The following is a 288,358-nucleotide window of genomic DNA, read 5'->3' on the forward strand; positions in this document are numbered from 1 at the left end:
CATTAAATTAACTCGTTAGTTAATCAAAAGGCAGCCATATTTGTCCTCACCCATGTCTTAATAATGACATCTTGTCATGTGGTAGTTTAGCCAAAGAAAGACCTATTCAGGTTCATTTAAAAAAAACAATCCCCACAGGGTGTCCTCTCCACAGCAAGAACAGGAGAGTAGCTTTGACCTGGCTAACAAATAGAACACTTTTACAACTGCAGTGCAATTTTCAAGGAACAAAAAACCATTTGAAGGGGTTTGTGATATCAGGCATGTGCCTTCAACTCAGTGCACAAATATTTGGGCACGACACAAGTCCGAGAAAAATGCACTGTAGAGAGTTAAACAGATAAGGGATACTTCATTCAAGAATATTGCAATAGGGAAGAGAGATTGAATTCAACTCTACAGAAACAAAAGGCAGAAGAAATTTTAGCACTGGATGAGCTAGTGGAAAAGTACTGGAGACTAAGTGGGAGGCTCATCGATGTGATTAGGCCTTCTGTGTTTGCTAATTATCACTTATCAAAGTTAGGCTCCTACACTCACAAAGACTGGGAGAAAGGGAGATGGACGTTCTCTCCTTCAATGATTACCTTTTAATGGGATCCTTAAGATCCTTGATCTTAAGTTCCTTGAGATCAGATCCTTGAGAAAGACATTCCTAGGATATAAAACTGCCAAAGAACTGGAAGATTTGTATCACAAAGGGACAGAGAAGAATTTATAACTGAATATTATTAAAGTAAGTGGTCTAAGGAAAGGGAGGTCAGGAGCCTACAGTCAGGAAGAAACCTGTGTAAAATTTAGTCAAGATGAGGCAAATTTTTAGTCCATCTTGGTTAGACATAAAGCTGAAAGATTAGCTTTCAAGTTGCCAAGCGTCTGCCACTATTACGTATCAAGGATGAGCACTTTCACAGACATGCACTAAGTATGGGGAACTGCCTGGTTCAAATTCCCCCTTGCCACTTACTGGCTGTTTAGCCTTAAGCAGTAATTTGATCATGTTAAAATGGAAGAAATATGTATTTAAAAAAATAATGGCAGCATTTTCCCCAAGTAAGAACCTTACTTTATTAAACCCCACATCTTGGTTAAGACATCTAGATTATAGATAAATAAACTCCGGTGCAGGGAGACCTTGAAAAGAATCAAGCAAAAGCAAAATAAGAAGTATTTATTTCCTTTACATGATAGATGATAGGAAGAAAGTCTTGAAAAGGAGAAAAAGAAACAAAGTCAGAGGGAAATAGAGAGAAGGCACAGAACCTTGACAGGGGCATGGAGCCTGAAGAGAACAGTGGCTGGTGAGAAATTGCTGGGGTAAGGAGGACAGAAGGACTTTGAAGAACAGGCATGTCTAGCGATCAATTTTAAATTATTTGTAGTTCTGGGAAGAAATCTCTCCTTTGCTTCTCCCTGATGCATTCAGTAAAATCCTGCTGCACACAGGTATCGTCTGAGAGTGCTGCTTTCGGGGAATCAGTGAGAAAGAGGTAAAAGAAAAGTCATGTTATGTGAGAGAAGAGAGAGAAGATTCAACATGAATTTGAAAGCATAGGTGGTCTACCACCATCGGAACCCCACTCCCACCCTCTTCAGAAATAGCATAGGATGACAGCTGTAAAATGGAAAGTCAAGGCAGTAAAATGACTATTACCTGAAAAGCAGCACCCAAGACACTCAGGCAACTGACACTTGAGTTATGTGAAAGCCATAACTGTAATGTCCTGGGAAGGATTAATGTATAGCTTTAAATAGATAATGCAGGTGCCTAATGTGTAGTAATGATGACCAATTGTTATTATTAGCTATTATAAGTGTAATTAAGGAAAAAATGCAGGATCCATTAATAAGATACTAAAGATCGTGCATCAAGTTCTTTAGGTGAGAATGGAGAAAGGTTTTTTTTGGGTTTTTTTTTGTTTTTTGTTTTTTGTTTTTGTTTTTGTAAATTTCCACAAAAACTTCCACTAAGGTTTGAATTTCAAGGATATACACTGAATAACATGCTAAAATTGTTGTAGATTCAAATGAAGAATGCAATTTCTACCATGGCCAGTATTCTTCAGAAGTAGATTTGTACTCTTGGTTTTTGAGTAGATACTTATGTTTCAGCATAAGTACATGTTTCAGTCAATCACCAAAACTAAGGATTTAAATATATTATACCATAGTTCCTACAGAGATCATTAGAGCTCAGCTCCATTCTCTACTCCTTGCTTTCGAACAGTTTGAATGTAGAATTTGAAGATTTTTTAGCACTAAGGGGTACAGCTTATTGATTCCTTCATAACAGGCATTGTGGTTACACATCTATTTAATTTCTTATTCATGTATTCATTAATTCAACAGTTACTGAGAACTAACTGTATTTAATGGGCAGATTTAATACCTATCCTCAAGAAATGTTTAACCCAGTATGAAAGACTATCAATCAAATATTTTAAAAACAGCCTAGACTGTCTTTTCAGACATTATGTTTATTTAGCTTTTTGTTTTACAAAATATAAACTTACTCTAGATTTTCTCCCAAGAAGGCATTGACTCATATAATGTTCCTGCTAATGTTGTCTTCTGAGATACTAGGTTTGAGACTCTTCCTGGATCTTAAGGAAAACCTTTCCTTTAGTGAAAGAGAATTCTTGGGAAAAATTTGGGCACCGTGCAGGCCATAGAAATAAGTACACAAGCCATCATTTCATCACACAAAATTTACTGTTGAGATTATTTAAAAGGCAATATAAGATGAAGTGCCACTTCCACAAAGGTTTCTGTTATTCAAGAAACAGGTATTAACTTGCTGATTTTGTCTAATAGATTGTTCTATACAATCTATATATGCTATTAAGTTCTGCACTGTTGAACTTTAGTAATTTTAATTTAATGACATTCATCTAACAAAGCGAATACAAGGGGGCCTGTATTTTAATTAAGTGTTCGCTGAGAACAAGGCCTATACTTACTAGAGTATGTGGTACTCCTGACTTATTTTACTTACTTCAAGGTTCTATACACTCTATACAGATTTAGCATTAATCTTTAAATATTAATTTCTATTTCTTAAATACTAATTTCTATAATTGAAAATATATAAATGATATTAGAAAGTAAATATTTTGCATAACAATTATAGGAATATTTTTTCTACAAGGAAAAAAAAGTGTTTTGGTTTTTTTAACCTTGGGTGAACGTCAACATTTGTTAAAGATGTCATTAAAGAACTTCCTCTCTTCTTCAATTCCTCCAGCTATTCATCAGCCTTTGAGGAATGAGTGTGCTTTAAGCTTAACAGCAATAGAGTAAAACAGAATATGCTAAAGAAAGTGAATATAAGAACACATGAAAGCCATAAGGTGTAGAAGCAAAGATAAAATAGCTATCTCTTTCGGGAAAGACAAAGGCAAAATAATTCAAGGGAAGACAACTAGGGAAGAGGAACAGCAAGTTTAAGATTAAAAAATGAAATGCATCATGCATATAAATGTACGCATCAGAAAATGGGATGGCAGAACTCTCGAATGCTTGATCTTCAAAAACAGCAAAAGGAAAATTAAATGTTAAAAAGGAAAGAGGGGCGCCTGGGTGACTCAGTCGGTTGAGCGTCCAAATTTGGCTCAGGTCACGATCTCACAGTTAGTGAGTTCAAGCCCCAGGTCTGGCTCTGTACTGACAGCTCAGAACCTGGAGTTGGTTTCAGATTCCTTCTCTCTCTCTCTCTCTCTCTCTCTCTCTCTCTGGCCCTCTCCCCTCTCTCAAAATACAAAAACAAAAACAAAACATTAAAAAATTTTTATAAAAGGAAAGGCGGCAGTTTTCTTTAGATCATATACTCATTTAAACTGTCTGTTGGCTCATTTTCCAGGTTCAAGATTTCAGGAGACAAATCTATTAAAGAGTTTCATAGGGTCTCACTTGGTTTATTGTATAAGATTTCTAACATTTTTAAGAAAAGTTGAGAGATAGTTGGATCAAATTATTCTTTTTAAATTATATATGCAGACACATGTATATGTGTATGTTGTAGCTATGTGTATGTTGTTTTTCCCTGAAGATACTCATTTTAAACTATTTGTATTGCTTAACTTTAAAAATAACAATAACACAAGTGCTTGTCTTCCTATTTTAAAAATTAAAAGTCTTAGGAAGATAGTCATCAATTAAATTGGCAAAATGAATTAAATAGCTAAGAGTTGAGAGGACTGTTATTTGAATGCAGATAATGTACTGTCAAACCCCCTCTTTTATTTACCAGTATAAAACAGACTTGGAAGACAAAAAAATCAACAACTGTCCCTGAAATTCGTTTTCAACATATGCATGGCTTTACAATTTTATTGGATATTAAAATGTCAGTATTTAAATTTTTTTAACTATTTTTCTCTCTTGTAAGATGACTAAAATTTTTTGCATTTCACTGCTTCATTTTTTCCTTAACAGAAAGCATTATCATTTCAATAGTATTTTATTCCATGTCAAAATAAAATTCATATTGCAAATAACAGGGTGCCTGTGTGGTTCACTCGGTTGAGCACCAAACTCTTGATTTCATCTCAGGTCATGATCCCAGAGTCAAGTGATCAAACCCCACATTGGGCTCCATGCTGAATATGGAGCCTGCTTAAGATTCTCTTTCTTTCTCCTGCCCCTCTCCACTAATGCTCCCTTTCTCAAAAAAAAAAAATATATACACACACACACACACACACACACACACACACACACATATATATATATATATATATTGCAAATAATATATCAATGCTCCATGCATTCTATAAAGTCATAGAAAAGAAATATGCGAGTTTAAAATATCTGTAGAGTCCAGATCATGGAAAAATCAATGTTAGTACTGAATAGACTTATGACCTTTTGAGATATAAAACTGAATTCTTTAATCTTTAGCTATGAAATGATATAATTTTTAAGATAATGAAACAGAAACTCATCTCTTCATTGGAAACCATCTATAAAGGAAAAATCAGGCACTGACCCCTACCAAGATTAAAATGTTAACTATAGAAAAATTAATTAGTTATGAAAAAATATTGTCTATACATATGTAATTTGACAGCAATGCTTGCATCCTGTTTAAAGCAAATAGTCTTACTCAGAAATTTGGTTTTCTATGGTGTTCATTCACTCAAAAGAGTGTATTCATTCATTCATGAAAGGTAATTTGCAGCTGAAACAGCTTTATTTAGTGTGTGGTTTTCTGGAGGAAAATGTACCCAATTTCGGGGACCCTTTAAAAGTGCAAACTATGGCTAAAAACTGAAAATATAAATTTAGACTTTAGTGTGGGCAATGAGGAATATTCTGGGAACTGGCACTCAAATGTGAAATTACTTAACTGTGTTTCCTTACATCTGATATCAAATATGGTATTACCAAACTATTTCAGAAAAGTAGACTCCATCTCTTAGGATCGTTCCAAATTATATTAACGGTAAAGAATATTAAAGGGGGGTATAGAAAAGGTTTATATGCAAATATAAAAAAGAAAGGATCACACAGGCACCTGGGTGGCTCAGTCAGTTAGGGGTCTGACTTCCTTGTCTCAGGTCATGATCTTGCAGTTTGTGTGTTTGAGCCCCACATGGGGCTCTGTGCTGACGGCTCAGAGCCTAGAGCCTGCTTTGGATTCTGTGTCTCCCTCTCTTTCTGCACCTCCCCCGCTCGCACTCTGTCTCTCTCTCTCTCTCAAAAATAAATGTTTAAACAAAAAAAAAAAAAGAAAAAGAAAAAACAAAAGAAAGAAAGAAAGAAAGAAAGAAAGAAAGAAAGAAAGAAAGAAAGAAAGAAAGAAAGAAAGAAAGAAAAAGCAAGAAAGCAAAGGAAGGAAGGAAGGAAGGAAGGAAGGAAGGAAGGAAGGAAGGAAGGAAGGAAAAGAAAGAAAGCCACAAGATTTTGCAACAGGAAGAATAATACTCCCCTTCATAAGGATAGTTTTAGTGAAATATTGGAAAAGAAGACTGTGTATCAATGTATTAAATAAATGAAAGGAGAAAATCAAGATCAAGAAACTAGGCTCTTAAAAAAAAGAAACTAGGCTCTTATCTAAAATTTTTTTGTAAAGGTAAAGAGTGAAATACGGCAGAAGCTAGAGGAAGATTAATCAGTTATCTGGAATGGATACAATGGAATATTATCTATTCATAAAGAATGAAGCACTAATACACGGTACAGCATAGATAAAACTTGGGAATATTATGCTAAATGAAAGGAACTAGTCATAAAATACCATGTATTGTATAATTCCTCCAATATGAAATGTTTAGCATAGGCATTTTTTGAGACAGATAGTAGATTAGTGTTTCTATGTCTAGAAGGATTGGGGTGAAATAGGGAGAGACTGCTAATAGGTATGCAATGGAGTTTGGAGGGGATGAAAATGTTTTAAAAGTGATTGTAGTGTTGCATACACAACTCAGTTAAGGTACTAAGTACCACTGAATTGTAAACTGCACATGGGTGAACTGCATAGTGAGTTATATTTTAAGAAAACTTTTTAAAAAGATTAGTTATAAGGAATTCTAAAACATGTAAATTCTAAAATATTTAAAATACTGAAAGTAGTGAAACTTTTTTGACTAGATCAAACTCAAAGTCATTTTTTCAGACTCTCATTCTGATTCACTTGTGTATCTGAGTGAGAAAAATACAGTACATTTATATTAATGTACTGTTATAGCTAGATTAATGTATTTGCTTATAATTGGAAGTCTATGTTGTTCAAGTTTAAACTCTACTTCAGCAGTTGATAGTGGTTGTGACTATTTTCCAGTTTTGACTACGATTCACTTTAAGTTTGGGTGGATTTTGTCAAAAATCTGTACATCCATGGAAATGTTTTATACATGTTTAAATCATTTGATAACAACAAAATTGTTCAACCCAAATTTCCTGTAATATCTCAGGCATCTTATAATTTGTATTTACTACATAATATGAACTTTTGTTAGCAATTGGTTCAACAGTTCCCTCACTAATTTCTTCAATAATTTTTATCTTTTTTCTTTTTTAATTTTTATTTTAAAAAATGTTTATTGATTGATTGATTGATTGATTGATAAACTTAGCAGAGCAGGAGCAGAGAGAGGGAGAGAGAGGGGCAGACTCTGTTGCCAGCTCACAGCCCGACGTGGGGGTCAAACTCACCAACCATGAGATCATGGCCTGAGCCGAAATCAAGAGTTAAACATTCAGGTCACCTGGGTCACTCAGTCAGTTAAACATCTGACTTCAGCTCAGGCCATGATCTCATGGTTCATGGGTTCGAGCCCTGCTTCCTGCTTTGTGCTGACAGCTCAGAACCTGGAGCCTGGAGCCTGCTTGGGATTCTGTGTCTCCCTCTCTCTCTGCCCCTCCCCCACTCATTCTCTGTCTCTCTCAAAAATAAATAAACATTAAAAAATTTTTAAGAAAAAAAGTTGGATGTTCAACTGACTAAGCCAGCCAGGTGGCCCTAAAAATTATTTTTTCAATAGAAGTTATACATACATTTATATACATATGTGATGTTCTGATATACATACATGTAGTAAAGTGATTACTACAGTCCAGCTAATTAACATTCCAAGCCTTCACATATTTACCTGTCACTATGATGAGAGCACCTGAAATCTCTCAGGAAATTTCTAGTATACAATATAGTATTATTAAGAGTATTATTAGCCATCATATTGTAAACTAGATCTATTTCAATTGAGACTTTTACCAAGGAAATGTATCAACTTATGCATCCTCTTCCTATTTCAGTTTTCCTAAGTTGAAAATACTACATGTAAAGAGCTTAAGCATGATAGAAGTAGGAAAAAAAACTGCATGGAAAAATTCAGACAAAATAATTAGTTCTTAAGTTATAGAGACTTATTTGTCAGTAACTTTTATAAATTCTTGCTTTGTTTCTACATACCCTTATGGTTTCAAGAACTTGCCCACATCATTTTTTCCATTTTTTTATTACATTGCTTTCTGTAGAAAGATTTTCAAGGTTATCACTAAAACATCCTTTTGGAACTGCCCAAATACCTAGGTTATTTATTAGATTTCACTGAATAAGGAAGCACTTATATAAGAATGAAAGAACTCAAAGTTTCTAAAAAGAAAATTAAAAAGTCAAAATGAATTGCCCTTCTTTCTTGTTCAACATATCTCTTGAGAACAAAGAGCAGTGGTTTAGCCCCTCTAAATATAGTCTACATTCATTGCATGCTAAAGCCAATTTTGCATTATTATTGATCAAGGTGAAAGTAAGTCATTGTCTATCTTTATATTACACGAAGAAGATGAAAAAGAACATGATTAATAGTAGAAGTGAAATTTCAAATAGGTTTTGTGTCCAATAAGGAGAGAATAATGCCTTTTAAACTCCCTCTGGCTAAAATAGTTACCCACTCCTTGCAACCTAGTTTACATCCATTATTTTATTTAAATTCAACTTTTAAAATACTTTTTTGTTCATATAACTGGTGTGAATATCTTCACAAACTTTGAGTATAAACACAGTCAGCACTCAGACATTTTAACGATTACCTAGCTGACATCGCACACACTGTAATAGCAGCAAAGAGCCAGCAAGAGTAGAGCAGCCACCATGCCTACGTAGCAGAGTGAGCCCTCAAGTCTAAAGAGTCTCCCCCCAAAGCCAATGTCCCTGTTATATGATGTCACCATGGAAGCTTGGTCCTGCTTAAGCAGGAGCACACAGTGATACTCTAATTTCTCACCACCTACATCCATGCACAAACCTCAAGGTTTCTTGCCCGGGGGGGGGGGGGGCGGGGGGAAACATTCCCATCTCTCAGCACTAACATAAGTCTAGAGTCCCATGGTTGACTTCCCAAAGTAACAGCTTTTTTAGTAAAGCATATTTAGGTCCCATAATGCACCCTCTCAAGGTGAAAGTTGGCACAGGAAAACAGTCAGCACTCGTTAGAATAATGCCACCCAGAGTTGGAGCATCAATGTCCTTGTTTCCTTCTCAAGAATGCACCAAACAAGGGGCGTCTGGGTGGCTCAGTCAGTTAAGCGGCCATTTCAGCTCAGGTCATGATCTGGCATTCGTATTTTTGAGCCCCACATCGGGCTCTTTGTTGACATCTCAGGGCCTGGAGCCTGCTTCAGATTCTGTGTCTCCCTCTCTCTCTGACCCCCTCCCCTTCTCACACTCTGTCTCTCTCTCACTCAAAAATAAATAAAAACGTTTAAAAAATTAAAAATTAAAAATTAAAAAAAAAGAATCCACCAAACAAACAAAAAAAAATAGGTAGCTTTCTTCTTTTAAAGACTCGGAACACAATGGGAACAGCAACAAATCCTTGATCCAATAATCAAGTAGCTAGCCTTATACCCAGCCTCTAAGTGAAAATATCTTCATTTATTTTCCCGGCTTTTCTTGCCATTTTAAGTCAGTGTAACTCCATTTCTATGTGAAGAGTAAGATAACATCAGAGTTTCCACAGTAATTTTATCACTGGAGAATAGAAAAATAATGCACAAAGAATTTCTTTGTGAGTCATCAGACAACACATATGTTTTCTTCTATACAGTGTCCTATGGTTCTTACATTTTATTTGAGGGAAAGCTTAGCAATGAAATTAGAATATGATACTTTCGTACTGTTTTCAGTGATTTTACATGGTGAAGAAAAAAATAGAATATTCTTTGGAAATTTAATCATTATATATTTTTAACAGACTTATTGAGATATCATTCCCATACCATAAAATTGAGGCATCTAAAGATTACAATTCAGTGTTTTTTGGCAGCTTGAGAGTTGTGCCACCATCTTCACAGTCTAATTTTCAAACATTTTTGTCTCCCTATAAAGAAACTTCATACCTATTAGCAATCTCTCCCATTCTCTACCCTCCACTGTCAGACCTTGGCAAATACTCACCTACTTCCTGTCTCTGAAGATTTGTCTGTTCTGGGCATTTCGTATCAGTGGAATCATACAATATGTGGCTTTTTTTTAGTATAGTATCATTTTTTCAAGATTCATCCATGTTGAAAGGTGTCAGCACTTCATTCCTTTTAATTGCTGGATAATATTCCATCATATAGACACGCCAGATTTTGTTTATCAGTACGTTAACAGATGGACATTTGGGTTGTGTCTGCTTGACTGTAATGAATAATGCTGGTAGGAACATTCGGGTATCAGTTTTTCTGTGGACAGAAGTTCTCATTTCTCTCAAATTTGCTGGAATTGCTGGGTCAAATGATAACTGTTGAACTTTTCAAGAAATTGCCAGGCTGTTTTCCAAAGCAATCGCACTACTTTACATTCCCACATGCAACGTTCTCACCAACATTTATCCTGTGTTTGTTTGTTTGTTTGTTTGGTGTGGTTTTTTTTTTGTACTATTACAGCCATTATAATGGATAATAAGCCAATATAATGGTATCTCATTGTGGTTTTCACTTACATTCCTTGATAGCTAATAACATAGAACACTCTGTATGCTTATTGGCCATTTGTAAATCTTCTCTGGAGATATGTATATTAAGTCTCCTTCCTATTTTTAATAGGTTTGTTTGTATTTTACCATTGAGTTGTAGGAGTTCTTTATAAAATCTTCCTGTATAAGACATATGATTTGCAAATATTTTCTCCTATTGTTTACATTGCCTTTATATTTTCTTGATGTGTCCTTAGAAGCACAAAACTTTAAAATTTTTATAAAGATCAATTTATCTATTGTTACTTCATTTGTTTGAACTTCTGGTACCGTATCTAAGAAGGATTTGCCGAATCCAGTCACAAAAATTGACTGCTATATTTTCTTCTAAGAGTTTTATAGATTTAAACCTTTACATTTAGGTCTGTGATTCATTTTTCTATAATTATTATGCACAGTGTGAGAAAGGGTCCCACTTAATTATTTTGTGTATATATCTACATACATACATACATATGTATGTAGATATATACACATATATGTAATACATACATACATACATACGTATGTGTGTAGATATATACACATATATGTAATTATTTTCTACACATATATGTAGATATACATATATCCAGGAACAATATAATTTGTTGAATTATTTGCCTATTAAATTATCGTGGCACCCATTAAGTATAAGTAGAAGGGCTTGTTTCTAAATTCCCAATTCTATCTCATTGGTCTACATGTCTAAGTGTTATGAAAGAATCACGTTGCTTTGAATACTGTAGCTTTACAGATAGAATTTGAAACGGCTTGACGTTAAAGACATTGGCCTCATAGAATGAGTTAGGAAGTGTTCCTTTCTATTTTACTTTTTTGAGGTGTATAAGAAAAATTGGAAGAAATTCTTATGTAAATGTTTGGTGGAATTTAGCAGATAAGCCATCTGGGCCTGGGCTTCTCTTTGTGAAAGTTTTCTAATTCCTAACTCAATATCTTTTATAAGTCTATTCAAATACTCTCTTTCACCTTGAGTACATTTTAGTAGTTTAGTAGTCTTCCTAGGAATTTGTCCTTTTCATTTGAGTCATCTAAGTAGTTGCTACCCAGCTGTTTATACTATTATAAGCCTTGTTAAATCTGCATGGCTGGCAGTAATCTCTCCCTTTTCATTCCTGATATTCATAGTTTGAGTCTTCTATCTTTTTCCTTGGCCAGTCTATATAAAGATTGTCAAATTTTTAAATCTTCTTAAAAAACAACTTTTTGGGTTTTTAAAATGCTATTGTTCATTTATTCCCTCTTTCATTAATTTCTGCTCTAATCCTTAATTTTTTTCCCTTTCTTCTACTTGTTATGAGTTTAGTTTGCTTCCATTTATATTATCTTTTTTTTAATTTAATTTTTTATTTTTTAAAATTTACATCCAAATTAGTTAGCATATAGTGCAACAATGATTTCAGGGGGAGATTCCTTAGTGCCCCTTACCCATTTAGCCCATCCCCTCTCCCACAACCCCTCTAGTAACCCTCAGTTTGTTCTCCATATTTATGAGTCTCTTCTGTTTTGTCCCCCTCCCTGTTTTTATATTATTTTTGTTTCCCTTCCCTCATGTTCATCTGTTTTGTCTCTTAAAGTCCCCATATGAGTGAAGTCATATGATTTTTGTCTTTCTCTGACTGACTAATTTCACTTAGCATAATATCCTCCAATTCCATCCATGTAGTTGCAAACAGCAAGATTTCATTCTTTTTTATTGTTGAGTAATACTCCATTGTATATATATACCACATCTTCTTTTTTTTATTTTTTATATATGAAATTTATTGACAAATTGGTTTCCATACAACACCCAGTGCTCATCCCAAAAGGTGCCCTCCTCAATACCCATCACCCACCCTCTCCTCCCTCCCACCCCCCATCAACCCTCAGTTTGTTCTCAGTTTTTAACAGTCTCTTATGCTTTGGCTCTCTCCCACTCTAACCTCTTTTTTTTTTTCCTTCCCCTCCCCCATGGGTTCCTGTTAAGTTTCTCAGGATCCACATAAGAGTGAAACCATATGGTATCTGTCTTTCTCTGTATGGCTTATTTCACTTAGCATCACACTCTCCAGTTCCATCCACGTTGCTACAAAAGGCCATATTTCATTTTTTCTCATTGCCACGTAGTACTCCATTGTGTATATAAACCACAATTTCTTTATCCATTCATCAGTTGATGGACATTTAGGCTCTTTCCATAATTTGGCTATTGTTGAGAGTGCTGCTATGAACATTGGGGTACAAGTGGCCCTATGCATCAGTACTCCTGTATCCCTTGGATAAATTCCTAGCAGTGCTATTGCTGGGTCATAGGGTAGGTCTATTTTTAATTTTCTGAGGAACCTCCACACTGCTTTCCAGAGCGGCTGCACCAATTTGCATTCCCACCAACAGTGCAAGAGGGTTCCCGTTTCTCCACATCCTCTCCAGCATCTATAGTCTCCTGATTTGTTCATTTTGGCCACTCTGACTGGCATGAGGTGATACCTGAGTGTGGTTTTGATTTGTATTTCCCTGATAAGGAGCGACGCTGAACATCTTTTCATGTGCCTGTTGGCCATCCGGATGTCTTCTTTAGAGAAGTGTCTATTCATGTTTTCTGCCCATTTCTTCACTGGGTTATTTGTTTTTCGGGTGTGGAGTTTGGTGAGTTCTTTATAGATTTTGGATACTAGCCCTTTGTCCAATATGTCATTTGTGAATATCTTTTCCCATTCTGTTGGTTGCCTTTTAGTTTTGTTGGTTGTTTCCTTTGCTGTGCAGAAGCTTTTTATCTTCATAAGGTCCCAGTAATTCACTTTTGCTTTTAATTCCCTTGCCTTTGGGGATGTGTCGAGTAAGAGATTGCTACGGCTGAGGTCAGAGAGGTCTTTTCCTGCTTTCTCCTCTAAGGTTTTGATGGTTTCCTGTCTCACATTTAGGTCCTTTATCCATTTTGAGTTTATTTTTGTGAATGGTGTGAGAAAGTGGTCTAGTTTCAACCTTCTGCATGTTGCTGTCCAGTTCTCCCAGCACCATTTGTTAAAGAGGCTGTCTTTTTTCCATTGGATGTTCTTTCCTGCTTTGTCAAAGATGAGTTGGCCATACGTTTGTGGGTCTAGTTCTGGGGTTTCTATTCTATTCCATTGGTCTATGTGTCTGTTTTTGTGCCATATATTATCTTAAGTTAGAAGTTTAGGTTGTTGCTTGGAGATCTCTCTTCTTTTCTAATATAGATCCCTAAAGCCAAAAATTTACTTCCAAACACTCTTTTACCTATTTTCCATAGGTTTTGGTATATTGTTTCCTTATTTTGTTCATATTTTATCTCAAAGTACTATTTAACTTCCCTTTACCTTCTTCTTTGAGCAACCCCCTTCCTTTTAAGTAGAGCAATTAATTACCTCTGGTACTGCCTTACCCTTAGAGAGGAGTAGAGAGTGCAGGGGAGGAAGACAGGAAGAATGTGCTCTGAGGATCCTCTATAATTCTCATAGTAGGATCTTTGAACCAAAGGTACACTGAATTCTAATATTTCTAAATCCTGGGTGCACTTCTTTGCTCTCTTTTATATTTCCCAAATCTGCACTGAAATACCTGTACTTTTAATCTGCTATCCATACTGTCTCTTTTCTCTCCTCTTTGATCCCTGATTTCCTCTTTTACTATATTTAAGTACATTTTATGTAAGCAGTATATATTATAAAGAAATTAAATTCATAAAAGTATACATAATTAGTAAATCCAGTTAGTAAAAGAAAGTTTGTAGAGGTATCTATCGACATGTATGCATATGTAAGTACACATATGTATATGTGTATATACAGCTTTTTGTAAAATGTAAAATGCAACTTAGCTCAAAATAGAATATTTGCAAATATTTATTTATGCTTCCAAGATTTTATCTAAATATTAGTATTTTATTTTTTAAAAAATATTACTAACATGTCTTGTCTTCAAAAATTCAGCACAGGGTGCCTGGGTGGCTCAGTTGGTTGAGCATCCAACTTGATTTTGGCTCAGTTTGGGTCATGGGATCAAGCCCTCACTGGGGTAGGCTGAGCATGGAGCCTACTTAAGATTCTCTCTCTCTCTTTCTCCCTCTGCCCCCTCCCCCACTCACACGCTCTGTCTAAAATAAAAGGAAAAGAAAAAGAATTCAGCACATACAGGCATAGTAAACAAATAAACAATAATAAGAAAGAAAGGAAGGAAGGAAGGAAAGAAGGAAGGAAGGAAGGAAGGAAGGAAGGAAGGAAGGAAGGAAGGAAGGAAAGAAAAAAGGAAAGTAAAGGAAAAGAAGACAAGAAGACAAGAAAAAAAAAGAAAGAAAAGAAAAAAGAAACCATGGTGTAAATTCTGGGCTGATAGTGCTATTATAGTTTCTTGTGGAATTTTGTTATTTTCTCTCCTTAATCTGAAATATAACAAAAGACCATTTCTTTCTAATCTGGATCCATATATTAAGCAATAATCTCAAGGTCCTCTATTTGCTAGGAACTATGCATGTATTATCTTATTCAGCCCTTTCAAACTTCATGAGGTAGGTACTCTCAGTATTACCACTTAGTAGAGGAAGGTTTGAACTCATAGAGATATTAAGCAAAAGAAAACAAAAGCACTCGGGTGGGAAGCTACAGAGCTAGGAAGGAGAACTTGCCTTACAGAAGGCAGTCTTGTAGAAAAGTTCTCTGTCTCGCCCACAATCTATTAGCATTGATAAACTAGTGGTTCAAGAGACACAGGCATGATGTGATCCATGGTAGATCCCATCAAAACTGTTAAAGGGTTGGAAACGTGTTCTTCACCATCAACTTTGCCTCCACTGTTCACATCTTTTCCCAGTTCTCCTATTTCTATTGTCACCCAGATTTCTCAAACGGTATTGTCACCAACCTACATCAATGGTCACTCCAGGGGAAATGACTAGCTATTATTTGAGGTTCTTTATAATAAAGTGAAAATCTTGGTTTTCCTGAAATAACATAATGAGACAGAAGATTCACTTATCACACTAATCACAGATCCCTAGTGTAAGGATACATACAGCATCTTTTGTGTTGCAGAGGACACAGATAAGACTATGTAGAATATATAGTCAGCAGGCACACTTGCTTCAAATTCTTTGTGACATTTTATTGGCTTTAATTATGTTAGGGATAACAAAATCATGTCCATAAAACAAAAAAATGGCAGAAAAGTTTTCCTTAATTTTACTTGTGCTTGTTCTGCCTTTTCAAAAACTAAACTCCTAAGAAGAACATGGTAGAAAAGTGTCTCCAATTCAAATTAAGAATCACATACTACAGTCAACAAAGAATAGTAAAGAGACAGGTCTGTACTTTTACACTGAAAATGATTTTATTTTTGGCCCTAAAATATTAAGTTGTTTATGATGTTCTAGAATGATTCAGAGTAAATAGAAAACTGTAATTTTTCTCTTTGTAAACTATTTACTAATTGCAAAAGATTAACATTTCCAAATTTTACTGATTCATTTTAATTCTTTGTGAATCTCAAATGAGCAGCATGTTCAATAAATCATAAATGACAGAAATGTTGTGTAGTTAAAAAAAACAAGAATGAGATAATTATGAAACAAATGGGAACAGTAATGACAACTTTTTTCTGAATAAAAACAATATAAATCCCATTACTTGTTGCATTTAAGAATATGAAAAGATGCATTATAATGAAAACTATAACTTAATTGTGCAGTTAAGTAGCAGTGTTTCTTCATATGTAGTCAAATAGACAAACTAAGAAAAAGCTGATTAAGTCCTAAAAAATTCATCAGTAATTCAAGAGAATAAGACAGAAGGAACAAGGCACAGTAGCACTACTGAGTGACTATTACAAGATCCTTTGTAACCAAAAGGGTAGCTATTTCCTTAAATAAGATTTACAAAGTGGAAGAGTAGCATAAAGAAGGGTATGAAAACAGAGAAAATAGATACTGCCTAGAGGATTATTTAAAAATGGATAAGGCACTAAAGCCTCAAGCATTCATTTCGTCCATGGGCTTCCCTTTGGAATTTTACTTAATTAGAATACAGTATTGTTAGTCACTCATTTCTACAAAGTCAAAAAATAAAGTATATCAAACATTAAAAGGAGAGAATGATTCTCCAAATAGGTTATGTCCACCTATAACAGTGACGGGGGACTTATTTTCTAGTGATGAAAATAGCATATAAATCAGTCTAAGGAATTTCATCTTAACATGAACTCCTAAAATTGTTAAATTGTCAGTAAGATTTCATTAAGATTTTTAAGCAACATAATACAATTTTTGTAGCATTACAAAGCAATAGAGTATTTCTTCTAAGTAAGAGACAGTGACCTGAGAAGTTAAAGTTCACAAAAGTGAATGTCTGAAAACTTTGGGGTGGGTGGGGAGTGCACAACAAACACTTATTATTCTGTAGGAAGAAGTCTCTCCTCTCTCTCTCTCTCTCTCTCTCTCTCTCTCTCTCTCTCTCTCTCTCTCTCTTTCTCTCCCAACACCACTGTCCCAGAAGTTGATCTATGTTTTGCACTAAGAAGACCTGAAGTATTAGTGTGTTAATATTTATTCTAATATAAAATATAATATGTCATCATTCTATTGGTTTCTGACACTAAGTAAGGATTCTCAGGGTGGAAAATGCCTTGGTAATTAAGTCATATTTTCTCAATTTTACTTGTACGTGGCACTTATTCCCAACACTTTTCTCATCTGAAGAAATGTAAGAGGCATTGCGTTTTAATTGGAAAAGAAATTTAGCTCATACACAGTTGGCAGATGTACAGTTTTACTGATTACTTTTTTCTCCCCCTTAAGAAAATTGGTTTCATGGTTAAGCTTAAAGAACAAGAAGGAATAATCATTATGAAACTGTTACATAAGTTATACTAAAGAGGTCAATTCAGTAGAAAAGTGTGATCACCTCATTCAGTAAGGACACTTTGTTTCTACCTTGTGAAAAAAAAACAATAAATATGTGACCTAACACTGTTAATGATTGTACATATTGTCATAAATAAGTTTTCAAGAGCCAAAATAATCAACCAAACTAAAAAGACAGCTTGACAAATTTAGGCACCTGCACTAGGAAAAAAAAAATCATTTAAGCAAATCTTTTTCGCAAGGTGGTTCAGTTTTAATGACAGCATGTGAGCTTTGGTTGAATGCCCAGATGCTGTATTTTTTTTTTTTTGCCTTGCTAGTTTAGTGCGTGCTGAAATCCTGAAGAAGTAATAGAAGCAAGTGACAGCACACAAATTAGTAAGGTGTCTGGAACAGCTGACTCTTTTTACCTTTTGCTACACTTGACTTCTTAGGTTTTGGAGTCAGAAGAATACATTTTTATTAAATATTCTCCTTGTGGAAAAGGGCTGTCATGCTAAAAGTTAAAAAATTAATAAAAGGAAGATATGATGTTGCCCTCCCAAAACTGTCAGGGTATTAGAAGCACAGCTATACCTAAGTAAGCAAAGTGAAATTGAAAGTTAATAAAATTTATCTAACTTGAGAAAATTTCTCTTCCATTGAAAGAAAAAAAACATTTCAGCATGAATGATTCAGACGGAATATCTATATTGTCCAGATACCTACTCCACCTCACCATACCTGGTAAAGAGTGTTTTAGGATCCTCATATTTAATATACATCTCAGTAAAATTAAAATGTAAATAGTGCTCTGGATTTTTTAGTCACACGTCCACATAGGCCTTAGAAGTTATTTTACAGTAGTAGAACTGTTTTTGAGGTGCTTCTGAAAATTATTTTCGTTCTAGCTGGCTATCAAGCCAAGCAAAAGTCTGAATAATGGGCTTTCAGAAATAAAGCTCCTGGTCTCTCTTATATAGATATACGATTGGAAGATAGCATAAGGGTTTAGTTGAAGATCATGCCATGGAGTGGAACATAGCTCTGATGAAACCAAAATAGTGGCCATGTACTGCCACATCGCCATTGTTGAAGGCTTGCTATTAAGGCAGGAATTGTGTTATCCTTAAATAAGTGTCCCTGTAGAATTATGAGTCTACTATCAACACGAGAACAGCACAATGGGCTTCTTTCTTATATCCAGCTAGTACATTAACACTTACAAAGGGCCTAAATTATTATGTAGTAAATAATAGTCACTGGGTGGATAAGAAAAATGAATATCTTATAATTGCTTAATTTGTTTTTCTTCCCCACTACACTGTACACAGGAAGTGCCATATGTGCCATATTGTATTTATTGGTGCATCTCCAGTGCCTTCCATGGAACATAGTAAATGTTTGAGAAATATTTTTGAATGAATGGTTATTTTGTTTGTTTTATATGGCAAAGAAAAATGAAAGAAGAGAGGGAGAGAAAGAGCAAGGGAGGGAGAAAAAGAGAGAGGAAGAGGTGGGGAGAAAGGGAAGGAGGGAGGGAGGGAGGGAGGGAGGGAGGGAGGGAGGAAGGAAGGAAGGAAGGAAGGAAGGAAGGAAGGAAGGAAGGAAGGAAGGAAGGAAGGAAGGAAGGAAAGGAAAGTAAGATGGGGAGAGAGGGAGAAAACTCAGAGCCCAAATTGCTAGTACAGTTTGTGTCAGTAATGCTGACTCAAATGGACCGGCATGATAACACAATGCTTATAAGTCCACAAATATTTCTCTAGAGACAAAAGCTCACTTCTCTTTCATGGTGTAACTGTATGATTAGTGGTAGTAAACAGAAATATATACAACATTGCTCTAGGAAAGTCATTGGGCCATCACTGGATTTAAACCTTCCAAGGAAGAGTATGGCTTTATTGGATCTAGCTGATCCATCTAGCCCTAGCTGGAGGTGCTTTTGATCAATCAAAGAATTACAGAGGTTCACCACTCATGGGTTAATCAAGAGTGATTAAAAATGGGTGCTAATGCAGACTAAAATAAATATCTTCTCTGCTTCAAGTCTCCTGAGCCAATGCCCTGTCAACATGAAGAATCTTTTGTATGCCAATGAAAAAGTAATTTTGGATTTTTGTCTTTGGCACAGTCTTTTTACTAGAGGAGAAAGTTATTAAATTAATTTTGTAGATGAAATGTCATTTGGAGTGAATTTCTTTATGGGTATTCCCTCAAAGGATTTCAAAGAAGGAACTTGCTTAATTAGTAGAAATATTAAGTAAATAAAATGAACAATCTAATTTTTACCCTTTAGCTAAGAATTTATATATCTACCCCTGACTAGTGACTAGAAATGAAATAATTATCTCATTAATGGGATAATATGGTAACATGGATAAATCATAGATTAAGATTGGGTCCAATTTTAATCATATTGAAACTTAATAGTTAAAGTGATAGACACTACATGTAAAAAAGACTGCAGTATTCAGAAATTAACCAACATACTGTAAGTTATCCCAAGAAGGATATATAATGTGTGGGCCCTAAATGCATAGACATTATAGCAACATACAATAATATCTCAGTTAAAAAAGTCTTAAGAAATTATTATTAATATGTTTAATGCCTCAAAATTTCAATTCTAAAATTATCTAATTATCTTATAACCATTACGTAAAACTGCAACAAAAATCCACTTTTAAATTTGGTGTCATTAAGTGAATACTTCTATTTCAATAATGTCCTTAGTATCTTTATTTTGAAACATGCTTTGGTTACTGGGGAAAAAAGGTTTCAATTTGTCTGACTTTTATGAGACATATTAATATAGGGAGCATGCTTTATTTTTAAATATAATTTTAAAGTTAAAAATGCAAAATAATAACCACCAGCCAAAAGCTTACCAAGACAACTTTTTACTTAAACCTAAAGGGAAATTAACTGGAGCCTTCTCTAACCCAAATTAAACAAAAACAAAAATTAGTGTGACTGAGAGTGGTTCAAATTCTCAGAGCCATTAGATTGAGTCTATTGCCCAGTGCCTGATGCTCCCACTAAGGGGACCATGTGTTCGCATGGGAGAGGTGGTTCAGTAAGCTTACAAAAGTTATAGAGTATCAGGCAATCTGGAACAAGAAAACTTCTAGTCCCAAAGAAAAAACTATTTTTCTCTCTAAAATGTAAGATATTCAGACACCTGGGTGGCTCAGTCGGTTGAGCGTCCAACTTTGGCTCAGGTCATGATCTTGCAGTTTGGGAGTTCCAGAAACCTGCTTCGGATTCTGTGTCTCCCTCTCTCTCTGCCTCTCCCCTGCTCATGTCCTGTTTCTCTCTCGAAAATAAATAAACATTATTATTATTATTATTATTTTTTTTTTTTTTTTAGGAATGGCTGGGTGGCTCAGTCGGTCTTCCGACTTTGGCTCAGGTCATGATCTCTCAGTCTGTGAGTTTGAGCCCCACGTCAGGCTCTGTGCTGACAGTTCAGAGCCTGGAGCCTGCTTCAGATTCTGCGTCTTGCTCTCTCTCTGCCCACCCCCCTGCCCCCTGCTCATGCTCTGTCTCTCTCTCTCAAAAATAAATAAAGATTATTTTTTTTAATTTTTTTTTAAATGCAAGGTATCTGGGATCAGTTTTGAGAATGTACATCTCCCTTCTCCAAACATGTGTTATAGATCCAGTAACACACATAGTGTTTTTAAACCACTGATTCAACTGGTTTTAAGCCACAAACTACTAACACAAAATCTGTCCTTAATATTCCCTCAGTGAGTCATGTTTTGTGACTTGCTTTCTCCTTTTTACAAATGACAGCCAATCAATAAAAATTTCAGAGCAATCCTTGACTTCCATTGTTTCAATCCCCAGTGAAAAACTATTCTAGCTGGTTGCCCATAGGTTGTACTCATTCCTATAGTTTTTTTTATTATTATTATTCCTGTAGTTTATTCTTAATAATAAACTTCTTGACAACATACCTTGTTTCAAAAGCACATAGATCTTCTTTCAATGAGTGACATGACAATCCCAGCATAACTCCTTTTATTTTTAATGATGACCATGTCTAATTTATTTACTTACACATGTAGTTACAACAAAATTACTTTGGCAACTGGAGAACAAACAAACTGAAACAGTTTTTTTCCTACTGCAGTAAATTAAGCCTTCCATTTCCTTTCCAGTTCCATGTTCTTTTATGACACATACAGCTCGAAGCCCCACTCTAGGCCTCAGCGAGAGAGATACTTGAAGCTAATGGTAAAGAGAATAGAGGGGAAGCCTCACTTCCCTCCCAGTGATCATAACACACACTTATTTCTAGACCTGGTGAACTTACTCCCAATAGCCCATGTCCCAAAAAGCCCACAGCTATAGCCTTATCTTTCTCTTGGATATTCATATTCCGGGTCTGTCAAAAATATTTCAAAGAGTTTCTTTTTCTCTGAAATGCTAAGTCTACCTTCAAGTTTTTGTCTACTAGATATTCGTATGGCATTCGTCCATTGCTTATCTTCTTTGGAAAGTGTAAAACTTGAAAAGAGAAATGGAGGGGAGCAGGTAAAAGGTTCTCATATTATTCCTCATTGTTGGTTACTTTTTCAAAACTCCAAAAGGCTGTGAGCTGGTGTGGTCAGCAGAGCAGTAACAGGCAGAAGCAGAACCCAGTCAGAAGCAGTAAGCTATTTCCACAGAAAAGGCTAAAGCCATAACACGTCATCTAGGAAAAGGAATGGAAACCACAATGTATAGCACATGATACAGACAGGAAAACAAGATTTTTGTCAATAAGTTAAATATTAAATACAAAATGAAGTCCATAAATGCACATGAAAGAAATGGTATTCAATAATTAAACCTTTTCCAAATGGAACCTACAACCCCCTTCCTCTGATGCCATAGGCAGCTGATTCCGTTACACATGTAAAAGGGCTAGGTTTGTCCAAACTTAGTCAGAAGCAGGCAGAGATAAGAACGGATTTCAGCAGGAGGTGGCACATTCAATGCGGTTTGAAAACAAAATTAGAAATGAGGCGTGTAGATCTTGACTGTAAAAATGGCCAACAGCCAAATGACAAAGAAGTCAAGCAGCGACAGGGATAGTCCAGAATTGGAGAGACCACAATTAAGATAATTTATAATTGTGTCACTGAGCAAACTGTGTTGGCCAAGTTGCACCGCCACAGAAAGATGAGCCTACATTTCATTTAGTATTATGATTTTCCTAGACCTAACATGATGCTGGTAACTTGGCAGGTGTTCAGTACATGTTCCCTAGATTGAAATTCCAAGTTAAGAAAATGAAATAAAGACTGATGCAGAGGACTAGGAATGCATATGATGACAAGGTCAGTTTCTCTGAAACAGAGTGGTAGGGACATGATTTAAACCTCACGGTAAAGCCTGATGGGATACGGCATTTGCCATCAGCTTTCCCCAGTAACTATTTTCCAATTCTTCCTTTCCATTAATCTGACCTCCCTGATTTCGAATTGAGCACATCATTCCCCAGAATACGTTAGGAGACAGTTCACAGGTCTCCCATGTTTCTGCACATTATTTGTTCCAGGCTCTCATTTCAAAGATGTTTGTGTAGCATATAGCCTTGGAAGATAGACATAGGCTCTCTCTCCAAGGCAACAGACAGATATGTTTCCCACCCAGAAAATAAAAAGAATGTATTCTTCTGGGGGCAAAGTTTGAACAAGTTTTCTATACGTGCCCTTATACGGCTGGGGTGTCTTTCACACAGGGTTCCACGGCTGTGACACAGATCCAGTGTGTGCATGGCATCTATGTGGGCCCACAGGTGTATTCCCCCATGGAAGTGAGGAGTGAGGGGAACCGAAGCATACATAAAGCTCCTGCTGCCTCCTCTGCTGTGTGTAATACAGTCCTTTGCCTTTCCCCTAGAACCACATAGCTTCTGCCAGCACCAATGAAACTATAGCAGGCTAAACAGTTCACTTGCAAATAGAGGCAAGCTTCAGACACTTTGCCATTTGGTCGCCTTCAGTTAAGTGCCGGCCACTTGACTAACTCCAGACTACTTGGTTTGAGCAAAAGTGCCTTAAAACCTTCAAGACATGTCCTTATAAGCAGAGACCATGAGCTTCTTCTATTCTTCCCGCTGGTTGAAATATACATGAAACTACCGAAGTTGGCATCCGTCTTGGAACATAATTTGGCTTTAGGAATAACATCCATGCAGTACCTAGGTTTCATGGTCTCTGACACTGTATAAGATTTTCTAAAATGCATTAATATATTTTTTTATTGAGCACTAGAATGCTCATCATGTTATTAAACAACTATCACTTATTATTAACCTAGTAAAGCCTCATAAAAACTCTATAATGCAAACATTACTGTAATCCTTACATAAAGTAAACTGATGATTATTAAACAAGAAATTTAGCCGCCTATGAACTGCCACAACCAGAAAGTGGCACACAGCTAGCTAATGGCACACAAGTAGAAAACAGCAGGGCAGGACTGCCAGCTCAGTCTTCCTGATGTTACCAAACAGTATGTCATCCTTTACGCTCCACAAGGGCAAAGGACATGCCTGTTCGTTCCACTATCATACATATACCTCGCAGCTGGCAACATGTCCAATACAAACAAGATAACTGATAGTAGGTGATCAATAGATGTTTATTTAATCAATTAGGGAGTTAAAGTCACGTAATCATTCTGATGCTCGGTTCCCTTACACATTAAACAAGAATAATAGAAATCTTGCAAAAATGTTCTTAAGATTAGACATAATAGCTGAATAAATTCTATCATATATCTGGTACTCAATTAATGGTTGCGATTATTAAGTCTGTGTTAAGAAAAGTGGCAGCTGATTCACTCTGTTCTTCTGATCTCTAATGACCAATTTTGCTTCCAGGAGTTAATTATGGTAAACATATTAAATACAAAGAGACCCTAATTTATGCAACTAGAGATAGCAAATAATGTTAAAGCTACATGTTGCTACATTAAAAAGATGTTTATAACTGACATAAGAAATAAACAAAGTGGATTGGGTTTTATTTTCATTGTTTTATATTTCATAATGGGTGAAGATCCCTTAAATACCACTCACGTCAGATACTGTCTTCTCTACAACAAATGCCAAATTACTTAGCCCTCAGACAATGGTGAAGCCTACCGATGAATGCATTCCCAAACAGCTGCAGCACACATAATTAAAATGCACATGTTGGTTGACAGCCTGCATCTTCCTAACCTCTAGCGATTTCATGGCTCTGTTTTTAAAAGGCAAATAGAAATAATAAACTATCGCTAAACAAATACAACCAATGAATACTCGAACCCCAAATTTCTAAATATTGAGAAATTACAGCTGGAGACACTTAGAACTCCCCAAATAATCTATCAAATCTAATATGAGGAGAGTGTCATCTCAAGAAGAATGGACACAGGCCAACATGGAATTAAAAAAAAGGACAAGGATGAGACCAAACCAGCATGATTAAGGAAGAACAGGATCCAAATGAAAGCAGAAGAGAAATATTCTTGCTCTCTTTTCTGAATAAGGCTCAAATAGGTGCCTAGTGGAAGGAAGTGAGTTCATGCTAAACAAAAATTCTCTAGAATTATTTGTATAGCTAAGATTTTTATATTTACTGTATTGTAGCTTATCTCATAATGTGAACTCATTACTTATCAAAAAACAAAAGTATAATAAATTTGTCCTCATACAGATTTACGTAATGGCCCTTTTAGGAGCTTTCCTAACAATAAGGACCTGATACTTATTGGCATAAAAGCTAAGTGTCATTAAAATTCTATTAAGTAAGTTCTAGAGATACAATGTAAAACTTGTTGACTGAAGTTAATAATACTGGATCATATAGTGGAAATATGGTAAGATACTAGATCTTAGGGGCTTTCACCACACAAACGCACGCACACACACATACACATAAATACATACACACACAGTGGTAACAAGTGAGGAGATGAAAATGTTAATTAGCTTGACTGTAGTAATCATTTCATTATGTATATGTATATCAAATCATCATGATGCACAGCTTGAATACAAATAATTGTATTTTAAAAAGAAGTAAAAATAGAAAAAAATCAACTAAATACACAGAAATATTATATTTAAAAAGAATCATTTATATATGGTGACTGAAAAGGCTCTTCATTGTGGGTACCCTTTCTTTTGGGAGACATTTAGACATGTGATAAATATTTTGAATCCTTTTCTGGTATTTCTTTTCAAAATTATTCTCTTCGTTGTTAAGCAAAACATAAATCTACAGGTATATATCTATGAAATTAATACTTTCAAAATAAGGGAGAGATTTAGTAGTTCATTAGTATAACATTATAGATCCAATTCTCCCTTACGTAGCAGGTATCCTATATTATCTCTGCCCTTATTTCTTGTTACAGATTTTATAACTATTTTGGGATATGGTCCTATTTCAGTCAGATTTAAACTCATTACTTCATGCACTTGGTGGAAGAGAAATTATCTGTCATCTTATATTTGACAGGATGTTCTCCTGGGCTGTATATTTTAAGTTCAGATATAGACTCTACCTCCTTCTGTCACTTTGAGTCTTGTCTACTTGGAATGAGTAACTAGGTGGAGACTATTGTGTTTGCTTAATGCTAAATCTATAAATATTGCTAACTTAACATAGTCATTGATATATTTTCTTTATGAACATGTGAAGTGATCAATTCGCCCACAATTTGCCCACTACCTTCAATCTGTGCCTAAATCTTAAATGCATACTCATTGTTTAGGGAGTAGAATTCAGACATTCCCTATCATTACAAGAGCTGGGCATGAAAGCTGAAACAGCTATATTTTGGACTGCACACTCCATGATTGGTTCTGATATTTTTGCAATACCTACTACTTTTGAATGCATCTTATGAAAGAATGATCATCACATGACTAAATGATGAAGTCATTTCAAACTGCAAGGTAGAAAAAAAATTAATGTCTCCCCTAAAACCAATTCTGCAAGTGTTCAACAGAACCATTATGATAAAATCAAACAGATTTCCCATTCTTTGGTCTTAGTACTAGTTTTAACTTTTTTAATTTTTGGTACTATTAAAATTTTATCGCTTCCAGTGGCATAGCTTCAGTCTTTTTTATAACATCATTCCTCAATTATTTTAACTATTAAAATAAACTGACATAAAACTTACGTTCTTAATTAACAATACTGGCTTATTTAATTTTGCTACTGCGGTGTCTCCTATTTTAATAATTACTGAGTTCTGCCATTTTTTAGACAGAAAAGGCCTACTCTAATATTTTCTGTGACAATATCATGAAAACATAAGAAATTGATCCTAATATGATTAATTGATTCATCTTTAAATGTTTTTAAAGTTATAATTAGAAAGTAAATCTTCAAATCTATCATTTAGCAAACTAGGAAAATACTCTTCTTACTCCAAAAATTCCTAGATATACATCTATGATGAAAATATCATAATTTTATTTTATTATTTTTATGTTTATTTATTTTTTGAGAGAGAGAGAGAGAGAGAGAGAGAGAGAGAAGGGGTCAGAGGATCCAAAGCGGGTTCTGCACTGACAGCAGAGAGCCCAATGTGGGGCTCGAACTCAAAAACTGTGAAATCATGACTTGAGCCAAAGTAGGGTACGCAACTGAGTGAACCACTCAGAGGCCCCAGAAAATATCATAATTTTAAAATGACAGCATCAAATCTACATCACTAGTTTCCAAGGGAAAATATTTTCAAGACTATCTTAAGACTATTGCAAGAACTGAACAGTATCCAAACCAGTGCCAAATATTGCTAGTATTTGTAGGTGTATTTTTAAATGTGTATATATCCAGAAAGCTAGATTTGGAATATTGATGCTCTTTCCTGTAGATAATAAGGAAGAGATCTTTGCAAAGTACTCAGACAGCATTGTAGTAAAATAAGAAAATGACGTTGGTTCACAAGTACTGGGAAGAAAAAAATCATGAATAAATATTTAAAACTGTTAAATTCAGCTACAGAAACATTAAAAAAAACCTTGCCAGCCCTTCCTAGTAAGTTATGATAAAGGAGGAAGTTAGTAATTTGGAGATCTGACTTTGACTAGAACAACTAAATAAGTATCATCCAAACTCAGACACTTTTGAGAAAACAAAAAAGGGACACTATTAACATTCACACCAGGAAAATAAGTGCAAATACAGACTACCCCAGTTAAACCAGGTGAGCAGACCACTACTGCTAGAAAATGATGTGTAGAAATATTAGTAAAGAGCAGCTATTAGGAAAGGCTAGACTGGCTCTGTGTGAGGCCAACTCAAGAGCATGCTGAGATTTGTGGACCACCGACTGAAAAAAAAAATTTTAAGGAAGATTTAATACCATTCCTGTTACTCTATTATGATTTAGAATATATCTACTGTATGCTAAATGCATTAATGCATTTGATTACATAGGCAAAGGAGTACATTTGATTTTATAGCCAATGATTCTATAGATAAAGGCTATCAATTTTCAGCTACATGAAAAGAAGATTTCCGGATGTTTCCCTTCAATTTCTATTGACCCCTTCCGTTTCTCCACATTAAATGCCAAATGAGAAGCTAAGGAAGAAAGTTGGGTAGAAAGAGATATACATACCTTTGACTATCAACATCATAATCAGAAAAAAAAAAGAAGCAACATACTTGTAGACAGGATTGCATGAAAGATTGCCTTATGAGGAACCCTAAAAGTGCAATAAAATGGATGATGAGTCACTTTTGATCAAACAGTACGGTCTTAAATAATAATGGGTTTAATAATAATTATTATTATATTTGATTGGCACTGCTAATAATAGCTAACATGGAAAGTATTTAGTATCACCAGGAATCCTCCTAAGTCCGCGACATATGTAACTACTTTAAATCTCTAGACAATCTATAAAGATAGATAGATGATAGATGATAGATAGATAGATAGATAGATCTTTAGACAATCTTATGAGGTAGGTATGAATATTACCCCAATTTTGCACATTATGAGAAACGTGAGGTTATATAATTTGCTCAAGCTCACACAGCAAGTAGGTATTTGATTTGGGATTTGAACTCAAGCAGTTTGGATCTAGAATGCTCACAGTTAAAATCCAAACAGAACTATGGTTATAAAGACAGACTTATCCAAAGATAGGATAAGTCTCCTCCAAATGTAGAGAAATTCCAGTAAATAAATAATATGTAGGAAGCGGTCTTTCAAGTAATGATTACGCAAGACAATATTATTATAAGGTCTGTTCATCCCCTCAAGATATTTATAAAAGTTTATAAATTTATAAGATTATAAAAGTTACTTGTAAGGGAATTCACTTTAAAACAGGCTGTTTGAAAAATACAAAATATTGGCTGCATTTGTGACCAAAAAATGTACATTTAGAAGGAAAATTGCAGGACACACTTGCAGCAACCTAATTTATATGAAGCGGTAATGCTGGCTTTTAGAGTTAATACTTAAAACTTAAAAAAAGCAAGACCCTGCCAAGAGCATAACTTTCTGGTAACCACATGTTTCAAACAGTGAGTTCAAGAGCAAGACTGAATTTCAAAGGAATGATATTTTTTTCCTTTCATGACTCCAGATTCCGATTACAGGCAAGAATAGGACAACCTAAAAGCCAATCTTAAAAGTCACTTTAAAGGACACCTGGCAGGTGAAATAGAAAGTACTCAGCCATACCTAGCCAAAATAAGCACCACATACCTATATAAAACATTCATGTGTGGGGACTCAGCTAGTCCTAATCTATCTGTTGTTGAAAAATATATAAATAAAGAAAAAAAACGAGATTAAAGAAATAGGCTAAATCTCCCTCAGAAGGAGCTTTCTCTGTTCTATGTTCAGTAACAGCTGTTCTAAACTAATTCAACTGGTTTCCTTTCTGTTTTCTTACATTTTAATTTTGGTTTGTTTCTTGTGTTTTTCCCATGTGAAACACCCCATATTTTTCTGATAAATTCTATGTTGTTACAAATATGATGCCTGTGCCATTAAAATACCAGTAGATTTTTTGAAAAGTGAAGTATTCTTAAATTTAAAATGAAACTCATTTTCAGGCACCTGGGTGGCTCAGTCAGTTCAGGGTCTGACTTTGACTCAGGTTACGATCTCGCAGTTCATGGGTTTGAGCCCCGCATGGGGCTCTTGTGCTGACAGCTCAGAGCCTGGAGCCCTCTTCAGATTGTGGGTCTCCCTCTCCCTATGCTCTTACCCCACTCTCTCTCTCTCTCTCTCTCTCTCTCTCTCTCTCTCTCTCTCTCTCTCAAAAACAAACATTTTTAAAAATTTAAAATTAAACTCATTTTCCACAAATATTTCCATAGAAAAAAGAAAAAAAAAGCTTGTAAGAGATACATTATCTGTTTTAGTAATGGATAATTTATTGGTTAAGTAACAAAGAATAAAATTTGGTTGGGTGATTTATGGCTTCCCCAATAAAAATGTACAAGTGATTAGTGGTAAGTTATCAGGATAGCTTATCAAACTTTGCAATTACTCAAGTTTATATAATCCTGGTCTTATTTATTTTTGAGCAATTTACGTACTTATAATCATCATTGAATTATTAAAACAAAATGCCAAGAAGAGCTGGTGATAGATACATAGACTAATATTCAGAATTGGGCAATGACTCGATCAGAAATTTGATCGATCACTCATCGACAACAGAAAAACTTTAAGGAACTAACTTTTCAAACTTTAAGAAATATTTTGCCCCATTTCAGTGGGCAGGTCCCCAATGGAATAGAGGCCATTTATTTAATTCAATGCATATTTATTGTTTGGCTAATTCTTGTCTGCTAAACACTACTGGCTAAGAAATAGTCTCATCTTTTGGTGAGTTTATAATTTTACAGTGGAAAATTAGAAACGAAATTTCAATTTAGTGTTATGGCATGCATGAGATTCAAAACTTAACTGCTTTATTGTGTCTGGAAAAAAAGCTTAAGAGTTTCAGTAATTAGTAAAATCAATATGAAATATGAGTATGATGAGCCATTCATACAGAACTAAAATTCACTGAGAAGTTGTAATAGCAGAGTGTTCTCCAGAACAAGATAAGGGATAATAGAATTTTTACAGGCATTGATCATACTGCTCCTTAATTATTATGTCTCATTGTATCTGAAACTCCAGAGGACAGTGACCACAAAACAGAAGCAACATTAAGTTATGTTATGTGGAGAACGTGGTAACTTACTGCACCAAATCCATTTAACTTTTTCTTGACTTTTAGGCATTTATATAATTTCCATTTTTTTAATTCAATAAACATTTTATGTACACATTTTTTGTATTTACTATACTATTTTCTTTTTCTTAATTAAAAAAGTTATTATTAAAGTATAGTTGGCATACAACATTGTATTAGTTTCAAGTGTGCAACATAGTGATCTTACTTCTAATTATGGCCTTTTCTTTCTCACTTAAATAAATCCCTTTAACATTTCTCATAAGGCCAAATTAGTGGTTATGAACTCAATGCTGTTTTCTCACAGTAAAAAGTTACATGTGGAATATTTAAGTCATAGAGAAAATACTTGGAAAACGTGGTGCATATGGCCAGATTTCTTGAAAAATTTGACGTTTAACTCTTTTCCTTCTCATATGTGGAAAGGCCTACATTTCAATTACAACTGTGTAATTATACTGTTCAGTATGGTACCAACTAGCCTTGAGGGACTATTCAAATTTAAATACAATTTAAAGTTGTTTTTTCAGTTGTACTAGTTACATGTCGAAGGCTCAATAAAATGCTTGGTAGAATAGTATGTGTTCATTCTTTGTGTAAATCTTGTACATTTTTTTAAAATGTGTACCCAGCTATATCATTATCATTACTGCTATCCAAAATAATTATTTCAATATTATTTTAAGCAAGTATTGGTGATAAATTTTTAAAACATTAATGTTTTTACATCCGTGCAATTCTGAACTATTTTTTATGTTTGAATAGTTTCACTTTGATGCTCCTCCTTAATGCAAATGTATTGACATCGGAAATATGATGCCATGGACCAAAATTCCCATGGACCAAAGTCATTTTTAGTGAGGTTGAGTGTAGTTTCTTTGTGCTTTGTCTCCTCCCTTTTGGAAATAGCCCAAATGGGCCACCTTCTCATTGGTGTACTCTTGCCTCTAGACCTGGCTCTACAAGACTAGGCAGAACTGTCTCATGCTGGAGTAAATCCCTGCCACTTTTAAGAAACTGGCTTAGAGAAAAATGGCTAGAAGCAAATATGTGCTTTACTTTAGACCTCCCTTTGAACCATTAAATGCTGTTTCTTCATGGTGAGGGAAGGAACAAAGTGTATGACATATCTCATTTCTTTTATGGTATACCCATGCATCTTTCATTATTTTCTCCAAAACAGGGAATGTTGATAGGACATGCCAAACTTTCTTCAATTTCCTTCCTGAAAACCTGTAATTATTTCCCAGGAAAGGAAATCATGCATAAACTCTTAGTGTCTTCACCAATTTGTCTGAAGCATTTTGTATCTGGCAAAATTTTCTTGAGGTTATGATTTGCTACCCTCTCATTTTGCAATTTCACTGCCAATGCATTCTTTGCTTTTTGTTTATTTTTACAGTTATCTCCTTCCTCTTTTCTTCCTAGACTTATGTATTTTTGTTCAAGGTGGGCAGAGGGTCTTATCATTTTTGCTTCACCCATGCAGTACAGAGTTTTATTATTTATCTATAGCTAAAAGCTGAGCACTTCCCCAAGAAAGGCTGTGAAACTGTAGGCAATACCCAGCTAATCTCCAGCACTAATTTAGTATTTCTTGAAAGGTTTTTATAGTTACACACTACTAGGAAATGGGAAAAAAAGTTATTAAGTTTTCAGAAAGGTTTCAAAATTTTACTGAAACGATGACCGTTTTGGACTTGTAATCATGTTGATAATATGGCATCTTGAAGCTCCATAAGATCTTTAGCCTTAGATTCCTCCAGCTTTATTTATATTCTTTTCTATATCATCCTTCTGGGATATTAAAGCTTGTTACTCTTTCCACTTCCTGAAGAGTTCTAACTCAGCTGAAAAGCTTCCTGGGGTAGACAGGGCAAAAGAATAATGATCACCATTTTTAAAAGCCTCAGCATCAGGCAAGACCTGACTTTTTTAGGATCCCCACCATCAAGCACAGATTTTCATGTAGAAGAGCTTTTCTTATTCACATAAATCCTGAAAGAACGATCAGTCCCCAACCATGCACATGCCAAGAAGTACATATATACCAAGAGGGTCTTCTAACATTAAAATTTTCCAAATAAAGAGTTAGAATTTCAGCTCATGTTAGCATTTTCATGAGACTAGACTGATAATCATAATATCATTGTATAATAGAAATTATGACCAAAAAAAAGTAATGCAGTTAAAGTGGCAATTGAGAACTAAAATGTGACTAAAATTTAAAATATTATGTTTTATTATCCCAAAACATAAAGATGTGATTGGATTTCTTTATTTCAAAAACACTGAAGAGCTCATCATTTTCATGCCAATGCAGAGGTCAAATCAACCAGAATCATGACTAGTACAGGCATTTCAGCTATTTTAGTAGTCAGTACAAACCTCTGTAGCTAAATTGGTCTTTCCAGGATCAATATCAATTGTGAAGCTACAAAGTTTATGCTCATGCTCAGGCTGCAGTCAAATGGTCATGGGAATTAAATAAATACCAACAGGGTGATACTATCAATAACAATTGTGATCATGTTTTTCCATTATACTTTCTTTTTGTTAGATTAACAGGCTAGCATGTAGCTTGATTTTTTAAATCAGAAAGTAATTTTAGGGACACCTGGGTGGCTCAGTCGGTTAAGCGTACCACTTTGGCTCAGGTCATGATCTTGAAGCGCCGTGGTTTTGAGCCCCGCATGAGGCTCCGTGCTGACAGTTCAGAGCCTGCAGCCTTCTTCAGATTGTGTCTCCCTCTCTCTCTCTGCCCCTCCCCCACTCATGCTCTGTCTCTCTGTCTCTCTCTCTCTCTCAAAAATACATAAACACTAAAATTTTTTAAAAGTAATTTTTAAAGTTTTAAGATTATTCAAAATACTATGTTAAAAGTGACTCCTTCCTTTCCTCCACACTTCTCTCAGAAAAAACAAATAAATGCAATATCACCACAATTATAATGCTGCCTACAGCTATGCCTTAGGCGTACAGGAGAATGTGGGGAAAAGAAAGCAGTTTATTTGTAAGTGTGACACAAGTTTCTTGATGTTTTCTTTACATTCTAAATTTCCATTATTACTATTACTTATGATTTCTCAATATTTAAATGTAACCAATATTGTGATTTTCTTTTAAATAAATCATTATTTTTCCTCATAGTTTATAACATTTCACCCTACTTTAACATTACACCATGATGTTAACTGTTGTGAGTGTATCTAAACGTATTCGTTGGTATTTGTTCTTAATATATCACATTTTACACAATATAATATTTTTTAAACCTTCCTAACATCTATAGAATTTAAGGAACTATAGCTGAAGCACTGTTAAATATCTAGCACCAGAGCCTTGTGTTCTTCTGGTCTTCTTTGGATGTCTTTTCCCTGATCAGCAGCCCTTAAGATTCTTTTTGAGGTAGAAAAAAAGGGAGATATGATAAGTGCCAAACTGAAGGGCAAAAAAGGAGAACAAGGACACAGGTTTCTATCAGCGTTGATTCCCAGTACAAAAGACTATTGTTTGGGAAGTCTGTTTATACTTGTGCAATGAAAATATCCATTCTATAGTCTCACCAGTCAATCTTTAAGTAACACATACACACACATACCCACACATGTGCATGAAATATATGTATGCTGCACATCATACAAATAAGACAATTGGAATACAGTTTTAAGGCAACAACAAAGATCATATACTTCCCTTTTATTTTATAAATTCACAAAGGTAGTAATGGATGGGCTACAGTCAGAACATAATAAGCTTTCAGATATACTTGTGTGCTTTCTATGGAACAACACTCCAAAATATGCAAAAAGAACTCCTTAGAGAAACAACCTTTGCCCAAAGAAAATACAGTCTCTTCATACTGTACTGCAGATTTCAGTGGAGAAATTCTTTTGAAATTTTGGTAACTATGGCATATAGATTTCTCTGTTCATGAAGATAACAAAGCTATTGATTTGGCTTTCCTTGTAAAACTGTAAAAGAATAATAAGTCCACTCCACAAACAAAGTCAAAGAAAAGTATGCTTTAGTTTTGTATGTATCTACTCTTAAATGAACCTGTCAGTGGAATGTACTTCTGGATCTACAAATGCATCTGAGCCCAACATGTTTCCTGAAGATATGTTTCTGATTACACTAATGATTCTTTAGTAGTTTTTGTTTTGGTCAATAATTCAAATATTTTTGTTAATACAATGAAAGATCTTATTATTCTTTAATATATTTTCACTATACAGTTTGTGGTAATAACATGGTTTTTGCTCACTATTGGATATTAATTTTTCATAAAAGATATGTTGTCACATTTGTCATATAATCACTAACTAAAAAAGAATTGGCCAAGAATAGTACTATGTGGTAGTTAACTCTATTAACTTTCCTTTCAACAATCATGTTATCTGACACTTTAGCAGTTATCATTTCATGTTTTACATCCATTTGTCATTCATTACTTCAGCAAATACTTACTCATCATCTAATGCAGTTTTCCTAAGCCCTGAGTAGAAAGATTACAAACATCACTACCGTCAAGGCCCTCATCATGTATGTTAAGACATATTTGTCCATGAGGTGCTCTACTGAAGTGTAGTTAAATACATTAGGTTAAAAGAATAAATATTTTTTAAAATTTCATATGTCTCAGTATTATATAACATTTATATAACATTATAGAAGAATTCTACCCCAAAGTACGGCTCCTTGCTTTGGAACTAAAGAAAATAATGCTGCATTTTGAATGACCAAGTCTCTTCCCTATATAATGCACTGTTACAATAATCTTTAATATAATTACCATATAACAATACCACTTCTAAATATTTACCCAAAAGAATATAAAGTACCATCTTAAAGAAACATTTGTATACCCATGTTCATAGCAATGTTATTGACAATAACAAAGAAGTGAAAGCAACTTAAGTGTTCAAGGATGAATGAATGGATAAATAAAATGTAATACATACATGTCATGGAATGTTGTTCAGCTTTAAAAAAAAAAAAAGGAAACTATGATACATGATACAACATGGATAAACCTTGAGGTCATTATGCTATGTAAAATAAACGAGTTGCAAAAAGACAAATACCGCATATTCCATTTATATGAAGTACCTAGAAGAATCAAATTAATAAGGACAGATAGTAGAAGGGTGGTTGCCAGGGATTGGCAGAAGATGGGAATGGAGAATTATTGTTTAATAGGTAGAGTGATAGGAGAAATGGCTATGGGTGATGTGTACCCTCTACTCTAGCATCATAAAGATGCTACAAATTTAACCAAATTATGAATGGCTGAAGAAAGGTTTTACAGTGGAAAATAAATGTACTCTTTTTCAAGGGTGACATTCTTTTTATGTACCTTATTGGATTATAGTATTTCTTCTTAGTATCATGCTAGAGATTCATAAGATAGAAGTAATCTGGTCTCAAAGAGTCACATCCATATTCAGTTGTGACACTTGTTCACACACATATGAGTCCTATAATTCTCATTCTTTTCTACCTAAAGTGCAAATAATAATGTCTTTCTGGAATGGGGTTAATAAAACTATCTTTATTTACAGATAATATGATCTTATATATAAAATACCTACAGACTCACTGAAAATTTTTAGAATAAAAAAAGTTCATCAGGGATACAGAATAGAAGATCAATAGATCAATATTTAAAAGTCAGTTGTATTTCTACACACAATCAATGAGCAATCACAAAATGAAATCAAGAAGCAATTCCATTTACAATGGCATCCAGAAATAAAGTATTTAGGCATAAACTTAACAGATCCAAAGTTTATGACCTGCAAACCATAATACATTGCTGAAGCAGATTAAAGACTTAAAGAAGTAGAAAGCCTATGTTCATGGATCTAGAAACGTAATATTGTTAAAATGGTAATATTTCCCAATTTGATTTATAAAGTAAACACAATATCCCAAGAGGCTTTTTTGGTTGTTTTTAGTTTTTGTTTTGCAGAAAATGACAAACTGATCCTAAAACTTATATGGAAATGAAAAATGATCTTTAAGAAGCCAAATGGTATTGAAAAAGAATAAAGTTGGAGGACTCACACTTCTCAATTTGAAAACTTACAATAAATCTACAGTAACTAAGAATATGTGGTGCTGACATATATATGGAATAGAACTAAAGAGTTCCAAAATAAAATCTTATATTAATAGCCACTTCAATTTTGATAACAGTCTCAAGAAAATTCAATCAGAAAGAATAGTCTTCAACAAATGATGCTAGGACAATGGATATTAACATGTAAAATAAAGTTAGACCCCTTCCTCTTGTCATACGCAAAAATGAACTCAAAATGGAAAACAGATGTGATTTTAAAAGTGTTACCTAATAGTAAGTCTAACAAAAATTAAGCATGAGATCATGAGCAAAACTGTTTACATTCATTAAATCAAATAAATGGTAAATTTTCTACAATGTTTATAGATTATTCACTATCTTAGGTTCTCTGAAGATTATACTATCAATTCAGTACAATTCAATAAAATTCAGTGTTTCCCACAAAATTTGAAAAGATCTGCCTAAATTTTATATAACAGAGCCAATAAAAGCCAATAGAGTTTTAAGAACAAAAATTGTCTCTACTGTATTTCAAGACAAAACATAGTATTTCAAAAAGTGTGTAAGAGATAATTAGATTAATTAAACCAAATAAAAAAAAACAGATGCAAAAACCACACTTTAATGAAAACTTTGTGTGTGACAGATGAAGCATTACATATCAGTGGGGAAAAAAATAAACTATGTAATATATTGTGCTTGTTTAATTGTAGGTCCATATGAAAAGAGATTAAAGTATATACAAACACCATGTAAAACATATTCTCCAGATTTAATTTAAAAACAAAATAAGAAAAGCAAAACTTTATAAGGAAATTAAGATATTATTTTCACAATATTATTAGTGTTAAATATAAGGGTTTTTAACTAAGGTAAATTAACTTTCCTTTGATCAATCCCATCAACAGAAATTTAAAAAAACTAGAGGTTATCTGATTGAAGGTGTCAGAGAAAGCCAACTTAGCCATATCCCAAAATGCCAAGATCTTGAAGAGAAGTGAGTGCAAATTTATTAAACCAATACTTGGTGTGACATTTTCTCTCAAAGCATTTGCCAATCTACAAATGACAGAATGGGCATTTGAGAGTCTGGGCAGTGCGTGTGGCCATCTCACAGAACTGCAAAAGCAAAAGTTGGAGTTCAGGACCCACCAAGGTACAGGCACTTTGGTGATGAGCCCTGGGTTTAAGATGGGTCCCCCAAAGGAGTAAAGACAAACAGGGAATAAAACATCCCTTACAGACGAAAACCTGTCACTGAATTACCTCAATTATTGACTTTAATATGAACATTTGCCTTTGTCTTAGTTATGGCTGTGAAACTGACAAACTTTTGGCAAACCCACACGTTTGAAAGATAAAATGTGGAGTTGAGGATCCCAAAGATGAGGAGCTTGAAAATAATCTAGTTTGTCAGTTAAAACCAAGAGAGGACTCAGTAGAGGATTAAAGGTGACAGGGAAGAGAGAGAAAATATATAACAGAAACTGATTATAAAAATTCAAAGTTGATCCAGATATTAGAATATCAGATACACCATTTATAATTACAATATAATTACAATATGTTGAAGGAACCAGAGAAGGTATAACGTATCAACAAAAGAGTATATAAAAGGAATACAAATAGAAATTACAGATCTGAAAATATCATAACTAAAATAATGAATACAATAGGGGAGCGTGGGTGGCTCAGTTGGTTAAACGTCTGACTTTGGCTCTGGTCATGATCTCGCAGTTTGTGGGTTTGAGACCTGCATTGGGCTCTGTGCTGACAGCTGGGAGCCTGGAACCTCCTTCGGGTTCTGTGACTCCCTCTCTCTCTGCCCCTCCCCCACTCACATTTTGTCTCTCTCTCTGTCTCTCAAAAATAAATAAACGTTAAAAAAAATAAAAGAACAATACAAGAGATAAGTTTAATGGCAGATTAGCCACCACCCCCCAAAAAGAAAAAAAGATTAATGAAGTGGAAGATAGTTCATTAGATCCAGACTAAAGCACAGAGAGAAAATGGGGTAGGGGAGAAAAGATGGAAAATACACGAAAGCACTTAAGAGACAAATGGGATATGTTAAAATGCCTAACATAACTTGTAAATAGTGTCTCAGATGGAAAGTCAAAGAGGAGAGTACATAGCAATATTTGAAAGAACAAAGCAAATAATCTTTCAAAGCTGATTAAGTACATTAAACACAGATTCAAAAAGTGCAATGAAGCTTATGCAAAATAAATAGAAATAAAACAACCTTGAGGCAAATCATAGGATAAACAAAGATTAAAAAAGAAATAAAATCTTAAAAGCAAGAAAGAAGAAAAAAGTGGACCCATTACCTAAAATAAGAGCAATAGAACTGACAGGCAGGTGACCTTTCTATTGAGATAATAAGAGCAGAAGATGATACATTTGAGAAAAATGCACTAAAATAGAATGTTATTTACAGGGGAAATATGCTTTTCAAATGAAGGTAAAGACCTTTTCAAATATATAAAACTTAGGAAAATGTATCACCATCACATCCACACTAATGAAAATACTTAAAAAATACTTAAGGTGGAGGGAAAATGATCTTATGTGAAAGCCGGAGGTCAGAAAGAAATAAAGAGTTAAAAAATTAAATATGTAGATACATCTAAATGAATACTGATTACATGTAACAACATTACTGTCTTGAGTGCATTTAAAATTATGAATAATTAAAGTAAATGACAAACGGCAGACAACTCAGGAGGCGATAAATGGAATTAAAATGTTTTAAAGTCCCTGCATTGTCAAGGGAGCGTTAAAAGCATTAAGTTAAATCAGGCTTTGATAAATCAATAATACATATAGTAATTTCTCATGTAAACCACTCAAACAATATTTTACAAACATGATGAGAGAGGATGAATATCAAAAATGCTTAATTTTATCCAAAGAATGAACGAAATGAAAAAAAAAGGAAATATAAAGCTGGTGGAAAAATATAGCACAAATAATCAGATGGTAGATTTAAACACAAATTGAGGGGGAAATACACTAACTATATAAATTAAAAAATAAAAATTTTCAGACTGGATTGTTGAAGCAAGGACATAACAAACCTTGAAAAACTGAAAAGAAGACAAAAAGGCAGAAAACAGAATTTCAAACAAACAAAAAACAAATAGATAGTAGATATAAATACAAATTCATCAATGTGTACATTCAGTGTAACAAAACAAATGTACCAAAGTTTTTAAAAAATCATGTTTAGGGACACCTGGGTGGCTCAATCAGGTAAGTGTCAAACTTCGGCTCTGGTCATGATCTCATGGCTCATGAGTTTGAGCCATGCATGGGCCTCTGTGCGGGCTCAAAGCCTGGAGACTTTTGGATTCCGTGTCTCCCTCTCCTACTGCCCCTCCCCTGCTTTTGCTGTCTCTCTCTCTCTCTCAAAAATAAATGAACATTAAACATTTTTAAATCATGTTTGATTAAAAAGAATCAACTATATGCTGATACAAATATTAGACAAAGCAGACAACATAACAGACACTATGAGAGATAAAGAAGTGTATTTTAAAACAATATAAGAACCAATCAACCCAGAAGATATTCAATGTAAAATATACTAATTAACATGGTCTCAAAATATATAAATTAAAAATTATTAGAGATGTAAGGATACTTACAGAAGGCAGAAGCTACCGGGTCAAATACAAAGGACAGTTTACTATCCAGCACAATAGCAACAGACAGCACAGTATCACCTCTATTGGCTCCCTAATCCCCAATGTCCAATGAACAATGTGACTCACTAGGAGATGCCTGAAAAAGCAATGGTATAAAAAGCTTCTGCACAGCAAAGAAAAGAATCAACAAAGCTAAATGGCAACCAACGGAATGGGAAAAGATATTTGCAAATGACATATAGGACAAAGGGCTAGTATCCAAAATCTATAAAGAGCTCACCAAACTCCACACCCGAAAAACAAATAACCCAGTGAAGAAATGGGCAGAAAACATGAATAGACACTTCTCTAAAGAAGACATCCGGATGGCCAACAGGCACATGAAAAGATGCTCAACGTCGTTCCTCATCAGGGAAATACAAATCAAAACCACACTCAGATATCACCTCACGCCAGTCAGAGTGGCCAAAATGAACAAATCAGGAGACTATAGATGCTGGAGGGGATGTGGAGAAACAGGAACCCTCTTGCACTGTTGGTGGGAGTGCAAACTGGTGCAGCCGCTCTGGAGAACAGTGTGGAGGTTCCTCAAAAAATTAAAACTAGACCTACCCTATGACCCAGCAGTAGCACTGCTAGGAATTTACCCAAGGGATCCAGGAGTGCTGATGCATAGGGGCACTTGTACCCCAATGTTTATAGCAGCACTCTCAACAATAGCCAAATTATGGAAAGAGCCTAAATGTCCATCAACTGATGAATGGATAAAGAAATTGTGGTTTATATACACAATGGAGTGCTACGTGGCAATGAGAAAGAATGAAAGATGGCCCTTTGTAGCAACGTGGATGGAACTGGAGAGTGTGATGCTAAGTGAAATAAGCCATACAGAGAAAGACAGATACCCTATGTTTTCACTCTTAGGTGGATCCTGAGAAACTTAACAGGAACCCATGGGGGAGGGGAAGGGAAAAAAAAGAGAGAGAGGTTAGAGTGGGAGAGAGCCAAAGCATAAGAGACTCTTAAAAACTGAGAAAAAACTGAGGGCTGATGCGAGGTGGGAGGGAGGGGAGAGGAGCTGATGGGTATTGAGGAGGGCATCTTTTGGGATGAGCACTGGGTGTTGTATGGAAACCAATTTGACAATAAATTTCATATATTTAAAAAAACAGCAATGGGATGCATTACAGGAGTGGAACCAAGTTAAGAAATATCCTAGTCTTGGGGCGCCTGGGTGGCGCAGTCGGTTAAGCGTCCGACTTCAGCCAGGTCACGATCTCGCGGTCTGTGAGTTCAAGCCCCCCGTTGGGCTCTGGGCTGATGGCTCAGAGCCTGGAGCCTGTTTCCGATTCTGTGTCTCCCTCTCTTTCTGCCCCTCCCCCGTTCATGCTCTGTCTCTCTCTGTCCCAAAAATAAATAAAAAACGTTGAAAAAAAATTAAAAAAAAAAAAGAAGTATCCTAGTCTTATAAGAAAGCTGATATTATTGTGGTCAAACTATTCCCAGAAGGAGACATTATCTTCTTATTCTTAATCAAGAAATAAAGCTTCCTTTTGATCTAAAGGGAGACACCTTCTCTATTTTCCAAAGCTGTTTCCTATACAGTCTTGAATAGTCTGAAATAAAAGCTGATTCCAGATGTATAGAAATGCCATGGAGAATTTTCTTTTACACCATTAAGAGAGTGTAGAAAGAAGCCCAACAATGGGAGAAAATATTGCAAATTCATATAACCTAAAAAATCAAAACATAAATAACCCTTGCAAATCAGTTAAGACCGTTTTCAAAAATAGAACAAAACATTAACAAGAATGTATTTAAAAAGATATACGAGGGATGTAGGCAGAAGGCATATAACCTTGTCACTGCTTTTAGCGATGTTACAACATAGATTCCAAGCACTTGGCGGGTATGGGGCCTTTTCTGGGAGAAAGAACATCAGACACAGAGTGGAGAATCTTCTCACGGGAGGGTGGGTCCCTGTGCTGCCAGGTTCTTTAATATCTTGAGTTTTGAATCCCAGCTCTGCGCCAAAGAAAAAATACAGAACTATGGTGCAGGGCAAGCTGGCCACCCCTGTTATCCTATGAGAGCTGCCTGAAGAGCAGGGGATGTGATATACCCTGTCCAAGAGCTTCGGAGATAGCCATTTCCCCCCAAATACCAACACAGTGGCACTTCAGAGAGCAACACAGAGGTCCCCAAGGGAGGTAGAAGGCTTACACCAAATCCTGTCCCCCTCTGCCCAGCAACTGCTTATTTACTGGGGAAAGATTGGCTCTGAGCCAATGGAGCAGGCCTCTCATCCAGAAGGCCAGCACAGGCAGCACCCCACATGCACCAAGTGTACTGAAAAGAGAGTGCTTCAAAATGACCCCTGCAGTTCTGGTTGAAATAGGACCAGGCTTACTTTTTTTTTTCTTTTCTCTTTTTATCTTTTGGAATCAGGCTCACAGTTTTTTGTTTATTAGTTTGTTTGTTTTTTCATTTCCTTTTCTCTTTGGGTGGGGGGGAGAAATCAGGTTTCTTTTTTTTTTTTTTTCTTTTCTATTCCTTTCTTTTTTCTCTTTTTTTTTCTTTCTTTTTCTTTGGAATCATGCTTATAGTTTTTTTTATTGTCTGTGTGTTTTTTTTTTTCACTCCTTTTCCTTTTCTCTTTTTTGGGAGGAATCAAGATTTTTCTTCTTTATCTTTTTTTTCCAGGCTTATCTGAACTAACAAATCAAAGCACACCTGGTCAAAGGTCCAAACACTCCCCCACTGCAAGGAAGGAGGAGCTCTGCAAAGGACTGACAAGTGGGAAAGAGCAGCCAAAAAGCAACAGAAGAGTGCACACAGCATACACCAGAAACTCTTCCAGAAGTGTCAGGTCCTGGACAGTGTATGACCTCTTTTTATTATAGCATTACTCTCAGGTACAGGAAACATAACAAACTTTTAAAACACACAAAATACTGAAACTTAGCCAAAATGACAAAACAAAGGAATTCTCCCCAAAAGAATTACCAAGAAGAAATCACAACCAGATATAAGCAAAACAGATATAAACAATACATCTAAACAAGAATTTAGAACAACAGTCATAAGACTACTGGCTTGGCTTGAAAAAATGAATAAAAGACATTAGAGAAACCTGTGCTCCAGAGATCAAAGACCTAAAAACTAGTCTTGCTGAAATAAAAAATGCTATAACTGAGATGCAATATCCACTGGATACAGTTACAAAGAGGACTGAAGAAGCAGAGGAGAGAATAGGTAGTACAAAAGCCAAAATTATGGAAAATAATGAAGCTGAAAAGAGGGGGGGGGAAACTACTAGATCACAAAGGGAGACTTAGGGAACTCAATGATTCCATAAAACAAAACAATATCCTTATCACAGTAGTCCCAGAGGAAGAACAGGAGAAAGGGACAAAAGGTTTATTTGAACAAATTATAGCTGAGAACTTTCCTAATCTTGTGAAGGAAACAGGAATTCAACTCAGAGAGGCATAGAGAACTCACCTCAAATTCAACAAAAACAGGGCAACACCAGGACATATCATAATGAAACTTGCAAACTACAAAGATGAAGATAGAATTCTAAAAGCCGCTAGGGACAAAAAGTCCTTAACCTACAAGGAAAGACACATAAGGTTAGCAGCAGACCTGTCCACTGAAACTTGGCAGGCCAGAAGGGAGTGGCAGGAAATAGCAATGTGCTGAATGGGAAAAATATGCAGCCAAGAATTCTTTATCCAGCAAGGCTGTCGTTCAGATTAGAAGGAGAGATAGAGTTTCCCAGACAACAAAAACTAAAAGAGCTCATGACCATTAAAACAGCCCTGGAAGATATCTTAAGGGGGATTCTTTGAGTGGGAAAACAACAACAACAACAACAACAACAACAACAACAACAACAACAACAACAACAGGAGACCAAAGCAACAAAGACTATAAAAGACCAGAGAACACCACCACAAACACCAACTCTACAGGTAACACAATGGCAGTAGATTCATATCTTTCAATAATCAGTCTAAATGCAAATGGACTAAATGCTCCAATCAAAAGACTTAGGGTATCAGAATGGATTAAAAAACAAGACTCATCTATATGCTACCTACAAGAGACTCATTTTAGATGTAAAGATACCTGCAGATTGAAAATGAAGGGATAGAGAACCATCTATCATGCTAATTAATGTGAAAAGAAAGCCAGAGTAGCCATACTTATATCAGACTAACTAGATTTTAAACTAAAGACAGTAACAAGAAATGAAGAAGGCCATTATATCAAAATTAAGGAATCTATCCATCAAGATCTAACAATTGTAAATATTTATGCCCCCAACTTGAACACCCAAATATATAAATCAATTAATAACAAACATAAATAAACCCATTGATAATAATACAATAATAGTAGGGGACTTTGACACCCCACTTACAACAATGGACAATTAATTTAAGCAGAAAATCAGCAAAGGAAACAATGGCTTTAAATGACACACTGGACCAGATGGACTTAACATATATACTCAGAACATTTCATCCAGGGCAGCAGAATACACACTCTTCTTGAGTACATGTGGAACATTCTCCAGAATATGTCACATACTGGGTCAGAAATCAGCACTCAATATGTACAAAAAGATCTAGATCATCCATGCATATTCTCAGATCACCATGCTATGAAAGTTGAAGTCAACCACAAGAAAAAAATTGGAAAGCCCTCAAATACATGGAAGTTAAAGAATATTCTACTAAAGTGTGAATGGGTTAGGGGCACCTGGGCGACTCAGTTGGTTAAGTGACTGACTCTTGATTTGTCTAATGTAATGATCTCATGGTTCATGGGTTCAAGCCATGCATCAGGCTTCATGCTGACACTGCAGAGCCTGCTTGGGATTGTCTCTCTCTCCCTCTATCCTTCTCTCTCTCCCCCAATGCCCTCTCTCCCTTTCTCAAACTAAATAAATAAAATTGTCTTAAAGTACATTAAAAAAAAATGAATGGGTTACCAGGAAGCTAAATAAGAAATTAAAAATACATGGAAGAAAATGAAAATGAAAATATGACAGTCAAAAACGCTTTCAGATTCAGCAAAGTCAATCCTAAGAGGAAAGTATATTGCAATGCAGGCCTACCTCAAGATACAAGAAAGTTCCCAAATATAACCTTACACCTATAGGAGCTATAAAAGGAAATGTAAATAAAGCTTAAGTCCAGCAGGAGAATAGAAATAATAAAAATTAGAGCAGAAACAAACGATATAAGAAAACAAACCAGTAGAAAAGATCAATGAATCCAAGAGCTGGTTCTTTGAAAGAATAAACAAAATTGATAAACCCCTAGCTAGACATATCAAAAAGAAAAGAGAAAGGACCCAAATAGATAAAATCATGAATGAAAGAAGAGAGATCACAGTTAATGCCACAGAAATAAAAACAATTATAAGAGAATACTATGAAAAATTATATGCCAACAAATTGGGCAGTCTGGAAGGAATGGACAAATTCCTAGAAACATACAGAGTACCAAAACTGAAATGGGAAGAAATAGAAAATTTGGACAGATTCATAACCAGCAAGGAAATTGAATCAGCAGTCAAAAATCTCCCAACAAACAAGAGCCCTGGGCCACATGCCTTCCCAGGAAAATTCTACCAGATATTTAAAGAAGAGTTAGTACCTATCATTCTCCAACTGTTCCAAGACATAGAAGTGGAAGAAAATCTTCCAAACCCATTCTATGAAGCTAGCACTTCCTTGATTCCAAAACCAGATGAAGACTCCACTACAAAGGAGAATTACAGGCCAATATCTCTGATGACACTGGATGCAAAAATTCTCAACAAGATACTAGCAAATCAAATCAACAGTATATTAAAATAATTACACACCATGATCCTGTGTGATTTATTCCTGGACTGCAGGGCTTGTTCAATATTTTCAAATCAATCAAATGTGTTATGCCACATTAAAGAAAGGATAAGAACCATATGATTCTGTCAACAGATATAGAAAAAACACTTGACAAACTACAGCATCCTTTCTTGATAAAAATCCTCAACAAAATAGAGATAGAAGGAACATACCACAATATCATAAAGGCCACATATGAAAGACCCACAATTAATATCATCTTCAACAGGAAAAAATGGAGAGCTTTTTTTCTCTTCAGTCAAGAAAAAGACAAGGATGTCCATTCTCACCATTGTTATTTTTAAATAGTACTGGAAGTCCTGGCCTCAGTAATCAGACAACAGAAAGAAATAAAAGGCATCCAAGTCAGCAAGAAAGACGTCAAACTTTCGCTATTTGCAGGTGACATTATACTCTATGTCAAAAACGCAAAAACCTTTGTCAAAAAATTGCTAGAACTCACAGATGAATTCAGACAAGTTGCAGGATATAAAATCAACATGCAGAAATCTGTTGCATTTCTATAACACACCAATAACGAAGAAGCAAAAAAAAAAAAAAAAAAAAAACAACCAACAAGGAATCAATCTCATTTACAATTACACCCAAAACAATAAGATACCTAGGAATAACCATAACTAAAGAGGAAAGGATCTGTTCTCTGAAAACTATAGAACACTGATGAAAGAGATTGAAGAGGACACAAAGAAATGGAAAAGCATTCCATGCTCTTGGATTGGAATAAAAAACACTGTTAAAATGTCTATACTACTCAAAATCACGTACACATGTAATGCAATCCCTCTCAAAAATGCCACCAGCGTTCTTCACAGAACTAGAATGAACAATCCTAAAATTTTTTATGGAACAAAAAAAAGACCCCAAATTGCCAAAGCAATCCTGAAAAAAAACAAAAAAAAACAAAAAACAAAAAACTGGAGGCATCACAATTCTGGATTTCAAACTATAATTTCAAACTGTAGTCATCAAGACAGTATGTCACTTGCACGAAAACAGACATATAGATCAATGGGAGGGAATGGAGAAACCAGAAATAGACCGACAAATATATGGCCAACTAATCTTCTACAAAGCAGGAAATAATAATACAGAGGACTAGCAAAATAACTGGGCAATGAGGGCTGAGGAAGGGAATGTGTTAAGTTACTAAACTTCTGGGAAAGATGCATCCAATTGAATGATATTTGTGATTTACAGGACCAAAACCTTGTATCTGGTACAAAATTAAAACTAGTAAATATTTACTGTCCAATTGAACGTATGACCAATATCAATGTATTACTGATTCTAGATAGTAGAATTATACTGGGTATTAGAAAATGAAAGTATCTGAATGCTTCCTAATATGTATCAAAGGAAAACTATCATAAAGATATTATGATTTAGTAATATTTCCAACTCAGAAAGAATAATTCTTGAGATTATGGTTATGATAGAGTTTTTGGTAAAAATTTGCAAATCATTTTCAGGATTTGTTATTTGCTGAGTTTATATAAACCTATAGGCTACTACTACCTCAACTCATTTGATCATGACAAAATTCATGAGAATCAGCATTAATATGATAATTGTATAGATGAGGAAGCAGAATCTCAGAGAGATTAAATAATCATCCAAGAACATTTAATAAAAAAGCTAGGATGTAAATTCAACTCCATTTGATTACAGTACTCATACAGTATTTATTAAAAGTCAAAGAATTTTTCATATAATTTTAAAATATAATTAGCTGTTGCAAATTAATTTGAATATTTGCTGAATTGTGTATGTTAATTGAGGAGTTCTTGTGTTATCTAGCCAGTGGGTATAAACCAAAAGATGTGGAACACTTAAATCTATTTTGATAATACCTCTAATAATGAGCCTCTTTGTAAACCACAGGGAAAATATTTATTGAAGAGAATATCCTCAATTTTAAGTTTTTTCTATTTAAATTTTTGTCTTAAGCATTGATGAGTTCTGCCACTTTCCTTATAGCAAGTTCTAGCAGATGGCAAAAGAGAATGAACAAAAACCAAGTAAATATTCATGGAAAAATTGGATCCATTCAGCAGGCTTGGATGAAAGCTAGTGATTTTTTCTTAGACATATTCTCTAGGTCATGAATTTATTTGACTATTTAATATAGTCATATTTCATAACAGTGAAAGAACTCCATTTTCACATGCTAGAAAAAAATACATCTATTTTGACGGTGGTGCCCAAGGATTACTAGGACTGCCTATCATTCAAACAGATTTGAGAAGTACTCCCTTCTTTGGCTCTTTCCAACATTACATCAAAACTGAGAATTTTCTTGATTCTGGTGATGCTCAGCCTACATTATTTAATTTGCTTTGTTTATATGGATAATACTACTTTTCTCATCTCTAACCTCCTCCTTTGTCTTTCTATCATCACTTCATCTTTAGTGAAATTTTATTTTCTCCTGGCTCTCACTTTAAGTTATACTTAGGTATAGTTTAGTTATATTTACTTTATTTTTATATTATAGCTACAGTCAGCATTTGTTTAAGGGTATTTCTTCACTATTATTTTCTTTTTTAAGTAGGCCTCACACCCATGACTCTGAGACCCTGAGAACTCATGACCTTGAGATCAAGACCTAAGCTGAGATCAAGAGTCAGAAGCTTGGGGTGCCACCCAGGCTTAATTAGCTTTTATAATAATACCTCTTTCAAAAAGTACAGTAATGAAACACCCTACCCTATAATGTATTGGCTATGTTTACCTTCTTTGAGAGGATGATGTCTTTTGTTTAAACTTGATAATATAATTATAATTACCATTCAAATAGTAACATCATTGAGACTTTCTCTTTTAGTCCAGTTCAATTTCTTCTAGTCACACTTAAGCACTTGTAGGAAGATCAAAAATGTATTTAAAAATTCACGCATACATAATAACTAAAATTTAACTTACGTGGGGCGCCTGGGTGGCTCAGTCGGTTGAACGTCTGACTTCAGCTCAGGTTATGATCTCACAGCTCGTGAGTTCGAGCCCCGCATAGGGTTCTGTGCTGACAGCTCGGAGCCTGCAGCCTGCAGATTCTGTGCCTCCCTCTCCCTCTGCCCCAACCCACTTGCATTCTGTCTCTGTCTCTCTCAAAAATAAATAAACATCAAAAAAATTTTTTTAACTTACAGAGATTCAATTTAGTGAGCACCAGGTGATGTGTTGAGGGGCAATGTTTTTCCTACTACATAGGAATGAAGACTTTTGATGTTGAAAAGTGGTAGGAAACCATATGACCCATTTAGATATTAATCCTTTTTTTAATGTTTATTTATTTTTGAGACACACACACACACACACACACACACACACACACACACACAGTGTGAGCAGGGAAGGGTCAGAGAGAGAGGGAGACGGAATCCAAAGCAGGCTCCAGGCTCTGAGCTGTCAGCACAGAGCCCAACGCGGGGCTCGAACTCACAAACCACAAGATCATGACCTGAGCCGAAGTCGGCCACGGAACAGACTGAGCCACCCAGTCACCCTGAGATATTAATCCTTTATTGATAATAAATTAAATACTTAATAGAAGACAAAGTTCAAAAAAGACAACTTCTAGGTTTTTTCTCTAAACTAATAATTGGGGTGCCTGGGTGGCTCAGTTTGTTAAGCATCTGACTCTTGGTTTTGTCTCAGGTCATGATCTCAAGGTTTGTGGGTTCAAGCCCTGAATTGGGCTCTGTGCTGACAGTGTGGAACCTCCTTGGGATTCTCTCTCTTTCTTTCTCTCTACCCCTCCCTCAATTGTTCTCCTTGTCTCTCTCTCTCTCAAAATGAATAAACTAAAAAAATTAGCAATCTATCCCTTCATTTTTAAAAGACCTATGAGAATGTGAAACATCTAAAAGGCTTCATGTTATCGTTCTATTTTGGTATATAATACCAAATATAATTTGGTATATAATCATTATCATTTAGAAGAGATTTTAAAGATGCCTAAAGAGATTATATACATCTTAAACTAAAATGTAGCAACCCAAAATAGAAATATTTTTGACTCATAATATCAAATCAACATTAACTAAAGGAATCTTCTAAAATGGGATTTGACAATCTATGAAATTGTCACTATCTTTTAACTTCTCTTGATGAGCATATCCAGTAAGTTAATATGTGATCAAATTTTAAAAAGATAAAGAAGCTAATTCAATCTGGGTTAAGTAAATAGATATTATGAGAAAAAAACGGTATAGTTATAATTTATTTCCTGCAATTTATCTTTTAGATTTCACTAGAATTTCCCTTTTATCCTGAAATAGCAATTTGATCCATTTCCAATGGAACAACTTTGGATTTCATGTAGTAAGGAAAGCTATTCCATTTCACTGAGTTCCTGTGCCAATTATAATCCTGTGATTTTTAAATCATTTATTACTTTAGGAATAGATGGATAGCTATTGGAAATTTGCAGTTTAAGACTGATAAGGTGTCACATTAATTTTTTATTTTAAAACATTTTATAATCTTTTATATATCAAATTAAAAGCTGGCAAAAAATAACAATATTTAGTTCTGGTTCCAAAAAAAATTGAATTTCTTGGGTCCTTAGAGCCTGAATTAAGCAACAGCAATGGAATAATCATCAGTATACTAATAAAGAAAAGGATGTGGATGCTATTCCAAAGAAATTACTACAGTAAGTTTAGCAGTCAATTTGCTAATTTGCTGCTAAAACTAAATAAAGAAGGAAGGAAGTTCACTATGCCATAGTACAAGGATGCTTTTAAATCTTCTCCATAATACTGCCCATAAAATTTCTACTCTCATCCAGAAGTGAAAATATTTCTATTTTGGAAAATATAAGCCATAAATAAAAGAAGACATATGTTCCCACCACCCCCACCATCTCTTCCAAAGATTAAGATAAACAAATCTTTTTTCAGTTATCTCTTGCTATATAAAAAACCACTCCAAAATTTAGCTGTATTTAGTCGACAAGTTCTACTTTTTTACTTCACATGGTTTCCACTGAAGTCACTCAAGCAGCTACTTTCAGCTAAGAGTTGGCTGCGGTCTCTAGGTTCTCCTGGACATAATCAGTCCATCAATCTCCCCACCTCCTCCCCATCTCTCTCTCTGCCTCTCCCCTCTCCAAGAACCTATCCTCCTTAAGAAGCCTACCTGAAGTTTCTTTACATGGTGGGCAGCCTGACTAAAAATGAAAGGGTGAAAATGGAAGCTGCAAGGTCTCTTAAATAATAAAGCCAACAATTACACAATATCATTTGTACTGTATTCTGTTGGTAGAAACAAGATACAAGGCCTGCATAAATTTAAAGGGAAGGGAAGTACATTCCACTCATTAATGGGAGGAGTAGCAAATTCACATAGCAAACAGCCATGCTGGGCAAGAGGGATAGGTGTGCACATCTTTGGAAAACTTCTACCATTGTATACCCTCTGGCCACAGCAATTTATAGGCATTCAAAATGCACCCCTCCCTCCTCCAGAAGTCTGATACCCTGAAGGCATTGCCTCAAAATCCAGAATGTCATTATCTAAATTATGTCCATATGTGCCTGAGGTTTCCTGGATGCAGCTGCTTGGGTTCAGTTGCTCTTGATCCAGAGACATGTGAAATAAAAAGGCAGATCGTTTGCCTGCAACACACACTGATGAAGCACAGATAAAATAATCGCAACAGACACTTGCATTTTAAAGAAAGCAGCGATTTGTCATAGGTCCATGGCAATTCTAAATATAGTTGAACACACGTTACCATCCCCCCTACTTGAAAGTCAAGTAGATTGTGGGCCTGGCCCCTAATCCATCGTTTTTCAAAGATTTTTGCCTTTGCTTCTGTCATCTCTCCTTTCCTAGAAGAAATAGCTAGTATGTACAGTGAATACTTCTCTCAGCCTGCTTCTTTTCCTTAGAAATTGGGAGCTCTTTGCATTTTGAACTATCTCTGTTCCTTTTAGCCAGTCGGGTGGTATTTTAGACAGTACAGGGCTCTTAAAAATTTGTAGATTTTTCTATAAATACTATTATGATTCGCTTCATTCACTAAAAACAATATCTATTAATTTCCCCAAGGCAGAGTTCTATTTTGTACATGTGAGAATAATTTGGGAAAATGTCATCCAGATTCTCAGAAGTCCTTATGTCTAGCTGAGAAGGTCTACAGGGAACCATCTGAAATTTTTCTGACATCATTTTTTTAATGTTTACTTATTTATTTTTGAGAGAGAGAGAGAGAGAGAGAGCAAAAGCAGGGGAGGGACAAAGAGAGAGAGGGACAGAAGATTTGAAGCAGGCCATGAGCTGAGAGGAGCAAGCCTGATGCAGGGCTCAAGCTCACGAACTGCAAGATCATGACCTGAGCCGAAATCGGATGCTCAACTGACCGAGCCACCCAGACACCCCTCAGATTTTTCTGAGATCTTAAAGGGGCTAATGGACATAAAACAGATGTAAACTTTACTGAGCAGCAATATTTTACTTGGAGAGTCTTTGGTCAGCTGGAGAAACTATTCTGGACCAAAGGAAAGTGATTACCTACTTACTTGACAGGAGAAGATACATGTCACATTACAAAGGACATGTGCAATAGCAGATCCTATTGGACATATATGTGAAAAGACCTACCACAATTCCATTTTCAATCTAAACTACTTCTAAATCCTCTGCCCCATCATTTTCTATTTTTATTCATAAATAGAAGCCTCATGTGAAATATTATGCAACAACAATTACACAGCAATAATGTGTTAATATATGACACAGAAATAATACAGATGTCTTCAACGCAGTCCCAGATATTTTGTGCAAAAACTGGTTGATTTAAATTTTCGCTTTTAATTGCTTAAATGATTTTATGTCTATCTACTCATTTTGGATTTTATAAGTTTATATTTGTTAGCAATAGAATAAATAGAATCATATTCAAAATTATCCCATACCACCTCATACCCATTAGGATGAATGTATTAAAAAAAGTAAGTAACAAATGTTAGCGAGAATGTGGAGAAATGAGAGGCCTCTGTATTCGTTGCTGGAGGAAATGTATTGGTTTGGCCCCTGTGGAAAACAGAATGGCAGTCCCTCAAAAAATTACACATAGAATTACCACATGATCCAGCAATTCCACTTCTTATTCTTTACTCCCAAGAATTGAGAGGTGACTCAAACAAACATTTGTCCACCCACGTTTATACAGGCGATATTCACAACAGCCAAAAGGTCCCAGGGCCTCTTGATTTGGGCTCAGGTCATGATCCTAAGAATGTGGGATTATGCCCGGCAAAGGCTCTGTGGGGATTCAGATTCTTTCCCTCTCTCCTTTTTTCCCTCTCCCCTACTTGTACTCTCTCTAAAATAAAAAAAAAATTAATAATAAAAAAAAGAAAGAAAAGAAAAGAGGAAGCTTTGGACATAGAAAGTAAAAAGTATTTTGCAAAGAATGGCTAATAAAAGCATTCCATTATTTTATAAAAATGACAATCATTGTTTTTTACTAAAATTGAAACTAAATTTAAAATAAATGTAATTAAATAATTAAAATAATAATTTTCATGAAACATCAACATATCAAAATTAATAAAATAATCATACAATTATGATGTCAAAATATTCCATGTTCTATATTAATTAAAAAATTAAGGAGCGCCTGGGTAGCTCAGTTGGTTGAGCAACTGACTCTTGATTTTGGCTCAGGTCATGATGCCAGGTCATGGGATCAAACCCTGCATCAGGCTCCATCCTGAGCATGTAGCCTGCTTAAGATTCTCTCTCTGCCCCTCCCCCACTTGTGCTCTCTTTCTCTAAAAAATAAATAAATAAATAAATAAATAAATAAATAAATAAATAAATAGTTTGCAGTGCTTAAAAATGTTAACTAGTTAAAGGTCAAGTGTTTCATAAATGTTCAAGTAATGAAGTTCTAATTTTGAAAAACACTAGCTAGAGTATCTGATTACTAACATCAAATGATGTTCCCGGTGAAACTAACGAATGCATGTGCATTCATATATTGCAGTGACACTATACCATATAACCAGTACTGATAGTAACTACTCTCAACCTTTAAAAATTGTGTGATTTTTCCAAATATTTAAAGTCATAATTTTCATATATTTGTTATTCTTATTACCCAACAATGAACATCAGGAAAAAATTTTTTACACTAAGTGTTTTTACTTATATGGTGAATTCTGTTCCTACTGTACCTGATATTATTTTACCCAAATGTTTTAAGTAATGGACCTTACATTCTACCATCATTATATGATTGTTATGATTGTTATCTTGACCTCATTTAATTTTGAAAGAATTGCCTTCTTTAAGCAATGTCATTTCATAAACTATTTCAAACTTTGATAGGTAATTGCACTGATGGTTCAGAAAATCACTGTGTCTCTTGAGAGCCCAGATTAAATCAATTTACAAATTAAAGGGGAGGAAGCAATCAGATAACAATCTACAGAGTGTTTTAAAAATTATTATATCCTAGGTGTCTTTTTTTTCAATATATGAAGTTTATTGTCAAATTGGTTTCCATACAACACCCAGTGCTCATCCCAAAAGATGCCCTCCTCAATACCCATCACCCACACTCCCCTCCCTCCCATCCCCCATCAACCCTCAGTTTGTTCTCAGTTTCTAGAGTCTCTTATGCTTTGAGGATCCACTTAAACTTATGCTTTAAGTTTCTCAGGATCCACATAAGAGTGAAAACATAGGATATCTGTCTTTCGCTGTATGGCTTATTTCACTTAGCATCACACTCTCCAGTTCCATCCACATTGCTATGAAGGGCCATATTTCATTCTTTCTCATTGCCACGTAGTACTCCATTGTGTATATAAACCACAATTTCTTTATCCATTCATCAGTTGATAGACATTTAGGCTCTTTCCATAATTTGGCTATTGTTGAGAGTGCTGCTATAAACATTGGGGTACAAGTGCCCCTATGCATCAGCACTCCTGGATCCCTTGGATAAATTCCTAGCAGTGCTACTGCTGGGTCATAGGGTAGGTCTAGTTTTAATTTTCTGAGGAACCTCCACACTGTTCTCCAGAGCGGCTTCACCAATTTGCATTCCCACCAACAGTGCAAGAGGGTTCCCGTTTCTCCACATCCTCTCCAGCATCTATAGTCTCCTGATTTGTTCATTTTGGCCACTCTGACTGGCGTGAGGTGATATCTGAGTGTGCTTTTGATTTGTATTTCCCTGATGAGGAGTGACATTGAGCATCTTTTCATGTGCCTGTTGGCCATCCGGATGTCTTCTTTAGAGAAGTGTCTATTCATGTTTTCTGCCCATTTCTTCACTGGGTTATTTGTTTTTCGGGTGTGGAGTTTGGTGAGCTCTGTATAGATTTTGGATACTAGCCCTTTGTCCTATATGTCATTTGTGAATATCTTTTCCCATTCCGTTGGTTGCCTTTTAGTTTTGTTGGTTGTTTCCTTTGCTGTGCAGAAGATTTTTATCTTCGTAAGGTCCCAGTAATTCATTTTTGCTTTTAATTCCCTCGCCTTTGGGGATGTGTCAAGTAAGAAATTGCTACGGCTGAGGTCAGAGAGGTCTTTTCCTGCTTTCTCCTCTAGGGTTTTGATGGTTTCCTGTCTCACAATCAGGTCCTTAATCCATTTTGAGTTTATTTTTGTGAATGGTGTGAGAAAGTGGTCTAGTTTCAATCTTCTGCATGTTGCTGTCCAGTTCTCCCAGCACCATTTGTTAAAGAGACTGTCTTTTTTCCATTGGATGTTCTTTCCTGCTTTGTCAAAGATGAGTTGGCCATACGTTTGTGGGTTTAGTCCTGGGGTTTCTATTCTATTCCATTGGTCTATGTGTCTGTTTTTGTGCCAATACCATGCTGTCTTGATGATTACAGCTTTGAGGTACAGGCTAAAGTCTGGGATTGTGATGCCTCCTGCTTTGGTGTTCTTTTTCATCATTACTTTGGCTATTTGGAGCCTTTTGTTGTTCCATATGAATTTTAGGATTGCTTGTTCTAGTTTCGAGAAGAATGCTGGTGCAATTTTGATTGGGATTGCATTGAATGTGTAGATAGCTTTGGGTAGTTAACATTTTGACAATATTTATTCTTCTGACCCATGAGCAGGGAATGTTTTTCTATTTCTTCATATCTTCTTCAATTTCCTTCATAAGCTTTCTATAGTTTTAAGCATACAGATCCTTTACATCTTTGGTTAGATTATTCCTAGGTATTTTATGCTTCTTGGTGCAATTGTGAATGGAATCAGTTTCTTTATTTGTCCTTCTGTTGCTTCATTATTAGTGTATAAGAATGCAATTGATTTCTGTACATTGATTTCGTATCCTCCAACTTTGCTAAATTCATGTATCATTTCTAGCAGACTTTTGGTGGAGTCTATCAGATTTTCCATGTATAATATCATGTCATCTGCAAAAAGTGAAAGCTTAACTTCATCTTTGTCAATGTTGATGCCTTTGATTTCCTTTTGTTGTCTGATTGCTGATGCTAGCACTTCCAACACTATGTTAAACAACAGTGGTGAGAGTGGGCATCCCTGTCGTGTTCCTGATCTCAGGGAAAAAGCTCTCAGTTTTTCCCCGTTGAGGATGATGTCAGCTGTGGGCTTTTCATAAATGGCTTTTATGATCTTTAAGTATGTTCCTTCTATCCCGACTTTCTCAAGGGTTTTTATTAAGAAATGGTGCTGGATTTTGTCAAAGGCCTTTTCTGCATCAATTGACAGGATCATATCGTTCTTCTCTTTTTTTTTGTTAATGTGATGTATCACGTTGATTGATTTGCGAATGTTGAACCAGCCCTGCATCCCAGGAATGAATCCCACTTGATCATGGTGAATAATTCTTTTTATATGCCGTTGAATTCGATTTGCTAGTATCTTATTGAGAATTTTTGCATCCATATTCATCAGGGATATTGGCCTGTAGTTCTCTTTTTTTACTGGGTCTCTGTCTGGTTTAGAAATCAAAGTAATACTGGCTTCATAGAATGAGTGGAAGTTTTCCTTCCCTTTCTATTTCTTGGAATAGCTTGAGAAGGATAGGTATTATCTCTGCTTTAAACGTCTGGTAGAACTTCCCTGGGAAGCCATCTGGTCCTGGACTCTTATTTGTTGGGAGATTTTTGATAACTGATTCAATTTCTTCGCTGGTTATGGGTCTGTTCAAGCTTTCTATTTCCTCCTGATTGAGTTTTGGAAGTGTGTGGGTGTTCAGGAATTTGTCCATTTCTTCCAGGTTGTCCAATTTGTTGGCATATAATTTTTCATAGTATTCCCTGATAATTGCTTGTATCTCTGAGGGATTGGTTGTAACAATTCCATTTTCATTCATGATTTTATCTATTTGGGTCATCTCCCTTTTGTTTTTGAGAAGCCTGGCTAGAGGTTTGTCAATTTTGTTTATTTTTTCAAAAAACCAACTCTTGGTTTCGTTGATCTGCTCTGCAATTTTTTTAGATTCTATATTGTTTATTTCTGCTCTGATCTTTATTATTTCTCTTCTTCTGCTGGGTTTAGGCTGTCTTTGCTGTTCTGCTTCTATTTCCTTTAGATGTGCTGTTAGATTTTGTATTTGGGATTTTTCTTGTTTCTTGAGATAGGCCTGGATTGCAATGTATTTTCCTCTCAAGACTGCCTTCACTGCATCCCAAAGCGTTTGGATTGTTGTATTTTCATTTTCGTTTGTTTCCATATATATTGTAAATTTCTTCTCTAATTGCCTGGTTGACCCACTCATTCTTTAATAGAGTGTTCTTTAACCTCCACGCTTTTGGAGGTTTTCCAGACTTTTTCCTGTGGTTGATTGCAAGTTTCATAGCATTGTGGTCTGAAAGTATGCATTGTATGATTTCAATTCTTGTATACTTATGAAGGGCCGTTTTGTGATCCAGTATGTGATCTATCTTGGAGAATGTTCCATGTGCACTCGAGAAGAAAGTATATTCTGTTGCTTTGGGATGCAGAATTCTAAATATATCTGTCAAGTCCATCTGATCCAATGTATCATTCAGGGCCCTTGTTTCTTTATTGACCGTGTGTCTAGATGATCTATCCATTTCTGTAAGTGGGGTGTTAAAGTCCCCTGCAATTACCACATTCTTATCAATAAGGTTGCTTATGTTTGTGAGTAATTGTTTTATATATTTGGGGGCTCCTGTATTCGTTGCATAGACATTTATAACTGTTAGCTCTTCCTGATGGATAGACCCTGTGATTATTATATAATGCCCTTCTTCATCTCTTGTTACAGCCTTTAATTTAAAGTCTAGTTTGTCTGATATAAGTATGGCTACTCCAGCTTTCTTTTGACTTCCAGTGGCATGATAAATAGTTCTCCATCCCCTCACTCTCAATCTGAAGGTGTCCTCAGGTCTAAGATGAGTCTCTTGTAGACAGCAAATAGACGGGTCTTGTTTTGTTTATCCATTCTGATACCCTATGTCTTTTGGTTGGCGCATTTAGTCCATTTACATTCAGTGTTATTATAGAAAGATATGGGTTTACAGTCATTGTGATGTCCATAGGTTTCATGCTTGTAGCGATGTCTCTGGTACTTTGTCTCACAGGATCCCCCTTAGGATCTCTTGTAGGGCTGGTTTAGTGGTGACAAATTCCTTCAGTTTTTGTTTGTTTGGGAAGACCTTTATCTCTCCTTCTATTCTAAATGACAGACTTGCTGGATAAAGGATTCTCAGCTGCAAATTTTTTCTGTTCAACACATTGAAGATCTCGTGCCAATCCTTTCTGGCCTGCCAAGTTTCAAAAGAGAGATCAGTCACAAGTCTTATAGGTCTCCCTTTATATGTTAGAGCACGTTTATCCCTAGCTGCTTTCAGAATTTTCTCTTTATCCTTGTATTTTGCCAGTTTCACTATGATATGTCATGCAGAAGATCGATTCAAGTTATGTCTGAAGGGAGTTCTCTGTGTCTCTTGGATTTCAATGCCTTTTTCCTTCCCCAGATCAGGGAAGTTCTCAGCTATTATTTCTTCAAGTACACCTTCAGCACCTTTCCCTCTCTCTTCCTCCTCTGGAATACCAATTATGCCTATATTATTTCTCTTTAGTGCATCACTTAGTTCTCTAATTTTCCCCTCATATTCCTGGATTTTTTTTTCTCTCTTTTTCTCAGCTTCTTCTTTTCCATAATTTTATCTTGTAGTTCACCTATTCTCTCCTCTGCCTCTTCAATCTGAGCCGGGGTTGTCTCCATTTTATTTTGCAGCTCATTGATAGCATTTTTTAGTTCTTCCTGGCTGTTCCTTAGTCCCTTGATCTCTGTAGCAATAGATTCTCTGCGGTCCTTTATACTGTTTTCAAGCCCAGTGATTAATTTTATGACTATTATTCTAAATTCACTTCCTGTTAGATTGTTTAAATCGTTTTTGATCAGTTCGTTAGCTGTTGTTATTTCCTGGACGTTTTTTTGAGGGGAATTTTCCATTTCGTCATTTTGGATAGTCCCTGGAGTGGTGCGGGACTGCAGGGCACTTCCTCTGTGCTGTCTTGAATAACTTGCATTGGTGGGCGGGGCTACAGTCAGACCTGATGTCTGCCCCCAGCCCACGGCTGCGGCCACAGTCAAACTGGTGTGTGCCTTCTCTTCCCCTCTCCTAGGGGCAGGATTCACTGTGGGGTGGCGTGGCCCATCTGGGCTACTTGCACACTGCCAGACTTATGCTGGGGATCTGGCGTCTCAGCTGAGGTGGATCGGCAAGGTGCACGGGGGTGGGAGGGGCAGGCTCAGCTTGCTTTTCCTTCCGAGATCCGCTTCTGGAGGGGCCCTGTGGCACCTGGAGAGAATCAGACCACCCTGGAGGGATGGATCCGCAGAAGCACAGCTTTGGGTTTTTGCACGGTGCAAGCAAGTTCCCTGGCAGGAACTGGTTCCCTTTGGGGTTTTGACTGGGGGATGGGCGAGGGAGATGGCACTGGCGAGCGCCTTTGTTCCCCACCAAGCTGAGCTCTGTGGTCCGGGGCTCAACAACTCTCCCTCCCATTGTCCTCCAGGCCTCCCATTCTCCGAGCAGAGCTGTTAACTTATAACCTTCCAGATGTCAAGTCCCGCTTGCTGTCAGAACACACTCCATCCGGCCCCTCCGCTTTTGCAAGCCACACTCGGGGGCTCTGCTTGGCCGGCAGGCCGCCCCTCCCCCCAGCTCCCTCCCGCCAGTCCTTGTAGAGGGCACTGCCTCTCGCCCTTCCACCCTCTTCTATGGGCCTCTTGTCTGCACTTGGCTCCGGAATGGGCATTCTCCTAGTCTTCTGGTGATTTTCTGGGTTATTTAGGCAGGTGTAGATGAAATCTAAATGATCAGCAGGACGTGTGGTGAGCCCAGTGTCCTCCTACGCCACCATCTTCCTATCCTAGGTGTCTTAAGAAAAAACCAATTGAACATGGGTTCTGCCTTCCAAAAAGAAGCTGTTGCCCTTTTCCACTTTGGTTTCTTCTGCTTTGGTAGCTTTTTGTGCACTATTGGTTGCCCCAACTTCATGTTTAGCTGCCTCACTGGAGCATATTTTAGATGTAGAACCCATATTGCCTTATAGTTTGAGACTATGGCACTCTTGCTTATTAGAAAATAATTAAAACGTTCAAAATTAGGTTGGAGAGTTGCCAAGAATTCCAGGGTTGTGTAAAGGGCAATGATTTGATAACATTTGTAACTAGGGAACCATTAAGGAGAAAGATGCACAAAAGAAGCACTTACATTTTGCATAAAAATAAATCCTAAGTGTAATTACACACAGAAAACAGTTTTCATAGATTGAAAGATCTACTAAGTAGGAAACCAATTAGAACACATTTAATGAAAGATAACTGAATATATTTATTTAGCACGAGTATTATTGGACTTAAGATTCTTCTTGACTTGCAAAATATCTAACATAAATCTTTAAAGTAAAGAAAATTGATAACTATTTTGATGGTCAGAATGATATGAGAATTTAATTTTAAAGTAAAATCAGAAGCAGAAATTCTACTGTACATCTGATGCAAACAAATGCATACAAGTTATTAAAATAATATCAAATAAAATGTTGATCATATCCTGTGTTCTTTGATGTTTCATACTGTAGTCAGGTTTCCCTGTACATATTCTTTATAAAAAAACTACATGTGTGTCTGATTATGAGTGTAAGATTTTTTTGTTGGAATCATAAATTGTATTTCTCAATTTATCTAGTTATTTTTGTTCACCTCTCAATGTCCTATGTCAAATTCAAATCCCATGATAAAAGATGATAAAATGTACAGAATTATAAAATTAAATATTTAAAAGACATACGATATATTTAATTAAATAATTACACTTTTCCCAGTCTCAACGTAGTGGCAGAATATTCTTAAAAGTTAAAAACTATGAACTAGTGGTGTTTTTTAATAAATTTTTTAATGTTTATTTTTGAGAGATAGAGAGAGACAGTGTGCAAGAAGGGGAGGGACACAAGAGAGGGAGACACAGAATCCAAAGCAGCTCCAGGCTCTGAGCTGTCAGCACAGAGCCTGATGTAGGGCTTGAACCCATGAACCGCGAGATCATGACTTAAGCTGAAGTTGGAAGCTTAATCAACTGAGCCACCCAGGCACCCCTGAACCAGCATTTTAAGTAAATGTTAAAGTTACAGATAATTACTTAGGACTATCATAACACTTTCTTTATGAACGTTGAGGACTCACAGATGGTAAGAGAAATGCAAAAATTAGAATTTGACCAACATTTTTACCAAAAAAATTAATACAAATCTGTTGACATGAGGTGAGTAGCTGAATGCATTATACCACACTGCCAATCTATTTTTATTTTTTGGAATAGTTTATAATCAAATCCTTATAGGGAAAACAACATAATGCTTGGTGATCATTGGTCAGTAATCAACAAGATAAATCTAAGAGAGATGCTCTACTCACCCCTACTCTTTGTCAAAATCAACATGACTGTTCATTCTCCACCAGTAACACTCCTTATCTTTTTTGTGTCCCTCTGTGTGTGTATGCATGTGCATACATATAACACAATAATATTTGATCTTTGTTACTATCACATAGATTGTTTTTATTTCCCAAGTTTAATTAAAGTAATCATATTGCCTGATTTGCCATTATTCTGCAATGAGGAAAAATACTGGTTGGTTATTTTTAAGTTTAGAATGTTTTTCCCAGAAGCAATTGCTTTGTATATAATTGAGTATTATATAAACTATTTGAGGACAAGGACCAAATTTTGATATTGCCAGTATCTATCACTGAAAGCAAATATGAGATATTCAACAACAATTTAACTTAACTGAATAAATGAACTGTCATTCTTGACCAAAATAATTTCTCTTTTTAAGGAGATTACTAGATAAGGAATAAAAAGTGTTTAGCATGTAATTGGAATTATATATAGCACTTGATAAGTTTTCTAATGATGTTATTTATAAAATTATATATAGAAGAGTATGGACATGGTAATTATGTTGATTAGTAAGTAGTTAAACAACCTAGTAGCAAGAAGATTAATTGATACAATTTGTCTGATCAAGCTAAAGAAGTCTTTGCATGGATAACCACAGTACTCTGTTCCTGATCACGTCCTGTTCAATAAAAAGATAAGGAAAGACTTCTGATTTCCAGTTCCACATGTGAGAAGCCTGGAAGTCACCACTCCATCTTAACAACATGGAAAAATCCGAACAGAGTCAAAAATCAACAACTCTCTTGGATCCTTAGAGGGGAAAACACTGCCTCCAACATTGGAGAGAGACAAAAAATACATAAAATCATGGCTTACCAGAGCAATGATTTATGAGTTGAAATGGCAATGACAGCTAATGCTGGAATAGGAAAACCAGAATCGTAACTGGTCAGTTGCTAGAGCTTCAGTATGGACAAGTCTGAGGGTTAAAAAGACCTGGGAACCCAGTCATCAAGACTCCCTGTAATATTATGAGATTTACCTCCAAGAATTAGAATAGAATCCCTAAGGAAATATGGGAGAAATATCCCCTTGTGCTTTCAGCTGGGTTAAGGGGAATGTTACCTTTCTGAAGTATGCCAGACTCCTTTGTTCTTCTAAACAAGGCCTGTTTTCAGATAAAATCAGAGTCTAACCTGCTGAGGCATTATCAGAGCACAACTGACATAGGGAAAGGGAAATACACAACCCAATCCACTAAAGCCATTCTGTCCCACCTAAGAGGGAAAAAACACTGAGAAACACTTTTGAAGTTCACAGTCCTCTGAAAGTCTGACTGTAAGTTGCTTCCTCTCTCCTAACACCTTACCACCGCATTACCAAAGACCTATTTACAGCAGCTCCTTTCAGTCAGCACAACCTGTTAGGATATCAAGAAAAAATAACAAGGCACACCAAAAGACAAAAACACGATTTTAAGAAACACAGAAAGCATCAGAACCAGACATGGCAGGGATGTTGGAATATTCAGATCCAAAAGTTGAAACGTCTATGATTAATATGCTAAGGGTTCTAGTGGATAAATAGCATGTATAAACAGATGGACAATGTATTCAGAGACATAGAAATCCTAAGAAAGAAATTTAAAAAATATGCTAGAGGGGCACCTGGGTGGCTCAGTCAGTTAAGCGTCCAACTTCAGCTCAGGTCATGATCTCGCGGTTCTTGGCACAGAGCCCCGTGTCTGGCTCTGTGCTGATGGCTCAGAGACTGGAACCTGCTTCAGATTCTGTGTCTCCCTCTCTTCCTGTCTGTCCCCCATTCGTACTCCATCTCTCTCTCTCTCTCAAAAGTAAATAAACATTTAAAAAATTTTTAAATATGCTAGAGATCAAAAACAGGTAAGTGAAATGAAGAATTCCTTTGATGGATTTATTAGTAGTTTGGGCATGGCTGGGGAAAGAATCTCTAAGCTTGAGGATTTCTCAACAGAATGTCCAAAACTGAAAAGCAATGAAAACAAAAACTGTAAAAGAGAATAGAATATCTAATAACTGTGGGGCAATATCAAAAACATAGCATATGCATAATGAGAATATCAAAAAGGGAAGAAAGAAAGAAGAAACAGAAGAAATTTTTGAAACAATAACAGCTGAGAATTTTACCTAATTAATGTTAAACACCAAACCACAGATCTACGAAGCTCAGAGAATACCAAATAGGAGAAATGCCAAAAAAAAAAAAAAAACAAAAACAAAAAACAAAAAAACAATCAAACAAAAATCTAGGCATATTGTTTCAAACTACGGAAAATGAAAGATGAAGAAAAATTCCTCAAGAAGAGAAAAGCAAAAATAGACCTTAAATATACAAAGTAAACATAAGTTCCAACTTCTCTTTAGAAATTATGCAGGTGAGAAGAAAGTTGAGTGAAATATTTTAAGTATTGAGGAAAAAAAAAACTACTAATCCATACATAGAAAATTATCCTTCAAAAATAAAGGAGAAATATTTTTGAGATAAATAAAAATTGAGGAAATTTGTTGCCAGTAGACCTGCCTTGCAGGAAAAGTTTTAAAAATTTCTTTAGAGAGAAAGAAAATGATATGGTCAGAATCTCAGGTACACATAAAGTAAGGAAAAGCATCAAGGAAAGAATAAGTGAAAGTCAAATAAAACTTTTACTTTTCTTATTCTTAATTGAAGTAATAGATAAGGGTTAGTTCAAAATAATAATACCATCGTTGTATTTGATTATGCATGCTTATGTGCATGTGAATGCATACTTATAATGGTAATATATAAGTGAAATTAATGACAGTAATATTTCAATGGTGGAGAAGAAGGAACTAAGATTACTTTCTTATTATAAGCCACTTACACTACCCACAAAATAGAAAGTATTATTTGAGTTTGGACATGAATTAGATATAAATGGATATTGTAAACTACAGAGTAGTTACTAAAATGAAAAAGTAAAACTGCTATGCTAAGAAAGGAGAGAGAGAATAAAATTACACAGAATGATCATTTGAAAATAAAAAGGCAGAAAAAAAGTAGAATACAATAATATGAACAAAGGAAACAAAAAACAGTAACAAATATGGTAGATATTATTTCAACTGTACCAATAGTCACTTAGAACATCAATGGTATAAATTCACCATTTAAAAGACACAGTTTCTCAGAATGTATCAAAAACAAGACCCAAATATATGTTGTCTATAAGAATGACGCATTCAATGAAAAGACACATACAGATTAAAAGTAAATAGATTTCACCCCAAGGAAAAGGGGGGCATTGTTTACAGGGATTAAAATGTAAATGGATGGAGAAAAATACACCACACTAGTCTGAATCAAAAGAAAGTAGAAATAGGTATATTAATTTCAGACATCAGATTTTAAAGCAAGGGAAGTTATCAAGGATAAAAAAAGGGGGACATTTGTAATGATAAAGGAATAGATTCTCAAACAAAAAAACAAACAAAAAACCATAACAGTCCTTAATGCTTGTGCACCTAACAGAACGTCCTTCTGTGATAGCCAAAAACTAATAGAATTGCAAAAAGAAATAGATGAATACACCATAAGAGTTGGAGACCTCAACACCCGTCTATCAGGAATGGACAGACCTATCAGACACTAAATCAGTAAGGAAATAAACTCAACAATGCCACTTGAATATAATCCACAGTATAGACTATTTCATCAAACAACAGCAGAATACAGATTCTTCTCAAGCCCACGTGGGACATTCACTGAGATGGAACATATTCTGAGCATAAGACTCACATAACTCAATAAATGTAATAAAATAAAAGTCAATGTCTGCTCTCAGAACACAATGGAATTAAACTAGACCTCAATAACAGAAAGATAAATGGAAAATACCAAATATGTGAAAAATTAAACCACACACTTCTCCTTGTTGTTGTATATTATCTATGTTTGAGAGAGAGAGCGCGTGCACACAAGTGGGGAGGGGTGGAGGGAGGGAGTGATAAAGGATCCAAAACAAGCTCTGTGCTGACAGCAGACAGCCCAGTGTGGGGCTCAAACTCAGGAACCATGAGATTGTGATCTAAGCCGAAGTCAGCAGCTTAATAAACTGAACCACCCAGGCACTCCTAAACAACACACTTCTAAGTAACAAATGGGTCTGAATGAAATCTCAATAAATTTTAAAATATTATACAGATTTTTATACTATTACTCATTTATTCAATTCCCCAACATAAGGCATCTTAGTAAGTTTTTCCTTTCTATCATCTTAAAGTATCTGAGTTAATTATTCCATATTATTTTCTCATTATTGTTTTAACTTATCCTGAGTTTTAAAAACTTATTCAGTATGGTCCCTTCATTTCCAGGTTTCCTTGCTTCTCCCTTTAACTGCTTCTTTTCTAGATTCTTCTAAGAACCTATGACACATATGTAAAATAGTGTTTCTCAACTTGTTTTAAGCAATTGTTTTTTAAGTCAGTTCAGGTTACTATAACAGAATACCACAGACTGAAGAACTTATGAACAGCAGAAATTTCTCCTTCACGGTTCTGAAGGTTGGAAAGGCTGAGATCACAGTGTTAGCGTGGCACTTTTCTGATGAGGGCCCTCTTCCAGATTGTAGACCTGTTTTGTTGTTGTTGTTGTTGTTGTATCTTCATATAGTTAGGAAAATAGAGTAAGGGAGCTCTCTGAGGTTTCTTTTATAAAGAGATAAAGCACATTCATGAGGACTCCATCATCTTGACCTTATTGCCCCTCTAAAGCCCTACCTCCTAACACCATCACATTAGGGGTTAGGATGACAGCTTATGAACTGGGGAGAGGAAAACATACACGTTCAGTCTATGACACCTACCTTGATAAATCTAAATATTTCCCCCATTTTTAAATGCTATTTGACATCCCAAATTCATTACTCAGAATCACTAAACAAAACAAAAGCAACTGCAAAATGTCTAACTTTTATATTATCTCCAGACTCAAGTATGTCCCTCCCTATAAATGATCATGTTATTTGCCTTTCAAGAATCAAAATCAAAAGGACCTTGAGAGATAGGCATTCTGAGTTAAATACAACAAGGCAAATATAAAGATACTGCATGTAAGTGAAGGACAGGAACATTTCAAATAACTAAAAAGTATATGACCTGGTACAACATATGTTGGTCCCTTCCTAATTCAGCTTTACCCAACTTACGTAGAATATTGAATCTTGATAAACCAGGCCTGCAAGCACATTAGGAAACATGTACAAAACTTAGTGGAGTATCCAAAGAACCTGCTTCTATTTGCCTAGTTTCTCAGAAAGAACAACATATGATACCCAAGAAGTTATACATATTTCATCCTTAATATTCTTTTTATAACATATAACTCATGCTTATATCCAGGCATCCTGGTGTCTAGTTTTTCCCTTTTTGCTCCAGTCGCTAGTGTTCTTTCTTCAATGGGAAGACAAAAGAACTAATAGCTTTTCCATTTTACTTCACATCTACTCTGCACTAGGCAATTATACTTTGCAATAATGGTATGAAGTCATATTACTAACCACACAGCATGGCTGAAAAAAATGAGTTCAAAATAAAAGTTAAACACATATGGAGTTACCTCTAAATCAGGCAATGAGCATAATGTTGGAAATTGTGGGGGAAAAAAAGGTGCTAATTATGCTCAAAGAGCCAATAGATTTAGGGAGACAGATGGGAAGTCAAATACTCCCAATACAGTGGGGCTACTTCTATGATAGAAATATGCACACAATATTATAGCAAAATGCAGAAGCCATCGTCTTCACCCAGCCTGCAGGACTTTGAGGAAGGTAATTTCTGAGTTTCATCTTGGAGACTGTGTAAGCCTGAAGCAAATGAACAAAAATATCTTCCCACGTTTGTCCCTCCCCAAAAAAGGTGTTATTAAAAAAATCTTTGGGGGGGGCGCCTGAGTGGCTCAGTGGGCTAAGCTTCTGAGTACAGCTCAGGTGGGTTCAAGCCCTGCATCAAGTTCGAGGAGCCTGCTTTGGATTCTGTGTCTCCCTCTCTCTCTCTGCCCCTCCCCCACTCATTCTCTCTCTCTCTCTCTCTCTCTCTCTCTCTCTCTCTCTCTCTCTCAAAAATAAATAAGCATTAATTTTTTAAATCTTTGAAACTTCATCATATATATGTATATTTATATAGTTTAATGTTTCTCATAAAAAAATGTCATAGACACAAGACACGGAGATGGTAAGGCTGTATGGGTTGTTAGGGGTCAAATAGGAGAATTCTGTGTGCCACACTAAAAGATTTAATTTGATTTTATAGACGAACTGGAAAGCAGACACATACTCATATGTTTACTTTAGTAACATTACTGTGTAGGAAAAATTCAAGGAGGCCTGAAGCTGAAGCCCAAGAAACCAATCAACAGTTATTAGTGAAATACCAGGCAAGAGATGGCAAATGTCTGGGTGGTGAGAACCAACAACAATGGAAAAAGCTAGCTATCTAGTAAATATTTAATAGCTTAGATTTACACTAGGAGATTTATTAGATGAGGATTTTGAGGAAAAACAGGACTAGAGAAAATAACTCACAGGTTTTAGGGTTGGATAACTGGGTGGATAGTGGTTCTAGAAACAATTTAGAAAGCATATGGTATTTGTTCAATTTTTAGATGTTTTGAGTTAGAGGTAATTGTGGGACATTCAATTATTGATCTCAATTAAAATTTGGACTGATTTCTTTGGGACATTCAAGACAGGTTAGAGCTGAAAAAAAATCACATTGTAGGTCATAAACATTAAAAATGTAGTTAGAACATTGAAAGGTGATTCTGGAATAGCTTAAGAATGTGGAGAGAAATTAGCAACAGTAGAAATTCTGTATCTTTTCTTTATTGCTACATGTAAAACCATCCCCAAACCTAATTGATTGAAACTAAAATGATAAGATACTTTTCAAATCCCTGTGGGTTAATTAAATTATTCTTCTGGCAATCTTGCCTGCTCTCATTCATGTGACTGCATTTAACATACAGATCTCCTGGAGACTGGTCTTAGGGGACACACCTGGAGCCACTGGGTTCCATTTCTGTGCAATCTTTTATCATAGACTGCTTCTCCGTATTTCAAGACAGCAAACGTTGACCCCGTAAATCCTCTTGAGGCCTAGGCTCCAGTATCAACAATGTCATTTCCACCACATTCTCTTGGTATAAGCAAGACACAAGGCTCAGGTTGGCTTAGGGAAATAGACTCAACCACTTTTGGGAAAGAGCTGCAAAATATTGTGGACATATTTTTTTAATCTACCATATCTAGGAAACACCAATATGTAAGGGTAAGACGTAAAAATAAGAGACAAAAAAAAATGAAAACCAATTATCATAAGAATTACGTCATTGGAAGCCAAAAGAAGAAAGAAAAAAAAAACATTAGAAAGAAAAGATTGTTTAACATGGTCAAATTTCCCAGAGAATTAAATTACCACTTGAACTAATGAGCACACGTATATCTTAGGTTTAATAACAGAAAGTCACTGACGAACAAAATGAGAAAAGTTTTAGTGGTGTGGTAAGATAGAAGCCAGATTGAAATTTATTGAGAAGTAGATGGAAGTACGAAATGTAAATAGTCATCATGTTAGGTTATTCTTTTTGAATTTTAGGGGAGAAGGAAGTAGAGTGACACTTGGAATCATGTAATGGTTGTATTTTTTTAATGGGAGAGATATGAATATACATGCAGGCTTAGGAAAAGGAGCTAATAGACAAAGATTGGAAAGATAGAGGTAGATAAGGAGATAGAGACAGATACAGGGGCAGTGATGGTATGGGGGTTGGAGAGGGAGAGAGAGATGAGAGGGAAAAAGAGATAGAAACAGAGAGAAGGGCACCTGGGTAGCTCAGTTGGTTAAGCATCCAACTCCTGATTTCAGCTCAGGTCATGACCTCCCAGTTTGTGGGATTGAGCCCCACATTGGGATCTGTGCTGTCAGCTTGGGATTCTCCCTCTCCCTCTCTCTCTGCCCCTTCCCTGCTTTCTCTCTCTCTCTCTCTCTCTCTCTCTCTCTCTCTCTCTCTCTCTCTGAAAAATAAAGAAACGTGAAAAAAATTAAAAAAAAAGAAACATACAGAGAAGGAAGTACAGAGATAGAGAAACAGAGAAGCAAAGAGAGAAAGAGACACAGGAAGACAGAGAAACAGAAAAAGAGAGAGCCATAAAGAAACAGAAAACACACCTGCAGAGCACCACATATACAAGTACAAAGCCATAGAGAAAGACACAAGGCGGTATGGAAATAGAGAGAGGCATACACACAGAAACAGAAAGTCAGAAAACATGTAGAAAGTCAGAAACATATAAAGAGGGAGAGGACAGACTGACAGACTAAGAATAAATGCTTTCAAGAACAAAGGTGGGGGAATCAGGCGTGGACACAACCAAGGATCTCATCTCTGAAACAGAAAGGGGTTAGAATGAGTGTTGATATGTGTAAATTTACAGGAAGATGAGGGAAAGAAACAAAGGGAATTCAGGTGTGATAGTCTCAATACCTTTGAAAAGATGAGAAGATGACATCTTTCTACTGAAAACAGAAGCACTGGGAACCACACTACAGCAGTGGCTTCAGCCATGGCTGCATGTTGGAATCAGCTTGGGAGATTCTTTTAACACAATATTACTTGGGCCATCCCTCAGATTCTTATTTATTTCCTCTGGTGTGTGCCTGAGTATCAGAATATAAATCTCTCTAGGTGACTCATAAATACAGGCAGATAAGAACCTTTTGTTAGAGTTTTCAGGATAGCAATGATGCTTTGGATTCATTCCTGCAGTAATGTTCCAGGGATATAAGATCGGGAATAAATGAAAGGATTGATGGGTGTATTCACAGCCCTGTGAAAACTGACCCCCCACCACCAATATATAACTGAACCATTCCACCTGGTCTTTAAGGTTTCTTTTTTGGTATTCAGCTGACCAACCAGAGAGGAGGAGAAGATTGTAGGATTTTCTAGGAATGGTGAGGCCTAATGATATGGAACAGAGGAATCTGCTGAGACATAGTGACAGTGACAAAAAAGGACCAGGTTTATTAAGAAAAGAAGCCAAAAATGTCCAGATAGACTGCACAAAATTACAGGAATCACAAAACCATAGTTGTAGGTGAAAGGACATATACAAAAGGGCATATTTGAGGCTAACATATACAAGTTTAGGCCTAACAGTGAGTTACGGTGTATAGAAGTATCCAGAATGGAACAGCTCCAGGTCCATGATGTGGAAAAGGTAGATCAGATGAAATGGAGGAAAGGACCAACTGAAAAAGAAAAGATTATGAAACTGCATTTACAGGGGCACAGAAGCCACTGACATTGAAGATGAAATCACTTGCTATGGTTTTTGTAGAAAATAAATTTTTTTTTGCACGAGGGGGATAAAATGATAGTTTGGAAACCAAAATAGGAGACTAAATGAATGTAGATGGGTAAAGTCACTTTGTGTAAGATCATGAAAATAGACGTGTAGCACCTAGAGCACTGCCTGGTTCACAGTAAGCACTGGATAACAATTAGCTATTATCAGTTGTGCTATTACCATTGAACACAAAGTCTATCCAACTCAAAAAGTACATGTTTTTTCAAGTATACCAAGAAGTTTCATTTCCTACCTTGGAATTACTTCCTGATTCTTACTAGTTCCTGTGAATAAAATTCTGCTCTAAACTCAGCTAGGTGGCTGGACTTGCTAACAAAAGAAACTTTGCCTGTGCCATTCTTATATCCTTATACGCAAACCTCTCAGATTAATGGAGGTTGGTAAAGGCGGAAGTCTCCCTAGGGAGCCTTTTCTCCCTATCCTTTCACTAACTACCCTCAGAGGGGCAATGCTTTCAAGCAATCTTACTTGGGTGAATGTGGGCAGGCTAGGATATTCAACACCTTCTAAAAGGTCTGGAGAATATCTCTATACTCACATCAAAGAGTAGCACCCATAATCAGAGATTCACAAACGGGTGTGCACTAGGGTCTCAGAGAGATTTGAATCATGACATTTCGTGAGGTTATCCAAGCTAATTTCCACTAAGATCCTCAGGAGGACAGATCCTAATGTGATCACTTTGTAGTCCGAAGATCAACTTGGAAAATCGTTGCATTAACTATATGTTTTGCAAACTTGATAAAAGTAAGAACCACCTGACGTATTTACTAAAAATAAAAAAAAATAAAATTCTGGGCCTTTTCCCTAAAAAGTATTATTTAATTTAGAATATAAGGGAAGTAGGAATCCATATTTGTAAGAAGAACCTCTATATGATTCCTATGAATAATTTGGAAAATTCTGCATTAACCTCTTTGACTGAGGAGATTCTTATCTAGTTAAGCCAGGAAACATTGCAGATCTTCTAGAACTTGGCTGCTCTAAGTGAGGTCAGAGGACCCATCATGCTGGCATCACATAAAAGAATTTTAGAAATTCAGAATCTTGGACCTAACCCCACACCAGTAATCTGCATTTTACTAACATCGCCAACTGATTAATAAGAACATTAAAGTTTCAATCTAGAGAGCCTCCTGCCTGAGGCTATAGAAACACTCCCTGTTCTCCCTACCCAACATGAATTTGGGAGAAGCCATCTCTTCTCTTCCACTAGGGAGCATTCTCTGATTCCCGTTAGCCTCTTTTCAACAAGGATGGACCAAATAAGCTTCTCATATAATGTACTACTTCATCTTTGATAGGGCTTTTCTAACTCAACTCCCTAACCAAAAAAAGCTGAGAATCAGGATCAACCTACTATCTGGATAATATATCTCCTAGATCACCAACACCTCTGAATAAGGAGTACGATTAGGGCCAGAGAAAGCAATGCAGAGGTATATTCAATGCAATAACAGAAACAACCTAACTGGGGCACCTGGGTGGCTCAGTCAGCTGAATGTCCGACTTTGGCCCAGGTCATGATCTCATGGTTCGTGAGTTCCAGCCCCGTGCTGGGCTTTGCACTGACAGTGCAGAGCCTGCTTCAGATTCTCTGTCTCCCTCTCTTTCTTCCCCTTCCCCACTGTCACTCTCTTTCTCTCAAAAATAAATAAACATTACAAAAAATTAAAAGGATGAAAGTCGACTTGTTCTTTATTCCATTCCTTTAAAAAAAAAAGAAACAACCTAAGGATCAGAGCTGCGCATGAATAGCAAAGGCAGATACCATGGAGTAACTGAGTTGAGCTACACAGGAAACTTCAAAGAATATGCTGGAAGACTATCTGACTGCAAGCTGAAGGAAAGATTGTAGAACCTAACATAAGGTTATAATTTCTCATTTTTAATACCCCTTCCAGTCATGATTTTTATGCTTATAAATATTAATATCTACTATTTTCATATCCTAGAAAACAATAGGATTATTCTTTATATTAGCATTTCCAAAGCATGTCCTACATTTGTGTTTATGTAACACTATACTTTAAAAGTATACAATAATTAAATAAGTTTGAGAATCAGTCATTGAACCTACAAGGTTTTCATTATAGTAATTCTCAGAGCCTTTAACATGTTAACGTCCCTTATGATCTTCCAAGATAAGGACAGGGATTGCGGTGTTTCCAACATTATTTGACCATAGATTATTTTTTTACAGAACTTCTTGTAGCAGTTATGTTCTGTGAAACACAATTTGGAAAATGAAAATACATAAAGTAAGTCCTCAAATGCATGAAATCCAATAAGATTTGTGCTCAGTATTTTCCTACCTCGTATAGCATCTCTATGCTATGACACTTTTCATGGGAAAATGATGCTGCAAATAAACATTTGTCATCACAATCATGTAGTTTGTGACATTTTAACTTCCTTATCTTACAAAATATAAAGTACTCCAGTTCTATTAATAATCTTATTTTTTTCTTCACCCAAGCTTCATGGCATTTGAAACATTATATGCATGAAACGCTGCAAAGCAATAAAATGTTAGAATTTTCTCCCCTTTTATTTAAAAAATAAAATTATTTATGATATAAACATGTTTTTAATTGCTGCCATGGTACCAGATGGTATTATCTGATTTTATTTTAATTTAGTAAGTCTGCATTTTTATTGACAAATATTAAATCAGTCATCAAAACTACAACAAATATATTTTGAGTTTAGAATGTCTTCCTATAGATAGATATTAGACTGATAACCCTATATTTGAAAAATCTGACCCCCTTCCCAAATTCTGCCATTGGAAGAATAATTAAACATGAGACTGTTGCTTGTCAAAAACTCAGATTATCACAATGAACTCCATATTTGATGACAGCAAGTAAGCTATATAATGTGTATATACAACAGACAAACACATAGCACAAACTGTACAACCTGATGTGGTGTTGCCAATCTAATCCTGTGGACTGTCCCAGTGATAGATGTTGATGTTTGCACAATTGCATTAGCAGCAGCCGTTCAAATCAATTATTGAGATAGCTAAAATAGTCATATTGGCCTCCTGTATTCTGGTAATTTCTTGTTTACAGCTTAGACTGCAAAGTCACTTTAAATGTATTTTAAATAGGAGCATTTCTTAAATCAGCCTTCATGACAATTAGTTCCATGCTCTATACTGATGCAATAAAAATATTGTCATTTTCCCTTTTACCTGAAGAATGAAATAATTCATGCTATATAAACATTCTGATACTGCAATGATTTATCATCTGAAAAAAAATGAGATTCCAATATTACTTTGAAGGAGATGGAAACTGCCAATGTAAACAGTCAGAGAGAATTCTCATTGTGCTGAATCAGATGCCTCTGAGGCCTTTTGGTGTTACTGAACCCGCATTTTACAGTGTAAATACACATTTAAAATGGCTGTAATGTAAAATTGAAATATATGATATTAAATGATGAATGCATTATTTTTGTAATCTATTCCGAAATTTAAACTAACTATTGAAAAACCTGTTTAAATTATTTTTAAAAATGGATTAGCTAAAATAATTTCTATAGTAAAATAGTAACTTAGAAATTTTTGATAAGAGTAGAATACTTGAAAACTCCAGTGCCCAGTTTCCAAGGAAATGGAATTATAATTCAAATAGCAAGAAGTATATGAAAGCTTTAGTTACATCTAAAAATATATTCTATTTATGAGACCAAGGATTGGCATATTGAGCCATGGTGTCTGTACATAAACTATGCATATCAAAATAATTTTACTTTTTATTATTCATGCCTATGGCATGGATCCAATCATTTTTAGTTACCCAAAGATAAAATTAAGTCCATACAACATCTGTTGCCTGAAAATGTACTAAATTGTCTTTCTTCTGTACCTTTTTCTTTCCCAAATCTAGTGTCCCAAACTGCATTAATGTCTACATGAACTTGACATTATGACTCCATGCTTTGTCCTGTTTCCTCAAATCCAAAATGCAATCTTGAGTTTCTAAGTAGTGATAGTGATTATCAATATAGGCTAATGTTATGGACTGCATTTTTGTATCCCCTCAAAATTCACACATTAAAGCCCCAACCTCATGGCAATAGTATTTGGAGATGGGGTCTTCAGGATATAAGTAGGTTTAGATGAGATCATGAGGGTAGGGCCCTCATTGTGGGATTAGTATCCTTACAAAAAGAGTCATCTCCCTCCCTCCCAATCTCTTGTTCTCTCCTCTCTCACTCACCCTCCCCCTCAACCCCAAGCATTCCGAGAAATCAGGCAGAACTTTGATCATAGACTTCCCAGACTCCAAAGCTGTGAGAAATAAATTTCTATTGTTTAAACCGCCAAGTCTGTGGTGTTTTGCTATGGCAGCCCAATATAAGATAGTAAGAAGAGAGAAGAACATGAGCTTTGACCTAAATAGCCCCAAGTTTTAAACTTAGCCAGTCCACATACTCTTCTGCCCTTAACAAGTTACTTTATTCTGCTAAACCTCAGCTTCTTTATTTATAAAATAATAATAATACTACCTAGTTAGGAGACAGTTGTGCGAACCAACGAAGGTAATATTTGTAAACCACCTTATAGACATAAAGTGGTCAAATATGAAGGTTATTGCTCTTAGGATGATTTTATTATATTTTTTCTTCATCTAATAATTTGCTACCTATCTTTTATTCATAATGTCATCTGTTTTATTTTTGAAGAGTCTCTCTAAGCATCTTGAGGTGGATTATTTAAATCAACAGGAAATTTTCTGCCTTCTAACATAAGAAATCTATCATTTAAACTTACATAATTTATCTAATTGGCTCAACTCCTGCCGCCTTATTTTATTATTTATAAATCATAAATTTGCTTTTGCTATCTATGTTTTCTAAAATGGATTTTGCTTTCTTTTCTTGTTCACAAATGTTTGCTTTTATTTTAAATCACTTTTCATTATTATCAGGTTTTAAAAACATTTCATAAGTAACAGGGTCACAGCATAAATACAAAATAACACCAAACAAAATACTATAGCATATTACAACTATATTCCATTCCAGAGAAGGAAAATTGTTTTAGGAAATCAATATCAAATATCACTACTCTATAGTTTTAAGGAAGAAGAAAATATATAGACATCTTGATGACACAGTAAAGCTTTAGACAAAAATTTAACAACTGTGCATGGTAGAAGAAAATTGAATAAATTTGAAAAAGGAGGAAAGATCTTTATCTTCATTAAGGCTTCCCAGTAGAAAACTATGGCAAATAATGTAGTTAATATGAAGCAATCACTTACAAATCAGGGGCAAAGATAAATGTAGCCACCAGTATATATTGCTTAAAGGTCAACCCAATGTAATAAGGCAAGAAAAGTACGATGTAAAACAAAAAGTTGGAGCATCTGGCTAACTCAGTCTGTAAAGCAGGCAACTCTTGATTTTATGGTTGTGAGTTCAAGCCCCACGTTGAATATAGATCTTAAAAGGAAGAAAGGAAAGAAAGAAGAAAGAAGGAAAGAAAGAAAGAAAGAAAGAAAGAAAGAAAGAAAGAAAGAAAGAAAGAAAGAAAAAAGAAAAAAGTAACTACAGATGTATAAATAAATAAAAAGAAGAAAATGCACCATTACTATGTGCAAATACTATATCTGTGCTCTTAGAAAATAAATAAATAAAAACTAACTGGAAATTATTAGAAGTAATAAAAGAGTTAAAATCATTGCTTTTAAGATCAACATCAGAAAGAAGTCATTTTCTTACATCAGTAAAATAAAGATAAATAATTATAAAATGTAAAGGGAAAAGGTCAAATTTATAAGAAATGAGAGAGTGAAAGATTTAATATTCCTTACTTATGTAAAAAATTATTAAAAGTTATGCTAAAGAATATATGAAAAAATGGAAAAACTGTGATCCTGCTTCAGAAGACTCAATTTATCAAATCATAAAGAAATGTCAACCCCAAATCCTGCCGAATGTCAATCCAAAGTTTGCATGTGTATATACCCTTTGTTCCAGCTCACCACTTAAGACTCAACAAATCAAAAAACTACATACCAGGACATTCAGGCCTTGCTTATACTATCAAAAGACTTTTATTTTTAATCTGCAAATGACCTAATGGCATCAACAAGAGAATGGTAAAGGGGGATTTTCACTCTTTAAGTCATCAATTAATGTATTATTAGTATGTGTGCAGTAAACGATTACTCTCCTTATCAAGACGGTGTACGTCTTGAACCGGGAAGCTTGTTCCTGGTCTCTCCTGAACATTGTAATTAATACCTTTTTCCTATTCTGATTTTAATCTGTATCCTCACGCTATCCATGTATACTTACTGTATCCATGACTATAATGGCTTTACTGAGTTCTGAGAGTCCCACTAATGACTCACTGACTAAGGATCGTCTTGGGAACTTCCCCAACTGCAGTATGCTTTTAACACTGAGGTAGTGTTCATGTATACTTTTAAAAAGTTTTAGGGGTCCCTGAATGGCTCAGTTGGTTCAGTGTCCAACTCTTGATTTCAGCTCAGGTCATGATCTCAAGCTTCATGAGATCAAGTCCCATGTCAGGCTCTGTGCTGGCAGTGCAGAGCCTGCTTGAGATTCCTTCTCTCCCATTGTCTCTGCCTCCCCCCCCACTCATGCTCACTCACTCGCTCTCTCTCAAAATAAATAAACTTTAAAAAATAAAATATTTTAAACCAAGTTACACATACACATGTATACCTACACACAAAGGATTTCAACAAAAGGATTAGCCTCTAGTCAAAATTATTACTTTCAAGGTTGTTTTCAATTATTTTTTAATATTTGAATAACGTATAAATATATAAGGAAAATGTTCTGCAAAGGCTTGTATGCATCTAATTTCAGTGGTACATGTCACCATCATTGGCACTGCACCATACTCTTGAGGCAGCATAGAAGAATGACAGAGGTCATGAAGCCAAGCTGCCTAAACGTGATCCTGGCTCTTAAGTAACATGAGCCCAGCCAGTTATGCAACTAACTCTACCTTGGTTATTTTATTTATAAAAATAAAGATGATTCTAGATTTGTGTTATTTTTGTGGGTTCAATTAATTAATATGAGAAAAGTAAGAACAATGCCTTTAGCATTCACTCAGTAAATAATCATTTTTATTCTTTTTATTTTTAATATTTTTAATTTTACCTTTAAAGTGTGATTGCTTTCAACATATCTTTTTGTTCAAAAATGAATGTTCAGTAGGCATCTTTTCTAAGTTATTGCATGTTATTAGCATATATTTCTCCATTATGCTAATTAGGAGTGAAATTGGCTATGTATAACATTTTTGGTTGACAATATTTTTCTCTGAAAGCTGGATAGTGTTACCTCATTGCTTTAGGAATTTAGTATAGCATGAGAGAAGCTTAAGATGAGCTTAATTTGTATTTCTTTTTAATTCACATATTTTGAATGCTTATAGGATCTACAGTTTGTTTTTAGTTTTCAAATTTTTTTAAAAACAATTGCCTATTGTTCTTGCTTTGGATCCTTCCTAGTTAGCCTGTAATTTGTATTTCCATGTTAATCACTATCACTCATTAAGTTTATTTCTACATGTTTTCCCTCTAAATCGGAAAATGTTCTCAGGTTTATCATCTAATTAGTGATCTCTTTTCCATGGAATCAATAATACCCAATAAATCCTCTAATATTGATTTTGATAATTCTATGAATCTTGGGGGTTTTTTCTTTCTTTTATTTTAATTTATTTCACCTCTTTTCATCTTTGCCACTGACTTTGAAATCTATCCTTGCTAATATTCTTCTTAGTGTGTATTTTCCATATAGCTTCTAATTTTTGCTTTGGTTTCACAGAAGCAATGTCTTCCTAACCCATAAAAAACACAAAATATCTTCTTAAAATTTTGCGTCTCTAAGATGTACCTATAATATGAGACTTGTTCTTCCTCTAAATCTTCACGATAAGCTTTTAATTTCATTTTGTAGCTTCTGATAATAGGACACAGTATTTTTTTCTTCCCCAAATTAGAATATATTTGTCCAGATAGGGGTCGACCAATAAACAGCAATATGAATTTCTGTTTATCTCACCCTAGATCCACTTCATGAGAGTAAAAATATTCTTGCGAGGTCTACATGCTTAGGGCAGGTTGCTTGCAAAGAACTCAGCCATTCTGCAGCACCCAAGGGTGTTGCCTCTACTCCAGCTCTGCTGGAGTGTTTACCTGCTCTGACTGAATCTCCCTTACAGCAAATGGATGGACAATACAATATACCAACTATGCATTGTTACCAGGACTTTTTCTTTGCCCTCCATGACACACCCAGCCATCTAAAACCTGCATGTATGGAATTTTGCTACTTGAAGTAGGATGTGGTGATTCACTGTCAGTTTCCCCTTTAGTTTCTTTCTTTCTTTCTTTCTTTCTTTCTTTCTTTCTTTCTTTCTTTCTTTCTTTCTTTCTTTCTTCTTTCTTTCTTTTTTCTTTTTTTTTCCAGTCATCCACATGAACCAGGAAATGAGGAACTAATGTAATTTGGGCTCAGAAAACCATACTTTGGGTTCTTATTCAAGCAATACTAACATAATAGGTATTTGACTTCTTAGACAGGACTTGCTGGAAGAATCTTTGAAACAAGGCCAATATAGCATACAGCAGACACTGCTTATCTGTACTTATCTTCAAACTTGGATTTGTCACATTTCAAGTGGCAAAACACACATGCATCAATTTCAGAAGTCATCTCAGCACCAGAAATTCTATAGTTAGTAGAAAAGAAAATCTCAGATTTTGCCAATCTGTTGACTATCAGAAAACTTCCTGGGTAGTGCTGTTAGAAGTTTTTATTCCTCTTTCTAGCCTCATAGGTATGTTAAGTGACAGTTGGTTCAGGCTAAGAAAGAAATTTCTAAAGAGATGTCATTTTACCTGAAGTCCCCCCTTAAACTGTTTCTATCATAGTAAAAAATATATTTACACAAAATAAACCAGCGAAGTAATGTGTTATCATTTAAACCTGAAATATATAAACATAATTAAGCCTTAAAGTAATAGGGAAAAAGCTAAGGGAATCACCATATTCCTTTTCAGGCTGTAATTGAATCAAACACACTTAATGATAACAAAATTATACAGGGTTTTACATTTACAACCTCTTAACCTCCTGTATTGCTAAGGAATCCTCAAAAGAAGAGAGGAGGCAGAAAAAGGTTGAACTAATTAGAGTACATACTAATTACTATGTGGATGTTTCAGCACAAGCAGCTCACTAATCAATAGCAGAGTCCAAGTAAATTTTTATGTTATCTTAAAAACCTCGGTGAATTTTCAAAGACGCATTTAGCATACTTGCAGATTGTCTATAACCTTGTTAATTTGTAACCAAGTGTCTCTAATACATTTATTTAAAAGTCTTCACCATTGAAAGTGGATATCTAAAGATCTGGCACTTTGTAGGGCACCTGGGTGGCTCAGTCAGTTAAGCATCTGACTCTTGGCTTCAGCTCAGGTCATGATCTCATGGTCTGTGAGTTCGAGTCCCACTATGGGCTCTGCACATACAGCTTGGAGCCTGCTCGGAATCCTCCCTATCTCTCTGCTCTTCCCCCACTAGTGTTCTCTCTCTCTCTCTCTCTCTCTTTCTCTCTCTCTCTCTCTCTATTTCAAAATCAATAAACATTTAAAAGAATAAATAAATAAAGTTCTGTGACTTTGTAAAACACAAGTTTTACCTGCTGGCCTTGGCATTTGATATGACTCCTGGACAACCCTCAGAATTGACACAGGAGCATTTTGTTTTGTGTTTGTGTTACTAGGGAACATCTGGCATTGACCCTAATCTCTTGTTTTTACTGCTTAGTAATTGGTATATACCTGTATTTATTTTTACATAAACATAAACCAATCAACTTAAAGCATTCTGGTGTAAAATTGATACTTTTCTTAGGCTGAGAACCTGGAGTACTTTCAGTTGACCTGATGACTAACATCAGAATTTCTACAGATGAACATGCACCTCTGCCAGTTTGACTTGTAGCTCAGGGTTCTGGAAGACTTTTGGTGAAATTCCCCTGTATGGGACTAAAAGAGACAGGACACACTCTCTTTCCCAAGTTAACTCATGCAATTAACTTCCCCTCCATCTTCAGAAAAAGTAAATTATAATGCAAAACAGTATAGTAGACAAGAAAAGACTCAAGCCAGAAACTCCTGTCAGATAGCTAACTCACTTACTTTATACTAAGGAGTAATATTGCACAAGGTATTTAAACTTGGAGCAAGAACAGAACAGATGTCACAGGATAGCTGTAAGGATCATACCACTTAAAACAATTATACCTACAAAAAGACTTTTGGCAAAATTGCTTCTTTACAAACTGTCTACATGATGTTTTCATATAAATAATATAAACAGAAAAGGATATGCTCACTGGACTATCTCAAAGTCTTCTTTTATGTTAAGCTGCATACATTATTTCATAAAATAATGTCAATAAAAGGAGTCAGAATATTTACCCCTTTGGAAGTAGTTGCCCAGTGGTAAGCACAAATCAATAAGTTTATTTTCCTTCTCTTGTAAATCATAATCATAATCATAATAATATTTTAGAAGGAGAGCTGAAATTAGTTCAGACAATGAGTGGCCATTGACTTACTCGTTCATAAGTATTTATTGAGGGACTACTATGTGCCAAGCATTATTCTTGAAACTAGAAATATAAGAGTAGACAAAGAAAACAATTATCCTTGGCCTGTGGAACTTACATTCTAGTGATAGTGACAATTAATATACTATTTATTTTATAATCTGTATATGTATAAGTAAATACACATACACAATATGAGAAGGTGATAAATGTACAGTTAAAAACTGAAAAGTTAAAACGTAGAGGAGGGTCACTGGACAAGTGAAATTTGAGAAAAATCTAAAAGAATGGTCTTAATATCATGTTAGATCATGAATAAATGGACCATTGGGTTGGGAGGACTAGGAACTTTCCATGGTCCTGAAATATTACCTAATTACTTAAGTCAAACCTAGAGAAGTAAATAAACCCTGGTTTTGATAAGGCCTAAAACACTTGTATAAATAAATGCTGATAATAAAGCTTCAGAGAAAGGCTATAGTTTCACTCATTCAATGGTACCAGGCCCTTGACAAAAATTGTCATTATGCTGTCTTTCCAAAACCTGGTTTCTATCATCCACCTATCTATCCATCATCCTATCTAGAAAAAGTATTTCATTTTAGACCATATAGAATTATCAAAAAGGTTCATTGAAATAGGAACAACACACATTTTTGCAGAGTTAATTTAGGATTATATACTTAACCAATTACATAAGTATTACATACTTAACCAATGACACAGGATCTATTACTGAAGCTAGGATATAAATGTTAGACGTAACTGAAGACACAGATCTTCATCATAGGTCTATTCCTTCTTCTGGATTGCTTTTATTAATTCTCATCCTATGCGGAGATTGGTCTATATAATTGTTTATCAAAGGCCTTTATTCTCACTCACCAATCAAGTGTTTGAAGAAAAATTTTATGAGTGAGTTTTATCAATTGATTGCTATTTGAGTCGTTACCACACTGCAGTCTATAAGCTAAAGGCCTGCTTCCTTACTCACCCATGAATGGATATGTTCTGCTTCAGCCATTTCTGTGAATTAGAAATGCTGAATACTGCCTCCTTAGTAGAACCAGAAGACCATGACCACTTTGTATTAAAGTGACAGAATTTTGACAGCTGCATTCAACATATAACTAGCTGTGTAAACTTGGGCAAACCCAAGTTTCTTCCTGTTTAAAAATGGAAATAAAGATATCTAAATCAACGGATCATAAATATAATTAAATAAGATAAATCACATAAAGTTTAGGGCAGTGCCTAATACATTATTAAAGATCTATAAGGGTAGTTCTTAAAATTTTTTGCTGAATTATTTTTCAGACATCCGCAAATAAAACCCACATGAGAGATATTACATCTAGAGATCTCTGGTATTTAATCTACTTCCCTGGGGTGGTATAGTCTCAGGTATAATCATCTCCCTTGGGGGTTGCAGAATTCCTGAGCAAGCCTACAAATTTAGTTTGTAGTCATTCCCAAGAGACAAAGACACTGGATAAACCTGTAGTCAAAATGACTACAAACAGCCAAAACAAGAATTGTCATTTCAGGCTTAGTAGTATATGGAAGTGAAAGACCCTTTCAATAAGAGACCCTTTCCAATCTCAAAGACATGTCCTGCTGTCACCATCAAAGAAAATATTGTTAGATAAACTAGGTTGTCCCCAAGTATACAAATAATTATTACATAGAGAATAACTGGAAGCTGTTCTTTACTTTCACAAAAAGTAGAACAAGAATAGCTCTAGCTTGTAACGTCAGAAGAGGTCATTGAAGGAGAGATGGACTCTCACATGCTGAAAATCTTTTAATTTTTTTTGTTTTGTTTTAGAGAGAGAGAGAGAGAGCATGAGTTGGGAGAGAAGCGGAGGGAAAGAAAGAGAAAATCTTAAGCAGACTCCATGCTCAGTGCAGAGCCCCACGTGGGACTTGATCCCAAGACCCTGGGATCATAACCTGTGCCAAAATCAAGAGTTGGTCGCTCAACTGACTAAGCCACCCAGGTGCCCTGAAATGTTTAAGTAGCTATCTGCCTCTTTGTCTGGGGTAGTTCAGGCCAAACCATGTTGCAGGTAGAGGAATGGATTCCATGCCTTCATCTCTCCATTCCTCACTCAGTGCTTCTATGATTCCATGATTGCACTTAGAGCCACCCTTATGAGAGTACATGAGAAGACATTAACATTTCTCCTGGAAAGAGAAGATTTTCTGCCTCTACAATCATAAAACTATATCCAAGAGGTAGCTGAAGATTTTTAAAAGAATATGTTCAACTCATATTTTGCATTAAAATTATAAGTTCATATTACTGCTCACTGGTAAATAAAAATTCACCAAGCAGTAAATTTGCTAGCTTAACTTGTTCTTTGGGAATACTAATTTTTCCAGATATTAGCACATGCCAGTACCTATAAGATAGTGCGATATTACACAATTTGACTTACAAGGAGTAGTGTACTTTTTTCTATTTTAAAAGTATCACTAGCTTCTCTTTTCTTAGGAAATGTCCCTTGTGAGTAGTAATGAACCACAACCACCTCTAAGTTATTAAGTGTAATTGTCTGCTTTGTGGAGCATTTGACCTGTTGTTTCTTCTTCTCATTCCTCAGGATATCTTCTACTTTGGCAATTTCATTACTCATCCAACACTACCCCAGTGGGTGAGCAGAGAAATAAAAAGAGATAAAATATCCATCAGTTAATTGGCTCCTTTTTAACAGAACCAGAACAGTGTGATAGAGCTTGAATATAGCTGTTAGAATGCGGTTTAAAAATCATTTATGATTGACACAACACCCTCTATATTCAAATGCATTACAATACATGATCAAGATTTGATTGTATTTAATTATAATTAGGTTGCTCCTCTATATGAGGATTTTTCTTACCACCGATCATTCTGGTGGTAAAAATTTTTTAAAACTCTGATAGCCTCCAAATACTTACATATTATTATCTTTTGGGCATTCAAAATTTGTCCTCAATTGATGCTAATTTAAATTTACTAACAATCAAACCAAAGAAAAAATAAATTCTCCCCAGACTAATGCTCATCTTCCGCTTTCACTGAAAACAGCCAACAGCTTATTCTGTTCTGTTCCTCCTTCTTTTGGAATAACTCAAGATGTTCCCCAAGGAATATTTTTCTTTTCCTCAAACTGGTACACTTCGCTTTTAAAATATTCACTAATATTGAATTTAAATTTGCTTTTTTTTGAATCTACAACTACTCCACTTCATAATGCCTATAAACCACCATTAAGAATTGTTTCCTTTAAGGGGCGCCTGGGTGGCTCAGTCGGTTAAGCACCTAACTTAGGCTCAGGTCAATCTCCCGGTTCATGACTTCCATCCAGTCGGGGTCTGTGCTTGCTGTCAGCTCAGAGAACCTGGAGCTGCTTGGGATTCTGTGTCTCCATCTCTCTCTGACCCTCTCCTGCTTATGCGCTCTCTCTCTGTCTCTGTCTCTTTCTCTCTCTCTCTCTCCCTCAAAAATAAATAAACATTAAAAAAGAATAATCTCCTTTAAGAGCACAGATATTTGTACTCAGCTGCCATAGCCTTCTGAGTTGTTTCATCAAACTATGCATATTCAATTATTTTAATTTTTCTTCTTAACTTCAATCCCTCCAGCTACTTCTCCTGTATTGCTCTTTCCTGATTTCTATCATATTTTTATTTTCTTTCAGGGACAAGAAGTCAGTGAAATATTTTAAGCATCTCCCTGGAGCTGTGCAAAAGCATCTCCCTGAAGCAGTGACCTTCCAGTTTTTTCCTGAAGTGATGGCTCCCCACCATTTCCCATCAGTATCTTTAATAATATACCAAATATTCAATAGAAACTCATTCCAGATGAGAAAACAAAGAGTGAGACAAAAGGCAATTCATTTCACAACAGTCATTGAAAACTCATTTCCCCCCAAAAGATTGCAAATGTGGGAATAATCTACTCTATTGGGAAATATCACAGAAAGAAAAGCATTAAGAAATGTTACCAAGCCTTTGTTCTAAAATTACTGAAAATCATTGAATTTGTTCTTAAAGTGAAAAATGGTCTCTACTCTTTTATTCATCTCTACCTACAGGTTAAGTATGTAATATATTTTAATGGTTCTGATATTGTCCAAATGTGTATTTTATGTGATATAACTGTATCTGGAGTTGACTTGTTCATTTAAAACTAAATCCTTTTGTTGAAGTCAGAGTCATTGATATAATAGCTTTTCTGCACGCCTTACCTTTCCACTTTAACACACACACACACACACACACACACACACACACACACACACACCTTTGGATACCTATCTCTCATGCAAACTACTCTGAGTAAACTTCTTGACAATAGAGACTTTGTATACATCATTATACCTCTAACATATTCTTTATATCCCTCACAAACCCAAATAGGCATGTCATAGATGTTTGTTGAGTCGATTAATTAATCAGTGAAAATAAATCAAATGAGACAATAATAGATGACCAAGGCCAAAACCAATGCTAGAAAAGGAAACTTTTCTAGAAATGGAACACTTTTTAAAAAGTCAATACATATGTTCAAACCCTGAATCCAGAAAAACATTTCTCGTTTTTTTTTATTTTATTTTACTCTGAAATGCATTAAACCCAATGTATTAATATACTTATGGTCTTTTCAAAGTTTACATATTTCATTCAGCCTCTGAAATACAGACATCTTATTTATTCAAAATAATACAAAAAGGAGTTAGTTACTGAAACCTTGATTTAGAAAGTGTGATCATTGTACTCACTACATAGTATCTGACCCTTGTCATTTATTGTGAACAGCTTGATCAATCTCACATGTGTGGGGAAAAACTGGCAATCAGAATAAAAATAAAATATACTATCAAAATTTGCCAGAGGCTTAATTTTTTAAAAAAATCATTTAATATCTGCTACATTGAAGATGACTAAAGGATCCATTTGTATAGTGGTATCTCTAACATAATATATAATAAATTTTTTCAATAAACTTAATTTCACTTGCAAACCCCTCATTCATACAGAACTTCATAATCTTTCAGTGTTTTAACAAAAAACACAGTTCATTCCTTTCTGTGATTAGTTTTCCTTACAACACATAAAGAATGCTAAAATTTACTGTGTTATCAAAGCTCATGTGACTATGTATCTTGGATTCATTTATGGATACATTTCTTTTTGAAATTTTGGACACTGAGCTCCAAACTATACCAGATGATGAGGGGTTTTTTAAATATTATTTTCCAATGATCTCCTATGCATCCCAAATACTTTCTCTTGCAATTAGATAAAGTCTATTCTTTAACTTGACTGCCCTTCGATGGTACACTTCCATCTCTTACCTCCCATCCTTGGTTGCTGTTTCATCTTTCTCTGATACTTAAAGCTACTTTGGTATTGAAATAAAGGTATTTCAGATATAATTTATAGCATGAATTTCACACTTACTGGAATTCTCTATTTTCTATTTTTTAAATTTTTTAAAATGTTTATTTGAGAGAGAGAGAGAGAAAAAAGAGAAAGCATGAGCAGGGGAGTGTCAGAGAGAGAGGGATACACAGAATCCGAAGCAGGCTCCAGGCTCTGAGCTGTCAGCACAGAGCCTGATGCAAGGCTTGAACTCACGGACTGTGAGATCATGACCTGAGCTGAAGTCGGACATTTAACCGACTGAGCCACCAAAGAGCCCCATAGAATTCTCTATCTTTTAAAAGTTCAAATAACATAGTTTTAATTTTATTCTTTAATTTTTGTCTCCAGAAAACCCTTCTGCTTATGGCAAAGAGTGGTTAGGAGTTCTTTTTCCAATGTTAGACTCTTAACTTTGTGAATCCAAACTGAAGCAGCAGCAGAAATCTCTTGGCTTCTGTGACTCTTGATTCCTAAGCTAAAAAGAGCTTGATGTAGTTATACCAGATGTGAGAATATGAAGCTGCACCTGTGAATGGAATCTCTTGATTACCTATACATAAATCTAATTATAGAAACCAAGATAAACCTACCTAGTAAAGCCAATGATATTACAACATTTGTAAATTAATTTTTCAATATGTGTTTTGTTTTTCATGTGATAACAAGTATTAAATTAAAATCTTATAAGGAGCAGAGACTTAAAATCATCAGGTTTGTTTTTGCCTAATTTGAGCAAGTTTTTGAGAATATTAGCTCAAGGACAAAGTTTCATTTTCATCCTCCAAGCTCTACTTCATGAATCATTCAGTTATTTTTTCTTATATTTTTATTTTTTTTAATTTTTTTTCAACGTTTATTTATTTTTGGGACAGAGAGAGACAGAGCATGAACGGGGGAGGGGCAGAGAGAGAGGGAGACACAGAATCAGAAACAGGCTCCAGGCTCTGAGCCATCAGCCCAGAGCCCGACGCGGGGCTCGAACTCACGGACCGCGAGATAATGACCTGGCTAAAGTCGGACGCTTAACCGACTGCACCACCCAGGCGCCCCTTCTTATATTTTTAAAAGCAAAAACTAATTAATGCGAAGATTTCCCTTGATAATACTTCTTTTCCCATTTCTTGGGATTGCTTTAATAAAAGCTGTGATATTGATTAAAATTTTGTTAATTTGATGCTTAAAATGTATTACAGTAAATTATAACATATTTTATGTGTATCTACTTCACATTTTCCATTATTAAAAATGAGAAGTAAATTTAAATCACATACTTAATGTTTGTGTATATTTTCATCATGGCTGGTAAGCATGATAAATGAATTATGCAAAATATTTTTAAATAATTTCCTATCTGGGGTGCCTGGGTGGCTGTTAGTTAAGTGCCCAACTTGATTTTGGCTCAGGTCAGGATCTCATGGTTCATGAGATTGAACTCCATGTAGGGCTCTGCACTGACAGAGTGGGGCCTGCCGGGGATTCTCTCTCTCTCTCTCTCTCTCTCTCTCTCTCTCTCTCTCTCTCTCTCTCTTTCTCTCTCTCTCTGCCCCTCCCTAGCTCTCTCTCTCAAAAATAAATAAACTTAAGAATAATTTCCGGTTTAATTTGGTTTGAGAGATAAAATTTAAATTGTTTTACACAGAAATAAAAATATTATAATGTATAGAGTAGAATCATCTAATAATTCACGATAAATGCTAGTGAGTATGAAGGGCAAAATAGGGATCCTGCTAATAAATTGGGTGTAAAGTTGGCGTCTAAGATTCTAAGTATAAAAGAGGCATTATATCACTGAAGAAATAAGCAAAGCCACATTAAAATATGAAAAAAAGGTCCAGGGTCAATCTGAAATGTTTTTTCTTTTTTTTCAAGGGGATGTGTTAGCAGTAGAAGTACATACAAAATAAGCACTGGAGAGCATGTTTTGGCAGAGCCCATTGAAGCCCTGTCCAAAGGCGATGGCTTCCCTGCCAGTAACTCAATCACACCAGGTCCTCTGGCAAATCTAGTCCTCTCATACTCAGATGCCAATAAATATCTGGATCATACAACTTTCCCGTCCTGCTTCAGCAAACTTCTATGTATAATTTGGCTTCCAATGTAAATCTGCTTAAAGGGTTATTGTTCTGGCCGTGTTCCTATAAATATGCATGTTCACACAATAGCTCTATTTCTTTTTGGAAATTGGCAATCGGCAACCTGATTTTACATATTATTCTTTGTGATGTATATGTTGAGTCCACTCTGTGATGTATGGTAATTCATTGCATGTATGAATACATAAATAAGAGATAGATCCACACTCACTGTGATAAAAACATAAATATTGTAAACCTGAAGATGCAAGGGCCAGATAAAGCAAATTCCCCACCTGCGGTGTAAGATGATGACACGTGAGGCTTCTTGGCAATCTGACCACAGTCTTTTCCTGAAGCATATTTACCTCATGCAGTGTTTTTCCTTTAAACTTTAACAGATTGTATCACTGTCTCTGAGAGCAACAAAAATATTTTTGTATTTTCCCATCAATAAAGACACAATACTTACTCTAAAAACAGTTAAATATTATGGATCAAAAGCACACATGTAAGTATGTTCTCTTCTAAAACCAAGCTTTAAAGTTTTGTTGTTTTTTTTTTTTTCTGAAGACATTAACCTACCAGGTCAAATACACTGATAAAAGAGACAATAGCACAAAAGTTTAGAATCTGCGGGCAGAAGAATATGTGGGAACTAATTTAAGAAACAAAAACCTGTATCTGAAGCTAGTAATATGGGGAAAGCAGAGGATAAATTTATTCTGCATAATTTGTAATAGACCTAGAAGCAGGCGGCAACAGGGCTTCCTGAAAATAGGAATTGAAATTGCAATACCAGTAGGTGGGCTGACAGAAGTCTGTTTAAAGAAGCATTTAGGCCACCTCTCATCACACCAAGCAGGTGGGTGATGGCACCTACCCATCTTGGCAGAAGATGGAAATTCAATTCTCTGAAGGAAGTCTAAAAGAGCCAACCCAAATCTACCAAGCCTCTAGGTCTCTGTTTATAGAAGCTACCAGCTGTGAAAAAGGAATGAGTTAAATGATACTACAAAGGACACTCAACCAAATCTAGTAAGTAGAATATTCCATAGTCTAAATAACCTGGCTTTTCCAAAAGTTTGATGGGACAAAATTTAAAAAGCACTAATTGTGAAATACTGTTATAGAATGAAAAAGAATTATGCACATATGCACACACACACACACACACACACACACACACAGAAATACACGAAATGTGTAGATTTGTGTCTTGATTTAAACAAACCAACTACCGAAAAAAATGTTTAAGGCAATGGGGAAAATATGAGTATGGTCCATAAGCTTTACTGCCTTATATGAAGATTATCAAAAGTGCAAGAAAATAAACAATATATTTAATAGCAGATTTATAATTATATGCATATTTACTATTTGAGATAACAGTCCAAAACCAAAACCAAGAAGATCCAAAATATAAATATTAAATAAAGCATGCAATTAAGTTCTTAAAAACAGGTTAATCATGTAGAAAAACAAGTTATGTAATTGTGCTTGAGTTGACTAGAGAACCAATATCAATAGAAATATTTGGGTTGGTTGACCAAAAAGCTAATATAATATTATCCTTCACTAACAAATAGATCTTCCCCAAGTGAAATATTTAATATGTTTCATTATACTCTGAACAGACCATGTCAGCATTACCTCTTTGAATATAAACTCTTGGTTCTTGCCAAACCGATATTCTCCCTATCTGCCAAAAAGTCTATGTTTACTTCTTATTTAAAGGCTTATTAATGTAGAATTCACTACAATAAAATACACTGTTTTCTACTGCAAGTTTCTATGACTTTTGGCAAACACATCTAGTTGTGTAATTAGCACTACAATCAATACATAGAACTGTATTATTTACTACAAAAATTTCCCTCAAAATCCTTTTAGCCATGTCCTTCCCCATACACCAAATATCTCTTCTGTCCCTGTAGTTTGTATTTCCAAGAATACGATTTAAATACTGTATAAATACTATAGTGGTTTCTTTCACTTAGCATCACGAATGGCACACACTTCCTTTGCACGTATCAGTAGATAATTCTTTTGTATTATGGAGTAGTGTTCCACTGCACAGAGGTACTCGTTTTTTATCCAGTCACAATAGGACACTTGAGTGACTTCCAGTTTGGGGCTATTATGAGTAAAGTGATCATAAATATCCATGTCCTTCTTGAGCACAAGTCTTTATTTCTCTCATATAAATACCCAAGAATGGGATTACTGAGTCACATGATGAGTGCACATTTAACTTTACAAAAACTTGGCCAGCTATTATGCACTGTGGGTGTCCTATTTTGGATTCCTACAAACAATGTGTGAAAGTTTCAGTTGCTCCACATCCTTGCTAGCACTTGTTACTGGCAGCGTCTTTGATTTTAGCCATTCTATGAAGGTACAGTGCATCTGACTGTGATTAGTTTGCATTCCCCCAGTGATTAACGATGATGAGTGTATTTTCTTAGCTTCTTTGCCATCTGTATATTGTCTTTTGTGAAGTGTCTGTTCATATCTTTTGCCCAACTGTTAAATTGGTTTGCTGTCTTACTTAGTTTTGAGAGTTCTTTTTGTATTCTGAATGCAGCTTCCTTTCCAGATTTATCTTGCAGATATTTTCTCCCAGCCAGGTATTTTTGTTTTTCTTAGAAGAGTCGTTTGCAAAATAAAAAGTATTATTTTCTATGAAATCCATTTTCCTTGTTTTGAACAAATTGTGCTTTTGGTATTGTATTTAAGTAACTTTTCCTAAAACCATGGTTATAAACTTACTGTCTTTTTCCTAAAAGTTTATAGTTTGGGAATTTATATTGAGGTCTATGATTAATTTTTTAAATTATTTTATATGGTGTGAATATGGGTTAATGTTCACTATTTTACAAATAGATGCCTAATTAGTCTAATACCACTTGGGGTTTTTTTGTTTGCTTTTTGTTTTCTTTTGTTTTGAGACAGACCGTGTGAATGGGAGAGAGGAGCAGAGGGAGAGAAAGAGAGAATCTTTTTTTTTTAATTTTTTTTTCAACGTTTTTATTTATTTTTGGGACAGAGAGAGACAGAGCATGAACGGGGGAGGGGCAGAGAGAGAGGGAGACACAGAATCGGAAACAGGCTCCAGGCTCCGAGCCATCAGCCCAGAGCCTGACACGGGGTTCGAACTCACCGACCGCGAGATCATGACCTGACTGAAGTCAGACGCTTAACCGACTGCGCCACCCAGGCGCCCCTGAGAAGGAGAGAATCTTAAGCAGACTCCACGCTCAGTGTGGAGCCCAATGCAGGGCTCAATCCCACAACCCTGGGATCATGAACTGAGCCAAAATTAAGAGTCAGACTCTGCACTGACTGAGCCACCCAGGGACCCCCTAATACCACTTTTTGACAACACTATTCTTTCTCCATAGAATTGTCTTCATAGTTTTGTAAAAAATCAAGTGACCATATATATGTGGGCCTATTTGTGAAGTCCCTTTCTGTTTCATTGATCAATGGTCCAATCCTTTCAGCAATACCACATAGTTTTAATTACTATAGCCTTATAGCAACTCTTAAAATCAGATGATGTGAATCATCCAACTTTATTCTTCTTATTCGAAATTGTTTTGACTATTCTAGTTTTTCTAGCTTCCTTTCTTTTTTCCTGTTGTTTTTCTTTTCTTGTGTTAGTTGGTTCCTCTGAAACCAAATTCCTAACTATCTTATATACTAAACCAGCTAACCTTAAAATATAGGTATAATCCCACATCAGTCATAAAGCCTTCATCAGTTACTTTAGAGCTGTAATATCCTGTGACATTTCCCCCCTCATTTAATACATTCCTATCAGTCAGCAATGCCCTCACCTATATCAGTCATACTGCTGGTGAAAAACAGAGGCACATTCTGATGGAATTGCAAGGAAACTGGAGACATGAAAGCAAGTTAGAGGATCCAACAAGTGTTTTGGCTCTAGGGTACTAATAATTTGATTGGTAAGCCTTCGCCATCCCTTGGCTTCAAAGAGAAAGAAAAGGAAAGAGTGTTATCAGAACCCAGGGATAATGAAGATGAAGCAGAAAGAGCATTCCAGCTGGAGCTGTCATCAGAGACGTGTTCGGCTACTGTCAGATCAAGGAGAAAGGAAATAGAGAAGAAATACCTAGGTCTCTTTCTCCTTCTGTCCTATAGTCTCTTCATTTCGCCCCCTATTCCCTGAAACTTACTAGAAACAAGGCCAAAGATATTCAGATATTGCAGTCCAAGAAGGTAAGCATCCGGGACACAGCTCACTATTGAAAAAGACAGACAATGGATCTGGAGAGCAAATGGAGAAAAGCAGCCCAGCAGCCCGTCCCATCCAGGATTCTGACTGCAGCTCAAATATGTCTCCACAGCTCACAAATTTTAAGTTCAAAACTGTAAAACATTATAATTATACACCATTTTAGAGACTGCAGAGAAAACCAATGATCCAGTTTAATAGAGACCATTTTGCTTTTTCTCAACAGAAAAGCTGTTTTTCAAATGGATGAATATTTAAAATATGATCCATATAAATGATCTAATAAATATGATGATAATTAAAAATGTAAGCAGTAACTTTGAGATTATTTTCTTACTCATTCTACTTTACTTTTGCACAATAAGTTGCTCTTTTCAATTTTCAAGGCTGGCTTTGGTCTCTGAATCATCCCGGAGTGGTTGTTGCTCAATCAGGGTCTAATTGCTTACTTCTCCAAATGCTGACATCTGTTTCTGGGCCAGTTCTTTTCCATGATTCATCACCCCTCATCATCTGAACACTTCCACCTTTCACTACCTTGTACCTCAGAATAACCAGAAGAAAAATAGTAAGTGAAATCATTTTGCTTCTAATTTAGTGTTAAAAGGCCTTTCCACATCAGGCCTCGATTTTACCAAACTTAAGACATTGTAAATGTCTCCTGATACCTGGTCCATTGTATGTAAGCAAGTTTCAGAGCTTAGACATATGCTACACCCTTTTTGTCTCATTCTCCACCAAATCCCATCACATCGGAGCCTTGATTTTCCTCAGGGTGTGGAGGAGGTGCTGGCAGGAAGCATTACTTCTACTTCAGGTTGAGACCTAACTACAAACCAATGCATCTTCATAGAGTCTAGGAGTGGGGCCGTCTATATGTGTGGAGGGAGCAGGGTGGTGAAAAGGAAGGAAATGAAGAGAGACAGGAGGACAACAGGTACAATTATCAATGATGCTACATTTTATTGAAAATGAAAATGAAAATGAAGGTTAGAGTAGGGGGCAAACCACAACTACTGGAAATATTTACATATGGACTACAAAAAATAGTATAGTATCATGTCTATTTGCAAATATCTGTATTTAATTTTACCAGTGATTTCTGATACTTATTACAACCAAACTATGTGAAATAAATGTGCATCAATAAAAGCTCTTGTGAGAAAAGACATGATTATTAATGCTGTGAAGCCCTCTGTGATTTCTGCAAAGTGTGCCATTCCTTACATCTAGTGAACTAATGAGTTTGCAATCTTCACGTTATTTTTTGGCAAGAAACTGTGTAAAAATTATGTCAAAATTTATGTTATATAAATTAATATATCAACTTTTATCTGAGCTAAATTTTATATCTATGATTAAAACAAAACAGTTTGAATTTTTTAATCAATTCTATAACTTGTATTTTGTGTTGCAGAGGTACCATTTTATAAAGGTTTTATCTATAGGTCCACACCTTATAGAAATATTGACAATACTCAGAAGCAACCATTTGAGAATGTAAGAACAAGATTGAGACTTACTATGTATGTTTTATCATCTGGACTACATTCAGCACTAATGCTTCATTTCATTGCCTAATATTTCTTATTTGTATCAGTGGCAAAAAATTTTGCATTAATTAGGCAGAAAGGAGTTTATGGGAAAATTAACAAACCAAAAAGAGAAAAAGAAGGAAACAGAGAAAAATGGTTTTTAATTTCCAATGTATGAATTAGTTGATAATATCAATGTGAAAGATACAAGACATAAAATAAGAGAAATGCTTGAGTTACAACAGATTGCATTTTTTTAGCATATATATAGCACATGGAAATTATATTAAAAGCTCATTTTTCCTAGTGTTTTCATTAGAAACTTTAAAAACATATAATTCAGCATTATTTAGCCTGTATGCATAAAAATGTATGATTGGTAATATCAACCTACTGTCTTATTAAACCATTTAATGCTTGAAATTACTTCTCACATTGACAGATAAAAATTATATTGCTATTGATCTTTGGTATGCTTCCCTAATAAATTTTTATTGCTTTTTCTGTCCATTCATGCATGACATCATTTTATTCATTACTTGGATGATTCTCTGTTGCGACTCTTTAGTCTTATCTAATAATTCATTTAAAATTTTCCCCTAGCATAGATGTATAAAAATGTGTTGAAAGCTCAGCCAGAAGGAAATATTCACTCATTTCAGTACGACTCAAGCTCTAATTATTTTTCATCAGAACTCTTGAGCAATCATATTAAATCTTACACCTTAGTGCTGTTACTGCCATACAATTCTGTAAGCCTGAAATACTCAATACATATCTACTTAGAAATTGTAGAATATCACCCCATGATAACTGCAGTATTTTACATGTTTATAAATGGCAAAAAAACCTTTCTACCTTCTTTAAAAAATGTTAATAGCAAAAGTGTTTTATGAAATAATAAATATATTGCTTCTTGGCCTTTTTGCTAAGATCAGGTGAAATAATGAATAAAATAAAGGTAAGAAAGAGGCAGAATGAAAATATGAGAAAAAAAGGAAAATGCAGATCTAGGAAAATAATCAGATAACTTGAAAAATAAATGTAAATATCATATTAATGAATTAGTAGATGAAATATAGTTTAATTTTTAAATAAATGTTTAATTGAATGTATTTATAGTAGGATGGATTATATCAGCCATTTACAATAAATCCAAGGTAACTTCAACCTAAGTAAGTCTTAAAAGCACCACATATTTTTCGGCTTGAGCCTTCATCTTAGCATTTCCTGACCAAATTAAAAATGCAAGAAGTCAAACAAATATTTTGCTAACTGTGTTTAATTCCATGTTTTACTTAAAAGAACTAGTTTCCTGTAGAACGTCATACAGGAAGCTTTAGTTTTATGTTTTGTTATACTGGCTTTGGCTTAGTCTCCTATACCTGCTTAGTGTCTCTTCTAGTTTTCAGTTGCTGCCAATAAAACGTTACCACAAATTTAGTGATTAAAAAAACACAAGGCATATTTATTATCTTCTAGCATTGTAGGTCAGAGATCTGGAATAGTAGAACTCGGCCAGTTCTTTGCTGCGGGTTGTACAGGCCAAATTCAAGGTGTGGGCAGGTGTGTGTTCCTTCCTGTAGGCTCTGGAGATGAATTCCATCCCAAATTCATTGAGATTGTTGACAGAATTTCGTTCTAGGAATTCAGGCCCCTGTTTCTTTGCTGCCTGTCAGGTAAGGGGTTGTTCTGAGTCCATTGAGGCCATCTGCATTCTTTGGCTCATGGCTACCTTCTCCATCCTTTAAGCACATAATGGCAAGTTGAGTCTTTCTTACACTTCGGATCTCTGACCCCCTTTTCTGCTTCATCTCTCCACTCTTCCGGCAGGAGACACTTCCCTGATTTTGAGGGCTCTTGTGATTAAATTGGGCCCACCTTGGGATTTATCCAGAATAAATCCCCATTTCAAGGTCTCTAAACTTTCTCACACCTGCAAACTCCCTTTTGCATGTAAAATAATATATTTACAGATTTCAGAGATTATGATGTGCATACCTTGCAGGAGGGGAGGCATTAATCTCTCTACCATATTATCTACCTTTCTTGCCAGCCTTTTTTATCTCTAATCCTCTCATGAATCTGGGCACCACAACCTACATTTCTCAAAGAAGGGTGACAAGTTCACTTCCACCTTTGTTGTTCACCCTTTCACCTGAGCCTGAGATACCTTTCTTACTATATCCTGGTTGTTTTAACCTCCCCTTCTCTTTATGACTCTAACTCAAACTCTACCTACTCAATGAATTTTTTTTTTGTTTTAGACTGCAAATTCGATATCTGAAATGATTTATAGACCTCAATGAGACTTTGCGTCTGTTCTTAGAATATATAACTTTCTGGAGAGCCAGCATAACTCAAGCCCTAAAGCCAAACACTCTGAGTTCAAATCCTGATTCTGTCACTATCTTCCAAATATAAGTCCCAGGTTGTCTCTTTATAAAATGTGGCTAATAAAAATAATACCTATCTCTCAGCTTTTGTGTGTTGGTGGGAAAATTATTGAAATAACACAATTAAAATATGTGTAGCTATGCCTAGCAAGTGGTAAGACCTCAAAGACAGTTATTATTATTATTTGATGAGCATCTCTAACAAATTCTCAAGAGCTGCTCAAGTTGCTGGGCATCAATTAGGATGTATTTCAGCTGCAAATAACTGAACGACTTCACACAGACTGGCTTAATAAGAAAATGTATTTTTTACTTTGCAGGAAATCCAGAAAAATGTTTCTGTGGTGAATGAGAAGTTGTCTAAATATCAGTTTATGCTGGGGCGCCTGGTTTGGCGCCTGGTTGATCAGTCAGTTGAGCGTCCTACTTTGGCTCAGATCATGATCTCACAGTACAGGTCATGATCTCACAATTCGTGGTTCAAGCCCTGCATTGTGCTCTGTGCTGACAGCTCAGAGCCTGGACTCTACTTTGGATTCTGTGTCTCCCTTACTCTCTGCCTCTCTCTCTCTCTCTCTCTCTCTCTCTCTCTCTCTCACACACACACACACAAATAAAAATAAACATTAAAAAAAATAAAGATCAGCTGGGGCACCTGGATGGCTCAGTCAGTTAAGCGTCCAACTTCGGCTCAGATCATGATCTCATGGTTCGTGGGTTTAAGCCCCACATTGGGCTCTGTGCTGACAGCGCAGGTCAAAAACAAAATAAAGACCAGTTGATGCAGTGACTCAATGAGAAGGTCAGTTTTTCATCCTTCTGCTCCATCATTCACTGTATGGCTTCATTCTCACAGTAGCAAGAAGGTCATTGCTATTGGAAATGGCACATTCATTCATAACTCAGTAAAACCCAAAGGAAAAATAAATACTGTTGTTTTCTATGTCTTCCTTTTTAGGGTGTGGAAAAACTTCCCAAAGATCTTACACACGTTCTCACATGTCACGGGACTGAAGCAGTTCACACACTCATTACAGAACCCGGTCCAGAGTGATGTTAGCTTTCCCTAAGGCTGGGTTAGGATTGGCAGTAGAAAAGGGGAGTTGGGATGGAAGGAAGGAGTAGGGAATATCTTTATAAGGCAAGTTTCTGCTGAGAAGGAGGAAGTGAGAATGACTTCGGGGTAGATAAATGATACTCTATCTTCTATAGCAAATATATGTTTACATCACTTTGAGGTCAAATATCTATGATTATGTCCTGCATAAGGTAAAGTAATATTGATATTGCTAATGCTAATTTTTTTTATTTTTTATTTATTTTTTTAAGTTTATTTACTTATTTAGAGAGAGACAGAGATAGTGTGATTGGGGGAAGGGCAGAGAGAGAGGAAGAAGAGAATCCCAAGCAGGCTTTTCACTGACAGCACAGAGCCCAACAGGGGTCTCAAACTCATGAAACCATGAGATCATGACCTGAACCAAAACTGAGAATCTGATGCTTAACTGACTAAGACACCAGTTGCCCCAGGAACTTTTTTAAATGGCATACAAATTTTGACTACTTCCGGAATGTCTAATTATTCATTTCATAAAATGTTTAATATCATTCTAATTATACATTGATTTTATAACTTAATTGTATTAAATTCCTTACAAATAAACACGACTCTTAAGGAAGGTTATTTCTTGCAGGTTGATTCCTAATCCCTTAAACATGCTGTTAAAAGCTGAAGTGACATGAAATAAGGTGACAGAATTCAAGACACAGGTTTGTGGCTCACAAAGGTAGCCCCCATTTCATCTCAAAGTCAGCGTGGCTCCTTTGTGTCACTTCTTTCCCCGTGAACTCATGAAACACACAACCCGCAGCCCACCCCACAAAATATTGCCTGATTTGATTTTATGGTGATTTCAAAACTAAGTGGAGAAAATTATCCAAAAGGAATTGTTTTTCTAACTCATACCCTTATTCAAACAATGGTCAGCCCTTTCGTCTCCATTTGTCACAGTGAGAAGCTACTTCTGAAGTTCAGGTGAAATGTGCTACACTTAGAGTCCTGAGATTCTGCTATTTCAAATGGAAAGGTCAGAGTGGGGCTTGATGCCTTTCTTTGATCCTTTCCCTTTCTAGTAGAAGTTCCTGGAGAAAATGTTAGATGCCAGGTATCGTGTCATTTGCTGTAAGAAATATAAAAGTGGTGTGATACATACTCTTGGTCCTTAAGTAAATTACAGTGTCATTATGGAAGCATCATGGAGACAGATATAAGTAATTTGAAACACATCTGTAATAGTATGTAATTTTGTATTAAATAGGTCATATTAAATGTACACCTCTTAGGAGTTCCACAAAGATAGAAATTATTATGATTTGTACAAATTGGAAGACAGAAACAAAAATTTTTTGCTTTAATAACTTTATTCCTTAAATTATTTCATATGAACTAACAGTCTGCCATAAAGATTGTAGTGAAATTTTAGAATTTAGAACTCATAATATTGTTATTATATATATTAAAGAATTATATATATGTATATATGTATGCATTATATGTATGTATTATATATATATATATATGGCTAATTTTCAAAAAGCTATTAGATTGGACAGTCCAATCTGAGAAAAAAATGAAAAAAAATTAAAATGAATTGAAGGCTGAATTCCTGTGTGTTCCATTTAAATGTTTAACAGTTACCCACACGAACTGGATTTGGGAATAAATGAAGATAATGCAAAAGTAGAAATTAAAGTTAAATATAGGCATGGCTTTGAAATCTCAAAATCACTAAAATCGTCAATTATCTTTATTTGGCAAGGGGAAGGCAATAACAGTAAAATGTATATCGGCACCAACTGTGATGTGAAATTTAAAGCTCTAAAACCCCATTAAAATCAGCCTGGTAATGATGTACCATATGCACTGATCTACAGTTGCCGGAGGATCCCTAACCTGTGGCTTCTTCTTCTCTGTCACATTACCTTGTTAACCAAGAATGAGTTGAGAATGTTTGTTTAAGTATTCATAAGATTGTATGTAATATAAAGGTTGACAATTTTAGGAATGCATATATCTTTTGCTTCTCGATATATAGTATATGTCTGCTGTAATGTGCCACGTGTGCTTGTTTCCAAAGTAAAATTTAAACATAATGTAACCAAAAGCTATTCATATGGAATAAAATAAATTAGTCATTCTGACTACAAATTTACATATGCATTCTGGTACAGGAACTGGTTTAATGTGATGATTACGGGGGCCTATTAATCAGAGCTCTCATCAGGTGTCATAAAAAAAAAGATCCATATTTCACCACCATGTTCTGAGGCATCCAGTTCTTTACACTTCTTTATTGCTCACCTTTATAAATAATTCAGTGCCTATTCTCTTTTCCATACACTTACATCTCTTTCATTAACACCTGTGAAAATTGAGATTTTGTAAGGAAGGTAGAAAAACTTCCAGCTCTAGCTGAACATTTTCATTTTTTAAGCTCAGAGAAATTATTAATAAATAAGCTCTGGGTCTATGAGATAAGTAAAATAACATTTTTATTTACATGTTCTTGACAAATTGATTATTCACATTATTTTCCTTTTCCTGGCTTAGCAGTTTGTCCTTACTATATAGGTATGCTGCCACTAGGATTTTCACAGGAGAAGAAAACTATCTTTGAAGTAACTACATAGCTACATATGAAATTTTTAAGGCTGCATGTATGAAATTTCATCTCCACCAAGTTAATTGACCAGTCATCCATACTGTGAAACGCATGACACATTTTCAGCAGTCTGGAAACTACTTACTTTCAGAATTAATTCATTAAAATTCTCTGCCATCAAGTGACATAATCACAGGAACCTTAAATTGTCTCACTTGAAGATAGTAAAAGTCAAATATTCTATTCTTACATGACATTCCCCTTTTTTTTTCTTTCTCTTTTTCTTCCTTTCTTTTAGATGAATTATTCTAGAAAACTCTTATGCTTTTTTAAAGAGAAAAAGGGGTTTGAATCAATACTGACTTCTTCCACTCTCTATCCACCTGCTTGCTCCCAGCCCCCTGGTTATTTGTTTCCATTTCTGAATGGATCAAGGTGGGAGAGCATGCGTGTTCGCTTGTAATAACCTGAGGTAAAATAAAAGCTTGTTTTAATTATATTATTTCTATGTGTTATCATGTATAACATGAGTCAACACACTTTTCTTCAAGGGGCCAGCTAGTAAATATTTTCTACTTTTTGAGTCATAAAGTATTTTTCCCAAGTCATTTCTGTCATTTTAGCATAAAAGCACACTTATGCTACATGTAGATGAGTGATTGTGGATATATTCCAATAAAACTTCACTAATGGACACTGAAATCTGATTTTTATATTATTTTCACAAAAGTCTTAATTTTTGTAAATTAATATCTAAAAATCTAAAAAAGTACTATATCAAGAAATATAAACAGGTCTTAGCTCTCTTTACTGAAAAAGGTGGCAGGCCATATTTGGCTTGCCTGATGTATAATCCCTGCTAAATGATAATACATATAATGGCTTTAGGTTATATCATACATAAGGTGAAAAACAATGAGAACACATAGAATAATATTTCCTGAGTCTCAAAATTTTTTCATTGATCCACAAAATACATAGACATTTGCAAAGTCACATATCTTATTTCCATGTGTATTATAGTTTTTAAAGAAATTATTTTGTTTCTTAATACATATATATGCATACATAATATGTATGCTTGTGTGTGTGTATATGTATACATGTTGGTTTATTCCTTTCTGATTTGATGTTCTAGTTAAAATACAATGAATATTAATATTTTTCAAACCATAATCATAATGGATGTGTCAACTCTACCTAGATATTTTACAATCAAATCATATACTCTGTAAATAACTTGGACATATTCTAGGTACAAAGTTGAAACAATCCCTGATAACTCCTGAATCACCATCTACAATTGCAAAATTTCTTGAATTATGTGAATTTAAAGGTGTCACCATTATTATATGCCAAAATCAGTCCATCTGTTTGTCCCACCAACAGACACTTTGCAAAGACCAGACTAAGTATGTTGTGATTATTCCTGCTTGGGCACAACTAAAAGATCACTGTTAGATGCCTGACTCATTGGAAATGCTTCCTCAATCATGATTTTAAAAGCAAACTTAAAGCTCAGAGGCAAATTTCTTTAAAAGCATTTGTTTTACACTTGCAGGTAAGCTATCTTACCTACTTCTGGGGATAAAATTATCTATTTGTGAATCGTTTCTTCCTTTTAGCTTTGAAATTTTGTTTTCATTTATTTAAAATGTACGTATTAGGGCTCAAAGGAACAGTAACTTTTGGTGGGTTTTTTTTTTTGTTTTTATTTTGAACTTTATCACGCCTTTGCTATCAAAAAACCAATTTGGTAGATGATCCTATAAGAGTTATAACAATTTTGCCCCCTGCCACACTGAAAATATGACATATATGAAAATATTGTTCCAGGAGCACCTGGGTGGCTCAGTCAGTTGAGCATCCGACTTTGGCTCAGGTCATGATCTCCATTTGTGGGACCGAGCCCCACATCTGGCTCTGTGCTGACAGCTCAGAGCCTGGAGCCTCCTTTGGATTCCCTCTCTCTGCCCCTCCCCTGCTCATACTCTGTCTCTATCTCTCAAAAAATAAAATAAAACCATAAAACATTAATTTTTTAATACTGTTCAAGGTAATCCCTCATGAGAATAGACGAACATTTTCAGTTATGTTATGTGACTCATATCTTAGAACAGGACTAAGTGTGCTTCATTTAATGTGTGCCCTGATCTCCATGTATTTTCAGGTCCGCAATAGTTTTGGCAATGGCAAACATTTATGACTAAACTTAGGGTAGTAGCTATATATGATGAAACAATGAGGAATAAGGTCTCTCCCAGACTTTGAAATTCAATTATTTTTATAGGTCAGTTTGATTACAATGTCAATCCAGAGCAGGACCAATTTGGAATCATTTACAATAAATACAAAGAATTTTTGTTTAACACAGAGTTAGGCTAAGGCACATGCTATATTGGTACCTCTTGCCAGACATATGGTAAAGTAACTTTTAATTGAATCTTACAACTAACGGTTTTCTATTTGGAAAGGAATATGACTAATATAGGAGAAATTTAAGTATTCACTTTATTAGATATATCAGTCTGAATTAAACACATCTTCCTCCTAAATTTCTGTACGGGTCAATAGTATTCCCACTATTAACTTGTTTTATTTAGGATTACATCAGAATTCTCTTTTCTTTATATTTTGTGAGATATTTTTTGCAAGTTAGATAGTGAAAAAAGTGCTGTGACTTTAACATATATTAAATAAGTCATTTTAAGTAGAAATGCACATAAAACAAGATAATGTATTGATTGATTGGTGAAAATGTGACCAGAGGCTCACAGAAATCTATTCTAGCATTGTCTCTAAGAACAATGGCTCCTATTCACTAATTCAGTGTTTGTAGTGACTTTATAAAACTTGACTGTCACAAACAACAAGACTCACCAGTACACATAGACTCAGGACCAGTGTCAGTTCTTGATGAATAAAAATTATATATTCTAGCTTATGTTCCTGGTACATTTTAGAAATGTTGAATGACCAGAAAAAGTCATTCTATGCCAAATAGAACACAGTTAATTTGCAAAGAGAAGAAGGAACAGAGAGACTAAGTATACCCAAATTGAAAAAGACAGATGAATGTAGCTTAATATGAATTTCCCGTTCCCCTTCCAACATTATTTCTAGCTAAGACAGCCTTAACATTCCTCTCAGCCTGACTAAACTTTAGACAGGTTTTTGTCCTGATGATAGGCCCAAGACCTCCCTTTTCTTAGAGCACTAACTTTAGAAAACTTGCAATTATAAATTCTCTTTCTGCCCCTTTGAGATGTAAACCTTCTCCCAGCCCCTTGCCACTTTTACATCCCAGGAATGTCTTTCTCAAGGACATGGGAGTCATCCCTCTCAAGTATAACTATCAAGAAAGATATCCCTGTCTCCCAGTCTCTGTGAGAAGATTGGTATCTAACTTTGATCAAGACCATGCCAATTGACAAATACAGATGGCCTGATCACATGGACCTGACGTTCACACTGATGTCCTCCAACACTTTTCCACCAGCTCACTCCAGTTTTTAAATATTCTCTCATCTTTCGTTTCAGCAGATCTGAATTCAATCTCCCTTATTCAAATAGCATTGAATAAAGTCTTCCTTCCTATTTAAATTGTATGGTGCAATTTTTCTTTGACATTTCCCTGTATCTCTTTTACTTGACTTAAGTATGAGTGTTTCTGGGGCAGACTACCTACACATGTTCATCCGCGTGTACACACACACACACACACACACACACACTTGAAGGGGTAATTCAGTAATAAATCATTTCAGGATAGGTGTAGGTACTGATAAAGCTATCCTCATTTCTTATTTTTCCCCCAAAGCAAAAAACATCCATGGTTTCAAAGAAAAGTGGATATGGTGGGAAGAGACAGAGGACAGTCCCCTCAATCAGAAGATCAGTCAATTCTTATCTGCTACAAATGCTATCTCCTCCCCACAGCACATAGTTTCATTTGGAAATACCTCAAGATGGGTTTTATTTTGTTTCTTAATGCATAAGGTAGGTGTATTATTTATTGCCACAATAATGTTTGAGTAACAGACAACCAAAATACATCAATGACATAAAACAATAAACATGTATTTGCCTCATGCATTTACAGAATTCCACTGAGTTGGATTGGGTTTGACTGATCTTGACTACTCTCATTCATGCTTCTGTGGTTCTGAGACCTTGCCACATCTCATTCACAGATGTCTTCAGCTGAAAACCTGCACAATCTGTCTCTGTTCCATGTATCTTTCATTACCCAATGGACTAGCTCAGGCATGTTCTTTTGCATGAGCAAAGGAACAAAAGACAAGTGGAAATGCACAAATGTATTTCCAAGTCTCCTTTTGCATCACATCTGCTGGCATAACATCTAAATACATCCCATGGAACAAAGTCAGTCGCCAGCCAATCTAGATTTGTGGTGGTGGTGGGATGTGAACTACAAGGCACACACGGAAGATCACGGATATGGTGGGGAATAGAGAATCAGGGCCTTTCACATGCCTGATCTAATGTGCTCTTTCATATGCCTATTTATGCATTCCTTTTTGGCTTTACAATGGCCTACTTATTCCTGACTTGGAGGAAAACCAGTTAATTACTTTGCAAATATATTTACACATATAATTTTAATGTAAATTCTATGATCCAAACCATCATCTACTATACGATATGGCAAATGCTATATTTTAAATATATAATTATCATGAGTTTGGGAATAATGAGTTCTTTTCACTCTTGGTTGAAATGTTTTCAATGTGCTAGGAATCTTTACTAGAAGAGAAAAGTTAAATATTAATAAAGTTCTCCTTTTGAAGCATTTTAATTAAACTTTGGGTAGTTTTACATTTCACTTTATCCTCTTGCATTATCTCACCCTTTTGGAAAAAATTAATGAAAAGGGCACACAGTGTTCATGTTTTATTAAAAGGTGGAGGCAAACTCATTTGAAATAAATGTTCAACTTTTTGCAGTATCACTAAGTGAGTACAATGTAACAAATCTCTGAAGCAGGGCTCTTACTTTGATAAACTCAGCATTTCATCTCATTCGAGTCAGGATTCTGTGTCTTTTCTCTGTTCACAAACAAAGACACTGCAGTCCAATTGTTTGTATAGTAGCTAAAATTATGCAGATGTTTGAGTTATTGTAGTCCTTGGTTTCCTTTATCATCTTGTATTGTTGTGGGGTCAGCTATAGTGCAACGGTTCCTTCCTAATTGTAATCTTCCTAGCCAGCCTCCAGCAGCTGGTAAAAAAAATTCATCGGGTAGTCTTTGAATTTCCCACTCTTTTGCTTAAATTTACTTGAAAATACAGTAGCAGTCATGCTAACAGGAAAATTTACATGAAGTATGCAGTTTCCCCAGAACTCCTGATGTGTGAGTAGAAAGGTAAAAATTTAAGAGAGTCCACACTTCAGAATACACAATAACCCATATTGTTTTTTTCTCTAAGACAGGGACTTGCAAAAGCAATTTACATGTCATTAATGAGAAAGGTATACAGGCATGATTCAGAACTTTCAAATATTTGGAATTTCTGGCTAAATTGGCTGCTTGGTCCCCTAATTCAATAATCACATCTATTAAGAAGAAAACATGGAAAAAATTACCATCTTTGTACTATTTTGACCCAGGACTTCGGTTTGAGAAGAGAAAATTCTACTTCCCTATCTGTTCTCCTTGTTACTAATTATATGATTTAGTACAAGTCACGTCCCATCTCTGACTCTCAGTCATCATTTTTAACAGGAGCTTATTATGATCTACTTCTCAAGATACTGTAGAGTTATAGGCAGAGCATACACAGGTCCCAGATCCGTGCCAGATAGACTACTATCATAATTATCATTATTACCAGACTCTTTCAAGGTCAAGAATATCTTTACAACAGTAACAAAAAATTCAGCTTTCTACTTTATGAAGATAAAGTGTGCAATGGCTTAGTCACAAAGATTCTACTCATGGATGCATGCAATGGTCCTGATATTTGGATGGAGGGGTGGGGTGAAGGAATGGTATTTTTTATTTATACAATAAATTAATAATCTGGACAATTTGAAGGAATAAACAACCAGTCCTGGTTAAATAGTGGTTGAAAAGTGATAGCTTTGATCAAAATGACCCAAAAGAGTAGAGAATGGCCTTAGAAACTGTCCCATGGAAAATAAGTGTGTTTGAAACTGAGTTCTCTATGGAGGAAGTCCTTTGCGACCTGGAGTTTTGTTTAACAAAGCTAATTTCGTTATTTTCAAAACAACAATTCAAGATATATGAAGTTTTTATACACTCAAGTTGATTGAAAATGACAACTTTTGTTGAATGTGGAAACATTAAATCATATTCTCTGCTCATAAACTCACTGTTCATAAGGCAAACTACTAAATTATATGGAATGGGGACAGAACAATCCTGGCACCAGTTGTCACTACTGGGCTGTAGACCTTATGAAAAAATAAAAGTAAAAGAAATTGCATGTCTGTGGGGTATTTATAAAATCTTGTGCAATTTGGAATTTTTGTGAAATGATGGTAATATGCCAGTTTTAAATATAATTTAATCCCCTCTATTCAGGAGGTACTATCATAGGCGCTTGCTTCCACACACATTATCTCCTTTGAGGGATTGTGAAACTACTCTCTCTCTCTCTCTCTCTCTTTTGTTTGTTTGTGTTTTTTTTTTGTAAAGATATCATCTATAGATGATATCTTTGTTGAACAGCAAAATTTTTTTGGATCAGTATGTTGGAGCAGCTCACTTACTGTGGGTGTACTTATTTATTATGACATTAAGTAAGACGCAGCAAGCAGGTATGTTTTATGTGAAGTTATAAATTTCTAAATTCTGTGATTTAATTTTAATGTGGACACAATAAAAAAATTTGATATTACAGAAATTTAATGCTAAGGTTTCCTTTAAAGTAAGAAATGTAATACACATATGCATGAAATAATAATCTTTGCTGGAATGCCTAGCAAATCACTCTACTAACTATAAAAAGACAATTGTTAAGCAACAGGTTTAGACACAAACAGGGCTAGACTCTGAACCTACTGATTATCATAGAGTATAATAACATAAAACGTTTTCAATCTCAAAGAGCAGGCAAAGTATGAAATAAATAATATTAGGTATAATGTATAATGTTTGAGTTTGCTCCAAATAGTCCCTCTCCGGCTAATATTAGATTATGGCTTTTCTACTGTGCATGCTTTATACAGTATGTTTTCCTCTATTTTTATTTTATAAACTCTCACTCTGATCTCACCAACTCCTCTGGTGACTGAAGTTGATGGCCATGACATCTACTGTTCCATTTCCAACCTCAGCCCAGACCCCAACTCTGCCTGCTCAGGATCCAACAGTTAGCTGGACATTTCTCTTTGGCTTTCTACAATAATTCCAGCTGACTGTGTCTCAGAAAACCTGTGCAAGGTTTTATCACCTTTTTTTTTTTAGTATTCTCTAGTTTAATTAGAGACCCTAACAGTCACCCACAATGGACACTTGAAATTCAACCTGATATTTTTTCAATATGTTCAATAACTATTTCTTAAATGTCTGTGTTTTCCTCTCTGTACTTATTGCAAACAACTCCTTAATTCAGATCATCATTATTCTTATATGGTTTCACAAAATATACAATACTGAAATTTACTGTAGAAGCGATTGCTTAGCTGGGCCATTTAAGTGGTTGGATTATGTCTTTAAAGCCCGATGGTAATTTGAAGAAGTTGCCACAAGATGGTGTTTTCTTCTTTTTAGTTTATTAATTACATACATATTAAACCTTGACTAAGCCATGTAAGATAAGTATGATATATAAATTACACTTTCGTAATTGAAGGGTTCAGTATCAGGTAGTCAATACACACACACATAAACTGAGAGAATGTACCAATTGATGTAAAATAATGAGGAATATGATATCCAGGTCTTAGTGCTTTCAAAATACTGTAAACACTCTGGACTGGTTGGCAACATTAAGCATGGTAGTCCGCATGCATTACTAAGCTTCAAAGAGATTCTGCATTCTAAAAAGGGAAACCCTATCAGCAAGATCATAATTTTACTTGCTGGGAGAAAGTAGCAGTAGGAAATGATAAATATGATTGGTTTTCTAGCTTTCAAACTTTTGACTTTCTTGCATTTGACAATCCCTTAAGTTCCTTTGTCTTTTGTATTCAACATTCTCTCCCCACTCTATGCAAACTTATCAGTTCATATGCCTGTAATTTCTATGAAGATGGCTTTCCAACCCAAAGCTCTAGTGTCAGTTATTCGTTTTAGAGCTACACACACATTAACATAAACCTATTTATTTTTCAAAACTCAATAGCTTTTCTTTATAGCCTCAGATATCCTTATTTCTATAGAAGTCAAAACATGAAACTTCAGTCTCCTTTGATAATGTTCTCTTTCTCATTCTGTCCCATTCACACATCTACTGGAAAAGATGTCACATTTTTAAGACTCTGTTTTCATTGCCTCCAGAAGGTATTTTTCTCTTTATCCTCATAATTTTAGGACCTCGCTTCCTCCATTTCCAGCCCCAGAAGGCATTTTACTTTACCTGTATAAACACTCATGTACATCACACAGAAATGCATATACACACATACATACACACACATTTTTGATTTTTAAATCAAGGAATGGTCATATATATATATATATATATATATATATATATACCTGTAATATAGTATTTAGAATGTCATGTGATATTATATATAATATATAACATAATATATCTTGATATATCTTGATATGTATGTATCAATAAAGATTTTTATGTAAAAGAACTCACAATCACCTTTTTGATTAACACATACAGATCTATATCAGTGCTTATTACCTTCATGCCATCATAATATATCAATGTGCCATAATTAATTTTGATATTCATTTATAATGGACATTTAGGCTATATCCAATTTTCTTCACTATTACAAATAATGTTACAGAGAATATTCTTATAAATATGTCTGTGCGAGGGTTTTTTTTTTCTTATGAAATAGATTCTCATATTATCAACTATTTGGGTTTGTACTCTTTTTTTAGCTACTTCAATTTATTCTCCAAAAATCATGCATTAATTTGCCCTATCATCAAGATAAGGGATGGCCCATTCTCCCATATATTTAACAACAAAGATATTATTATTTCTTCATATATTCTCTGAACTTAACATAAACTTTATTTCACTTTTATATATGTTTAATAAGTTTCAACAAGTGGCAATGTAGTCATTAGCCATTTTTACTTCTAATTCTTGTTCATATCCTTTGCCCATTTTTCAACTGATTGTTTACAATCTTCTATTCAATTAACTTGTAGGAGATTTTAATATGTGTGTTGTGTATAGTTGTTGCTGTTGTTAAGATGTCAATTCTCACAGGTTTAAATGATTGGGAATTTTATCAGTGTTTATATTTCTGGATTAAACAAGTCTTTTTTGCTTTTGCGTATTTGTGAATTTTCGTTACAAATGTGGTTTTTTTGTAATCAAGAGAAGAAAACACAAATTCTGTTTACAAGTTACCAGTGAGAGTTTGGGGAGAGTGATAAAATTGAAGTGCTATTAGTCATGATGGTAAATTTCAAACAACCTTTTAACTCTTCCTTTTTCTTGCATTTAATTTCTGGTACTTACACACTATACAGAAAGTCGGGCCTATCACAAGACAGGTCAGTGTGAAAAAGAAGAAAAGAATCTGCTTATTTATTGTATCTATTCTGCTTGGCCGGTGCCTATGTAATACAAACTGTCAAAAAATGTTACATATCATGTCTTACTATAAGCTTACTATAAACTTTACTTAAGTTCTCTTGTTTTAAATTTAGAAACCAAATTCTACTCAAGAGTGTGTCCCTATTCCTCCTGCTCACACTATGGTCCTGATAGTAATTTAAGTTTACAATTCTTCCATCACTCACCAAATACGGTTATATACCCCATCCCAGGATGTTCACAACTATGTGAGACAAGGAGGTTCATAATTATTATTCACATTAATGAAGAACAACACTGAGACAAAACTGAGATGTTTCTCAATTTGTTCAACATCATTCAGCTAGTCAGTGTTGGATCCAAGACCTGAACATAGCTCCTTTGATGCTACTCACTTATCAGCATTGCGTCTCTGTGTCAACATTGAATAATGTGCTTTTTCCAAAACAATTCCAGTTAAATTTGAATTTCAGATAAATAGTTTTTGTAAGAACTGTAAGTACATCTCATATGTTGCACGGGACATGCTTATGCTAAAATAAGCTGATTCTCTGAAATGGAACTAACTGAGAGGCCTATATTTTTTTTTTTAATTTTTTTAACGTTTATTTATTTTTGGGACAGAGAGAAACAGAGCTTGAACGGGGGAGGGGCAGAGAGAGAGGGAGACACAGAATGGGAAACAGGCTCCAGGCTCCGAGCCATCAGCCCAGAGCCTGACGCGAGGCTCAAACTCCCGGACCGCGAGGTCGGGACCTGGCTGAAGTCGGACGCTTAACCGACTGCGCCACCCAGGTGCCCCGAGAGGCCTGTATTTTATCTGGCAACCCTGTCTTCACTCTTATTTGTTCTCAGAGTATGAACCATTCTTTAACACAAATGATCATTCTTACTTGAAATGTATCCTAATCTCCTAACCAAGCTAATCACTTTTTCTTGTAATTCATGATGGTATTTCTTTTTACCTCTCTATTAAAATCTACCTTATAATTTTGTGGCTCCTTCTAATTTTTTAAATATATTAAAATGACTTTGACAAGCTACAGCTTATTCGTCTTAAGAGAAGTCCCAAAATACCTAACATCCTGCATATGGTAGCTGTTCAAAAAATCTTCACTAAGGTGAGTTAGTATATGATAAACTATATCTACCTTTTCATTGTAACCTGAATCAATATCTATGACAATATACACTACCAAGAAAAAAGAAAAAAGAAAAAAGAAAAATAATAGCACATTGCGGGGGCTGGGTGGCTCAATCAGTTAAGTGCCCAACTCTTGATTTTAGCTTACATAGTGATCTCATGGGTTCTGAGTTAGATATCCACATCAGGCTCTGCACTGGCAGTACAGAGCCTGTATATATATATACACACACACATATATATACACACACACATATATATACATATATATATACATATATACACATATATATATGTATGTATGTATATATATATGGGCACATTTTACTTTTTTTTAATTTTTTTTTCAACGTTTATTTATTTTTGGGACAGAGAGAGACACAGCATGAACGGGGGAGGGGCAGAGAGAGAGGGAGACACAGAATCAGAAACAGGCTCCAGGCTCTGAGCCATCAGCCCAGAGCCCGACGCGGGGCTCGAACTCCCGGACCGCGAGATCGTGACCTGGCTGAAGTCGGACGCTTAACCGACTGCGCCACCCAGGCGCCCCTATATGGGCACATTTTAAAAGTGTTACTTGAAATAAGTTAAATTATAAAGAATTTCGTATATTTGGGATATCTTCATGTTCAGAACAATTTTGTTCTCCAGCTACTAAGTGGCCAAGATCATATCTTACCTTGCTTGGTTTTTAAAACCTTGAGTAAAACTTAACTTTTTTTAGCTTTCAAATTCTTCAAATATGTGACCATAATCAGGATGAGAGAGCTAGGTCAGATTTTCTTTTTTATCTTAACAATTCATTTTTATCTTAAAACAATATTTTTTATCCTAACAATAATTCATTAACTTTCTCTTATAAATCAAAGTAGTTTAATTTCCCAGATATGATACTTAAATACATAACTGTACATAATTGTCAGCTTTCAATGCATCCAATACTGTGTTATGTATAAAAGACGAAAGTTACATGGTACATGCTCTTAAGACCTTCACATTTGAAATATTATGTACAATATATATATAACTTTAATACCAATAATTTAAAGGGTAAATTTGAAAGAGACAGAGAAAAGGGAGTATCCAAGTATCAGCCAACTTAAGACATTTTAGTAACCTTCAAAGTTTTAATATAGACTCAATATTTCATGTTATATTTTGCATCTAGTTTAAAATTTAGCTCAAAGAAGTGACATACACAAAAATTCAGCTAAAGAAGTATCCATCCCATTATTTACAAATATTCAAATACATATACATATAACTGAAGAAGTATTTAATAAAATGCAATACAGCCATAAAATACAATATTGTGCAAACAATAAAGTGCCTCTGTGGGAATGTAATATCATCATGAAAAAATGTTTTAACAAATTATTGAATAAAAAAATTCTAAAATAGAATGACAATAACCATACACTTTTTGTTGTTTCTGTAGAAAACCGATGATTACATAAGCACAGTTAGGAAAATTCTTATCACTCTAAAAAATTACTCTTCATTACCATTATATTTTATATATATTTAGCTCTTTTTCCTGGTATACTTGTGTACTTAATTTTCTATCTATTCATCTTATGTTTATATAAAAGTTAAAAGATGTTAAGTAAAAAGATACTTCTAAGTAAAAAACAGATGATATTAATTATTTTGTATATATAGATACAGGAAGCAATCACAAATGATGTCATTAAGATTCAAGTTCTTTCTACAAATATCTACTCAATGTTAACGAATACAGCTATCTCCATGTACAAAGAGTAGATATGAGGACTGGCCACGATGTTCTGACCCACATAAAGCATGGATGGTGTCAAATGCATCTTGGGAAGGAACCATCTGAGAATGGCATGTTTATTCTTAGTTTTAAAAAAAAGCAGCTTTCTCCTTCTGTTACTGTCTTTATATCAAACAAGTAAACATGTCAACTCACCGCAGTAAAAGTGTTTCTTTTGAGTTCACTAAGTCAGTTTGGAGTTCAGTTTACCTACTAAGAGGTTAAGTTCTTTTGCCCCTTCTTTTGTGGAAACACCTATTATTCTAGAAACTGCTCCCACAATATTACAAATATGCAGCTCAGCTGTTCTATGGTTAGAATCTTTCCATTTGGGTCAGACTTAACTTGTTTCTAAAACTTCCTCCTGCTGCAGGCTTTTCTGTCATTGTTTTGCAAGGGGACTGCTGTCTATAGTTTAGCAACTCAAACTGATTTAACATCAGTAAAATAAGCATTTACTCCTGAAATTTTGGCATTAGTTTAGCCTAGGATTTCTGGGCAAGTAAATATATGTTTATATACATACATATATATATATATATATATATATATATATATATATATATATATATACATACATATGTATATATATGTGTGTGTATGTTATATAAATGTATATATATGCTATATATATGTGTGTATATATGTTATGTAGGTATATATATACATATATATATAAACCTATGTTTTAATAATGTTCACATTTTAAAACATATCAAACATGTCAATGAAACTTGGGAAAGTAGACATGCAAGGGTTTCTAAACACAAAATATATTTTAATTAAGTGAAATCCTCTCTATTTTTCCTTGTGTTTTCACAGAATAGAAACAATAGGCATAGCAAAAGAGCATTCCAGTACTCTCCTAAAAAATGTGTCAACCATGTTGTACACAGAACACCTCTATGGGTGAGATGATAGTTCAGCGAGGATGTTGATTCAGTCTGTAGCATCGACAGAGACTGCCAACAAGGGTGCCACTTGCCAACTGGCACTTATTGCAGTGGCTTTTTCCCCTTATGATAATTGCTTATCAACTGGGAATTTCATTTATTCATTGGCACTATAAATTTAACTTCAGTTTATGAAGCAAGCTCTAATACCTCCAGAATTTTTGTCAATAAAATCATTTGAGATTTTTCATTAGACTAGTGTTTGAAAACATGGCATTGTTGGCTGATTTTGTTCCTCTTCATTGCCCTAATTGTTTATAAAAATTATACTCCATAAGCTTTTTAAGAAAACAAGCACTTTAATGAGAACTCCATTTTAAAAAGTGAGGATAATTTAAGCAATGTAGAAGCCCAGGCATTAGGAATATGTCTCGAGCTATTTTCAATATACCATCCAGCAATCATTATCTCACTAAGTTAATCATAAGTAAAATTTAGAGAGGTTACAATTTTATTTATGTCTACTTAAATGTGACATAAGACCTACCAGGGGGTGTGCAGGAAACTTGTGTCTCCATCCCCCCTCCCACACTGATCAATATGCAATACACTGAAGGGTTCTGCTACCACACCTACTGCATGGAAGGGGAGGAATGGAGGAAAATGCACAGCTTAGATCCAGGACGTTGAACCGACTTAACACTAAATTCTGCTACCACTGTGAGAAGAGCGAGAACGCTGAGCAGACTGTACCAGGGAGGCACAGATTCAATGGGCTTTCAAGCTTCACTTTCTGCACAAGGTAACAGTAGCACAAAACTGAAGCAATCTGAAGCCTCTTGTGCACTGAAAATAACTTTAGCAATCACAAACCCATTTACCTCAAGCTCAGATTGGCAGACACAACACTGATCCTCTCCCGCGGATGGTAAGAAAAAGGAACAGGGGTGTGTATTTCTCAATGTAAATATTATTTACCTCAGCCTCTGTGATCCTTTTACTTACAATGTTTAGCATCCCATCAAAAATTTTAGACATTCACAAAAGCAAAGCCTTGGTATAATCCATGGCCAGGAAGAGAAGAGAGTAAAGCAAAACAAATAAAACAAACAACAAAAAAGTAGACCCCGAGACAAACCAAAATGTTAAAAATGTTATATGAATACTTTAATGTAATCGTAATTAACATGTTAAATCATGTAAGGTACCAGGTGAAAAATCTGCATGATAAATGAGGAATTTGAACATAGAGATGGAAACTTACATAGGACATTAACAGGAAATGCTAGAAATGAAAACACTATATAAGAAATTAAGAATCCTTTTGATGAATAAATGGCACTTGACAGAGTGGAGGAAAGGATTAGTGAAGTGGAGGAAAGAATTAGTGAATGGAAAAAATAATAAATGGAAATTATCCAAACTGAAACAAAGAGGAAAAAAAAAAGTAAAACAGCAACAAAATAGAGCATTCAAGAGCTGGTGGATAATAGAAGCAAACATACAGGTAATTAATATGCTGCAGATTATGTAACACCACAACCAATCAAGTGATCTTAATTAACATTTAAAAAACCAGCACTGAAAACAATCATGGTCATCATTTTCAAGTGACCTGTAACATTCACAAGATAGGCCATATTCCAGGCATGAGGTGAATCTCAATAAATTTAAAAGATTGAAATCATTCAAAGTATGTTGTCTGAGCACACTGGCGTTAAGATATAATTTTAAAAATACAATAATATTCCAGAAAATAAATAGAAAAATCTGCAATGTTTAGAAAACCCAGTTAAACACAGTTCTAAAGAATCCATGGTCAGGTAAGAAATTACAGTGAAAGAACAGTCTAACTTGATGTATTAAAAAAATAAAGAGATCAATCTTTCTCTCTGCCCCTCCCCTGCTCAAGCTCTGGTTCTTTCTCTCCCAAAAATAAACACTAAAAATGAAAATTAAAAAAATAAAATAAATTTTAAAAAGGCGCCTGGGTGGCTCAGTACATTAAGCGTCAACTTGGTATCAGATCATGATCTCACTGTTGGTGAGTTCGAGCCCCTCATCGGGCTCTGTGCTGTCAGCTCAGAGCCTGGAGCCTGCTTCAGATTCTTTGTCTCTCTCTCTCTTTTCTCATTGCCCCTCCCCAACTCATGCTCTGTCTCTTTCTCTCTCAAAAATAAACATTAAAAAACATTTAAAATAAAGAGATCATATGCAAGTCACCAATATTAGGAATGAGAGAGAAAATATTACTACAGACTCTATACATTAAATGGATAATAGGGATATTTTATGAACAACTTAATGCCAATCAATTCAACATGTATGTATCATATTGCTTGAAAGACAAAAACTAAGTTTATTCCAGAAGTGTAAATACCCTGTATACCCCTATATTTATCTTTAAAAATTGAATTTATAGTAAAAAAAATATTTATTAAAAACAAAATTTCAGGCCCAACAGGTTTCATTGGGAAATTATACCAAATATTTAAGAAATAATTTTATATTATTTCTGAGAAATAGATTAAAAACACATTTCAGGGACGCCTGGGTGGCTCAGTTGGTTAGGCAATCAACTTCAGCTCAGGTCATGATCTCACAGTTTGTGGGTTTGAGACCCACATCGGGCTATGTGCTGATGGCTCAGAACCTGGAGCCTGCTTCAGATTCTGTGTCTCCCTCTCTCTCTGCCCCTCCCCAGCTTGCGCCCTGTCTCTCTCTGTCTCTCAAAAATAAATAAATGTAATTTTTTTTAAACACACATTTAATACTCATTTCATGAGGCCAGCCTTGCACTGGTACCAAAATCACAGACCTTACAAGAAGAAAACTACAGACCATTTTTCCTTATGAACATTGACACAAAAATCCTTAAATAAAATATAACAAATTACATCTAATAAAATAATAAAAAGGACAAAACCAAAGAGAGAGAGAGAGAGATGTCTTTTATCAGCTTGTGGATGCTCCTATCTACTACTAGTTGCTTAGAATTATTAACATAAATTGGTATTTGATCTATAGAATCAATGCAATCCCAATCAAAATCCCAGCAAGTTATTTTGTGGGGATCAATTAACTGGTTCTAATCTTTATTTGGAGAGGCAAAAGACCCAGAATACAAAAAACAGTATTGAAGGAGAAAAACACAATTGGAGGACTGACATTAACGACTTCAAAACTTACTATAAAGCTGCAGTCATTAAGACAGTGTATAACTGGTGAAAGACAAGGCAAGTAGTTCAATGGAACACGGCAAAGAGCCCAGAAATATATCCACATAAATATTTGATAAAGGAGCAAATGCAATACAACAGAGCAAACATTCTTTTCAACACATGATGTTGGAACAACTGAACATCCACATGCAAAATAATTAATTAATTAATTAATTAATTAATTAATTAAAAGAAAAGAAAAGAATCTAGACACAAATATTATACCTGTGACAAAAATTAACACAAAATGGATCACAGACTTAAATGAAAAACACAAAACTATAAAACTTTAGAAAATGACATAGGAAAAAACATAGGTGAACCTGGGGTATGGCACTGACTTTTTAGATACAACATCAAATGCAAAAGTCACAGAAGAAATAATGTGTAAATTGGACTTAATTAAAATTAAATACTTCTGCTTTGAAAAAAATGATGTCAAAATAATGAGAAAAAAGCCACATATTGGGAGAAAGTATTTGCAAAAGTACATCTGATAAAAGACTATTACCCAAAATATATAAAGAACTCTTAAACTCAACAATAAAAAACAACTATTAGAAAAAGACCCATGGGGCTGTCTTAGCAACGGTCTCAGACCCTTCATAAGTCTTTACATAGTTATGTTCTTTGTTTTCAGTCTGTTTTAAAATTAATGTATTTTATTTACCCTTTTTTATTTTACTTTGTTTATATTTGAGCAAAATGTTGACATATTTCCATAGTCGGAACTGTACAACGGTACAAATCATGGAAATCTTGCTTTCATCTCTGTCCCCATCCATCCAACTTTCTATTTCCTTCTCCTTATCAGTAAGCATTTTTATTACTTTTTGTTGAACTTTCCATTGATTTTAAAGAATATGGAGATATAAACATTAAGATAGAAAGAAACTTAGATGATAGGTAGATAGATAGATAAATAGATAGATAGACAGAGAGACAGGTGGAGATGAGCTGCCTGTAAACAGACCTCCCTGGAATTCCAGAATTATTAACTGTACAGGGCAATGTGGGATTGCAGAAACAAGAATAAATGGGCTGGTAAAAAGTAAGGGCTGAGATACAGATTTTGTTGGGAAAGTCGTCTCCATAGCTCATTGACTAGCATTGAAGTCCCTGTGGTGTCACAATATTTGAACTTACTGGAAATTTGCCCTGGGGTTTTAGAACTTGCTTCATCTCAATCCTATTCAGCTATCCCCTGAATGTACTTCCCCGTCTCAGAAAATGAATATTTAACATATAAGATGCAGCACAATGGTATGGTAATGAACCAGACCTCTGGGAAAGAAAGGAAAAGAAAGAAAAAAAGGAAAGGAATCAAAAGGCCTGATTGTAGTGTTTGCTAATTCTCATTGTGTAAACATTACCACCACAGAGAAAATCGTAAGCTACCAACATATTGCTGAACATGAAGTCAGATGTACAGTTGGATATACTGAACACAGGGAAGGATGCCCACAACTGCCTTCTCTTACTGGCTCCAGCAAACCACTGAGTCAACATCCAGCAAAGTATCTTATGTGTAGAAATTGCTTGTCTTTCCATTTGCTTGAGAGAAAAGGGACTCATGACTTACACTTGACCTTCTTTAATAATAGGCACTTAAAGCAGTAGGCTGGGTCCCTGAAAGTCCCAAAGTACTGGGGACATAGTATGTGTCTACTCCATTCCACCCAGGTCAATGGTGATGTGTCAAATTTAATTTTCTCACATTCTGGCTCATGACATTTCACGGAGCTTTATTTTTGCTTTTGTTATTCACCTTATTTAGACAGACGTCCTATCATGGCCTGGCTCTTTTTTTTTATAGTCCTCCCACTACCTACTCATTACCAAATCTTCCAATACATACTTTCTCCAAATCAGATCCTTCTTGGTTCTTGTTTATTAAACTGTACCTGGGCTTATACTGTCATGTGAACACCTTGCCTGTTGCCTCTTTTTTTTTTTTTTTGGCAGTACCAGCCTTTAGAATACAATTTATGCCTAAAATATCCACACGCTGCCATTTTTATCTACTATTTTTTCCTGAGCAAAATGCCACACTGTCTGTGTCAATAACAGTGTATTAAAAAACTGTGACTGGAACAGGACTATGTTGTTATGAAGGCAAAAAGAATTACAGATATAATTATAAACATACTTAAAAGTTCAGTGTATGTATAAACATATAAATGATAGAATTTGTATTTACTGTGAGTATATATATAAATTCTCTACCTGACTATATGACAGACTTTTCAAACAGTGAAATACTATGGAGATTTTATTATAATTGCTAAAATCACTTATTAACATAGTAAAAACACATCAAAAGGACAGTGCTTTTCATCATTTCTGTAAGAATTTTTGCATTTAAAAAATAATAACGCTTATAAAATGACAGATAGGTACTTTTCTATTGAGGGTCAATACACAAAAATATAAAAATGAGAACAATTTTTCCACACATGAAGCTCAGTGAAGTTTTTAAATGCTAAGTTAAAATCAAAGAGCAAAATTCAATGCTTTAAACACAGTATAATAACACTTTTTGAACACTTAAATAAAACACTAGATTATACACTAAAATATTAATAGTGCTTTTTCTCAAAGCTATAGGATTGTGAACAATCTTTTTTTCTTTTCTATATTCTCCCTACTTTCCCCAGAGTGAGTGTGTATTACTCTTATAGTATGAAAATATAAAATGATGTACAGAATTACATTTTAAAGGAATATAATGAAGTCAATTTGGTTATATCTTTTAAATACAGTTAAAGTAGTTGAAGGAATCATTGGTACAATATTTTTTAAATGAAGATAAAAGATTTCTTCTTTCATTAAATGACAGGGCTGATTTAGCCATTAAAAATTCTATGAAGAAATATCAAAAAATAGCAAAAGTTTTGATAATGAAACATCTTGAAGTTAAAGGAAACTACAAAGTATTATTTAATACTTAGCAAATTTTGAAAGGCAAAAGAAAAAGTAACTCGATGAAGTGTTCAAACTACTCTTGTAAAGAAATGATTTTCCGGGCACCTGACTAGTTCAGTCTATGGAGCATGGGACTCTTGATTTGGGGGTTGTAGTTTCAAACCCCACACTGGGTGTAGAGATTAGTAATAAATTTAATAAAATCTGTAAAAAAAATAAAGAAATGATTTCCAAAATCTATTTTGTGGACATCTTCCTCAAAGGAATTATACCTGGTGACTAAAAACACAAAACAGGCAAAAGGTGAGAGGCCCCTGTTAAAGTAAGAATGGGGCAACCCTCATAAGCTGCCCATCCCATAATAGTAATCCTGTGCCTGGGCCACAGTCCAAAAATCACTTTCCTGACGTATGAAAAGAGCAATGAAATTAGAACTGAGAATATTGATACCAAGCAGGCTCTAGTCTATACAAGTATTATTTAGTTGAATAGGTATTAAAGTATTCAAAATCTTTGAGAAGAGTCTGTGAACAATGACAGAAAAGAAAGGAAAAAAATAAAAAATTAAGTATCCAAAGCCCAAAGCTTACCCTGGCTAAAGGGCAGAGATTTATGCTGGCAGCAGTTAGTGAAAAAACTATCAATGCAGTGTTGCAAAGAAAGCAAAAAAAAAAAAAAAAAAAAAAAAAAGAACACATTTTCAAAATCACTACCCTATAGGAATAAACCTCAGATTTTGAATACACAATTGTATAATACAACTGTTGTGTGCATAAGGCACAAGTAGAGCAAAATAAGGTTTTAGAAGTCTTTAAGGAACAGTTTATTCATTGAAAACTGCATTGGGTACATAATATACAAGATAAAAACATGTTCAGGCAATTGTACCAAAAGATCAAAATTAAACATGGCATTTCTATAGAATACCGAATTGAAGAGGAACAAAACCAATTCCAAATAATATAAACCAAGTAGAACATACTGCATAGAGTTGTAATTAGTATGATGAATGAGTAGAATTGGCAGGAGGATTTAGAAAACTTTATTTTCTCCCTTTGCCCATTCAAACCCTTTCTGTGGGACAAGTTTACCCCTTGTCCCTGGATGGGATCCAGAGCAAACCCAATAGCTTTTCCACTCATATTCAGATAATAAAAAAGGTCTCCAGGTTCAATGATTGGCATACCCAGTCCTATATAACAAAAATAAATAAACTCCCGCTTTCATTTAAAAGTAAATTTCCATTTTAGATTCAAAATCTTATATCTCCAGGCCTTTGATTTTGAAAGTAAAGTTAGTTAAGGAATGTTAAAGAGAAAGAAGGATTATGGAAGGGAGGGGAGGAGAGGAAAACTCCCAACTTCATTTAAAGATAAAAAGCCTGCTCTCTTGGATATGCTTCAGGCTAGCAGGTTGAAAGCATTCTTGGCTTCATTTCTCCCTCCTTGTAGCTAGCTCCTCACTCCTGCTCTTCAGGCATCTTCTAACTTCCCCAAAGCTGAAGAGGAGGATGGAAGGGACAGATGGAGGGGAGGGAGAAAAAAAATTGTGCTTGACTAGTGTCAATCTGATCTGGTTTTTGTTTCCTGTGATCTGACCAGACTTTGTTCTCTTAGCAGCTTTCCTTGCTGGGTGATACTGACTGCCGCTGCCTCCTCTTTGAGTTGCCACTTAAGATTCCCTGTCAGGGTCTGCATCTGTCACCTCACTTTACCAGGGCTATATTGCACATCTGGTTTTGAGGCTTCATGCACTTTGAGACCACCATCAGTGCAAGCAAGCTAATTCCCACAGAGCCTATACTCCACTATGGTGGCTCCTTCTGCCACTCTTACCTTGAGTCCTGTTTGGTTCTAAGAAAAATTCAGACATTTGTTGACTTTGCCTCACAAACTCCAAAAGACATAGGTTAACTCTCACACTTAGAGTGATTAGTCAGCAAACCGCTCATCCCCATGGGACTGGGGAAAGAGATCATATCACAGCACTGTATCAACTTGTCTAAAAAAATGCTCTTCCTGATCTCCCGAACGTTCCTGGGGGTGGGTCATTGCTCAGTGAGATCCTCCCCCAGAAGGTCTGAATGGGTCAAAGCCTCAGTCACTCAGAAGTGAGAGGTTGGGAAATGTAGATGCATCTGAGATAAAACTCAGGAGGGAGGTGCCACCTGGCAGGCTTTTGGCTTGGTCACAGATAGTGTAAAAGGGGGAGTGAATGGAAGGTGGAGACAAAGGAACAGTGTGCAAATGCTGATCAGGGAGAGCACAGAGTTCTGATAATAGAGACTGAGTAGCTGGGTGATGCCATTTTTCTCCTCTCCCGCATATGCGCATACACACCTACAAGCACCACCACATCCACCCCAGTAAGCTAAGCAGCGCCATCCAGTGACAGAATGGAGCCATTACACTAAGTGCCACCCAACTGGGCCAACCTCGCTCTTGAGGGAGCATCACAATTCTCTCCACCTGCTTAGTTTATGGACTATAAAGTGCTTCATAGTTCGACTTCTAGGGGAAACACATGTAATTTCAATCATACTTCAGTCTGTTTGCTGGTCCATCTATTCAATTTTCTTTTCTTTTCTTATTCTTGATTACAGAAAGAAAAAAATTATTATTATTTTCCATTTCTATTAAAAATATTGTTCTTTAATTTTTTCTACTATATTTTTACTTTTTGTAAATTTTTCAAGTTCTATTTTTTTACTTCCATCATTCCATTTTATTATATTGCATTGTATTTATTCTTTTAAAATTTCAAACATTTTCCTTTTCTTCTCTTCTTCTCTTCCATTTTTTTTCTAATCTATCAAGCTCCTTTCAACAAACAGACCAGAACACACCTAGGATCTAACATCTTTATTTGACTTTTGTGTTGTTTTTAAATTTTTAATTTTTTTTTCCTTATTGATTCTTTTTCTTCCTTCAAAATGATGAAACAAAGGAATTTACCCTAAAAGAAAGAACAGGAAGAAGTGACAGCCAGGGACTTAAGCAAGACAGATATAAGCAAGATGTCTGAATCAGAATTCAGAATCTTGATAATAAGAATACTAGCTGGGTTTGAAAACAGATTAGAATCTCTTTGTGTGTAGATCAAAGCTAGTCAGGATGAAAAAAAAATTGCTATAACTAAGCCGCAATCTAAAATAGATAGCACAGGGGCGCCTGGGTGGCGCAGTTGGTTAAGCGTCCGACTTCAGCCAGGTCACGATCTCGCGGTCCGGGAGTTTGAGCCCCGCGTCAGGCTCTGGGCTGATGGCTTGGAGCCTGGAGCCTGTTTCCGATTCTGTGTCTCCCTCTCTCTCTGCCCCTTCCCCGTTCATGCTCTGTCTCTCTCTGTCCCACAAATAAATAAACGTTGAAAAAAAATTAAAATAGATAGCACAGCGGCAAGTATGGATGAAGCAGTGCAGCAAATCAGCAATGTAGAGGACAAACTTGTGGAGAACAATGAATAAAGCAGGGGAAAAAAAAGGAAGACTAAGACAAAAGAGTACGATTTAAGAATTAGAGAAATCAGCAACTCATTAAAAAGGAACAACATATGAATCATAGGGGTCCCAGAGGATGAAGAGAGAGAAAAGAGGGTAGAAGGGGTTGGTGAGCAAATCATAGCAGAAAACTTAGACACAGACATCAAAATCCAGGAAACACAAAGGACTCCTTTTAGATTCAACAAAAACCAACCATCAACAAGGCATATCATAGTCTATTTCACAAAATACTCAGCCAAGGAAAGAATCATGAAAGCAAGGAGCAAAGGAAAAAAGTCCTTAACCTACAAGGGAAGACAGATCAGGTTTGCAGCAAACCTACCAAAGAAACTTGGCAGGCCATAAAGGAGTGGCAGGATATATTCCATGTGCTGAATCAGAAAAATATGCAACCAAGAATTCTTTATCCAGCGAGGCTATCTTTCAAAATAGAAGAAGAGATTAAAAGTTTCTCAGACAAAATTAAAGGAGTTCTTGACCATTAAAAAAGCTCTGCAAGAAATTTTAAGGGGGAATCTCTGAGGGGAGAAAACATGAAAAAAGAAAAGACCAAAAACAATAAAGATTACAAAGGACCAGATAATACCACCAGAAAACTCCAACTCTACAGGCAACATAATGGCAATAAATTCATATCTTTCAGTACTCACTGTAAATGTCAATGGACTAAATGCTCTAATTAAAAGACACAGAGTAACAGAATGGATAAGAAAACAAGATGCATCTATATGCTGTTTACAAGAGACCCACTTTAGACCTAAAGACACCTTCAGATTGAAAGTAAGGGGATGGAGAACCATCTATCATGTTAATCACTGACAAAAGAAAGCTGGAGCACCCATACGTATATCAGACAATGTAGACTTTAAAATAAAGACTGTAACAAGAGATGAAGAAGGCATTATATCATAATCAAGGGGTCTATCAACCAAGAATATCCAAAAATTGTAAACATGTATGCTCCAAATGTGAGAGCACCCAAATATATAAATCAATTCATCATAAACATAAAGAAACTCATTGATAATAATTCCATAATAGAAGGGGACTTCAACAACCCACTGACAACAATGGACAGATCATCTAAAAAGAAAATCAACAAGGAAACAATGGCTTTGAATGACACACTAGACCAGATGGACTTAACAGATATATTCAGAACATTTCATCCTAAAGCAGTGATATAGACGTTCTTCTCCAGTGTACATGAAACATTCTCCAGAATAGATCACATACTGGGACACAAATCAGCCCTCAACAAGTACAAAAAGATCAAGATCATACTGTGCATATTTTCAGACCACAATGCTATGAAACTCAAAATCAAATACAAGAAAAAATGTGGAAAAGGTAACAAATACTTGGAGACTAAAGACCATCCTACTAAGGAATGAATGGGCTAACCAAGAAGTTACAGAGTAAATTAAAAACTACATGGAAGCCACATGATAAACCACATGATAAAACACAGCCCAAAATCTCTGGGACACAGCAAAAGCAGTCATAAGAGGAAGTATATAGCAATCCAGGCCTTCCTAAAGAAGGATGAAAGGTCTCAGATACACAACTTAACCTTACACCTTGAAGAGCTGGAAAAAAACAGCAAATAAAAACCAAAACCAGCATAAGACAGGAAATAAGAAAGATTAGAGCAGAAGTCAATGCTATCGAAACCAAAATAACAGTAGAACAGATCAATAAAGCCAGAAATAGGTTTTTTGAACCTATTTGATAAACACTTAGCCAATTTGATCAAAGAAAAAGGAAAGAACCCAAATAAATAAAATCAAGAGTGAAATAGGAGAGATCACAACCAACACAGCAGAAATAAAAGCAATAATAAAAGATTATGAGCAATTATACGCCAATAAAATGGGCAATCTGGAAGAAATGGACAAATTCCTAGACACATATAAACTACCAAAACTGAAACAGGAAGTAATAGAAAATTTGAACAGACACATAACCAGTAAAGAAATCAAATTAGTAAAAAAAATCTCCCAAAAAAACAAGACTCCAGAGCCAGATGGCCTTCCAGGGGAATTCTACCAAACATTTAAAGAAGAGTTAACACTTATTTTCTTGAAGCTGTTCCAAAAAATAGAAATGGAAGGAAAACTTCCAAACTCTATGAAGTCAGCATTACCTTGATTTCAAAACCAAACACCCCACTAACAAGGAGAATTATAGACCAATTTCCCTGATGAACATGGACACAAAAATCATCAACAAGATATTAGCCAACCGGATCCAACAATACATTAAAAAAGTTATTCACCACGAACAACTGGGATTTATACCTGGGATGCAGGACTGGTTCAATATCCGCAAAACAATCAATCACATCAATAAAAAAAAGGACAAGAACCACATGATCCTCTCAATAGATGCAGAGAAAGCTTTTGACAAAATACAGCATCCTTTCTTTATAAAAACCCTCAAGAAAGTAGGGATAGAAAGATCATACCTCGAGATCACAAAAGCCATATATGAAAAACCCACCACTAATATCATCGTCAATAGTGAAAAACTGAGAGCTTTCCCCCTAAGGTCAGGAAGGAGACAGGGATGTCCACTCTCACCACTGTTATTCAACATAGTATTAGAGGTCTTAGCCTCTGCAATCAGACAACACAAAGAAATAAAAGACATCCAAATCAGCCAGGAGGAGGTCAAAGTTTCACTCTTCGCAGATGACATGATACTCTATATGGAAAACTCAAAGTTTACACCAAAAAACTGCCAGAACTTACCCAAACTTACCCATGAATTCAGCAAAGTTGCATGATACAAAATCAATGCCCAGAAATCTGTTGCATTCCTATACATCAAAATGAAGCAACAGATAGAGAAATCAAGGATTCAATCCCATTTACTATTGCACCAAAAATCGTAAAACACCTAGGAATTAATCTAACCAAAGAGGTGAAAAATCTGTACACTGAAAGCTATAGAAAGCTAATGAAAGAAACTGAAAATACAAAAAAATGGAATATTCCATACTCCTATATAGGAAAAACAAATATTGCTAAAATGTCAATACCACCCAAAGCAATCTACATATTCAGTGCGATACCTATCCAAATAACACCAGCATTCTTCACAGAGCTAAAAAAAAATAACCCTAAAATTTGTATGGAACCAGCAAAGACCCAGAATAGCCAAAGCAATCTTGAAAAAGAAAACCAAAGCAGGAGGCATCACAATCCCAGACTTTAAGCTGTATTACAAAGCTGTCATCATGAAGACAGTATGGTATTCGCACAAAAACAAACATTCAGATCAATGGAACAGATTAGAGAACCCAGAAATGGACCCACAATCCTATGGCCAATTAATCTTTGACAAAGCTGGAAAGAATATCCAATGGAATAAAGACAGTCTCTTCACCAAGTGGGTGCTGGGAAAACTGGACAGTGACATGCAGAAAAATGAAACTGTACCACTTTCTTACACCATACACAAAAATAAACTCAAAAATGGATGAAAGACCTAAACAGACAGGAAACCATCAAAATCGTTGGGGAGAAAGCAGGCAAAAACCTCTTTGACCTTATCCAGAGCAACGTCTTATTCAACACGTCTCAGGAGACAAGGGAAACAAAAGGAAAAAATAACTATTGGGACCTCATCAAAATAAAAAGCTTCTAAACAGCAAAGGAAATAATCAGCAAAACTGAAAGCAACCAACAGAATGGGAGAAGATATTTGCAAACAACATATCAGATAAAGGGTTAGTATCCAAAATCTATAGAGAACTTATCAAACTCAATATCCAAAAAACAAACAATCCAGTGAAGAAAGGGGCAGAAGACATGAATAGATGCTTCTCCAAAGAAGACATCCAGATGGCCAACCAACACATGAAAAAATACTCAACATTACTCATCATCCAGGAAATACAAATCAAAACCACACCGAGATATCACCTCACACCTGTCAGAATGGTTAACATTAACAACTCAGGCAACAAGAGATGTTGGCAAGAATATGGAGAAAGAGGATCTCTTTTGCATTGCTGGTGGGAATGCAAACTGGTGCAGCCACTCTGGAAAACAGGTTGGAGGTTCCTCAAAAAATTAAAAATAGAACTACCCTACAACCCAGCAATTGCACTACTATTTATCCAAGGGATACAGGTATGCTGTTTTGAAGGGACACATGCACCCCAATGTTTCTAGCAGTACTATCAACAATAGCCAAAGCATGGAAAGAGCCCATGGAAATAGCCAAAGCATGGAAAGAGTCCATTGATGGATGAATGGATAAAGAAGATGTGGTAGATGATATAGATGATATAGATAGATGATATAGATATAGATATAGATTAGAAATAAATATAGATATATAGATGTAGATATAGATGATATAGATATAGATATAAATATAGATTAGATATAGACATAGATTTAGATATAGATATAGATTAGATATATATTTATAGATATAGATATATATAAACAGGGAGGGGGACAAAAAATAAAAGACTCTTAAATATAGAAAACAGAGGGTTACTGGAGGGGTTGTGGGAGAAGGGCATGGGCTAAACGGATAAGGGCTTAAGGAATCTACTCCTGAAATCATTGTTGCACCATGTACTAACTTGAATGTAAATTATAGAAAATAAATGAATTATTTAAAAATAAAAATAATAAATCAACCCTTATCAACATACTTAATTTTAATAAGCTAATACAATAAAGAGTAAAGGGCACAAATTAGTTAATTGATTCCATGAAGTCAAAATATAATATTCTCCACCACACTTCACACACACACACACACACAGTACTGATTAACCTGATGGGTATTTCTTGTGGTTTGAAAATAGATAAGGGCATATAAAGATTCTAAATATTTCTTAAGGTTTGCATAATGATTCTGGTACTTAGGATACCAAACAAAAGTGAAGTAAAACAAAACCAAGCACAATATACATATATGAACAGAGAGGAATGGATAATTGAAACAATTATCTTGAGCATTCATGCCTAATTTGCTGAAATAATCCCTAAAATATCCAAATAATAACAATTACATTCTGTGAGTAGAATGCTTCTGAAGAGAGGAATCATCTCAAACCAGTGCTCCACGGTTTGGCAATGAAATTTTCTTGGTTTTTTGGAAAACAAGGTCTTTTATTTTTTTTTAATTTTCTGTTTAACATATGGTTACAGAAGGCGATTTTCTTCCTCCAGGATGAAACACTAATGAGCATATGCTAAAAGACTGGAAATCTGATGGAAAGATGTGAGGACACAAGGCAGTCTTACCCTGATTTATCACTTGGTGATAAAAAATATATATTTAAAATTTTCTGAAATGTTTCCTTCAAGCATTGATTCCTTTTTTGTTTATTTCTTCCTCTCTACCTCTTTTCCTTTGCTTTCTAGTAAGTTGAGGTAAGTGTCTAGGGATGTCAGAGCACATTTTTAATAAACTTTGCTTTTAAATTTTAGATTAGATTTAGATTCTCAGAAAATCTGGAAAACAAATTCCCTTGTTCCCCTTATTCAGAGGGGGGTGGTGGGGACGACCCCTGTCGTTAATATCTTACACTACCCAGACACGTTGGAAAAACTAAGAAACTAACATTGGCGTATTACTACTAGTTCAGCTAAGATTTCACTAGTTTTTCCCACTAATCTTGCTCTGTCCCAGGATGGCATCCAGGACACCACAATACATTTCCTACTCATGTTTCTTTAGTCTCCTCTGGCCTGTGATGATTCCTCAGATTTTCCTTGTTTTTTCGTGAACTTGACAGTTTCTTGACTACCAGTGAGGTATTTTGTACACTGTCAATTTGGGTTTGTCTGTTTTTTTTTCTCAAGGTGAGCCTAGCATGTAAGACTTTTAGGAAGAATATCATGGAAGTGAAATGCTCTTCTCACAGCCTAAGAAGAGTATGTGTTATCACCATGACTTATCACCAATAATGTTCATGTTGGTCACTTGGCCATGGTAATGTTTTCCAAGTTTCTCTGCTGTAAATTTAATTTCCACTTTTCATACTCTATTATTTAGAAGCAGTCATGAAGTATAGCCAACACTCAGAAGGGAGGGAGGTAGTCAAAATACACTTCAACATGCATAATTGTCCTTAATTGCAAAGTAATTTTGAGTCTGATTCTTTCACTGGATACAAAATCCATGTTTAGCTATATCATATTTTGGGAGGAAAACAGCAATTCCATGCTGATTTTCATATCATTCCAGCCAGACATTTTTGCCTTCTTTATTGATTTATTGAGTACATACTATACATGGTGATCACTCTTCTGGACATTCAAATTTTAAGAAAAATGGCCTGCCCTTTCAAGGTTATATTGGAGCATATTGTTTAACAGTCACACTCCAGGATTATTTCTTTATCTAGGTGAACATGCCTTTGTTTGACCTACTATTTACTGTTGACTACAGCTCAGATGCTATGAAATTACTTGGTATGTGTAGATTTTTGTTTAGCAGAAACACAAATGATTTGTTTCCTGATAGAAATGTAACCCTAACCTTATTATTATTTTTTTAATTTTTTTTAACATTTATTTATTTTTGAGACAGAGAGAGGCAGAGCATGAACGGGGGAGGGGCAGAGAGAGAGGGAGACACAGAATCTGAAGCAGGCTCCAGGCTCCAAGCCATCAGCCCAGAGCCCTACGCGGGGCTCGAACTCACGGACCGCGAGATCGTGACCCGGGCTGAAGTCGGACGCTTAACTGACTGAGCCACCCAGGCGCCCCACCCGAACTTTATTATTATAGTGTCCTAAATACATTAACAAGTTTTGTTTCTAAGCTATTATTCCTCCTTCAGTGCCTAAAATACTTGGTTTTCTCAAAAGCCACCCAGGCGCCCCACCCTAACTTTATTATTATAGTGTCCTAAATACATTAACAAGTTTTGTTTCTAAGCTATATTATTCCTCCTTCAGTGCCTAAAATACTTGGTTTCTCAAAAGTTTTCCCAGTTTTACCACCCTGATAGTCATTCCATTAATGATCTGAATAAATCCTTAACATTTATTTATCCAATATTATATGAGAATCATTTTACTTCAACATGGGGATATATTAGTGAACAAAACAGTCAAAAAATCTTGTGCCCATGGAAACTATACTATGGTGGGACAGAAACAATACAAAAATAAGTAAGATATATTTTGCTAGAAATTGATAATTACTACATAGAGACAAAAAGAGAATGGGATAAGGAATACAGGAGTAAAAACTGTAATTTTTTAAATAGAGTGGTTAAGCTAAGCCTCTCTGTGAAAGTGGTATTTGAACAAATATTTGGAGGAAGTGAGAGCACAAGTCATGGGAATTTCTAAGGGAAGAGCATTTCTAGGAAGGAAGCAGTATGTTCAAAAGTCCTCAGTGGGAACACTCCCAGCATGATGGAGACAAGCTACGAGACTAGAAATATACTGGGGAGAGGATAAGGGTGGTATAGAGACATAAGACTTTTACTATGATTGAGATGGGAGACTCCTGGCAGTTTCTGAGCATTGGCTGACAGAATCTCATTTCTTTTTTTTTTTTTTTTTTTTTTTTTTTTTTTTAGAGCATCATTCTGGCAGCTCTGTTAAGAATAGATTGTGAGGTCAAAGGAGAAGGGAAACCAGTGAGTAGGTTATTTCAATACTGCAGGAGAGCGACGGTAAAAAAAAAAAAAAAAAAAAAAAAAAGAGAAATGGCAGAGCTATGGACCAGTGTGGTACTGATGGAGGAGGAAGAGGTGAAAAGTATACTTGTCTTGGGGTGCCTGGGTGGCTCAGTCGGTTAAGCATCTGACTTTGGCTCAGGTCATGATCTCCAGATTCGTGAGTTCCAAGCCCTGTGTCAGGCTCTGGGTTGACAGCTCAGAGCCTGAAGCCTGCTTCCTATTCTGTGTCTCCCTCGCTCCCTGGCCCTCCCTTGCATATACTCTGCCTCTCTCAAAAATAAATACTTAAGAAAATTTTTAAAAATGTACACTTGTCTTAAATTTATTTTCTCACATGTAAAGAGATAATATGTCAGCTGCCGAAGGGATTACCCAGCCTAGCCCAAAGGGCCAAAACAAACAAACGAAAAACAGACCCAAACTGACAGGGAGTCTGTACAATGTCATAGGGTATAGAAGACAAACTGAGCAACTGAGAAGTCAAAACCATTTATTCCCCCTTTTCAAGACTGTCCTTACTGTGAGGAAGGGGTTTTCTGCTACCTTAGCTGAGGGACATTTTTTTAAGTTTTATTTTTGGATTATGATGCATGCTCATTATAGAGCAGTGGAAAAATATAAAACAGTATGTACAAAACAATTTTTAAGCAATTAATGTCTGAAAGAGTTTCTCATCGAAGAATAATTCAAGCAGCAAATGCTGCCGTGTACTATAATTTAGGCTAGTAGCCTTAACGTTAGCACTAGGGCAGTGTATTGGGTTTTTGGGTTTTTACTTTTAAGTCATTGAATCCTCTTTGCAAATAATATATTCCTAAAAAATACATAAAACAGTTAAAGGCAAAAATTTGTTACTTGAATCTGGGATATGGGAATAAGAACCTTACTTGTTTAGACACCAATGTTTAATCAGTCACCTGCAACATCCAGAGCTCGGGAGAGCATGATGGCTTCTCTGATCAGCATTGCTTCACTAAACCCAGATAAAAAGCTACTTTTAATGAAAAGATATACATTTGGTTATATATATTTTTCACAATAGGTTAATGAAAAATGTCACAAGAAATAAAATAAAGTCAAGGACACTCATGACTTTGTCCTCTATTTAGCATTCTGAATAATTGATTTGTTTTAAGAGTTTTAGGAGAGGCCATCCTGTAAAAGCAAATCTTGGACCAAGAGTTGAGACACCAATCCAGTAGGTCAATCCAAACAAAACAAACACACTGCAGACTTATACCTCTGGTTCTCAATTAGAATAGGCTACTTACAAAAATATTTCAACCACTTCTCCAAGAAGGAGTTGACCTTTTGGATCAGATTTTTTAAATAAAAATATAGTGTTAGAAGAAAAAAACATGATTTACTTAGTATATGCTATTAAGTTTCTCTTCTGTTATCTATGTCCAAATGCACACCGTACCATAAGATTAACGAGCATATTTTATTCATAAATGAAAAGCTAAGAGAAAGAGGAAATTGAAATCTTTCGAATGTCCATTAAATATCTAGCATTAGTCTTACCAGATTGTGATCAATCAACATCATTTTTCTTTGGCTATATTTTAAAGACAAAAATAATTGCAAGTTTCAAGAAGAGTTTGGGCCACAGACTTATTTTAACTTAAGAATACAAACCACGAACATAGACAATAAAAATGCACCCAGCAATTGGCCAGTATTCACAATGTATATAGGCGGTAGACTGGTTTAAATAAAACTGGGGCACCTTATGACCAGGTTCAACACTTTCTTACAACTACAAAAAAATGAGTCCAACTCCAAATAACCTTGGCAAGGACTATAGAGCTTTCCCGCAGGCCTTTTAGTCATCTTATCAATAAGACTTCATTCCACTAAATTTTCTCCTCCCATTCTCTTCAAGCCATAAAACTGCAATCGGCCCTATTACTCTCTTCTTATCTTAAAATATGGGGTATCTAGCCTCCCCACACACATTCAGCGTAGATACATGCACATTCTTGGGGAGCCTTATCTTCTCATTCACTCGGCATCTCCTATAATGCATCCCTATGCCAGCTTGCAAAATAAAATGTAAAAAAAATTTAAAACACCATTTTAGGGAATCAGCTCTAATAGACAGTGGGCTATTTATAAATTTTAATCTTTTGTCCCTGTCACCTATTTTCAACACAGATAAAATCATGCAGCATATTTTGTAACCCACTCTTCCAGTTATCATTGTTATTTCCCCCATATTATTAAATACTTTTGACAATATTTGAATGACTACCTATTGTTTGTCATTTATATTATTTGCAATTTTTTTTGATATTCAAAGATCCCTTTGTATTCATCATTTTAGTCAAAATTTTTATAGCATCCATGATTTCTAAGAAGAAATTCCTTGAAAATAAATTTTGGGGTCAAAACACATGAATATTTTTAAGGCTGCTAATATATTTTACCAACATTCCCTCTGAGAATTTTATTGACTTGGATTGTATTGCTTACTAAACTGTCTTCACTTTTTTAATTTCTCATATCTTATTTATCCAAATCATTAGTTCAATCCTGGACTGGCATAGTCCATTTCATTGTTTAGATCAAGCTTTATGTAGGGGTTCTCTACCTAGACTGTAAGTATTAATTTCTCACTTTCCATTTTATTGATACTTAATACAAAAGTGTTTGAATGAGTTTGATTTGGCAGCCTACATGGTTTCCTTACGGAAACCATCCGTGTTCTTGAGTATTTCTCACTGCCTTCTTTCATTTGTTTTTCTCTTTTTCTTTCTGGAATAGTTTCAAATTACTATTTCAGACTGCACAGTAAGCCCTGTGATTTGGAGATTTAGTATTTCTGCTTTCAACAACTGGACAGTAACCATGAAGGTCTAGGTCACATAATTGTTGAAAATGTTGCCAAAGCAGAAATTTGAATGGTGGCACTGTGAGTTTGGGTTGGGAGTGAGTCATTTAGTGAATGCATCTGCATCTCCGCACATTTTATTTACTGGTAGACTCTTCTCTGGTGTCTCTAGGGAAGCACTAATTCTTTTTTACTGTGAAAAATAGGGCCCAGAAAAAAAAAACAACACCTAATAGAGTTGGAGCAGAAACAACAGACAAAACAATGGAGTTTCAAAGGTTACGGATATCATTAAGAAAATAGAAGTCTTGGTTAAACAAAGTGGCAGAAACTCTAACTCGGTTGCAGACCTTACCTAAGATATTTTTACATTTATCCTATGCTGAGTAGAGAAACTGGGGCAATTCTTGTCACATCAATGTAGAGGTAAAACCTGAGAGAATTTAAAAATTACCAACCTATGTTTTAAGGCTATTCACAGCACATCCCTACCTCTTAAAGAAAATGCAATTCAGGTCAAACCCAGGAAACTGCACAAACATTGCCAATGAACAAGATAGGACCATGAGTAAAAGCTGATGCTGAGAATTTGAAGAAAAAATTAACAGGGGAAGCAGCGTTTGCCAAATATGTGCCTGCTAAAGCTTAACCTCCCAAGCCAAACATCTTCACAGAGGGGAAGGTCCATAGTCCAGAAAAAAAGTAGTCAATGAAGACAAGCCTGTTTGTATTGGAAGAAAGTGCCTTCCTGACCAGGCAAGCATTTAATCCATGCACTGCTCAGCAGTAATCATCATTCATCACCATTGATTCATTTTGCTGACTCAGAGAAGTTCAGAATTAGGTTACTCCAGTAATAATGTAATGTACTATGGAGTTTATTTTAATGGCAGAATTAATTTTAACAGCTTTATAAATTACTTTAGTTCTGTATTTATAGAACCATTAAGGTTATGAAGAGGTCAGTCATATTTTCAGTTATACTTTACAGCATTTATAAAGGAAATTATATGTTACATTGGTATGAGGGAATTAACAGATTCCAACAGCTCTAAGGGTATAGCACTCAAGAATCTATTCTACTCTGAAACATAGGTTGTGAGCCTCCTCCCCCCTCAGACTTAACTGCATCAACTTATTTAACACTTCACCAAATAATTCTCCCCAACACCTGCTTTCTCATGGGAATAAACAAATTCTGAAAAACCTAAACATTTTTAAAAAGTAAAATGCTGCTTAACCAAAGGTAAAACCAAGATTCTTTGTAAATGCCTCGATTATAATTCTTTTTCATCCATCATGTCCACTAGGCTTTAAGCACGGGCTGCGATCAGGCAGAAAAGATATGAATTACAGAAGCAAAGTTAGAAAATAAACATCGTAAATAGTTCTTCTGTCCAAAATTTAAGAATTATACTTAAAGGCATAGAAAGGTAAACTTGCCTATGAAAGAAGGTATAAGATTTTGGGGCGCCTGGGTGGCGCAGTCGGCTAAGCGTCTGACTTCAGCCAGGTCACGATCTCACGGTCGTGGGTTCGAGCCCCGCGTCGGGCTCTGGGCTGATGGCTCAGAGCCTGGAGCCTGTTTCCGATTCTGTGTCTCCCTCTCTCTCTGCCCCGCCCCCCTCTCTCTCTGCCCCTCCCCCGTTCATGCTCTGTATCTCTCTGTCCCAAAAATAAATAAACGTTGAAAAAAAAATTTTAAAAAAAAAGAAGGTATAAGATTTTGTATGATGGCATCTTAAGCTCATGTTTAATATTGAGCCATTTTCTTAAGAATAATTACCTCTAAGACTATGGATTCTAGAAAAATCATAAAGATGCTGTCAAACATATTTCAGTAAGCACCAAATGAACCTCACTTGCAACCATAAATCATTAATCTTTAATCACCAGCCAATTTCTCAATAAGCTCATTGGCATGGAAATTCTAAGATACTCAAAGGATAGTTCTCGCCGATCTGGCATGCATGGTTGGCTTGTGTGTTTAATTACTGTTTATGCATCAGCAGGATCCAGGCTTTTGTATGTAATAAATAGAATGCTGTCATAGTGTCCAGATGGTTTTAGATGCAAGACCCAGGGAGCATGTTTGGAGATTATAGTACTGATTTACTCTGTTTGCACCAGTTCAATTGTAAAAATCATGCTAATAGTACACATATCAAAAAAAAAAAAACTGCAGTATAGAAATAAATGTACTGCTTTATTGGTTTTTTTGAAAGATATTTCATTTTGACTTTACCTTTATCATAAGAAAATGTAAAGAAGTTTTAAAGCAAACTTAAGTCTTTGTTTAATATGATGCCTTTTATTTTGGAAGGAGATACAGAGTACCTACCTAGGGTCCAATCACTACCCCATAAAATGGGCTTTTAAAATAAATGAATATATAAACAGATGTTACTAATAACACCTCAAAACAATCCTTTCACAGATTAAAATTTCTCATTAGGCATGGTAGAATTTTTACTAGTAAGTTGTAAGGATCAGAAAAGTCATTTTTCTCCCACTCTTTTTGACTTATTTTCACATGATATTTTTAAATGATAGTGACTATGAAATAACAGTGAGTTGGACAAAATATTTACCTATTGCTGATTATTTATTTTCCTCATATGAATTATTTTTGTTTATGGAAAATTCAGAGCCAGATTGTTAAATTCATATCTGGCTGAAATATTAGAAAATGTTGAACATATGGATAAAAATCCTTCAATATCATTCTAACTGGTTTGAATCATGAGCTTTGCAGCCAGTCTAATGAAAAGGAGGAGGAAAAGAAATTATAAAATTTTTAATCCTTTTTTATATGACTGGGTTGAAGATTAATGTTAAAATAAACTGAAGAGGGAAAAAATTAGCCTGTCTACAATTTCAGAATCTAGGAGTACATTTCTATCCAGGAGTCTGCAATTGAGCATGTATAGGTGTTTGCTATAAAAATATTTAGAAGAAAGCAAATTGTCCTGAAACTGGTCTCTGATGGTTGATATGATCTATTTTCTCTTCTGGAAAATAATTAGTATTTCTAATAAAAATTCTTAAGCAATTTTATAAAAGATGTCAATAATTTCAGGGTCCCTTTGGAAAACCTATCCACTTGAGAGGAGCCTAACCAGTCTTACAAAGAGACTGTGATTTTGTAAACAATATGCATTTGGGGGGAGGAAAATCTAGTTTAATACTGATTCTAACTAGTCTAATTTTCTTTGTTTTTTAATTTTTTAATGTTTTATCTTATTTTTGAGAGAGAGAGAGAGAGAGAGAGAGAGAAAGAGAGAGACAGCGAGACAGCACGAGCAGGGAAGGGGCAGGGATGGAGGGAGACACAGAATCCAAAGCAGGCTCCAGGTTCTGAACTGTCAGCATAGAGCCTAATGCGGGGCTTGAACCCATGGATGGTGAGATCACGACCTGAGCTGAAGTCAGGCGTTTAACCAACTGAGCCACCCAGGCCCTACCTAGTCTAATTTATTTTTATAAAATGTCTTTACCAAAGGAGAAGCTTATGATTTGCCAGGTACAATTTTCTCAAGGGCTCTTAACTGTTTCAGAAATTGTATTAACACCCTACTGGCATATCTAACATGAAGACCGATGACAACTATGGATCAACTAACAGAGAAGTAACATGTCCACATAAGAAATAGCAAAAACAACAGTGAAACAGACCCCCATACATATGGCCATGTGATGTGTGACAAAGGCAATCCTGAAATACATTGAGTAAAGCATGCTCTTTTCATTAATGATGTTGAATCAGTTGTAGACCAATGTGGAAAACAATAGATCTTGGTCCCTGTTCCACACCATCTATAAAAGTCAATACCGTATAGCCAACAATTCCACTTCTGGGCATGTACTCAACATAAATGTGTTAATACGCTTACATTTTTATGAAAAAGAATGTTCATAAAGGCATTCTTTGTAATGGGCCCAAACAAACAGTTCCAACCTTTGAAAAGACAAATTTAACAAACTCATATAATGATTATGATACAGCAACAATAATGAATAACTTGCAAATGCAAAATATTCAGAAGTATTTCACAAATATAACGTTAAGCATAATTAGTCAATAAAGAGTACCTACTTCACCGCCTGAGTGGCTCAGTCAGTTAAGCTTCCGACTGCAGCTCAGGTCATGATCTCGTGGTCTGTGAGTTCGAGCCCTGTAACAGGCTCTGTGCTGACAGCTCAGAGCCTAGAGCCTGCTTTGGATTCTGTGTCTCCCTCTCTCTCTGCCCCTCCCCTGCTTGTGCTCTGTCTCTCTCTCTCTCTCTCAAAAATAAACATTAAAAAAAATTTTTTAAAGAGTACCTACTGGATGATTCAATTGTATGAAATTCAAAAGCACATGAAACTGATATACTATGCTCCAAGTCAAGGTAGTGGGCTGGTGGTGACTGAAAGGGAACACTGGAATGGTTTTGTGGGTGCTAATTGTTCTGAAAATTCCTTTAGATATTGGTTTCATGTGTGTTCATTTTGTGGAGTCTCATTGATTTTGTGTGTGTAAGATATATATGACCTATATGTAAGTCATATATATATGACTTAATTCACATAAGTCATATATGTGTGTATGTATGTATATGTATATATATGTATATATGTATATGTATGTATATATGTATGTATATATATGACATATATATATGATCTATATATATATATATGACTTACTTCAATAAAAATTTATTTTATGAGAGAAAATTCCTCATTATTCATACCTATATCAGGATTTTGTGAATCTTAAATTAAACCTTACCATCTACGTATTTGTGATACCTGCCTTCTGGAACTTAATTTTGCCCAGCCTAAGGTCCCAACTCTCTCCTACTTCTAGTCTGTACAGTATCCAGATCAATGGCCTCTCTGTTTTGTAGACCCCATTGTCTCTTATGCAATTGATAATTGTGATTTTGCTTCAGTGAAGAGAATTGCCTGATATTTTGTATCATAAAATTACTAAATATCTTCTCTAATATCATATATAACTCAGAATATTCTAAACTTATATCTAATATAGTACTCTCTATGATACTGTCAACACCTAGCCAAAGCAATATCAATCATTTGATCGACAGCACAGCTCTTAATTGGATGCAGTAAGAAAGTCTCTTTACAATCAAACACACAACCACTCAATGCCCTGGAAAAGTAAGAGAGAGAGATGGGAGCAGGGTAGAGGGCAAGAGAGAACAATATCCTTTCATGCAGGATGAGTTTCTGATTGAAGCAAATAAAGGAAACTGAAAACCTCATTGATTCCTGCACAAAAGTAAGAGTATGACTTCATTGGCTAGTATGAGTTGAAATGCCAAAGCAGAACGTGTCAATGAAGGAATGAACCATATTCCTAATCCCTATATAAGTACTTCCTGTAAATGCATTGGTATATGTTATTATCCACAGTTCATTCTCCTCTGCTGGTATTTTTAGTGAGAGAGGGTATGATGTAACCTCATGGAAACTTTATTTAAGAGTAAATACTTCCATTGGCATAGAATAACAGTAATTTATTCCTGGAGAAATTTGAAATAGAATTGCACATCTAAAATTTTAAGTAATCTTTTTTATTTTTGGCCATATTATTGTTCTGAATTTTTGAAATTCATAAATAATATCAAGCTGGCACATTCTATGGAGATACACTGAATACTACTCCTGGATATTCGCTGAATAAAACAAGCATAAATATAGTCTGGGCAAATTCCAACAGATCAGTTATTTCCATCTATATCTGGGTGCCTGGGTAGGCAGAACTTCTGTAAAAATGCCAATTAAAAGTTGCCAGAGGCTTGTTTATCTACCTGGATATCTGGAGATTCTATATATACTGCCACCTTTCAAGCTATTTTCTATGAACTGTGAAGAAATGTTTGAAGAAGCATCTTAGTTATGATAATGCAAGGCAAGCATGCACCTATTGTTCTGAGGAAAACGTAATAACACCAGTTATGTGTCCTCAGGGACTTTCACTGTCAGTATCCTTTGAGATGCATTTCTGGAGAAGAAGGAAAACATTTTGCATGGACTCCGAGGAGGAAAAAGATAAGAAACTTCACTTTTCCCTTTGAAGCTCAAAGATTTTAGAAGCACTATGAAATGATTCTGACTCCTCAGTCAAGAGGGCACAAGGACCCAATGGAGAAATCCTTATCATGGTACATTCACATCAGTAAACCTGTATAGTAGTATGTCCTAAAGCTGGATACGTACTCACCTCATGATTTGGCAATTCCAGTTCTACTTTATATTCAAACAGATATCAGTTCATATGCTGACCTCAAGACTTCTGCTAAAATATTCATAGCAATACAATTTGTAATATTCCTGGGTAGAAACTACCCAAATGCCTATCAACAGCTTAAAAGGTAAATAAATGAAGTGTACTGACATGATGTACTTATATACAGCAATGAGAATGAAAAAAAAATAGACAAAATATGGTTGAATCTCAGAAACATAATATTGAGGGAATTAAGTTAGTGTGAAATGATACATACTATAGGGAGTCCTTGTATTTAAAGTTCAAAGAGGGTTAGAACTAATCTATGTGGTTAGAGGTCAGTACATAGTAACTCTTGAATAGGGTCAATGACTGGAAAGAGATACAATGGGGGGTTTGGTGTGCTAGTAATGTTCTTTCTTAATCCAGATACTAGTTACATGGGAATATATAGTTTGTCAATATTCATCAAGCTGTAGAGCTATGATATGTGTCCTTTCCTATATGTATGCTACACTTCAATTAAACATTTAAAAACATAATAAGTTGTGAACTTTTTTCAAGCTGGCAAACGTGTTATGCCATTTTTACACATTATATGTTTAGATCTAAATTTGGTGAAAATAGCATCATTAAAAGAACATGAATAAATGATCTCAATAGAAAATATGTTTATATATGTCATATTGTTAACATATATGTTTAAACAATTTTATAAAATAAATATGTATATTTATTTGTAACATATAGCCACTTATTTTTGATGAATGACAATAGGAAAAAATTATTTGTAACAAACTTCTTAGCATATCATTATATTGGGCTTTAAAGTTTAAAAGATATCTGATCATGAAAACAGAAATATGTGTCTAATTATAAATTCACTTATTTCATGTTTTCCATCTATCTTGTTCAACGTCAAAAAATACAACTGTTTTGTACTGTGGAGAAATGACTCGATGTGAGACTGGTATTGCCCAGAAGCTTGGTACTGAGGGTAGCTGGAACAGAATGTCTGAATGAACAGAGCCCCTAAGAATTTGAGGAGAAAGAGTAAGGCATTATTATTAGCAATAAATCTCAGCAACCTTGATTACATTTTGTATAAGTAACTAACCCCTGAGTTTAAAAATCACTTCTGAATGAAAGATTACTAAAGTGCCAATAATAAATAAGTTTCAGGTAGTATGAATTAGGGAAGCATATTTTATTTAACCTTGGTGTTTAACATTTACATGCAAGAATAATACAGACAACACTACAAAATAGGGATTATTATTCTCCTTTTTTAAATAAGGTAACTAATACCGAGTGGTTAAAGCCATGAATAAGTTCAATAGGATGTGGGGAGTCTGAATTTAAAACCAGGAATGTCTGATTTCAGAGCCCTGGCTCTTAACCAACATGCTATAGTGCCCATGATAATATCAAAAAAACCCACAGAAAAGACACACGTGTTACAGACACTTTGAACCTAGAAATATAATTTCTTACCAGTTCATCAAAGGGTTGCTAACACTCAGGACAACAGAGGACTTTTCGTATCTTAATATCACAGAGGAAAACATACACTTTCCTCTAAAAGCTCAGAAAGGGACAGAGACAACATGTGGCAAATATGCTTTTGAAAGTCGGTACTTAAGGAAGTCTGCCTGGGAAAGAGAACTGTGTGGTCCTAGGGTTGAATGACTTGAAGGCTTTAAAAAAAGCTTCAAACTTAAAAAAAAAATGTTATTCTTAAAGTTGGGAAAATGAAAAAATGCAAAATTACAGTTAAATAAATCTCACAAAATAAACTGATTCCCAGATGCCATACACTTTTTAATTAGTATCCATGTTGCAATGTTTGTCCTTTGGCTGTAATGGCTTTCACTTGTAGCACTACCACCGTCCTTTCGACTTGTGTAAGCTCATTCATCAGTTACTGCACATTAAACTCTGCAGGGTAGCAGGAGCTAGACCATGCAATGAGGGTGAGAAAAAAAAAAATATATATATATATATATATATAATCATATTATATAAAGTTTCCTATCCTCAAGATGCTTAGTCTGTAAAATCAAATCCTTTTGAAATTAATATTTTAGTATAGTGAATTCACTTTTATTTTAATATAGCAGAGAGAGATGGCATCACCCACTTCCCTTCTCAGATAGAACTTAAAATTGATTAGAAGAGCCAGGATGAAAAACCCAAATATCATCTGCTATGAAATTAAGAGATACTTACATTCCTGGACCACGATAGCAATCAAAACCAAAAAGAAATGTCACAAGATATTAAGAGAGGATGGCCCATTGCTGCTGACATCAGACAATGGGGTTAAGAATCCTACTCGGAGGAGAGTGGCACACACCTAGTGGCAAATAACTCCTTGTTTAGAACAACCCAAAGTCACCCAACAGACAAGTCAGATTTTCAGAAAGAAGTTTGTAAGTAAGACTTGGTAAAGATGCACTGTAAGCATATCTATGACGTCCAACCTCTGTTGCATGGAGAGGAGTGAAGACTAAAAGATCTCTCCCTCTCTTTCCCTCTCCCTTATCTCTCTTTCTCCCTCTCTACCTCTCTCTCTCTCTCTCTCTCTCTCTCTCTCTCTCTCTCTCCCTCCCTCCCTCCCTCACACACACATAGACATGCACACATGATCTATGTCACACAGAATTCTCACCAGCTTGAAACTAAACTTCATCCCCTTCTCCATATAAGCATCTCAGCTCAGAAAGAACGCATCCCAAGGGAAGGTAAATAATAATTGTAAAGAAACCAAAAGGAAATGCAAGATGTTCCCATGACGAAAGGAAACAGGAAAAACAGATGGCACGTAAAAAACTTTAGCCAGAAAAATCTCTTCACACAGTAAATAAAAACTATGCCCATAATATAATCATGGACATACAAACTAATACAACAAATAAATTTATAAACCAATATACCAAAGCAGGGAAATAAGAATTCAGAGGTAATATGCTAGGATAACAGAAATAAAAAAAAAGCATGAGCTGGTAGAACTCAGGAGATGGAATTAAAAAACTCAAACTAAGTTGGTATGACAAATACTATAAACCATCTGACATTGGCTAGCATGACAGGGCAAGTCTTCAAAGCAGACAAAAAAGTTAATATAGAACTTAAAGGACAAATGGAATCGAGGTCAATCAGAGAAAAAAAGGATGTCCAGTTTAATAGAGCATGTACAAAGACATAAGTATATTTTCCGAGAACTAAACATGGCTTTCTACAGGATAAGAGGAAGAGAAAACTGATGAATGGGACTGGAATTAGACAAATACTGGGTTTTGCATAGTGTTTTAAGCCAACCTAATAAATGTAACTTCGTGTTATTATAAAGAGGACCTATAGGTGGCTCAAATCAGAAGATTAATATGACCATTTACATTTTAGAAAGATCCCCCTGCCCACAATGAGGGAGGCAGCTAGATTAAGATGAATATAGGAGGCACAGAAGTGAGAATAATGGTAATTCCTTTCTATAATCCAGAGATAAAATATAATGATGAAATTATAGATAATGGCTAGAGAAAAGTGTGAGAAAAATAAGAAATATTTCATAAAAAACATCTACAAAACAGTTTGGCCAACTGAACGCAGCAGGTAAGGGAAAGAAAACCTGAAGAATGACTCTAAGTGTCTGAATTACTCGACTGGTTGGATGGCCTCCCAGAGTAAGTGTAGAAACAGTGTAGGAAATACAGTGTAGGGGGAGGGAGGAGGAATAGATGATGCATCACCTACAAGTAAGTATATTAAAATAAATCAAATAACCCAAATAATTATTGGACTTTAATAAAAAATGATACAGTACCAGAAACTGCATTCCAAAAGGTATTGGCAAATTTTGAATGATGTAGAAATAAGAAAGTCATCCCTATGTTTGCACATCATATTTCATAATTTTAATCTAGCATGATTTTAAATGTTTTAAAGTATTAAAATCATCACAAACTGTGTATCTCTCAGTAGCACTAAATGCTCAGAGAATTTACACAGAAATTAGATAATTTTGAAAAGTCAATCTTTAAGGAAATCAACCTAAATTACTGAAATCATGTTACAGACTTGGTTAGGAAACATAAGTACTCTCTATTATTCTACTTGTTTCAATATTTCATTCAGCCTTTACTTTCATGTTGTCTAATATGATGAACGTTATCCAGATTTTCTGTTGTATTAGAAATTTAGGGAAATCTGCAACATCATTTAACAACATTCTATGAAATGTACCAAGCAAAGCAGGCAGGGTTTTAAACTGCATGAAAATAATTAGAATAGGACATTCTAATGAAAAGTTACCATTAAGATGCTCTCCACTAATTGTACCATATTTATTTATCTTTAATGTTTGTTACTACTATATAATGAATGAACCACTAAGCTTTATCTTAGTTTCAGGTTTTTGTTAAATGCCCTTCTTGGAATTTTGTTCTTTTGGTAGGTGTGATTTGGTCATATTTATTTTCAGCTCTATTTGGCTATTTTGAATTTTGATGAGTTTTCTTCCCATGCAGTGATGGAAAGTTATATATAACTTCCAAAAGATAAATGTGAATATAGTTCTTATCTGTAAAGCCACAGCACAAAAAGTAAATTTTAGGGCAGTAGGGGATATATGATAGCTTAAATATATATACATATATATACACACATATATATACATATATATATACATATACATACACACACACACACACATATATATATATACATATATATATATGTATATATATATATATATATATGTATATATATATATATATATATATCATTGTAATTGGAATGAAGATGGTATGCATCTCCCAGAAAACAATGTCCCTAGTCACACAGAGACTGGTGCTGGTAGTTGTAGGATAAATAAGGCAATACCCGTCCTTGTGAAATTTATCCATGTAGTCACCATGAAAGGCAGGTAATTTGAACTGAATCGTATCCCCCTAAAATTCATATGTTGAAGACAGAAAGGCACTGCGCAATCATTCTATTGTTCTCTCAAACTTCACAACAAAATTAGCCCCTCCTCCACCTCAAGAATATGCAAATACAGGAATAAAAATAGGCCAGTAGTTGAACAGTAGTGGAGATAACCTAGATGTTTAACTTTGTTTCCCATATAAGGGGGCAAACGTATTTCAATCTTTCGGCTGGTGACATTTTATGATTAAACAATATCAATCTATCAAGAAATGAGATGCTCACAGATATCCATAATTACACAACTTTTGAAAAAAAATCATATTTTTTCTAGATGTTTTTCATTCTTTTCTTTCTCTTCATAATTTTGATATCATGTAAAGTTGATTCAGTTTATTCAAGTGAGAGGAGAATTCTGGAAAGAGGGCAGACAAACATAATGAGCAATGAGGATAGTCAAACAAAAAGGCACAGACAATATGTACAGAAAGAAAACACTCTCATGATTACCAAAATGCAAGCAGATGGAGAATGGACCCCTGATACCTAATCTTTGCATGACAATGGGAGAAGGAAGCAAAAGGGCATCTGATAAAACTTGAGAACGCGAAAATAACCCACAGCTTATGTGAAAGCTCAGCAAATCAGTTCGAAAATGGCAGCAAAACTGGGCATGCGTATGACTGAGAGAGAACAAGGTGTCTTGGATAAGAGAACAAGGGGTTTCGGATAAGTGCAAAGAGGCAGAGCATTCTGTACCCTATAAACTCTTGGAACTAATCTCTTTTCTATGACAATAATCCGTGCTCAGGAGAAATGTCTATGACTAAAACTCAAAATAAAAACAACAGAGGCAAAAAAAAAAAAAAAGGAGACAGAATAAAGAAGATAGAATAAACTGAAGGAGAGAATCATGAATTCAGGAGTTCTCATGACATAAATTGCTATATACTTCAACTCTTCATAAAAACAACAGAAGAGAGAAATTTCGATCCAAGTTAGAAATGCTATTTTAAAGTTTAATGAAATTAATTTCATAAACATAAATACAACCAAAATGACACCCATCCTGCGTTTCATGGGTTTGAGCCCCGTGTCTGTACTGACAGCCCAGAGCCTGGAGCCTGCTTCAGATTCTGTGTCTCCCTCTCTCTTTGCCCCCACCCTGCTCACGCTCTGTCTCTCTCTGTCTCAAAAATAAATAAAGCATTAAAAACATTTTTTTAAAGAAACAAAGAGAGACTAAGACACAAAATAAATAACATCCATACAATGAAGGCAGGTCAGAGGAAATGGCCACAAAACATCAGTACATCAAAATGGATAAAAAGATGAAACATAAGTCATTTAAAATATGAAAGAACAGGGAGCGCCTGGGTGGTTCAGTCGGTTAAGCGTTCGACTTTTGCTCAAGTCATGATCTCACAGTTCCTGGGTTTGAGCCCCACATCGGGCTCTGTGCTGACAGCTTGGAGCCTGGAGCCTGCTTTGGATTCGGTCTCCTTCTATCTCTGCCCCTCCCCCACTTGGGGTCTGTCTCTCTCTCTCTCAAAAATAAATAAAAATGTAAAAAAAAATTTTTTATATGGAAGAACAATATAACTCAGAAATGGGGAGATAGGATCAGGGAAGAAGTAGAAGCTTAAAACAAATACGTCTAAAATATAGAATGAGAAGAGCAAATAACCAGGCAGTATTTTAAGGGAAATAGAAGATTAAAAAAAATAGAAAATTTTATAAATCAAAAGAAATTACAATAATTTTATATCTAGCCAAGATTAATTTCAAGTATAAAGTTTGCAGAAAATTTGTCATCAGCATGCAGGGTCTTAGGGCATGTTTTTCTGATGAGTCTTAACTTAAAATTTACTAAATAATGAGCTTCAGACAACGAAAATGACTGCGAAGAATTTGTCCTAAGCACTGGTGGGGAAGATTACAGATTAGTGATTTATCTATAGAATCAAAATTAATGGAGGACATAAAGAAGAGAGTATAGAATGTACTGGCAGCATGTTCTGACAATGGGTATAATACAACTGTGAATAAGTAGAAGAGAATGAGTAGAGCATTTGAAAAAAGCTCTTTTTTAAACTAAATTGGTGCTAATGTCAGTATTATTATTCTAAAGAAGCTGTGTGTGTAATGTAGGATAAAATCAACAATTCTAATTTTATCAATCCTAGTATCCTTGCAATTTAGGCTATTCAGTGTGGGGGAGAGGAGATAAACATATAAAAAAAAAAAAGGAAAGGTTAAGATTTACTGAATATGAATACAAGTTTCATGCAAAATCAGATATCGTATTTTTAAAATATCTAAGTTTTCTTCATACATGTCTATATTTATGTAGAGAGATGATAGATGACAGATAGATGATAGATAGATAGGTGATAGGTGATAGATAGATAGATAGATAGATAGATAGATAGATAACAGATACATAGATGATAGATAGGTGATAGATGATAGATAGATAGATAGATAGATAGATAGATAGATAGATAGATAATAGATAGAGCACACACACATATTTTCTAATGCTGTTCACTGGAAAATTCAAGTAACAATGATCAACCTATTAGGAATGGCAATCCTTTCTCCAAAGTGTGATCTTTATTATTTTTTTTTCAACGTTTATTTATTTTTGGGACAGAGAGAGACAGAGCATGAACGGGGGGGGGGGGGGCAGAGAGAGAGGGAGACACAGAATTAGAAACAGGCTCCAGGCTCTGAGCCATCAGCTCAGAGCCTGACGCGGGGCTCGAACTCACGGACCGCGAGATCGTGACCTGGCTGAAGTCGGACGCTTAACCGACTGCGCCACCCAGGCGCCCCCAAAGTGTGATCTTTAAATACCATCTCCTGCTAGAAGGAATCTGGGCTACTTGGATAATTGGCTAATTCTAGGTCTCAGACAGGAAATGTACAATATACCATTTTCCTATAAGATTGTCAGAGAAGTTGGTTCTAATAACAAGACATTTGATCAGAGATATAATTAATGGAGAGAATAAATTGGGTTTCTGAGAAAGAACGTTCTTGACAGAGGGAATAGCAAAGTGCAAGTTCCATAGGTAGAATTATGTTTGTTGTATTGAGAAAAGTAAAGAGGTCTTTCTGGCTGCAGCTTTGAAAGTGAGGGTAAGTGCATCAAGCAATGGACAGATGGCTTAGAGGTTGGCCAGAACATGAAGGGTTTTGTAGACCATTTCTAACAGTTTGGCTTTTCTCTGAGAAAAACAATTCGTAGAGTTATTTTGAGCAGAGAATTAGTATGACCCGACTTCTGTTTTAAAAGGATCACTCTGGCTGCTATGTTACATTAAATTATTAGGGGAAGAGTAAAAGTAAAAGCAGGGAGGCCAGGTGAGAGCCTGTCAGTGATCTGGGTAAGATCTGGTGGACACCGGGACATGCATAAGCATAAAAATGGTGAGAAGTGGTAGGATTCCAAGTATCTCTTGAATGTACAGTCAGTGGGCTTTTGTGATAGATGTAGGGTGTGAAAGAAAGAGACATTTCAAGACCACGCCAAGGTCTAAGACCTGAGCAATTATAAAAATGAAGACTGTAATTCCTGAGATGATGAAGACTTTGAGAAGTGCAGGTCACCAGGGGACAAATCAAATACAAAAGTCTGCATAACTGTTCATCATAATTATTAAAATTATATTAAAATATATTCATTTTAAAATATTTTTTTCCTACTGCTACATTTCATTAAACATTGTAGTCAATCTTTGCAAATGCATCTTTCGTGTCACAGGCTTTGTCAAAATCAGGGCAATTTTTAAGGCCACCTAACACATTTTTAAGAATACATCATCTTCACTTCTATCTGTGTTGTGAAAAATAGCACCTTTTCAAGTTAGGACTGATACTGCCTCTGGAGATCTGATCCCACATATATAATATTAAAACCATCTTTTGAAAAATTTGTCTTACAAATGTGGGTACATGCTCTCAAAATATAAACCACCTATTATACTATAATAAATTCCACAACATTTCTATCAAGTGTTGTTTAAGGAACTTAATTGAAACACTATGCACCTATTTGCAATGGAGATATTGACACTTCAGGAAAAAATATTCAAACTTGCTAAATTCCTTTGATTTTTTTTTTAATTACAACTGATGGTCTCATTCAAAATGAACACTGGTTTTCATTGAGGTCATTCTGGAAGAGGGTGTCTTACCCAAATAGTATTCTGTTGTTTAAAATAAAATAATTATGAAACTACCTTTTAATATGAAAGGCATGGCAAGAACAAGCATAAGAAGCAATTCTATTTTTAGAATGATGACGAAAAGGGAGATAAAATACAAACAAGTGAAGTACATTCAGGAATAATTATTTCCCTAACTCAGGGATTTTTACTTTCTCTATATTGTTCCATCTGTGTAAATTCTTTGTACCTTTACTGATTTTTCATTCCATATTTAAATATTTTTATTTAACTTTGGAATTTCAGGGAGGAAACTATAGTTAAGTTGAATCTTTTAGTCACCAAAAGAAGAAACTTAAAATTACCAAATCTATTCTTAACATTTTCTTGACAAGAGAGCATCATGAAAAAACATGCAATAGTGTAATATTTAATTCAAGTTTAAATATTAGTTATATTCCACAGTTAATATAGATATTTAGTCTGATGACTTTCAATTCTGCTCATTTACATTTTGAGGTGTTGCCTAGTAAAATTTGTTACCAAATTTTATTTGTTATTTATATACAAGGGATAGAATAAGGCCTTCTTGAGATAGTAAATCACTGGGGTGCCTGGCTGTCTCAGTTGGTAGAGTGTGTGAGTCTTGATCTCAGGGTCATGAGTTCAAGTCCCATATTGGGCATGGAGCCTACTTAAATGCATACATACATACATACATAACAGGGGGGACAAAAGCACTAAGTCACTATGGTGCCATTATTTTTAAAGAAACTAATATCAATGTTGGAGAGTTAAAGTTGAGATTAACTCATAATGGTCCATAGAAGAGTTATGTAAAGTCTCTCTAAGAAACAGTACTCCAAGGTCAAGACATTCCTTGACAAAGTTGAATGTACTCCTACATTTAAAGAAAGAATGTATCAAATAGAAAAGGATTAGTAACCTATAGAAAACTAGAAAAAGAATAGCCAGTAGAGACATTGGTACACCCAAGTGTCCAGGGATGACAGCATTTTACCTAAGAGGTTTCAGGCATTTGCTCTCTTTGGTAAGACCATTCCCATTTTGAGATAAACACAAAAATTTGGGTTTTTTTTTTTCAATTTCTCTAACCCCATTCACCCTAATTACATGTTTTCAAAAGAACTTACAATAATGCTTTCTTATGGGGATAACATAACCTGATTTCATCAAAACGTGTTGAAATAATTCAAAATTTTTAAAAAACAAAATTTTATCTGACATATCATTCTCCATTATTTTGGTCCCCACCACACTATTCTTCCAAAGACTCATCCACAGTCCCTACTGATAATTCCTCTTGACCTAATTTCTTTTGTACCTATACAAACCAGGATTTTATCCCTCTCTGGCTAGTGAAACAATTCTTGTGAAGGTTACCATTGCAATGCCAATTCCAACAGTTAATTTTTACTCTTATTATGTAATATCAGCAACTTTAAAAATTATTATTAATTTTCACACATATGGAAGAGTAAGAAGAATAATACAATAAAGCCCCATATAGCTCTTACAATTTTTTACCTATTTTTTGTTTGTTTTGTAGTAAGAACATTTAACATGAGATCAATCTATTCTCAACAGATTTTTAAGTGCCCGGTACAATATTTCCACTACAGGCATAAGTTTGTACATCACATCTCTAGTATTTGTCTTGCATAACCGAAACTTCATATAGTTGAATGGCAACTCCCCTTTTCCCTCTCCCTTTTGTATGAGTTTGACTATTCTGGATACCTCATAAAGGTGGAATCCTGCAGTATTTGTCCTTCTGTTACTTGTACACTATTGGAGGAAATGTAAAATGGTTCATCTGCTATGGAGAAAAGTATGGAGTTTCCTCAAACATTAAAGAGAACTACCATATGATCCATCAATCCTACTTCCGAGCAGTATCCAAAGGAAGTGAAAGCAGAACCTTGAAGAGTTATCTGTGCTACCGTGTTCATTACAATATTATTGACGATAGTCAAGACAGGGAAACAACTTAAGTACCCATCAATAGATAAATCAATAAAGAAAATGTGGTAAATACATATTATTTAATCTTTAAAAAGAAGGAAATCCTGCCACATATAGTAAACATGGATGAATCTGGAAGACATAATCCTAAAGTCCTTACGTATTCAAACCACACACCTTACCTATCACTCAAAACCCAACCATCATCAAGATTTTGTCACATTTTCCTTTTTTCATTTGCTGAAGCACTTAAAACTCATGAAGATGAAATTTGTTAAAGCAAATTCCCCGAAATTATGGTATTTTATCACCATCTACTTAAGTATGTGCTTCTAAAACTATCAACATTTTCCTGCGAAATCCAAAAAATATATTATCACATTTAACAGAAAGAATAGTAACAAAATTAACAGTAAAATGAAACAATATCCAGTCCATAACCAAATTTCCTCAATTATCTCAAAAATGTGTTTGTATACTTACTTTATTTTAAGGAGGATCCAGATAAGGTCAGCACACTGAATTTGGAATTTAGGTTGTTTTTTTTTTAATGTCTCCTTTATTTTTTTTTAATTTTTTAAAAAGCTTATTTATTTTTGAGAGAAAAAGAGAGAGCACAGGCAGGGGAGGGGCAGAGAGAGAGAGGGAAACACAGAAGCCGAAGCAGGCTCCAGGCTCTAAGCTGTCAACACAGAGCCCGACACAGGGCCCTAACTCATGAACTGTGAGATCATGACCGGACCTGAAGTCAGACAACGGACTGAGACACCCAAGCACCCCAAGTCTTCTTAAATAGATTAGCCTCCTCTTGGATTTTTTTCTCAGTTATAGTCATGGATTTTTGTCGTTGCTGTTGCTGTTGTTACTTTAATGGCACTGAAAATTAGTCAAGAGTCACATTTTATACATATTTCCCAGAGCGCTTTTAGAGTAGATTCCTTGATGTAACTGGAATGTTTCTAATTATTGTTCAATTTTCTTCATACAGGTCTGAACATCTTTCATTCCCACTAGATATATATGAGTGCTTATTTCCTCACAGCTTCCTCATCAGGCAATGTGGTCAAAATTTTGGATGTTTACCAACCCAATAGGTAATAAACTGTTTTCCAATGTAGTTTAAAATTGTATTTCTTTTAATTGAGTACAAATAATGTATTTTCATGTTTTTAATGATCATTTTTACTTTTTCTTTTGTTAACTACCTTTGAAGTCAGCAGCTTTGGACAGGTTTCATTACTACCTCTTTAATTAAATTTTTCTTCATTGGACTCTCAAGACCTACCACTCACCTTCTGTCTCATCTCCTTCACTGCTCTTTCTGCTCTCGTTCTCAGGCCAGATTATTCTCCTCTCAATCTCTGTCAGCTAGCCCCAGGGCTCAGTCTAAGAACATCTTGTCTCCATCTATACTCACTCACTAGGGGACTTCATCCAGTCTCCTGATTAGAATACCATCTACACACTGATGGCAATTCTCAAATTTGTATCTTTCGTCTTTAGTTCTACCTTCAAGTATAGAAAAATATAGAATTCACCACTAAATATGCCCACTTGACTATCAAACCATGCTCTTAGTCATCCATCCCTACACTCTAAAGCAAACCTCCCCTAATAATCTCCGTTTCTTGCCTCCTTTCCTATTGGTCAAGCCAAAAGCTTTAGAGTGATCAACACCTCCTTTCTCTCAGACCCCTCTTCTAATACAGAAACACATTCAGTTGGCTTACCAGAATTTGACCATTTTACCACCATCTGCACCATTATAGTTTTAGCCCAAGAGAGCTTCATCACTCTCTTGGATTTGGGGATAAGCCCCTCTTACTGGTCTCTCTGCTTTCACCTTGTTTTCCTGATGTGCAACAACTGAAATATTGCTTTTAAAAGAAATCAGATCAGATCCAGAAACTTCTCTTCTGGATATATATCCAAAAGAACTGAAAGAGTCTCAAAGAGATATGTGTATATCCATGTTCAAACAACATTATTCACAAGAGCCAGTAGATGGAAGCTTATTGTCCAAATGTTCATCAATAGATAAATAGATTTAAAAATGTGATATAGAAACAGTGGAGTATTATTCAGTCTTATAAAAGAGGGGAATTCTAGCACAAGCTACAAGATGAAGCTTGAGGACATGCTAAATGAAATAAGCCAGTCACAAAAAGACAAATGTTGTATGATTCCATTTACATGAAGTATCCTGAGAAGTCAAACTCATAGAAACAGAAAGTAGATGATGGCTACCAGGAGCTGGAGAGGGAAGTGAAGAGTTGTTGTTTAATGGGAATAGACATTCATCTTTGCAAGATGAAAAGGTTCTAAAGATTGGCTGTACCACAATGTGAATATACTTTATGGAACTGTAGACTTAAAATTTGTTAGGAGTGTAAATTTTATGTTATATGCATTTTACCAAATGAAACTTTGAAAACTTTGAAAAAAAAATCTAAGTCAGATCTCCTTCAAACCCATCAATTTGTTCCCTTCTTTTTCAGAATAAGTCCAAAATTCTTCCAGAACTTTCAAGGCCTTATATGATTGGTATGTTATGCCCAGAATTCGTGATCCCCAAAGACCACTAGGGAGCCAAGTCCGATGCAAAAGCAAAGAGCCTTTATTCGAGCTAGCTCGAGCTCAATCCCCTACCTGCACCGAAGCAGTGGTGAGATACCAGGGAAAGAGAGCAGGTTTCAAAAGGACAAAGGTTTTATAGGGTCTAGGGGCAGCCGATTGGCTGGGGAAGGGGCGTGGCCTCGGCCGATTGGCTGGGGAAGGGTCAGAGTCCTGTTAGGCAGGTGAGGGAGGGTTTACTCAAGGGGAGGAGGTGTGGTCAAGGTGAAGGACACAGAACAAGATGGAGTCCGCTGGCGTAGGCCCGCCCTTTCAGGTACACTCAGCACTTACCTCTGTCCTCATCCTCTACTACTTTCTCTCTGTCTCATTCTGCCTCTGCTTTCCTGCTGTGCCTTGAGCTTGTCTAAAACACTTCTCCCTCGCGTCCTTCACACTTCATGTTTCTGGTGATATCTGCATAATTCGTTTCCTATTTCAGTTCACTGCTCATAGAAGCATTCCCTGGGAACCTTATCTAACTAGTACCTTCTTGTTGTCACTCTTTGACCCCTTACTGATTTATTTTTCTTCATAAAACTTAGTGTGTGTGTGCGTGTGTGTGTGTGTGTGTGTGTGTGTAAAGCATTTATTTTTGTATTATTTTTCTCTTCCTCTATCTCTTTTGATGTTCATATTGTCAGGAAGGAAGACCTGCTTCTGACCTATGGTCCTTCTAGCTAGACTTGGAATCAAATTAATACAAAAGAGATTAATATGAGAAAATCAAATTTAATAGATACACATATGGGGAATCGACACAGACATGAAATTCCAAACACAATGAGGCAACATGAAGCTTAAATGAGCTAAGGAGAGGGGAGGGGTCTGAAGATACAAAGGGGAGAAGACCATTAGCAAGAAGATGAAAGGACATGTTCCCTAAAACAAAGATTGCCCTATGATGTGAATAAGTTTCTTAAGATAAAGGGGAGTCTCTCTTAATAGCTCTCTTCCTGGCATAGGCTCTCCTTTCCAATGTAAATTTAGGCAGTTGAGGGGGAGGCAGAGGGCTTTTCCTGCATCTGCTAAGTTTTGATTACTTTTAACTCAAAATAATCTTTATGCTAAAGTGGCCCATCTTGGGGCAGCTTGCCCTTGGCCCCTACAAGATGCTTAACTAGTTTTTCTTTCTGCAGTTATTAAAAACTATCTCTTTCATTTTCAATCTCTCTCATAAATGAGCACCATATATATTTGCATTTGCATCTCTACTATTTTCTTCGCTGTAACAATATCATACTACCTTCATTTCTAGAGATTTCTATCAAATCTCATTATCTGTTAGGTGAAGCATCACAAAATGTCCTTCAAAATGGTCTTGTCTATCCTTGCTCTTTAATTGTTCTTATCTATCTAAAAATAGGCTTGTGAAGTTCCATGAGAGTAATTTGTGGAAATCTTAATTGGAATTGCATTGAATCTTTTATTGTTTGTTGGAGAATGTATACCTTTACGTTCCTGGATCTTCCCCTCCTTGCATATAATGGAATTTATTAAGGTGGCTAATGTCTTTCAGTAAAGTGTTAAGATTTTCTGAGGAAAAACTTTTACATATCTTGTGAGATTTATTTTTAGTACCGTATAATTTGGTTGTACTCAGATAATATATATATTTTTTATTTTTTTAACATTTATGCATTTGTGAGAGATACAGAGAGACAGAGCACAAACAGTAGAGATGCAGAGAGAGAGGAAGACACAGAATCTGAATCAGGCTCCAGGCTCTGAGCTGTCAGCACAGAGCCTAACTTGGGGCTCAAACCCACAAACTATGATATCATGACCTGAGTTGAAGTTGGACACCTAACCAACTGAGTCACCCAGATATCCTGATAATATTTTTTTAAATAGAAGTTTCTTTTATTTTCTGATGTAGAGGAATGCCATAGAATTCATTTAATATCTAGCAACTTTCCTAATCTCTCTTATTAATGCTGTAGATCCTTTGGGGCTTCTGTGTTGTAAATCATAGATCTGTGAATGTTGGTGTCTTTGTTTCCTTTTCGAAACAGTATGTCTTTTCCTTTACTTTTGTCCTGCTGATCCTTGTACAACAATATTGAATAGAAATCAGGACAGTGAGTATCCTTGTCTTATTCTTTATTTAAAAGATAAATGCTTTTGATATTTTGCTGTTAAATGTTAATTTTTTTCTCCAAATGTTCTCACCTTATAGTTCTATTCCTATGTTGCTAAGTATGTTTTTGTTTTAATTCATGAATGATTACGCATCTGTTGGGATGATCGTAGTTTTACCTTTAATTTGTAAGTGCAATAAATTACATCTACATATTTTCTAATGTTTAACTAGCTTGCATGTCTAGGGTAAACCAATTTAGTTGCACTGTTAAATTACTAGATTTGGTTTGCTAATATTTTTAAGTTGTTCTCAACATGTACACAATAGAGATTCCACTATAAAGTTTCATTTTCATATGGTTACTTTCTATTTTTGTAGCAAGGTAAAACTTGTGTCATAAAAAACTTGAGAGCTTCTGTTTTATTTTGTTTTGTTTTTTCTCTAAACATGTGCAAGGCTGCAATTATCTGTTTTTCTTAAGTATGTATTTAAACTAGTCCTAACATGTTGTTTATGGGTAATTTTATAAATACTCATTACATTTCTTTAATGATTATGAGGTCAAAAGTTCTGTAGTTGAAGTCATGCAATTAAAATACTATGTGTTTATTTACTGGCAATGTTATAAAAACAAACTATATCATGAACCATATCATGTTCAAAAATCTTAAAAACTTAATTTCAAAACAAGAAATTTTCCTAAAAATTTTAGGAAATTTACATAATTTTATGATTCTAGTTGAATTTCTATTCTTACTTTAAAAAAGTTTTTATTTATTTTTGAGAGAGAGAGAGAGCATGAGCAGGGGAGAGACAGAGAGACAGAGACAGAGAGACAGAGAATCCCACGCAGGCTCTGTGCTGTCAGTGCAGAGCTTGACTTGGGACTCAAGCTCAAGAACTGTGAAATCATGACCTGAGCCAAAATCAAGAGTCAGATGTTTAACCAATTGAGCCACCCACGTGCCCCAAATCTCTATTCTTTTTTAATCGATTTTAGAAAGTTACACTTTTTCCAAAAATTTGTCCACATAATTTATGTTTTAAAAATTATTGCCATCACAATATCAGATTTATTTTTCATTTAAATTTTTAGTGTGTTTTTTTACCTTTCTAACTTAATTTTTTTCAAGAAGTTCTGTATGTTATCAAGTTTTTTCAAGTATAATTAATACAGTCTATTAGCTTCAGATGTAAAATGTAATGACTCAACAATTATATACATTTCTCAGTGCTTGTCAAGGCAAGACTACTCTTACCCCTTTATCTATTTCCCCTATCCCCTCACCTAGCCCCTGGCAGCCACCAGTTTGTTTCTCTGTATTTAATAGTTTGGTTTTTGTCTGTCTCTTTCGTTGCTGTTTTTGTTTATTCATTTGCTTTGTTTCCTAAATTCCACATATGAATTAAATAATATAATATTTCTCTTTCTCTGACTGACTTATCTCACTTAATTTCACTTAGCATTATACCTGCTAGGTACATCCATGTTGTTGTAAATGACAAGATTTCATTCTTTTTTTTTTTTTAATGTTTACTTATTTTTGACAGAGAGAGAGAGAGAGACAGAGCATGAGTGGGGGAGGGGCAGAGAGAGAGGGAGACACAGAATCTGAAACAGGCTCCAGGCTCTGAGCTGTCAGCACAGAGTCCGATGCGGGGCTCGAACCCACAAACCGTGAGATCATGACCTGAGCTGAAGTCAGATGCCCAACCGACTGAGCCACCCAGGCGCCCCAAGATTTCATTCTTTTTTAATGGCTGAGAAATATTCCATTGTAGGTATATATGCATATATATATATATATATACACACACACACACACACTTATACACATGTATACACACACACACACACACACACACACACACACACACACACACACCAGTTCTACTTTACTCACTCATCTATGGGTGGACACTTGAGCTGTTTCCAGATATATATATATCTTTCCAAATTAATGTTTTTTTTCTTTAGGTAAAGATCCAGTAGTGGCATTAGTGGGGGTTATATGCTAATTTCATTTTTAATTTTTTGATGAACCTCCATACTGTTTTCCACAGTGGCTGCAACCATTGCATGCTTTCCTTTTTTGAAGTTTTCTGCATTCCAACTTACTACCTATTTAAGATGCCATTTACTATTATATGCATGTTATTCTAGGAAGGAATTAATTTCTTAATAATGAAAATTAACTTTCTATCATCACAACTCTGAGCTTTAGTTCCCTCCTATATAAATGAGGATAAAAATATCTACCTTGAGAGGATTAGAATTGACATATGTGAAGGACTAACAGTTCCCAGACAAGAGTATATGTCTAAAAAATAGCTGAAAAATAAGTGGATTATTTCCCGAGTGCATATATAGATGTGTTTCATGTATTTGATTACATTAAATGTTTCTTGAGTGAGTCTGCTTTTTCGTATCCAATGCTTTCTAATGTAATGCTTTGCATAAGTTAAGACTAATACTTTTTGTGCTTGGTTAATTGATTGACTATTTGAGTGACTAATAACAAGTCAATCATTTGGAATTTCCTATCATTTTTTTTATTTCAGGTTTTGAATGTCAATATTAAACATACAAGAAAAGCACACAATGATGAATAATGGTCAGTCACTAAAATGAAGTCAAGTTGACTATACACTACTTTGTGTATGGAGATTTCCTAAAGGGTGGTTCAGAGAATGGTCTGTGAAGACATGCTAAGGATGATCCTTAATACAATGGGCCCTAAATAACCGGATGTATGTGTTGTGTACATACACAAACATACTCTAATCCCCAGTAAAGTCTATTACACACATATAATCTCTTGGAATGCTGCCATGGGAATGAAAGGACGTAATTTCCTCCTGCACAATTAAGCAGGCAATAGCAGTATCACAGCAAATGTACAACCGTTCCAGTGTTCCGGATGGGTCACCAGAACTGAAGAAAGAAGACACTTCAGGAGCATTTGGGGAAGTTATTGGGAAGCATATGGCATGGAGAAGTAGATACAAATGGGAGATTTGTGTTGCTTCCAATATCCTCCTCTCCCTATCCACCTTATAGTCTCAAACTTTGCCATCTCTACTCCCACCAAAAGTCTTGATTTCAGTGTTCTCTCTGATCTCAACCTGGTTCCCTTCACATTACTTATTCAACTATGTACTGTAGCTGCTCAATTAAATATTTTGAAGGGATACTTCATACAGTTCTTACCTTAATAACCCTTTATACAAACATTTACCACCTCTTTCCATGTTCAGTTTTACTTTCTAAATGCCTTAAATTTTTCCATACTTATAGTCTTCATACCTATTATAATCTCTTTCCTGGACAACTATGGTAGCCCCTGCAGCCTTTTTGCACTCATTCTTGTTCCCTTCCAATCCACAGCCAAAGTGATGTTTTTATAAAATTCATCTAATTCCCTCATCCCACCACCATCAAGCTTAAGGCATTACTGAGGATTTTCATTACTTTAAAGATAAAGACCTAAATCTCTAAATTCTCCAAAGGCCTGTCAAAACCTATTCCTTACTTAACTTCTCCTGGTTTATACATGAACTTTCTTTCAGTTCCTAAAAAGCCCCATGCTCCCACCTGCCTCAGAGTATGAGTGCCTGCTGCAACATCCATCACCCTCTTTGCTCCTCAGCCCTCTCTCGAGTCAGCTCCTACTCTCCCTTCAGAATGACACTAGTCTTTTTTCAAATAAACAACTCTCCTAGTGACAATTATACCTCTAAGAGATTTCTTTGGTATACATTTAAGGAAAATTCTCATCATTTTCTTTGGTTTAATAGATTTGGCTGAATAAACAAAAGCAATCACTTAGGAAGGAGAACAGTTTTCATAAAATACATAATACTAACATTGAATGGTAAATTTATGGTAGTATCAAATAACTTTATGCATAATTTTCCAAAAATATTTTAAAATGCTGTTTATATATTTGTCAAGGAAGATAACTAATATCGAATAATCAGGATCAATAGAAAACATCTAGAATCCCCTGCTTAAATTAAAAATAGTTTAGGGGTACTTGGGTGGTTCAGTTTGTTAAGCGTCCGATTCTTGCTTTAGGCTCAGGTCATAATCTCACCATTCCATGGATTTGAGCCCCACATCGGGCTTCATGCTGACAGCATGGAGCCTGCTTGGGACTCTCTGTCTCCCCCCACCCCCTCACTCATGCTGTCTATGTCTCTCTCAAAATAGATAAACTTAAAAAAAAAAAAAGACTAGTATAAATGACAATGTTAATTTTTTTAATGTTTATTTATCTATTTTATAGAGAGAGCGCACATGCATACTAGAGATTGAGAGAGAGAATCCCAAGCAGGCTCCATGCCTTCAGCTCAGAATCCCACATGGGGCTCAATCCCACAAACCATGAGATTATGACCTCAGCTGAAATCAAGAGTCACCCATTTAACCTACTGAGCCACCCTGGCACCCCTAATTTACAACGTTAATTTAAGGAAATATACAATTATAACAGATGAAAGTGCAGTAATCAAGCAAATTCACATTTGTTTTTCCTCTATAGCTGGTTGGTTTAACTAATGAATGGAATGTTGCATTTTACTTCTGCCTCTTAGGTTCAGCATTACATATGAAGAAGTCAAATCAATAGAGAAGTCAAGAGGTAAAGCAGGATAAAGACTGGTAAATATCTCTGGATCTGGTAAATAGTAGGCTATTGTGCTTTTGGGGAGAGAAAAAATACTGAAGAGTGAGTCGGAGACCAGTTGCTAAGGCTGGAGGGGAAAATGGTTGGTGACAAAGCCAAGGTAAGAATGCCAATTGTCATTGCAAAGAGCATGTTTCTCAGAGCTTCTTTCTAGGGCAAGAAGAACACTGGAGTCCTGGATTAGAATGTAGACTAGAGGGAGTCATCGCTGTTGTCTTCTTCTTTAGATTGGAAATATTAGTTTGAACATATTTACTTGCTAAAAGAACAGTGCTAGTGTACAGATGGATTGAAAGTGAAGATGAAAGGGGCAGTATTTGCGAAATGAGATCGCCGGAAGAGACTGGAGAGGATGAGATTTAGAGTACAGGAAAGTGATAGGTGTTATCAGACAAACCTTAAGAGATGCCAGGTTTATAGTCAAGTTCTAGAAATTATTAAATAAATGTAGTATATATTTATTAAGTACCATGTATGTGGCACTTTGGGATAGACGAGTAAGAAAGAGATGTGACAAAAAATAATAAATACAGTTTTTTCCTTCAAAGTGTTGGTAATTTTGTTGAGGGACAAAAGGAGGAAAGGGTAAGCCCTTCTCATGTGCCAGGCACTGTGCTGGACACATCAAGTGCATCATCTCACGTAATCCTATAATTGCCTGAAAGGGAGCATTGTTATCTTCATTTTACAAACAAAGATAATGAAGATGAAAAAGACCAAATAACTTCCCCAACTCACAAAGCTAGTAATTGACTGAGTTGAGATTCAAGCCCAGATCTATTCAAATCTAAAACATATCCTTTATCCATTAAGGTACATGTTTGAAAAAAAAAATGCATCAAATCCTGAATGATCCTTATGTCCTCATGTTGATCAAATAGAACATTAAAAACTAGGCAGTCAGAATTTACAGCTTACAGTTTCCTTTCTGCCAAAATGAGATTGGTTGGTTTGAATAACATATTTGCTATTCTGATTGCTTAGATAAAATAAAGTTTTAAGTATCAAAAGGCCATAATAATCACTTATATCATGCATAAATCAAAATTGTCACAAAAAGATAAATTATTTTAAGGCCGTGACTATAATATTTAAAACTTGTACCTATGCCCAGATATGTATGTACTGGGAATATTTTGCAAATTAAGGAAAAGTAGAGTTGGGGCAATATCCAGCTACCGCTAAAAGAAGTGAAGTTTTCAATACAAATTTAGATGTTTGCCAACTTGTGTAATTTTGTGAGAGGAAAAATATAAGCCATTCTTTTGGTATCTAATGTGTCATTGTGTCCTTCATTATGATGCTAATAGCATTGCTACTGCTGGTGCTTGACATGAAGCATCTGATACATTTGGACTAAAGCTTCTGAATTAATCCTAAAATACATGAATTAGATCTCAGGCACTGCTCTGTGAGCTCATTTCTTCAAAAAATTTAGGAATAGTAGTTTGCATGAGTTTTGTGTTTGTTTACACTTAATTTTAGAATTTCTCAAGTGAGAGTCTGCTTTCTAAATCTCCCTACACATTTTTAGGTAGTCAGGGATGGGAACTTTGAAAATTTGGATGGCAGGCTGGTCATTGTGGAAAGAGGGAATCATTGGTAGAATGACCACACAATTTATCGACTCAGTTGGAATACGTTTTAGAGCAAAAATGCTAATATGTATGGACATTAGCACCACAGGTCTTAACTAGGATCAGCCAAAGGAAACCAATGCATAGCTCCAGATTAGCTCCAAGTAACATCAGTCAGAAAAGGGGTCCATCCACACACGTGTCAATTCAGGTTTGCCCTCTCTGCATCCAATCTACTCCACCTTATTGGTTTGTCTGAGTTGAACTTAGTATCAGAACATATGGAAATGAAAAAGAAAAAATATTATAGGCTATCTCAGGGAAAATTAAAAGTTTAAAAATTTTGAAACAATTATCAAACTGTAGGTGTCTTGATGATAATACTGTATCTGATATTATGCTTTTTTTCATACTGCAATTCTTTTTAAAATAGCAAACAATTGGGGCTCCTGGGTAGCTCAGTTGGTTGAGCGGCCAACTTCAGCTCAGGTCATGATCTTGTGATCTGTGAGCTCGAGCCCCATGTCAGGCTCTCTGCTGACAGCTCAGAGCCTGGAGCCTGCTTCTGTTTCTGTATCTCCCTCTCTCTCTGCCCCTCCCCTGCTTGCTCTCTGTCTCTCTGTCTCTCTCTCTCTCAAAAATAATAAACATTAAAAAAATTAGCAAACAATTACAGAAAATTTAGTTATATGATTATTAATGATTTAATTTACAAATACTTGCTGAGCAACTACTGTGGACTTGACATGGTTAAACAGTCTCGTAGGAGAATAAATTAGATATAATTCCTGCCCTCATAGATGCTGGTAAATGTGTGATTACTTCTACAACTGAAAACAAATTTAAAGCATTTTACATTAAAGATAAGCAACTGTATGGGCCCTCAATAATACTGATTAATTCACAAAATGATAAAATTTTCGGGTTGCATGTTAATAGGAAAGATTGAAATGAATTAACATTGAAAATAATTTGTTAAACTCCCTTAGCTACTTTTAATGAGATAAACTCTTCATAAATATTTCTGGACTTCTCACTAATTTACTTAGAGAAAACCTTAAGTTTACAACAATCAAAACAAAGACACAAATGCATAGACTGCTTCAGAGTGTAGGTTCTGAAAGGTATCTGAAACAAATTCAATTAGTTTATTTCAGTAAGAATATATTTTTACCACATTCTATCAAAGGTAAATATCATTTGGAGATGTCACAGAAATGTAAGTCACTGAGTAATATGCAAAGTATAGCTGATAGCAATGAAACTGTCTAAGAATAATAATAGCATTTCATTTGAGTCATCCAAGACCTAGATGTAAGCAAGAAAAATAAAATTAGTGAAATCAAAAGCTCAGTGGTTTTTTTATATTCTATATCATATATTTATTTAGGAGAGATCATTTTTTTAAGTTTATTTCTTTATTTTGAGAGACAGAAGGAAGAGAGAACACAAGCAGGGGAAGGGCAGAAAGAGCTGGGGAGAGAGAATCCCAAGTAGGCTCCACGATTTACTGTAGTGCCTGATACAACTCTTGATCTCACGAACCATGAGTTCATGACCTGAGCAGAAATCAAGAGTCAGATGCTTAACCAACTGAGCCACCCAGGCACCACTACGGAAGATCATTTTTATGGGCCACAATTTTCTTTAGACATAAATACTTCTGAGATAAGATGGGGATGTCACAAATTGGTAAACGGTATTTCAGAGAATACAGTACAGAAAAACACTCAAATAATTTTTGTATAAATCAGAGCTCTACAAAACTAAAGATACTCTCCCGTTATTCAAAACAGATCCACATTTCATTTAACAAATGCAAAGAGAACCCTTTCTGCAGTTTCTCAAATTTTTAATTTAATTCAATTTAATTTAATTTAACCTAACTTAGTTAATGGGCAAGGTAGCAGAAGTCCGTAGCATTCTCAAGTGATGTGGCTACTGCTTAATTTAAAATTAGAACTTAATTGTTACCTATAAATGTATAGGATCTTTCTTGAAGGGTTTCTCAGACTGAACCATTCCTTGGGATTTAAAGGACACTATTAGTTTATCACATTTACATATTATGGGACATTTCTGGTTAATAGAAAATGTGAGGTACTGGATTGTATGATATTGTATGATATAGCAAACTGGCTAAGATCAATGACAATATCTGGCATGCTGGTTAAATATCTAGGCATTGATTACCTAAAATAAATGGTAAAAAACTAAAATAATCGATGATGATATAACTTTATATTTTTCCCGACTGGTTTCTCTCTCATTGCCTCAGTTGCACAAATCATCTTAAGTTACAATTCATGTCTCCCCCATTATAATACCATCCTACAGATTCTTATCCACATTACTTCTTTTATCCATACTGTAACAATTATAAGTGCCTACTTTTTTTGGATTGGACAATTTATACTATCTTGTGATTATCGAGGGTCTTATGAATACTAGACTCTTCCTGTGTCTTCAGCAAAACAGACATAAATCCCTGCCCTCATAACGTTTGTATTCTAGTGGGGGAAGCCAATAATAAACTGCATAAATAAGTATATTCTAGCATATATCAAGTAGTAATAAGTATTAATGGAGGAAAGCAAAGCCTTCAAGAAGACTAGGAAGTGTTGGGAGGCGAATTGTCATTTTTAATAGGATGGTTACAGAAAGCTCAAAAAAGAAAGTGACATATGAGTAAAGAACTCAAGAAAGTAAGGAGCAAGCTGTGAAATGAATAGGTCACAAGGTGTTCTCAAAGAGGAAACATCAGTACATCAGTTGTGTAGGCTTTGGGGGGTAGGGGGATGGGGGGTACAGGTTGTACCTTTCCTGCTCCAAGAACAGCAAGAAGGTCCTGAGTTCATATGACCCGAGCAGAGAAAGCAAAGGAGACAGTAGAAGGAAATGAGGTCAGAGAACAAATGGAATGCAGACCAGGTAAGGATCACGGTGAGGATAGATCAAGGTGAGGATGTGTATATTTTGCTCTTACTTAATTTAACAGGATCATTCCAGTAGCTATATTGAAATAGTGCAAAGGGGGATATGGAAAGAAAGACAGAAAGTCTTTGCCTTATAGAATCTTAGAATCTTATTGGGCTCATGATTTACTGAGCACTTATGAATTAATTTTCTCACTTAACACTCACAGTTAGTATTTAATAATTGCTTTACATTCTTTACCTGACTAATACAGCTAAAATTTGAAGCGCATAATAATATTAAAGGGGAGCAGCATTTGCCACTTCAAAATATGTCTTTTTGGAATAAGGACTGTCTTGAGTTGGTTATATTTAAGAAAAAGCAAACTTAGGAGAAGCTCTGAAAAGTAACATTAGTTACTCTTTTGTAAGAGACTTTTACATTTGTAAGGACAATCTCAACGTGTAAAGGTGTCTTCCTCTCTATACCAAGATGATTAAAGCTCTAGAAACTCTTATCAGTGGAGAAAGCAAGGACCCAAATCTACATGATAACACTACCCTTGTTTGCTGTGTTTTATCTGATAACCTCTCATAACCGGCTCCCCACCCCCAACATCTTTTGTCTTTAGCTTGAGATGATATTTAAGGTGGTAGCTTGGGTCATTTCAGGCAAGTTATTTTCCTGTGTTATCTCCCATGAATCTCCCATATACACAGGAAGTATATATGTTATTAAACTTCTGAGTTTTTTCCTGGTTAATCTGTCTTTTATTATTGGGGATCTCAGATAAGAACTTAGAAGGGTAGAGGGAAAATTATTATTCCTCCCCTACAATATCAACCCATTTTCCAGATGTGGAAGCTGAGATGTAAAGAGATTGAGTAAACTGCCCTAAATCACATAATAAGAGGCAGAGCTGGAATTTGAAACCAAACCACCCAAATCCTGTTATGCTTACTCAACAGGATTCCCACACCTGCAGTTACCACTGGTGATGGTAGAAAGAACTGACCCCAATGTGAGAAGCACAAAAGAAACTTTCAAGGGTATAATTATGTTTATTATTAATTATTCAAATTTGAATATTTTTTATCATGTCAGACTTCTTGCTTCCACCATTCATAAGTTCATCATTTTGCTTTTATGGGCTTTGAGTTTTCTGAAAGGAAGCTAAGGTTTTTTATCAGAATCTTAAAATATTAACTAAGACTATCTCAGATGGAGAGGCACTCTAAAAGCAATTAGCTGAGACAAAAGAAAGGAAAAGAAAAGAAAAGAAAAGAAAAGAAAAGAGAAGAAAAGAGAGGAAAAGAGAGGAAAGGAAAGGAAAGGAAAGGAAAGGAAAGGAAAGGAAAGGAAAGGAAAGGAAAGGAAAGGAAAGGAAAGGAAAGACAACTATTAATGAAAATCTTGGGTCATTCAAGTCTATTTTGCTTTGAGGAAACAGTAACAGATAATCTGGACAAATCACTTAGAGAAAGATGACAGGGCAGATTCAAAAGGTTTTGAGTCTTCTGTGCAGCTCATGCTAATTTTCTTTGAAGATTAAGCTCTAATAATAGTTTTGAATCTCTTTGGGCCTTGAACTTCTAATACTCATTAATTCTCAAAATCTTTTAAGTGTGGACTCCTCATGGAGCATAGTGTCTAGAATTTAGTAGGCACTCAACAGATACCTATTGACTGAATCAATGAATAAATGAACAAAAGAATTATTAGGATCAGAAAACCCCAAACCGCACTCAGTCTCCATATGCAGATAGGTTTTACATTCAATCCTTGTTAACTTCAAAAAAGTTTGTAATATTAAAAAACTAAAAATATCAAAATACTCAAAATTTCCCAACCTTAAGATTCTGCACTTATGTGTTAATATTGCCTGTAGAACAGGTTGAATGAAGGCTTTTTGAAGTTAACAAAGAAAAAGGGCAACAACCGATGAACCACAAAACAGCAATAGAGGGTAATATTTGCTGAGTGCTTATTTTGTGCTGAGCATCACACTAGGCGCATCATCTAATTTACCTCTTTATTACATCATCCTGTAAGGTGGGTATAACATAGTACCTACTAAAAATTGGGACACAGAGCCACAATTCCAGTGTTGGAGCTAGTTAACTATGTGAGCTTGGGAAAGTGGGAAAGTGGCTAAAACCCTCTGTTTCCTTTCTGTAAAAAAAGAATGATAATAGTAGTATCTACTGGGTATATTTGTTTTAAGGATTAAAGTGTTACTATATAGAAATTGCTTAGAATTATGCCTGGCACCAAGTAACTGTTCTATTCAAAGTAGCCATTTAAAATTCCATTTTTAAGATTCAGTAAATTAAGGTTTAGGAAGTCTGTCTTCCTCCTAAGCTTCTGATTGTACCACCAATCCCAATTATAAAATAATCCCATTTATCAAAAATAAGAGTGTTTATAAAGAAAATGCTTACTGTGGTGATTAGAAAAGCTCAAGTCAGATACCCTGAGATATTAAGGTCCTCTAGCATGAGACTTCTTCATTACCCACAGAGATTTAGAAATATATATTATTATGTATATATTTTTATATATGTAATATGTGTATTATGTATGTATGTATGTGGTTCATACAAAGTATGGTTCAAAGTACCAAGTTGCCCCGAAATAAACGGCTTATTAAAAGCAAAGCTACTGGGTATTCTAATTCAATAACACTAGGATGATACTAAATGGGAAATAAACAGAGAAATGAGGATATTCCAAGGAAGAAATTATGGCATTCATTATGCTCTGAATTTATTGCCATCAGCAAGGTAATCCTGAAAGAAAACTATATATGCCCAGTGTGAGGACAAATACAAATTAAAAATAAGAAGTTTGACTCTCCCTGTTGAAAATAAAAGAAAAGATTTGCTTCCCTTTCTTTTTCTTAGAGCACTTACTGTAAAAAACTTTTCAGTACCTTTTCCTGTCTTTGAATGTATATAAATTCTTTTGAAACTAGATAGGCCTTTTGTCAGCTTTAGGATCCAAGAAAGTCTTGCGCAAGGACCTGAGAGCCACCTTTTGAAAGGTAAACATCATAGGATAGTACCCCTCTGTCCCATTTCTATGAAGGGGTTAGAAAGCTAACTTTGTTGAGTATCTTGCTCTAAGTTGCAAAACTAATTCCTGCCATAAAGATCTGAGAAGTTTGTTTCTCTTTTGGATAAAGTCAGTTAGCTAACATAGTCACCCCAATTACCTGGGGAATCTAGGATGAACTATGCATGGTAACAGTGCTCTCAAGTCCTTTTACTTGAGGACTAGTTATTGTTTATTCTGAGAACAAGTATGGAATAGGTTCTATCTGGCTATAGAAAAGAGATCTCTTTCTGTTTTTGCAGACATTTAGCAGATTACCTATGATGAACATCATTTTCTGATTTAATGTTCATTGCATAATAAACTTGCTTTTTTATGACAAACATTGTTTAAGTTTATTGATTTTGGGAGAGATAGAGAGACAGAGAGACAGAGAGAGACAGAGAGAGAGAGAACAACCATGAGTGGGGGAGGGGCAGAGAGCGAGGGAGTGGAAAAATCTCAAGCAGTCTCCTTGTTGTCATTGCAGACCCAGACACGGGGCTCCATGGCTCCATAACCAGCCATGGGATCATGACCTGAGCCTAAAGCAAGAGTTGGGCATTTAACCAACTGAGCCACCAAGCGCCCCTGACAAAAAGCATTTTATTCTTATAAAGGCATCACTTTTCACTGATAATTCTTCTTGTTTCTCTTGGATGCTATTTTCACTTCAATTCTTTCAGAACAGTGGAAGTGCCAGGTGAAAAGAAAAACAATGAAAAAACTGTTTTATTTCTTTGTTACTTTTATGGAGAATTGTCTGGGTTAGGAGCAGATTTTGTTTTTTAATTTTATTGCCCCAGCACCAGTTATCTAAGAAAACACATATCTGTTATCAGGATGGTATTAAGTCAGGTGACATAAATAATTGATTCACAACCAATGTTTCATATAGCAGGAAGTCTCTACCTATTAACCAGGAATTGTTTTCAATTTCATTATTATATATTTGTACTTTATCAAATGTGAAGAAATATACAGAGAGGTCAGAAATGTATCAGTTTCAAGTGTTTAAAAGCTAAGAGATAGAACATTTTCATCATTTCAATTAGACATCTACCTAAGAAGGCTAGGTAATTAATATTCTAAAGGTTGAATGGTATAAATAAATCAAGTAACCATTATGATGCCAGTTGCAAAATGCTTTATCCATCAATTAATTCACTCTCTGAATTTTTATTGGAGTGACTACTGGCTGATTATTCTGGTTCCTGTATAGGATACATGGTAATAAAATAGAATTTTTGAAAGCATCTGAGAATATTAATGGTTCAGTGGCAAACCGCCACTCAGTATTACTGTGGTAAGGAACAGCATTGGCCTCAAGAGATACAGACTGAATTGAGCATGGTTTTCATTTGACCAAATTCTAAATATAAACCTCTTGCACAGAGCTAATTCCTTCTACCTTCTTCCTTACTCATTCTAGGAGAAATACGACCTCTGATAATAGCAAACACATTCTTTTTTTATTGTTATAAATTAGATCATCATTACTGGTAGAAACAATGCTCATTTCCGGCCCATTGTGCTTTTCCATTGATCGGTCTACCCTATGGATCAACTAGGGCTTTGACCTGTCTCCCTGATTACCCACCAACATCTTTGAAAAATAAAATGATTCATTAACAAATGAAAGCCAGATCCCATGACCTGCCTCCCCCAAGCTGGCTTCTCTGGAATACAACCAATTAAATAAAAAAAAAAAAATCTATTCCTTTTTGTATTTCTTTATTAATGTTAGGTTGCATGATTTTTAAATTTTATTGTATCAACTGTTAAGCATTTACTAAACAAAGGAATGCAATGCTTAATTCAAATTTTTTTATAAATAAACTATAGTATGTATCTATATGGTTTTCTTGTGTCAGATTTTCTCCACAGCATCAATTTTTATATTGTCTTTGAGCAGTGATATATCAGAGGATTTTGATTAAAAACATTATTGCATACAGCTAAGATACATATTTTCTTGTGAATAATATTTTTACAATTTTATGTACCATAATAATATATTTTATTAATTTACTTTCTACTGAATCTTTATAGTTTTATCAGAATATTAACTTTAAAACTTTTAATTTTTGGATATGATAACATCTGGAAGATAGTTTAGGTTATTAAAATTACTCAATAATCATCCATCTTAAGTCAGTATGGATGCAAAACTATTCAGATAGTCATTCATTCATTCATTTAATATATATTTATTGACTCACATATGGGCCAGAGACTGACAGGTACTACTTATGTTGAAATTAAGATGATGAAAGATCAGTAGATGCTTACATACTGATAATTTACATCCTGAGGATTTAGAAATGTCAGAGGAAATAAGTGTGGTAGACTCTAATCCTCAATATTTGCAGAGAGAAACTTAGTTAACTGTGTCATTTTCAGGCAATCGTCTGACTCCAGAGAATGTATTCACCCAATCAAACCCACAGCAAGCAAATTATGATGTATAAGACAATTACTGGGAATATCTGATCAGATAATCCTAGCCAGTTTATTCTTTATTAGTAAAGAGTATTTAAGTAATCAAATTAAAGTGAGATTGTTTTGGGGGCGCCTGGGTGGCGCAGTCGGTTAAGCGTCCGATTTCAGCCAGGTCACGATCTCGCGGTCCGTGAGTTCGAGCCCCGCGTCAGGCTCTGGGCTGATGGCTCAGAGCCTAGAGCCTGTTTCCGATTCTGTGTCTCCCTCTCTCTCTGCCCCTCCCCTGTTCATGCTCTGTCTCTCTGTCCCAAAAATAAATAAACGTTGAAAAAAAAATTAAAAAAAAAAAAGTGAGATTGTTTTTGATACCATGGTAACACAAGAGGAATCGGATGAGTCTAAGTGTTACTATCACAAAAATCGGACAGCCTGAAAGATTCCCTCACCAGATGAAGAACAAGTTGTGTTGTATTGAAGAGACTGACTTTTGGAGTCAGATACAACTTGGCTCAAACCTCAGCTCTATTACTAGGTAATCTCCGGATTATCGCTTTTTCCGTCTGTATTTTCTCATTTGTGAAACTGGTATTGCTCATAAAAGAAATATTGATCTGACAGGCAGAATAACAATTTAAATCATGACTGAAGTTTCTCAAAGGGGTACCAAAAGAAAAATACACAAAATATTTTACATAATATACAAAACTTCTCTCATAATATACAAAAACTTAATATCTATTTTTTCTCTATCTCTCAATATTTTAGAAGGCAGTGCTCCCCGTAGAATATGTAGGGCCCTGGGGAAAAATTTTTGTGGGGCCCTTCCAATATAACCAATTTAATTAAAATATGTAATACAAAACTCATGTGTCTATATGATATATAACTATGTATCAATATTTAAATCAGTGGGTAGAAAAAAGGGATTGCATATTTGTTCACTGTTAAATCAGTACCTGCAAGTATAGGGGAAGAAAAATCTTTCCTCTACCCTTCTAGGTTCTGTTGGTTGGTCTGTTATTAAATTGACATAAGACAGAGTAACAGGAGAAAAGCAAACTGAATTTCTACATACAGGAGCCCCACAAAGACATGAGAGTCTTAAAGTTAGTCAGACAATTAAGGCTCATATGCCATCCTGAGCTAAGGAGAAGGGGGTAGTGGTCTGGGGCTTTAAAAGAAAGACGGGGGCACCTGAGTGGCTCAGTCGGCTAAGTGTCAGACTTCAGCTCAGGTCATGATCTTGCAGTTTGTGAGTTGGGAGCCCTGCGTGGGTCCCTGTGCTGACAGCGTGGAGCCTGTAGCCTGTTTAGTGTTCTATGTCTCCTTCTCTGCCCCTCCCCTGCTCACACTCTCTATCTCTCTCTCAAAACTAAACATTATAAGAAAGAAAGAAGAAAGAAAGAAAGAAAGAAAGAAAGAAAGAAAGAAAGAAAGAAAGAAAGAAAGAAAGAAAGAAAGAAAGAAAGACAGGAAGAAAGAAAGAAAAGAAAGAAAGAAAGAAAAGAAAGAAAGAAAGAAAGAAAGAAAGAAAGAAAGAAAGAAAGAAAGAAAGAAAAAGAAAAGAAAGAAAGAAAAAGAAAGAAAAGAAAGAAAAGAAAGAAAAGAAAGAAAGAAAGAAAGAAAGGGAAGACAATTCATAGGAAGATGGGAAGAGTAAATGAATGTTTGGTAAACAAGTGTTTGCCATGCCAGGCAGAAACAATGGGACACAGAAGGGACTTTGAATAAACAGGCCCTGCCAACCTCCCACAGCATCCCACAACCTAGCCCATACTGTTTGTAGTTATCTCTGCTGATAGCTCTCTTCCTGGACCAGGCCCTCTATCTAAATTCTGAGTGGTAGTTAAAAGGAAGGTACAAAAGCTCTTCATTAGTCTTTTGGGCCTTCATTGTCTTGAGCTCAAAATAACCTGCATGCCAAAGTGGCACATTATAAGGAATCTCCTGTTGAGGGTCCTTCATAAGTCTCTTTCCTGGTGTTTAGCCCCTGTTTATGCCTAGAAACCATTTCTTCCTGTCCTTTATTGTCAAAGGTATCATTACTAGCTAATTTCGTATCTCCTATCATGAGAAAAAGGTAGTAACATTATTATTACTCATAATGCCATGGCTTTTTGGAGCCTGTTTATGCTGAAACATGTGAGGCCTTCTTCTCTATAGAGTTCCCTAATACCAGCCACTTAATGTTGCCTAGATCTTTGCATGATTTTGGATCACCCAAGGTGATGTCGGATATAGTTGTTACTAATGACTCTCTCATAGGTTATTCCTGTGCTTCAGGTCCCTCACATGCAAATCTTAACTAGAGAATGCAGAAAGAAACATGAAAAATAATTTATTTTCTAATGATGTTAAACTTACTATTATAATTTCATTGCAATTTTATAGACTAAACAAAGCACATCTTTCAGCCATGTTTTCTTATGAAATCTTTGGACAGTAGTAACTGCATACCTAGAATTTGATTCTTTTAATGTTTACCAGGATTTCCCTAGGGATTTGTATAATAGCCATGACCATGATCATCTTCCATAGCATTCAACAGTTAAATATTGAAAAAGAGGACTTTTTCACCTTTCTTAGAACCATAATGTAAAATATGCATGTCATTAGCAGCATGTTTATTGCAATATGTCATAGTAAGACAACTGCAATGATATAAAGTATGTAGAAGGTAAGCTGAAATCCAAATTATATAGCAGAGCATTTCTTTTGAGTATCATGAGTGATAAATCTATGAGCACTTAAGTATAATGGAGGCAAATGTCAGGCAAGTGTCAGGTGAATGTGCAACATTTTCTAAAGGGATCCTGAGCTATGGGAATTTGGAACTGTCTAATCCAAAATAATACAAATAATATAATATATATAATATAATAAATATAATATAATATAATAAATGTAGTATAATATAATATGACATAACAATATAATCCTCTTCAGTTAGAAATTAAAAACACGGGATAGAATGATTTTCTAAAAAGCATAAAATTACTGCACTGCTCAGTGAATCCTTTGTTTCTCAGTCCCGATTTATTTACCAGTGTTGCTCTCTTTGAGCCCATAGAAACTTTGAGTTTTGGTATCTCGAGTAGATACCACAGATCATGGATTTACCAGATAAATCCTAGATTGCTAGGTCTGACCAAATCACCTGGAGAAAGGAAGAAGCCTGGTATTTAGTGAATGAGTACAACATGCCTTGATCAATAGATATGTTTTTATTTTCTCTCTTAAAAAACATAATGGGATATTGTTATTTTCATTGCATTCAATTCCTTACGATGAAGGTAACACATCAGCTTTTCATCATATGAAGCAAAGTTCAGTATTTACACTGTGGCCATGTGATCGGGTTCTCACCAACGGGACATGAGCACAAAATATGTGTGAGATTTCTGCCTTACTTGCTTAAAAGCAAATAGCTTGTCCTGGAAGTCTTCTTGTCTTTCCTTTCCTCTGAGCTGGGACACAGAAGAGTCAGTGATGCACTGTAGACCCAGAGGACTAGAGCAATGATGATGAATGGGCAAACCAAACAGAAAGAGAACCTGGGTCTCACAATGATCTTGTGAAGTAGACATTCCTACCAACCTGGATATGCCTGACACTTCAAGCGAAAGGGAAATGAACGCTCATCTTACTTAAGCCACTGTATTTTTTCCCCAATCTTTTTGTTACAGCCACTCACCCTCTACCTTTCTAAGTAATGTAAGTGATTATGTTCCTGGATGACCTAGCCATCTAGCATCGGCTTTGAACTTGTGGAGTTCTAGTGGGATGTGTTACATACTTTGTGCTTAGTGTTCATTCTCCACTGACTAAATTACCTGCAATTTCAATGCTATGTCCATAACATGCTGCGGAATCTATTTTTGTTGATTTATATTTCGAATATGTGAAATGTAAGCAAGCCTTGTTGTTCAAATGATCAACATCGTTTCCCACAAATCTCACACAAAAAATTGAGTATTTCTCTGTGATTCTAAAAATGTTAAGGCTTGAATCCCATTGCTTTTGGTTTTTAACACTCATCTTGAATTCATTCAAGAACTCTTCTTAACAAATAGATATATATATGTATTAAATATATATAATATATAAATAAATATATATTAAATATACATACATATATATTAATATATATATTTCTCCTTCTTTTGCATATCTATTGGAAGTCAAGAGAGATATTTTGGAAGGCTCCAGCCTTAAATTTTCAAATAAGCAACTTTACACATACTACATGTACGCAAGGAAGAATTATATACATGCAATGAAACAATATATATGTAAAATTTTTCATGATGGACATCTCATGTATATGGTCCACATAAACACCCCCCAAAACCTACCTAGAAGCTACTTTGTGCTCTGACCTGGAGCTGAAAATTTTCAACACATACATGAAATTTTCACCCTTCTCTAATGACTAGTGGCTTCCGATTCCTACTTGGGGAATTGCCCTTTACTTACAATGTTATTTGTTGACTCCCCTGCTAAATGTGTTACATGGCAGAGGAGCTAGTAACACAATAACAAAATAAGAAGTATGAAGGAATGAGACCAAAGAGAGATAATTTTGCTGTTGACAGGGAAAGTGGGCAGAGTATGCACCACCAGGTGAGGAAAAGCAGGTCTGAGTGGTAAGATTCAATGAGAGGCTTTGGCTACATAAATAGGCAGGCATAAAAAGCCAACTGATATACAGAAGCATTAACAGGGGAAATAAAAGAGGTAAAGGGATGCTCAAGTCAATTTTGCCTGCTTCCCAGGGTTTCTACATCACAAGATACCAAGACCTTTGCTCTAGACAAGTATCTTACAAGATATACAGCTGACCTCAGCTTCCTGTATTTATTCTCCTGGAATAATCACTTCTTAAAAGGGAAGGGTGATCTTAAGGGAGAGATTATCGCTAAAAAGATTTTGTCCAGAAAATCCAGGAAGAATCACTTTTTATAAGGTTAGGAGTTAATCTCTGCCACACACCATGTCTCATGGGTGGGACAGTTCTAAAGCTGTAAGCATTCTCAATTGCTTTGATTTATCTCAACTCCTTGGAAGTTATAAGAAACTGTTCTGTCTGAGACCATCTCAGATTTGTTATTACAGATGAGATCTTATTTTCCAGTTTTCTTGAATTAATCTATAGTTGAGATGTGACAAGAATAAATAAAGATGTGCTGGGAGAGGGTTACACAGGTATGAACTTAAGAGAAATGTTTTGAAAGGCTACAGCCTTAAATCTTCAAATAAGCAGATGTACACAACCACATTTGCAAGAGAGACTTCTGTTTGTTAAACGTCAGTAATAAGAGGAAGGAAGAGAGCAAGGAGGAGAGGGAAAGAGAAGTTCACATTTTTGAATACTTGCTTATTATATACTCTTCATGTTGCATTAAACATATTAGCAATGTTTATCTTTTCCCTGTTAAGGACTTTTTCTTGCCTTTGATGACCTTGACAGTTTTGGAGAGTACTGCTCAGATATATTATAGAATACAACCCTTTTCTCAAGGTTAGATTGCAGTTTAGAAATATAGAGAGGAATACCATAGGCAAAATATTATTCTCATCACATGAAAATAAGGATACATGCTATTGAAATACCTTATCACTGTTGATGTTAACCTTGACCACTGGGCTGAGGTAGTGTTTGTAAGCTTTCTTTACTACAAAGCTACTCTTTTGCTCCTCTCTGTGTTATACTTTTGACAAGAAAATACTACTAGCAGCCTGCACTTAAGGAGTGAGGACTTTTCTATCTTTGGCTACTGGGGGACTTTTTCAGTTGATTTCTGTGTTCCTTTGACTTAATATTATCCATGTGTTGTGGGATTTTGTTTTGTTACCTGTTTTTGTTTTTGTTTTTGTTTTTTTGTGTGCGTGTGTACGTGTGTGTGAGTGTGTGTGTTTTAGCACTTCCTTTTTGGGACTATAAGATGTTCCAGGATCACTTGTGTGCTCCCTGCCATAGCCCTAAAATCAGTTATTTCTTCAAGGAGTCCTGGTTCCTTTGACTAGAGAATGGTATTAGCAACCAATATCTAGGTGCTGTGTGGACTAGTCACTTTTGAAAATCTTCACTCCCTTCATTTGCCTTCTAATACCATCCATTCTTTCAGTTTTTTTCTCTGCTTGCCCCTCAAACGTTGGCATTTTTTAAATCCACAATCCCTACAGTTCTCATTCTACAAGCTATGAGAAGGATTTCATCAATTTTTGTGTCTTGCACTACCACGTGTATGCTGCCGGCTCCCAAATTATACCCAGACCTTTGCCCTGATTCCAAATGCCTGATGAATATGAATGACTAAATTCCAAAGGTGCCTCGAATTAAGCATTCCAACACTGAGTTCACCTTTCCCTCACTGAATCGGTTACCCTTCTCCGAAACTCCATTAATACCACTCTTGGTCACCAGTCAATCCCTAGTCTCTGGAGTCATTCTCGTCCCTTCCATGGCTCTCATTGTGCTTCCTACTCGATAATCAAGAGCTGTTCATTTTACCTCATAAAAGATTATCCGATCAACTTTCTCTTTTGTGCTGCTTTGCCTTCCCTCCTTCTGGTCTAGTTCCAGTCTTCACCAGTTCTCACATGCACTACTGAAAGTCTCACTGTCTCTAATTTTGCCTCCTCAAAACCATCCTCTAACGTGAGGCCACAAAGACTTGTTACAATGTTCTTCAGACTTTTATTATTCTTCTACATATATACCCTATACCATCAGACAGGGAAAAAAAGAAAAGAAAGAAAAGAAAAAAGAAAAAAGAAAAGAAAAGAAAAGAAAAGAAAAGAAAAGAAAAGAAAAGAAAAGAAAAGAAAAGAAAAGAAAAGAAAAGAAAACAAGGGCCTATGTTTTGTTTTTGTTTTGTTTTCATTATCATTGTTTGAGCATTTGGCACAAGGCTGACATGTGATAAAAGCATATATAAATAAAACATCATGATTACACCAATCTTCTAATTTTTTATTAGCACCGTGGTAGGTGCTAGAGCAAAGATGACCTCAGAAGAGGTCTCTCAAGGTTTACTTAAACTACTGAAAAATGAATTCCAAAAGTAAATATCAATGTGAAAGTATCATGGTTATCCTGATAGAAGAGTGATCACAAAATCAATATAATAGCACTTTAAGGAAAACCCAATGATCAAAACGCAATGTTGTTTCTTTAGGCAGTTGTCCTTAACTGCTGGGTAGCAAAGATTTGGTGTGATACATTCATTTTTTGAGGCTACAATTTGTTACTACTAATAAAATCCTGAAAAATGCAAATGATTTACATGTTTGATAAGTTACATTTTCTAACATATTCATAAAACAGTGTTTTACTTGTTTCTATGGCAATAGACTTTCTTGAGAGGAGGAGTAAGGCTGTGCTTAATCTTAGTAAGCTGGTAACTCTGGGGAGCATCATGTGCATTTGAACAGCCCTCTCTGATAGAATATCAAAGAAGTAAGAACTGCTACTCTATGTACCAGCAAAACAGAGCTGCTGGTGAGGTCTTTAGGAGTCTGAACCACTTTCACCAACAACATCAGGCTAACTCAACATGATGGATCCCTTCCTTACCTTTGTTCTAAAGGATCACTCGGCCAAAATATTTATTAGACAAGCATTTATTCCAATTTTGTGCAATGCATGAGACTGACAGAATCCCATGCTGGTAGACAACATGCATATCATCCTGTTAGGGTGGTCATCCACATGTGTGACCTTGGTGTGCTTTCCATTAGTGAGTATGACTGATGCCTTAGCAAGTTGAAATAACTAAAGTGTGTGTGTGTGTGTGTGTGTGTGTGTGTGTGTGTGTGTGTGTGTGTGTGTGTGAGAGCACGTGTGCGCAGTGCCAGAGGTTTAAAGAATACCCAAATAATGCCAAGGATTAATTCCAATAAAGCAGAACACTACGTTTCAGACTCCATCTCTCAGCTTACTGTCAACTATGATACTATGTTTATTTTTTACTCTAGCCAATAATATTATGTGTGACATAATGCAGGGTATTTAGTACTCATCTGTTCTCAATGGCTTCAGGATCTAGCTAGAAAGGTAACACAGACTTTTTTCTCTCTCTCACACACACACATTAAGGAGGTAAATCAAACAGAATTACATAGTAGATACCCAAAATGAATGGTGCATATAAAATATATTTTTGTACTATTTTTGTATAATATGAAAATGTCTGAATGGAGAGTAGGTTTGTAGTTTAACGTACAGGCTACGTGGCATTCATGGAATTCATTTTGGGGTACCCAGGTGGTAACTCGTAAGGATCACAATGGTGCTCAGAGTAGTGGAAATAGAAGTACGGGAGCCCCGGCTACGTGGCATTCATGGAATTCATTTTGGGGTACCCAGGTGGTAACTCGTAAGGATCACAATGGTGCTCAGAGTAGTGGAAATAGAAGTACGGGAGCCACGGCTGGGTGCTCACTGCAGCAGACCTGCCATACTGATTAGATAGCTTGGGCAGAGAAAAACACTGTTTCCAAACATGAAGCCCAAGTTAAAACTCAAAAGGGCAGGAGCTTTAATTTGTAGGTGCTATTTTATAATTGAGATGCATCTTACATGGGGAACTCTATGAAGCATACTCCAAAGTAAAGAGCAAGGGATTTATTTCAAACTGTGGTTTACTGAATTTCAAAAAATATTGTGAAAGTCAACCAAACTGTAAGTGTAATAGATTCAGCAAAAGAAGAAATCATTGTTTGCTAGTACGATTGAAGGGAAGCATTAGAATGTGATTTTAATTGAATTTGGGTCTGTAAATATGTCTATAGTTTGGAATAAAAAGACAAGGAGTAAACCTTAAGACAAGGAAAGAGATACAAAAGAAATAAACTGTTTTGACTGCAGACTCCCAAGCCAGACAATTTTGTTCAGTTATTACACCGACCATTTGTGATGTTTTGGCCCACACTTCAGTTCATTTCACCTCCCAAATTCCCAAATGTCAATCAAGCAATTCCCTGAAGTTTACTTCTCAGTGAATTCTGCCACTAAAAAGGGGCATACACTCTCCACTCCCAGTATAACTTCTAAATATAAAAATTCACTAAACTTGCATCATTGAAAGATCATACTATCTATCACTTCTCCAAACTGCACTGGATCGACCCATCCCTACAACAGTTATTTTTTTTTTAATGAAACGAAACAAAATCTAAAAATATTGTAATAGTTGCTTTCCCCCCCCACCCCCCCCCCCACCTCAGGCAGGAATTTTCTTTCTTTCCTTCCTTTCTCCCTCCCTCCTTTCTTCCTTCTTTCCTTCCCCACACCTCCCTTCCTTCCTATACTTTGACTCTCTTCTAACCACACATAAACTGACTCCTTTTTGCTATGTTCTCTTTCTAGGCAACTACTCAATCAGCTTCATTTTTTCAGTTCACGTAAGTTAGGAAGAATCCCTTTGCATATATTCAACATTCTTCTCTGCCAAGATGTGCCTCTGAAGTGTGTAGGATTTCCTCACCCTAAAGTTATACATGTATGCATAAAATTTGTTTGGGCTGCTGTCTATTACAAATACCTAAAAGCCAAAAACTAGGTACAGCTTTAAAATAGCTCATTTAGAGAACCACAAAAAATGATTTTTGCATTAGTAATTGTCATTATGGACCCAGTTTGATCATAAGGTATCTTTAAAATAGTGCCAGCGTAATTTATGCCCTTGATTTTACCAAAATTTTGATATCTGACTAATTTTCAGCATCGTCATGCAAATACTGTAGAAAATACCATAAATTATAAATGCTAGTCTACTAAAAGAAAGAAATTGTGTTTAAAATTACTACATAGACATTTTAATGGATAAAAATTGAATTACAAAACCTGTGTTATTTTTCAAAGATTGGCTGGAAAATTTGACTCTTTTCACAATAAAGATTTTTTTATTAGACAGTTTTATTTTGTTTCCATAACACAGGAAAGTTTATAATTATCCTTTTATATCCATATATTTTACCTTAAATATTTTGATAATTAGTTTCCGATAAAAGGGGGTAGAAATAATTTTCTTTCTTGATAAATAAACATCATATTTGAGAAGAGTACATTTACCTGTTTTAGGAAATTACGTGACCTGTTACAATTATAATGTTAGTCAGCATCAGTAAGTTTATGCTCTAATCATTATTCCTTTTTAATATGCTAATGTGATTATTGTTTGCGAATATTTTGGTAAATTCAATATTTCCTTAGCATATGCATTCTTGCTTTTTAAAAAATTCCCTTTATAAATAAGTTATTTGTGAAATCTCCTGATTTTAAGTTGGTTTTATATTGCTACTTGCAGGTTGCATTTAGGTATTGGTGTCATTATAAACTCAAAGAATATGCTGCCTTTTTGAAGAGATGCGGAGATAGGCAGCAGAAAAGAAAAGAATACATGAATAGCAATGAAGTTCATTAGAACTTACACTATCCTTTTCTAGGAATTCAGCAGGAACAAAGAAATGAACATATAAAACAAAACACATAAAAGCCTTATTTATATCTCATCATTATTTTCAATTTACAGGAAAAAAATCCTATTTTCTCTAATACTTATAATAGAAATATTCAGTCTTTTCTGTCAGTAACCTAGTTCATCAGAGTTTCCATTTATAATTAACTTCTGATTATCCTTCGTGACAGAAAATCAATATAAAACACAGAGAAAATAAATTGATAAAGTTCAAATATCCATTTTTAATTACCTTTCTTATTTCTTGTTTGACTCCAAAAATGCTTCCAGCAGCAATTCTGCTGAATTCTTTAAAAATTCTGCCCGTAAATTTTCTGCAATTTTCAGACTATTCCTTTATCGAATACACAAGTATTAGTACCACTATTGCAGTTCCCGCAAAGTCTAGAAGATACAGAATTCTTGTTCTCTTATTTCTCTTAATTTCAGATATCAGATTCGTACACTTACAAACAGTACTAGTTGCTTTAATGCTCTGTATTCTTCCTCTTTTTCTAATAAAACTCTGGTTTCCTTAAAGTGCTAGTTAAACATAGTCAAGTTTCTGGCTTACCTTACTTTTTTGTCTTTTTACTTTCTCCCCTTTCTCCCGACCAGAACACAGCTGTGATGCCCGGGGTTGGAGAAGCCTTCTTGGTCCCAGGATAAAGAAAGTCGAGGTCTAAGTACAGCAGGATGGACCCGTAGATGTTGGGTCTTGAAGACTTCTTGAAACAATGTGCCAGCCCTGGAAATTTTGGGATGTTGAAGCCGGGCAGTGTGAGACAGAACTGTCAGCCATCAAGCCTGTAAATCATTCTTTGCTGCTATTAACTGAATCCAAGTTCAAAAATAACTTCATTTTTGACACAGAGTCTGAAAGTTTGGTTAAAATATTTACGTTTTCTTAGGTAGCATCTCTTTTATTAAGAGATTTATAAAATCTCATTTATTAAAGTCCCTCACATTTATTAAAGACCCTTAAATATTAATTTTGGTAGCTGAACACATAGAAAAAACATGCTAAAAAATCTGTAAAGTTTGCTTTCATGTTAAAAACTGCAAAGTATGAAGTCAAGAGACGTATCATGCCATCAGATCATGGGGGCAAGGTAAATTAATTTTCTGGTTAGAAAGTCTTACTTTGGGTACATTTAATAACACTCTTCTTTTTCTAATTGGATAATGTCGATCGGTGGAAATAAAATTTAATTTTTCTGAGATGTGTTTGAAGTTATTTTCACTGCCTGCCCCCACCCCTTACAGGCCTTGTTATTCTTGCCAGCTTTGGTACTGTTTCAATTATCTCATGGTTCAGGGAGTTGTTGGGTTTTAAATGGATACTCCCGCTATGGGAAATGGCTGCTGTTTTTCACCATATTTTCTCTTATCATCCACAGATAATTAGTTCTGCCTGACAAAGCACATCACAAGGGACAACTCCATAGCCTTCATAAGCATCTCAGCAGTATCTTCCTTATGGCTAATTCTTCCTCAACCTGTTTAAAACTGCTTCATTATAATTATTATTCCTCATCACTTGTCCACACTGTAAATGTAGGCAGTATTAACAATGTATGTAGCAGATACCTGTATGTCATCTCTTTAATGCTCCTAGATATTTGCATAGCAGGAAAGTGGGGCATAAAAACAACAAGCTTATTCTTCTGACCCTTAGCATCCATACTCGCATCCCACCACTGGATTATTAATGCATCTTAAATTCCCAAATATGTTATGTCCTCCCACTCTTTACATAAGCTGAGTTAACATGTAATCTCTCTTTTTTACAGTAATAAAATATCTAAAAATCATATATGAAAGTCTGTGACTACCAGTAAAATAGATTTTTAAATTCTAAGATACTATAAAACAGAAGATGCAACATCATTTTAGAAAAGCTTCTCAAGAATGGGGAGAAGCACCTGGGTGGCTCAGTCGGTTAAGCATCCAACTCTTGGTTTTGGCCCACGTCATGATCTCAGGGTTGCTGGGTTCGAGCCCTGCATTCCCTGTGTCCCTCTCTTTTTGCCCCTCCCCTGTTTGATTTCTCTTTCTCTCACACACACAAAAAATAAATAAATAAGCATTAAAAAACATTTTAAAAGAATGGCGGGAAAAACCCTCTGTATTAAGGGTATACATCTGGTGTGAAGTATAAGCCAATTAAAATATATTAACATGTGAAAATATCCTTCTTATAATCAAAGAAATGTGGTAAGAACATCTTTATATGAAGTTGACAATATTTGAACAAAGAAAATTTTGAAAAAAAATTATTGACTTACCCATGCTCCTTAAAGTTTCTAGCAGCTTTTTTTCCATATACCCCTTCTCTTCCTCTTGTCTTTAACTCTAGACCACTGGAACTTCAGTCCCTGTGATCCCTTGAGGTATATCCTTTGGAGAACTCATCCGATCAAAGAGCTTCAAAAATCTGTGCCAATCTATGCCAATTACTCTTAAAACTCTGAAGAGACTACTGAGAAATTTACTTTTTATCTGCTGAGTAATTCCATTTGTATATCTTTCTGTCACTTCTAGCACAATACGCCCTCAAACTAATGTATAACTTTTCCCAACACCAGCTTATTCCCCTATTTTTTTTTTAAAACGATACCTCCGTTTTCTAGGAAATAGGTGCATCGCATTATCTTGCTCTTTTATTCTCAATCTTCCACAATCAGGCTGCAAAGTCAGTTTAAGAGTCACCTTAACACCTTTCTGATGCCATTGTCACCACACTTCTTAGTTCACAAACTTAGGAGTTTCTCTAGGTGAAACACGAAACTGCTCCCATACACAGAAGCCAAGTAGGGATGGACGAAAGGGTCAAGCCAGATTGGTAGGCGGTGGGTTTAATAAGCAAGGGAACTGACATAGGAGGCTTGTCTCCCGCAGCTGCAAACTGAGTAGATCTCTGCACCTGCTTGCTAGAATCTTAAGTTTCTATAGAAGCCTTAACAGCATTCAGCCATGAGTACAGTCCAGGTGGTCTCAATAACACATTACCTTCTCAAGGCTTCATTCTTAAAATAGCCCCTAGTGTGGGACTGGAGTGTGGAATGTACATTTCAAACTACAGGGGAGGGGTAAGGACACTCCCATCTAACTCAAGGTTCAACCAGCAGTCATGACCTCGCCATGACCTCTCTAAACAACACTAGTGAGGTTTTCCTTCTCAAGCATCGGTACCAGCAAGCAGCTATGGTGTTCTGATTACACACTTCACGCTGATGAGATATTTTTAGAATCTTTCTACAGCTTTTCTTTTATATCAACTGATTCAATACAAAATTCATCAACCTTTGCCTCTCTTGCCACTCTTGCCTTCTTGGAAGTCTCCTGGTTTCCATTCCTTCTGACAGCTCCCTTGTAGTCTTCTTAAATGTTGATGCTCCTTGAGAGCTTGTTAAGAGCTTGAAGTAACACCGCCAGAATGTGAATTCTGACTCTGCAGAATAGTGTGTAACCCTGGGCAAATCGCATCATCTCTCCATATATATCACTTTCCTCATCTGTAAAATGAGGATACCAATAATATCTATGTCATATGGTCATTATAACTTTAACTGATTTTATCCATATTTATTAGCTCTAGTTTAGATCATTCTCTTGAGCTGCAGATAAGTATTTCCAATTATACAATGGAGATTTTCACTTGGATCTTTCACACAGACACCTTCCCATCTCTCTCTTTCCCCTTCTCCCTCACCTGCTCTCACCTGCCTTCTCTATACTTCCTCCTACCTTTGAAAACTCCAAATTATTCTTTTTAAAAAAAATTTTAAATGTTTATTTATTTATTTTTGAGAGAGAGAGAGAGAGAGAGAGAGAGAGAGACGGAGAGAGAGAAAGAGAACGCAAGTGGGGGAGGGGCAGAGAGAGAGAAGGAGACACAGAAACTGAAGCAGGCACCAGGCTTTCAGCTGTCAGCACAGAGCCCGACGCAAGGCTGGAACTCACCAACTGCGAGATCATGACCTGAGCCGAAGTCAGACGCTTAACCGACGGAGCCACCCAGGTGCCCCTGAAAACTCCAAATTATTCTACAATGTTTAGCTTGGCTATAACTGTAATGTAGGAGATAAGATTGTTGCTGAGAGAAAAGAGCAGTGAGGTGTAAAGGACTTCAGTTGAATGGGAGAATCAAATTCTTAAAGTGGAAAATGGGAATGAGAGAGAGATAGCAAACGAGCAGCAGCATAGGTAGGATTTGTAAAAGGCCACACAGCTGTGATTGGACATTCTTCATCTAGAGACACAGGGCATAACAACTGTTCCTCTTTATCTTCCCAGCATTGAGCATGGTGTAGACAGCATTGCATGTCTGAAATAAAACTTACTTGCATGACTGGAAGTGTTGTTGAAAACTGACCTCTGTGCTCCAGAGCCGAAATATATAACGTGAAGACAGAGCTTGGGTATAAAGAAGAAAGCTAGTTCATTATTTTGCCAGGCAGAGGAGGCTGTAGTTTAATGCCTCCAAGACTGCGAGCCCAAGACTGCGAGTTTTATAGGAAAACAAAGGATCTGGGCAGTTTTGATAGGAATCTGCTACATGTTGCCAGCTGTGTTAGTCATGTCTTCAAGGTAGCCAGTCTCAAGACTAGCCCTGGTGCTGGCCATCTGAACCTCCCTATTAAGTATACATTGAGGTCAGCGAGATGTCAATATTGATACTAAGTTCGTGGAACAAAGGATTCTACAGAAAAACAAGTGAAGGGGAAGGGGAGCTTCAAGGATGAGGAAGGGAAAAATTTGTTCAGTTTAAAGCCAAGCCTTGCTGAAGCACTAGGGTGTACATCTTAATTTCTATCCGTCTTTACATTTCTGTGGTGGTTTCAAAAGAAACACATAGATGAGCAAAAAATAAATGAATACATAATGATGGTACACTTGTCTCAGAAATTTTTTTGCTCCCCAGCATTTTAGTGGGGCACAAATTAGCAACATCTATAAAAGTGATCTAGTCTTGGGTAATTATTACCAGAAATAAACGTTTCATAATGTTGTTGAATTGCTATTTGGGACAGTCATCTTGCATTGTTAAAAGGATGATGATAATAATCTCATTCAGTAGGCGTGTGGATTTGGACACTTCCGGGAATGCCTTTTAAGCTCAACATCCTGGAAGATCCTTTACAATGCAGCTCTATTAAAAATTATAGATTTTTTTTTGTTTGGGCTGTTTATTGACATAATTGTCCTTAAAAAGTTCAGGCCTTGTTGCTCTTCTTTGGTTTCTCTTCTTGGCAGGATTCTGGGTAAATAGCTAAATCACCCTGTGCTTTCTTCAAAGCAAAAAAGTTGTACCCATCGACTGGTACGTACCTTTCATCACACTTTGGAGAAGTGGACTTGCTCTCCACCTGTGTGAAAGATACATATCAGACCGGGAATTTTCACAGAGAATATCATTTCCACTGTCTGAACACCTAGTATCTAAAGCATATGGATCTCTATTCAGCAACACCCTCTATCAGCACCCCAGTAACTTGTCAAAGAATTCAACCGTAATCTGACTATAACCCAGTACTTGGGAAAGGCTTGCTTGAAAAGCTGATATTTATGAATGTGTAGGAGACACATTAACTCCAGGTTCTCAAAAACCTAACCCTTTGTGGTTAGGGCATAGAAATAAATGAATTCCTACAGATATGCTTTCACTTTAATGTTAGAGAATTAATATAAAGTATTTATGTGAAAATTATTGTTTTTATTACAAAAGCATCATTCTACACATAGAAAGAAATAAACTCCTTTGAGATTTCAGCATTAAAATAAAGTTAACCCTTCCTGATGAACCTGTGTATTTCCTTGATCAGTCAATGAGAACAAAGGTTCAGAGGGAAATTTATCCTTTGCTAAGGAAATTTACTCATTTATGTGCTTGGTGCATTGATTTCTCTCCAACTTTTAAGGAAATTTTATGTTATGAAAAAAATCTATCTTAAAATCATGCTTTTTTAAAACAATTCAAATGAATGAAATAAGATCAGTAAACAAAGATTTAGTTTCTGTTTTAGTCTGAATTTAAAATATCGAGAATCTTTACATTTGATATACGTTGATTCCATTTTAGTTAAACTTGAGACTGGAATAAAGAAATCCAATTCTGATGGGTTTTTTTTTTTTAGTGTTTATTTTTGAGGGAGACAGAGACAGAGCACAAGTGGGGGAGGGGCAGAGAGAGAGAGAGAGAGACAGACAGAGAGAGAGAGAGGGAGACACAGAATCTGAGGCAGGCTCCAGGCTCTGAGCTGTCAGTACAGAGACTGATGTGAAACTTGAAAGTCACCACCTATGAGATCATAACCTAAGCCAAAGTTGGATGCTTAACCAATTGAGCCACCCAAGTGCTACCTGAAATTTTTGGATGTCTTTTATGATCCATATTGTCAGTGTCTCCTGGAGAAGTGAGCTAAAGCATAGATTTCTTTGAGAACATTTTCAGTCACATTAACAAAGTTTCAGCTATAAGATTATTTCATCAATCGTTACTTGTTATGCATCCCTAACATTGCTTGAACAGGTTAAAAAGTAATTCTACATGTTGATGGATTATTTGCAAATATCCACATACCCATATATTTTAGAATACCAAAGTAACAGAATAATTTTTTTTCCATTACAGCAAATGAATATTTTTATAATCATTATTTAAATTGTACGCAACTTGGGGTGCCTACATGGCTCCATCAGTTGAGCATCTGACTCTTTATTACGGCTCAGGTCATGATCTCACAGTTGGTGGGATTGAAACCTGCATCAACCTCTGTGCTGACAGTGCTGAGACTGTTTGGCATTCCCTCTCTTTCTCTCTTGGTCTCTGCCCCTCCCCCCCGCCCCTCTCTCTCTCTCTCACAAAATAAACTTTAAAAAAATAACTTGTATACAGCTTATCAGCTTATAGGATGTGAATGAGAAAATTGTGTAAGTTTTAATAGTTGATTTGCCTACCTAACCTGTTTACCTATGTGAGTGTTATACTTGTCATAACTACCAGATTTTTATTGATGACAAGAAAAATACATTATAAATAACATTCAAGTCAATGTAAAATTATGATGTATTATGTTTCAGGATTCTTACAATGATCTCTATCCTGAGCAGAAAAGATTCTAGCTTTATCAGTAACTATACTCGATTCCAGAAACATTTTATTAAGCAATAGAAACTTTGTCTGTTCCTACTGTGTTGCTGAAAGAAAATTAGGAGATGTTTTACTTTTTGACAAAATTTTATGTATAAAGTCCCTCCTTCCCCCCAAAAGTAGTATGTTCTTTTAAAAAAATTATTTATTTATTTATTTATTTATTTATTTATTTATTTATTTATTATTTTTGAGAGAAAGAGAGACAGATTGTGAGTGGGGGAGGGGTAGAGAGAGAGGGAGACACAGATTCTGAAGCAGGCTCCAGTCTCTGAGCTGTCAGCACAGAGTCCCGACGCGGTGCTCGAACTCATGGGCTGCAAAATCATGACCTGAATTGAAGTCGGCCACCCAACTGTCTGAGCTACCCAGGTGCCCCCAAAGTAGTATATTCTTCAATCAACTCTTTAAATTTTAATTTGCTAGACTTGCTTTCTCTTTATTAACTTTCATTTAGTGTATTTTAATATTTTAATAATAGCCTTTAAAATTAATTGTTCCTCAGTTAATATTTGAAGAATGTTTCTTGATTTCTTCTTATAAGCTTTAAAACATGTTCTATGTCCTGTTGAACAAATAACAAAATAATGACAGACTAATTTTTAATTGTGATAAAAACAAGTACCAAGTTTACGGATTAATTTTTTTCTGGAATTTACATACGTTTGTTATTTCCTGGGTTTTGCACAGAGTTGTTTAGGGACTACTAACAAAATATTCTTTTTCTTTTTTTTTTTTTTTGAAAAAAGTCAGCTACTAATTCTCTTTGAAAACAAGCAAAAAATGATGTATATCAAATTTTAATGAAATCTTTTTATAGTTAGGTGACAATAGAGAAAAGTCCTTCATGTGATTTTATGTAATTTGTGAAGATAAATGCTTCTGAGCCTGGCACTCATGCAAGGATATGTGAGTACTTGTAATAAATGGTGTGCTGCTTTTCTCTGATGTGAGGCCTAACTGGAATGCTTGTGTATTTATAAGTTTGTAGTTTGAAATATTCATATTTTGCCCAGTGGCCTACTAGTAGATCATTATATTTTTATTTGGAAAGCCTGTGTTTGATCCTTGCTCTTGTTTTCTTGGGAGCTTTAAATGAATAAAATAACAAATAATTTACTTCCCTGAAGCCAAACAGCCAAGAGTTCTGATCCTTTCAGAATTTAACATATTTTTTTGACCCCTCTCAACATTGAGGAGGGAGACATCCATGGGGGAAAAAAGGAATCTGGGTAATATACATATATATACATATCACATACATAATTGACTATTTTCCAAATTCATTTTTTAATCAAATGTCTATTCACACATTTGCTAGTACAAAAGATTTCCATAAATTTAGTAAAAGCAAAAGTCAAGGAATTAATGTGTTAATATGCCCTAATCCTGCCCCACACATATGCTATGAATACATTAGGAAGATAGAAGAGATCTGAGGTCTGAGACAGAAATAAACAAGAGAGGAGAGAATATCAGAGGAAATTAAAAATATAAAAGAGAAAGGTTATATAAAAACAAACAATTTTTTAAAAAATTTTAAATGTTTTTTTAAAATTTATTTTTGAAAGAGACAGAGACAGAGCATGAGCAGGGTAGGGGCAGAGAGAGACACACAGAATCCGAAGCAGGATCTAGGCTCTGAGCTGTCAGCCTAGAGCCTGATGCGAGGCTCGAACTCATGAACTGTGAGATCATGACCTGAACCAAAGTCGGACACTTAACCAACTGAGCCACCCAGGGATCCCCAAACTATTTACTTTTTTAATAAGACCAAATACAGAATCTGGAAAATACAGAATTATGCATACCACACATTGTATGTATTTTGTATAATCAGTTTTGAACAAATGCCTATTCATACATTGTTAGTGCAAGAGATGTACGTTAGCAAATATTGATTATTCACGTGTTCAACACTATAGTAGAGGCTTGTAGAGTATGTTGTATGATTTGTCAATATAAAATGATTCTATTGTACATCTGTCTCTTGAAAAATCTTAATTTCATTCCTATGAAATTTTGTTTTCAAAATGTAAGCTTTGTATTAATAGAAATAATTAACTTACTAAATTTCATGGTAACACCAAGTGCTTTTTATTGACAGGAGCCCGACACCTGACAATAACCAATGAATCTCATGCATTCATCCTCTGAATGCTATAATCTCTAAACAAGTAACAAATGAATAATCCTTACCTCAAAGAAAAAAAAATCCAGACAATTAAGTTAATATTGATACTTAAATCCCTATTGTCTCTAAACCCCAGGTTTAAAAAATTAAAGCAAGTAAACAAAAAGAAAAAAATAAACAGCAGAATCACAACTATAACTCCACAATATCACTGTATGTAAAGGAGCTACTTCATACCTATGAGTCTAAGATCTTGTGGGTTGATACTAAAATGTTGGTTTTCTGTCATTCATCTTTATTTAGTTCTCCTTAGGCAAAATTAATTTTCCAATGAAATCATATTGTCTTCTCTTACCAGTCAGAATCATTAGGATAAATATATTTCTTAATTTTTAAACACAAATGAAAATCGCTCTTTCTGATCCTCTTTCTTTTTAAAAATATGACTTCCTCGGGTACATAGTTCCGTTAACCTCAGCAAGATGGTTTTCTAGAGTTTTCAGGCAACATTTAGTTGTGCTAAAGAAACATATTGTAAAGTCTGCAATATTTTTCGAATGTACTTTTTGTCACAAGTTTTTTAGGACTCATCTGTAAGACCTAAATCTGTCCAGTGTTTGCACTTGTCTTATATTTCTCGTATATTTTTTTGGAGATTTTTCCAGGCCTCCCACCCAGTGCTCTTGGTCTTACAACTTCCTTTCCTACTTCTTCTCTCTCTTTGCTTCCTCTCTTCCTTTCTTTCTATTCATCCTCCTCCCCATCCCTCTTGCTCTCCTATAGTGTCCTCCCATCCACCATCATTTTCTCAAATTCTTAGCTGTATGATGGAACTTTGTCATTAAAATTACTTTTTTTGTTGCATGGTCTAGCTGTCTTACTGGATATGAAAGCACCTTGTTGTTCTGTTGTTGTCTTCTGTCTTTGAGTCTTTTAGAATCTCAGTTTCTGACTATGAGGATTTTATAACAGTACATATGTGAAGCATGTAAAATATAATAAGTGTTATTAAATGGCACGTATTTTTCTTTTATAGGATATTTCCAACTTGTATTTTGTTTTGCATAAATCCCTTTCCTTCTCGTTTTCTTCAGGCTTCTTGTATGCTTCTATTATATCAATACATGATAAAGTGTTTTAAAATTAACGTAATACTTTTAACCTTTAATACCTATTCAGATGCTTATTTTTGTCTCTAGGATTACCACATTTTCATCTTTAACTCTTCAAATCTAAAGAGATATTTTGGATTTGCAGCTTGCAAATTTATAAACTGACATGTTTTATACCCTCTTTAGAATGAACGATTGTCAGATCAGTAATCAATGAAAACTAACAAATGGTGCGGAACACTGAACATGTCATGTGCTGCACAGAACAGGGATAAAAAGGAACAGCTCACAATTGCAACTTTGCCTAAGTTTCTGTAGTTAACTCCTGAGAATGTAGCCAGGAAGTACATGACCACATCTTGTATACAGATTTTGTTAAAGAAAAAAAGTAACCTCTTAATCTCTTCCTTTGAAGGTTTGCTTCTTCTCCTTGTGCTTTATGGAATTAACAAAATGAATGAAAATAGTGTGTACTACTGTGATTTGTGGTGAATAATATAGTCAAATTAATCCCCACAGGTTTGTTTTATATTCACTTACTTTATTTAGAAATTTATGCATGTGTTAATATTAGTACCAGTATTTGAAAATATTTACTATCTTTCATGTTTTATTTTGAAATATTTTATTCTAGCTGTAAAACCAGATAAAATGTTGGTTGAATCACACTTGTAATATGTAATAACCATAGGATCCTCGGCAAATTACTTTAATGCCCTGACTTCATTTTCCTAATCTGTAAAATGAGTATAATATCAACATTATGGAGCAGTTACAAAAACTAAATGAGAAGCTTTGCTCAATAAATACTAATTCTCTTAATCTAACTTTGTATGCTGTTGGTTTTCATGTGGTGATGCAGCCTAGGAGATGAGAATGGCACATGGAAATAAAATAAGTGGAATATTTTGAGCACCATACTGTAATTATGTAAGCAAATGGGAAATGTGCAGGGAGGATATTGATGTCTTGCTTTTTCTTCAGCAGAGCTGCATTCAACATAAAGGGGAGTCATTTTATGGAATAATAAAAGCCTGACAATCACTGTGATTGGCTGGAGGCCATTACTGCAGTGCAATTCTAAACAGCTTGTTTTTCAAAGTTCTTCTTGCATAACTCTTCCAAACCTAGGCTTTGCCCAGGCTACTTGAAAGTTTCAGAACTCATTTTTAAAATGAAGTTTCTCACTGCTGTGATATACGTAAGGGAAAATATGCATTAAAATAGCATTTTCTTCTTAAATTTTTGGAATCAGATACTTTTTGACATGGAAGAAAACATTTGGAAAATGTAGCAAACTAAGTTTTAATGTTAGACAAAAGCAATTCATGACTCAGAGAAGAAAAAGACCACATGTGAAGAGATCTTATTTAAAAAAAAAAAAAAAAAAAAGAAGACGCCCAACATGTTTTACAGTGAAAAGCACATTTGGTCTGTATTGTTCAGCGTAAAATCCTATGATTTCCCAATAGAAATCAATGAGGTTTCTGAAGTTAGCAAATCCACCTTGATGCATTCATCTTTTCCAGCGTTTCTAATCAGCAATCCTTACTGTAATGTATGTATAATAAGTGGGTGTAGAGTTGGCAACTCACCAAAATAAATATTTAATGACATTTTAATGGTTATTTTAAATCCCTTTTATTTAAATTGTGGATTAATACTTTATTTGGTCAATGAATTCTGACCAGAATGTTTGAGAAACATATTTGCAGTTGAAGCTCTCTATAATGGATGTGTACTTAATTTTCAGAATTGTCCAGGTTAGATCATCTCTGATGGAGGCATTTCATCTTAAATGTCAACATTAGAAACACTGAGATAAAGATCAGGGGCAGCAATCTGTGAACTGCGGAACTGTGTTAATTGTTCATTCTCAAACATAGAGATGCCAATTAATTCCACACAACCCAGATTCAAAGCAGCCATAGGGAGATGGTCCTGATGTTAGTATTGCACACAAATGAAGAAAGTACATGTGCTCCAGCGCCCAGAAAGCCGATTCTTCAACAGGCAGCAATAGAAGAATCCCAGTGCAACCAGCAATTGGTGGATGGAATCTTTGTTCTGGCGATAGGTTCCCTAAGCCAGCTGCTAGGTGGAGAGAGAAATCCCTCTCTCACCCTCACCTTCAGAATCAACGGCTCAGCCACCTGGGCTCCCGCGGGCTGCGCCACCGCCTCACTTCTGGTGCACGTCTCCCCCTCTCGACCGCCAAGTGCTCACTCCCTCCCAGAGAGCACTTACACAATGGACTCACTTGTTTCCCTTGAACCTCTCCTTTGACTTCCAGCCCCAGCCCATAACTTGAGCAAGAGTCTGGCAGGAGCCTCTGCCATGGAGCACGGAGGAGCTTGGAAGCACGCGCGCACAGGCAGACGAAACAAACAATGCTTGGTCCACGAATGAATAAATTAACGACACCCATGCCCCCACCCATTGCTCTGCAACCTGCAGAAAGAAACCTGGAACGGGGTTTCCTAAACGAGAGATTTTGTTTTGTCTTTCAAACTGCAAACATTCTTCTCTGGTGATGGCAGAAGAGATGCTGTCCGTTCTGATGGCAATAAAGATTGACGGTGGCTTTGCCCGTGACAACGCCCCCAGTATCGCGCCGCGCCAGGTTCCCTGAGAACCGCGAGGGGGAAGCGCAGATCCAGGGGAAAGGAACAGCAGAGGCAAAGGCAGCTTAGGAGGGATGAGAAATGGGCACTCAGGGAGGAAAAAAATAATGAATGAGTTACATAGGGTTTTAATAGTGAAACTTCGGGAGAGAAAGGGGTGGGATCTCTCTTCAGGTAACTACCTTCAAATAAAAAAAAATAGATGAATGCATAAGGAAGTGGCAAGCAACAACTTTGAGGTGAGCAGCAAGTTGTTCACCTCCTCTTGGGCGTTGTATCAGCACGCCCAGGGCTGCCCCAGAACACGCGCTCCCCATCGGAGGAGGCGGCGGCGGCGGGGGGCAGCGGTAGCAGCGGTAGCAGCAGCAGCAGCAGCAGCAGCAGAAACAGCAGCAGTAATAGCGGCAGCGGCGGCACAGGCGGCGGCAGCTGCGCGCCTCCGGCCCAACCCCGCTCCGCTCCCCCTCTCCCCGGCGCCCTGCCTGTCTTGCGTGTGCGTGTGCGTGTGCTCAGCCTCAGCGTGAGGGGCACCTGCTCGTCTGGGCTCACAGCGGAGGCAGCCTCGCCGGGAGCTGCCGCTGCCGCCGCCACTGGTGCTGCCGCTCTCAGGCGCCGGGCTCCCAGTCGCCGCCGCCGCCGCCTCGCCGCCGGAGTTGGGCTCCGTGGGGCTTCCCCCCTCGCAGCCTCGGTCCTTCCCGGCTGCCTGCAAGTCAGCCCTGCTCCGAGTCACGTGTCAGTGCCTGAGGCAGAGACTGAGAGAAAAAAACGCGCTTCATTCCTTCTTCCACCGCCATACTGTATTTTATACTAAATCTCATTTTTATTCCAACATTTTACTCCCGCTCGGTGAGTACCTTCTCAGTGGCATTCTTGTCCTATTCTTTTTTTTTTTTGTCCTTTTTTTTTGTTTTTTGTTTTTTTGTTTTTGTTTTTCTTCTTCTTTTTTTTCCACTTCTTTGATTATTGTTTATATTTGGGAAAGCTGGAGGAGCATGGTTTTGAGCCTTTTCCTGAATCCAAGTTTTTCTAGCATGCGATGGTTCTGTAGACAAGGCGCTGTGTCTGGGAGTCCGTGGCGACCGTGCCCGCCGGGAGCGACTCCCAAGTCCAGCAAAATATGCAACTGGTTTTATGGAAAAAGAGATGTGAAGTATGGTGCCTATTTTTTTTCCTTTGTAAAAATAAAAAGCATGTTTCTAACTCTTTTTTTTGCATACTCTTTTTTCTGATAAGATTTTTGTATAGGTGGGATTTTACGGCAGTGTTTACAAGTTTGTGGCTTTGCAATACTGGTACAAACCACTGAGCAAAGGCATTAATTTTCTATTTTTTGTGCCGTTTTTGGAAGCCGGTGAGAACAAATTCGTTTTTTCCCTCCTGTTTTTGACACCCATTGATAACATGAAACTTTTCTTGCAGCTGGTTACTGGGATAATTTTTAAGCAAAATACTTTTTTCCTCCTTTATATTAACTATGACTTTTGCACATTTGAATTTTTTAAAAACCGAGATAATTTTATGATAGATATCCTGATATCTATATATTATCCCTTCTTCCTTCCCCTTCCCTCCCCGTAAATCAATTTTCAAATGATGGCAATGGAAGGTTTTTCTGGAAAAAAAAAAATGAAGTGCGGTTTGGTTTCCTTGTCAACGGAGGATGAAGTGAACAGCTGAGCAGCTCGCAGAGAGCAGGTACTTGGTCCCCTTGGAGGCGTTTCCCGGGTTTGCAATGGCAACACTGGTCCTGGCAAAGGAAGCTGTGTGTGTGTGTGTGTGTGTGTGTGTGTGTGTGTGTGTGTGTGTGCGCGCGTGTGTATATGTGTGTACGCGCGCGCGCGCGTCTTGGGCAGTGTCCGAGCCCGCGGTGGGGAAAGCCGTGCCGGGAGCTAGGGAAAGCCAAAGTCCGTTCCCTGCCTCGGGATCGTTTTTGGATGTGCGCAAAATACAGTCCCTCCCCCGGCTGCGCCCAGGTCATCTCCGCCGCGGGCGGTGTCTGCGCCGCCGCCGGCGCCGGCTGGGGACGCGGGCCCTGTAAGTTCTCCGAGGGCCACTTGCAGAGCAGGAGGGGCGAGGGCCGAGGACGCGGCGCGGGCCGGCTGGGGCGGCCCCTCGGAGCGCGCGGAAGACGTGGGGAGAAGCGGCAGGGGCAGCATCTTCCGAAGGGGGCTGGCTCCTGGCCACGCGGGCCGGGAGCTCGAGACATTTCCAGATCCCTGAGGATGGCCCCAGCCCCAGCAAGCTCAACTCCTACTCCTCCTCTTTGGCTTGAGTAAACAACGCAGTAGGTCTTTCCCAGCCCGTTTTGTCTGTTACGAAGGGTTTTGCTTTCTTAGTGGTGTTGTCTTTGGATCTTTTCTTATCTGGTTGTGTTGCTTTGGTTTTAAGTGCTCTCTGGCGTCTTCCAGGGGATGGGGAAATAGTTACTTTCAGTGATGGTCAGTTGGGTTTAATGTTGAGGACGGGACTGTTAGTTTGAATAATTAGACAACACCCCTAAGGTACAAAATAGCCTTTCACTTAAGTTTTAAAGGGACAGTGTTTTTCCTATTTTTAACCACCTGATAGTGGTTCCAAAGGTTTTCCCCTGAGAACTGGGCACAGGGCAAAGGGTAGGGGTTGGTGATGGTGTGATTTCGGTGTATTGGTAGCATTACAGTACTCAGTGTTGAAGGTATTCTGTGGAGTTTAAGATATTTTATGATTGTTCTGTTACTTATTTCTAGTATCATCTAGCACTGCTTTTTGGAGATGTACCAGTTGGTAATAAAAAACCTTTTCTGCACTTAAGCACAGTGACAGAATCTGCTGGAAAACTTGCTGTCCACACAAATTTCTTGTCATACTTTAAATCTTAAAATCTGGAGGGTAACTATTATTTAAATGATTTGACTTTTAAGCTTTGATGTTCTTTTTCCCCCCTTAAATGAAAAATTCAGCCTTAAATTTGTTATGTGTATATAATTTGAATTCTGTTAAAGTAAATCTAAATTAAATGAAATAACTTTTTACTTCTATGACTAAGTTTTCTTCTAGGTTATCTATAGACAAAACTAATTCCACAGTACAAAAGGGCCCATGAAAATGGGTTAATTACATACACTTTTGTGGCTTTTAAAGCAAATATTTTGAAGTCTGTAATCTCAGTTGGTGGAATGAAAGTTTTATGATTATATTTATTTACTCTCTGTGGTGAAAAAGTTATGAGTACAAATGATCATTTATCTGTAGAAGAATAACATTTATTGCAATGTCTAGAAAGCTTTTTTTAAAAAATTCACAGTGCTCTCTAATTGGTCTTTGGAAGTTGCAGTGTGAGTTATTTTTATACTCAGGGTAGCTTTTTCTGTTAAGAAAGTCCTGTTGCATTTATATAAGCAAGATAGCTCATATCTTGTCTGTGGACTATCAGACTTGATATCATGAAGGGTATAGTTCTAAGATGTGACACAAATATTATGTTACTAAGCTTTACATTTTGGTGTGTGTGTGTGTGTGTGTGTGTGTGTGTGTGTGTGTGTCGAGTACATTACTAAAATATAGTCTTCCATATGGTTTAAATAGCAAACAAAACATTTAAAAAGCCACTTCAACATTCTGTGTTATTTTATCGCTGTTATAATGTATATAAATAGAAGTGCTCGTTTATTTAAAAATGCAAGCTAATGCACGTGTACAATATTTCTTAGGTTGTATGTACTGTAAATCATTAAGTTATTTTGAATGAGAGAAACAGTGAGTGAAAAAGAAAAAAACTTGAATAATCAAACCAGAATTTTCATTGCTGCCCTAAGGTGGGGGCTATAGGGTCAAAAGATGGGGGCAGAGCTTGTACTGTACTGTATGTAGGATGTTTACAAATGAGATTGACACTATAATGGGGCAGAAGAAGATGGCCACAGGATTTTAATGTGGAACAAATACGTAGTTGTGCTTTGCATTCTGTAACTAAGGATCATATTAAGAACCTTTAAATCATGTTAGGTTTTCATTTATTTAATAACCATAGTTCATTAAATTTCATATTTATGTTAAATTCTATGACATGAAAATTTTTGAAATTTCCTCTTTCATGAATCATACTGGGAAGTGTACAACTCTTTAAACTGATCACCTATTTTATGTGTGTTTTGGTTTAAAATCTTTGAATGTAGTATCCTAGAGTTAGCACCGCCTACTGGCTTCTCATGGAAAAATAATATTGTTCTTCCATTTAGTAAGCAATCCACCCGGATTCTGATCAACTTAATCATCCAGATTATTTTCCACTGCTTTCTGAGAGGAAAAAAAAATATTTTGCAAGGAGAAAGGGCTTGGGAAGTAAAGATGATGGGTGAGGGTAGGAAGACACATAAATTAAATTGGTTATTGGACCATTAGCTGACCTCGAGTATTTTATTATTTGTATCTTGGCAAAGAAATCATCACAAAGGTAAAATAGCCTGTTACATTTCCTAGAACTTTTCTGTGGGATGCCAGAATTTGGACATTCTTGAAAAATCCTGGATTGTTGAATTAATTTTACAGTTTCTGTTCCAGTCTTGAACATTGTAAAGAAACCCCCCTTTGGAGTGTTGTCTTGAGTGTGTGGTTTGTCCAAAAATTTTTGAATAGAGTTTTCATAATTAAAAATAAACATTTATTTTTTTCCTTTTATAGTTATCCTTACATGATTAAAGGCAAGCAAGGAGCACACTGATTTTTTTTTTTTTTTAGTGTTCATGAAGCAGCCACACCGTAGTGATGTTATGTAGATGGGGGGAAAGTTTCAAACATATTTATAAAGGCACTGTTTATATTCTTAACCACAAAAGTTGTACTGCCTTTAAAAAGAAGATAGTTCATTTTCTCTAATTATTATGAAAGGCTGTTGGTTAGAAGAGCTACTGTATCTATGCAAACAAATGATGCCTTTAGACTAAAAAATAATGAACTAGAAAAGTAATGCATATACATATACCAAAAATATTGTATTTTCTTAGTTAAAAGAACCATATGCTATGTGAATAACTGTTTCTTAGGTAGTCATTTTTTAATTGAGCTTATATGGTATGAAGGGTGTGAAAAAGCTCCAATGTTTGTTACATTCTTGAAAGCATTCCTCTTGAGTAAGAGTATGGTCTGGATTTCTTTACTGTTTGCTGGTATTGTAAGCAATTATACAGTGCAGCGAATCACATAAAACTCTACACTGGAAGTAGAAGAGAAGCAGATATTTAGAATTGTTTGCATGATGAGAAGGAAAGTGAAGAAAACATGTTATCTCAATTTAATTTATATATTCTGACTTTTGAAAACTCTTATTTTTAAATGATAAGCTGTGATTTTAAAATCCAGTTATTTCTTCACTTCTTTTATCACATTGCCATTAAGAGAATTCCATTTTGTGCATAAAAACTGCAATTGTGATGAATTTTATTCCTGAAACTTGTTTATGGAGCTCTGGAATGTAATTAAAAACTAATTTAAAAAATTCCTCACTGCTCTGAAGTTATTGTTATTGTTTTCTTATTCTTTCATATTATTATTATTTGCTACTTCTAGTGACCTGCAAATGTGCCTTTAAAATCCCATTTTTGGGATGCTTGGGTGGCTCAGTCAGCTAAGCGTCTAACTCTTGATTTCAGGTCAGGTCATGATCTCATGGTTCATGGGTTTGAGCCCTGCCTCCGGTCTTGCTGACAGTGTAGAGCTTGCTTGGGATTCTCTCTCTCTCCCTTTCCCTCTCTCTGCCCCTCCCATGTGTGTGCGCTCTCTCTCTCTCTCTCTCAAAATAAATAAAATAAGCTTATTTTTTTAATCCCATTTTCATAATTCTGTGTGATGTTTTAAAATATAATAAAGTCCTCCATAGTAATTGGCTGTGGCAACATAAACTTTCACATTAATGACGATAATGACAATTACTTTCACTACACTTTGATTTTGAGGATAATTATTAAATAAAATTTAGTTAATAAGTGATTTCTGTATGCACACAAAGCTAGTCCACATTTAGCAAGTTTTATAGAAATATAATATTTATCATTTTTATTTTTATTATTTAATTTTGGTCTGTAGAAGAGATATATCCAGCCATTGACAACCTCTACTACTTTTGGGTATTCTCATAGCTTTTAGATTTTTAAGAAAATATTGGGGCATTTTGTTGTTGTTGCTGTTCATTTGTTTTGTTAGACTTCTGTTAAATAGCAAACTTACATTATGGTTAATTGATTTTGTGTTTTTGTAATTCTCTTGTAAATTTAAAGCTTTTTGTTTGTTTTGCATTATCTTGCTGTTTTCTGGGGCTGAAATCTGGAGTATATAGAGGTGCTGATTTCATTTTCTATCCATTCCAAGTTTCAGAGAAGGCAATGGGAGAACTTTAGTTAGTGTTTAGGATAAATGTGTTCTGGACTGTCCTTGCAGACACTTCAGCTGGGGTCATGGCTGTAAGATTTATTTCTTGGGCCATATATAAATCTAAATGGAGAGAATTATGGTGGAGAACATGAGAACCCTGTCCTGATTTTCTGAAAGATGCAATGGAATGCATCACTAAGCAGCCTCATAATAAGGGAAAATTAGAAACTTTATTTGCATAAATATGTAAAGTTACAGCTAACTTATAAATTTATCTTTCTATATATTTTGCTCTGAATAATATAGCTGAATATTTTGTTTAAACTTTAATTGCGGACATTAATTGCATTCATACAGAATCCATGTGTATAGATACACATTTTGATAGTCAGATGCTAAATTATAAAAGGAACCACATATTTTTGAGTCAGTTGGGAAGTTGGTAGCATATTGGAGTAGGGAGAGTCAACGTTTTCATTAATCAAGATGAGATGGCGAGAAGAGTTAAGACTAACATTTATTGATGTGTCAAATGAATGCAGTTCATTTATTCTTCCGTGAGTAAGTAATATCATTATTTTATATTGAGGAAACCGAGACTTACATGTAACTTCCTTAAAGCCTCACAGGGAGTAAAGGCACAAGTGAGAGGAATGTCTGAATTGACACCATTATGTCCCTCCTTCTGTATAGGGATGTTCCATTTGCAGAGAGGAGTTTGTTTTGTTTTAGCTAATCTAAAACAACTGGTCTCTATTCTTGGTACATATTTTAAAATTACTGTAGTCACTTTCAGTAGTGAGTGCTGTGGCCAGAAATAATAGAAAATGGCACCATTTACACAGAGATATTTACTGGTCCTGAAAGGACCTTTAAGTAACCATAGCATCACAAATCTTTCCACAACTCTAGGATTTTCTGAAGAGAACCCAGTCATGGAAACTTGTGGTTCTGTGATCAGGACAGAATTAGATGGTTCTATGTCTGTGGGGCTTTGCAGAGGACCTGGGGAAAAAACTCAACAAATACTGACTTACTAAGTTTAAAATGTAATTTCTACTCAAGGGTTTTGCAGTGTGAAGTGGAAAATTAGTCTTTTGCACAAGTAAAACAGAACTACTGATTTCCATAACACAGCAAATCTATAAATATAGGTGTCTCTTCTGTCTACCAACATTTCACTATCAACATCATCTTCACCTCAGAATTTCACTGTTACACATATTTGGATGTGACATTTTTTTTAAAGCTCATTTAATCTATTTGTTAATAACATAAAACACATATAACTGCCAGATGTTATTTTAGGATACTGTTTTTAATTGCCTCTTCAGATGTGTGAAAGATCTTCCATTATTAAATAGTTTCCTTGGAACTTAAAGAAGTGAATATTTTTCAATAAAGAATGGAAAACATAAACCACAGTAAAGGCAGTGTGAATGAATGTGAGAAAATGGATTGCAAAGATAATGGTAAATCTGCAAGTCCATAAAAATAGGGGATTTGAAGGCCAAGGCCAGAAGGATTCTCAAAACCCACCTTTGTGTTTTGGAATCTGGATAACTTGAAAACTAGTGGTATAAAACAAAACCAGAAAATAAAAATACCTAGAGGAGAACCTGACTTGGTGGAGAATGGTTCAGCTTTGGACATATCACTGATTTGAAGTTCCAATATTAACTCTTGGATAAAATGACCAATGTGCAATGAAATTCAGCTCTAAAGTTAGAAAACACACTGAAAGCTAGAAATAGATAGTAAAAAAAATTATCTACACTAAAACTTTAGAAGGGAATAACTTCTCCAAAGGCAAAAATTTGGGAAGCACCTGCAATTTTTCTGAGTGGATGCTAAAGGGTCTGGTTAAAATTTAAAAAAAAGAGGAAGAGGAGAATACCCACTGAAGCTTACGTGTGTGTGTGTGTGTGTGTGTGTGTGTGTGTGTGTGTGCGTGCGCGTGTGTGTCTGTAAAGGAGAAGTGTTGTTCAGCAGGGCTAATGCTGAATAGACTTAAAGGAGGGTGAGGCTTGAGGAGAAGGTCCTTAAATCTGTGGTTAAAATCCATTAATTTTAAAAAAGAAATAAATGAACTTGAACAAAGATAATATCCTGGATATGATGTGACAGCATCATGAAGAGATCAGTTCCCAAGATCGTATGTGACTTGTGTTTGTGTATGTGTGTTTGTGAGTGTGTGTGTGTGTGTAACACAAACTCAATAGAAAGACCAGTAAAAAGTTCCTAGAAGTAGATACACTGATTTTGAATTAGATATAGAAAAATAAAAATGCAAGGATATCCAGGATAAATACCAAAAATGAGATCGAAGAGGGGGCTAACCTATCATATGTTAAATTATACTATAAAGCTTTTAAAAATAAATATATTCATTAGCTCTGTCTCCTGAAGAGGCTTCTAAACAATGTCTCTCCAGCAGCAATGAGCACATTTAGTGCACAGATTATGGTTTCTAAATCCCATTTCCTACTCAAGGGGACCAGAGCTTTTTAGGGAATTGGCTGCTTCTAAGTCTGGGCAGAAAAAGTACAAGATGATCCTGGGATATCTCATTGTGCCAGAAAGTAAGGAAATGTCCAAAGATGAGTAAGATTGTATCAGCTTTATTTATAAACTGTAACTATAGATGAGAGCCTGCTTGAAGGGCTTTCCAGTTGCCGAATTCCAATAAATTTGAACATCAGGTGGGGCGCCTGGGTGGCTTGGTCGGTTAAGCGTCCGACTTTGCTCAGGTCATGATCTCATGGTCCGTGAGTTCGAGCCCCACGTCGGGCTCTGTGCTGACAGCTCAGAGCCTGGAGCCTGTTTCAGATTCTGTGTCTCCCTCTCTCTCTGCCCCTCCCCTGTTCATGCTCTGTCTCTCTCTGTCTCAAAAATAAATAAACGTTAAAAAAAATAAAAAAAAATTGAACATCAGGTGTTGTTGGTTTGCAACCTCAGGTTTTTTTTTTTCTGGGTGAAATTTGAAACTGGCCCCTTTACTCAGAGGGTAAGGAGAAACTGAAGCAAGAGGCACATTTGTCTAGATTGTGACAGTTTTAATAAGAAGAGAACTTACATTGGGTGGCCGCAAGACAAGTCGACTTCTGCATCTATCCACCAGAATCTTAAAAGTTTATGTATAGGTCTTAGTAGATCCAGTCCAGATGGGCTCAACAACACATTATCCTCTTAAGACTGTATACTTGAAATGACTCCTAGTGTAGGAACAGTGTGTGGAATGTACATCTCAAGGACGGGAGGAGGTAAGGAGCCTCTGACTGCGTGGGTCCAGCTTGAGGGTTAATCAACTGTCTTGTCTTCTCAGTGGTCTACTCAAATAAGAGTGACTGTAATGGATTGTACAACATTGAATGAGCGGCACCTGGGTGACTTAGTTGGTTAAGCATCTAACTCTTGATTTTGGCTCAGGTCATGATCTCATGGTTCGTAAGATCAAGCCCTGCATTGGGCTCTGCAATGATGGCACAGACCCTGCTCAGGATTCTTTCTCTCTCTCTCTCTCTGTCTCTCTGTCTCTCTCTCTCTCTCTGTCTCTCTCTTTGCCCCTCCCCTGCTTATACACACATGTGCTCTCTCACTATCTCTCTCTCAAATAAACATTAAAAAAACATTCAGTGAAGTTAAATCCATAAGTCCATAGTGAAACTCTTGAAAAAAAAAAAAAGAAAGAAACAATGCTGACAATAATCAAATGGAAAGAAATGGTTAGCCTGTTTTTCTAAGGAGGAACTCTCCTTTAGTTGATGAGGGACCAGTTCTGTACAAAATAATGTGAGTTGATTCATGTAAGAAATGCTAGAAATAGAAAATTACTATGTATAACTCCCATTGAAATAAATGAGTCAGGAATCATCAACAGGTGCTAAAATCATTAGGTAAATGTATGTTGGGCAAACATATTCTCATGGTGCTCAAGTATCACTTCTTAATTGCATCTAGCAGTTGTCTTTTTAAATAAGTGATCAAACCTAGCTTCATTAATAGACAGCCTGATACCATAAGCCTTCTGATGGATGCGATATTAAGTCTCTTTCTGGCCCCATTTTTGAAATATAATTGCTAGAATGTTTAAGCCGAATCTAATAAACCTGTTTAAACTTAACTTTCAGTTTACAGAAAAATACAGGGAAAGAGGAGCAGGTTAAACTAAACCATGAAGAGATAATCAGACAAAGTTCCTAGGTTTAGTATTCTGCATCAAACGTTCCAGGGGCGTCTGGGTGGTTCAGTTGGTTAAGTGACTGACTCTTGATTTCAGCTCAGGTCTTGAGCTGGGTCCCAAGTTGGGTTCTGCACTGGGCGTGAAGCCAACTTAAAAGAAACACACAAAAAAACCCAAAAAACCATACTAGATATGTGGCCTAGTTTCTTCCAAAGTCACACTATGGTAGGGGGAGTTTTCTAGATTAGAAGAGAGTGAAAGATAAACAGATGCAGTGCATAAAGCTGTATTTGATCCTAGTTAAAACAGCAACAACAACAAACAGGCTCAAATCTTGGTAGAATTGGGAAAAATTATATATAAGCTAGATAAATGACATTATGAGACGCATGCCGCATTATTTAGTGATGAGTGCCATACATTCATGCATCATCATGAAATGTGTGGTGTGCATGTGTAACAAATCATTTGTTAATTTTTTAAGTTTATTTTTGAAAGAGAGAGAGATAAAGAGAGACTGTGTGCACGAGCAGGGGAGGGGCAGAGAGAGAGGGAGAGAGAATCCCAAGCAATATTTGCGCTGCCAGGATGGATCTCACCAACTGTGAACTCATAACCTGAGCCAAAATCAGGAGTCAGAAGCTTAACCAACAAAGAGCCACCCAGGTGCCCTATCATTTTTGAAATTTTTGAATGCAAGGAGTGATTAAGCAGATTTCATAGTATTCTTTCAAATTATCTGTTTGATTTTTCTTTCACTTAAAATGTTGAAAAGTCTATTAGTTGTCATTGACAAAAAATACGTATATTACAGTTAAATAGAAGCAGAAAGAAGGCCAGTTGCCCATGTTTGAGGTCATATAGGGTCTTGAAGACACAAAACCAAGAAGTAAATGAAGTTTAAGGCTAATTGTGGGACGGAAATAGTACTCAAGGGAGTGATATTATTGAATGAAGAGTATATTTTTAAACCAGAATAAAAGAAACTTTGCATATTTACTTTTTTCGGGTTGGAATCCCCTGGCAAGAAGGGATGGAAGTATAAGGAGGAGGTGGGGTGGTAATTTTCAGGAGCAAGTTTCAGACTGTCCTAAGGAGGTCAGTGCGATCAGTACTAGCATAAGAAGATGTTCACATCTTAGAAGAGGAAAGAAATTGAGTCAGTTTATTAGTTAAGTAAGGAATTCCTTATTGGTGTAGCCCTGTACTGCAGGATGGGGATTCAGTAGTAATAAGACTAATAAGGAGCCTGTTTGCCAGGAGTTTGGCATGTAATGGTGACTGTAGTCTTCTCAGGTAAGTGCGAGGTCATAGGTTCAGATGAACGGATATGGGGATAGGAGCCTGGGGAATGTAGCAGAGAATATGCAAGAGGTCTGTAAAAAGAATCTAGACCCATAAGGAGGAAGTTGGCAGAATTAACAATTCCTCACATTTTAGTCAACACAATTGCATCACTTTCTTGAGCAGTACTTAGTCTGTAATCTGAATGGGTCTAGCAAACAACTGAGGTTTGCTTGGTTAGAAGGTTAGCAAGGCACGCATGATGCAAAACACAGAGCTGGGCTTTCTAGGGATAGTATGTTGTAGAACAGAAGGGCCATAAATCTGGGCTGGGTAGGGGGGAAAGGGCAGCTCCAGGAGATGAATAAACTAAGAACAGTAAGAATTGAGAGCCTGAGGTCAGAATGAAAACTAATAGCAAGTTTACTGTTTTTAATGGAATGAGAAATTTGTAAGGATGGATGTCTTTAGTCAGAGGAGAATATTCTTCCAGATTTTGAAAGTGGAGCAGAGTCCAATGATGAACACATTTTAGAGTTTGGGAAGGCATGTGGCTAACTAAGGCAGATGCTGCTGATACTGAGAAGTTAAAGTGTTGTGAGGAGAGGCTGAGTGTTAAAATGTAATTTAGAGAAAGATTAAAAAAAACTTTTTTGATGTTTATTTTTTTTGAGAGACACAGACAAAGCGCAAGCAGGGGAGGGGCAGAGAGAGAGGGAGACACAGATACTGAAGCAGGCTCCAGGCTCTGAGCTGTCAGCACAGAGCCCAACACGGAGCTTGAACTCCCTAATGGGGAGATCATGATCTGAGCCAAAGTCAGATGCTTAACAGACCGAGCCACCCAGGCACCCCTAGAGAAGGTTTTTTTTAAACCATAATTGCAGACAGGGAAAAAGGTGGAAAGGAAAACTTTAAAACGTGATAAAAAGTATCAGAGACGTTTCTAGAGGTTTATAGACAATTGATGCCTTCAAGGATTTTTTTTCATTTGTGTAGGATTTTAGTCCTCTCTTTTGGAACTTTAAGAAGAGAGCTGTAGGTAAGCAATGTTTGCATTTATCTTGATTATATTTGATTGGAATATTCAGGTAACACAGAAATAAACCCTACAATGGTTATTGCAACCCAAAGTTCAATTTTGTAAGGAATATAGGATGCTACAATGAAATACTTTCTACACATAACAGTAAATGATTCAGATTTAAAAGAAGGTACAGCGTGTTTGTTAATATATCTTGTTGTCTAGTTGAAGCTTTTTCTTTAAGTCAGAAGTCCAGTTATGTAGATAGACAATAGCTGTTGTTACTGCTAGTTACGTGGCTGCAGCAACTACAACCTCATTCCATTTATAGATCATTCCTTGTGGGTTCAGACTCACTGCTAAGTGCTTAGTCCTATTGTACCTCATCTTTGTTACACCCTGGAAGAATATATTATTATCCCAGATAGTAATATTTGGGAAGAAATAGAAGATCAGACAGATGACGTGTCAAAATTGCTGTCAAATGTCTGACGGAAGATCTGAGCACAAGCCTTTTTGTTCCACACTTACACCTCCATGCCTTGTTTTAAAAATGGAGAAAAAGAGACACTTGATTTGTATATCATCAGGTCAGTGACATTTGTCTAACAAAATACACACTCACCTCAGCTCCCTGTATATGGAAGCTTAAAAAACACAATGCTTTCATTCGGAGCTAGGCAATTGTGAGATTTTAAACACTTGTTCATTCATTCTACCACTATTTATTGAGAATCTGTGGCATCTAAGTGAGGTTTAGGAGATTTAAAAAAAAAAGCCTAAGAACAAAAGACACTGAACGTATCCTCATGAACTGACAAATCTACTTGAAGGAAACGGTGCAAGTGAAAAGTGACAGTGATGAAGTCATCAGAATTAAGAAAATTACAGATGATTACTTATAGTTACTGAGATTTATTTATTTTGAGAGAGAGAGAGAGAGAGCAGGGGAGGGGCAGAGAAAGAGAGAGAGAGAATCCCAAGCAGGCTCTGCACTGAGTCCAAAGTGGGACTTGAATCCATGAACTGTGAGATCATGACCTGAGCCAAAGTCAAGAGTTAGACGCTTAACGGACTGAGCCACCCAGGCACCTCTAGGCACCTGAAAAACTTGGAAAGCAGTGCCTCTCTCTTCTTACTTGCAGTGACTTTGCAAGGCCCTCCCATTGGGAAATATGACATTACTCTCTTGATACTGTGTCTGTAGTTAGGAATACGTGAGCCTGAGCTCATACAGGGGAAATGTATAGCGGGAAAAGTAAAAGGGCCAAGGAAAAGAACAGTATAACAAAAAGATTTAGAGACGGCCATCTGAAAAGGAAATTGGGAGATGAAAAGGAATGATAGACTTTTGAAGAAAAAAGAGGTCAGCAATAAAGAGGTACAATTGATAGGAGTGTATGACTTTGTATTCATAAATGTTTTGTTCACTAAAGTAGAGTTCATTGTTGGGGAAAATGAATTTTATTTTGAACTATATTGAGATTACTCAAAATTTCAAATAAAAATACCTTATTAGAAACTCTTAAATGCTATAAAACATATAAGATGAGTTCAGAAATATCAATGCATTTAGATGTTTTAGGTGGACAACAATATACAGTTGACCCTTAAAAAACACAGGTTTGAACTGTGCAGGTCCACTTATATGCGGATTTGTTGTTGTTGTTGTTGTTGTTGTTAAGTTTTTGGAGAGTCAGAAGTCATACACAGATGTTCAACTGCACAGGAGTCTGTGCCCCTAACCCCTATGTTGTTCAAGAGTTAGCTGTCGTTTTATTAATAATTTAGATTAGTGAACCAGTCGTATGAACATAATTCCTGTTTTATTTAATTTCTTAGCATATTCCATCATGGTTGTAGTTTTTATTTCAGAATTGCTAGATCTTCCTTCCTTATTCCAGACCTCCCTCCTGACATTGTCGCAATTGTAGAAAAGAAAATAACAGAAAAAAGAAGGTGTCGAAGGGGAAGAGGGGAATAGAGGAGGAGGCCAGCAACAGTACGGGGGAGACAGTCCCTAGATCAGTACTGCCCCGCTGAAAGCCAGCCACCTTGCGTAACTTTAAATTTTTTAGAAGACCCATTCAGAAGTAGAAAGAAACAGGTGAAATTAATTTTCATAATATGTTTATGTAACTTTATATTTTATGTAATTTTATAAAAAATGATAATTTCAACATGTAATCAGTATGAAAGTATTTTTTAAGTTTTCTACTTTTTTTGGTGTTAAGTCTTTGAAATCCAATGTGCATTTTACATTTAGAGCACAGAACTAGCCAAGGTTAAAGTGCTCAATAGCCATGTGTGCTCGTAGCTATCTAGTATCTGGAGGGTTCAGAAGTCTCAGGACGATGTCATGTTTTACAATTTTTTGATTTTTTGCATTTACCAGAGATTAGCCAAGATATACTTTGAAATACTCTCTGATTGTCTCAATTTTAGCCTTCACTTTTTATTAAGAATCTAAATTGAAATCTTTTGAAGTTCATTCCTGCTAAGAAGCGATCTCAAAGTATGGTCAGTTGGCTAAGGAATAATAATATTTGTCCAGTAAATATATTTCCTGACAATTTGCTTTTTCACCATTCTGTGTGTCATGAGATACTCTATGATGTATGAGAATGGAAATTTCAATGGAGAAGAGGCAGACAGTGATAAATTCCCTAAGAGGTAAAAATAAAGTTCAGGGTTAAAATGGTTTCTGATTTTGTATGAAATCAGAAGATTAATTTCTGTATGTAATTCCACTCACAAAGTATGACTCATAATTTAGTGAATAAAGTCAAACCAGTTTTAGATGACTATATATAGAATGACACATTATTTGAAAAGAACACCACAAGTTTATAGAATATTAAATAATTTGTGTAACCTCCAAGATTAAAGTGAGTTAGTATCTTTGGCTAAAACTTGTGAGTCATCAGGAATTTGATGGGGAAATATGAACATTGAGTGTTGATCCATCATCTCTCATTTTTTGGTTGTTTCAGAGGTAAGCCTAGGTCAGTATACCCTTTACAGGTCTTCCAAGGTGTGTTCTTGGGTGATTGAGAGGGATATGACCACATGAATGTGTGTGAGTGGGTAGGGGAGGGAATTCATTTCTCAAAAAATGGCATTAGGTATCTATTTGCCATATAGAATCAAATTAGAGGAGTAGCTCTCATTCTTTTTTGCCCATTCTTTTTGATGCCATGTTGCTTTGTCCCTAAAAGAGGCATGCGTGACATTATTAATTTAAATAAATTTTACTATAAGATAGATTTCTTGTTTTTGATACCCCTGGAGGGAGTTGGAGACTCTCAAAGCATGCTAATTCCAGATTTTTGGGTTCTGAGGTTTTGACTGAATGTGCCATGGTTTTGATTCAGATGTGTAATTGCAAAACAAATTTATTTCAAATTAGTAACGAGCCAGTCATCCGTTTTTCCTTCATGGCAAAATATTATTGTGAATTTGGTATTTTTACTTATCTAGTGAGCATTATATTGGTCTGTCTGATCTTCAGTTAGAGATTAATCCTTAGTTGTTTTTGATCTTTCTCTGGTAAAGGAGAAGCAGCTTAATCATATCTATATTGAAATCCCATAATCTCTGATTAGGTTTACAGTATACCTAGGAAAGAAGATAGGTTTAGTTTTTGTTACAAGTGAAAATAAATGGTTTGGCCTTATGATTTCCTTTAATTGATACAGAATATTATTCATTCTGAAAATCTAAATTTTTAATTTTATACTTCATTAGATGATTTCTTCCAAATAGCTAAATTGATGCATATATTCTCAAAATGTCTATTTTCTAAAAAATGAAATCCAAATGAAAAATGCCCAAAAAGTCTTAAAAAGAAGCATTGTTGTTGTGATAGTATTGATGTTGAAATTTTAATCAGACACTAGTGAGAAGATTCAAAATTACATCTTCCTTCTTATTCATACTGTAGGGTATATATTTTTTCAGTTTTGTTTAAATAAGTAATGATATAATTTCTAGTAAACATTAGTAATTGTATACTTGTATAAATTATACATAATACATATAAATGTTTATGTGTATACTACATAATATGTCTAGTAAAAACTTTTCACTTAATAATATACTTCTCATAATATTATGTATAGTAAACACTTTTCACTTAACAATAAACTTTAAACACACTGTCATCAACTATCATTTGCAATATAATTTTAATGGCAGTGTAGAATTTCACAGTATAGTTTGCTATACCCCATTGTGAATATTTTAGTTGATTCTCTTTGCATTTTCTTTTGATTTTTATTTCAAATAATGTTTATTCCCATACTTACATCTTTCTGTGTTTGTTTTAGTGCAGTGTTGTAGCATTATGTGCACTTTTCACTTAGATTAATTCATAGATTTTTTGGTTATATATTTAGTGAAAACACAAGCTGAGCAGTTATCCATTATTCAAGGAATTTGTCTTCTTGTCCAACCTTGGTAGAAAAACTGTGTTGGATGGATAAAGAAATTGTGGTTTATATACACAATGGAATACTACTTGGCAATGAGAAAGAATGAAATACGGCCTTTTGTAGCAATGTGGATGGAACTGGAGAGTGTTATGCTAAGTGAAATAAGTCATACAGAGAAAGACAGATGCCATATGTTTTGACTCTTATGTGGATCCTGAGAAACTTAACAGAAGACCATGGGGGAGGGGAAGAAAAAAAAATTAGAGAGGGAGGCATCCAAACCATAAGTGACTCTTAAAAACTGAGAACAAACTGAGGGTTGATGGGGGGTGGGAGGGGATGGAGGGTGGGTGATGGGTATTGAAGAGGGCACCTGTTGGGATGAGCACTGGGTGTTGTATGGAAACCAATTTGACAATAAATTTCATATTAAAAAAATGTGTTGGACTTAGGATAAAAAAAAGCAAATCACATGTAAGTAGTGTATAATCTATTTAAGGTATTTTCATGAGCAATTTTTACATACCTTTCATGATTACTTTGGAACCACTAGGAAATAGGTTATGCAGTTGCATTTCGTAGAATATTTTTCTTGCATGGGAAATAACAGTGTGAACTTCTAATTAAAAAAATTTCCAGACCGTGGGGCGCCTGGGTGGCGCAGTCGGTTAAGCGTCCGACTTCAGCCAGGTCACGATCTTGCGGTCCGTGAGTTCGAGCCCCGCATCAGGCTCTGGGCTGATGGCTCGGAGCCTGGAGCCTGTTTCCGATTCTGTGTCTCCCTCTCTCTCTGCCCCTCCCCCGTTCATGCTCTGTCTCTCTCTGTTCCAAAAATAAATAAAAAACATTGAAAAAAAATTAAAAAAAAATTTTCCAGACCGTTTAAAATTTAAAGTTTAAAATGTTATAATGATTTCTTAATAGTTCCACCACATATATGTGTACTGATTTTTGAGTATTCTGGTTGCTTACCAGCACAAATAATACTTTTTAGTAATACATCACTCACATGTGGAAGTTACTCAAAACATAGAAGAAAACCAGTATTACATGGGAAAGGAGTAGATATCAGTACTTTTTGCAGTTGTAAATTAATTTATTTCCGACAACATAACAAAGAAATGTTAATTCTTTTGAAACAGAAACCATTGGAAATCAGAAGGATGCTTATGCCATTTATCATTTGTCACTCAGGTGAACTGGGCTTTTTACTTGCCATAAGAAGAGTGCCTGGTGCTGTGAATCTTTTCTAGAGAAGAGAAGCTGTGCATACGTAGCCTCCTTTTGAGTCCTCCAAAGTTGCCAGGATGACTTAAGTTTGCAGGAAAGAACTAGAACCATTTGGTGTTCAGTTTTTTGTTTGTTTTCATTTTTGTTTTTTGTCTGTTGTGTGAGTCACAGCACAGTTGTGAAAAGTACAGGAAGAAAATAATGATTTTCTCAGCAGATTATTCTAAACTAATTTTAATGGAAGTTTTCAAATGCTTTTCTTTCACTTACTCTTGGGTTGAATGAGGGTTTTCTGCCTTCATATTGTTGATGGCAATAGTAAAAACTGATGCTGCTCAAAGTAGTCTGTGGCCTATTTTTTTTTAATGTTTATTTTTGAGAGAGAGAGAGAGAGTGCGAGTTGGGGAAAGGCAGAGAGAGAGAGGGACAAGACTCGAAATAGGCCCCAGGCCCCAGGCTCCCAGTTATCAGCACAGAGCCCCATGCGGGACTTGAACCCACAGACCAGGAGATCATGTCCTGAGCCGAAGTTGGATGCTTAACCAACTGAGCCACCCAGGCACTCCAGAAGCATTTTATTGACAGACAGAATTATAGCTCTAAAAATTATAGCTCTAAAAGAAATAATAAGGAAAGAGGAGCACAAAATATTTTTTTCTTTTCAGATGAAAATATCTGGAAAATACTGATAGATTAAAATCTGTAAACAATATTCTATGATTCCCTTAAAGTAAACAATGGAATAAGGTCTTAAATTTTTTTTTTCTTATTTACAGAGAGACACATTTTGACTCCATTGGTTTATGTTGAATGCCTACAAACTTGCATTGTAAATGTGCCTGTTCTTACTGCCTGCAGGTTCTGCAAGTATGTTTACATATCCCTGATTAACATCAGTTTTACCTAAATCAAGTTACTTTTCTTTTTCTTTGTTTTTTGTTTGCTTTTACAGAAATGTTGTCTCACCATAGTATGTTCCCCAAAGTACCACTTTGACATTTTGCTTTTTAAAAAATATTTGGTGAATTCTTAAATGTATCTTTTTGGTGCATGCCATATGTTCAACTCCTGTCTCAAATTTCTTCATAAAGCTTATGTGATTATTTCTGTAGTCATTTCCAAAAATAACTTACTCTGAAGACATGATTTTAGTAAGCAAAAACAGTGTTCACAGTGTTACTAGGTTTAAATAATATATAACTGTTTTTAATGTGTATTTATTTTTGAAAGAGAGAGAGACACAGAGCACGAGTGGGGGAGGAGCAGAGAGAGAGGGAAGCACAGAATCTGAAGCAGGCTCTAGGCTCTGAGCTATCAGTGCAGAGCCTGATGCGGGACTTGAACTCACAAGCTGCCAGATCATGACCTGAACTGAAGTCAGATGTTTAACCCCCTGAGCCACACAGGTGCCCCTATAATTAGTTCTTTTTTGTTTTTAATTTTTTTCAATGTTTATCTTTATTTTTGATACAGAGAGAGACAGAACATGAGCGGGGAAGGGGCAGAGAGAGAGAGAGAGGGTGACACAGAATCAGAAGCAGGCTCCAGGCTTTGAACTGTCAGCACAGAGCCCGACGCGGGGCTCTAACTCGCCAACTGCGAGATCATGACCCGAGCTGAAGTCGGACGTTCAACCGACTGAGCCACTCAGGCACCCCTAATTAGTTCTTTTAAAAAAAAAAAAAGGTCAGAACTCTCTTTCTTTATATCTAAGTAAATTGTATATACTAACAAATTAGAAAAATTGCCATGAGTTATCCTTTTCCATTCACAATATAGTTAGTACATTAAACTTTTTAGACTTGACTCTCAGAGTTGAAAGAGCTTAACTGGTAAATTTTTTAACTGGTCAATGATCAGCTTTTCTGTTGAGGCTGTGTTGGTTCCAGGCCCTTCAGGAGCAACTTCAGCTTTCCAGAAAGAGAGTTTTCAGCGACCCCAAGACCAGAGAACCTTGAAAGGGCCTTGGATGGGCAGATGAAGACCTGGATGTAATTCCCACTCTGACTTTTGAGCTCACATTACACTTTGCATGCCGCAGCTTTGTTTACCGCATCCGTAGAAAGTGGTGCTAAATTCCTTTTCCCTGTCTGATTATTGGAACGATTGACAGAAAAAAAAAGCACTTTGTGTTAGTCAAATACATTATTTCTTATTTAAATGTCAAATTTCAAAAAATAAGGAAGTTTTATTTTTTTAATGTTTATTTATTTTTGAGAGAGAGAGGGCACAAGCCCGGGAGGGGCAGAGAAACAGAGGGAGACACAGAATCCGAAGCAGACTCCAGGCTGCGAGCTGTCAGTGCAGAGCCCGACGTGCTGCTCAAACCCACGAACTGTGAGATCATGACCTGAGCCGAAGTTGGACACTTAACTGACTGAGCCACTCAGGTGCCCCCAAATAAGAAAGTTTTAAAGCAGAGGTCACAAACAAGGCTGAGATTGCCTTTCTGTGATATGAGAGGGTTCTCTAACATGACTACCTCAGAGTAGCAGCCTTGTCTAAATAGGAACTCTATTGTATCTAGGATCCCAGGGTAAAAGATAAATAAGAAGGAAGGAGGCCATTTAGGTGGAAGATTGTACTGGCTACACGAAGCTGCCATCCTTGTGGGAGGTACGATTGTGAACTGGAGAAGCTTATATACATACACACCTGAACACATAAATAATAATAATAACAATAATAAAGAAAAACATTAAACATTTAAGTTAACAAGTTTTGCAAGTATACTCCTCAAAGAAGGCTATCCATATAATATATAATAAGGAGCCTGTATTTTTCGGGAGGTATTGTCTTTTTGATATTCCCTGATATCCAGCTGGTTCCAATGCAGTTTTCAAAACATTCAAAACAACACTACTGCTGACCAGACAAAATGTAACTTCTGGCTCTTTGTGAGATTCCTTTCACTGGCCACTTTTTGGCCCCAGTTATAAAACTCTCTGAAAGCTTTTTGGTTTAAGTCTGGTGTGTTGTAAAAAAACACACCTTTTGAATCTGAGAGATCTGGACTCAAATACTAGCTTTGCATCTACCTCTAAAAGTTTCCTCTTGTCATCTGCAAAGTGGGGATGGTAACATCTAACTCTAATGGCTGCTGTCAGCATCACCTTTAATAAACTGAACCACCACATGACAATGTGTTTAATAAATGATGGGTGGCCCTTACATCCAGTTTGGAAGCATCTCGGTGTTAGATAAAAATTTCAGTGCTCTGATTGCAGCTTTGAGACTCAGGTTTATGGGGATTTAGGGAGGAGCTTGGAAATCAGCATATTAGAAGTTTCCAGTTTATTTTAAGGTGCCTTTGGGGTGGGCACCAGTGTTCTATCAAGTAATTCATAAACATTACAAAGTAAATTTAGCATTCTGATGTACTGCCCCTTCACCTTTCCACCCCCAGCTCTGTGAGTGTGTGCACATGTGTGTGTGTGCACACGCACATGTGCAACTACTCCAGTAAGATGACTATGAACAGGCAGCTATCATTGTTTCTACAATATGCTGATTTCTTTCATTTGTCATTTCCTTTACTTTTTATTAACAACATATATAATGTGGTTATGAGTTAATGCAGCTACTTTTTTCGTATGGCAAAATTCATACAAAAGCCATTGTTAAAGAGGAGTGTGACAACATTGTTGGGATAAGTGTCTATCTCTGATGCTGACAACTTTGGGTTGACAGTAGCACATCAGGGTAGAAATTCTGATATGTTTAAAAAATGAAATCCATGTCTTTATAAGCTGTCCGGTTTTATAGTCTCAGAATTGTACAAACCTGGTCATAAATAAATGTGTGTGTAACTTAATTGTTTTTCAAATTTTAAAATCGCCTTTGCAACAGCTGATAAGCCTTTAGGTCTTATATTTAACATTTTGGTAACTGGCATTCAATACATTATAGATTTCTCAAGCTAGATGTTTTTTTTTTTATTTTTTATTTTTGTTTTTAGCAGCCTGCTTGTATCACTGTTGGCCTCAATAGTGTATGTGCCAGCACAAGCAGCTTCTCTTCCTCAATTAGTGGGTCATTCATAGAAAGAATATCTCATTAACTTTCAAAAACGCAAGAAGGATGCTATGATGTAAACAAAATATATACAAGCACTTATTAAAGAGCCCAAGTAGAAATGAAGTGAAGATCACCTGCTGTTCTGGATCATTCCCTCTACTAGTGCAGAAAATAGAGAAATGTTCATAATAGAACATGTTTTGTCTTATTCATTGGAAGGATCCATGTTGTAAGGTCATGGGCCACTGAAACTTTATTTTATAGTTTGCTGAACCTTTTTATTATATTTTATTTTCACAGTCGTAATTCTTTAAAACATTACTCTGTACCGGTCATGCTTATTTGAGAGACACATGTACGTGGATTATTTGTTTCAGTCTGTTTTCATAAATTGTATCATCAGCAGCATGATCATAACCAATTTTATGTACCTACAGTGTGTGAGGCATAATCTAGCATAATCTTCATGTTGTTTGTATAATTCTGGAGAATATTATAATAATGCAATTGTGTTTGATGCTTAAACGTTGATTTCTTCCTTAATGTATTTTACAATTTCATGATTACCAATAAAGATCAACACCAACTTTTTTATAAATACATTTATGTATATATATACATAAATATATATATTTATAAAAAAGTTTATTTGTATTTATATATAAATATAAATATTTATTTATTTATTTATTTATTTATTTATTTATTTTGAGAGAGAACAAACAGAGGAGGGGCAGAGAGAGAGGGGGACAGAGAGAGAATCCCAAGCAGGCTCTTCACTGTCAGCACAGGGCGCAGTGCAAGGGTTCAACTCATGAACCATGAGATCATGACCTGAGCCGATATCAAGAGTTGGATAGTTAACCGACTGAGTCATCAGGTGCCCCACCAATTCTTGAATACAAACAGTGTACCAGGTATTACGTAGTCGTCATTTCTAGTATTTATACAATCCCTGAAAGATAGATGTCTTGTTATCTCCACTTTATAGATGATGGAACTGAAAACTTAGGTCACTAGCCTGTGTCCTTTAGCAAATGGCAGAGCAGAGATTTGAAAATATGCCTGCCTGACTCTACACCTGACCTTTTTCTCACAAACAATGCTATTTTATCCTCACAGCCTCCACTTCCGGATTGCTGTTACCCGAAGATCATTAGAATTAGAATTCCCGGAGCCCCTTAGTTAATTCTCTAACAACTCATCTTGATTTGAAATGCATAGCTACTAGCTTTCCAGTCACAGTTTGGACTGGGGCCCAAAATGGTCTATTGAGTGTTTGGTTGTATAAATGACTGCAGCAACTTGCCATCTTCTCCATCAAGCTACTGAATAGTAACATAATTAGATCCAGCACTTAGATTTTGCTTCCTCCCATGATGTTTTTATCATTTGGTGATTAGATTACAATGTCAATGATTAGCATGCATAGTTTCCCACTCTAAGCAATAAGAAACTCTCTGTTCCATGTTCTAAGTTGGCTGCAGGGTTAATCCACTAACTGCCTGTACCTTGATCCAAAATTATATAGTGATGAATGGTGATGAATTCCATGAAATTCAGGAAACCGCTTTGTTGGCTGACACTAAGATGTGTTATGATTTGATGTGGCTGTGTATAAATGTTTGCACTCAATCAGAACCCCAGGAAAATATATTTAGAATATAGAAGAGAGAATTCATGGTGCTGGAGAACCATCCCTAGGCAAAAACCTATGAAGAGAGTGTAATAATAATAATTATAATAGGTCACCTGAGTGGCTCAGTCGGTTAAGCGTCCAACTCTTGATTTCAGCTCAGGCCAGGATTTCATGGTTCGTGAGATCAAGTTCTGTGTTGGGCTCTGCACTGATACCGCAGATCCTGCTTGGGATTCTCTCTCTCTCTCTTTCTGCATCTCTGTTTCTCTATCTGTCTCCCTGCAAAAAATAAACTTAAAACAATAAAATCATCAACAACTTCTTTAGTACTAGTCTGTTGCCAAGCAATATTCTAAGCACATTGCAAGCATGAATACCTTTAGTAATCACTGTAACTAGTGAGGAAATTGAAGTATAGAGAATGTAAGCCCAGGTCACAGAGCGGCAAAGCCAGAATTGCAGCTCAGGTAGTTGTATTCCAGATTCTGTGTTCTTTTACTTTATTTTCCTTAACAGTTTTATTGAGTTATCATTGACGTATAAAAATTATGTGTATTTAAGCTATTCAGCTTGATGTTTTGATATATGATACATTGTAAAATGATTACCACAATCAAGATCATTAACATATCCATCACTTTAAGATTCTGTGTTCTTAACCGTTGTGAATTCTGTCTTTCAGGAAACCTTATGTGGATGTAAATGTAGTTCTAAGTATAAAATGTAGATTTAATTTACATGAGGATTTCTAGCAGAGGTTAATAATTCTGAATATAAATGTGGAGTAAAAATTATATTTTCTGTGAATTATAGTTTTTCCTATAAATAGAACTTTTATTTCACATTGTACTTTAAAGATTTTTTTTCAGTGTTTGTTTATTTTTCAGAGACAGAGAGAGACAGAACATGAGTAGGGAAGGGGCAGAGAGAGAGGGAGACACAGAATCAGAAGCAGGCTCCAAGCTCTGAGCTGTCAGCACAGAGCCCAATGTGGGGCTCGAACCCATGAACCATGAGATTATGACATGAGCTGAGGTCGGACCCTTAACCGACTGAGCCAGGCACCCCGATTTCACATTGTATTTTTAAGATGAAAAATGCTATTCCAGTCTTCTGTCGTGCCATAATGATATTACTGTCTTTTGTTTCTTTATTATATTTTTTCACAACTATTTCCAATGTGGTGCAAGTTGCTGTACTTCCCATAACATTAGGTGTTTTGGGGGCAGGTGTTGTTTTCTAAAACTATTAACAAAGAAATTAATTATAGGGATGTGTAATGAGTAGCACAGAATCACCGGCAAGTGAATATGAGGCTTGGAATGAGAACACACGTTTGATCTGAGAAGCAAAGGCTATTGCATCATCTAGATTTTGATGAAATAGTTTCAGGTTTTTAGAAACAAGGTCTTAGTAGCAGTGTGTGAAGCTGTAGGTACAAGTAGCAAAGTGAGGGAAGGAAATGTGAGAACTATACATATAGGAATAGTCCCACTGAGAAACAAGACATAATTTCAGTGTCTCACTAAAAATATTTATGAATATTGAAAAAGATCAGTATTCTCTTCAACATGTATTTTTAAAAATTGCCTTTTCAGGGTCACCAGTGTGGCTCAGTTGGTTAAGTGACCAAATTCATGGTCTTGCCATTTGTGGGTTCAAGCTCTGTTTCGGGCTCTACTCTGTGTGAAGCCTGCTGGGGATTCTTTCTCTCCCTTTCTCTCTGCTCCTCCCCTGCTCATGCTCACTCTCTCTCAAAATAAATAAATACAAACTTAAAAAATAAATAAATAAAAATAAAAATTGCCCTTTTTATTTTGAAACAAGCTGTATTATTGGCAAGTTTTATAATGAAGAGGTTTTTTTTAAAATTTTTTTTATTGTTTATTTTTGATAGAGACAGAGCATGAGCAGGGAAGGGGAAGAGAGAGATAGGGAGAGAAAGAATCCTCAGCAGGCTCCAAGCTCTGAGGTGTCAGCACAGAGCCCAATGAGGGGCTTGAACCCGTGAACTGTGAGATCATGACCTGAACCGATCGGATGCTTAATAGACTGAAGCACCCAGGTGCCCCTATTATGAAGAGTTGCATAAGAAGATTTAGGTATGTCACAAATGACATTTCAGTAGTAAGTAAGTAATGAGGTTCTCCATTTACTTCAAGCTATCAACGTGGATTTCTTTTAACCTCTAGAAATTGTTCTTTATAATTTGCCTTAAGAATTATCCATGTTCTAGGGTTGCCTGGGTGGGTCAGTTGGCTAAAGATCCGACTTCAGCTAAGGTTATGATCTCATGGTTTGTGAGTTCGAGGCCCGTGTCAGGCTCTGTGCTGATAGCTCAGAGCCTGGGGTCTGCTCCGGATTCTGTGTCTCCCTCTCTCTCTGCCCTTCTCCCGCTTGCACGCTGTCTCTCTCCCTCTCAAACAAAACAAAACAAAAACAAACAAACAAACCTCCCCCCAAAAAACATTAAGAATTATCTGTGTTCTCTTTTTCTTACTTTTTGGGTTATTCTCAGAATATGGATATAATTGGTAGTTGTCTTATTGTGTGAAAACAGATTTCTGCATGTACTAAAAAGGTTATTTTATGCTTAAATTGAATATTATTTTGAAAATTTGCATCAGAATCCATTTAAGAGCTCCTCATTTTTCTTAAATTTGTTTCATTTGGAATCACTAGGTATTTTTCTCAGAAGGAAATTATACATCTTTGTGTATTTTGATTCAAGATAAATGTTATCACTTAATATTCACACAAAATGCATATTAAAAGCCAGCTTTCATAAATCCATATTTACCATTTTCACAATAAATCCGTAGCATGAATTTCATGTTTCTCATTAATTACACTTGAGAAGTACAATGATTGCATATTTTTATTTGGATTTTGTCCTGAAAATATGTATTTGAATGTTCAAAATTAGTATGTATACACTATAGACAGTTACATATACAGTAACCATTAATGTATATACCATAAATGTCCTCAATATACCTTTTTAATATAAGAATTATTCCCTTATAAGTAAAAGTATTGACCTTTCACAACATTCCTGGAAGTTGAATGAAAAATATGTTCTATGCAGTGTAATAAAAAAATTCTATTGTTAAAATTTCTTTATTTTTATTTCTAAATTATTAACACTACTGCAGTTCGCTTGTCTGTAGCTGACTTAATTTTCTGTGGCTGTGGTGCATCATTGTTATCAATTGCTACAACCTAGACCCATATTTTAGGCCAGTTATTTACAGAATATGCTAAGTTAGGTCATATTGTAGTTGTTGCTCTTGGATGGAAAAGATAAGACAAAGTAATCAGCGTGTAAATCAACTTTGAATAATGAAAATTGGCAAGTTACATGTAAGAAATTTGTATTGCTTCATATACATAAAATAAGCAGAATTTTTGACGTTTTTATGGTCAAACTTCATTTTTCATAATTGGATGCATGTTATGGTCAAACTTCATTTTTCATAATTGGATGCACATATATAGATTGAGATGTTATGTGTCTTTGTGCTTTATCATCTTTATAACTAAAAAGAGGAATTACTGCATTTCATGCATCTTCATATTTGGCATTAATGCAATAACGTATTTACCAAAAGGCCTGTTTACCTGAATATTTCTAAATTATTTAAAAAGTTTTATCTATTTATTTTGAGAGAGCAAGCGAGCATGGGAGGGGCAGAGAGAGAGGGAGAGGGAAAATCATAAGTAGGCTCCACGCTGCCAATGCAGAGCCCATTGGGAGGCTTGAACCCATGAACAGTGAGGTCATGATCTGAGCTGAAACCAAGAGTTGGAGGCTTAACCTACTGAGCCACCCAGGCGCCCCTACCTGAATATTTCTAAAATATGCAATAAAACTTATTTTGCCCTTTTAGCTATGTGTTAAAATTTTCAAATATTGTGAAAGAGGTAATTTAATTAACATTATTTACCATAATGGCTATGGTAACATGCACGTTCATATTTGTGTTTGTGTATGTGTATACACATAAACGGCAAGAGTTATTAGAGGCGTTTTTATTGAATTGTATGTTAGTCCCTCTCCAGGAGAAAAATGTGTTGTGATGAACTCAGTGCTCCTCAAAGAGTGGTCTGAGAACCCCAGTTACTCCACAAAGTTTGTTTTGGGCCCAGCCAGGAGATGGGAACTGAGACTGAACGTTTAAGAGTTTTTATAGTAGCAAAGCAACAGTGTGATTTTACCTATTGAGTCTGATGAAGATTTTGGCTTTTCTCTTTGTGTGTCATGTTTTATTGCGCTTTCCCAGTTATTATGTTTTATTTTAGCAGCCCTGATAGGGAAGGGGGAGGGAAGACTGGTCCTTCATTACTTAGTGTTTAAAAAGCACTGATTTGGGGCGCCTGGGTGGCGCAGTCGGTTAAGCGTCCGACTTCAGCCAGGTCACGATCTCGTGGTCCGTGAGTTCGAGCCCCGCGTCGGGCTCTGGGCTGATGGCTCAGAGCCTGGAGCCTGTTTCCGATTCTGTGTCTCCCTCTCTCTCTGCCCCTCGCCCGTTCATGCTCTGTCTCTCTCTGTCCCAAAAATAAAAATAAAAACGTTGAAAAAAAATTTAAAAAAAATAAATAAAAAGCACTGATTTATTTGTCTGATTCATGATTCAAAAAGTTCAGTGTATAACTAACTATGATACAAAGTTTAATATTATTAGTGTTACTGGAAAAATCAGACTACTTGAGTAAATGTCATGTCCATAAAGATTTTTTGACATATAAAATGCAAAAACTGCCATTACCCCTCAACATTTTTTCAAAATGGTCATCAGCACTCAGATGGATCCTTTCTGTTTATAAAGAGAATATTTACACTTTATTATTTATTGATTCTAAATAGTGTAAATGGTCTTACATTAAAAATACTACTCATCTCAGGGGAGTGAATATATCAAAAACAGATGAATTGAAACTTGAATTATTTATAGAAAAAAATCCCAGACCATATTTCTTAATTCATCTCCTTTGCAACTTGCATCTTTATTTTTCTGCCTGTGGCTCTTTTTTTTGCTGCTCTCTTAGATAGGTTTTCCCTGTCTTATAGACAATGGCTTGTTTATCTTTAATTCATAAACCAGCCATTACTTTATTCTATGAAGATGTTCAGATGACTTTTGTGATTTCTGGGTCAAACTACCCACATTAACTCATCCATCTCACTGCGCACAGAGAAGAGCAGAGACACAGGATCTTTAAAGAACATTTTGGGGCACCTGGGTGGCTCAGTCGGTTGAGCGTCCGACTTCAGCTCAGGTCACGATCTCACGGTTTGTGAGTTCGAGCCCCACGTCAGGCTCTGGGCTGATGGCTCAGAGCTTGGAGCCTGCTTCCGATTCTGTGTCTCCCTCTCTCTCTGCCCCTCCCCCATTCATGCTCTGTCTCTCTCTGTCTCAAAAATAAATAAACATTAAAAAAAATTAAAAAAAAAAGAACATTTTAAGAATGACTCATTTGAATAATATTTGCATGTGGCAAGAACAAAAAGGTCTAAAAAGTTATAAACTAAAAGGTACATCTTCCTCCTTATACTCCCTAGAAGAAATGATTGCCAGCTACTTGTGTAAGAAAACTAAAGTATTCTCGCACATGAAGACATGTACTCACACACACACACACACACACACACACACACACACACAAAAGCCTTATGAAGTCAGAATTGATAGTGGCATGTGAAAGTACATGAGTTTTTGTGAGTGATGTCACACATTCACACTTGCTTTTTGTAAGGTACCACCTTACCTTTCCTCCTCCTCATTATGCTGTGATCCCTGTTGTTCAGGTAGAAGTCAGTTTTACATGTTGAGTTTGCAGCAATGCTGCATCCAGAATTTGAGCCCTGGCTACTTTGTTCCTAGAGTCTGTGCAGACACTTCGGGGATGATGTGATAACCTACGTTTTTGACAAATCTAACGTTTTGCTGAGCTACTCAGTGAAATTTGTATAGTCTATGGGGAAAATGGACCTAGGTGTATATCTCCTTGTGTCTATGTAACCAGATCATGAAGAAAAATAGCATTATTTTAATAAAAATCTCCGCAGAGTTAAAAGGAAATGTAAACATCCTAATAAAGAAACAATAGGACATAGTAAGAATTAACCATAAGAAATGGTGAAGATGGCAGGTGGAAGGAAGAATAAGGACAGGACAACACTGTGAAGTTATGGAGAGGAGCAAAATTCATGAAGATCAGGGAGCATGAAATAAGCACTTTGAAGACTGAGTACTTGAGCCAAGAGGATGAAGGAGCCATAACACATAACCAAATTATTGCTGCTTTCAGCGGTAATGGACGTTGTGTTCACTTGCTGCTCCTTGGTGGCACAGACCCCTAACTTCTTGGGAAAAATTAAGTACAAACCATTGCTATCCAATGAAATTTCTGCAATGAGGGAAGTGTTTCTGTAATCTGCCCTGTTCACTACGACAGTCACATGTGGCTGATGAACACTTAAAATGTGAATACTGCGACTGAGAAACTGAATTTTTAATTTTATTAATTTTAATTTATTTACATTTGAATAGCCACATGTGACCGGTGGCTACTAAATTGAACACTGCAGATAGAAACCGAATGATTTCTATTTGTGCTAATATCAGTCTTCTGTTTACTCTTCCATTTGAGCTAATTCACTTTCCAGATAGAGGTGGTATAGCCGATATGACTGGTCTCATAACCAGTATGCTAGGGTCTGTCCAGAAATAAAATTGGAACTAGCTTATATATGCTGCCAGTAGACTGACATCTGTAATGATAATACAAAGAGTTGTAGTGGGTTAGAGTCCTTTTAAATAGAAGCCTGCTCATCAAGGAGCACAGCTTAGCTTCTGAGCTTATGCAAACTTTCTGTTTCATTAATATGTAAATCTTACCTTTCGTAGGTAAGCTCTTTCAGAACTGTGATCCATTTAGTGTGTTCTTGTTTCCCTGTGAATAATCATTTCAGACATGGACACTTTGTGTTTAAATTCGCTGTGTGAGCTTAGTTTTTAGAAACTACTATGCCAGTTAAGGCCAGTATTTTCTTTTAGAAAAAAGACCATTATAATTTATAAAATAAAAGTAGTTTAGAAAATTCATATTAAAAATCAATTTGAAAAACATCTCAAAGTATCTAAAATACAATAAATATGAAATATATTTGAAATAAATTATTCTTCAATGTGTATGTTTGCAACATTATTTTATTTTATTTATTTAAAAAAATTTTTTTAACGTGTATTTATTTTTGAGACAGAGAGAGACAGAGCATGAATGGGGGAGGGGCAGAGAGAGAGGGAGACACAGAATCGGAAACAGGCTCCAGGCTCCGAGCCATCAGCCCAGAGTCCGACGCGGGGCTCGAACTCACGGACCGTGAGATCGTGACCTGAGCTGAAGTCGGAGGCCCAACCGACTGAGCCACTCAGGCGCCCCTCGCAACATTATTTTAAATTAGATAGACATCAAAAGAGGATACTTATGCAATATTAAAAACCTGGAGTATATTTAACACTTAAAGCTAGGTCAGTGGTACACTAAGAAAGAGAATTTTGAGTGAAAGTTGAGAGCATAAGTTTTTTAAACCACTTGTATAGCTTAGTCACATATATTTTTTTCAGGCCTGTATAACTTGGTCCGTATGTGATAGACTTTCTCAGATCCCTTGAAAAGCAGAATGCTTGGAAAGAGTTTATAATAGATCATCCTTGAAGATAGGTGGTCTCACTACCTGGTCTTTCATAAACATGCCTGTCTTTGATTCGCTCTGTGTAATCAGGCTGTAAAACGATAGTTGAGGATGAAACTAGTCAGATGTTCTATAAACTAGTCACTTACCCAATAATTTAAACATTGTATTAACATGCTTTCTGGTAAAAAAATTAGATTCTTTAGAAGAGAGATTCTATAACATTTTATTTCAGTACTTGTGAAAATTATGGGCAGGCTGCAGCTATTTCTTGTAAGTGGGTAAAGTGGTCATAGACAGTTTTGTTGAGCCACTTTCCAAGTTGATAGAGATGATGATTGTGTTCAATTCTTTATAATTGGGAGGGGGGGAAGGAGCTAATTGGGACTAGTTATGATATTTCAGTAGAAACATTGCTTAAGCATTGTCTTGCAGGATGATAGCTTCCTGTATATTATCAAATTTAACATACCTTTGAATGTCAGATGCATCATTTTATGTACTGATAATGTGGAAAATGCTTTCAATTAAACTATGATATACCCTCACTTATATAATATAGCTTTCTTTCAGAGATGTTAAAAAGTGACTAAAACATGTGCCTAAGATTCTATGAAATAGGATAATTTTATCACAAAGGATCCTTTGGTGCAATAACTTTTGGAAATATCGCAGACTGATATCAGGGAAGACCTTCATACCCTAAAGGCTAGAACTCTAGTGACATTTCACTCCTTCTGGAGAATGTTCCTGAGTCCAGACCTGAGTCAGTTGCCCCTTCTCTTGGCTCCCACAACACCAGTGCACAGCTCCGTGGAAGCTAAACCTAATAATCAACTTAATGGCTCTTCTGTACCTACCATATGATTTCTGAGCCTCAAAGCATATAATTGACTTTATTGAAATTTCTAGCATTCTGCCTGGTGTATGGTTGGTGTTAAGTGACTCTTTCATGAATAAGTAAATAAATAGATGAATAACTAAAAAACAAATATGTGCTGATGTAGTAGGCACAATACCAAGTGAAATTCTTTTTAAACTCTTCTTAGAGACTAACAGTAGAACTCCCACATTTGGAAGCTGGATAATTTAGTGCCTACTCTTGGATGATGTGATGTCAGAGTCACTCCCAGAGTTAATTACAGTGAACATAAATAAAAACTATAGGCAAGTAAAGTTGAGACTGTGTACTTTACAGATTTTTTTTCAATTTAACGACCCATTTGCTAATTTTCACTCCCTTTATAGTAAGTGTAACTTAAAAATGAAGAAGATATTTCTGTGTTGTTTTTCTTAAAGTGTGGAGAGTAAGCATATTTTTTTTCAAGAGAAGTGGATGGGGATGCAGGATGCAGCAGAGCCGAAGTGAAGAACAAGAAATAAAACGAATCTCTGATATTTGAAGTTCTTAAGTTGTAGTAGCTATAACTGGGTCTGACACAGACAGCATGATCTAAGAGTGAGGAGATAAGGACATTGGAAACAAAATATTACTGCCATCCTTGTCCTAAAAAAAGTGTTGATAACAAAGGACATGTAGACAGGCAGAGTTATCATGAGATGGGTCAGACACCCTTCCTGTGACTGAATGATATAAAACTAAAGAAAATGGGGTCCTTTAATTTTTGGCTATGGCAACACCAATGATTTGATTTTTTGGATGTCTTGATAATCTTAGCTTGGTCATCTAGATCAATGTTTGACTACGGTATTCTGGAAATATTGGACACCCTTATGTCCCAACATTAAAAAAATTTTTTTTAATGTTCATTTGTGAGAGAGAGAGAGACAGAGACAGAGACAGAGACAGAAAGAGAGAGCGCTCAGGGGAGGGGCAGGGAGAGAGGGAGACACAGAATCTGAAGCTGGCTCCAGGCTTCGAACTGTCAGTACAGAGCCCGATGCAGTGCTCGAATTCATGAGCCTTGAGATCATGACCTGAGCTGAAGTTGGATGCTCAACTGACTGAGCCACCCAGGTGCCCCATTAAGTGCAAAATTTTGATGTGGTTACCCAAATCTTACTAACAAGGTAGCTAATTGTGACTAGGTAATATATCAATTACTCATCTCTTGAAAATGTTATGTTACTACGTTAAGAGATTAATGTGGCCTCTGTTATAAACAATTATGCAATCAAAGTTCTTTAAGACTGCAGAAACATGTTTGTTTCCAATTTATATATTTAATCATTTGTTTTATCATCTGTGTAAGTATAATACATTTTTAAATGATTGGCTTGATATAACATGCATGATTTTACTGTGAATCAAAAGCCAGTATTTCTCTGCATGTTGAAATATGGTGTATTTTGTCCCTAACAAATTTACAGCTGGAAAGCAGATATTCTTGTAACACTAATTTTTGAGAAACGTTGTTCATACCGGAAATGATTGACATTGTTTTATGATACTTTCTTGAAGATTATGGTAAATGATACTAAAAAGAAGAAAAAATATAACCCACTTCCAAATGTCTTCCTGATTTTTACATAAGAACATAATTTTTATGCACACATAATAGCTATTTGAAACAATTTCCATATTAGCTAATATTTTATTTCCCCCAGGTGATGAAAATAGCCACTCATTGAGTTCCTTCTGCAGTGAGTTTTATGCAATTAAACCAAAAAAGAAGAACAATTTCTGTAAACCACAGTCTGGAAAAATTAAATAGAATTTGTACATTAGTGATTAGGAGTTCATTATTAATATAACTAAAATTTTTTGTTCCCTTTATTAAAAGTCTCTCAAACATACTCATTTATTAATTTAAATTGTACTATCTTAGTAAATCCCACTAAACTATCATTTAAAAATACTATATGTCTATATCATATGGTGTTAGAATGTATCTTGCTGAAATCTTTATAGAAACACCATCTTCAACACTTTCAGGTGAGGTAAAATATATTTCTCTTCTTTTTCCTCCTAATGATATGGTTGACTGTAAAAGAACAATAATCACTATTGCCTCAGAGTAAATAGGCTTTGAGATTCATTAACCACCTTAGTTTTGCTTCAGCTATTAATCTGAGAAAGCATTTATTACTTTGCATATTACAATGCAGTAGAGAATATTCATTAATTAATTCCATTGGGAGACTTTGGTACTATGATAAACAACATTTAAAAAATAAATTAATCTTATAGGGAAATAGAAAGTAGAGAAAAATATATATGTGTGTGTGTGTGTGTGTGTGTGTGTGTGTGTATCACAAAGAGAAGGAGAACTGTGAGTAATTATTTTCATATTCACAGAGGGACGAGTAGTTATAACTCAGGAATTTTCGCTGGAATGGAGGTAACAAGGAATAGAATTTGATGGTGGGGGGAGTCAGCTTAGAATGGCAGTTAAGTGCATAAACTCGGGAAATACTGGGTTTAGATACTTATTGTATTGATTACTAGCAGGGGAATCTTATGCAAGTTCTGTTTCTTCTCTCAACCTAGGCTTTGTCAACATGTAATGGAACTTAAAGAGGGTGTTTAGGAACAAGGTAATGGTATCAAGTACCTTGTATTGAACAAGGTATTGTAAAATGTTCCTAGTAATGCTAAATGAATCTTACCTGCTATTATTGGGTACCAGAGTGATACAAATGTGTTTTTCACAATTGCATCAACACAAAAGGAAATCTGAAACTAAAGTGAGAAAAACATAGCAGTTCTTGTTTTATATATGCTTGAATGTAGATTAACTGGAGTGCAGCCGGAGGGATAAAGTCAATGCTGTTCAGATTCTGGTGCAGCCCCTCTTCCTGGAACCTGCCAGCCTTGTTGTTGTTGTGTTTACACAAAGCAGACAAATCGCTATGTTTTATAGATGACCTTAAGTATAGGCCTACCCTGGAGATACTGTGAATTTGGTTCCAGTCCATTGCAGTAAAGTGAGTATAACAATGAAGTCCATAGATGAATTTTTCGATTTTCCAGAGCATATAAAATTTATGTTTATACTATATTGTAGCCTATTAAGTATGCAATAGCATCATGTCTAAAAAATGATATACATACCTTAATTAAAAAATACTGTATTCCTGAAAAATGCTGGCTATCATCTGAGCTTTTAGTGAGTCTTAACCAGTGATCACAGATCACCAGAACAAGTGTAAATTTAATGAAAACATTTTAAATATTGCAAGAATTACCACAATGTAACAGAGAAGCACGAAGTGAGAAAATACTGTTGGAAAAAAATGGCATTGGTAGACTTCCTTGATGTATTGCCACAAACCTTCGATTTGTAAAATCACAGTCTGTGAGAAGTGCAATAAAATTAGATATGCCTGTACTTATTTTTGTATAATTATAATTCATCTAAACTAATCATTTTGGTTTTAGGTGTAGTATGAATATTATAAATATTTGAGGTAAATGTATACTGTGCCTGTGATCTGGGGTGAGTAAATGAGCATTGCTAAATCACCTCTGTAATGGGTAGTACATTAATACCAGTCTGCCTATGAGTTTTTGAGGAACATTTGAGATTATTTATTTTCTGAATAGTACATTGTAAACTACAAATAATATGCAGAGGTAAGTATTATTATGCTTATGATACTTAAGGAAAATAAATAAATAAATCAAGTATAAGTTGAAATTTATCCATGTAAATCAAAGGACCCAAATTATAACACCTACCATGTTCGATCGTCTGTTGGATCTATGTTGTATTAACACACTAATTAACTTTATTAATTCAGCAGTACATATTTAAGAACACTTATATGGTAACCACAGATACAGAACCAAATAATATATATCCTCAACTCTGAATTAAAATGCAGAGTGTTGAATGCTGTAATGGAAGTAAATGCCATGAGTTACAGAAGCCTAGACATGGGTTTACCTTATTGGTTAGAAGATTCTGGGAGGTTTTCCTTAAGACTGTGATGTTTAACTTGGTGAAAGATGTGCAGACCAATTTTCTTTATCTCACTTTGGGAGATAAGGAAAGGGGAGCACATACCATGGAAATTTATGAATAGCATATTTTATGGACTCAGTAAAACCTCACTGATTGAAAAGATGGATTCAATCGCTTTGACCAATATGGTCATATGGTAATATGGTCCCTGATGTACAAGAGGCCCTTAAGGTTCATATGCTACTGAGAACTAAGTAGCTTCTTATGTAACAGTCACGTGTTAAGGGATGGGGGAGAGGGGTGCTATAAAAAGATAGGCCTTTGGTTGTGAGCTGAGGGTGATGTGATTGTCCTTGACACTTACACCTGAAATACATGGAAAGGGAGCCTTGCAGGAACACAAGTACCCTGAGAGCAGAGGATCCATTACTGTAGCATCCACTGCCTGCTACATCTACCTTGGAGAATTGCCCCATTAACAGAATGTTGTGTCTTCCAACTTGAGGTGGGAATTGGGGGAACAAGTAGGATGGAGGAGTCCTCTTTCTCATTCTCTCCCTCTTTTTATTTCTTTCCCCCTCCCTCTTCCCTTGCCTCCCTCCCTCCTTCCCTTCCCGTCTCTCTCTTGATGTGTAGAATTTAATATGGAATGCTGTTTTGGCCAGTAGGTTATGTTGGGAGGATGTTGATAAGCTCTTGTCTCTCTGGTTCTTCTGGTTAGCTCAAGGGTGGTCACTCAGAATGAGACAAATTTCAGATAAAGTGCTTGCCTCTTTGGTGCCACTGGAGGATGACTAGGTAGTGTGGGCAAGGATAGTGGTGAGAGTTTGGAATACTCACAACTAGAAAAGCAAGAGGAAGCTAAGTGATGCTGTATAGAATGAATGACAGGTGACGGGTGGTTTGTGTACCTTCCTTTCTGACCTAGCCCTGGGACCCACAAATATTATGGAAGTGCCTGCCTTCCTCTCAACATCCCTGTCTCAGTTTATAGCATCACCATCCACCCAGTTACTCAAACTAGATAGTCAGGAGTTATTTTTACCCACCCCTGTCCCCCTTAGAAGTTATTCTTAATTCTTCTCTTTGCCTTTATCCTCTATTCTGATACTGAGCAAGTCTTATAGGTTCTCTTAGTGAATCTTGAATTTTTCCACTGTTTTGCCCCATCTCCATTGCCACCACCCTAGGCCATGTTACTTCATTCCCGGCTTAGATTCACTGAAAAAGTCTCTTAACTGGACTTTCATGTTTACATTCTCTAATCCATTCTCTACATAGCATTTAGAGGTGATCTTTCAAAAATGTAAATCAGATCATGTCACACATTGGCTTAGCCCTTCAGCAGCTTTTCATTATACTTAGAACAAAATCCAAATTCCTTGTGGTGACTTACAAGGCCCTGCCTGATTTGGCTTCTGCTTATCTCTCCAACCTTGTCTTGTTCCTTCTTGCTGATTATGTTTCAGCCACAGAATCTTTCCCAGTTCCTTAAAGAAGCATTATTTCTGCCCAGACTCTTGGCCATTTCTCTGCATGAAAATTCTGACCTTAGATTTTTTTGCACAACAGATTTCTTTTCACTTTTGATGTCTCAGATTTTATTGCACCTACTCAAGGAGGACTTCTTTGGTTTGAACCTTGTGTCTTCCTTCACTCCTGTTTTTCTCTCTTACAGCATCATCAATATGTTCTTTGTAGTACTTAGCGCAATGTAGACTGTGTGTGCTTGTCTTCTGGCTGTTATCAGCTTGCTGTTCCATGAAGATAGAAACCACGTCTCCCTTCTTTTTCCATCGTGTCTTTATCACAGGGGCCATGCCTGTTATATGTGCAAAGTCAGTATGCTTTTGGAAGAATGAAAGACTCAAAGGAAATGAGGAATAGGTTTTTCATAATGGTAATAAGAGGAGGGGGGCTGATCACTATAGATACCATGTCAAAAATATAATTTTGATACTAATGTATAGTGGGCTAAGTACGACTACTTGTTTATTTAGATGAGATAGATGTTGCATTCCTTCAGGTAAGATCTCAATCTTTATCTCTTGATAAAATTCACATAGTTATTCAGATTAGAGTTTAATATTAGGGATTTGGTGAGTATCAGTCTTAACATTCACACCCTCATTCTTGTTAATTCAATTTGTTCTTATTAATCATTAAAAAAGCAACTATTGCTCAACTTATCAGTCAAAATAAAGAATATAAGTAAAGGAAAGAATATAAGTAAAGAAAAAATACAAGTAAAGGAAACATAAAACCATCCAACTTAAATATTTTAACTGCGAGAATTTGTTGTTCAGAAGTCCGTTAAGCTAGTATGATAATTCATGCATGTCTACAGGGATTGTTTTGGAAAATAAATCACCTTGCATGTAATAAGTTAGGTATTGTTTCATGAAGAATTGATTCAGTTAGGTGTACATGTATATGTTATGTGTCTATACTGGATCTCCAGAAAAATGTATTTCTTGAAAAGGTTTGAAAAAATATTTGAAAGCTCTGTTCTAGGTGCTCTCATTCTAAAACCTTTGTTTATAATTCTTGCTAGCCTAAGCTCATACAAAAGTTCATTGAGGGAGGATTCAACAGATATTTTTGTTTGTAAGTATAACCAGAATATGATAATTCAGTCAGTTCTTACTGAACAGAAGTTATGTAATCTTCTTTTTCACAATTCTAGCTTTTCAATTTTATTGATAAATTTTTGGTTTTGGTATTTTCATCTGAAAGTTCTTTAGTCACTTCAGAATCACCCTCTGTGAAGATATTCCTCCTGACTCCCCTATTACTGTTAAGGAATGATGTAAAGTTGATAAGAATTAATTATGGTTACAATAGCTATGGGTCATTAAGCACCATGCATCAAGTCTTAGAAATTAGTTTCATTATTGTAATAGTGATTTAGAAAACAATTTTTCCTCTTTGACTTTTACAATTATTATTACTGTGATATGTGATATTTGTGGGTCCATTTATCAAATATTAATCAATGAACTGCTTTCTGCCTGCCACTACAAGTTAAAAGACACCTTTCTAGCCTACAGGGAACATGCATTTAAGCATAGAATACAGACTGGTAAATAGATAAGATCATACAGTGAGATAAATGCTTCAATAAGCACAATTTAGAGGTTTGAGGGGAGTGATTTGAAGCGACACTCCCTCATTCTTGAGGGTTCAGTGAAAACTTCTTTGTCCTGCAAGTGTTATTTAATCTGAGACATAAAGGATGAGTAAAAGTTCACAAAACAAAAAAGACAAATGTGATTGTGGTAGTTAATGTTCCAGTTAGAGAAAATAGCATAGTATGGGGAAATGAAGGTGGAGGAGGGCTATGAAATGAAGTGGCAAGAGTGAGCCAAGTTCAGGAAATTAAGTTCCATCCTGGGTGTAGAAGTTTTCAAGTGTGTGAGAGCACATACAGCATTACAACATAGAAGAATTTTGATAGCACTGCTAATCTAAGTACACTTTAGCATAAATGGTAGACTCTTGACAATTAGACTAACATTGGACACAAAGGGCATCAACTGACAAAATCCTGCAGCTTTTGTGTGCAGTTAGAAATGGTAGGAAAATCAGTATTTAGAAGAGAATCTCCAAAACTGTTAGGGAACATCTGTGTTTGCATCATGGTGGTCGGGCAGGGCACATCATTTGATATTAAACAAAACTGACTTACCAGAGTTTCATTTTGTACACACATTTTGTACACGCACGTGCATACACACACATACACTGAAACACTAGACATATGTAAGAAGTTATATGCCATTCCCATACTGTGGGTTTCCCCCTCCTCTCGTGTGTCCTCTAAAAGGCCCTTAATCTAGGTCCTAGATATTTCTTCAGTTTCATCTCATGCTGTTCATGCATTCATTTATTCATGCATTTATTCATACTTGACAAATGTGCATACATTATTATGTTCAGTCAGTCATTTAGCCATTTCTTGGGAAAAATTTATAAAAATTTATATCCTTCCAGTTTCCTTGGTAGGTACAATATCTGAAATGTATAGTTCTCTGTCCTTGAAGAGAAAATGTTCAGAGTCATGAAAGAAGTATATGTAAATTACTTTGGATTCTCGGGCTCTCTCTTTCTCTGCCCCTACCTCTCTTGCGCTCTGTCTTTCTCTCTCTCAAGAATCAATAAATAACCGTTAAAAAAAAGAGTCTATTGTGCTTTGTTTCCCTCTCTTCTCTTCCCCTACCTTCCCATATGTTCATCTGTTTTATTTCTTAAATTCCACTCAGTGAAACCATATGATATTTGTCTTTCTCTGATTGACTTCTTTAACTTAGCATAACACATTCTAGCTCCATCCATGGTGTTGCAAATGGCAGGATTTCATTTTTTTGATCACTGAGTAATATTTCATTGTGTGTGTGTGTGTGTGTGTGTGTGTGTGTGTGTACACACACACACACACACACACACACACACACCTCTTTATCCATCATCAGTTGATGGACGTTGGGCTCTCTCCATAGTTTGGCTGTTGTTGATAATTGTGCTATAAACATTGGGAAGCATGTACTTCTTCAAGTCATGTTTTTGTGTCTTTTGGGTAAATGCCTAATCATGCAATTGCTGGATCGTACGGTAGCTCTATTTTTAGTTTTTTGAGGAACCTCCACACTGTTTTCCAGAGTGGCTGCACCAGTTTGCATTCCCACCAACAGTATAAGAGGGCTCACCCTTCTCTGCATCCTTACCAACATCTATTATTTCTTGTGTTGTTAATTTTAGCCATTCTGACAGGTGTGAGGTGGTATCTCATTGTGTTTCCCTGATGATGAGAGATGTTAGCTTCTTTTCATGTGTCATCTGGATGTCTTCTTTGGAAAAGTGTTTATTCATGTCTTATGCCCATTTCTTTTTTCTTCTTTCTATAAATTACTTATTTTTTTTATAATTTACATCCTAGTTAGCACCTGGTGCAACAATGATTTCAGGAATAGGTTCCTTAAGCCCCTTACCCATTTAGCCCATCCACCCTCCCACAAACCCTCCAGTAACCCTCTGTTTGTTCTCCATATTTAAGAGTCTCATGTTTTGTCCCCCTCCCTGTATTTATATTATTTTTGCTTCGCTTCCCTTACGTTCATCTGTTTTGTCTCTTAAAGTCCTCATGTGAGTGGAGTCCTATGATATTTGTCTTTCTCTGACTAATTTTGCTTAGTATAATACCCTCTAGTTCCATCCATGTAGTTGCAAATGACAGGATTTCATTCTTTTGATTGCCAAGTAATATTCCATTGTATATATATACCACATCTTCTTTATCCATTCATCCATCAATGGACATTTGGTCTCTTTCCATACTTTGGCTGTTGTTAATAGTGCTGCTATAAACATTGGGGTTCTTCTGCCCATTTCTTAACTGGGTTGTTTGTTTTATGGGTGTTGAGTTTGATAGGTTCTTTATAGATTTTGGATATCAACCCTTTATCAGATGAATCCTTTGCAAATATCTTCCCCATTCCATAGGCTGCCTTTTAGTTTTGTTGATTATTTCCTTTGATGTGCAGAAGTTTTTTATCTTGATGAGGTCCCAGTGCTTCAGTTTTGCTTTTATTCCCCTTGCCTCTGGCAATGTATCTAGTAAGAAGTTGCTGCAGTGGAGGTCAAAGAGGTTGCTGTGTGTGTTTTCCTGTAGGATTTTGATGGTTTCCTGTCTCACATTTAAGTCTTTCATTCATTTTGATTTTATTTTTGTGTATGGTGTAAGCAAGTGGTCCAGGTTCATTTTTGTGCATGTCCCTGTCCAGTTTTCCCATCACCATTTGTTGAAGGACGGTCTTTTTTCCACTGGATATCCTTTCCTGCTTTGTTGAAGATGAGTAGACTGTATGGTTGTGGGTCTATTTCTGGGTTTTCTGTTCTGTACCATTAACTTGTGTGTCTGTTTTGTGCCAGTACCATACTGTCTTGATGACTATAGCTTCATAATATAGCTTGAAATCTGGAATTGTGATGCCTCCAGTTTTGCTTTTCTTTTTCAGGATCGCTTTGGCTGTTCAGGGTCTTTTGTGGTTCCATACAGATTTTAGGATTGTTTGATCTAGCTCTGCGAAGAATGCTGGTGGTGTTTTGATAGTGATTGCATTAAATGCGTAGATTGCTTTAGGAAGTATAGACATTTTAACAGTGTTTGTCCTTCCAGTCAATGAGCTTGGAATGCTTTTCCATTCCTTTGTGTCCTTTTCAATATCTTTCATAAGTCTTCTGTAGTTTTCAGAGTACAGATATTTTATCTTTTTAGTTAGGTTTATTCCTAGGTATCTTATTGATTTTGGTTCAGTTGCAAATGGGACCCATTCCTTGATTTCTTTCTCTGCTGTTTCATTACTGGTGTATAGAAATGCAACAGAGTTCTGCACATTGATTTTATATCCTGGGACTTTGCTGAATTCATGTATGAGTTCTAGTAATTCTTTTTAAGTCTTTCGGGTTTTCTATATAGAGTATCATGTCATCTGTAAATAGTGAAGTTTGACTTCTTCCTTGCTGATTTGTATGCCCTTTATTTCTTTTTGTTGTCTAATTACTGAGGCTAAGACTTCCAGTACTGTGTTAAATAGTAATGGTGAGAGTAGGCATTCTTGCCTTCTTGACCATAAGAGAAAGGCTCTCAGTTTTTCCCATTGAGGGTGATATTAGATGTGGTTCTTTCAGATATAGGAGGCTTAGAGGACATTTTTAAGTATTTTATTTTTTGTTGTTCTTAAAAATATTCTTTGGTTATATGCTCATAAGTAAATTTATAAAATTCTGGTTATTTCTCATATACTTAATTTGCATGTTTATGTCTGCCAATATTTCCATAGATGTTGGATTATCATTAAGTCCATCAAACTCTCTCTTAAGGTAGCTTTTCCATCCCTTTCAAATACACGTTATGAGGAGACAACTAAATATTTTATACAGAATCATTTATAAGATCAAAATACTTGAAGTAACTTCCATTGTTCTCAGGACTGGAGTAGAGAAAGTCCATATAGTATAAAAATACAGTCATTAAAAGTAATCAAGTAGATTAATATTTGTCAACATGGAAAATCCCTTGATATCTATAGATATAGATATAAAGATACAGATATCTCTTGGCAATTAGGATATAAGTGATTTTGTTCAGTTTCACATTTGTATTTTTATTTATGACATATTTTGGAAAATAAAAAATTTTCCATTTTATAAGAAAAAACCTGATGGATTTGGTGGAGACAATACTGTAACAGGTCTTGTGTCTGGGTACAGTCATGATGGTATCAGAAGTGTAGAGTAGCTAGACTAACTCCACATCCATTAGCTGAGTGGTTCAAAGCATCTAACTCACTCCAACTTTTGTCCTCTTTAGTTTAGAAACTGAGCAGAGTTAGAATAATTAGCAATTGAGGTTTGAAATTTTGAGACAAAAAAATAAAGGAATTACTGTCACTGCTTTGTCCTTCCACCATGCCACCTCCCTCTTCCACTCATAAAAACTCAAAACACTGAAATGCTGGTGACTTTTCACTCTCTTTGTGTTAGTCACCCTCACTACTTACCAAGTGTAATTCCTTCATCCATTCTTGTTAGTCCACATGCACCAACGTCATCATTAGAGATTCTAGCCTCTCCTGTGTGTTGATGAGGCAGTGACTTTCCAACTGGTCTGTCTCTTTCTCTTTATTCTAAAACTGCTGCTAAGATAATGCTTGAAAATGTCATGATTCAACTCAAACTTTTAATCACTTCCTAATACATACTGGAGAGTAGCTTCCTTTCATTTTGTGCTTCATCTGTTGACTATAAAACTTTTAGCTGGGCAGCCATTGTGGCACTGATATATACTTGGCTTTCCAGTCTCGTTTGTCTGGAATACCTGATGTGTTTTTTATTACCTTGCCTTTGTTCCCTTTTGGGGGGGGCACCCCTATTACATCTTTATTTTTTGTATCTCTCCATGTATCAAATTATAAACAGAAATATCAAGGTAAACCAGATAACACTCCTAATTTTCAGTGCATTTGGGACCTTTGGAAAAATTCCACAGTTAAATTGTTCATATATTTTCAAGAATCTCATCATTGCTAATTAGTCCTTTCCACTCAGCCATTTCCTAACTTTGGCGGGTTGTCGCATTTATCCGTTTGTCTTTTGATTCATCTGAAAGAAAAAAAGAAGATTCATGGTTCTAAGAGCACAATCAAATAATAACTTTTATCTTCTTAGTCTATGTGATAAAATGACATGTTATGTATCCTATCTCCAACAGAAATACATCATCACTTGGTCTGTAATGATAAGAGAGAGATTGATTGAACAGATTTAACACATTTCAACATCTTTTCCATAAGTGATACAAATGAGTAACTGGGAAACTTATGTAACTTCCTTAAGCCTCAGTTTCCTTGTGTGAAAAGAACTACCACTTTTGAGTGATTTGCCTTCATGGAATATCTTTTCCTTTCTGTCAAACTTTTTAAAATTTGCAACATCTCTTACTTTTTAGTTTGTAAATTTTATCTTTTGTGATTTTACTCACTTATCCCCTTAATGCATTCATCCTTTTATTATTGATTTGTAAGATATTTTATCTATCTATCTATCTATCTATCATCTATCTATCTATCTATCTATCTATCTATCTATCTATCTTCTATTCCAGCTTTCTTTAGATGTAATTGACATATAACGCTGTGTAAGTTTATTGTATACTTGTTAATTTGATACACTTATATATTGAAAAATGATTACTAGCATAGTGTTAGCCAACACCTGTATCATATCACTTAATCACCATTTCTTTTTTGTGGTGAAATCTATTCTCTTAGCAACTTCCAAGTATATAAGAGTATTATTAACTAATCACCATGCTACACATTATATCCCCAGAACTTTTTTTTTATTTTTATGTTATTTTTTATGATATTTAATTTTTTAATTTATTTTTAAAATTCCAGTATAGTTAACATACATACAGTGTTATATTAATTTCAGGTATTACAATACAGTGATCCAGCAATTCTATGCATTATTCAGTGCTCATCACGTAAGTGTACTCTTAATCCCTTTGCCTATTTCAGTCATCCCCATACTCACCTCCCCTCTAATAATGACCAGTTTGTTCTCTAAATTTAAGAGTCTATTTTTTTTTGTTTTGTTTTTTTGGTCTCTTAAATTTCACATGCAGATGAAATCATAAGGTATTTGTCTTTGACTGACTTAGTTCACTTAGCATTATACTCTCTAGCTCTATCCATGTTGCTGCAAATGGCAAGATTTCATTTTTTATGGTTGTGTAATATTCCATTGTATATACATATATGCCACATCTTCTTTATTCATTCATCTGCCGATGGACACTTGGGTTGCTCCTGTATCTTGGCTATTGTAAGTAATGCTACAATAAACATAGGGGTGCATATGTATTTTTGAATTAGTGTTTTTGTATTCTTTGGGTAAATACTTTGTAGTGGAATTAGTGGATCATATGGTATTTCTATTTTTAATTTTTTGAGGAATCTCCGTACTGTTTTCCACAGTGGCTGCATCAGTTTGTATTCCCACCAGCAGTGCACGAGGGTTTTATGTTTTTTTTCTTTAAGTTCATTTACTTATTTTGAGAGAGAGAGACGGAGAACAGGGGAGGGTCAGAGAGTGAGAGAGAATCCCAAGCAGGCTCAACACAGTGAGCACAGAGCCCGACACAGGACACAAACCCATGAACCATGGGATCATGATCTGAACCAAATCAAGAGTCGGGCTATTAACCAACTGAGCCACCTAGATGCCCCAGTGAACAAGGGTTCCTTTTTCTCCACATTCTCATCAACACCTGTTTCTTGTGTTTTTTATATTAGCCATTCTGACAGATGTGAGATGATACCTCATTGTGGTTTTGATAATTTATTTCTCCCATGGTTAGTGATATTGAGCACCTTTTCATGTGTCTGTTGGCCATCTGTATGTTTTCTCTGATAAAATGTCTGTTCATGCTTTCTGCCCATGTTAAAATTGGATTATTTGTGGGGTTTTTTGGTGTGGAGTTGTATAAGTTCTTTGTATATGTTGGCTACTAACCCTTTATCAGATATATCATTTTCAAATATCTTCTCCCATTCAGTAGGTTTGACTTTTAGTTTTGTTGATTATTTCCTCTGCTGTACAGAAGCTTTTTATTTTGATACAGTTCTAATAGTTTATTTTTGCTTTAGTTTTTTTTTTTTTTTTTTTTGCCTTAGGAGTCATATCTGGAAAAATATTGCTACAGCCAATGTCAGAGACATTACTGCCTATGATCTCTTCTAGGAGTTTTATGGTTTCAGGTCTCACATTTAGATTTTTAGTCCATTTTGAGTTTACTTTTGTGTATGGTGTAAGAAAGTGGTCCAAGAACTTATTCATCTTGTAACTGTAAGTTTGTATAAAATTAAATAATTTTACTTTTGATTATTTATCTTTAAGAATTAAATAATGTGAAATTTGGATCTTCCAGAAAATTGTTTTATCTAGAATTCCTTTCAGTTCTGCTCTGATGTGTTAGAGTCTTTTCCAAATATATAATTAATGTCAATTGAAGTTTTGCTGATTTTGACCCCACCTTGACTTCCTGAGATGTGGAATATTGAAAGTCCTTCTTTGCTACAATCAGTTCCAATCAAGAGATACTTATTGAGGACCTACTAACTGTAGCAGTGTTACAAAGAAATAAATGTCTTTAGAGAACATGCATTCTTTACTGAAGCTTAATTCTTTAAGATGATAAAAGAAATGTCATAAGGTGATAACATGATTCATTGCTACATGAATAAAATAGACAGCAAGTGCTCTTGAGTTTTTGAGTGAGGAGAGAGCTCTTGAGACTTTAACCACCATGAATAACAATGTTCTCATGGCAAGACTAGCTCGAATTGGGCGTTTATGGGAATGTTTCAGTCAGTAACTTTAAAACTCTATCCAGCTAAGTACAGCCTCTTCGCCTTAGCAGAGAACAATAGAAAGGGTGGAGCAAAGAAGCTCACATATGAGAAACAGTTACATCTTAGGATCGGCATTGAATATTTAAAAAATGTGTATTTTAAAAATTTAAGTAATAGATGCACGTAGCCTAAAAATAAAAATAGTAATAATAGGCCTATAAAGAAAAATAGCAGACACATTTCCTACCCCTCTACCTCTCTGTATTCAAAGGGAAAAGCACTTTTAGTTTCATTAAGTATTCCTTCAATATTTACCTTAGTATATTAACAGATGTTAGGGGTGTGTGTGTGTGTGTGTGTGTGTGTGCGCACGTGCATGAGTGTGTATACATGTGTACATGAATATATATATGCACAAACACAAATGTCTTCCCCTTTTTTACATAATCTCCACAACTTCTGCTGAGATGCATTGTCAGTATAAATGCTGTTATTTCCTTATAATATTTTTTCTTTCACTTCGTGGTCTGTTTCATCGTGTTTTGTTTTGTTTTGTTTCTTCTTGCTTCTGTTGGTCTTTCTTTGTGTTTGAAGTTTCCTCAAATGTCTGATAATCTCTGGTTATGTTCACATTTAAGAGTAAGGTACTAGGGGTTCCCAGGTGGCTCGGTTGGTTAGGCATCTGACTCCTGATCACAGCTCAGGTCTTGATCTCAAGGTCATGGGTTCAAACCCCGCAGCATGCTGGCTGTGAAGCCTACTTAAAGAAAAAAAGAAAAAAAAAAAAGTATGGCACTATGGCACTACAGGCTCCCTATGCCTGGGGAAGGGTTGGAGAATAAACAGAAGGTGTGGGAGGTTTGATACCTGATGCGATTTTTAGAGGGTGATCAGTGATCTGGACTAAACTCTGTATCTAGGAGGGCTTTAAAGTTTCAGTATCCACAGAATTTTTCTCTGAGGCTCGTCAGATTTTCCAGAGTGGAGTACTCTACGTTTCTGTCTGAAGTTATGCACCTCTCTATCCATGTTCTGAAAGCTCAGTGGGGGAATAGAGCTAAGGGTCCCATAGTTAAATACATAGATTTCAGTTAATTACTCATCCTTCCCACCTGCCCCCTGCTACCCTCTACACACACACACACACACACACACACACACACACACACACACAGTTTGCTTCATGGCCTAATTTGCCTTATTCTTCTCTTTGCTGTGCTGATTTTCTTCCTCTCTGGGGTCTCTTAGATTTAATTTCTCAAAGATAACCCACTTTGCAAGATTGCTTTCACATGGTACAGTGGCCTGAGGGGTCATTACCTGTGCACAAGTTGGAGTCACACACTCTTGAGTTAGTGGTTCTGGGACGACATGAGTCAGTCTCCCTCTCTTTGTATTTGTCTCTGCAGTCAGACAGCCTCTGCTCTGCAGGCTCTGTTGTCATTCTTCTAAGAGCTTCACATCATCTGAAATAGGTGTGATGATCTTACTGGTTCTTTTGTTGTGCCTTTCATTTTGTTCATGTAGTTTAATGAACTCTTTGTTCTTTACTGCCAATTAGTGATTTGGGGGACAGTCAGGAGATAAATAAATATGTATTTTCAACCTGCCTCAATGAAATAGAAGCAAGTATTTTGGTCTTGCTATCTCTTATAAACATCCCAGGATATTTCCCTGTGAAGTTATTCCACTTTATACATGAAGGCATCCAGATTCAACAAAGGTTAAATAACTCAGCCAAGACATTTGACTCAAAAGTTTGTACCTTTCCCGCTGGTTCCCAGGAGTAATGAAAGAACATAAAAATTCAGGACTCCAAACTTTTAAAAAACTTTTTAAAATGTTTATTGTTTAGAGACAGAGCCCAAGTGGGGGAGGGGCAGAGAGGGCAGACAGAATCCGAAGCTGGTTCCAGGCTCTGAGTTGTCAGCACAGAGCCAGACGCGGGGCTCAAACCCACGAACTGTGAGATCGTGAGGTTCGCCGAAGTTGGACTCTTAACCAACTGAGTCACTCTGGCACCCCAGGACTCCAAACTTTTTAACATGGGGGATGACTTTATTATTCCTTTTACATTCTGTGCTTTCAGCAATTTTGTTTACCAAGCAAACTGTATGTATACATACACAACTTTATTTTTCCCCTTTTTACATTCATCCAAATACATAGCCAAAATTTCCTCAGACTGTGAGTAGCCAGAGTTGTCCAACGGGACAGGGGTTTCCTTTCTTCAGTTTTCAGTATCGATTTTGTACTTTCATTTAAACTATCCTGAAGGCCATCCAGCTTCCACCAGCAGAATTGTTTTCAGAACTCTTCCGCCTTTTACGTTTGCCATGCACTCTCACATTTGCTGATACATCTTTATGTTCTTGTTAGGGCAGCGCCTCATTACCAGGTCTTTGTTGTCTTTGCTGCCAACCCAGTTCCTTCACAGCCTATTGGCTTAAACCAAAAATGATCATTTATTACCTCTCCTGTTTTGTGGATCATGAATTCAGAAAGCACAGAAAGCACAGTTGTCTCTCCCATCACAGTGTCTGGGGCTGAGCTGGAATAATCAATGGTTGGGAGGTGGAATCACCTAAATCTCCTTTACTCAAATCTGAAGGTAGGTTCTGGCTACTTCTTGGCACTTGTGAGGAACTGTGAAGGGTGTGAGGTTGTACTGGATATGTAAGCTATCATGGATGATCGCACAAGATACAAGACTCCTGAGTCAGAGACAGAAGAGTTTATTACTCAGGACACAGCAGGCTGCATGGGTTTTCAAGGTCACATGTCTTTAAGACCAATGAGGAGGGAGACATGGAGTGACTCAGGCAGATGCTATGCTTCGAGTGGGTGTACATAACAGCTGAAGGACTCTGATCTTAGGAAAACTCATTTTTTTTCAAGTGGTTGCAAGCAAACTTGCTGGAACTTTGCAGCAGAGGACAACATGCTCTTTATTATTATACTGGTCAGCACCAGTGACCAGTGATTAGTTGGTCAGCACCAAATCTACCCTTGCTCCAGAGGGAGCAAGACCCTATCTGTAGCTCCCAAAGTTCTTTGATGCACAAACATCCTTAGAATCAGGAATAAAGGACAGTCAGTGTCTCTGCTAGTGAGAGGTGCAGATACACAAGAGACCCATTGAGAAATTTTCCTCAATGAAAGGAAGAAGAGGAGAATGGATATTGGAAAATAATTAGCAGCTTCAGACACGCTATTAGGACACACTTAATTATAAACAAATCATTTCACCATGGTGTAGTAAGTAGAAAGGAATTTGGGCTTCTTAGATGGGTGGCCTTAAGGCAAGACGGACAAATTCTGCTTGGGGACTTTGATTGAAAGGAGGCTTCAAATAGCAAATGCTTGAAGTGAGCAAATCAGGTACTGAGGAAATCTTCACACATGCTACTGCTGTGTTATTGTTATCATTGTCACTAGCTCTTTGGCCATGTGCATATGACATCACTTCTAAGATGTTTGAATAGTTTTAGGTGGCATATTTTCATAACAAGGTTTATTAACATTAAAGTAAATGTTTAGCCTGGAGAAGGGTAGACTCAAGGGTATGCACCAGACCATGTTTAAATAATCTGAAGGAGTGAGTGCTGTAGGGTGACGAGGATGGAGGTTCAGACCGCTCCAGAATGCAGAACCCAGATCAATGAATAAAGGTTATGGGGAGGCAGATTTACCTTCACTACAAAGAAGAACTTTTTAATAATTAAAGCACAGCCTGGGAGGAATCCTAATTGACAAAGAGAAAGTGCAGCTTTGAAAGCAAATGCAGAGAGCGTCAGAGAAAAGAGTGTGTGGAAAACCAAGACCTAAATATTCTAGTATCGTGTCGGTGTTCAGAAGCCACAGTGAGATGGCAAAAGGGTGACAGTGACCCTGAGAGAGAACTGCTTTTGTAAGACTGACAAGCATTCATTCAGTTTAAGCTTGGCAGGGACAAACCGAAGAAGGCTTAGTACCCTGAAGTTACAGGCAAGGATCAGGGTGAAGAGGTAAAGAACAACAGCGAAGACAGTTGGAACAGACTCAGAAATGAGCCCCTTCACCACTTTTCTTTTCCTTTACCTTCCTCCTTCTTTTTCTCCTCTCTCTCTCTCTCCCTTCTTTCCATCCTTCCCCCCCTCACCCTTTAATCATATAAACATGGTCTTTGCACCAGGCACTATGCTCAGACCAAAGGTGGTTGCATTAGTGAACAGAACTTGCGGTCTTTATTTTCAAGAAACCTGCAAGTTAGTGAGACAAACAAAACAAATATAAGACGGCAAAGCATAAATGCCATGTAAGAAATAGGGCGCTTTAGAAGAGATATACAGGGGAGAGCTATATTGCATTGAGAGAATGGAAGAGTTTCACTGAGGAGGTGACACTGAAACTGAGATCTAAAGCCAGGGAGAGCCTGCCAGGTAAAGAAAGAGGGAGCTGTCGTAGAGGTTGTAATGGAAAAGACCTTAGCACATTCAAAAACTGAAGGAAGGCCACCACTGTGGCTGGAGCAAACTTGATGCAGGGGAAGTGATTTGAAATGAAGTTGGAGAACTGGATGGGTCCCAAAGCTGAACTCCGCTTCTGCTTGGAGACCTGATAGGTAGTGAGTAGGTTAATATGGAGGATGAACCACCAGGGGACTATTGCCACGGTCTAGGTAGTGTGGACCAAAAAGTTGGCCTTGGAGGAAGAGAGACCTGGATGAATGCTTTTCATCACCACTGAGTAGAAGAACTTACCCAGTCTTCGAGGAAAAAGGCTGATCATCCCCCAGCATTATTTTCTAATTGCCATGAGTTGTCTATGGCCCTCAGAAGGCATGATGGTGGGCAACGAAGGCTCTGGAGTGAGACCTGCTGTGTCCAAGGCTCAGCTCTACTGCATATAAGCTTCATGAACCTGGGCAAATCTGACCTTCAGATCCATCACGAGCTGCATACGAGTAGATGTTTTATAGGATTTGAGAGATTGTCAAAGTGCTGATGGTTATGTGTGGAAAGACTTCCCAGGAAGAATATACAAGTTTCTTTAACGAAGTTTGCAAGAACTTAACTGGGTGGCTGTAGTTGTACAAAGGAGTTATCTCCATTAGAAGAGCAAGTGTACCATGCCTTTAAGTGCATCAGTTGTGCCTTAGCATTCACCTGACCATTATGTCCTTTTTGATGTTTACTTTGTAGTGCCCTAGACCCTTTTGGCTTGTCCCAATACTTATGTATTGCTCATTAGATGCATATAACTGGTACAATACTCCCAGCATGTCACTGCGCTTATGTCAAGATTCGTGTAGTGTCCCTTAGCGGATCAAAGATTTAGCTCTATTTGAGTTACTCCTGCAAATTTTTGCAATTATTTAATGAGGCAATTTATATAAAAACTTGGCCCAAACTTAGAAAAACATGATATATGATAGAATACAGGCTTTAATTGTTAGTGAATCGTTAAATAAATCTATGGCTTAGTTTTGGTTCTTCTACATTCTATTTTAAAGCTTATTCTAAAAAAAGAATTTCTTTTATTTTCCAAGGACTTATAATAAAGTACCCCTTCAAGTGTAATAATCCAGACATGTCTAAACTAAGTGAACCAGCTCACCATCTGCTCACAGTTCTGCTACTTAGGCAGAGATAACAGTAAAAACAGTGTGCTAGTGTTTCAGTTATGTAAATAAAATAGATGGTGGGAACCAGACTGTTCTTGCTTTGCATTAACCCATAACTCTCAAAACTGACACTCAAATAGAAACAATCCCTCTATGTATTATTATGTCACATGAATATGTTTTGTGAAAACCTTTTGTGAAGTGAAAAGTTTCAAAATATAAATAATTTTTATGTTTAAGATTACCTACTGAGCTAATAAATTATAATCATGCATAATAATATAGAAATCATTGATAAAGTACACGTAACTTCATTTGTAATTTGTTAAGGGGATACTTTTATATACCTAAGAGGGAAAAATAAGATTTATATGGTGGGTACTAAAATATCTGAGACAAGTTTGGTTGAGTACCTCAGGGTGTTACGAGATATCTCTTCAGGATCCTCATAAAGAAGTTGGCCAGGTCTAGGCTCACAGACAGCTTGAAGAATGATTCAAGGGCTCATGGGGGTAATTAAAAGTAAAGATTAGCCAGTAATGGTCTGCTCAGCAACTGCATGAAGCCTGGATCAAATAATCTGCTGATAGGGAAACAATGCCATGCCTTTCTCAGGGGATAACACCTGACGTATCTCTCTTAGTGCACCTAGGAGCTCTCGGTTGTCAGAATTCATACATCATTAATGATTATTCTAATATTGTTTCTCCAAAATGATAACAGCAATAATTTGATCCTCTCTTCTCTTGCTGTTGATACAGTCTGCGTGTGCACAGTCCTTAGTCATCTTGTATTCTCCAAAACTGTCTCTCCAGGTTGTAGACTTGCACTGGAGAGCTGTGGAGACATTTTTCCTCTCAGCCCTCTCTCTTGTTATGATGTTATTAATGATTTTGAATTGAGAATCAATAGAGAGGGGGCTGAGGAAAGAGGAAAGAAAGAAAGAAAGAAAGAAAGAAAGAAAGAAAGAAAGACCACACTGTATCATGCTTCTCTTTTTATATATTGTTTATTTCATGGTCATGGAGGGACTACCTTTTAAACAAAAGTATTTGTTAATTGTGATAAAAGGGACAACATGATGAACAACAGTGAACTGTACAGACAATAGTGAAACAGCTGAATATAAAAATATAAGGAGATGTCTTCAAAAACTGGTGTTATTTGGTAACAGAGGGAAGGAATTAATAGAAAGGTGCTAAAAAGTGACTTATGTTCTTTCTTTGCCCTGCCAGCATTTATTGTAGTCAGATGGTTGTTTGACACTAATTAAGATTTATTTAGATTTTGCCATTAGTCAGAAGTGGTAGAGGATATCATATAAATGTTTATTCTTCATCTGTCTGAGATCCATGTCAGTGGAGAGGAACTCATAGAATAACTTACGTTTAAAGTTTCCTAATATATTCCAGCAACTTAACTATTATCATTAAGCTATTAAAATTTATAACTTTACTAACACATGTCTAAGATACTAAGTGAAACTTTTAACTTTATAGTCCTATTTTTTAAAAAAAATTGTTAATGTTTATTTTTGAGGAAGAGAGACAGAGTGTGATCGGGGGAGGGGCAGAGAGAGGGAGACAGAATCCGAAGCAGCTCCAGGCTCTGAGCTGTTAGCACAGAGCCTGACGTGGGGCTCAAACTCACAGACCACAAGATCATGACCTGAGGTGAAATCGGACGCTTAACTGATTGAGCCACCCAGGTGCCCCATGCAGTCCTATTATTTTTAAAGGTCAAAAAAACAAAGACTTGAGGATGTGATAAAAGATAGATGTGGAATCCTGTAGTCTTGCAATTGATAAGGAGTTGAGTATTTTCTCTGCATTTTATAATAAAAGAACCTGAATTTTAGAAATCAATGGGTACGATTAGATTGTTTCAAAGGACCAAATCCTTGATATCTTTGAGTATGCCTTTTCCACTGTACTATACCGCATTTAGAAGAAGGTCCTAATAAATCTTGAAAGAACTTCCCAGAAACTTTTTAAAAGTAATAATACCTGTATTAATTATTATATTTCAGTTCAGTTTATTTTCTTTATACATACGTAATTGAGCTATCAATAACAAAGTAACAGGAAAATGTAAAAAGCTAAACTGTTTATAGTAGGGAAAATATGTTGAAATTAGTCCAAAAATTTACATAATATTAGTATAGAATTTTTTATTTTATTCCTATTTTAGATTAGTTTATTTATAAAGCCCAATATCTTACTTCATTTAACAGTCAAGATTATGTAGAAAGGAAACTGAAAATCAATTTATATATGTATAATATATATGTATATATGTATATATATGTACTTATATATATATACATATATATACTTATATACATACTTATATATAAAAGTATGTATATATATGCATATATAGATATGTATCTATATTAGCTGCTGTATATATATATAAGTATATATATAAGTATATATACTTATATACTTATATACATACTTATAGACATGTATATACGCATATATCTACATATACATACACGTATATATTTATATATATATTATATATATATATATACACACACACACACACACTCTTTAATTTTAGAGAAACAGACTCATTAGCTTTCAAAAGTTTTAATGATGGTCAAATGGCAGCTAATATCTTGGTACAGAATTTTAAAAATTTTGCTAAACTCCAAATCCAGATGAGCTGAGTGAGCAGTTAGTGTAAAGCATAACTTCAGGTGTGTCCTATCTTTATGTTTCATACATATTCTGTTTAATCTACAGTCAGGTTTAGTGTGATAATGTCATGTGCCAATTTGAAATGACCTTTTCTATTAGCCCAGAGAAATAATGGCCATTTGTTATTGTTACAGACAAAACTTAGTTTATTAATTATAGGAAATTTCAAGATAGAAATATAGAATTGTATGGATTTTGCCTAGAAAAAGTGGAAACTCATAGTATGCACATACTGCTGAATTGCTTTTAAAAACCATGTGCAAAATTTAATACTCTAGTCCAGGCTGATTTTCCTTAGTGACTGTAAAAGGTGACTTTTCAAACAGTCTGCCATATACTTTCTTAGAGCCTTTTACTACAGATTTATCAGCAAGTTAAAGGCAAAATATGGTGAAATGAAGAGAAAACTACAGTGCCGTGCAGCCCTATTTTCACTCCCAACCTTGGTACATTAGGAGGTAACTACTTTAAAGTCATACTATGGAGCAGTATCTCCCTCTTCAACTTCTACTCTGCTTTTAGCATGCCAGATGTTTTTTATACTTTCTGTGCAAAGCTGTTTGCTCCTAATTCTCCATTATTAAATACTTTTTAAAAATTTCTAAAAGGAATAATGTGTAAAGAGTATTTCCTGTATGCAACATGACAGGTAAGAAAGCTCTAGGTAGTGTTTACAAGTCATTTTTACCTAGTGTGCCTTTTTTTTCTTTCACCATACTCTTGTAAAAATGTAGATGGGGAAGATATTCTGTTTACAGAATTGTGAAAACTGAAGCAGGCAACATTTAAATCATTACTTTGCCCTTGTGCACTGTTGGTGGGAGTATAAATTGCTGTGGCCACTATGGTAAATAATATCAAGATTTCTTCAAAAAATTAAAAATAGAACTACCGTATGATCCAGCGGTCCCACTTCTGGTACATATCCAAAGAAATGTAATCATGATCTTGAAGAGATATGTGTACCTCCACGTTCACTGCAGCATTGTTCACAGTAACCAAGATACGGAAATTACCAGAGTGTCCATCTACAGATGAATGGATAAACAAAATGTGATCACACACACACACACACACACACACACACACACACGAATATTATTCAGCCACAGGAAAGAATATTTCATTTATAAGTATATATCTATATAAGTATATATCTATATACGTATATATATATATATATGTATACATATACATATGTGTGTATATGCGTGTGTGTGTATATATATATACGTATATATATATACATATGTATACCACTTCTTCTTCATCCATTCATCAGTTTGGACACTTGGACTCTTTCCATAAGTTGACTGTTGTCGATAATGCTGCTGTAAACATTGCAGTGTGTGTGTCCCTTTGAATCAGTATTTTTGTATCTTTTGGGTAAGTACCTACAAGTGCAATCAAACCTGAGAGACTTAACTATAGAGGACAAAAAGAGGGTTGCTAGCGGGGAGGTGGGTGGGGGGATGGGTTAAATGAATGATATGTATTAAGGAGGGCACTTGTTGTGATGAGCACTGGGTTTTATGTGTAAGTGATGAATCACTAAATTCTACCCTGAAACCAATATTACACTAGATATTAACTAACTAGAATTTAAATAAAAAATCGAAATAAACAAAAAAAAGTAAATCATAAAGGTGCCAAATGTAAGATAATAGATAAGGTCTGTGGCAAAATGAAGAGGTTCATTGAATTAATATTCACTCTTTTGTTTTGTTTTTTTATGCAGAGCCGGTGAAAGAAATGACTATAGGCCATATTTGACATATGGCTAGTGTTTCTATAGACATTGCTTGAATAGTTTTTATGGATTAGTGGTAAAGAGGGGAAGTCTGGGCAAATACCATTTCTGTTGTACATGACCTGCTTTTTTCTATCTGGATTTTCCACCCCTATCCCTTACAGAAAAGAATATGCTGTGTTGATTTCTTTAGTTATGTTGAAATAAATAATCCTTTCATTTTCAAACTCAAGTTTTGAACTGAGTTATTTTGTTTTTGAATGATATTCCCATGTTATGTCCTTTCTTTAAGAATATCAGTCTCCCCATTTTTTATTTTTTTCTATACATCTTTATTTCCCTTACATTATTGGAAGATCCTCTGAAGTTTGTCATTTACATTATGGATTTAGTTTCCTGAATAAGTACCCTGTTGCTTTTGCTTCAAATTCTGATTTCAATTTTCCATTTTATTTACATTTGATAAAACTTCCCTCCTAATCTCCTCTGCATTTTATTTGACATGTACTTACCTCTCAACCAGTATCACAGCCCTTAAAAGTGTGTGTGTGTGTGTGTGTGTGTGTGTGTGTGTGTGTGTATGTGCCTCATATTACTTTATTTACTGTTTAATGAAAAGAGGCGTTTTTATGCCTGGTATTTGAAAAGTAATTCTTTGGGAAAGATAGATTCTGATTGTTCTGCCATCGAGCCCTGTTGAGTGCTGTTACAGTACTTGTCTTAGATCTTAAATTATAAAAGTTGTTTATGGTAAGTTTTAGCCATACTCTTTGGATCTTGTATTTGCAAGCTTTTTAAGGGTCTCTCGAATTAAGAAATCTTTCACCCACTATCTGAATAAAGTATAATTTATACCCAGATAATTGAAAGGAATATTTCTTCCTCTGACATCATTTATACAGAAAGTATTCCTAACTTTTATGGTTCCATTTCTTCCTCGTGCAACTCTCCAGTCCAGGGTACAGCACGCCATTGCATGTCCCCTTGAGTCCAATCCATATCATCTTTTGGAGAATAAATATCCATGAATGTATGAAAATATTACTGCTGATTCTTTTTTTAATGTTTATTTATTTTTGAGAGAGAGAGAGAAAGAATGAGAGAGAGAGAGTGTGTGTGCTTGAATGGGGGAGGGGCAGAGAGAGAGGGAGACACAGAATCTGAAGCAGGATCTAGGCTCTGAGCTATCAGCACAGAGCCCGATGCAGGGCTTAAACCCATAAGCAGTGAGATCATGACCTGAGCCGAAGAGGGACGCTCAACCGACTGAGCCACCCAGGAGCCCGTATTGATCATTCTTTTGTAACTTGGATGACCAGCTTGTTCTGATTCGTCTGAGACTTTACTGATTTTAGCACTGTAAGTCTCACATCCTGGGGACGTCCACAGAAGCTGGAATGTTTGGTTATTTTATTTGCAACCTATGCTACCTTCTAATGAACATAGAATTCCAAAGTTTTCAGAGATTCTGCTATTTCCAGTGGACCAGGTTTCTTTTCCCTTTGTTGAAAATTATTTATCTTTTTAGTATCAACATAAGCTAAATTGATTTCATCTTCTGTTGTTTCTATTTTGAAAGCAATGAGCTATTTTTAAATTTTAATTATGTAAGATTAATTCATAGTATTGAATATACTTGTTCAAATTTGAGTACCTTTCCAACTCAGGCAACTCTAATGCTTGCCTAGCCTGCCCTCAAATGATGTAGACAGAAAAGTACAGGTGGGGGAGTGTAAATAAAGCTGAAATTTGGTTCCCATCATGGGATCAGATTTAATTTTATATGTTTCCTTGACTGGACTAAGGGATGCCCAGATACTTGGTAAAACATTATTTCTGGGTGTATCTGTGAAAGTGTTCCTGGAAAAGATTAGCATTTGAATTGGTGAACCCAGTAAAGCAGAGGGTCCTCCCCAGTGTGGATGAGCATTATCCAATCTGTTGAGGGCCCCAACAGAACAAAAAGGCAGAATACACACACACACCCACACACACACACACACACACACACACACACACACACACACGCGCACGCACTCACACACACACGTGTGTGTGTCAGTGCGTGCGCACGTGTGTGTGTGTGTGTGTGTGTGTGTGTGTGTGTGTAGACTGTGTTGCTTTAGAGAACCCTGACTAATGTAATGTCTCAACTAGCTCTTATAGAAGAGTTCATGTGGTCTGCAGGCCCTGTGATCAATGAAGTCTTTGTGCCACATGCTATGGGGGAGAGATGGGTTAATTCTCCTTTATCCTAGGTTGAGTACGCATCCTGGGAGCTCCAACTGCCTTTGGCTTTTGAAAATGTATCCTGAATTTTAGAATATCAATACTATGGGGATTCTGAGGTGTGTGTTTGTGTGTATGTGTGCGTATTTGTATGTACTAAATGAAATTTAAAAGGCTTAGTACATCAATTTTGTATCACAAAATGATGCATGCTTTAAAAATTTTTTTTAACGTTTATTTTTGAGAGAAAGAGCTTACGAACAGGGGAGCTACAGAGAGAGAGTGGGACAGAGGATTTGAGGCAGGCTCCATAGTCACAGCAGAGAGCCTGATATGGGGCTCAAAGTCACGAACCATGAGATCATGACCCCAGCCGAAGTTGGACACTCAACCGACTGAGCCACCCAGTCGCCCCACGATATCATACATGCTTAAAGCTGAAAGTCTTTATTATTTTTTAAATTTAATTAAAATATAGTTAATGAATACCTTCTATGTGGAAGGTACTGTGTATAGGACAAAAAATTTAGATATAGAGTCTGCCTTCACACATTTTCCCTTATATTATGTAAGAATTGCCAAACCCAGATTACTAGGCTGCAGAGGTTGGCATGTCATGTAAAAGTGATTTGAAAATGCTGGAAAAAGAGATTATTTCTGATTGGTGGTAATGATAGAGAATAATTTGAGATAAGGCTAAAAGATATGTTGAATTTAGGTTGATAGTACTGGGAAAAGCATATGAAAAACTTTTAGAGAAAATGTATGGGAATGTGTAAGTTGGATATATTTGAAAATTCAGAAGAAGCTAGGTTTAACTAATGCTTCAGGTCATTGATGGAGGTTAGTGCAAGTTATTCTGGAAAGTTCTGTTAGGACTGGTGGGTAGAGATCTTTGAAATCCTGACTTAGGGGGTTGACTTACTTCATCACCGGAACTTTCTTAATAGAGAAATGTTGCCTTATTTATATTTCTATCTATGGAATATTGCCTAATCATAGACACTCAAGAAAATGTGGAAAGTGAAATAATAATATAATTGTAACCTCACATCTGAAATGGCTTTGCATGTGCTTAATGCACATATGTAGAGTTGTTTTCCAGAGATTCCGCTGAGCTTTTCCAAAACCAGTTTTGTGGAAATGGATGAATGAGTGAAATGTAGTAGTAGTTCCCTCGTGTCTCTGGTTTCGCTTTCTGTTGTCTCAGGTATCCTCAGTCAACAGCAGTCTGGAATCAGATGATCCAGCAGCCTAATGCTATGTCACGATGCCTATGTCATTCACCTCACTTTGTCTCACACATAGGCATTTTATTATCTCACATCATCACAAGAAAAAGAAAATGCAGTATAATACAAGAAAAATGCAGTATAATAATATATTTTGAGAGGGAGAGAGAGACCACATTCATATAACTTTTAGTATATTATTATAATTGTTTTATTTTCTAATTATCATTGTTAATCTCCTGCTGTACCTACTTTATAAGTTAAACTTTATCATAGGTATGCACGTATAGAACAAACATAGTATATATAGGATTTGGTGGTACTGTTTGTGGTTTTAGGTATCCACTGAGGGTCTTGGAACATATATCTCCTGCCATAAGGGGGACCGCTGTATCGCACATAATTTCATTGTAGACTAAATGAGAAGGTTTTCCCCCTTTTATAACTAGGAGCGTAAATAAGGATACCACTTAACAAAATTATTATCATCATGAGTAAGTTTTCATTTAAAAATATTTTGAAAGACACACATTAAATATCACGAAATACCTAGTGTCATGGCAAAGGAAGCAATTTGCCACAATTATACAGGTCCACCAAAGGCCAGAACTGCAAAGGGTATGTCTAATTACTTACTGGGGAAGGGTATAATTATCTCTGAGGTTGAGAAGGGTAATATGCGTTGGCTTGTTTGCCAACATCTGTCAGCTGTTTCAGGGTGCCGCATTTTCTGTTGTAGTTCTTAGCATTAATACAATATCATCAAAGGTTCTAGGCGAGTGTGGAGTTATACACAAAAGTATCTGCAGTTTTTTTTTTCTCTAAGCATATGTTCTTCCATAGAGAAGAACACTTCTGATTTTTGAAAAAGACTTTTTAAAATATTTTTAATGTTTATTTAATTTTGAGAGAGAGAGAGAGACAGAGCAGGAGCGGGGGGAGGGGCAGAGAGAGAGGGAGAGACAGAATCTGAAGTAGGCTCCAGGCTCTGAGCTGTCAGCACAGAGCCCGACATGGGGCTGGAACCCACGAACTGTGAGAGCATGACCTGAGCCAAAGTCGGCTGCTTAACCAGGCGCTCTGAAAAAGACCTTTTATTTGCCAGCAAAAGCCTTTGTTTTGACATGTAACAGTTTTCATTAAGTCAAGTGTGTTCTTAACTCTAACAACAGGTAAAGTGCCTCCTGTAGAGTAAAGTGGGAGTGACTCATATTAAGAGACATTCTCTGACAGGAAACCATTTCTGAAGGTCATGCTAGCTGTCCTGAGGATCTTTAGAGTAATCTTGGCTCTACTTGATGTCCCATCTTGTCTACATCTGTTAAAATATAGGTTCTTCATGCAGCCGTGGTAGAGAAAATGCACTCAGTTGGGTAAGAGAAAGTTATCTGAAACAGGATATGCTGCAAATTGACTGTATAGCTTTCAACAAGTGACTTAACCTCTGTGTGTCTCAATTCACTTTTCTTATTCTAGAGGCCTTAAATGAATTACTTATTTTATTCTCAGAAAACTCCAGGGAGTAGATACCAGTGCAGTCATCCCCACTCTCTAAATTAAGAAACTGAAGTACAAAGAGGTTAAGTAATTTCCCCAACGAATAGCATGCATGCCTAGGAGTTGAACCAGGCTTCTGTTTCTTGAGCCATAACCTTACCCACTTTCTTCTGTACCTATCTAACATTATCTAGTTTATGGGATTCTTTTCAGGTTTAATGAGATAATATCAGAACACAGTAGGTGTTTATTAAATGGTTTTTGACTCTGAATATAAACTTTTGGAAAGTATAGATCTTTTTTAAAAAGCGTGTTTTTGTTTTTGAGAGAGAGAGCACACAAGCAGGGGAGGAGGACAGAGGGAGAGGGAGAGAGAATCTTAAGAAGGCTCCAGGCCCAGTGCAGAGCTTGATGCAGGGCTCGATTTCAGGACTGTGAGACCATGACCCGAAATCAAGAGTTGGACACTTAACCTACTGAGCCACCCAGGTACCACTAAAAAGTTTTGTTTTTAGCAACAACAAAAAATTATTCTTGATAAAATAAAGAAAACTTACTGAGAAAAAGATGGTATGAACAACCTGGCCAGGAAAGGTAATTGGAAAACATTCAGGTGGTTGGTGGAGCCCAGCTTTCAGCCTGAATTACTTTATGGAACATTAGGTCACAGATTATTGAATCTTAGAATTATAGAGGAAAATGTATGCAGGATTTCATTGTTTTTGCCTACTTAAATTCCAATTACCAAAGGCTATACCTGGAGTTGAAGGGTCATACTTAGAGCAGTGACACTTGGAAGAAATGAAGACCCACTTAAGTATTTAATGGGACTGCAAAATGCCAAGTACAGCCATAAAATCCTAAGAGTTCACAGCAGGAAAATCTTTTGGTATTATAAATTTTCATCAACATCATCATCATCATGATACTAACATATGTCTTCTTATATGAGGTCAGAAAATACATCATGCCTGGTTTGTGGTCACTTGTTGGCTGGCTAATAGTGACTCCAGACAAGTAAGCAGTAGGCTCACCTCGTACCCAAAGCATGTTTCCTCTGTCTGATTCCATAAGCTCTCCTGATTGGATAGGTACATTTCCTGAATTTGCACAGGTTTGATTTTCCTAGTAAAATAGGAAGAAATGTTTGTTGAGGATATGGGACTGTGGATATTTTATAAGTTATTATTATTTGTGGACCACATTATTTTGTGACAAAAGTTAATGAATCATCATCTCTGGATGATACTATTAGGATGAGGCTGCTTTTAAGCAAGTAAAATAATTACAGGGAAAAGGCAGGTTGTTTTGTTTTGTTTTTTTTAGTGTTTATTTATTTTTGAGAGAGAGAGACCGAGCACAAGCCAGGGAGGGGCAGAGAGAGAGGGAGACACAGAATCCGAAGCAGGCTCCAGGCTGTCAGCTGCCAGCACAGAGCCCAATGTGGGGTTTGAACTCATGAACCGTGAGATCATGACCTGAGCCGAAGTCAGATGCTTAACCGACTGAGCCACCCAGGCACCCCAAGGGAAAGGCAGGTTAAAGGATAAATGGAAATAACGAGGTGTTTTGAAACATTGAGAGTCCTTGTTGCATATTTATGTGAAAATCTTGGAAGATAACTAGACACACAGTTCTGGAACTTAGAGCACAGCTAGAGACTATTGACATTGATTTAAGAATCACTGGCTTATTTGGTCCCTGCCGTATGGGCACTGAGGTAACCACATGCACACGAGGTTGTTTACCAGATTTTCAAGATGGCAGAGGATCGAAATGGTGAGATTTGTTTAGGGCCCTCTTCTGTCTATTTTTTTTAATCGATGATTCAGATGAGCACAAAGACAGTGGATTGTTTTTTTAGGATTTAAGATATCATACAAATTAGTGGTGTAAGTAATTTCCATAATGAAGAAAAACCCAGGATTCAGTTATTCTCATTTGAGTGGAACCAGTGTCTGAAAACAAAATAACAATTTAGAGGAATAAATACTACATTCTACAATTAGGTTGAAATAAATGGAGCCCTACAGAAAGGACAGTAAAGTCAGCCTATAAAAGGCTTAGTTGGAAGATAGACTAGGTATTTTTTATACACAAGTGCTGGTTTTTTTCTGTTGCTTTCCTCCACCCCACTTTCCACCCAATGAACAATGTGCAGTATTGGGTTGTCTCAACAAAAGATGAATTTGTGTCCAGGTCTTGGTTTGTTAATTCTCTTCCTCTTCTTCTTCGTTCTTCTTCAGATTTGTAACATTTAGAAAAGTGATACCAGTTTGACTCAGGGATGAGTGGATTTGTAAATTATATACCATGAAGTTCATACAAAGACTGTTTAAAAATTTTTACTGAGGGGGGCGCCTGGGTGGCTCAGTCGGTTAAGTGTCCGACTTCGGCTCAGGTCACGATCTCACTGACCGTGAGTTTAAGCCCCGCGTCGGGCTCTGTGCTTACTGCTCAGAACCTGGAGCCTGTTTCAGATTCTGTGTCTCCCTCTCTCTCTGACCCTCCCCCGCTCATGCTCTGTCTTTCCCTGTCTCAAAAATAAATAAAACGTTAAAAAAAAATAAAAAAAAAAGAATTTTTACTGAGGTGGAGCACTTGGTTGGCTCATTCAGTTAAGCATCCAACTCTCGATTTGGCTCAGGTCATGATCTCACAGTTTGTGAGTTTGAGCCCCACACCGGACTCTGCCACTGTCCCGCTTACTCTCACTCTCAAAATAAGTGAATAAATTTAAAAAATTAAAAAGAAAATAATGGGAGCATTTTAGCAAATGCTTGAGTTGCTAATGTTTACCTTTCCTCACAAATTCACTTTGTTAATGTTTCCTCAAACTTATTCCCATAATTGTCTTTCAAGACTCAGTTGTAGGGATGCCATCTCTGTGCAAGCTTGCCTGATGTTCCTAGGTGATTGGACCACTGCCTCTTTTGTGTTCTTTTTGTGTCTCTGCCTCATCCTTATAGTTTCAGTCAGCTCTTACCACACTGAAGGACATTAATTTATTGTCATCTATATGTCTCCGCTAGCCTGTGAGAGATATCAGAGCACAACCTTGTCTTACTAATGTGTTGTTCATATCTGTAGCCCACGTCTTAGTTCAATTCCTGACAAAATGCTTTTGTAGTGAATTGAATCGGGGGTTGAATAGAAATGTTCTGTGGTGCTCTGGAGGAAAGAAATAAGGCCAAAGAGCAGAAGTGACAAGGACACAGATTATTTAAACTCATTACTAACAATTAGAGCTGTCTGGAAATGAAATGACCTGCCTTTACAATGTAGGTCAAGCACAAGGTGAATGATAATGCGGAAGCGATGTTGCATAGCCTGACCTCTAAATTCTTCTCCAACTCCTGTATTCTATGCCTTACATTTTTCTCATGTGTCATTAACTACTCTCTCGGGTAGTCTTCAAAAGTGCCTTCTTATATATTATCTCATTTATTTGAACAAATTTCCTGTGATGTATGTCAGGACAGGTATTATCATTCTAATTGTTCAGTAAAATAAGGCATAAAGAAGTTAAGCGACTTGAATAGGGATACTCTGTCAGCATTAAATTTGAGACTAGAGTATTGTCTTCCACCTAGTCATTCAGATATTCCTTAAAAATATGTTTTTCCTGCTTATGCCTTTATATATGCATATTTTTTAAAAAAACGATCAAACCACTGTTAATCCTTTTCATGCTACTTTTAATTGTCATATTTATAGATGGTTCTGAACAGCCAGGACAAAAACAGAAAAGCATGTAATATACAACAGTGCCTATGAGGAAACATTGATAACATGTCTCATATAAGTCTGGATGTGTGATATGTGAGCACACACACTGCCTTCCATGTTAGGACCCCAAGGACAAAGCCCTTGATGTTTCAGGTCCATGATCAGATTTGGCAGAAATATCCGGCTTCAGTGCATTCCCTGAAAAGGCAAGAGATGGAGAGGAGTTATTTTGGATTATATCACATACTTGTTAACTCATTTTATTTTAATATGTTCTATCTGGGTTCTGGCGGCTATACAAGAAGGACTGTGCGTGAAGTTAGATATTTCCTGAAGTAAGGGTTAAGACCATATGAGGAAAGTAAACTGATGGTTTCACTTTCCCATTCCTGTGTAACAAATCATCCTGAAACTTAGTGGCTTAACACAATAGCAATTCTTTTTTCTCATGATTCTGCTATCTCAGAAGTGATCATTTGTGAAGCTACATTCGGCTGGTGGTTGGGTTGAGGTTTCAGCCAGACACCCTTCATTCTCCATGTGACATGTCCAGATGGCTAGATTGGTATCTCACAGCATGGTGGTCTGAGGGTTCGGAGAGAGAAGTGAAGGCTGCCAGTCCTGTTAAGGACTTGCTTGAATCTGAAGTCCAGGAATGTCGTTTCATATATAATAATCAGCCTCATGGTGTTGATTAGAGCAATTCACAAGGTCAGCTCAGATTAAAGGGGTGGAGAAATTGCACATCTCAATTGTAGGAATGGTATGTGTAAAATGGGAAAGACTGTTGGTGGCCATAGTTGTATGCAGCCCATTACAGTGACCAACCAGGTAAATAGTAACATGCAGAGAACGAGTAAGCTCTGGAATTGCACTGTATATTTGTTAGGATCACAGAACAATCACCTAAAAATTATGTGAATTGGGGCTCTTAGGTGAGTGGCTCAGTCGGTTCAGTGGTGGACTCTTGATTATGGCTTAGGCTGTGATCTTGTCACAGGGCTTATGATTGAGCCCTGCATCAGGATCCATGCTGAGCAGAGTCTACTTGGGATTCTTTCTCTCCCCCTTTTTGCCTCTCCCCTGCTCGTGCTCATGTTCTCCCTCTCTCTCTCTCTCAAAATAAATCATAAACTTAAAAAAAATGTATGAAATAATTCTTCTCTTTGTAATGATTAAAAACCCTAATAATTCTGATTTTCTTAGAGTAAACCAAATTGTCAATAATTCTATTTTATGATTATTTTTTCCTATCTATTTGGTTACTTTTGTAATTTTGTGGTGTGATAAACATTTTAACATACAGTAGATGAAAATTTTGGGATTGAAAATTTCTGTCATCCATATATTATTTAACTGTGTTGCCTTAAGACACTTCAGTTTTGTTTAAATATGACTAGTCCCACCAATTTTTGTGTAACTAGAGGAAATCGTTTCTAAAGATTCATTTGTTATTATTATAATTACAATATATTACTTAGTTTTGGATTGATTAATGAATTTTTTTAGACAGAATTAAATTAAATTTTAAATTGGTTTTGAAGTAAAACTCTTTAATAAGTGAATTTGGTTTATAAGTCATCTCAGAAAAGTCCTGAGTCGCATTAGCTTTCGTGTATTACTTATTGATCAATATATCACAGAAGTTCAATTTTCTCTATATACTATTTTGGAATCTTAAAATAGGGTTCTATAATATAAGTTCAAAATGTCTGGGCTTGTTTTCATTAATTCTACCTGGATTTATTAGTTTTCTAAGCATTTGATACTTGAGAATTTCATGTTTTTAACGTGTTGTATTGCTTTAGTTAAGACATGGCATTAAAATAGCCATCTTAGTGATTTCAAGATGTATAGATTGCTTTTTGAAGTTCATTGTATCAATGCAAGTTTTTGTAAGTTTAAAAAATAAAATCCATATATGTTTATAAATTGATTTCCTGGCTAAATAGACTATATGTAATAAAACACTCAGCAGGAAATTCTGTCTCATTACTTGTTGAACTCAAAGCTGTATTTAAAAAATATTCTTCTACTTCGTCACTAACATACTTGGGATATTTTCATGGCAATCAAGTCACCTCTTTTCTGTTGATAGAAATTTGCATGATACCAGTGACTGTGAGAGTTATGGTTCCAGATCAGAAGTTTTTGATAAGGTTCTATTTGTAGATGTTATTAATTTCAGTGTTTCAAGCCTGGTTTTTTGATTTAACATTTCATTCTGCCAATTGTATTCTTTTATTAGTGGAAAAATATACTGCACTTTTTTTTGTTGTGTCTTTTGTATGCGTAAGAATGTTTGTTCTGATCCACACTGGTGACTCAAAATAACATTTTCAGTTTACCTGTGAGCTAAGAGTATTTACAAATCTAAACTGAAAACAGACAGTGTGTTTAGCAAATATTTATAAGTTTCTTTCTCTGCTGACACCAAATAATAAATATTAAACAAAGTTCAAATCTGTTTCTTGAGCATTTCTATAAATAAAAGTAAATAAAACTATAATTTATTGGCTTTTATAATATTTTTATAATGATGGATAATACATTTAAGTATAATTTAGCAAATTACCCTATTCTGTTTTGTAAAAGTAAAAACTGTGAGTTATTTTTCATAGATTGTTTTAATTAATAATGAGAAAATATGTTTCTAAGTTCTTAGATGGATTGTGTAGAACAGCTTGAAACAGTAGTTTTCCATCCTATCGGTGATCTATTAATCGGTCATGAAATCAGTTTTTTAGGTTACATGCTGTAGTTTTAAAAGACTAGAATAGAATTGAGTAAAATACATTAGAATAGAAAATGGCAGAGTACATAGGCATGTAATAAAGAGAAAACATTTTATGAAAGCTTTGTTTCAGTATTATGCATTTATATGTAGTTGGTCACAGGGTAAAATATGCCTCAAGCTGAGGGTTCTGGTCAAATTCGTTTGAAACCTACCTGTTCAGAAGCAACTATTATTTAGTTCTTCAATAACAAATGGAAGCCTCACGATTGAACTAAGTTTAATGTCTCCAGCTGTATTTTGATGAACCACAGATTACTTTAAATATAAGTATTGTTAGTCAGAAAAAGGGTGGACTTTGGGTTTTACAAGTTTTCATTAAATACTGGCCTTGTGTGTTAAATGCTTTTTCTTTAAAATTATAGTGTGTGACTCCCTATTGATTTATCTCTAAGTTTTCAGTGTATTCTTCATAACCATAGGACAGTCGTCAGTCACGCTTGACACATTTTGACAGGAAACTTCCCTTTGGTAGGAGTAAATATATTGAATTACAGGACAGAAAAAATTGTTTTAAGAAATAGTAAAGTTCTATTAATTTTATGTAATCATGACCTGACAAGGTACTTTAAAAATGAGATGATGTGTGGTAAATAATGCCAAGTCTCCCATTCTGAATGCAATTTAAATTACTAGTTTGTGCTTAAATGTCTGTAGTATTGAAGTGATTTTTTTTTTTTTTTACTTTTAGCAATTGGTCATTCTTGTATTTACTGATTGTGCCTTGGCTTAGCATTCTATGAAAGAACCAAAGGTGTGATTCTTCCTTCATGAAGCTAGCATTTTTGTTGAGGAAACAAAATAAATGATCATAAAACACATGTGCTCCTTGAAGTCAATAATGATATATATTCATATTTATAACTGTTATACCTTTAGGAGTTCCTTTAACAAAATCTCTGTAAGTGTTATTGAATGAATGGATTATTGAATTAATAAATTTAAATAATGGGGGAAAACTGGCATTGCTCATGAATTTAACATGCAGTCTGAGAAAGGATGCAATAACATGAGCTCAAATTGTTTAAAAAAAGTTTTGGAGGAGATTGGACTGCAGCTGAATTTTAAAGGATAGAAATGGATGGATCCAGACTGGGGAGAACAAAACTGCTGTCGTGAACTAGATGTATTTGTAAAGTCTGCCTGTCCCTATCTTTTTTCTCTTTCCAAGGGAAAACAACTCCCTTTGTGGGCTTTGATATTTGGGGGTTGTGGTCGGCAGAATACTAATACATGGAACTAAATATTGGCACCTTAAAGTTGTCTCACACTAATCCTCAGAACCTGCGAATGTTACCTGATGCACAAAAGGGACTTTGCAATTATGATTAAGTGCTTGGACTTTGAGATGGCGAAATAACCCTGGACTATCTGAGTGGCTCCAAATTAATGGCACGAGTCCTTAAAAGCATATAACTTTTCTGGCTGTGGTCTGAAGTTTGTCAAGAAGAGGAAAGGTTCAAACTGTGAGAGAGACTTACCTCACCATTACTGGCTTTGAAGATGGGGGGAGGGACCTTGAAAGTGGGTTCTCCTAAAAGAAGAATGAGTCCTCACGTAACAGTCGAAGAGGGAGCAGGTACCTCGGTTCTGCTGTCACATGGAAGTAAATTCTCTCGGTAGCCTGAATAAGCACAGAATTGGATCCCCTAGAGCCACCAAAAAGGAATGTGGCCGTAGGGCAACTTGATCTTCGCCTGGTGACACCTGTGTCAGTAAGGCTTCGAAAATACAGAACTAGAAGATATTTTGTGTGGTTTGTGGTAATTTGCTACAGCAGCATACACTCCAACAAAATGATGGTATGTTTTGCAACGCTCTTCATCTCTCTTTGCATCTCTTCATAGCAGAAGTGAGTCCTGGACCTAAATGTGTCCAACCCATAGGTTAGCCTATGGTATACAAACTCAGGGTCAGACAATGACATATAAACTCTGTCCTAGCTCAGAAATAGATGTGGCCAATTAGATTTTCTCCGTTTCTTTCTCTGTACTGTGTACTAGTAAAATAACATAGACAAAAGCTGTAGCTGAAAGATCATGAGGTAAGTCAGGGCTGAATGTCCATGATGGTTCAGTACAAATCAAAGTAATGGAGAATGAGGAATCAGGATTTACCCAAGGAAGGTTGTCAGGAGTACGATTCAAGCAGGTGTACAGAGAAGAGCAGAGAACTCACAGTCCTTGATATAGAGATGGAGGGAGAGTCCCCCTTGCAAATTCCGGTTCCCATTGCCATTCATACAGATTCTTCCAACACACCTCTTTCTCCTTTGGATAATTTAGGGGAGTCTTTATTTAAAACCCAACAAGCCTAAAGAAAACATGAATGTTATCTGGGAGTAGTCTTTGACAAAGCCACTGTAAATAGTTTAATGTTGAGAATTCGCAGAGAGGAAACTGGGCCAAGAAGAAAAGACATAGAAGATGGTAGAATAACCAACAAAGGCTCAAACGTCATCTGTGAGAGCACGTGTGAGAAATTACACTTGTGACAGTTAACTTATCCCAGGCCAGCATCATCTCATAGGAATAATAAAGTCAGGAGAAGGAATGAATGGTGATGGGTAGGTCTCTATTCTTTCTGATCCATGGTGTCTTAGGTATGAGGGCCTTGGTGACTTTGTCAGTCAGTTCAGGGTTCAGGCAGCTGACAATAACTGTCCTTGATTTTAATGGATACCACCCTCGTCCAGGTAGTTAACCAGCCTTGGAATGTACCACTCAGAGACTTCTACCTATTCATTCCTTTCTTCCCTTTCTTTTTCCCCACAATCCTCACCCTGATGTGATGATGGTGTCTTGATTTGCGAACACCATGAGTCTCCTTTTTCTCAACTTTCCCATCTAGTCTCACCTAGATAGAGCCAGAAAATTATCTTTTAAAACTCCTTTTGATCTTGTTGCTTCCTGAGTCAGAAACTTTAAATGGTTCCTTGACATTTGCAGGATCCTCTGTAGTATAGCTTTCAAGGTACTCGGCAGCCTAGTTTCAACTTCCATTTATCATGCCTCATATCCCATTATATTGTTACAGAAATCATCTTTACCAGCCAACTTGGCTCATTCACAATCCCCTAAATATGCCTGTTGGTTTCTTGCCAGTGTGAATTTTGCTTGCTTCATTCCTCTCACCTTCAGGGTGCTCCCTAGCACACTGTGCCCATTCAGACCCTAGTCCTCTTTTGTTCAGTGTCTCTCGAATGTCTCTGGGAAATGCTTTGTCTCTGGAATAGATTGTGCACCTCTTCTTTTGATAAACAATGAAAAGGAAACTTCAGAGCTCCAAGAGAACAAGACCAATGATACTCTATTTCCTTTCTTCCCTAGCAAATGCAGTGTCAAATAATCCTAGGATTTTTCCCTTATCATTTTCATCTTTAGTCCTAAAGGTGGGACTCTGCAAATACCAAATGATCCTAGACTTCAAAGCTGGGTCAGATAGATGAGGCTAGCCCTCTGGCAAGGGGTGTGTTTTGACTTTTTTTTTGCCCTCGGTACTTTACCTGGGAGAGAGATTGAGAGCTCCTGGTGAAATTAAATTACGACCTCAGTAGGTAAATGCCAATCCTCTGAGTTGGTGTGGAAACAAAGGGATACCTCCCTGCCTCCTTAATCAGTATGCAGGGACTTCTACTGGGAAGGAGGATGAACGCCCGGCCTTAAGCGGCAGATGTGCTCATTACTCACTCCTGGAGCAGATCTGCAGGAATCTTACAGGAAAGGGCAGAGTGATCTTGCTTGGCAATCTTGATAAAGGAAAAGGATCATAATCCCTTCTTTTCATCTTTCACATAAAAAAGAAAAATGGTTTCATGGTAATCTATGGGTTTTGGGACCACCTTGAGTATTTTCCTGTGACTCCCTCAAAATATCCAGCTCTAATTCTAAATCCTTTAAGCTCTGTTGTCTAAAATTTCCTAAATTCTGAACTCCAGAAAACTGTAGGAAGTACTTAAAACATACATTAATAATTAATTACAGAGTGGCTAATGTTGCTTATCTTTAGGCTTTCACTCTTATTTAAATTGTATGATATGTTTTAATTATTAGCTATTTTTGTTACACTTCCTTAACAAAATTGTAAGATCCTTGAAAGTAGCCACCACTCCTTATTTTGTGTTCTATTTCCAGGGGTGCTCACCCAAAGCTGTCTTTCACATAACACTTACTGAGCATTTACTGTGAATCAGACGCTGCTTTGGACACCCGCATCTTGGCTATGCTAGGTTCTTTTTCTCATTTCTGGAGTGCCATTTGAAAATATATGGGGCGCCTGGGCGCTCAGTCAGTTAAGCGTTTGGATTCTGCTCAGGTCATGATCTCACGGTTCATGAGTTCAAGCCCTGCTTCGGAATCTGTGGTGACAGCTCAGAGCCTTGAGCCTGCCTTGAATTCTGTCTCCCTTTCTCTCTGGCCCTTTTCTGCTCTCTCTCTCTCTCTTTCTCTCTCCTTGTCTCCAAAACGGCAAACCCAGAAAACTGCAGCCAAAAAAATTACTTGCTTGTTCTCTGGATGTTCACTGACATCTATGCACCGGGTACAGGATATCTTATTACACACCTATTTGGAGCAAAAGGGTTCAGAGTTTAGGTGGAACAATTGAGATCTATTTTTCACCAAGGTTTACATAAACTCCGTCACTGCAGTTGAAATCAGAGTAGAGATAATTCCAAGAACTTTGACTAGACCAGATTTAGTGTCAGGTGATAGTCTACTCTGTTGCTGATCTTATTTTACTGAAGACTTGTTACCATGACCCTCAATACTTACCAGTGTCAGACTTGCTCCACTTCGGCAGGTCATTTAAAAAAATGTATAAGCAGTAGAATGATTTCTAGTGAGGAGTTGAGGGGAAACTTCTACGCGGATCCCTGAGAACAATTTAAATAATTTCTGGCAGCTCTGATCTGAAGGGCTAATCGTATATATGAGATGAAACCATCAGGACTAGGATACCTCTGTTTTAGCACATACTTCAGGAGATTGGGATTAAGAGACAGATATACTGAGAGGTTCTTCAAATAGTGGCAATTGTAAACTGATGACAACATTTCACTTATTTATTGTGGCTATTTAGAAGGCCTTTGGTATTCTGCTTTTTTCAGCCATACCCATATACTTATAAATCACAGTCACCACCTCCATGGGAGGCATCACTCTTAAAAGTGATCTGTAATCCAATGTATACTGTGTGTAGTGTATGACTCTCTCAGGTTGCAACACACAGAAATGCATAATACAAAAGTAAGCTCCAGAGCAATAATAGGAAAGTTCAAGATTCAAGAAGTGATGTGGAAACTCAACAGGCAGAACAGTAAGCACCGGTGATATGATGTCCCTGAGAGTATCACTTTAGCAGGAAGAGGGGAAAAGACATGGCCTGGGTTCACATGAGATGAGGACCTAAAACTGAGACTCCTTCATAAATCTGGGACCCCCTCGTGAGAGGAGGTTTGGAAAAATTCTGCCTTCTATCCAAGAAAGCTGGTCATCTCTTCAGGTTCTGAGTAGAAAAGAAAAAGAAAGGTGATTCTGTTGGTGATTTCAGTCCACAGCACCCCCTCCCCCTCAAGTGGGCCATGCATGAATATGGAGTCTGATTTAACATCATGGAGATCTCAAAGTGAAACACCTGAAACCTCCTGGGACCAGCAGAAGCAAGCAAACATTCCTGCAGGAATGTTTCCACAACCCAGAGGTAACAGACTATCACCAGAAGATAGAGCAAAGATAATGATGAAAAAAAAAAAGACATTTTCAAAAAAGGGAGTCTAACATCAAAGAGACTTTCACTGAAGAAGCCACCAAAGACTACTTCAATACAAGTGAAATTGAACCCAAAAAGAATTTCTTACAACTCTAAAATAAAAAGACAAAGAACCCAATTTAAAAATGAATAAAGGATAAGAATAAATATTTCTTTGAAGAAGATAAACAAATGGACAGTACATATAGGGAAAGATGTTCAATGTCATTAGCAATGAGAGAAATGTAAACTATAGCCACTAGAGCAATTCAGACTAACATCACGATGAAACACCATTTAATACCCATTAGGATGGTTATAATTGAAAAGACTGATAACAATAAGTGTTGACGAAGATGTGGAGAAATTAGAACCTTCATATGTTGTGGGTGGGAATGTGAAATGAGGCAGCCATCTTGGAAAACAGCTTGGCAGTTCCTCAAAATGTTAAAAATATGCGATTTACCATATGGCTCTGCATGCCCACTCCTAGGTGTATACTCATGAAAAATTAAAGCATATTTTCACCCAAAAGCTTGTACATGAATATTCATAGCAGCATTATTCATAACAGGTAAAGATGTAACGACTCAAATGTGTATCAACTGATGCATGGATAAATAAAATGTGACGCATCTATGCAATGGAATATTATATAAAATAAAAAAGGAATGAAGTACCGATAGATGCTTCACCATTGATGAACCTTGAAAACATCATACTGAGTTGAAAAGCCAGTCACAAAACTTCATATTGCCTGATTCTTCTTATATGAAGATCCAGAACATGCAAATCCAGAGAGAGAGAAAGATTATATAAGGGGCTACCAGGGGGCTGGGGGTGAAGAGGAATGGAAACCAAGAGCTAATGGAAATGGGGTTTTGTTTGGGAGTGATGAAAATGTCTTGAAATTAGACACAACTCTGTTGTGTCAAGTTGTTGCAAAAAAAAAAAAAAACCAGAAAGAGAAAAAAGAAAAGGAAAAAAGAAGAAAAAGAAGAAAAGCAATTTGAGATCCAGTGTATGATGTGTAGGTTCAAATAGTAGTGTTTTTCAGAGAGTTGTTGGGAGTAAACTGGGCCTCATATAAAATCCAGTAAAGCAAAATAAACAATATTAATAGGAGAAACAGTAATAATAAACACATTATTTATATTTATATGCTATTTATATAATAGTAGGTAATTATATTACTTTGCAGTTTATTTTTTTATTTAAAATTTTTTTTAATGTTTATTTATTTTTGAGACAGAGAGAGACAGAGCATGAACGGGGGAGGGGCAGGGAGAGAAGGAGACCCAGAATCTGAAACATGCTCCTGGCTCTGAGCTGTCAGCACAGAGCCCGACACGGGGCTTGAACTCACAAACCGTGAGATCATGACCTGAACCGAAGTCGGACGCTTAACCGACTGAGCCACCCAGGCACCCCCTATTACTTTGCAGTTTAATTCCTTTCTGGGTTTCACTAAACCATAGGAATAGTTTACAATAAACTTTACAGATTAACAAAAAACTGCAATTATTACAGTATAGCCACAATTTTCAGTGTTAATTGGAAGTAAAAATGCAGAACAGAGGCCACCTTAGGATGGCTCCTTTCTGTTGGGATGGTTGTTTTGTCCAGTCCATGCATGCAGTTTCTGTAACAAAGTGTTGCTGTCATGTGCTGTAGCCTTTTCCAGTAAGAGGGAAAACAGGATGGGTCCTTTGCTGGGTTTCATCTTAATGAATGTTCCCTACTTTCTTTAGCATCTAAGTTCTTCAAAGGCAAGGGAAGCATATTGTTTAACAGGGAGGAGAAAAAAAAAGCTTGAATGTTACACACTAATATATTAGCGTGTACAGTCAAATGAAGGACATTTAAAAAAAGTCAATATAACACTGTCACTACTACATATAATAAATCCAGAGGATGAAAGAGTACTAAGTAATTAGTACTGAACACGAATGGCAGAATCATATTGCTGTGTGTTGGTCCTTTTTAGGTGATTCCTATGAGTTTAGAACTGATTCTTTCTCCAAATGCTTTAGCTCTCTCAAGAGCACGTTTGTTACTTTACACTGTAGGAATGATATAATTAATATGGGAAAGAATGACTACTGCATAGTGAGGCTAGGAGTGTATTGGTGAATACAGATAAATTAAAAACTAATTAATTTGAAATTTATGGACTGGTGGCCCCTTATGCTGTGACACACTGAATGCTTTAGTAAGCAACTGCATAATTCAACGGAAGTCCTAGTGGGAGTGACTGGCAGATGTGGGGATGCAGGTCGCCTGGCATGAATACAGATGGAGCCAAAGGTTGCTTTTTTCCTCTAGTCCTTATTTAATGATTCCATCTTACAAAATATATTATTTAATTGTTGTCTGAATTAAGAGTGCTCGTTTTCGCCTTCTGTTCTTCCAATTTCAATTCTGATATCTAATTTAATTTCTTTAGGAATTATAAACCACATGTTGTGGATGACAGGAAAATATATCCCATTAAGTTTAATTAGTAGTTCAGGCTGATTAGCAATGGCTGAGTAATATCTAAGTGACTTCAGTAATACATTTAATGTGTACGAACAATTCTATTATTTTAAGAAAGGTCATCAACTGAGCATTTGTGATTCTATAGTATATTTATGGTCAATATTTTTTTCCTATTTCTAGAAATATTTATTGTGAGAAATATGTGTTAGTATGTGTTGAATGATAGAAACAAATTCTAAGTGTATTATTGGAAAGTTAATAATGTAGACATTTAATTGAAGTGCATATTTTTGATCATTGATATTTTAAAATTGTAGCAGACATGTTTACCTTGATCATTTCCAAAAGTTTTTAAGGTAAGAATGTAAACAAGCTAGTTTTTTTCTGTTGCATAATTTCATTGTTAGAATGCCACACTATAGCGAATACCTCGTCATTACTATTTACTGTAATACTGTTGAGGGGCCTGGGGGGCTCAGTTAAGCAGCTGACTTGATTTTGGCTCAGGTCATGATCTCACAGTTTTGAGACTGAGCTCTGTGTCAGGCTGTACGCTGCGTGTGGAGCCTGCTTAACATTCTCTCTCCTTCTCCTCTTGTCTCTCTGCCTCCCCTTCCCAAAATATAATACTGTTGTAGAAGAAAGACCACAGACTCAGACATTGGCACTTACGTGAATTGCATCATAGGAAGACTGGGTTGAACACTCACCAATATAAAGGTTGAACCATGAGAGAGCCCAGTTCTTAACAAATCAAAAGAGCAGATTGTCTTTTATGCCTGTGTATACCAAGAGCTCCTCTACCATTTGCTTTGTGCCAACTACAGGAGATAGAGCACTGGTGTCTCTGAGAAGGAAGAAATGGAACAAATAATGGTCAATGGGAGTGGTGCGATGTTGGAACTAACCACAAAATGACAGATTTCAAAGCTGCTATTTGAAAGGTTCTTGGTGATTCGCATTCGACAAAAGCAAATGGAGATTGGAATAGAGGTTAATAGTTGAGATTTTGAAAATAGAGTTTAATACTTCAAAACATCGGTTTTCAAAATAATTGTTCAGAGAAGAAAGAGAAGGATGCTAGTATTGAAGAGCTGTAAAAGGATTTTGGTTTGTTCAAGGGAATACAGCATGAGGGACCTTTTTATCTTGGTTCCAACTACCGGCTAACATGAGGTTCGTGTGTGTGTATCTGTGTGTATCAGTTTCACATATTTGTCTATAAAACATTACTATGCAGTGTACTGGCTAAGGATGAAACTGATGCTATAATATTCATATAGAATGTCTCACGCAACATTTTCATTCTTTTTAAAAATTTTTTAATGTTTGTTTATTTTTGAGAGAGAGAAGGAAAGAGACAGAGTGCAAGCAGGGGGAGGGGCAGAGAGAAAGGGAGACACAATCCGAAGCAGGATCCAAACTCTGAGCTGTCAGCACAGAGCCCGATGCCGGGCTCGAACCCACGAACCGTGAGATCATGACCTGAACCGAAGTCAGACACTTAACTGACTGAGCCACCCAGGTGCCCCTTATTTATTTATTTATTTATTTATTTATTTATTTATTTATTTATTTATTTTTAGAGAGAGAGAGAGAAAGAGGCAATGTGAGTGGGGGAGGGGCAGAGAAAGAGGGAGACACAGAATCCCAAACAGGCTCCTGGCTCTGAGCTGTCCGCACAGAACCTGAAGCAGGGCTCAAACCCATGAACTGCGAGATCATGACCTGAGCCAAAGTCAGACATTCAACTGACTGAGCCATCCAGGCACTCTTCAACATTTTCATTCTTTGTTATTAGTATTTAAAATGGGAAAGTAGAAGAAATTCATTCTGTATCTCTTTAAGTTTTGAAGATCAGAAAATAAACATGTTTAACATTTAAAAGTAATTTTTACTGTCTGAGTCAAACAAATTACTTTGAATGAATTAACTTAGAGGTAGATCAAGGGATCTCATGGGATACCAGTGTGAGCACTGTTTTATGGGGCTGACTCTCAAATTCTGCCATAAATTCACAATGTGATTAGGGATGTTATCCCTTCTTTCTTCATTACGGCTTTCCTTACTCAGTTTTAAAAATTACACAGATTTTTTTTCTTATGATATTTGTTATGTTATAAGAAATGAATTTTTGCTACAGACTTCACATGGTTACAGTTAAATGTCTTTAATGTTGTCTCTTTGGTATGTTTGTATTATTGTTGAAACTATATATTTTTCTATTCAAAAATTTTTATGTCAGACTAGGTCACAGACTGCGCGCACACACACACACACACACACACACACACACACATACACACACATCTAGAAACCTAAAATCCAGAAATAGCATTAAAAATCAATAAGAATTCCATTCCCGTTAGCATCTAAAAGACTCAAAGACTAAAGTAATATAAAAACAAATTATGAAACTTATCAACAAGAGTTCCTAAAGGCAGAATTATTCAGGCCGTGTTCAGAAAGAGAAAAGGTTCAAATTGTGAGAGAGACTTGACTGGAATCACTGGTTGTGAAGACAGGGGAAGGCAGGTGGAAGAGAGGAGGGTGGGTGGTCTCTAAAAGCTGGGATCAGTCCTCACCTGATAGCCAGGAAAGGAACAGGGACCTCACGTTTGCCATCACATGGAACTCAATTCTCTCAGCAACCTGAATGGGCAGGGAAATGGATTCTCCTCCAGAGCCTATAGAAAGATACATTGCCATGTGACATCTTGATTTTGGCTCGATGAGGCCTGTATCAGAAAACATAGAAGAGAATCCTTGTAATCTAGGGATTAGACAGAGATTTTCCAGTATGACAAAAACAAAAAACAAAACAAAACATAAAACATAAAAAATGATAAATTGAACTTTATCAAAATTATAAATGTTTTCTCTTCAAAAACCAACATAAGAAAACAAGAATGTAAGAAATAAAAAGAAGACAATACTTGGGAAATGTGTATCTGATAAGGCTCTTATATTCCAAAATCTCTACAGAACTTTTTTTTTAAAAGAAAAGCTTGATTTTTAAGAGCAGTTTTAGGTTTACCATAAAACTGGGAGGAAGGTACAGAGATTTCCCATATACTCTTGGCACCCATACACGCATATCTTCTCCCATTACCATCTTTTTCTGTTTTGGGGTTTTTTTTGTTTGTTTATTTTAGTTTTTTTTTTATCAAGAATGAACCTACAATGATACATCCTAATCATCCAAAGTCCATAGATTACCAAAGGGTTCACTCTTGGTGTTGCACATTTTATGGGTTTAGACTAATGCATAATATCATATATCCACCATTATGATATCATACAGGGTATGTCACTGCCCTAAAAATCCTCTGTGCTCCACCTATTCACCTCTTTTCCCCCTACTTCCCACCCTGACAAAAGCAGATCTATTTATTGACTATAGTTTTGCCTTGTCTAGAATGTCCTAGTCAACATCCTACAGTATGTAACTTTTTCAGATTATCTTCTTTCATTTAGTAATATACATTTAAGGTCCCTCTGTGTCTTTTCATGGCTTGATAAGTCACTTCTTTTTAGGGCTGAATATTCCTTTATTTCAATGTGCCACAATTGATTCATCCATTTACCTACTAAAGGACATCTTGGTTACCTCTAAATTTTGAAAATTACGTATAAAGCTACTAAAACATTCATATGTGGATTTTTGTGTGGATATAAGTTTTCAATTTATTTGAGTAAATAAATGGATACTTTTCAGCAATAAATAGAATGAACTACGTATTGACGCATGCAACAACATAAATGAGTATCCAGAATATTGTGCTAAATGAAAGACTCCAGCACAAGAGACTACACATTGTATCATTTCACTTATTTTGAAGTTGTAGGAAAGACAAAGCTGTAGAGACAGAAGGTAGATCTGTGGCTGCCCGATGATGGGGGTGGAGGTGAGAACTGACTGTAAATGAGCACAAGGCAATTTTGAGGTGATGAAAGCATTTTAAAACGGTATTATTATAACTGTTGCACCACTGTATAAATGTCCTAAAATTGAATTGTGCACTTAAAATAGGTGAATTTTATGGTACTAAATTAGCTCGATGGAGCTGTTTAAATTTATTAAGCTACCCTCAAAATGATTTTAAGATTATTTTCTGTTATTAGTGGGAAAAGTACATATCTGGTTAATTGAAAAAGAGATATTAAAGGCAAAAACACCCATCTGGAGAGAAGACCATCAGGCTACTACCTGAAAAATTTCAGAGTGGCTTTCATGAACTCAGTAAATTTCCTGTGATAGAACATCTGGCTGAGAAACCTGATTTTATCAGCATGATGAGAAATTCCATTGTCTCATGGGCCAGAACACATCGCAGGTGAAATGACAATTTCACTTATAAATCATCATGAAAATACATTGACATTTTTGGGAAAAAACAGGCAGTAATTTCAGCTTATGTGAATTGCTCCTAAGCTATGTTATAATCAGAAAATTACTTGATAAGCACAGACTCAAAACTAGTGAAGTTAATTAGATAAAGTTGGTATTTACTGGTATCAGGATACAGTAGCTTGTTCACTCTGTGTCATGACAGGATGGCTTTTTCCATGGCCAACAACCCCCTCAGATAGATGACACATAAATAGAGATATAGATACAGACAGATATGGAGATATAGATGCAGATAGTTACATGTGTTTGCTTGATTGATTCCTTTCAATCTAGCAATGGTAGATTTGCATTTTTCTGCACTGAAAATTAATTTGATAATCATAATGTTTTATATAGTCAGAGGGAAAATTTATTGCTTTTTATGTTAGTTTTCTTTTACTACATAATCAAAGCTTAGCACCTTAAAACACCAAACATGTATTATCTCAGTGTTTGTAGATCAGGACTCCAGAGTCTGAGTGCCTCGATTCAAAGCCACTCATGGGGCTGCACTCGAATCATCTCAAGGTCTTCCTGAGGGAACTTACTCAATTGTGGCCCTAGGCAGGCCTCAGGTCCTCTTTGACTGTTGCCCAGGTATTTGCCGCATGGGCCTCTTCAGAAGGCATCTCAGGATATGGCATCTGGCTTGCCTCAGACCAAGTAAGCTAAGAGCAAGCAAGAGCATCCAAGTAGAAACCATAGTTGTTTTGTTACTCATCTCAGAAGCCAAGCCTTTCACCTCTGCCACATTGTATTCTACTCAAGGGGATAGTATTACACAAGGGTCTAAATACAGTTTTGTTTATGTTTTGGGAAAAGCCTCACTCTCGCTGCTGACATCATTTGAAATTTCATCAATGGTGAAAATACACAATTCATACAAAGAAAGACTGGGCAAAATGTATGTGTAAGATTCTTTTGTTGACAATTGAATAGCAAAATCCTTTTCATTAAAAATCAGACAGTATAAGGGTGCCAAGGTGGCTCAGTCAATTTAGTGCCTGACTCTTGATTTCAGCAGAGATCATGATCCTAGGGTTATAGGATCAAACCCTGTGTTGAGCTTAAGATTCTCTCTCTCTCTGCCTCCGCCCCTCTCCCCAAATTGTGTATGCTCTCTCTTTCTCTGTCTCTCCTAAAAAAAAAAAAGAAGAAGAAAAAGAAAAAATGAGACAATATAATGATAAGAACGGAGAGAGGAGACATATTTTGTTTGAGGTGATTGGGGGGTGGTGGAAATGAGAGGTACAGGGTTACTTAAATAGCAGAAGCATCATGCTCCCATGTGCATTATTACTATCTTTTTTATTTAACATCAGTCTGATGGAACATAAGAGAACTAGGAATAAGTAACCGTAGAAGAGACATCTTTTTTATCTCTTTTTACTGTTCCCTCCTTATTCGTTTATTCTTTTTCATTCTAAAACTTATACCCACTTTGTGATTAGTTAATTAGGAAAAGCATTTTTCAACCACCAAGCTGTTCTGAAGCCCGCCCCCCCATCCAGGGTCATGATCAAATACCCTGATTGCTCAAGAATGATTTGATTGCTCAAATATAAAAATTAAATATGAATTTTTAAAAATATTAACAATTAAATGTGGTAGAGGGTTGGTGGTGGTGCACGTGTATGCCTTAGTTTAGGAAGCCATTGATAGGTCTGCGTAAATGAGCTTTACTTCTTTTCCTTCCAGAGTTGGTTTTTAATGACTTTTTTTACTATTATTATTTTGCTTTGCAACTTAATATGAGGGAAAACAAACAAATGTTCTCCTTTGGTTAACTTCAGGGAGCTTAGCTGTATATTCAGTGAATATTTAGTACTCCGCGTGATCAGTATACAGTATTATAAAGCTGAGGTTACTTCTTAGGTAGTATTTAGCTTAGGAGCTAAGAAGAAACATTGGAATTTTTATTCTAGATAATAAAAATAAAAGCACAGTTTTTTAATTCAAGATTTCCTTTTTGAACACTACAGCAAATCAAAACCTTTTTCTTAAGTCTCGTAGCCAACATTGATAAAACTTGCTGATACCATGAGAGACTATTCCTTTGGTCTTGACAATTTTGTATAATTTTATGCCTGTAAGTCATGAAAATCCAATTCAAATGATCATAGGCAAATTGGAGATTTTATTGAGAGAAAGACTTCTATATTCTTGAAGAGAGAATTAAAAAACAAAACTGTATATATGGCTGGAACTCTGTCAAGAGTCTTTCTGTCTTTTCTCTGTAGTATATGGCGTATGAGAGGATAGTCTTTAAAGATAGTCTTTAAAGAGATAGTCTTTAGATTTCTACCCCCAAAATGAAAAATCCCAGAGATATTATCTTATGGCTCAGGTTTGGGTGAGGGGTCCACCCTGAATCAGTCACCTGTGTCCTGAGGATCAAGGTCTTGTGATTGATCTTCAAGGTGTTTCTCTTGAACCATCTCTTGAACCAGCTACAGCCTAGCAGGTGGTGTAATACATGAGCATTATGAAAGTTATAAGTCAACTTCTTTTGACCTTTAAACCTAATATATTTTATTTTTAGACATTTTTATCTATAATTCTATGGAATATCTAACAAACACTCTCAGTTCTCCATACAACACTCTCATCGATAATTCTATGGAATATCTAGCAAACACTCTCAGTACTCCATAGAGTACAAGGAGGAGTGGTTTTCAAAGGAAGGGAAGAATATTAGGAAGTAAAAACAAAAAGTAATTTTCATCTCTAAACAGCTCACGTTCTTGAAAACAGCCTATTTGTTCAGTATGTTAAACAAATGTTCAGATTAAATCCAGTATGACCTGCTAATCTAATATTTCATAACCATATTGGGAAGTGGTGAATACATAAGTTGGATGCCAATATTAGAGTTCTTATACAAGCAGTTTGAATTACCAAATCAGCAGTAATTTTTCTCATTGAACATTCCTTTCTTTCTTAAGGATAACCCGTGGAAAGATAAAATATCCTCTAGTCAGTTTTTCTAATTTCTTAGCGAGTTCTCTACAGATGTAATGTTCGAAATGAGTTAACTAGGTGTCAGTGGCTTTGAGACAGTCTTTATATTTTGGTTCTAAAGGGAAAAAATTAAGTTTTCTTTAGCAATCTACTTTAAAAAATATGGTGCCACTCATGTCACAGCTCATTAGCCTACACTTGCGTATAAGAAATCATATTGATCATCATTATGTGTTTAATCTCAAAACATAACTGTGTGATCTATATATGTTATTTGTATATTGTATCATAACCTTTAAGTCAGAAGAACCCACTGATAATAAGCTGGGGTTTTTTTGTTTGTTTGTTTCTTGGTTAAAATTTATGATATTTTGGGAAGAAGAGCTCTGGAGACTGACTTTGAATCCAAATCTGCCTCATGTTAGCCAGTGTGAATACGGACATGATTCTTACTGTCTTTGAGCCTCAAATTATTATATACTCACTTGCATTGTCAGGACGGTTAAGTGCTGTTGCATGTGGAAGGCATCTTTGTGGACCATAGTGAGGCTCAGCAAATGTGACTTCCCTTCCATATTGTAATTGACTCTGGCTTCCACAGCCTTACTACATTGCATTTTACAAAGTACTTTCTTGTAACCTGTGCTTTTTGAATCTCACAACTTCTTTCCATGGTAAGGAAATAAAGCTGTTATCTTCACTTTAAAGTTAAGCAACTTGAGAAAAAAAGTTGAAAATCATACACATTCATTCAGTATACCTCTGGAAACTTTATTAAAATTTGGTGTGTGAATTAGCCCTGCTGTGGTCATCCTATTGACTCAGTCCTTAGGCCCTTATATGTAGACAGCAGTGGAATGAAAGAGAATGTAAGGAGAATCACAGGACAATGGAGAGGTGAGTGTTAAATCAGGTGTGATATTTAAAGTTTAAATTGGACTAAATTTGTATTTGCTGTAGATATCTTTTAGGGAAAGGAAAGAGCAGTGTAGTGGTTAGAGAATAAAATAAAGTGATTTGATATTTGTACCCCAGGAAAGTTTGGACTTTTCAATAAAGCAATTACTGTTACAGTAAAACCTCGGATTGTGAGTAACTTATTCCATGTGTGTTCTACAAGACGAGCCAAGATTTCTAATAAATTTTAACTTGATAAACGAGTGATGTCTTGCTATACAAGTAGTATGTGATGCTGAATGAAATTCGCTTTGATTGTGTGTATGTGTTTTGGATTACAAGCTTGTTTCTGGAACAAGTTATGCTCACAAACCAAGGTTTTACTGTACTAGATTCTAGTTTATGTTAAAACACACGTTTATCCTCAGCAATTTGTCCTCACCAATTTCTTTTCCCTAAGACATAAAGGTGATGCTGACATAATAGTGAAGAAAGCCACCATTATCAAAAGAACAAGGTTTGATGTTTGCCTCTGTGTCTTTTTTTATACCTCTTACTTACTCCTTCAATATTCATGTGGTACTTGTTATGTTCAGGACATTTTTCCTAGTGCCGGAGTTTCTGCAGTCAATAAGATAAATAAGTTCTAAGCTCATATTAGGGAATTTATATTTAAATTTGGGGAGAAATTCAATAAACAGTAAAATCCAGAAATAAGAGAATTTCAGGTAGAGGCAAATGCTGTGGAGAAAATGCAATTAAGTATATTAACTTCCTTTTGCTGTTAGGGGCTTAAAACAATGCAAGTTTATTCTTTTAAAGTTCTGGAGGTCAGAAGTCTAAAATCAAAGTGTTTGCAGGGCTGTGTTATATCTGGAGGCTTCAGGAGAGTATCTGTTTCTTTGCCTCTTTTGGCTTCTAGAACTCCCCTGGATTCCTTGCTTCATGTCCCCTCCCTTGCATCACTCCAGTCTCTTGCCTCCATCATATCTTCCACTACTGATTGTAAACTTCTTGGCTCCTTCTTACTTGAACCATTGTGATTATATTTGGGGTATTTCGGGTCTCTCTGGATAATCCAGGATAATCTCTTATCTCAAAATCCTTAATCTCCTCTGCAGATCCCTTTTGCCATAAATATAAGGTAACAGTCACAGATTCTTGGGATTAGGCCATGGACATCTTGGGTTGGGGCCATTTTTTAGCCCACTGGGTGAGGCTACCTTAGAGAATGATTTAGAAGGAGAATGATTTACCCTCCAGATAGGGGTGATTTCTCTGAAGTGTTAACAGTTGAGCTGAGATTTAAATGCTGAAAGAATATATATTCCATGCTTTTGTGTGTGGTAAACTACTCAATGTGAAAAAATATTTCCTTTGCATTTGGCCACATTTTCTTAGCAGAATCACAGTTGATCAAATCACCGTATAATATGTTGCAGTTACAATCTCCTCATCACCAGCAACCGTTGTTGAGGGTCCTTGAGAGTGGAAGGGAGACACAAATCTTGGACCCTTGATAGTGGTACTGGTGAGTGAAATTCTCATTAATTATATGAGGTTAGGAATTCACATTGTAGTGACTTTCTCTGAAAAGATTGTTAGTACATATGAGAAGATAGAGTCTACTTATTCCTCTTCACTACAACATTAAATTTGTGTCTCAGTCATGAATATACAATAGTACTCTTGTTTGCCCTTGAAAAGCTTTCAAGAGTAAACTATTTACATTAAATCTCGGCAACAGTATCTCTAATGTCGCTAGATAGGAATTGCATATGTGGCAGAGAACAATATGCTAAACTTTCTACACAGAAAGTATTGATTTAGAGATATTTTTAAAATTTTCATTGAAAGTCAAGAGGTAATATATTGACTTATTTTCCCTGAAACACCAGAATATGCAATGCCGTATATATAACAAAATATGTTTATGTTCCTAATCTAGGCAGATGGAAAGTTTCCATTGGAAGTATTATAAGAAACTTGGTAATAGCTTTTTATTTCTGGATTTAACACCATATACATGATGAGTACCAGATACATTAAATAACGGTTCATGCGATTTCAAAGACCCTGACTTCATCTTTGTAGTGATCATGCTTCCTTGAAAATAGCATATCTCAGCTTTGAAGTCATAGGACCCCGAATTGCACTAGTGTGGATAGGTGATCCATACAATTTTGGGGGGTGAAACTTGGATTGAATTTCAGGATTGAATTTCATATATCTGTGTGTGTGTGTGTGTGTGTGTGTGTGTGTGTGTGTGTGTGTATTTTTTTTTTTTTCCAAACTGGAAGAGAAGCAGTGTGTTCCTTCCCGTAAGTGGTTAGTCTGCATGAAAACTAATCTTTTGGGAGGAGATAACATGTTTTGTTGTGATCCCATGAGGTAAAAACATGGAGAGTAGTCAAACTGCTTTTTTCACTTTGGTTTGTTTTCCAGCTTTAAAACTCTGGGATGCTGTGAGCCTATGTTTTCACACTTTGATTTGCATGAGGAGGAGGTGTGTTATCACCAAGACAGAGATTTGTGTGAGGGGCAAGTCCACACTGTTAGCTATGCAGCACTCTCATTAGCACTGAAAAGGGTGTTAACACGCATAGAAGGAGATTTTTCCTAGGTCTAGACCCTGGTTTGCTTTCTAAGTGTCAATCCCAGTTGAAGACCCAACTTGTAGTGGAAGCTCTAAATGGAGCAGTTTCTTAAAACCCCTCAGGACGCTGAGGAATATCCTCAATATCCCTGGATAATTCTAGATATATGAACCAACACGAGGCTATTTCAGATGTTTTCTGCTACTGATTTAATCATATCGGTTTTGTGCTCTCTCTCTCTCTCTCTCTCTCTCTCTCTCTCTCTCTGTGTGTGTGTGTGTGTGTGTGTGTGTGTGTGTGTGTGTTTGTTTAGTATCATCTTCCCTTGCAGGGAAAAGTGGAATGGGGTATTTGATTATCTGCACACTTATCAAGCACTAAGCTGTTTGAGTATATTTTTTATCCCCAAAATGACTTAAAAAGTGCAGGGTGTTACAACATGTGAATGAAAGAATTTAGCACTGTAAGCCAAACAGAGCTCTACCCAGGGTGTCCTCTCTTGAGTGTTTTGCTGTTTAACTGCATTCCCCTGATACTTGCTTTACCTTTGTTTCCAGAATTTTCTTCGTCAGACTAGTACTGTGTATGAATTATCAGACCATTTTTGGAAACTCATCTGTCCTAAAGATCCGCCCCAAACTTTTGTTCTTTAACCAATGTTGGTGAAAATACAAGAATATTAAGAGCAATATCATATATGTATATGCACATATATATGAAATATACATATGAATAAAATTATCTGATATATATATATTGCACTCTGATAAGTTCACTCTCTCCTCCTACACCTTTTCAATAGCGTCAAGTGACTTCCCATTTCTTGAGCAAAACTCTGAACTCTGCCATCATCTAGCATCTGCCTTCTTTTTCTGTTTCCTCTTAATTCCAGTCTTCTCTGTGTACTTTGTGCTTCAGCCACGGAAGTATCCTTTCCTTTCAATTCTCTGAGCATGCCCTGTTCTTCGCTACCTCATGAATTTATGCATGAAGTTTCTTCTCCTTGGAGATCTCTTACCTTGGTTTGGTATGGATCCGGCTTCCTCTTACCTTTCAGGGATTTTCTTAGGAAGTACATTCTCAGAGAGACCTCCTTCCTAGGAATTTTATCTGAAAGGCTCCCCTCTGTTTTCCTCTATATGTACTATGTGGTATATATGCACTGTATACCACTGAGAAAATTTCCATTATATATGTATGCCTTTGATAAATTAGTGGTAGCCCCCTTTCTCACTAGATTGTAAGTTCCACAAGGTCAGGGACCTTATCACTTTGTTCTCTTGTATAGACCAGTGCTTAGTAGTATGGCTGGCATATAGTAATTCTAAGGCATATATGCATGAACAGTAAGTAAATAACAGTATTATTATTTTTTTCTTTCTCCTTACCCTATGGTGTCGTCCCTTTCAAATTGTGAACTTTTTGGTCTGCTGGGAATAAAAAGGCAACAGGAGATGGGAGGGGGGTCATAACTTAAAGGTTCATCTTTCCAGTACTCAAAAACTCAACCATGATTTATATGGTCCTGTTTATTTATTTGTTTTGCCATTCATATTGAAGTCGTTGTATTGATCAAAGGAGAATGTTGTTTTAATAGCTAAAGAGCAGAAATCCAAGCAAGAGACAGGAATAAAATATATGAAGTCACCAAAATCAGGTGACTGTATATGGGTCACTCATACTTTATGTGTTAGATCGAATACATAAGGAGAAATTACAGAATGCTTATTACTTTTTAGTTTTCAAAAGTGAAGTGAGCCAAGAAAACCCTTGAAACTTGGCAAAATGGAGCAGAATATTCAACTACATGTCAATTACGTATTTCACTCTTGGTTGGCATAGAAGTCAGACATCTCCCTTCCCTATTTTTAATAGCATCATAGTATAATATATCACCTAGAAATATAGTAAACAGTAATTAGAAGTGTAATCATTGGTATTCCAGATAGTCCTTTTTGGAAAAAAAGTTGAGGGAACAAGTTGGAAAGAATTTGTGTTACAGTGAATATGATAGCAATGTGTAAATATTGAGTTATGTGTAAAAGTATTAACCTGAGCCTACTGTTGGATACTTTCCCTGGGTATTTCTGACTTGTTGCCTTTTCTCTTGACGTGAGTCAAGTTGTTGTAAGCAAAAGTCATACACTTGCACGTCTGTGTTATCCACCTGCTCTGCTTGTAGGTAGCAACACCACCTAAAAGGAGTTACAGAAAGAAAAAGGCAAAAGTTCCCTCTCATATTAAGAAATTATCTTATAAAGAAGGAAGCTTTTTTCTTTGCTCCATCTTTGTTCAGGGGACGTTGGCTTGAGGACATGATCCTGGAGAGGTAGCATCTGTCTTGTGACCAAGATGTAATTAACCTGAGGAAGATAATCCAACGTGATGTTGCAGTTGATAAAAAGAGGTTAGGTCTTTATATAATCACTGAATGAATCTTGGAACCAGACATAATTTTAGTGATCAATTAATACTCTTATGATTTATGCCACAGTTAGTCAGACTTTCTATTATTTGTAGCTAAAAGCATCTCTTACAGATTTATTGCTCTTCTTATCACCAAAGATTCTGGGATTACTCAAGGCAAGGACAGGGGATAGCATATCTAAGAGATTCAAAATTTGCTGAGCGATAGGGACTTGGAGCATATATGATGTCACGTAATTCTTATGGTTACTGAAATGACAGATACCCAGATATGTCATGTAATTCTTACAGTTACTGAAATGACAGATACCCAGATGTGAATACATATTCTAGTGGAATAATAAAAGGTGTCAATTATATTTATTAAATGGAGCGTTACTTCAAGATGATTAAAAAAACAAAAAGAAATTGGAGGTCAGAAAATTAAAGAAATCAACTAAAATAGGATATCATTTTGTAATACACACTGTAATTTTGTTTTATAAGCTAAAAAAAGAACAATAAATTAAATAGATGCAAATACTGCAAAGTAGGCTTTAGAGAATTATTCCTGTATTATAATAAAATGTGGCTAAAGAAAATACCACAATGAGAAGCAATCTCATTCAATGATAGGCATAAAATTTTTCCTTCCCCAGATTACCAGGTGTGAAAATATCTTATTTAGTAATACCATTTTCTTCCAGTTTTCCATTATGTGAAAGGTTAGTTATTCTCAGAAAGTCAAGCAGTAATGCAGAAAATTGCTCTGTTTGAGCAATTGTTTTTTAGCTTCTAAAGTCATCTGTAGTTCAACACTAGAGAAATGTATGTTAGGCTATATAAAGTTCATTTTTATTCTCTTATAATAGTGACATTGGTGTTTTGTTTAACAAGCCAGTGCATGTCTAGCTAAATAATGAAATGTTTAGATTCTTAAATAAGTCACTTAGAAATATTTAAGGACCAATTATGTGGTTTTCAATTTTTTCTTGTTTACTGATGTTTTTGCCATTCTGTAAGAGGATTGTCCAAGGGGAACTCTGCAGGAAGATAGACTTTCAATATAAAGAATTCATAGATCACTAACCATATTTAGCCTTATCGCAGTCAGGCTGGGCATTCTCTAAAGATTTTTGGATTAAAGGAGGCTATGAAGTCATTAGCTGGAAGAGGCATGGGTTAAAACTCATTTGACAGAGACCCTTCATACACCTCATAATGGCGAAAGATAGTTAAGGCCAAATTCTTTCATTATAACTAGTATTTTTTCCATTATCTTAAAATATCTACTTTGAATTATTTTAATTGCAGTGAAAGATATAATAATTTGGAAACCTAAAATTAGTGTCACTTCTATGCTAGGAGCATATTCAATGCAAGGCCTGCTTGGGTGTCTGTATTTAAACTGAAATATTCAGGTGAATTCCTTTCTCCTTGGAAAAAAATAAAATAAAAATGTGAAATACAAAGGAGCAGAGAGTTGGAGAGAGACAGGAAAGGAGACATGAAAAGGGAGAAATACAATTGTATATGATGTTGGAAAGCAAAAACTTAATATGTCTATTATTTTTTTTTTAATTCTAGCACATAATTTAGCCTCCATGAGATTTTGGATATTGTTCAAATTCCAAACATGGCTCTGGTTTGCACCTCTGAGGAGCTAGGAACTTGATCAAACCTATGATTCCAGTAATAACTACAGTGGTGCATTTCAGTGCTGCGGTTAAAAAATAATCTTAACATGCATTCAAAGATGTAAAAAGTTATTTAAGTGTGTGTATTCCAGAGAATAGATAATAAATATATCTTGTGACTTGAGAGTTATCATTAACTTAATAATGCTAATTACTAGGTGATAAAAAATATTATTGAGATCTGAGCTTTACCTCATGTTTTTAAGACGGTGGGACTAAGCCTGAGGACAAGCATACCAGTGGGAGACAAATAATGAATAAACAAAAATAAATCATGTAATATGGTGGATATTTACAAATCCTATGGTGCATGGCACGGGGAGCAAGAGTGCTGGGTTGAAGGAGGTTACCATTTTGAAAAGGTAGTGACTTAGATGACATTTGATACAGGACTGAAGAAGGCAAGAGGAGGAGTTATATGGATATCTTGGGAAGACAGTTCTAACCTCAAGAACAGCAAGTGCAAAGGCTCTGGGGTGAGAGCTTTTTCTAAAATGTTGGAGGAACCGCAAGGAGGTCAGTGTGACTGATGGGGACTAAAAAAAGGAGAGCAGTCATAGGAAATAAGGTCAGACAGAATAATAGAGGCAATTGTATGCAGTGTTGAGGATTTTTCTTTTCCTGAGTGAGAATA

General features: G+C 35.8%; 1 protein-coding gene and 1 long non-coding RNA gene across 8 annotated transcripts in view; one reads left to right on the forward strand and one right to left on the reverse strand.

The window, feature by feature from the left end:
* Positions 1-21,161: 21,161 nt before the first annotated feature.
* LOC123383103 lies at positions 21,162-185,859 on the reverse strand. The gene is made up of 3 exons (XR_006592469.1): positions 184,625-185,859; positions 182,911-183,084; positions 21,162-21,994 (listed from the first exon to the last, which is right to left on the reverse strand). It is a non-coding gene; the product is annotated as an uncharacterized LOC123383103 (long non-coding RNA).
* A 9,588-nt stretch (positions 185,860-195,447) lies between these two features.
* RALYL (RALY RNA binding protein like) overlaps positions 195,448-288,358 on the forward strand; it is a 718,293-nt gene continuing 625,382 nt past the window's right edge. The window contains exons 1-2 of one of the 7 annotated variants that reach the window (XM_019822839.3): positions 196,087-196,208; positions 196,969-197,057. The gene's annotated coding sequence lies outside the window, so the exon portion shown is untranslated. Of the gene's footprint in view, positions 195,602-195,985; positions 196,209-196,255; positions 197,058-197,193; positions 197,397-197,435; positions 197,647-288,358 lie in introns of those variants that run through there. The other 6 variants (XM_019822842.3, XM_011291329.4, XM_019822844.3 and 3 more) reach the window with 6 other exon arrangements.

Source organism: Felis catus, chromosome F2, assembly GCF_018350175.1.
Source record: "Felis catus isolate Fca126 chromosome F2, F.catus_Fca126_mat1.0, whole genome shotgun sequence".
In the NCBI taxonomy this organism is placed as follows: domain Eukaryota; kingdom Metazoa; phylum Chordata; class Mammalia; order Carnivora; family Felidae; genus Felis; species Felis catus.